General features: G+C 41.1%; 1 protein-coding gene across 1 annotated transcript; it reads right to left on the reverse strand.

The window, feature by feature from the left end:
- Positions 1-14,416: 14,416 nt before the first annotated feature.
- Positions 14,417-169,703, reverse strand: Trpc4 (transient receptor potential cation channel subfamily C member 4). Its single transcript, XM_032898421.1, has 12 exons — positions 169,126-169,703; positions 132,163-132,567; positions 108,372-108,890; positions 64,565-64,901; positions 51,149-51,288; positions 39,997-40,310; positions 32,439-32,634; positions 29,233-29,427; positions 17,390-17,431; positions 17,193-17,282; positions 15,313-15,451; positions 14,417-15,060 (listed from the first exon to the last, which is right to left on the reverse strand). The coding sequence occupies exons 2-12, from the start codon at positions 132,538-132,540 to the stop codon at positions 14,729-14,731; spliced, it is 2,682 nt and encodes an 893-aa protein (XP_032754312.1). The 5' UTR covers positions 132,541-132,567; positions 169,126-169,703; the 3' UTR covers positions 14,417-14,728.
- Positions 169,704-288,358: the final 118,655 nt, after the last annotated feature.

Below are 288,358 nucleotides of genomic sequence, written 5' to 3' on the forward strand. Positions count from 1 at the left end.
TTTTTTTAATATCAAACAAAATTGACTTTCAACCAAAAGTTATAAAAAATATAAGGAAGAACACTTTATATTCATAAAAGGAAAAATCTACCAAGATGAATTCCCAATTTGGAACATCTATGCTCCAAATGCAAGGTTCACCCACAGTCATAAAAGAAACTTTACTAATGCTCAAAGCACATATTAAACCTTACACAATAATAGTGGGAGACTTCAATATCCCACTCTCATCAATGGACAGATCATGGAAGCAGAAACTAAAAAGAGACACAGAGAAACCTACAGAAGTTATGAACCAAATGGTTTTAACAGATATCTATACTACATTTCATCCTAAAACAAAAGAATATACCTTCTTCTCAGTATCTCATGGTACCTTCTCCAAAACTAACCATATAATTGTTCAAAACACAGGACTCAAGATATACAAGAAGATTGAGATAATCCCATGCATCCTATCAGGTCACCACAGACTAAGGCTGGTCTTTAATAACAACAGAAAACAGAAAGCCCACATACACATGGAAGCTGAACAATGCTCTACTTAATGATATCTTGGCCAAGGAAGAAATAAAGAAAATAATTAAAGACATTTTAGAATTTAATGAAAATGAAGGCACAACATAGCAAAACTTACGGGACACAATGAAAACAGTGTTAAGAGGAAAACTCATATCTCTGAGTGCCTGCAGAAAGAAATGAGAGAGAGCATACATCAGCAGCTTGACAGCACACCTAAAAGCTCTAGAACAAAAAGAAGCAAGAGGAGTAGACTGCAGGAAATAATCAAACTTAGGGCTGAAATCAACCAAGTAGAAGCAAAAAGAATTATACAAAGAATCAACAAAACCAGGAGCTGGTTCTTTGAGAAAATCAACAAGATAGATAAATCCTTAGCCAGACTAATCAGAGGGCACAGAGCCAGTATCCAAATTAACAAAATCAGGAATGAAAAGGGAGACATAACAACAGAGTCTGAGCAAATTAAAAAAATCATCAGATCCTACTACAATATTATACTCAAGAGAACTGGAAAATCTGGATGAAATGGACTATTTTCTAGAAAGATATCAGGTACCAAAGTTAAATTAGGATCAGATAAACCATCTAAACAACCCCATAACTACTAAAGAAATAGAAGCAGTCATTAAAAGTCTCCCAATTAAAATAAGTCCAGGACCAGATGGTTTTAGTGCAGAATTCTATCAGACCTTCAACAAAGACCTAATACCAACAGTGTCCAAACTATTCCACAAAACAGAAACAGAAAGAACACTACTCAATTCTGTCTATGAAGCCACAATTATGCTTATACCTAAACTACACAAAGACCCAACAAAGAAAGAGAACTTCAGACCAATTTCTCTTATGAATATCGATACAAAAATACTCAATAAAATTCTTCCAAATTGAATCCAAGAACACATCAAAATGGTCATCCATCATAATCAAGTAGGCTTCATGCCAGGGATGCAAGGATGATTGCATATATGGAAGTGCTTTCTTTTTAAAGAGTTGCCTTGGTCATGGTGTCTCCTCATAGCAATAGAATAATGACTAAGACAGAAAGTGTCTTACAACTGACACTGGGCTTTTATTTGGCAACTTATTGGTTCAGGGTAGAGCATTATCTCTATGGATAACTATGATCCAGTGATACCAGTTGCTAATTTATTCCCCAATGACTCTGTGTCCTACTGTAGACACACTTGCACATTTGTCTTCACTGCTGCTCTATAGCTAGGACATGGGATCTGCCAAGTATCTATCAACCAATAGATGGACAATAAAAACATGGTGCTTATGTACAATGGAGTTTTATTGAGCTCTTAAATAATAAAGTCATAAAAGTTGTAGGTAAATTGATGGAACTGGCAATATTATACCAGATGACATAGTGCAAATGCAGAAACAAAAGTGTCCATGTTTTCACTCATATGGATGCTATATCTTCAGATTTCTGTGTTTAACGTGGAGCCCCTGTAGAAGCCAGGAAGTAGAAAGGGGCTATAGAAGTGAGAGAAAGAGATTTAGGGGAGGGATATAGTGCAAAATGCTATGAAGGGGGATGAGGAAGTAATGGTAATCGTGATATAGATTGAGAGAGGCAGATATAAATGGGAGGGCAGGAGAGGATAGGATCACAGAGGGATAACTAACATCAAAGGTATTTGAAAAATGGAAGCTTACTTTGTAAGCATCCTAAGCATTCATGCATCTGTGTATATGTTCATGTTAAATAATTACAGAATTGAAAGATATTTTTATCCTTGAATTACCCTAGATGCACAGAACACATGAAACTCAAGATGGATGATCAAAATGTGAATGCTTCACTCCTTCTTTAAAAGGAGAACAAGAATACCCTTGGCAGGGAAGAGAGAGGCAAAGATTAAAACAGAGACTGAAGGAACACCCATTCAGAGCCTGCCCCACATGTGGCCCATATATATACAGCCACCCAATTAGACAAGATGGATGAAGCAAAGAAGTGCAGGCCGACAGGAGCTGGATGTAGATCTCTCCTGAGAGACACAGCCAGAATACAGCAAATACAGAGGCGAATGCCAGCAGCAAACCACTGAACTGAGAATGGGACCCCTGTTGAAGGAATCAGAGAAAGGACTGAAGAGCTTGAAGGGGCTCGAGACCCCATATGAACAACAATGCCAACCAACCAGAGCTTCCAGGGACCAAGCCACTACCCAAAGACTATACATGGACTGACCCTGGACTCTGACCTCATAGGTAGCAATGAATATCCTAGTAAGAGCACCAGTGGAAGGGGAAGCCCTTGGTCCTGCTAAGACTGAACCCCCAGTGAACGTGATTGTTGGGGGGAGGGCGGCAATGGGGAGGTTGGGGAGGGAACATCCATAAAGAAGGGGAGGGGAGGTTGGGGATGTTGACCCGAAACCGGAAAGGAATAACATTTGAAATGTAAATAAGAAATACTCAAGTTAATAATAATAATAATAATAATAATAATAATAATAATAATAATAATAATAATAAAAAAAGAGGAGACCAGCATCACTGAGGTGAAATCTTCTGGAAAGTGTTTTCTGAGAACACCAAGAAGCTGTGTTCCAGAGATAGTCAAGGTTGTACCTCGTGCAGCAGCTGGACTTGGTAATGTGTCACCGTTTTGAAGGCATGAAGCGGTCATGAAGAGCAGTTGACACTTGGCACTGTGAGAGGTCATAGAAAGCCATTGGTGAAGGTGCAGCCCCAGGTGCAGTTGACAGCCCAGAACTGATGGGATCATGCAAAGGAGTTGAGGCTTGGCACCATGAAGAGAGCCTATGAGAGGCTATTGATGAAGCCTAGCTGTAGTGAAAGATCCCAGTGTATTGGAGATGCCACTACCATGGGATGCTCACCAAGAACCGCATCGGCAGTGGAGTGGATCAACCTGAGCTTAGAGTGCTACAGGAGGCAGAGCTGGAGAAGTGAGGACAGCCCTTTGGAGGAGCCTAGAAGATCATGTGTGGATCCTAGACATTGTAACAAGAAGCTGTAACATCGAAGTTGCCTTGGAGACCCCAAGATGCCAGAGCTGTGGGCTGAGGAAAGTTGCTAACAGGGAGTGGAATCAGCCCAAGAGGAAAAAGTTTGTTTCAGTCAACAAAGATGAAAAAGGAGTTGGAGATGTGAAGACTGCTTTGACATCAGCCATGGAAATGCAGAGTTCAGAGTTTGCCCAGCTGGTTTCCCGTCTTGATTTGGGGATTGCAGTTAAGTGATTGGATGACTCTCAGAAGAGACTTTGAAGTTTGGACTGTTAACATTGTTGAAACTATAGATTGTTGCTATAGATTATGGGGGCTTTAGAAGTGGGACTAAATGTACTTTGCATTTTTCTATGTGTGGCCCCCATAGAATCATATGCTTGAACAAACTTATGGGACCAGGGAGTAGAATGTGATGGTTTGTATATGCTTGGCCCAGGGAGTGTCACTATTAGAAGGTGTGGCCCTGTTAGAGTAGGTACAGCCTTGTTGGAGTAGCTGCGTCACTGGGTGTGGGCTTTAAGACCCTCATTTGAGCTGCCTGAAAGTTAACATTCTGCTAGCAGCCTTCAGATGAAGATGTAGAACTCTCAGCTCTGCCTGCACCATGCCTGCCTGGATGCTGCCCAGCTCCCACCTTGATGATGATGGACTAAACCTCTGAACCTGTGAGCCAGCCCCAATTAAATGTTGTCCTTATAAGAGTTAAAAAAAAGATATTTTTAATTTTATATACAAATGTGTTGATTGTTTCTCTGTCTCCTTTCTTCTGGTCTTTAAGTGAGTTTTCTCATGACAAACTCCTACATAATAAAATTCTTCAATGACATAACTTATATCTGGGATAGAGATCAACTACCGTTATTTATCATTAAAACTCACTAGGCAGGTCTTTAGCATCTCTTATCTAATCCTAGGTTATGTTGACCTCATAATGTCTCCTCCCAGTGGACAATTTGCTCATGATGCATAAGTACAATTACTATTTTCAGCGACCTCATCTTAGATCAATGACATTTTATATTTCATTCCCAACTTGTATTACAATGCCTGTCAAAAATGCATGCAGGGGGTTGGCGAGGTGGCTAGGTGGTTAAGGTACTTGCCTGGAGGCCAGATCATCTGAGTTCCATCCATGGTGTTTATCTGGTGGAAAGAGAGAACTGACTCCACATAGCCTCTGAATTCTACACTTGTGCCTTGGCACTCCCTCCACAAACACAAAGTAAACGAATGTAATAAAAAATTGTAAGTACGCACTTAATCAATGTTTGTGAATAAAACGTTGAGATAATGAAAAGATAATGACATTTTTACAAAATTTAATGCATAATGAAGAAAACAAAGGCATTCTTCAGGCTCTATTAAGCCCCAACTGTATGAAGAATAATAGCACATCTATAATCTGCTACAGTACGCATGAGATTCTTTTCCCAGAGTTGACCTTGTGACCCTTCTTCCACTTTCTGTCTCTCCTGTCTACCTCACAGGTAATAGTTGAAGAGATGTTGTGCAACTTTCACGGGGCATGTGAAAAATGCCTGTTTGTCCCAGATAGGGGGACAAATGACCGAATCCGTTCTACACAAGTGGATTGGTGAACCAATGAGTTTAGTGGATGGACGTACAGGACCTGTATCACTAACTTACAGAATGGCTGTATCGCTGGAAATCTTACTTCCGTGATGGATCATGATATTACAAAAGCTGCTCCGTGGGGTCCCACCTTCAGCCAACCTTCTGTCTGTTATCTACCATCTCACGAGAGCACGTGCGGCTCAGGGGAGGGTGACAGAAGAGGAGAAAAGCCTGGGATTTCAGGTGTCAGTCTTGTGACCCTGCCCTCCTTTCCTTCACATTGGATTTTTTTAATAATCCCATAGCTCAAGCCATCACTATGGTGTTTCACTGTTTTGTTGCCATGACTACAGACCATAGTTATCTCCGCTCCAGGATGGCAAAGGGATTACATGGTCATGCTGTGCCCTGCAGAAAAGGTTATATTGCTACAGAGAAAGTACGGGGTGATACAAAGGGAAAGAAAAACTAAAGACCAAAAACATTTTTACAGATTGACTTCTTATTTACAACTTTGAACTTTGTAACACTTAACACATTTATTTTTAGAGAACTCATCCACATTCCTGGGGGTGATAAACTTTTGTAATACAATGACTCTTAATGAACTGGCCCAAATTCTAGTCTATATTTTACAGATGTGAGATACAGTTCTCTAGACAGCTCAGAAATGGTCTAGACCAACACGAGAACTTTATACACTTTCATGGTGTGGTTATATTTTTACTCTGCACTGATGATTCTTGCATATTATGATTCTAATTTTATTATTCTCTTTTGAGCAAGGTTATACCAATGAACTATATTGTTTTTAATTCTACTTATTTTTGTTATGTTTGTATACTGTCAAAGCCAAAGAGAGGTATTTTTAAACAAATGATTGGTCACACACAAGCACCGGCTTCAAAGCCAGGAATTTTTTTGGGCTTAAAAATGGGCAGGGGCCTTGTAGTATTTCAGGAATTCTGGAACTTCTAAAATGCCAACTGTATTTTGTGGAGAGGGTTGCTGTCTTAGCTAGCTTCCCCTGACTGTAACAAAATGCCTGTGGTTGCTTTCATTCCATGTTGGTAGGGTTTGCTCTATGGGGACCTTGGGCGAGCCAGAGTATAATGCAGTGGAACAGGGTTGAGGAGGCTGCTCACCTCACGTGGTACAGAAAACAGAGACTTGGGTCCCACCCTCTCCTTCAGGGGCACGCACCAATTCTCCTCTAGCCCCTACTTCCTCAAGGTTCCAATCGCTACAAGTCAGCAAGCAATTCTGTAAGACCAGAGGCCTTTCGGTTACATGTAAGATTTATATTATAAGAGTTGCATTTGGGGACATAAATTTGTTTTAATCATTGGTTTTAAATCTCACAGGAGTTTTTTTTCCTCATCTTTATTTAGTTTCTGCTTTAGGAAGAACCAGAATGAAACCGACAAGCTCTTGAGGTTTTGCATTTCAAATTTTCAGGAAAATCTGACTCTGTTTGCTAATTGGTTTGGTTTTAGCTCATTAGAGTGATTTCCCTTTTCTTCCCACTCAACATCACTACTGTCCTGTTTACCTGACAATACTCTTATTTCTCAGATGCCTGTGGTCCTTTCCCCGAAGCCAAGTTTTTGTTCGTTAATCTGTTTATCTGCTACTTAAAGCAGTCAGAAGAAAAAAAACCATAAAGCCCCAAAGTGAACCCTTACAGAGAATAACAACCACAGTGGAAATGCTTAAACATGAGGCCCAGACAAAGAGTTCTCAGGGTTTCCACACAAAGCATGATGGGAACCAGTGAGACAACCCAGCTGGTAAAAGTGTTCGCTGCACAAGCCCCATGTCCTGAGTTTGACCTCCAGAAGCCACACAAACGTGGAAGGAAAGAACCGACTCCACAAAGTGTCCTTTGACGTCCACGAGCACACTGTGGTATGCACACACCATACCATACGAGCACACACAGAAGATAATGTTGCCCTGAAGAAATTGCTTAAAGATTTTTTTTTATGTGTGTGCTTGTGAGTGCAGGTGCTCTCAGGGGCCAGAGGAGGAAGTCAGATCCTCTGGAGCTGGACTCACACATGTTGTGAGCAGCCTGATGTGGCGGCTGGGACCTTAACACTGGTTCTGGGACAGAGTAACAAATGCTCTTAAGATAGTCATCTCTCCAGATCCAATAATAAATATTTTAAAGCAAGAGTAAAAAAAAAACAAAACAAAACTAGACATAAATAAAAATCAGCACTCTTATTTTGTGAAAGAGGGTGAAAAGCCAAGTTATGAATTAGATGATGTCTGGAATCCACACACATAGCATGCTTGAACGATAACTCCCAAAAGTAGGTGTTATAAAGGAAATGCACAAGAATTATAAGGAAAATAACAGAAACACATTTCCTAGAATGTAGATCACAGGCAACCTCAGTACTGGTGTTTAAGTCATTATCCACCAGGCAACCTCAGTACTGGTGTTTAAGTCATTATCCACCATTATCCATAATCCACACACAAATTAGACCCACAATAGGGTGTCGTTGTGTAATTGTCATAGTGGCTAAAATAACACCACAGATGGACAAATGGCTGGGAAACTGAGTCACTCATGTGTCCTGTGTAAAGTGGTAGGGCAAACCAGGATACGTATTTTCCCATCCCCCACAAAATTAAAAACATGTGGGTGTTCAACTAACATACTAGCTGTTCTAGTTCTTGGTGTTTACCTCCGAAAAACGAATTGGACACTCACAGAGGAATCTGCTCAGTGTGGCTCTGTTAGCCATTGGTCTAGCTTGAGAAAGTTCTGTGCGTGTTGCAGTGAAGGAGACAAACCATGGAATGAAACTATTCAAACAGTCGGTGATTGAGCTGGGCATGCGATGACTTGGCTGATTCTCCAGAGAGTTTCCTGAAGTGAAAAACACTGATCTGTAAAGGCTGTATATCAGAATTCTATTGATGCAATGTTGTGAATTATTTTGTTTCAAAATGACCAAATTGTACAAACATAGAACAGGTTAGTGGTTAAGTGGGGGAGGGTTTGGGGATTAATTTAAAAAAAAAAAGATGTGACTATTACCAGAAAATATTTTTTTAAAGATTTATTTATTTATTTATTTTATGTATATGAATACCCTGTAGCTGTTTTCAGACACACCAGAAGAGGGCATCAGATCCCATTTCTGATGTTTGTGAGCCACCGTGTGGTTGCTGGGAATTGAACTCAGGACCTCTGGAAGAGCAGTCAGTGCTCTTAACTGCTGAGCCATCTCTCCAGCCCAAAAATGTGTAGCTCAGGATGGCCTCGAACTCATGATCCTCCTGCCTCTGCCTCCTTCAGCAAATCCTACTGACGTGCGCCACCACAACCAGCAGGAAATCTTGATGAGAGAAATTTTCTGCCGCTCGCCTGTAGTTCTGGATTCACATGCATACATTTTTACCTGATGTACGGAACCAAGCACCTTCCACTCTACACCCCAGCCTGAACAAAGATGTGGGAACCAAATAAGGAAGGGTCACTGCGAGCCTCTATTAACAAGCTATATCCATAAGGAGAAGTCCGTAAGTGCTGCATAAACACTTCCAATTTCTTTTTGCTGCACGCATAGTGACTTCAAGGTTTAAAATGTTTAATTAAAGGAGGAAACAGCAGAGATCCCTTATGTTGTTTTTACCTCACTTACCTAGCCAGCTGGTGCTGCCAACTTCAGGCTGTGGGTTTGCTCTGGCTCCGTGTTGAGGAGGTAGGTGGGACAGTTTCAGCCAGAAAAGGTAAATATCAGCAATTTAGGTCTAAAGGCCCCGAGGGCCGCACTGCAGCTGTGCAGAGCTTCCCAGCTCCCCTAGGTCCTTAGGGCAGACTCAGGGCAGAGTGCATTCCCAATGCTAAGTCAGCCCAGCAAGTTACTTCCTGGGAGGAAATGAAATCTCCCAGAGTATACTGGTGCCCTCGAAGCACCTCAGTGCAGCATGACCCTTATTCCCAGGAGGTAGGGGAACTTTCATTATTGACAGGAAAAAAAAAAAAGAATGTTTAAAACAATTGGGCCTAAAGGAGAATAAGATAAGTCCATTGCAACGCTTAAATTACTACATTAAAGAAAATTTAAGCGTAACATTGGGAAAGTGCTTTTACTCAAGACTAGAGGAGCAGTTTGAAGAAGATGGAGGAGGGAGCAATATAAAACTTAAAATAGCAAAAAAGAACTTAAGAATTGCCAGAGTGAGAGTGAGGGAGAAGGATGTCCCTACCATAATCAGGCCATGGGGACCCCAGGCTAGAGACTGAATCACCAACCAAACACTTAGGCCTCCCTGCACATCTGTAGCAGATGTGCAGCTTGGTCTTCATGTGGGTCCTGAACAACTCAAACAAAGGCTATCCCAAAAACTGTTGTCTGTATGTGGAATATGTTCTTCTAGCTGGGCTGCCTTGTCTGGCCTCAGTGGGAGAGGGTGAGCCTAGCCTCCCAGAGACTCGAAGTGCCAGGGTGGGGGGATACCTAGGGAAGCCTACCCACTGAGAGGTGAAGGAGAGGGGTGGGGGAAGAATTGTGGGAGGCGGTGATGTCTCCAGGTCTTCACAGTGGGTACATCTCATTGACACTGGAGTGCATATAGGTGTATTATGGAAATCTACATCAGAAGTGAAACAAACTAGGGGGCAATGTGTGGGATAAAGTGAATAAGTTAAAAAAAATCACTGAGAAGGTGGTGGCCCCAGTGGGCTGGAAACATAGTTCAGAAATTAATACATTTGACTTTCAGAAGTGTCTGGCATCTGTCCTCTCCTCACCATGAGAAGCTCCCCCATGGTGGTGTTAAAAACCACATGGGGATTATGTTGCAGAAGGAAAACAATGAAGAAATGTGTGTGGATTGCATTCAATTCTCTGCAGGGGCAGAGCACTACAGAAGGCTCTGGTGATACTGTGAGATGAAGGAAAGCAGCAGGGTTGTGAGTGTAGACGAAACCCATTCTTAATAAAGCAACGGACACCCCAGCTTACGTGCAACACTAGAGACGTGTGTATGTCCCTGTACTCCTGAAAGCCAGAACGGAGACTTGGGAAACTAGGAAAATCTCTAATCGGTCTTCCCATGAGATTAGAAGTATATGAGATGCCACAGATTTCGATTGACCACATTGTGTTTTGTTTTGTCTTATCTCGCTTAGTTGGTTTTTTCTGAGTTGTTCAAATATATAAATTTTACCCATGTAATGCAGATGATGGACCTGAGGTGAGTCCAAATAAACAAATACAAGCATGTCAGTATGAATGCTTGCCATATATGTTCTTTCAGCTTTCTAGCAGCCACACTGAAAAGTAAAAATGACATAAAACTTATTAAGCTAATACTACCTTAAGTCACTTCAAGCAAAGTATTTTTCAACACGTTGCCAATGGTAATTTAAATCGTTATCTCATTGAGAGTCTCTAACCTGGGCGCGTTTTAACACTTACTGCCTACCTTGATTCACAGCAACTTCAGCTCGTCCTAAGTCCTCGAAGTCCCACGCAGACTGCTTTTCTCAAATGTGCAGCCCTGCGAGATTAAAGGTTTGAGCTGGTTCCACTGTGACCCCTTCAGTTCCGGTCGAGCAGAGCTGCATGGTTGCATCCTACCCTGGTATCATAGCCTCATTTTGGCCCGGCTTCTCATACCCAGCCTTATCTTTTCCAGCAGAGAGGTCTTCATACTGGGTACAGCTTACTGACACCAAAATGCATATAGATGTATCACAGAGATCTACATTAGAAGTGAAACAAACTAGGTGCTTTTAGAAACATTCAGAAAGGGGCATTTGAAACGATTTTGTGCATAGGTGAACTATAAGCTGATTTAACTTTGCTTTTGGTTGTAAAAAGCTGGGACACCAGCAGGTGTCTTCCTTCTACTGAAGGAACCATAAAGAAGTAACAATTCTACCCGCCAGAGGCACAAAGCATCCCAAGCCTCCATCCAAACATCCGGGAGAGTTGAAGGCTGAGCTGCTGCTTAGATCTTGGTTTAAACTTCAACTCAACTTGGCCATCAGGACATTTGTCATCAGGACAAATACAGAGAGGCTCCATAAATCTCACCAGCCTTTTCTTGTTCAGTTGTCTACGGAAAATGTACCTGAGACCCTTTAAATATTTAAGGGTAGAATTCAAATAAATAGCAGGTGTCAAACTGCCTGAACTAAGTGCAGCACAAGAGACCAAGAAAAAAAATTACTAGAATTTGTAGAATTGTAAGGGAAACGTCAGAGAAGTGCATCACAATCTTAAACTTACCAGCGTCTCTCTACTTAAAACATAAGGAAAGAATAGAAGAAGAATTTGTTTTCAGAATGATGACCTACATTCGGTGATGTGATCTTTTGAAATTTGGCCTCTGTAAATGGAGATTTCTCAAGTGGTTTTTGTCAGGCTGGTTTGGAGGGTGGAGGGCAGCCGTCCACCGCACTGATTACACAGAGCGCGGTGCCTAGGAATGACGTGGATCATGGGAATGGACAGCTATTGACTGGCTGAATTCCATGTCTATCAGGGACGAGTCCATGTAGGAGAATGCATTCCGTGCCACCATTGCCAGACTACCTCTACACATGCCAGAGAACCGACTCTGCTTTTTCAGAGTAGTGCTTTGCTACCCTTGAATTTTCATTTATATATTTTATTACTCCCCTAATATTACTCATAGAATGGGGTGGCTTGCCTTCAAGTACTTGAACACTGAAGTGTGTCAGGTTGCTATTCATGTCTTGGCAAGAAATGACCTTTTTTTTTGTTTTTTTCATTTGCACTGTTTTAATCACCAGCCAGTAAATAAAATATAATTTAAGAAAATTTGATATACACATAGGCAGCTCATGAAACATACATTTTTTTCAGGATGATAAACACTTTGAAAAATAATTCATCACCTTACAAAAAAAAATCCACTACCAGTTTTTAAGTAGCCAGTTTTCTTATGAAAACTAATACAGGTGTATTTCTACAGAAAATGTCAGGACATCACTGCTGGTACACGAGGAGGAGTTCCCTTTATACCACGCTTAGTTATAAATGAGATTAGAATAAATAAATGTTATTCAGCCTCAAAACTGTTAATCTTCGTTTGGATTTTCCATAAAATTCTTCCCCAAAGTGTATATTTTCTTTTAATACCATGAGGGACTAAAAAAAGGAAATGCTATTACCACAGATAGAAGGTGATTTTAAATTTCTCTTGAGTATCGGGGATTTCTAGGCATAGGAACAAGCATAATAACGAGAAACCCAAGTTGCTCCCTTAAAGTACTTAGGGCAGGTTCCTTTGTCTGAAAACCCCATGTTGTTTCCAGTTTCTCTTTCTGTACTGTCCGTTCCTCCTAGTTACTGCTGCCCTGTAATCAGAGTATAAGATATGTTAAGGAGATTTGACACTAATGATGTTACTCCATTCCTAGTCACGAAGGCACCTATCGGTGGCATCAGGGCCGTGAGGCAATCACTTCCGGAACACTGAGAGCAGGTGCTCTCCGATCCACATAAACGCCCGTCAGTCACCAGCAGTCCAGTAAAATGCCAGCACTCTCCCAGGCCAGAACAACAATGAGAGGAGAAGAAAGGAAAAGGGAAAGGTGTTGTTGGTTTTATTAACTTTGGTGTTGTTTGAAGGGCAGAGAGGATTTGAAATCAATTCTGATAAGACATGTAGAATGAGGGTAGAAAGGGTCATTATTTAAAAAAAAAACACCTAAGAGGCAGGATCTATTGATTTAAAAAATAACCCCCAACATTAAAAGTAAGCCTGCAGGGTTTCCATTACTGAGTAATTGGAATGTTTTGGGCAGAATTCTGTGTGCTAAGACACTGGAAGTGAAGGTGTACTTGAAGAATTCCCCATGCCCACTAGGTTAGTGTTTCTCTAGACGCCTCCAGCCTGCTCTTAAATTCTCAGATTTAGGGGGAGATGTTCAAAGTCTTGGCTGCTCTAATACTTCAAGTCCATAGCTGAGATCCCACGCTGCATACTGCTTTGTCTGCTAATGCCTGCGATGCGATTGGCTTCAAAGACTTTACTTTTGTGCGTGGTTCTCTCTTTACAAGAATGGGCACGCATTTATGGAACTTTACCTAACTCACTGTCAAAATAAATAGCGCTTTGTTTTTCTGGTGTTTGTTTCTGGTGTTGGGGAGCTGTGGTGAAGGGAATGGTCTCCAAGGGTATGCCAAAGCTCCATCACAAACCTCCAGTTACAGATTGACTCGGTTTCCTCGTCTGTACCTGAGTTGAATTAGCAGCAGCTTTTAAATCCTTCTATTTGTACTGCACACATAGATGGTCCACACCTTTCCTGCCGCCATCTCTTACTTCTGGTCATATTAGACGGTTCTGATCCAGGCCAAATTACCTTGCTTCTGTAGTCCACAGAGACAAACTCTAAGGGAAAATAGACTCAACAGCTTTCATTGATTTGATGTAATGCCATAGCCCATGGTGAGGAATCTTTGTAGGATGGCTCGAAAGAGTTGCACTTAGTTCATCTGAACTGCAAGAGACCGCCAGCGTCATTTTTAGAACGCGTGCAAATATTTTCCTTTCAAAAGCCTGGGAAGTGAATGAAATCAAAGGAAAAGTGTCGCTTAGATGACAAAACAAACAGGAATTGAAAACTTTAAGGAAACATATGCACTGTATCAATATCACTGGTGAAGTTTCTGAGATGTATCAGTTTTAAGAACTATATTTCCATCATTCAGGGAAGCGGGGGCTCTTTGTTCCTTTGCTAAGTGACAATGAGTGGTCAGAGCATCAGAAAAATCACTTCCTTGTATGTAGATTCCGGGTGTGCATGCTACCTAAGTACTTGGGCAATCGGAACTTGTCATCATTTTATTCCTGAGAGCTTTGCAACAAGCCGGACTGCCAGAACGTGGACGAAGGGCCACATTTACCTTGGTAAGTAGTTGAATCTGAGGCTCGCAAAGGGTGTGAATTTGATGACAAAATGCCAACACGAATCGTCAGTCATTGAGACAAAAGTTTCACTACCAGGAGTATAGCCTAAAAGATCTCCAAACTGTTTCAGACTTTCTTTGTAGTAGAGGGTTGGAACGGAGTCCTATGGGTAGGTGTTTCCTTGCTTTAATAACTGTGTCTGATAGTTATTTACATGTTCAGAAGAAGTAACTTGGTAATGGTTGTTTATTAAATTATTACGTCAAGATGGATGGAAGTCTTCAGTGAGCAGTCAGCTCTAGCAATACCCCCCTGCCCTGAAGTTACGAAAATGTCTAATGTTTATTATTTCAACATACACTGTTTTGCATATAAAAATATCTATTGTAGGAGCCACTTACCACATGAAATCGATTGCATTGGTTTTAATTGAAAAAGATAGCTAAAAATTTTCTGTGGGTTATTGTAACAGTACAGGGGTAGAAGGTGCATTTATTCAACAGAAACACTTGTAAAATAAACCGTGATAGCAAAAGCAGGCTACAAAAGAGGAGGGTTCACGTTGCCTCTGCTTTGTTCAAACATAAATACAGGCTAATATGCCACAACAGATACACATTAGAAAGTGTAAATTAGCATTTGATAATGTAATTTCATACATTTTGCCTGCCCAGAGCACTATGGAAAATATGTATAGGTATGGTAAACACTCCTTCTCCAAGTTGTCACAATCTCGTGGTCACATAATCTTCATGGGCAACTGTGTCCGTGGGGCTTAAATCATAATCTATGCTTGAGTCCTCCTCCTGGGCGTGTTTCTCCTTTGGTATAATAGGGACGGTGTCTTCCACCACCACCTTCTCCGACTTGAAGGAGGAGCACACTCTCTTGCCTACCTGTAAACCCAAAGTGTCCGTATTCCTTTCTCTATGGTCTACTAGAACACACTGTTCATTGAGACCAGGAATGCTGCGGTCACCCCGTGAAGCTAATCCTTGGGATTCCAGTTGGATATTTCTCTCAAGTGCTCCTGCCGCCTGTTGACGAGTAATTTCTTCTGAAACAGAGAAGATTGGGTTTGCGTTTTGCTCAGCAGCATTTTGCTTTGACCGTCTATGAAATAACCCGAAGTTTTTGATATCAGCCACAAAATTCACTTTCCTCTGCTTCTCCCTGGGCGGCTCCTGCACCACCAGGGCAGAACCATTGCTTAGGTTATGTCTCTCGGAGGCAATGACTGCCGACCGCGGGTGGATCAGAGTGGTTAAATCAAAGAGGCTGAGATTCTTTCTCTTGTCCTTGCCATTACCTTCGCTGTGGCTCTTCTCGTCGGAGTCCGCCGAGCTCGCTGAACTCGCCGCGTTGGCTGACTGTATTGTGGAGAGCTTGCTTCCCCGGAGCAGTCCCAGAACTTCGAAGCGGAAGCTAGAAATGTCTTGCTTTAGCTCCTGAATGAAATCCAAATGACACGTTAGGTGCTGACTTACGGAAACGTCATTTCCTAACTTCGCAGATCAGCCTGAAATGGTCCTGCACCCTTTGAAGACCCAGGGCTCTGACTCCTGGGATTCTCCGTAGAATTTCAGGCTCTTTCTCTGATACCTGCTGTCACTAACTTCCCCATTGGCGTTTTATATCCTAGAATGATGGTTACTCCTCACAGCTAGCATGATGGAGCCGAGAGATCCCCAAAACATGCTTCTGGGTGCGTCCATGGTGCTAGATAAAGACCCAAGGCCCACTCAATGGGCTAATTTTATTATAGATTCATAATATCATGGCATTCACAGGAAGGTAGGATCTACGGGAGAATGGAAACCATGGTGAACCTGTCCATGGGCCCTTTCTATTCCTGGCAGCCATGACAGGAACTGTTCTACCTTGCACTCTCTGACATGATGGACAAATGCTTCTCAAACCATGAGGCAAAAGAAATAGTCTCTCTTTTGAGTTGCTTCTCTTTAGTGTTTCGTGACAATGATGAGAAAAGCAGCTGGGACACATAAGGAAATCCTCTAAGGGTGACATAGAAACAAAAGGGACTGTACTTTCTGTCACTGTTCAGTGGACTATCTACTTTCTTGGAGACAGTGGATTCAAATATTTCCTCTCTGGAGTCTGCTTCTAACTGTCAAGCCACTTCGTGGTCCTGGGGTCACACGTCTTAATGCAGTAATTTTTTCTATGAAAGGGGGTGTGCAAAGTAAAATGCCACAAAACTTAGCCTTCTGAGAAACTCCCTCTGTTCTCAGTACCTTCGGGGGGTACTGGCTTGGACCAACCATTGGGTCCCAAAGTTCTGATTCTGATTCAGTGAGACTCCTAGATCCTTCCTTCCTTCCTTCCTTCCTTCCTTCCTTCCTTCCTTCCTTCCTTTATTTATCTTGTTGGGAAACCTCTTTCTCAGCCTTCCTCCTACCCCTAACCAAACTGTCTTCCAGGAAAAAGGAAGCATTTAGTCTCATAATTGAGATTTATAGTTGCAGAAAAGTACTTTGGAGTTTATTTAATTGACAATCTGTGCTGTCTGTTTGGCAGTTCCTCTCTTTGCTTACCTCACTGACTGTTTAGCTCTTGTTTCTATAAAGATCTTTTGTGCTTTTATTGTTTTGAGTTTATCTGTAAATATCACATTAACCTTAAAGCATTCCTCCAAAATTTATAAACAGCCATGTAAAATAAAAGAATCGATTTACATTTAATTTAAAACATACCATTTCCTCTCACAAAACTTTAAAAATAGGAAATCAAGTTCAAAGACTAAGCGTATAAGTTGCAATTGATGAAAACCTTATATCCCTGCCCCCAGGAGCTGCAGAGACCCAGGAAGCTTGTGCCATTGGTAGCAGGTTGGTTGGTGAGTGCTTCAGAAATCAGGCTGACATACAAATGAGACTTCACTTGGCACAACAGGGATTATGGGCAGGGATCAGAATGCTACCACGAGATCTTCCTTGCCACTAAGTTAAGCCCTCATGACAGTGTGGGTTAAGTATGTTTCAAAGCAACTTGGGGGATTTCTCTGCTTTGCTGTTGTTTTTCTGTTTGTCCGTCTGCCCTCTCACTTACTTCCATGGAAGTTTAATTTAAAACACAGGAGGCATGGCATGGGTGTCTGCTAGAACACATGAGGCCAGGTTTGTACATCTGGCCTTAAAGGCTGCCTCTGCGATGAAGGTGAAGCATTACCTTAACATTCTCCTCTGTCAAGCCTTCTTCAGTTTTTGCCTCTCTGATCATGGCTGCCACGTAGCGCTTCACCAGGTTCCTCATCACCTCCTGAACGACAGGATTGACATTCAGTGCATGGGTTTACTTTCTGTCCCGAGTCAGATCTGCATTTTGTTTGAACAGCCATTTCAGGAACAAACACAAGCACTACTTACTTGATATTGGTGATGCCTTCTCAAGTTATCAGCAGCACGCCGCTGAAAGGGAAAGGACATTCCTGCGTGGTTACATAGATACATTATGATCCTCAAAGTCACTGCTTTTGCAGAGAAAGCTGCTCTTGTCTTTTATCACCAAAGTGGGGGCAATGAGCCATAGTCACAGAGAGGCTTCCCACACATCCAAAGAATCAATAGACAAAGTGTAAAAGCACAGGGCTGTAACATATGGGACTCTCAAAGCAGAGTAAATTAACCATGCTCAAGGCAGGGATCTGAGATAGGCTGCAGGGCCATGGGAGAATGGGCTAATCATAACTTGATACACATCTGGCATCCCTGGAAATACTGCAAGGAAGAGACAGGAAATAACTGGGGAAGGGAATAGCAAATGGAATTAATGTCTTCTCATGAATATCAACACAGAAAAATATAGAAATCAGTCATTGTAAGTAGCGATGCATAATCTGATATCTTGGAGGAGAGGAACTTGCAACAGGTACAATGATATAGCCACTGAAGGGGCTTTCTGTTTTAATTAGAGAAGATTTAATAAAATCAGTGAATAAAGAGCCAATCAGCTACAATACTAGCTAAACTTATTCTTTTTAAGTTTGCGAATGTGACTTTCAGCTACCTTTCACCTTGTGGTTTGAAGATGGAACCCAGAGAAGCCAGGGTGTAACTGAGTCTTCCCATTGAGTTCCACCCACCGAGCTCCCCACCGTATTACTTCCTGGAAGAGACTGAGACATTTCAGGAGCAAAGGCAGGTCTGCACACTATGTCAGCTTTTTACAACAGAATGGAGAGAAGATGGCTGATGGCGGAAAAAGTCCATTAAGAATTGAGTTAAAACAACAGATGAGATTAAATTTTTATATTTTCGCCTTTACGAGAAGTTTAAAAGCATTAATAAGAACCTATGTGACCCCCCACATAATGCATTTTAATAAGCAGCAGCATCTATTCTTAAGAAAGAACACTCAAAGAAGTCAATCTAAGCAAAAACATTTCTGTAATAAAGGAATTAATTTGGTATATTTTGAGAAGCAACGGGAAGAATAGTTCTTGGTTTCTAATAAGGCTTTTGATCTTATTACCTAGTAAATATTTAACCATAGGATGATAAAATAGAATTTTAGAAAGAGCAGTGCATGAATATAAAATCATATTTTGAAAATATATTTTAAAAGTGAAAATTCTATTCTATTGGACCTAACATGTCTGTGTATCAAGACAAGAGGTGCTTTACAAAGAAAGGAAGGTAGAGCTTTGATTCCTGAAGCCACTAATTACCAAAAACAGCATTCACTACATGAGAACTGAATTCTCTCTATGATTAAGGCATTTGACAACAACAACAAAAAAAAAAAACCCAGGAAATTAGACTATCTTGAAGAGTGGAGCATGGGTGTTTTATGGCTGGGCCACCAGATGGGGGTAGTGTCTGCCTCCTCATGAAACAAAACCCAAGATAAACTCCAAGAACAAAAGCATTTCCAGGAAAAAACAGTGGCCTTACCAGATCCTGTGGTGGCATTGCTTAAAATAAAGAGAAGTACTAAATGAGTTGTATGTATGTATGTATGTACGTATGTATGTATGTATGTATGTATGTATGTATGTATGTATGTATGTGTGTGTGTATGCATGCATATATGTATCTTTAACACTCACTCAATATCAACAAATGACTTCCAAGATACTTTAAGTATACAGACCCTTAATTGAACATAGAACCAATTCAGTTGGTCCACCTTTCCTGGCTTTAGGATCTTCTTAAATTCAGTAAGATGATGTCAGAAGAAGTCTGAGGTCATGGCTGAGCTTTATTGAGCATTAAACTAAGATTAGGGTTGATGGACTCACAGCTATGAATGATGAACAAGGATATCATGGTGCATTTAAACATTAAAATGGGCACAGGTTTTTTTCAAGTTCTAGAACCTTCCTTAACACCCATAGTCAACATTTTTTAATTCAAATATGAAAGAGATGGTTTAAAGTAACCCATAATATATTTGGCTTGGGGGAAAAATTAACAAATATAAAAAGCTTGTCAGAGAAAAGGCATAGGAAATGCTTACTTAGCTAACTGGGGGGTTACATTCCTCGGGTTAGGTTTAAGGTTTACTGAAGGCAGTTCACTTTGTGTTAACTGATTATGTTCTCTATCTCCTTGGTGATTACATAATGCCTTTTAGTCTTGGGATGTTATATCAGCTGTTCAATGTTAATATCCCTGCGAGAAATGAGATAACCACTTCCCTATAAGAAGGGGTGAATCCGAACCAACTCGCCTAGTGATAGGCATCAAGGCTGCACTACTCATCCTGTCTATGCCCTTCCCTAGTGACTCGGCATAGATCCCTGTTCTAGTCTCTGGTTTTGCCAACCTGTCCCTGTTGTCTGCATTTGAAGTGTGCAGTGCCGATGCAATAGTAAGAACAAGGAGTTAAGGTTAAATGTGGATAAAGCTGATTATATCCCAGAGGGACATTAAAGTTGTGCAGTGAAAATAAACTCACTGGGTAGTTTGGGATATTAAAAGATATGATTCATAGCATCTGTCACTGGCATTAGCTTCCTTCATCTTTCCACTTCTTCACTTATTAATTAGTGATTGACACAAATTAAAAATATTCCTGAATCCTCAAACCTCATCAATTGACTGATCTCTGGATTACTTCCAAGGAAACATAATTTGAGTGCATTTGCCTCTCTTTGCGTGACTTTTATGTGCTTCTTTGTGTGTATGTGTGTGTGTGTGTGTGTGTGTGTGTGTGTGTGTGCGTGCGTGCATTGGAGTACTTTGTTAAGCTAGATCATGAGATGCTGATACCCTGGAAGGGTAGAGAGGCTAGAATGGGAAATTGGCACTTAAGTGGTGCAGCTAGGGTCTGGCATCAGGCAGCATAGAGCTTTGCAGCTTCTGGTCATAGCCACAGATCCTTGGTCTGGAAGCTGAATTACTCTGTGTGCAGTTTTACATAGTGTGTCTACACATGGCTGAAATCTTAGAAAGCCCTTATGACCTCACCCTACATACAACTATAGTAAGCTGCAGACTTTTTGTTTCTTTAAAAATTCATGTATGTTATATGAATATGATTTTGTTTTAATTCCAGGTATGGAATAAGAGGCGGTTTCACAGCAGGTGATTATGATTTGCCTCATGTACTAGGAGGGATGTGATTTTGCCAGTTGCAGATGGTTTAATTCTGAGGACTCTGAAAAGGGAGAGCCCCTAGAGAGCCTGGGGTGGGTCCTGCTCCCCCTGCTGCTCCTGATTGTTGTTGTTGAGGTTTGACAATGCTCTTGAGCAAAACAAGAAGAGGAGGAGGAGGAGGAGGAGGAGGAGGAGGAGGAGGAGGAGGAGGAGGAGGAGGAGGAGGAGGAGGAGAAGGAAGCAGCAGGAGATATTCTTAGAACAAATATTGGTCTGGCCCCAAGAAACACAACATCCTTAATCAGCAGGAAATAGTCCATTTTGTTGCTGAAAGAGGTACACCTCCTTTTCTCCTCTAACCTTCCTCTCGTGTTTAGTGTTGTGGGGTTGGAAGGGCTTAGGGTAGAATAGTTAGAAGGGAAGGAGAGGTATAAGAACCCAATAAAATAGCTTTAAAAAGTAACACCACCAACAAGCTCACATTCCAAGGTACTGGGGGCTTGGGCTTTCTAATTTAACCATTGGAAGTAAGGAGAAGAAGACAGGTAAACTCATGTATATCCTTTGCAACACACATAATAAGTTGTTGCCAATTAGTGATATCTTTAAATGTCATCTATCAGACCTACCTCCATGATACTTAGGATATTTGTCACCTTGCTATAGGGTTAAGATCTGCTGACTTTCAGGGGTTTTCTACTACTGTTGGAGTAGAGACTGAATCATTATTGCCACTGGAACAACCCAAAACTTGTATTGACTGAGGTGTGTTTATAAGAATAATGTAATCAGGGTATTAAATTTAAAAGCACTAAGTGAATGAGGATAATCAGATATCTGTGAAGCTTTTGCAGTGTTGAGAGTTGCATTCTGCAGCTTTTATTTTTAATTAGACTGGTCATCAACTCTGCCTGACATTAAAATGGACTGAGATCAAAAAACTTAATTTAGTGTGAGTCTAGGGAGAGTATTTTGGAAGACACACACATGGTGGCATTGTTCTCTTTGTCAGTTATACACATGTCAATCATCCACATGTAGCTGGATTGCATGTGGAATGTTCCCTGGTAGGATGGCATTGGAGAAGGGGAGTGGGGAGGATTTCAAGGTATAGTCATATGTCACATTATCATAAGCAGGTTCCACCTGATGTATTAGGCTTAACCATGGCATTTGAATTGTAGAACTAATGGGAAGAAAATGAAGTAGTGAGAAGGCTCAACTTTGCAAGGGAATCTGAGGTTCGACCAGCTTCACCGGCTCTCTCAAGCTGAGAGCGAGGTCTGCAACAGGACAGGGGCTCCACGGAAGGCACTGTGACATTTTCTGGCTTTGTAGCTTCTGTTTTTTCCATATCTACCATGTGGAGTGTCAGGCTTTCTGCAAAAGCAGATTCCCTGCAGTCAATGTTCAGGGTCATTTTCTTTCATTTCCACTCTGGTTTCTGTCTGTCACTAAGTTCCTGGCCCATGAATTATGCCTTTTAGTCTTTCCTCTGCTCAGTGAATCCTATTAAGGATGCAACCTGCTGTGTTCTCCTTCAGAGCTGTAAAAAACCGGCAAGGGGCCAATGCTGGATGGAATCTTTACTCCAGAAATTGCAGTTTGACTCTGTTTGAGATGAATTTACTTAGTGTCCTTTAGAAGACACTTTCCCATCACTGCAGCACGCAGTTGTAAATTCCTCTTCACAAGCCCATGTTCTAAATGTATAAAATAAAGATGTGGGACTCCCAGGTACCATCTCGTCAGACCAAGTGGTCAGGGCCTCATTCCTGAAGTTCCAAGAGTACCAAGCACACCCTATGCCACCTCCCATTTGAGCAAGCAAATTGAAATGTATAAAAATAAAATCTGTCAAAAATGATAACCAACTGCACTCTTTTACGGAGTCCTCTTGGTTTAGAAGAAGGAAAGAACGGATGTTTCAGTTTCCAAGCTGCCTCTGGAAAATCACAATACTTCAAGGAAGCCATAGAATCTCTATCACAAGTGCTAAAATACAGAGGATGAATTCAGATTACTCAAAACTCCCACACTTCCTTACAGAAATTCCAACCACTACGTGTCATAATTTTAGACTCCTTTTGCAATATAAGTATATTCAGCTGACATATACATATACACATCTATATCATATCCATATTAATATATGTATATATTAAGTTGTATATATATTCATAAACTACCCTCTTCTAAACATCAGAGTCAGTGTTTTTATCGCATGTGCCCTTGATAGTGTATGACAAGAATGACATGTGCCATTTATTTCTATGATGGTCTTACCTTGATTCTATCAGATAAAAAAAATATTCTTAGTGTGAGGTCTCATCTAACTACATGCAAATAGCCATTTAAAAAAAAGAAGCAAGTTGAATAAACTGTTTCCAGCAAATCTTACAGCAGGAACTCAGGGGAAGCAGGGTTTTCATGGACGGCTGCTGTCCTTTCTGGAAGATCACAGTCAAGCCCACTGAGAGTGGTGAAGCTTGAGTTGTACGTTTTTGACAAATTACCACTAAGGATGAAGAGCAGGCGGGGACTGCGTCTTCTTTTACAACTGCTGGGGAGTTGAGGGGCAGCGAATTCACAGGTTCTAATTCTCTTGTCACTGGCTTAATTAATTGTATTTCTGTGGCAACTGCTAAGCCTTTAATTGCTCGTCTGCATCCGGAGGCTGGCTGACACTGAACGACCCTGAGACCATGCTTCATGTTCTACTATGCACAAAAGAGAAGATCACACAGTGGTAAATATAAAACTCAAGAAATGTTATGGTTTTATCAAAGATCTGGTAGTTTGGGGAGTTAGTATGTTGCCCTATTAACTTAAGCATCCCAGTTACAAACCCACCGTGTCTGCAGCATGAAGAATCTTTCACTTTAATGACATGCTTTGGGAGAGGCATGACCTCGGCATTCTCGGACTCTAATTGAATGTATTCCAACAATAAGCACAGAGGATGAGGTTTAGCTTGTAAAGCTGAGATAGATCATAATGCATTCTTTGGATAGGGATTTCTCATTAAGCTTTTAATCTGAAAAAGAATTCTAGATGATTCTGGTATAAACTGGAGCCTTGGTACTCAAGCTTCAGTACCATGGAAAGCATTGACAAACATTTGGTAATGGACTATAGAGAAGGCTCAGTGGTTAAGGGCACTGGCTGCTCTCTTAGAGGACCCAGGTTTGGTTCCTAGCACTCACATGGTAACTCAAAACCATCTGCACCTCTATTTCAGGCAATCCAACACATTCTTCTGAACTCCAAAAGGTCATAGACATACAATAAAAACAAAAAATTTCTCAGACTCATGATTTTTGATGCTATTATTTGATTAGTATAGTCTCAGTAATTGGCCTTTCAGTGGTATTTTCAATATTGCCTACGAAAAGAACATCTGTCAATAATGGGTGTACTTCCTTCATAAATGTTTTGCTCAACAATAAAACATTTCTTCATCATTTGTTTTCCTGCATAAAGTAATCACATGAAAGGGTGATTTACCTGAAAATATCTATTATCCATCAGAGGAAGTCTGAGGTTAAGACAAACATGAGTTAATGAGTTTCCAGGACTACTGAATCACTGTTGCCAGGAAGCTTGAACAACAAGATGAGAACAGGAATAATGGCTCCTGGAGAGTGACCAGGGCAGTCACCCCCAAGAAGAGCTGTGGTTCTAGGCTCTTTCTGAGAATGTGCGTTGAATGACCAGCAGTGTGAATTCACACAACTTATGGGTGACAAGACTCTTTAAGTGAACTGCAGCAGGAAGGTTAGAGAGAATGCATCAAAGACCATAATCACCTCTGGCTGAATTTTGAATTCTTAAAAAGCATGGCATAAATTTACACATGTTATGGGTCAAAGCAGAATTCAAATCCGGGCTTTGAGATATATTTTTCCGAGATCTCCAAAGGCCTTGTAAAAAAATCAAAAGCTGAGTGTGAAACACAGAGACCTGCTGTGCACTCCTCAGACTTTTCAAGGAGTAAGAGAGGGTGATGGGAAGCCAAGTGCACTGAGAAACAAAAGGATCTATTTGTCTCCCACCCCTACCCCCCATTGCTTCTTGAAGCTTTGTCCCTAAGGGATCATGAGAAACTGGATAAAGTAAAGAAGTTGTTTTCTAAAGAAAATGGTAGCGCTGGCTGATCTCTAAGTTCCCTTTGGGGGATGATAACATATTTTAAGACTTGATTTGATTTTGCAACATGCATGTCACTGGTCTTCTGGTATGGACTCTGACTCTCTCTCTCTCTCTCTCTCTCTCTCTCTCTCTTACTCTCTCTCTCTCTCTCTCTCTCTCTCTCTCTCTCTGTGTGTGTGTGTGCATGTGTGTAAACCTTTATCATCAAGTGCCCATGCAGCAAACTGTCACAGAGATTAGCCAAATGTGAGTGATATAACAGCTGAGTGACCTCACAGCAATAGCAATGACTTTGCACGTTTTTACCTCAATAACTCTTCCACAGTCTCAGAACCATCTTTTTGTTAAAAAAATGAAACTACATACATTTATTTTGTGTGTGTGGATGTGTATATGTGTGTGGACACACATGCCATAGCATGTGTACAGAGGTCAGATGCTAACTTTTAGGAGTTGGTCTCTCCTTCTACCATGGGGGTACAGCTCTTCAGGCTTATCAGAGAGTCCCTTCAGTTCATGTTCTTTTTGTTTTGTAGATAAAAGCAAACTATACAAATAATATCACACACACACACACACACAGAGAGAGGGAGAGAGAGAGAGAGAGAGAGAGAGAGAGAGAGAGAGAGAGAGACTCTCAAACCATAACTAAGAGTTCACAAGCCAAACTATTACATCTTTAGAGTAGAAAAAGACCAAATTCTGAGTTTGGTTGGGGCAAAGCTTACCCAAGACCCTTAAGGGGAGAAAGAGTTGTTTGATGCTGCAAAGAAGGTGGGGGAGGCAGGCATGACTCAGACTATTTGGTTTGACATAAATTCTCAAATCACTAAAGCATGTACAATAAAAGGTTAGAAAAACATGTATATTTCAAAGGAAAAATGAATAGTTTGTGGTCAATTAGCTTAAATTAGCCTGCTGTGCATCAGATTAGAGCCAACGATGTAATTTAAAAATAGAGACTCAGACGGATTTTGGGTGTTTTGAGAACAGTAATCTATAGTCAAGAAAACTCTAGAACTCACATCTTTTAGATCTCATTCTGAAAAATGGGAATTGTTCCTTTAATAGAAAACTGAATGTCATCTGTGGTCATGCATCTGTGACCATGCATCTGTGACCATGCACCCTGAAAGAACAAAACATTTCTGACTTCAGAAGCAAATCAGGGTCTGTGCTCCTTGGTGCTTAGAAGGGAAGAAGTCCAAATGAATTTTAAGACCTTCCTTACATCTAAGAACAGGAGATGACATAGACTAAAGACTGCCCACAAGGACTTTGGAGACAGCTGAGAGGCAGTTATGAGAGTAGTCCTTCAGCCTTTGAGTGGGCAGAACAGGAGGATGTAGTATTAAGAGGAGAGTATAGTAGATTGAAATAAGTTTCATGTATTCATTAAAATCACAGGTTCTCCATGATTTGCCTAAAATTGAAATGTGAAAGACTCATTTCCATCAGTTGGCTTTCCTCTTTCAAAATCAAAACACTTGTTTGTCAGGTAATGTATTGACTAAAGTGACATAATCATTGCTGTCTTTTTTCTATTGAAGATCCATTTATAACAAGAAATTTAGTTAGGTGTGGTAGTACAACCTTTTAATCCCAGCACTGGGAATGCAAACTCAGGTGTATCTCTGAGAGTTCCAGGCTAACCTGGGCTACATAATTTGACCCTGCCTCAGAAAAAAATCTTACATTGAAATACAGTAAATAAAGTTTAATCCAGAAAGGAGTAAGTTGAATGTCCACACCCCAGAAACCATTTTGCCCATGTTTGATATACAATGCCAGTTAGTGCATGCATTTTATATAGCATTTTGTATATTGCCACATTAACACATTGATTAGTTTGTTAGCAACTATTGGTATAATGACTTGACTGCCGTGCTTTCCCCACAGATGCCTTCAGGAATGGGGTCCCACTTTTATACCTCATCTACTAGCTGAGTTACTGACCTGTGGAACACATGCATTTTTTGCTTACTGATTCCTGAAAGACTTTTTATGTTCAATTCATTATTCTATAACATTTTAAAAATTACTTGAATTTGACACGGCTCAGTGGACAAATCAAACATTTAGAGTAAAAGAATTATACTCTTTCTTAAAATCACTGATAAAGACAGCAAATTAGAAACTAAGAGGTTTTCTCTGTTATGTTCCTAATCCAGCTGTGATTTGTAAGGCTGCATATATTATCCAGCTGTGATACCTCAAGTTCAGAGATCATAGTATATAAAAGCAAAACCACCTCTCCTGAGCAGTGACTTTTCCATGTCAGTCAATTTCTCCTTGGTATTAGAACTGATACTGGGGGGCTAGAGAGATGGCTCAGTGGTTAAGAGCACTGACTGCTCTTCCATAGGTCCTGAGTTCAATTCCCACATGGTAGCTCACAACCATCTGTAATGGGATCTGATGCCCTCTTCTGGTGTGTCTGAAGACAGCGACAGTGTTTTCACATACATAAAATAAATATTAAAAAAAAAAAAAAGAACTGATACTGGGCTGAAGGAACGATCTATGGCACTCTTTGTAGAAGAGAGCCTGTGAAAGCTAATCACTTGCCACACATGCCATGTGGGTGGGTAGTCAAGGACAAGAGGGAAGACCCTTACCTGCCAGTGCTGGCACCACAATCCATGCCCTACATCTAGTTTAACTACTTCTGCACACTTTTCCTGGTGAGTTCCCTTTAGATTAATCCTACCCATGCCATCTCCACACTCCCAAGGCCACCTCAAGATAAGCAGTTGTCACACTGGCCCAACGTGACACAGGCAAGACTCTCAGACTAGGCACATAAAAGAAGACCACATGCCTGCTCTCATAGCCAAACAAAAACAATAGGAAAGGTCAAGACATTATGTCCCAGCCACCAACCAAGCTTCTATAGAAATGGTCTCCAATGAGAATGACCTGGATGAACACCAGTACACAGATTTAAAATAGCACTCATAAACTTCAAAGCAATAAAGAAGTTTAAGATGACAAGAAGAAACACTCCAATGAACTTAAAGAGAATAGCAATAAATGCCTAAGTGATGTTCAAGAAAACATAGACTTACAGTTGAATGAAATGACAAAGTCAATTTAGTATTTGAAAGCTGAATTCTGTAAATAGACAGAAATAGTAATAAGAACTCAAGCTGAAAGGAAGCTCGGACTGAAAAACCCAGCCCTAAGCCTTTACTAGTACAAGGGGCCAAATAGAAGCTTTCAGAGTACCAGGACCTATGGTGGTTTAAGTAGTAATGGCCCCATACAGTCACATATTTGTATGTGTCGTCTTTAGGTATTAAGACAGAAATTAGTACCAGGAACTGGAGTACTGTTGTGACCATGCTTGCTGTTGGTGAAATGTGAACTTTGGGAGTTTAGATTAGGAAAGCAGTTGAATGCTCTAAACAGGATTAATGTGCCATAGTAGTAGAAGCAGGGAAGACATTGGTGCTAAGAGCAGTGTAGACAATGATGGCCCTGTTCATGAGGTTTTTGAGAATATTAATAAATAGCCTAGAGATTGTTCTTGTGATATTTTGATAAGAAATGTAGCTCTATTTTGCCCCGTTTCAAATGTCTGCCTGAGGCTAAATTGAAGTGTTTTGAATTAATGGCCCTGCCAGAGGAAATTTCAAGACAGCCTAGTATGGACTGTGTCCCATGGTCATTAATGGGCAGTCTTATGGAAATCTATAATCTAACACCAGATAAGTAAGGCAGGTAGATAAAGACACAAGAAAGAAAACTACAGACCAATGTCCTCAGTGAACACAGATGTAAAACATTTTCAAAAAATACTTGTATACTAAATTTTGGCATCTATCTAAAAGATCACCCACCATGATAAAGTTGAATTTATCCTGGATAAATAGGGATAGCTGAGCATAGGTAAGTCAATTAAAGGAAAAAAATCAAATAAATGTCTTAAAATTTTTCACATGATCATTCCAACAGATGCAAGCATGCCTTTGACAAAAGTCCTGGAGCCATAGGACTGAAGGGAGCAGACCTTTATAAAGACTTAATAAATGCTAGAGCTGATAAACCAACAGCCAACATCATCCTAAATGACAGATTCAGTGTTAGACACTAGGATTTGAAGACACTACAGCATGTACCTTTCCTCACAGACTCTACAGCTCAGAGGGAGAAAGAGACAGGTGTTAGCTATGCCACAGATAAATCACTGTTGCAATTGCAGAAAAGCTAGAAATCAGGGTGCAAAGAGAGAGACTTGTGGCCCCAAGCCTAGGCTAACAGAATGGGGAGGCCTCTCTTTGAAGAGGGTGGATCCCACTGAGATGTGAGTGGTGTCTTTCATTCAGAAATCGGGCTGGGAAAGAGTCCTAGCTCCTCTGTCATGGAGCTGAACATGAGCTATGTACAGTTAAACATCACTGGGTATAATAAGTTAGGACAGAAAGTCATAAGATCTGCCTATATTCAGTCAAGAACCAACTCTATGTAAACACATGCTCGACGGTCTGTGTAACACTAATAGAACGTGTCCTTACCCCAATTGTCCCAAAGCTTTCTGGCTTTCTTCTCATCTTTTTCTTACATAAGTGTGTCCATATCCACTTGACCAGGTACCACAGGGACTTGGGGCTTGGGATGACATTGAAAGGTGTAGGCAGGGTACCCCCTTCTTCAAAGTAGCTCATCCAAAGCTTTGTTCGAGCAAATTTCCACTCTATATCTGCGTGGTCCTGAAGGAGAGAAAATGACAATGTCAGACAGACTTCATAATTCACAAGGTAATATAAACCTCACAGACAGAGCCTGAACCCGACACAGTGGTTCTTGGAACATTAATTAGATGGCTTTAAAAATCACTGCTAACACTCAGAGACAATGGTTTATCCAGTAGGGACGTAAGTCACTGTCACTCTATTCAACCTTCTTCAGGGAAACAGAGATCTACAGCTGTGTGTTAAAGAGACTGGTGATTAGTTATGACTGGGAGGCATTGCTGCAGTTCTAGCCCTGGAAATTGCTTGGTTCGGTCTCATTAGATACCAGCCAGAGGAGTGGCTTCATGTCTCAGCTCAGGCCTTGTACATCCTTATTCAAATGCCATGTGTGCAGATGCTCTCCGATGAGCATTTGGTGTTTCGGGGAATGTCTTAGCAGATACGTTTCCACATGGATAACTCTCTCACCTTCAGACTACTGGTGCAAGTTTACAGAGAAATCCCACCCACACACAATGCAGCTTACTGTCTCCACCACAGCACTGAGTCTGGGTGCGATTATCAAGCTAGAGCTATTAATCAGGATATTTGTGTCCCAGGATGGTGGCCAATTATCATCTGCTAGTCCAGCACAATCACGAGACTACGTGCCTCGTACACCATTGCTCAGGTCAAGGTATGCACCCCAGGGAGACCTAGAACAGTGGAGCTGCATTCACAACAGGTTCTACTCTCTCCTCTCAACACTGAACTTATTTGCTAATTTCTTTTGTTCTGATTGTATGTTTTGAGACAAAGAACTTTTAAGAAACCAAGTATATGGGCTGGAGAGATGGCTCAGTGGTTAAGAGCACTGGCTGCTCTGAGTTCAATTCCCAGCAACCACATGGTGGCTCATGACCATCTCTTCTCATATACATAAAATAAATAATAATTAGTATTTAAAAAAGAAACCTAGTATATAACTGATATACAGTAGATGCATAAGAAATATATGATCAATGTAAAAGTAGAAGGCTTTTGTTATGGCTTGTCCTAGCCTCCCTACATTCTTCCATTTACCTTACGGCTCTGAAGTGTGGGTATCAGGAATGAAAAAGAGATCTCACAGAGTCTCTTGCTGTAATTCTGGGAGACCCAGACTTCAGTGCTTGACATGCAAACATCTCAAGGAGTTTCCCTCACATGACACTGAGGGCTCACTAACTCCGTCCTGATGCTTGCCTGCCTGTCTTACAATAGTTTCAGAATTTGGGCCTAAATAAAATGGAAGATTGAAGGATTGGTTTCCATCCATTGCCTAGAAAAACAAGATGCATTAAAAAAAAAAGGAGGAGGCAGTGTCACACTACTCTTCTGGACAAAGATGGAGCTTGTAATGTTCCATGGAACCCAAAATGTTGTCAGTGTCTATACCTAGTTTGGTAGTTGATGGGTTTCTGTTCTTTTCTGATGCTCTGGATATATGTGGTACCTATCTAAACAAAACAAAACAAATAAAAGAAACAAAAAAACAAACCAACAACAAAACAAAACAAAAAAACCCCCAAAAACCCAAAAACAAAAACAAAAACAAAACTCCAGGCTCTGGGATGTTCCATGAGTTCTGTGTAGCCACAAATTCTGGTGTTCATCCCCAGGTTAGTAGAGCCAGAAGAATTTTGACATATAGCTTATGAATCAAATACACAAATGTCTTCTCATGTTCTGCACATTTTTCATCAGTGGGAGGTAGGAGAAAAATTTACTTCTGTGAAGAAAATTGAACTAAAATTCATAGTGCTGCTTAACAAAGATCATAGCAGCAGTTCAGACATTCTGCTCTAGATCCAAAGGCACACCATGACTGCTACTACTTGCTAAAAAAAAAAAAAAAGATAGTGTCTCGTTATGCTGTGCACTAAGGTGTGACTATGAAAGACTTCCGATGCATGTTTTGTGCCGTGGTGAGTTTCGGTTTGTAAATATAGCTGATCTCTGTAGACTTAGACCCTGAGTTCGTAAGTTCAAAGTTTTACGTGGACAAAGACTGCACCTCTGTCACTGTAGCATTTCCATAACAGTCTTTGGTAAAGAGCGTTTACACAGTCATGATCAGTCAGTTGGTAAGACATTTTTCTTATCGATTATGTGCTTTGTGACATAGTAGCTCATGTTTTAGCCTAGGCTGGTCTGGAACATACTATAGCTCAGGCTATCTTTGAATTCAAAATGGTCTATCCACCTCAGCCTTCCAACTTCTTGGAGTACAGACTTAAGCAACCTCACCTAGGCAGAATTTGTAAGATTAAGAATAAATTACGCTATGTTTTTTGCAAGCCAGGGGTTTAAATAATACATTATCATGTCACAAATTGGTCCAGAGAATTCGAGGTCATTTCTGTATCTGTTGTATGTACTAAACTTTTAGAAATTTACTTTCATGGGTCCATGCACCACGTGTGTGCCTGGTGCCAGCTGAAGCCAGAAGAGGACACTGGATGCCCTAGTAGTGAAGTTACAAACTGTTGTTAGCTCTATGTGGGTACTGGGAATCGAACCTGGGACCTTTTAAGGGGCAGCTAGTGCTCTGAAATGCCAAGCCATCTCTCCAGCCTCTGCTTTTCCTAAGCTTTAAGGAAAAAGAATGTTCTATCTTTACCAGATTTATCTCCAGGGTTTATTTTCATCTTTCCAACCTGGCATGGGTTTGTTTATGCTGAGTTAGCAGATCTCAGGAACAGAGATGATGTTGAACCTGGTGGGCTGCTGAGAGATGACTCACCTCATTCTAAATTGTTGGATGGTGGTGGCTCCCTGGCAATATAGGCTGATTTAATTTTCCCTGTTACTCTGTGTATAAAATAGATTAATACACAGCCATTTACACTGTACTATTACTGCTTATATACATCACCAAGTAACCATTTACAATTCTGATCTCTCTCTCATCAATAGCAAATTAAGAGACTTTATTCTCCTGGTCATAAGGCGAGAATAACATTATGCAGAAAGGGTATTGAGTTAAAAGCACATTGTCAACTTACAGCAATTAGCTGGTAAGAATTATTCATCATAGCGATCAGCATGTTCAGGAGGACAACCAGAGAGATGACATTATATGTGCCAAACATGGTGGCCCCAACAAACTCAGTGAACTCATGCTGGGCTTTGACATTGGTAACATAGAGATTGATGAGTCCAAATATTGACCAAAACAGGGATTGTAGAGTCTCAAATAACCTGGAATAAAATATGAAAGTAGTAATGCAATTTTATAATATCTATTATATGTGTAGATATATATATATATATACATATATATATGAATTTAAAGCAAAAAGTACAAAACTAAGCTTAATAAAATAATTTAAAGTATTTTTATTAAACTGATACAAAAATTATAGTCTTTGTTCTATTCACTCTACTTTCCAAAAGGGCATTGGAACCTATATTTTGTTTGCTGAAGCAAATGGATAAAAGAGAATTCAGACCCTGGAATTATATGATTGCTGTGTTAATTTCTCACATGATTGGAAGGAAAATACAGAGGTAATAGTCTAATATTCATGACACATGGATAAAGCTGTATCTTAACTTCTTTATGAACAGTCGCCCTTGCTTCTTTCTGTATTGCCTATGGTTTGTTTTGCGCTGGCCATGCTGGCAGAAACACACAACTGCATCCAAGGACAATTGACTCACGGTGTCCAGGATCCTTTCTATTTGCTCCTATTTGTAGACTTCTTGTTAAGTCTCATTCTCTGAAGGACAGTTAATGCTGGCCATACTATCTGATGAGAGCCAGTCATGCTTTTTCTGGATCATTCTTGGTTATGAACAGATTAAAACAAATTACACTTGTTTTTCAGATTTTTTTTACATTTAAAATTGGACCTGCATGTAGTATCCTGCAGTGGACAACAGATAGTGTCAGAGTGCTTACATGCTATAATTTTTTTCTTTTAAATTTCAAGACATATTTTACTCACTCAGGTTAACAAGTGAATTCTGGTTGTTTTGTTAAAAGGGAAGTTTCCTTTATTTTAACATGAGAAAACATAATAATCTCAAAATCACTTGAACCCAAATTAAGAATTATTTGTCTTAATGTTTTGTATAACACATTAATACAGTGTAGTAAGACGATGGTAGAAAATTTAGACTCTTAGAAATATTTAAAATAAGACTATAATTACATTCTGTTAAAAAAACAAAGACAAAAACCATGGGGTATCTGGCATGGAGAGTGAGGAGGTGGAATTTCAGTCTTTAGAAAAACCAGGCCTAGACTGGAATCCCATTCGGAGAACAAGTCAACCACACTCCAGCTGCATAGTTCCATGATCCCTTCCTGAGCTGCCCACCCAGTGAATACTAGGTCAGCTATGGTCAGATGACCCAGGAAGACAGAATTCATGAGGCTAATGACCTAAGGGGAGCATGACCAGACTTCCTCTCTGGAGGAAGATCATGTAGTGCCCGAAGAGCCTGAGATCATTTGTGATTTGAGATCAGCGTTTACCACAATATGTACCGAGATGCAGACAACGAAGGATGCCTAAACTACAGGATAAGAGAGGAGACTACACAGGAGACACTGGTGTGCACTGAGACTCATGAGGAGGGAACCGTCCCGGGCCAGCTGTGTTATCTCCCTCTTCCTAAAGCTGGGCTTATCCTCCTTGCTCAGAGGACCTGGGGACTCAGTGTCTTCTTAAGCAGAATGCCTGTTCCGACAAAATTCACTTCTGTCCCCCACGATCAAAGAAGTTTAACTAAATATGTCTAAACTGCCACTTAGACCTTATTTCTACAAATCTATTGCTATTTTTTTTACAAATGAAAACTTCTTACTTCCCGTCAGTTGAAAGGATGATTCTAGAAGATGAAATCTAATTTTTCTTCACATTTGAGGAGCGTTAAAAAGATAACTGCAATCAAAAGCTGTGATAAAGGTGCTGCTTTGGCTACATTTAGTCAGAAGAGAGGGTGCTGCATGAGAAGATGCTGTTCATATGGGAGAGCCCAGGTGGGTCCCCAAATTGTCATGGAGACTCAAGTGAACTCATCGACTCTAGAAAAGTTCATAAAAACAGCTTAATTTGGTGCAAGATTTTAATTCCTTAAGTTTCAGCAACTCTTAGGCATCCTTTGAATTTAATATGATTTACTGCATCCTTTGTTTCCCAACAGTGATGACTATTAATAGGAATATGTAATGACAATTCAAATGCACTTATCCGGAATGAGTGAGCATCTCAGGGAGCCTTACACGATGCGGCTGAGATTTGATTCAATAGTGAAAGCACTTGCTGTGTAAACCACTGCCTGGAGTGCAGATCCCGAACACCCACACAAAAGCTGGGCAGGTATGACTTTTGCCTATAAATCTCAGTCTTTAGGGGCTGGAGACAGGGGATGCCTGGGGCTAGTGTCCAGGCTAGCTCAATCAGCATGCTTTGGGCTCGGTGAGAGACAGGCCTCCTCTGTGAAGCTGAGAATGATGAAGGGAGACACCAGTCTTCAACCTCTGTCCTCCAAATGCACATGCACACATGTGTGACCACATGTATACATACATACATGGACCACACAGGAAAGAAAAGACAAAGTGACACAGCAATCACATGACGAGTGCCTTTTCACTATGGCCGCCTCCTCAAGCACTCTCAGAAAAGCAACCACAGATTAAAGGGCTGTCATGGTTGAAAGTCCCCATTTGCTTCTGTTTGAAGGAACCAATGTTTTTCAGAGAATGTTCCTCAGTCATTTAGCAAATGTCTATGGGCATTTAAAACATTAAGATTCAGCATGGGAAATGCAAAAAGACATTTTGTGACCGACTATAGAATTTTCTTTTTTCCTTTCTCTTTGTTTGGTGGGATGAAACAGTGGGGAGATTTATAGGACATTTCGCCTAGCTAGAATATATCTGCTTCTTGGGTGAGCTAAGCCCCTGGTATTAAGGTATCCCTGAATGAGTTGTTTCTTCGTTGGACTTTTATGTAGGTTAATATTTCAAAGCCACTGCTTCCAGGAATATTTTAATCATTACTGATTCTCAAGTCCACAGAGACCCACACCGTCCATAAATTCCGGAGTTGTTAGCCGAATCATGTCTCAGAGGGCCTTTATGTGACTGAGATTTTCCACGTTGTGTTAGCGAAAAGAAGTGATGTTTAGGAAATGCTCATTAATTTCCCAAGGTAATGCCATAGCCTAATTAACTGACATGCCACAAAATCCATAGTGATCTCTAAACTCAAGACTATTTTATATGGGTCAGGGTTTTGTTTTTATCAAAATAGCATTTTATTTATTCCCCTTTGAAGGTATTTTTCAGCGGTTATTTTCTTTTTTTAAATGACTCTGTTCCTCTCGCCTGAACATTGACAGCTAGAGAAACAAAATACGTAAAAACGTATGGTGTTCTGAGCTGACATTTCTCTTGTCCTAGGAGACTGAAATGCCGAGCGAACAAACTCGAGTTGAGACCTAACTCAACATTTAATTTCTGTTATCTACCCCCAACGAGGTCATAGTAAAATACACAAAGCATGATCTTAACTCGCCAGCCTAAGACACTGGGAATTTGGCTCCAACTCCAATATATACGAATGAGCTTTGCTTAATCAGAAGTGTGCTAAGGCTCATGACCCCCTCTTCACAGGAGAGTCCCTTTGCAGGGGACGGTTGGCCAAACTTCTGCATAGAATTACTTCAGACATCGAATATTGGTGTCCTTTAGTGGACAGTTTAGTGCAGTTTCTTCCGAGTCAGTGAGAAAACTGCAAAACACAAGAGGATTTGGGAATTGCATCCATTTGCTGATGACAAATGCAGACTCTTATGAGACCCAAGTCACAGTCCACACTCACAGACAGTGCGGGGTTTGTGCATCTGGGATGTGTATTAGAAAACACACAACTGAGAAGAATGAAAATTTGAGAAATGGGAAGGCAAAAGAGGGGCAGCGGGATGGAAAAGGAAATAATACAGTGGGAATTCAGAACCAATTTGCCAGGAAAAAGTAAAATAATGTTAGGACCCTGGAAACAAAACTTAAAAGAGAGGCAAAGGCAAACTCACTGAAGGATTGAGATGGTTCAGCTAAGGCCAACAGTGAATCTGGTAAGAGGCACGAAATCATTTGGGTATTTTGAATGTTGGAGCCTCTAATCTTGGTTTAGAAATACCTTTCCTGAGAAGAAATTAGAGAGGCAGACAAAAGACAGATAGGACAGGACAGGACAGGATAAACTCAGTGGCCAGAGGATGTAGACTTAGGCCTGGACAGTGAACAAGGGAAGATATTGACAGAATAATGATGCATGTGGTTGGAGAGGGAGGGAGGCACCATGCTAAACCCAGGTTTCTGGTTCACTTGCTCTCTGTGTGGGTGGATTTATGGGAACAACGACAAAGAGAACTGGGAATGCTGGGAATGAGGCAGGGACAGTTCGGAAAGAGATTAGTGAGCTGTCCCTGATTGGAATTTTTCTTCAGGAGTCACAGCGAGAATGAAGTAAGAAGATAAACATCCTAGAACCAGTGGTCAGAATGTCCTTCCTGTACTTTTGGTGAAGTCTTGGAAGCAGGAGCTAAATGAAAAATGACAGAGGTATAGAAACATGTTTATATGGAGTAACATGGATGAAAGGAAGGAGGAGGACAACTGTAGCCCGGGTGGGGGGAGGAGTAAGAAGTTAAGGAAACAAATGAGAAATGGCACTCTAACCAAGTAATACTGCTTTGGATTTGCTACTGTCTTTGGGGACCTCTGGTGATAGCACAGACCTTGTGTTAGGCATTTTATATGAGTTAATTGTAATGCCATTTAGAATACAGTCTCTGAAACAATGGGTCAAAAAGGTGAAAACTTTTCTTGTGGAAGAAAAACTGAATGTGAGAGGATGCAGAGATCAAGTGTGGACAGATGACAAGAGACACCAAGTATCACCATCTGTCGCCATTACAGTGACAGACATCTGCTACAGAAAAGCAGAGTCGGCTAAGGATAGACTTAAGCCTAGCACAGCCTGTTTAATAATGTTCGGGGTTAGTTGCATTATTTAGCTTTTAATATCATTGAGAAAAACACAATTGTCATTTAGAGGAAAAAAATAATGTAGGTGAAACATCTTTGGGGGAGGGTGTCAAATGATTTAGTCCTACCATGTCAGAGATATGCATTACTGATTGCCTTTCAAGTCTTGAAAGAAATCATGAGTACAAACAAACTAAAACCACACTTAGGTTAAAAAAACCCAACGTATCTATTTGGGGACAAAATTCATATCAGATAATTTACATTGGACACCTAAGCTTTAATGTTTTAGGTCTGATGTTCTATTCAATTATTTACTAATAAGACAATATTTGGAACAAGAGGATGCCTTGAAATTTTAGGGGTCATAAAACAGGACAGTGTGAGAGTAGCCTGTCAGAGGAACAAGGCAAGTGAGAAGGGCTGGGCTGTGAATGAGGTCTTCCCTTACATTACAATGGATGAGGGAGGGAGGTGACTCAGTTGTAGGTGCTGTGTAGAAGATTCTTCAGGAATACAGCATGTGGGAAGGATGCAGCAACCACACAGGAGGGCGGCTCAGCAAATAGCTTGTAATGGGATGTGCACTAAAACCCAGCAAAAGTTTTAAGAGAGGTGATGCTTGGGATAGTGCACTCTGTCAGAAAGCCACAGAGACAATCACCACAGACAATGTCCAGAAAGATTATGAAAGGCTTAGAGAGAGGGTGGCGGTTCTGGTTCTTATGAACCTTCTTCTGTCATTGCCTTTGGCCAATTCACAAAACAAAAAATAAAACACACACCTCACATGCATACACCATATACACACAAATACCACACACACACACACACACACACACACACACACACCACACCTACCCACACACCAGACATACACACACACCATACACACACACATACACACCACACACACCACACACATGCCACTCACAGACACACACATACACATGCACATACACACACAAATACACACACAGACACACACACACACACACACACACAAACACACACACACACACACACACACACACACATAGCACACACACACACCCCCACACACACACCACACACACACACACCCACACACACACACATACACACACACACACACACACCTCGCATACACACACACACACACACACACACACACACACACACACACACACACACACACACACACACATACACACACACACACACACACACACACACACACCACAACACACACACATACCCACACATACTACACCCACACACACACACACACACACCACACACCACACACACAGACATAGCACACTCACACACACCCCTCACATACACACACACACACTTCACATACATATACCACATATACACACCACACACCACGCACACTCACACACACACGGTTGTGAAATAATTCTAGTCATCTGAGCCAAGCTGCCGTGTAAGGTCCTATCAAACAAAGATGCCACTGAAGAAGGTACCACCACCTCCCTGCAGCCCAAGGTTGGAGAGAGCCGATGAGGGCCAAGGAGTCAACCTGAGGACAATTGAGATGAGGCACGGGGAATCAGGATTTCATGGTCTCTCATGACTGTTAGTTTGTAGGAAATCTAAAAGGATGAGATTAACTGCACAAACAGACAGACGTTGGTTAATTAAAATGGAGTTTTAAATATCAGGATAGAAACAAACAGATGCAGGATTAAACCAACTAGAGCATTTTAGCTACTGGTGATTTAGATTATGTGAAATGCCTGCTTTCCTTTCAGTTAGAAAATTACTCTTTTGCACGGTGTATAATTCTATGAGGACCCAGGAGGAAGGTTATTAAGGTGACAAGCATGTGCTCAACTGTGACTGCAGTGTACGGAAAAGTCACCCGGCTTCTTAACCTACTAGCCTTCTATTTTTCACAGTGGGAAGGAAATGGACCCAGGCAGAAAGCCTCTGAGGTGCTGGCGCAGACACTAGTCTCTCATGAGTATGGGCTGCCATCAATCCTGCTTATGAAAGTCACCAGACGTTGACAGTGGCTGTTGATAACTGCTCATCCCCATGCAAGCTTACAGGAAACCTTACCTAGGCAATAATAATGGGTGGATTTGAGTATTCATTTTGGATAATTTTTACATGCTCATGTTTTTCATACTGCACTAAAAATCAAAAGAAACATATGAAGGGCCATGTGGAAATATAGAAAAGCATTTGAATTTTCCAACAAGATTGAGTATATACGCATATGTATAAGATAATACATAGGTTTCCTTTTTGAATTCCACATTTTCCCTTTGTATGAATTCTATGTATAGCCCTACCTTTTCCTGAGGTCATTCCAAAGAAAAGACCATTTACTAAAACTTGAAATAAATGTACCAAGTATTTTTTTCCTTTGGGTCAGAAGTCTACGTTTCTATTCAGAACCGTGTTAATTCTATCTCCTGTGTTATTCATAGCATTAATTCTCTGTTTCCTTTGCAATCCTTGTGGTGAATCTTTCACATTTGTGACATCATATACTCTTAGGTCTGCCCAACATTGCCAGGAGCAATGGCTCTCCGACTTACGTGGAGAACGCGTTGTTCTGTTTTTCGCACCGTATGCCTTTGCAGCTTAACCCCTTCGTTTCTTCATAGTAGAAGTACAGTTGATTTAGGCCATTTGCAAAAGCTAGCAGCACGAGGCAGTATATGAATAAGAACTTTAGGATGTCCAGGAGCATTCTTCCCAGAGATATCTGCAGAGGCCCCAGGTGAGAATTGGCAGTGAACAGAGAGATCAGGCGGAGGGAACTGAAGATGTTTGCAATAGCGAATAAAGCCTCTGCCACCAGGGTGGGGTGCCACATGTCCCATGATTCCCGTGGGTTCAGAGCACTGTACTGAAGAAACAGAAATGAAGGCAAAGTAAACACACATGCTGACAGAATCAAATTCAATTCTGCAGGGCTTTCTAGGGTCCACCGCAGCCACTGTTTGGAGGTCTATGCTTTAAGATGGCGGCAGTTAGAGTGAGCCATACAAGGATAGAAATCCATTAACTTATAACATGTGAGCTTTAATCCACGTGACTGCACAGGCCCATCCTTATTTGGTTAATGTCAGTGTGTTCACATTTTCACATGGTATCAATTGGTGCTCATCCCCTAGTGTCTCCATGCAAAGAACACACCTTCTCAGCTTATTCAACTGGTTGGGGTTTAACTTTTAGACTCTTCCTTGAGTGATATTTAAAATAATCGAGTCTGAACAAGAACAGGTGAATATTTTTTAAAATCCTAGTCAATGTGCTTGGCTAACCCACCATATTCATTATGAAAGGAGAAGTGTACTGATAACAACGTAAGCACTAAACTTCTCAAAATGTTCAATATGACACATTGTGTACCATGAATGCTTAAGGGACATTCGTACCCATAACATACTCCTAGACCAGGACACAGACAGATACATCTAACTAGAACAGAAACATTTAGGGGGATTAACCCAAATATCATGCACAATATTTCCACCAATATTCAGGAATAGAGGGCAAGAGGTGAGAAATGGATCGGGTCTCCATGCTGTCAAAACTTTCAGTCTAGAGGAGAGGCTATACACCCGTTGGAGGTAACCTGATGCAGAAGCCATCAGCATACTATAACAGAGTCAAGCCATTCTTAGTGAGCGATCTTGGCTGTGGGTGAAAGAATTATAATGGATAATCTTTGAAAGCACGAGGTTCAACTTTTGCCCTACTATAAGAATACACGTTGGATTCGGAGTCCAATATATCTGGTGGCTGTGATGGAGTGACAATGTACAGACATCGTCATGATTACATAGCTACACACAGTGAGGGCTTTTTGAGCAATGTTACTGGGATCCAGGCTTAATGGTATTGGAATGGCAAACTCCCATTAAAGTTACAACAGCTCCTGGGAGACTCACAGATATCTCCCTAGGCACCATCCGCTCCCATTCTCTGGATAATAAACCCAGGGACCTTGTTCTCCAGAGAATATTTATTTTCTTAAGAAACTTAAAGTCTTTCTCTCCCCAGAGGGAAGACAGGCAGCTAGCTCAGCTGCATCCTGTAAATTCTGAGAATCATAATTTCCGATTTCCTTTCCTGTGGTATAATCCCCTTGGGCACTGGGCGCATCTGGCTCTCATCACATCCCCCATTGGGGATTTGGGACATGGGGACTGAAGCTTAGCTCGCAATGTAAATCAATAATTTGTCTGTTTGCTGATCCAGACACCCTGCTTCCTGTCAGAGAAGAAACAAAGACATAAACTGTAAGCAATTAGCATTTGAGCTCATTCTTTTACGTTTTGCTTTAAAATCTCCTCCTGCTACACACATACACATTTTCTTGGGCTTCTGAATAAGCATGACAGTGCACACCTGTAATTCATGCCCAAGACTCAGGGAGAGGGCTGTGGATTGGAGGGAGGTTAGCGTTAGCTCTTTGATGAGTTCAAGGTTAGCCTGGGCTACACAATGAGACTGTCTAAAAACAGAAAGCAAACAGATAAACTGGGTAAATAGAGTAAATAAGCAATTGTATCAAAGCAATTTAAAAAGCTTTGCTAACCACAATTTCTTTAAATCTGTAGAGAATAAAGTATTCGGCCAATGGGCATATTTTTAAACCTATTGTTGGGTATTAACAAGTTAATTTGAAAATTTAATTTTGGTTCCAGTTCCTCCTTCTAGCCCACCTCCATCCCCTTGAGCCTCAGCTTCCTGGTGGTGTGGATACAGTGTCCCCTAGTTCTTCCATGACACCCCCCTCAGACACTCCTCTGAGCCACCTCCTTTGCTTTGTAACTCTACAACATGCTACAGAAACCCCTCAGCTGCCACCTTTGGTTAGAAACCAAGTAGGCCACCAATGTTCTTCCTTCCCTCACCCACTCTGTTCTTTCTAGTGAACTCTTACTCTAGGCTCTTCCCAACCACTTCCATCCCTTTCAGATTGGCTGCCATTCATAGCCAGCCAGCCCAGAGTGTCTCTGTTCTGCTTCTGCCTCCCTTTGTGGAGGATGACCTGTGGTGGTCTGAATGAAAATGGCCTCCACAAGCTCATAAATGTTTGGTCCCCAGGGAGTGACAATATTTGAAAGGATTAGGATGTGTGGCCTTATTGGAGGAAATGTGTCATTTGGGGTGGACTCTGGGGTTTCCAAAGCCCAAGAGAGGCCCAGAGTCTCTCTCAGCTAGCCAGCAGATTAGAAAGTGGCTCTCAGCTCCTTCTCCAGCACTATGTCTGCCTGTGTACTGCCATGCTTCTCGCCATGATGGTAAAGGGCTAAACCTCTGAAGCTCAAAGCAATGCCTCAATGAATTGTCTTCCGTTCTAAGAGTTTCTATGATCACAGTGTCTCCTTACAGTAATACAGCACTGACTAAGACAGGACTAATGTCACTTAAGAGACCTCCAGAGTCAGCCCCTTCCCCAACTCTAGTCTACTGTACACCCTACCTATTGTTTACATTGGATCCACCAGTATTGCTTGGATCTGAAACCAGAATTCTATCTAGAACTTCAGATCTTGTATCAATCAGAGTCTGATCCCCAAGATCCAGAGTGGTCCTAAGACTAAAAAATAAGCCATCATTCTATTACCCAACAACCTGAGTTGGGTAAGAGAAACCAAAGAATTAAACACACACCCAGCTAAGGGGAGACCAAATATCTACAGTGAGAATGCTACAATGTCAGAACTGCAGATGACTAGATCCCAGCACAAAGTACAAGCACCAACACTCAGGACAGTACGCGTCCACCCGCAGCCAGCCCTGTGTTAACATGTCCCAAGAAGACCAGTTCAGCTCAGTTGTAAGACAAGAACTTCTAAATAGCAATTATTAGTATGCTCAAGGATCTGGAAGAGGATATGAATAAATGCCTCCATGAACACCGTGAAAATGCAAACAGTTGAATAAAATAATGAAGACAATTCAAGATATGAGGAGAGTTTAACAAAGACAGAATCACTAAAGAAAAGACAAACTGAAATCTGAAACGTTGATTTTTTTTCTTTTGCTCAATTATCAAAAAAATTTCTAATGTCATTTTCTTTCATCAAAGAAATCTACAACTGGTAAAAAGTAGAGACAGTGTCTATACATGACAGAGAAGCTGCACCCGTGATATCTCATTCACATGGTCACCTAAATAAGTCCTGTACAGTGAATACACCAGCTGACTTACCCTACCAATGTAGATGGGGAAAATCTCTCAACATCCCACACCTAGACGAAGAGCTACAAGTAGAAAATGGTTGCTGATACAGGGAGAACCAGTCTTCTCCAGGGAGAAGCCCTGATAATTTATCCAATTCCAAGTGGCAGGTCCTATGTACATGTGAGTAGCACTAAAGACTCAGCAGGGTGTTTATGTGAGTGTGTGAGTATGTGAGTGTGTGGGTATGAATATGTGTATGGTGTGTGTGCTCTGGAGTGTGTGTGTGTGTGTGTGTGTGTGTGTGTGTGTGTGTGTGTGAGAGAGAGAGAGAGAGAGAGAGAGAGAGAGAGAGACTAAAGAAGAGGTCATGAGTTTAAAACACAGTATGGTGGATACAGGAGGAGTTGAATAAAAAGAAGGAGGGCAGAAATAATATAAATGCAGTACTAATGTATTAAGTAAATTTATAAATTAAATATTAAAAATTAAAGTAGTTATGTTGTATCTTTAAAACTCAACCCCTGTGCTGGGTCGCACTAATACCCCTGTCTCACCTGCTCTTTAGTGATAAGCTTGCTTTCCCAGCCTCTTCTCATTCACCAGTCCTCCCCAGATATCTCCCAAGCTCTCACCTCTCAGGGCTAACCCCAACTCGGACTTCAGGTCTAGCCCAGACTTCCTGCTCTCTCATTTCACACTCCGCTGACAGGATGATTTTTCCTGTTTCGGGACCTCAAATTTACAGACAAAACCTGCCTTTATCATCATTTGATCCCTTCATTATGTCTCTAGATTCAAGAGCATGGCACACCCAGTTTGCCGGCGTCATCCAAGACCAAGCACCCCCTCCTAGCTCTCAATCTCATAACAATTTCCTCTCTTTCTTCCATTATCACAGTGACATAATGACATGTCGTAACTGCTTTTCCTTGTATCCTATCTCGTTTATTCATTGCTACACTATCTTTTAGAGGGAAATCGGCCATGCCAGGCGTTAACATTCTCCAAGGCTGCATTTTCTGGAGGCGATGCTTTCAGTTCTTCACAACTGACAGATGAAGCCTGCGTCTTGCATCCATTTGTCAGTAGGTCCGGTACTCCGTGCCCTGGACAAACATGCAGTGCTTGTGATTCTCCCAGATTTTCAGTTTTGCTACATTCCCACCAAATGCCATTCTGTAAATGCTTAGCCCTTTCCTGAGAATTAATGTAAATTCCAGTAATTCTGACTTTCCATCTGTTATGCATCTATGAAGCCTGTGTGGATACCGAAAGATGGTTATGCACTGTCTTTAAGGTACTCATTAATGATGAAAAGAGAAATCACCAAGCCAAAGAGTTAGGCGGTTATGAGACAGACATTGATCAATGTCTATTGTTTCCTTAAAAGGAAATACATGAACAGCAGGATCCCAAAGGCCCAAGATGATAGACCAGAGTTGGAGAATAAAGACCCCCCATTCATCTAAGACAATCATGCACATTTCCCCACCCTTTCAAGTAACTACCTTTCACTCTACTCCTACTGTGATGTCATTTTCCCTACAGCCTTCCTTTCTGAGGAGTATAATTTTTCTGAGAACTCTTCCTTTTTGTAGACATGGAATCAGCCATGTGCCTCGGAAGGTGCAGAATGTGAATCCTCTGTAGAAATGCGGGCTCTGGATGTAGCTGAGTGTTTGGGAACAGGGAGAAGATAGTCAGGCTGTTGAGAGCCCATGATGGATTGAATCGTAAGACTCCTAAGTTCCTAGACTACAGAAAAATATGCTAGTTCATCTCCATGCCCTTCCGAAGTTCATGCATATTCATAAAAGCCAAACTGTCAATCAACACGAGTAAAACTTTCAGGTGGATGGAGGTAGTATGAAGATGGCTTCGGCCATAGTGTGGTCCAGAATGACCTCCTAAGGCTCATTTGCTAGACCGTGACCTCCAGCTTGGTGTCAATGGGAGATGACAAACCTTTCAGAGGTGGTTGTGTCATTTAGGGAGATGCCCTTGAGTGGGATGAGGAGATCGTGGTTTCTTCCTTGTCCCTTTCTTTCCACTTAGTTTGCTTGGATAGTTTTCTCTATCCTGAATTCCCCAACATATTTCAGAAGTGTCAAGTGAGCCTTAAACTGTGAACCGAGATCTTTCCTCTTTATAAGTTGATTGTCTCAGGTATTTGATGTAGTAATGAAATCTGACTAGCACATTTGTCATAAGAGGTTACAGGAAAAAAATGTGTATTAATTTTAATGAGTATTTTACAAGATGAAAAAATTTCCCTTTGTACACATAGGCTAATAAAGTAGGAAAAAGGACAAGAGAAAGGCCTAAGGATTTCTTTCCTAACAGAATTTGTTTCCAGAAAAAACAGCTAGAATTCAGCTGCCTGTAGAGCTCTGCTGCAAAACTGAAGAATGTCACAGACAGCACTATGTGAGGGGCTGACATCCTTCACAAGGCAGAAGCAGCCATCCTTGTCCCCTGCTAACTGATAGGGAATGCAGTCATTCAGCCAAAACTGTTTATTAAACTGATGTCTATTAAAACTCTACCATGGCTGTAAAAAGAATTGTTTGTATTCATAATAATTTTGACTGTTGGAAAACATTTAAGTTACACAGTCAAGAGTTAGAGATTTAATGACTGGCGCTAAACATGAGAGACAAGCTTTGCATATGGAGATGGAGAGGGTTTTAACCCTATTTTCAAGTAGGAACAAACCAGTGCCAGTGAAGTGGAAATAAGATTTAAAATTGTGTCCTGGAGATCATGAAAGGAAGCACCATCGAACCTCATCAGCAAAGAGGACAGTGACGGGTGTTTTGTAATGCTGTTACTTTGTGTTTTGTAATGCCATTACTCTGTGTTATACTCTGGTTAGTTTATGTCAACTTGACACAGTGAAAGTCATCAGCAAATAGACAAACATCAGTTGAAGGATTTCCTTCATTAGATTGGCCTGGAGGCTACCCTGTGAAGGCATATTTTTCCTTCGTGACTGATATGGGATGGTGCAGTCCACTGTGGGTGCTGCCACCTCTGTGCTGGTGGTCCTGGGTTGTGTAAGGAACAATCTGAGCAAGCTATGGCGAGCCAGCCAGTAAGCAGCCACCTGCATGGTTTCTATGTCTGTTCTTGCCTCCAGGTACCTGCCTGAACTTCCTTCCATGGTGGGCTATAAGCCACAAGAGGAAATAAACCCTTTATTCCACAAGTTGCTTTTGTTTTGTTGTTGTTGTTTTTGTTTTTATTTTTTGTTTATCACAGTGACAGGATCCAAACTAGGACATTAAATAAAGTCAAAGCAAACATTTAATATTTCTATTAGCTCCTCACATCTTTAAAACATTCCATTAACTCTGATTATTATTAGTTTTTCAGAAACCATATTAGAAATATTAAGTAGCTTGCTTCAAGTAGTACAAGTAGAAAGTGGCATATATACTAGCTGTAGTCATACTATGTGCAGGGCTGTACTGTCATCTGGATCTTCAATGTTCCTCAAAAGACCAACAGCTTATGGTAACTTTGGGGGTATACAAAAGCCTATGTGAGATGAGGTTTGCAAGGGATTATACTGGGAACATGTCCTCAAGGGGGATTAGTGTCCTCTCCTCCCTCCCTCTCTGTCTCCATCCCTTCCTCACCCCTCTCTTCCCATCCCTTTCTCCCATATAAAGTCTCAACTCATCTATATAAATGCACATAATAAATACTTGGGTTCTTACCTGCACTAGAAGTGGCAGCATAATAATGTGAGTGAAAATTATCTATCTTGCTTCAAGTACTTTTTATGGTAATTGTATTTTAAAACCTTTTGTTGGTTCAATTTTCAAAGTGTTTTCCTTCAACTACAAAACTTAGCAACAAAAAACCAAGTAACTCAAAATTTCTAAAGTGGGCCAATGATCTGAATAGATACTTCTCAGAAAATGAAACCCACACGGCCAATGAGCACATGAAATGAAGTCCAGTGTCATGAGTTATCATGAAAATGTAAAAACCAAAACCGAAACAAGAAGTCATTTCTTCAAATCAGAAATAGGTCATTATATAGGTCATTAAATAGATCAAGTACAACAACCTGTGGTAAATACACAGACAAAAGGAGACTTTTCAGACTGCTGGTGGGAGTGTAAACCAGTACTTCCATTGGCTAGAATCCAAGGATCCTCACAAAACTCAAAACAGCGTACCGTCATTTTTTTAGAATAGGACAGGATATCAAGATATCATACCAATATATTTGTTAAACTGGCTCCTAATAAATTTCCATTACACCCATAAACTAATGTATACCTCAGTTCTCATGAGAGAAGTCCTCTTTTGCAGTAGATAGAAATTAACACAGAGATTCAGAAGGTATAGAGAGTGACTGGAATTCTTGGCCTTAGATGGGAACTCCTTTATCATTCCCCCTCCCCCCAAAGGATCAAGAGTCATTGTGGAAGAGGACCCAGAATGATTGTGTGAGCAAGGGCGGCTGCGCGGAAGCGGAGTCTTCCAGACGCAGCAGAATGGACCTAGGACCTCACAGTGTTTGTGACAACACGCAGAAGACAAGCTCAAGCCAGATAAGTCCCACCATGGAGAGAGGAGGTGGGCATAAAGTTCCATTCCTGACTGAGGAGCTACTGGCCATTGATAGTGGCTAGGAGAGGGAGAGCCAGGTGTGTTTGAGATTGTAGTCTATGATTGGTCAGTGATGTTAGGTCATTCACCTAAAAGTGTATAGCAGCACACATTAGGAAAAAGAGAGAACACAAAGTTGTGTTGGGAGAGAAATAGGATGGATCTAGAAAGCACTAGGGGAAGTTATGAATAGGGTCAAAATACATTGTACGAAATTCTCAAATAACTAATGAAAATGAAAACAATGATATCGAAGAGAAACCTGCTTTCTCGTGGCAGCACTGTCTACGACAGGCAATGGCAAAGCCAGGTAACTGACTGACTTACTGGAGAAGGAATAGGTAGGTAAAATGCAGCACATGTAATTATGATATTAATCACGAAATGAAACCATCTCTTTAAAGAAACCCGATGGAATCAGAGATTTCTGCTAAGTGGAATAAGCCAGACACAGAGGCCTGCAACGCCCTATTCTCTCTTATGTGTAGAGGCCAAACATCAGTCTGGAAGGTCAAAGCAGGGGACCAGTGGTCATCAAAGGTGGCTAGAAAACAGTAGGGGGCAACGGATATAGGTAACGATAGCAACTGAAGAAGAAGAAGTCATGAATTTGCCAAGAGTGGGGAGGCACAGGAAGTATTGGAGGGGAGAGAGAAGAGGCTGATATGATGTGAACACAGTAGGCATGCATGAAATTCTAAAAAACAAACAAACAAACAAACACCCTTAAGTTTAAAACTAAGAAAAGAGTGGAGTGGGGGAGACACCAACCCACCCATGAAACTTTCAACCCAACATTGGTCCTGCTTACAAGACGTGCAGGGATAAAGATGGAGCAGAGACTGAGGGAACAGCTAACCAATGGCTGGCCCAGCATAAGACCCATCCCATGTGAAAGAGCCCACCCCTTACACTACTAATGACACTCTGCTGTGCTTGTAGACAGAAGCCTAGCATAGCTGTCTCCTGAGAGGCCCCTACTAGCAGCAGATGGAAACAGATGCAGAGACCACAGCCAAACATCAGGTGGAGCTCAGAGAGTCTTGTGGAAGAGGGGGGACAGGAGTGAGTGAGTGAGAAGGGTCAAGAATACCACAAGAAGACCCACAGAGTCAACCAACCTGAGCCCATGGGGGTTCACGAGACTGAAACACCAACCAACGAGCATGGCAGGGCTGGACCTAGGCCCCCTACACATTTGTAGCAGATGTGCAGCCTGTTCTTCATGTGAGTAACCTAATAATTGGAGCGGGGACTGTCTTTCTGACTCTGTTGCCTGCCATTTTATCCCCTTCCCCTAGCTGGTCTGGCCTCAGTGAGAAAGGATGCACTTAGTCCTGTTGTGACTTGATGTCCCAGGACAGGGTAGTACCCTAGGGGTGCTTCTCCTTCTCTGAGGAGAACGGGAGAGGAACACTGGGGGAGGGGTTTGTGGGTGGGACTTGAAGGAGGAGGGCTGCAACCTGCATGTAAAATGAATAAATAGGTAAATTATTGAAAAGAAGAGGAGGAGGAGGAAGAGGGAGAAGGAGGAGGAGGAGGCAAAAATAGAGAGAAGAGGAGCTTGAGGAGATCAATAATGGGTTCCAAAGTATACATCGTTTGATCCTGTATTGAAAGCTCAACTCTTAGAACTACTGTAATGCCAAATACACACGCGTGCAAGCACACACGCACACACGCACACAAGCACTGATTTGGAGGCTCTAAACAGAGAGAAACAATAAAGATGTAAATAGTAATTACCCTGAAACAATCGGTACATATTCTAGACATATTTTAAAGTAATAAAATATAATACTGTGTAATTATGAAGTTAATAAAGTTTTTTTTACAATCCCAAGCAATAATAAAAAGATGCCAGGCTTGTTTTTCCTAAGACTGATATAAATTGTATTTCTTCAGTATTTTGTTGAATACTAGCAACATTTTAATTGAACAATAGCTGGAAACTGTAACTTCCCCAAATTTGGGCAGTTTTGTTCCTATGATACGTGAATATTCACAGAGAACAAGAACAACGCTGTTTAGAGCTACTCTAAGTGCGTAAGAGCCCTCACGCATGCTCTTTATTTATAGTGTAGATGATAAATTGCATGCATTATTCATGTGGCACCCAATCAGAATCTATTCTTTCGTTTTCCTAAACCAATTCACTAATCATTTTGCAACAAATTATGTTTTAAAGGAGACAAAAAGGAAAAGACAAAATAAAAGCAGGCAAAGGGAAAATATCCTACTTTAGTTTGAAACACGTCTCTCAAAAGTATAAAAACCTCAGCCCTCATTGCAGAACTAAAGGCTTTATGTAAATTATGGAGTTGTGCTGAGGCCCGGTGCTGACCCTGAGGGGTGTGTGGGATTTCAGGCAGACAGTATCAAGATGAACAGGACAAGGACAAAGAAATTCTATTCTATTCCAATCACACCAAACTGTTAGGTCAAATTGAAATAAGGTTTTGAAGGGTAATATTTTGATTTGCCCATGGACATGTATATATTTGTTACATCTTGTAAAAAATAGATTTGGGTTTTTAAATTTAAGTGGAATTTGAAGAAGAGTTTCTTTAGAATAAGGTAGAACTAGAGTTACGGAGCTATTTCATTTTGAGACAGCATTAATTAGCAGACAGACAACAGGGTGGCAGCTTTGAAGTGCTTATTACAACGATTCCAGGACATGCATTGCTTCTGTACTCCAGGCCTATAAATAAAAGAAGCTGATAAACAGTACATATAAGATTCTATTAATAAGGGAAAGGGAATAACAATCAAAATGTAAATAAGAAATGCCCAAATTAATAAAGATGAAAAAAAAGGGAAAAAAGATTCTCTTAATAAAAGTTAATAGCAACTGAAGATGTGCCTGCAAGAATTAGATGTGTGCATGCATTATCAACTAAGGAAAGAGCAATTACCTTTACAAATGCGACAATCTTCAAGGAGATTGTCGCCAGATACAAGGAGTTCATCACGAAGTCCATTAGATTCCACCAGTCGTGGATGTAATCCTGAAGTCCGCCATCCCACATCTGTTTAATCTCTCCCCATATAAAACCTGCAATTATAGAGAAATTCACCATAAGTGTGGCTTTCAACCTAGTGACTTTCACTAACAAAAGATATATGCAGCAAAGTAATCTCAGACAGTGAAGCCATAAGCTGTAAAATTATGTTAGACACAGTAACTCTTTTATAGGTAATAATATTGAGTCTTAAACAGCTTTTAAGATAGAAGACACTAAGCTAATTCTAGATTTTGTTAGCTCATTATTTATTAGTTTAACACATTAATTTTCAAAGTTATGATGTTCTGGGCTGTAGAAGTAGGTCAGCAAGAGGATTCTTGCAAGAGACGCCACCTGGTGGCTCAAACAGTCTCCCTTTGCCCGCTGCTCTGTTTTTCTTCCCTATTTGAGATTGTAATACAATTACATAATTTATCTTTTCCCTTTTCTCTACCCAAACTTTTCTATATATCCTTCTTTGCTCTTTCCAAATTCATAATCTCTTTATTCATTAATTATTGTTACACAAATATGCACATATTCCTGAGTACAACCTGCCCAGCCTGTATAATGCAACCTGTATGTGCGTTTTCAAGACTGGTTATTTGGTATTGGACAGTCGGTGTGCTTGTCCCTTGGGGAGACTTCTTCTCCCTTTCCCAGCAGTCCTTAATCGCCTGTGGCTCTGTAGGGCCTCATGGACTTTCCCATCTGCTTTAGCACGTCTACTGGTGTCATGATGGTTCATTTGCCCTTATACCCACAGGTAAGCGTGGTCTTCACCCACCATCAAGGAGACTTCTCTTTGCAACACATGGAACTCATTCCAGAAAGCCACAACCAGTCAAAAGTACAGTTATGGAGCCCAGTCCTAATGGGTACAGCTACAAAACACCCAGCACCAAGGTTCAGGGAACACTGTAGAAGAGGGGAGCAGAAAGATTCTAAGGTCCAAAGGATTAGGGGTTTTGCTGTGAGCCTTTGTCTCCTGGTGATGTCAGAAGCTACACCCCTAAAACCTCACATACATCTGTCCCTAGTTCCAGGGGATCCAACCTCCCCCTTCTGACTCAGAAGGCACCACAGGCACAGGCACAAGTGCAGACAAAATACACATCCAAATAAGATAAAAGAATGGTAAAGTCTTTAAAAAGTTTCAGTTTTTAATTTCTGCATAAATATTTTTTTCATGGAAAATGTCATGGAATGTTCTTATAAGCATGTTTTGGACTATATTTTCCTCCTAAGGCAAATGACTTAAAAATTGGTGGAAAATAGTTTATCTGGAAAAAAAGGAAAAACAAACCGAACACTTCCCTCTAGTCAAGTGGTCAAAGAACCTTTGATTCTTTATGCAGTTGGTGCTTTGAGAGGTCGACTATCACTCTGTGAGAATGGATGCTTACGGCAATCCTGCCAATTAACTAAGTACCACAGACAGGACAATGACCTCAGTCCCACATCCAGGATCAATACAAATCCCTGTTTATATATAACCAGCTTTTAAATATATAATTTATTATTACTTTATGTCTATTGTTTTGCCTGCGTGTATATCTCTGTGGGGGGTCAGAAGCCCTAGAGCTCGAGTTACAGACAGGCGTGGGCTGCCATGTGGGTCTCAGGAATTGAACCCTGGTCCTCTGGAAGAGCAGCCGGTGCTCTTAACCGCAGAGCCACCTTTCCAGCCCTTCCTCTTTCCTTTTCTAATAGAAAATATTACATTGTATAATTCTCTGGAATACTTATAAAGTATGTATATGGGTCATTATTTTATTCCCCTAATCTTATTAAAATAAGATTCTATTTTTAGAGCCTAATGAGAGCTTTCAAATGATCTAGCACTATGAAATATTAAAGAGATAAATTCATTTATTACAGCTGCATTCATCAAAATAAATGAGACTCATGTATAATAATGGTAGCCTGAAATGCCACATGTAAAATACCACATTTGATAGCTGCCGAGAAACACAGGAAGTTGAAAAGATTATAATTGCTTTTTTTACTAAATGCAAGAAAGAGTCAGATTAACTATAAATATCATAACTTGTCACATCCTCATGAGAAATGTAAGAAACGAAGAGCTGTCAGACTCATAGAGAAGCATACCACCCTTCCAGTCTCCCGAGAGAACAAGAACACAGGGCCAGGGGGCTGGCTCAGTGGGTAAAAGTGTTTGCCTCTCTAGGTAGGTGGTGAGCTCAATCCCTGTAATCTATGTAAATGCTGTAATGTGTGTGGTACAGGATGTGCAATCCCAGGGACCACAAGTCAAGCTCAGAGTCAGAGATCGGATTACTAGGAAGCTTGAAGGCAGGCTCATCTGAAGTGTGCAGCCCTGTGACAATAAAAAAGAGAGATTCTGCCTCAAAAATAAGGTGGAAGACAGGAACTGACACCCTCTGTGTTCCACTTCATGCCTCCCACTCATACTCAAGAGGGAGATTAGACTGGGAGCCTGGAACTGCAAGGGTTCTTTGTGTGGGCAAGGTATAGGCCTGGTCCAGGTACCTCTCATATAAGGAGCAAACTGCTTACTTAACCCGAGGAAAGGCATAGTCCTGGGTGTCAGGTTTATAAGAACAGCCAGTGTCTTGGATTATGGCTACAGGAAATCGGGAAACTAAATGCTCCGGCAAAGTTTGGCTGCCATAGAGTGAGGGCAGCACCACAGACCTCAAACCATGAAGCTTATACAGAGGCCCCGTTGTGACCCTGGATTGGAATAACGATGCCCTCCTCCCCCAATGTTAGCGTGCTGGCACTAACATCCTAACTAGACTACCCTCTGAGACTGTCTACATAAAGTAATCCCTCGAACTTTCATGTCGGGGTGGGGTCATAGCTGACAGTTTCAAGAAAGGAAAAACACAGAACTGAATAAGATGAGCTGGATTTCATAGCTGGTAGGAAACTTAGAATTTACTTTGTATAATGAGGAAAACCCTTTAGTACACAGGACAACACTCTCCTCTTGCACACTGAAGGTATTTTTTCCCCTGGTACAATGAATGGCAGGATCTTGAAATCCAGTCCATGGGCACAGTTTACATGGAAAGACAGCACAAAGAAGCAGTGTGACACTCTGCTGTGTTGCTAGTTAATGGAGACACTAGGATTGAGTTTGAATCTCCAAATGTGATGGCCAGGACAACAATTTCTTACTGGGCGGGTTCTTCAATACCCACTATTTATTTCATTGTAGGTAAAATTGTGCCAATCCCCAGAGCTCAGAAGATATGCACACAAAGCCATTGATTGGCTTATGTGTTTTCTGTTAGCTTTCAGTAGAACACAGAGAGATGAGAAATGCTAGGTAAGTCACATGGGCGTGGTACCAGGCAACACTGGGATTCTATGACTTTCAATTAAAAGATTCTATCACAGCTGTGAAAGACTTACAAGCAGTGTTTCTTGCCACCAGTACAACTGCAATGTTTGATGGTTAAAATAGCTGACATTAGATTAAGATCTGTCATCTACAAGTAGACACAGACTTGATCTGGCCCTGCCTCAGAAAGGGTGAATCAGATCTTTGACAGGCAAAGCATGAAAAGATAGCTTCTGGCCAAATACGAAGAGTTCTCTGGAAATTGTGTTGCTCTGAAATTGATGGAGACAGACATTCTACCCTCCAGTCTAGCATGGCTTTCAGTGTGCCCTCTCAGGAGAAATTTTGGCAGAGTATGGAAACCTAGTCCATGTATCTCTCTAGAGAGGACCACGAGTTCAGCCTCTCTTCGTGCATTTGCGGTTCAGTTGTTTGAACTTGTATGTATCATCAGATGTAGCAGATCTGAAAGTACCTGCAAAGACATCAGAACATTGATGTCAGAGGGCAGAGAAGGCCCCGTGATGAGCAGTGAGAGAAGCAGTTGTAACCCTACTCCGTGGTCAGATTTCAGTTTAAGAGGTCTTTAAAAGGTAGGTCCAAGGAAATGAACTTCGCCTGGCCTATAAGGCTAATGATCCTGAAACCTGTAAGGCTTCTGTGCAGTCCCTAGGGATGGATTTCATGTGACCCTCCTGATCACTCAGCATCTCACCTCACTTCAGACACAATACAAGGGGAAACAGATATGGATAAAACTGTTTTGTTTTGTTTTGTTTTGTTTTTTCCGGGGCTGGGGACAGAACCCAGGGCCTTGCGCTTGCTAGGCAAGCGCTCTACCACTGAGCTAAATCCCCAACTGGATAAAACTGTTAATTAGTGATGTGACTCTTCAAGAACTCATATCAAGACTCTAACTTTATAGATAGCATTTTCAATTAATGCTTACTGATTAATGAGTGACATAGTTTTAGAAGACTCATTCTTTAAAGAGGAATTTATTCATTTATATTTGTATGAGTTTTGAACTCCTCTCTCTCTCTCTCTCTCTCTCTCTCTGTGTGTGTGTGTGTGTGTGTGTGCATGCATGTGTGTGTGTGTGTGTGTGTGTGTGTGTGTGTGTGTGTGTTTTATATGTGTGTGAAGGACTTGGATCCCCTGGAACCAGAGTTACAGTTGATTTTGAGTCTGCTGTGGGAACTGAACCTGTGACCTCTGCAAGACCGTCTAGTGTTCCTAACTGCTGAGCATCTCTTCTGCCTTGAATGCTTTTTAGTTTTCAAGCGTCAGGTTGGAGTATCATCTTATAAATGCCCTTCTTGCCACACACACCTGCTTGATGGCTGTTGCCTTTTAGTCTGCTGTAATCACGTTAGTGAAATGCCAAGTTTTATCTGTCCTGGCAACAGCCACCACATTTTTGAACAAACAAGTCATTCAAAAACAAGAGGGTGCTAGTACAAACCGAGATGCATCCCAAGAGTTAACTATTCATGGAAACGGAAAAACATGGGAGAGAACAAAGCTTCGGGGAACTTCTGTCACAATGTGTTTGTCCTGTTCCCACAATGGAACATTTCAACATTGTGTTCTCTCTCTCTGTCTGTCTGTGTGTATTTATATACAGATGACACAATTTCTCAGTCCTGTGGTAGAAGCCTTGTTACAGGCCTTGAAGTCCAGGATGGAAACAGCACAAGGAGAATGGGTCCCGGAAGTCCCTTTCAGACATGCTCTGGGGGTTTGGATGTTTGTCCTTTTTGTTTGTTTCTTTTTTAACCTCTCCAGCTGCTTGCTGTTCACGCAGAAATACTTGAGGGGTTTATCCTGAACATGGTTGTGAGGATGCAAGGGAATAGGCCACCTCTGACTTCACACTCATCAGTCAGTTCAGATTTCAAGCTTTGGGGTATAACCATGTCACTGGGAGGGCTCTTTGGCCTTACCCTCTCTTGCTGTGGCTGTGTACACAGCCCTAAACAAACAGCAAGGCATCTTTTCACCAGAGTTATCCCCAAGGGCTTACCCTTCAAGGCCCAGAGCTGTTGAGGCTGGCATCTATAGCCCCTTTCCTGAAGACAGAGGTGCACCGTGAGACTTCAAATCAGCAAAGATAGAAAGAACACAAAGAATTCCTCATGGCTGGAAGTTTCCTTTGCTTTTGAATCAGGGAACTGAACTCTGTCTCTGGGCTCAGAGGCTGTCTCTGTCCGAGATGATTGTATTACTAGAAGTTATTTTCCTTAATGGAGAGTGACATGATACCAGATCCCCCAAGAGACATTAAGTTAAGGGCAGCTTCCAGGGTCCTGAAAACCTCAGTGGAGTGGAAGATGAAAGCCCGCAAAACTCCCTTTCTGAAGGCAGCTCAAAGGAAGCTATAGATGACCTCCCATTGGCAGGTTACTGTACTCTCTGAGGATACTCTCTGCTATCCCACCCTTGCCCCCTCCCTTGCCATACCCCACAAAGAGAAAGCACTGGGAAGGGAGATAAGTAAGCCACATTGTTCTGACTGTGCATTCTTTGGTCCTCCATGGGGGAGTAAATATTAGAGACGTACGAGAGTGATTACCCCTTAACATTTCCTTAATTCAGTGAGGGGAATGCCAAGAAAACCCCCGAAGCCTGAGGATTATACAGCAAGAAGAAACGAATACTCCACACTCCCTGATGAACCATCTTCGTGACAATTAACTGGTGTATTTCTTTCTTGGTCTGGTTCAACACGGGAAAGGGAAAACCAGGCAGTTTGTATAAGTGGGGCAGCTAGTGACAGCCTGAATGCTAACTGTTCTGTGTGTCTGGGTTTGCAGTACTTTTGCTAAGTCCATGTAGGATGCAGGAAAAGCTGTGTGTGGCTCTTCTTGCCAAACTCAAGAGAGACTTGTAAGGACCACAGAAGACTACACAGACTAAGTAACTGCAGGGTATACAGTGGTTGAGGGACTACGAGGTGTCAGACAGAGTTGAATCTGATGCTGAGGCCCCTCCAGTACTCAGGCACAATAGGGCCATCTACAGAGTGCACATCCCTGGAATGTTGACATGTCCATTCCTGGCAGAGGTATTCAGTGATTCCCAGAAAGCCGGACATCCAGGAAGAGCTATAGGCCTGAGTGCTGGTTGGTTAGTGAAGACCTATCTCCTGCTGACAGCTGTCTTCTCTAAGGCAGCAGGAATGGAGAAAAGCAGAGATCTGTGTACCGTGGGACTGGAGTCAAAGCATGGGATATATGTAGATGAACACATCCAGGTCCTTCAGGACATGGGCCAGTCTTTCATTAAGAAGATAAAATCTTTAAAGTACTTATAAGTTTAAAGCTTTTAGAATAGACCCAGTTCTTTGCTGGTTGGATTTAAGGCCTACTCTATAGGAGGAAACACTAACTGTACTGTAAACCAGGCTTGGGAGTTCACAGGCCCTGAGAGTAGACCTACTATTGTTTTTCTGATAAATGGGTGCAATATCAAACTGACCTCCAAATCCATACCTCTGTACCCACACACTGGTGAAGCTCTCAGACCTCATCAGAGAAGCACCGTTGTGTAGTGGTTTACCCAGGAACTCACAGTTGCTCTAAGTGTAGAGAATACCAGTGGAGTGGTTAGCCATAAATGGGACATCTATACCACTCCTTTCCCTAGGGTTCAGGGGCCATTAATAGGAAGAGGAGGAAAGACCGTACTAACCAGAGAAACCAGTGTCTTCTGGGCATGGCAGGACTTCTGTGCTCACAAACTCACGGCAGCTGTGGTGGCCTGCACAAGACTCGCACAAGACCAATCCTGTCAGCATTCTAGATTAAGGAGGACAGAGCAAGAGCTCTGTCCCCTAACTACAGAGCTATAAATAGCTGATGGCTTTGGGGGAGGCAAAGTCATTTTTTATGAAGGTCGCGGCTCCTGATAGGTTGACCACGTCCTGGTGGAGGGACCTACGCCAGGAGGAGCACATGGCCTGCACAAATCAGACTTGAAGGGTGATTACAAGAAGAAGATGCAAAGTTATAAGTTTGGGAGGTGAGGATGGACCTGGGGGGAAAAGGGGGAGATTCTGGGAGGAGCTGTGCAAGGAGTTGAAGAGAATCTGAAGAAAACACACTATGAGATTCTCAAACATTTAGGAAAATGTTAACAATAAAAGAAGCTGGTCTTACATCTTAATAACTCAATGTTTCAGGAAGTCTGTGTCTAAGAGTGATCTCATTCAAAAATAGAGACAGGCTCTGTAATTTAGGTGGGCCGGGTAGAGTGGCTGGAAAAAGTAAGACTACTTTGCATCTAGATTCTGGGGAGTAGAGTGTTTCATAATTGTCATATGAGAACTAAGTCTGGAGTGAAGTCTTTTTCCATAATTGTTTCTCGTCCTTGAGTGTGTTTAAGTACCTCTGCAATTTCTGAATCAACTAAGCAAGAGGACAACTTAAAATCTCAACTTACTGAAAATAATTCCCAGTGCTTCTGACTGTCGTCAGCAGACTGTCAAGAATGGCTGATGCGAGACTAATGGGAATAATTAATCTGTGTTTGAAGACATCTGAAAAACCCTACGTCTCTGTGGTTTTGTCCACTATTTTAGCAGTGGAGATAAAAATTTAAGAAAACAAAATGAAGGAAGCCCATAGTTTCAGTTTAGTAAAAAGAGGTGCCATGTCAGTCTCAGACAGAAGTGAGAATATATGACTTGGTTCTGATAGTTAACACCTAAACGTAAGTGCTTAATAATTAATTAGGAAGTTTGAGTGATGTAATAGCATTTTCATAGTATCATCTTTAATTTCAATGCTTCCATGAAAAATCACAGCAGAATATTTAAATTGATGGGAAAACAACAACGTTTCTTTGCTCCAGTTGCCTTGTCAGTGATTAGCGGAAGCTGCATGAGGTACATCTTTAAAATGTGTGCATTTTCACTGTGAAGATTACCACATTCCACTTAAGATGAATTCTCTTTAAAAAACGATTAACCGAACAAGACACCTTTCACATGTATCTCTCATGTGTATCTCTCAACCGAAGTTTAAATGTTAAGAATGTTCTTACAATCAAGGGAACTTCACTCTATGCTCCAGAAGCTGATTCTTCGAAACTAGAAAGCAAACAGGTACACTTACAAGTACTTCCGCTTCCTCTCTCCCTCTCTTCCTCCTCTCCTTGCCCTCCTTTTCTTTTCTCCCTTCCATCTCTCTTCCTCCTCCATCCTCCCCCTCCCTTCCCTTCCTCCAAGACATTGCTTATTTTGGCACTAGAGAGCCACAGTGTTTTATCCCAGTGGGAGCGATGAAGGAGAAGACAGCAGCAGAACTATGGGGTGGCACAAAGGATTCAGTGTGCAAAACGTGATGCTTGCTATTGTAGTGGCCAGTGTGCCTCCTGGAGTGTTACACCTCTAATAAAGTGTATGCTCTACTCAGTCACATTGTGCCTGTGTAAAGGCGTAAAGAGGCGGGGGATGGTGCACATGTGTGCAGAGTTGGTGTTCTAGAAAATTCCTGCTTCCTGTAATCCTGTCTCTCCCATTCCCAGCACAGTGTCTCACAGAGAGACAAGGTTCTTTCTTTGGAGGCCCTGGGATTTGTTGTATTAACAAGCACCTGCTGGCCCTTTGATTCTAGACAAGGAATGAACTTTTGAAGCCTGTCTCCTCTCTGGAAAACCAGCTATTCCCATCATTTAATATAGCCAGATGGAGCAGAGTTGCTGTGACATCCACAGCAGAATGTGCATTCAAAATTTTCAGCGTCAATGTGGTTGTGCAACTATACTCATTATTATAATTTCTAACTAAGGCAAACCAATTCAAGTGCCATCCAACCCTTTGACCTTTTTATTTTGGTGTCTAGCTTGCTTTTCGTTATTTTGTCTTTTTTTTTTCTTTCAGAGCTGAGGACTGAACCCCAGGGCCTTGCACTTGCTAGGCAAGTGCTCTACCACTGAGCTAAAACCCCGACCCCTAGCTTGCTTTTCAATATGCATCCCCTTCCTATCTATACGAGGTACCAATATTCTCAGAAGCTCTGTAGGTTTCAGTTTTGGGGTGTTAAATTTGACACATGCTGTCATAACCTGACAGAGGTCATTTTCCCCAGTAAAGAATTCAGTTACTGTAAATCAGTAGGTGAACAGACAACAATTTAAATATTGCTAAATATTGTATATCTTGATAGTTTACTGCACATAACTGTATACAAGCAGTGCTGTCCCACCAGCACAGACAGATAAGCAGGAAGATAGGAAAAATGTGTCATGCTGTAATGGTTGACTGGGTTTCGCTTGTCTGTTTGCTTGCTTGATACTGCAATAGTCCTTCAAAATACCAAGGGGCTGCTCTGCCATTGTGTTCGGATCTGTAGCTGACTACAGCTCAAATGTTGAGCTTGTTTGAGCGTTGTGCCATGGGGGAGGAGTGGAAGAGATCTATGTGCTAGTTTCTTATAATTGTAACACCATTTTGAGCTGATTGAGAGGCTAGGTGCTTTAGAAGTAAGGGTGAAATTATGAGTCATTGAAGACATATATCTTAGTGATAATTTGTAAAACAGGGATCACTGATGTATGACTCAGTGGCAGAATGCATGTTTAACATGCGGGAGACCCAGGGTTTACTCCGTAGCACCAAAAAAGGGGAGGAAACAAAAAATGATCACAAGATTAAAATTATACATATATGTGTCACAATAAAAATTACACATACATACATATGTGTATAATAATGTATATATGTATATAAAAGGGTCACAGGAAGATGATTGTTGGTTTTTACGAGTGTCAAGAGGAGAATAAGATCAACATTATTAAATCCATGTCACCTGTTTGGCAGACTTAGTTGAAAATTTTCAGACTTCTTAACTTCAATGTTTTACGTTATATAATATACAGTAAATGAGGGAAATGAGAAGCCAATGTTGCTAAAGAAAAATTGCTAAAGCAGCCTGCGACCCAGGCAAGCTGGGGAATGTGGATATTATGGGCACGTCTTGCTTTGTGGCTAGCAATTCTCCAGGCCCTATTTTTAACAGAGCTGAGATTCTGTTCTCTGCTCCATCATCTCCTCACTTCACCCTTCTCGTTGTGCTCGCAGAGCACAGATTTGCATGCTGTCTGACTGTGGCATATTCTTAGGCATGACTTAACGCCAATCACTTCAGCAGCCATTTTCCTTTCTGCTGGGAGCAAAGCATTATTTAATATATGACAACCCTCACCAAAGTGCTACTTTTGTGGAAAAAAATGCTATCAATTTCGCAAGTTTTTGCTAAGTTAATTATATAAGTATATATATACATACGTCTATGTACATGTGTGTGTGCACATGTGCATGTGTGTGTATTTATTTTTGTGTTATACAGAAAACTATGGAACATTTTTTTTACCTGTTATATTTAGTTATTGTGGACCTTGAGTAAAAACTCAAACTGGTTTTTGGGAAGGTCTGAAAACTAGTATCACTAGTAGTAATTTTTTCTTTAATTTTATTTATGTGTATTAAGTGTTTTCCTACATGTGTTTATATGCACTATATAGAACACACAGACACACACACAAATATAAGTGTCCTGCAGAAGAGCTGACCCCCACTCCTTGAAACTGGAGTTACAGATGGTTGTGAGCTGAGTTTCTACGTTGGTGCTGGGAACAGAACCATGATCCTCTGCAAAAGTAGCCAGTGCTCTTAATCATGGAGTCACCTCTCCAGCCCTGAGTCATTCTACTTTATTGTTATAAATCTAGAACCACACAGGAAATGAAACTGTCTTACTTCATCAGCTATCAGCCTTGGGCAAAACGTATGGATGTTTCACTAATGCAGCCATCAAATCAGACCACATTCCTTTAATCTAGACCACCTGTTTGTAGAAAGACCTCAGTGCTCCTGCCCCACTGCCATCTTCTGCTCCCTTTTGAGAGCAGCAATTCCCTCTCCCTAATGACAGCAGCTCAGTAGACTCGGTGGGACATCAAATGCCATCAATGAAAGACCTTTCCCTTTCTTGATGAAGGTACCGAAAACCCCAAGGGCTTGTGACTTCTCATCATTGAAGTCAGTATCTCCATAGCATCCCAGTGAGGGCTCACAGCCCTTATAATTCTGTGTCCTCTAAAGCACTGTACACCCAGCCTTAGCAAGGAGGCTCTCAAGACTCAGCAGTATCTCTCTCTCTATTTCTCTCTCTCTCTCTCTCTCTCTCTCTCTCTCTCTCTCTCTCTCTCTCTCTCTCTCGATCTTCCTGATCCATACTTTTTAATTTTTTTTTAAAAAAATTATCTTTTCACTCTAAAAGCTTTCAGATCAATTTGCTCCCCCTAGTCATATTATCCTGAAAAGGCTGCCTCTAGCAGATGCTTCAGCTCTTTGGAGTGATAATACATGTAAGACTATACATTAATCACCAAGTGTCTCTGATAGCATTTCTTTCATCCACCTGCTGAGGAATACGCTGCTACAGATTTAATACACAGCAGGAGATCAAAGGTGGTTTTAACTTCAAAGTTAGCTGTTTTTATTTTTTTATAATATTTATCATTTTCTGCAATTCTGATCATTAATTCCTTACTGATTCCCTCCAGTGAAATTTAAGCTCCATCAGGCCAAGTGCCTTTCGCTTGCTATGTAACTGTCCCAGCCATTACACTCTTTTAGGTATCCAACGTATCACCATTGATTTCATGAAGACTAGCAATGAATACTATATATGCTCACTACAGGCTGCACCTGTAAGGTTTTCCTCTAAAAGTTGTATATTCCATTTGGGGAGTCAGGATTTTCAGACATCTAGTGTGAGTTATGAATACATAAGATATGACCTCTTAAGTGCTTTAGTAAGAGCTACTCTAGAAAGTTTCTCTTTGAAGAAAATTAACATAAATTATGTCCCTTATGGGAGATAATTTGATTGACAGTGGTAATTTCGTCTTACTATCAACTTCATTGCTATAATGATTTTCTAAGGAATTACAGATCTAAACTTTTCTTTTACTTTAAATAAGCACATCGGATAAGTCAGGACTGACTCTAAAGCTCACTTGAGACGGTATTTACAAAGAAGTAGTAACATGTAAAACACCAATTTCACATCATATACTGATCTTCATTACCACTTATACTAAGGTTTAGGACTGAAGGTGAGTCACCTTCTTTCCCCCAGCTGGTCCTCATGTCAGAGTCCTCGCAGTTTTGAGGTTAACCCAAGCAGATCTCCTGGTATTATGAATCATGAAATGTGCCATGCTGGGTCTGAGACCAAGGGAAACTGAGAAAATATGCTTTCTCAGCAAACCACAGTAGGGTGCAGAAGAGGATAGTTAAAACGCAAATTCTAAGCATTGACTACGGTAATGGAAAGGAACCAAGCACAGTTTTTTAATGAGTAATCTACTCTGATTGTAGCAGTTCTAAAATAATTAGCTATCTCTGGTAACGTGGAGATTTAAATATTTTTCTATTGTTTAATTTCCTATTTCTCTAACTATAGAATTTACTGAGAAAAACAATAGATGAAATATATATCGACACATAGATTCAGTAGTTCTTTAGAGACACATACTTATCTAGTGGAAGGCATATGAGAAAACTAGGGGTTGCAGGTCTAGTTCAGTCAGTGGCAGGCCACCTGCTTGCCCCTGTAAAGGCCCTGGAATCAGATGCCAGCACAGGAAAGAAGAGATTATGGTTGGCCAATGGGACACATCAAAAAGATGCAAAAAAAACAAGCAAGGCACAAACCCTGAGCCACTTGTGTGATAAGGAGTCATCAACCCCTGTAATCCTGCAATCTAAGATCACCTTTCCTGCATTGCATCTGAGAGCCAGCACAACACTTGGCCAAACATTTGTTTGATTTGGCAGATGAGGTCTTAGAGCTCCCCTGGGCAGAACCTGTGCGTAATCTCTCCCTCCGCCCCAAACATTAGTGACTATTCTTTCTAAGCAACAAAATTCCACGGCAGAGACACGTTCGTTATGATATTTTCTATAGTAACACATTTACCCAGGACCCACGGTAATATCATCCACTCCACGATGGTTGGTGGTGGACCTTGCCTGTTCAAGTCTGACCTGTCGATGTGCTGAGAGGCTAGCAGCAGCAGAAACAAAAAGGTCAGATAGGAGGCTGTGTGGCAGATAAACTTGATAAATGGCTTTCTGATGAACAGTCCAAGTGGGCTTTTGGGAGCTATCAGGTAGCACACGGAGAAGACGGGGAAGAGTAGTCCTATTATGAAACACGTCACCATCTTCACCGCCCAGTGTCTTCTCCTCCAGCCTGGGAACTCATCGTACCAGCGGGAAGCGAGCAGCTGCTGGCAGTTGGGCTGAGCAACAAACTAGGAGGAAAGGAGAAGGAAAATTAGGTCCCCGTTGTATGTAATGACCTCAGTTCATCAGGAAGAACTCAGAGACGTCCTTACCCTTTACCAAGTAGTTTTAGTAAAAGATAATGACACCCTCGAATATTTTCCCTAATTTCATTTTAAAATCAAATTTTAACAAACCATGTATTTTTTGGGGGTAAAGCAATAGTAGAATTTAAAGACACAAGCTGTGGTTCACCTGATCTTAGAGTAAAATAACCAAACAAGTGAAGCCATTCTAACAAAGACCATGCAATGGGCATTTATTGAACTCACGGTACGGTGCTGTGTGCTAGGCTTAAATGAAGTCAAAATGGCGACCTTGTACTGGAAAGGGAGGCAGAAGGAAGGGATAAGAATGCACACAGTATCCTAGTCTTATTCTCTGTTGTTGTGATCAAACACACAAAAGCAATTTGGGGAAGAAATGATTTATTTAGCTTGCAGGTTACCGTCTATTATGCAAGAAGCCGAGGTAGGACTTGGGGTGGTAACTCAGGCAGAGACATGGAGGAATGCTGTTCATTGACTTCTCATCTGTCTTTCTTACAAAGCCCAAACCCCCAAGCACAGAATTCCTGTTCCTAGCAGGCTGGGCTGAATTAGCAATTTAGAAAATGCCCCACAGACATTCCTACAAACCAACATAATGGAGGCTGCACTTCATCTGACATTCCCTTTTCCTAGGTTTGCCAGTGACCCTGTCAGGTTGACAAAAACTACTCAACACACAAAGGATATCCTACCTACAAAATACGGCCAAATAGTTAAGAAAACTTACACACATAGTATATGAAATGAAAGTGTTTGCGTCACAGTTTCCTGCTTTAGTTATTTATCATGACATTACACTAATTTTCATTTCAGTTTTTCACTTAACATTATCTATCATATGCACACATGGATTTCGTTCTCATAGAAACAAATGTATTTTCAACTGGGTCTGGTTAATAGAAAAATAAGCATATAATAGTATGAACAAGCTAATGAACATTGTCATAGCTGAATTTAGTAGAAAGATCACTGAGCATATTATCATATATACTAATCAATTATTATATACAAACTATTTCCCAAATATTTTACCCAGTAACACACTTAAGGTGTAAAATATATATATATATATATATATATATATATATATATATATATATATATATGTGTGTGTGTGTGTGTGTGTGTGTGTGTGTGTGTGTATGTATATATGCATCTTTTTCCTCTTAAATGAGGAGTTATAAGAAATCACTATTATTATTCAATATTTCAGATCAAAATGGAGTGTTTAAATATTCTGTCCAGATTTCTTACACACAAGTTTCTTCTTCACAGTAACTGGCACCCCAGCATCATATGATCGGAGTTGCAAATGATCAGGGATGCCTTTCAGAGAGAAGAAAGCCATTCAAGACAAAACCCGGCAGGGGAGTACCAGCCTACACTGGTGGTGAAGTGTGCAGTGGGTGTGAGGAATGGTGGGCTAATTCTGCATGAGGCCAATACTTAATACGACCCTTGAGAAGAACTGTTGACATCAGAAAATAGCTTTCTCTGCATGCAAACTAGATGCCTGCCCTTTCACGGCTCTCTTTGCCTTTCTCCACATTCCCCACTCTTCCTCAGCCATATGGACCTGGTAAGACCTGTCTCTGCCTCCTTTCAGATGGTGTGCAAACAAAAATTCCCTGGGTGATGAGAAAGGACGCTTCCTAGGGAAGATAGAGAGGCAATGGAAGGATGGATTGAGAAATCCAGTGTCCGAGGTGTTCCACCATATTGGTTAGATGAATGACAGTTGGTCTTCTTGTTCTGGACACTTACTAACCCAAGCATGTAAGAGTGTGCAGAGAGCCATGAAATAAAGAGAAATTTTATGATACTGACTTAAGTAAATACCGATAAATCAAAGCATTTCCTCCAAGTAAGGGTCAGGAGGGCAATCTGCTTTTTTATTGTTTCTATTTAAGTGTCTTTAAGACTCTGTAGAGAGGAAAGTTTGAATTTATATCAAAGAATCTAGACTCTCACTTGTTTTTTGGCCAAAGTCAGAAGTGAAAACAGAGTCCTGATGCATCTACAGCATGGTTAAAAAATTCTTAACAGGATAGAACTGAGCCCACTGAAGATAGAAAAATATGACTGTAAAGGGCTATGATCTCATCAGATTTCAGGCATAAACAGATCAATCAAGAGATTGCACAGAGAATAACACATTTCATATCCTCTGGGAAACTGGAAGAAAGGTTTAGAGGTGTGTCACCATGGTCTAAATGAGGTTAGGTTCACAACTCTACCCCTCCTGAGCCAAGTCATATCAGGCAGGGAGAACCCACCGTTATTTTGGCTACAATTTTAGAGTTTTTAGGCCATAACCAACTGGCCACTTCCCTTGGACTGACAGCAATGTCGTATCTAATGATGGAAGAGAGTGAATGTTTTGTCAGCTGCTTTGGTATCCAAGGTATCACAGACACCTGAGGATCCCTTTCTGACAGAAACAAGCTGAGGGCCAACCCTTAGACACATGTGCCCTTAGTCAAGCTACAAGGTTTACTTAAGATGTACTTTTTTAGTTTATGTGTATGCCTGCATGTATGTAAGTGCACCACATGTCTACCTGATATGTACAGAGGCCAGAAGAGGGTGTTGGATCCCCTATCACTGGTGTCACAGACAGTTGTGAGCTGCCATGTGGGTGCTGGGATTAGATAAGATGTAACCCAAATCTGGCAGTGGAGGTTTTACTTGGCAGCCTATGATGTCTAGCTGGGGCACTGTCTCTCCTATTTTGGGAGACTCTGCTCCTTCTGCATGTGTATATAATTCAGAAAGGTTCTGCAGTAGTAGGTTCCACATGGCTTTTCAAAGGGCTTCCTCTACCCTGCCCTCATCCTTTTTATCCCTCCCATTGAGTTTTCTCTTCATCTTTCCATGGCATTCAATTGTATCTCTCCTTTCAGGGCGAACCTCTACTACCTCAACTCCTTGCTAAGTACCTAATGTCTGTGGTCATTTGGATTGTAGCACACAAATCAAAAGCCGGAAGTTGACATCCATACATAAGGGAAAACAAAATATTTGTCTTTTGGAGGTTCGGGGCTCTATGTCTTATCACAGAGAATTTGCTCATGTTTGCTCATTGCTGCTCTATTCATAATGGCCAGAAACACAGTTTCCATGGGCTTTCTGTTCCTTTTGTTGTTATTGAAGGCGAGCCTTAGTCGAAGGTGATCTTAGTCGGTGGTGATCTGATAGAATGCATGGAATTATTTCAATCTTCTTGTATCTGTTGAGGCCTGTTTGGTGTCTGATTGTATGGTCAGTTTTGGAGAAGATTCCATGAGGTACTGAGAAGACATACTCTCTAGTTTTGGGGTGAAATGTTTTATAATCTGTTAAACCCATTTGGTTCATAACTTCTGTCAGTTTTACTATGCTTCTGTTTAGTTTCCTACATGATCTATCCATTGGTGAGAGTTGGATGTTGAAGTCTCCCACTATTATTTTATGAGGTTCAATGCAATTTTTGAAAGTTTCTTTTATAAATGTGGGTGCCCTTGCATTTGGGGCATAGATGTTCAGAAATGAGAGTTTATCTTGGTGGATTTTTCCTTTGATGACTATGAAGTGTCCTTCTCCATCTCTTTTGGTTGAAAATCTATTTTATTGGATACTAGAATGGCTACTCAAGAAGTTAGACTCCCAGAGACCCAAAATAACCTACTTTTAAAATGGGGTTCAAAGCTAAACAGAGAATTTTTAACAGAGGAACTTTTGAATGACCACCTTACACCCATCAGAATGACTAAGATCAAAAACCAAAGTGGCAGCACTTGCTGGCGAAGTTGTGGAGAAAAGGGAACTCTCCTCCATTGCTGGTGGGATTGCAAACTTGTAGAATTACTCTGGAAATCTATCTGGTGATTTCTCAGAAAATTGAAGATAGTCCTACCTGAAGACCCATCTATATAACTAAAAGATGTTCCACCATACCAGAAGGACACATGCTCTACTATGTTCATAGCAGCCTTATTTTTAATAGTCAGAAACTGAAAACAACCCAGATGTCCCTCAACTGAAGAATGGATACAGAAAATATGGTTCATTTAAATGATGAAATAGTATTCAGCTACTAAGAATAAAGACATCATGAATTTTGCGGGCAAGTGGACGGAACTGGAAAATATCATCCTAAGTGAGGTAACCCAGACCCAAAGGGACATGCATGGTCTGTACTCACTGATAAGTGGATATTAGCCAAGTTCAGATTATCCATGACACATCCCACAGACCCAAAGAGGTTAAACAAGAAGGAAGGCCCAATGAGGATGCTTGAGTCCCACTTTAAAAAGGGAACAAAATAAACATGGAAGGCAGAGGGAAGGGGATGGAAATATGGGAGAAAGATCAGGCATAGGGCGAGACAGGAGAGAGGTCCAGAGGGCCAGGGGAATGAATGGAAATTTGCAGCTCCTGGGGGTACAGGGTGGAGGTTGGGAGAATCTCTAAGAGGTCTGGAGAGACCTGGAATAGGGAAGGCTCCCAGCACTCAATGTAGGTGACTTTAGCCAGTGGGGATATGGAACTTGAAGAGATCACCTCCAGTAGCCAGACAGAACGCTTGGTGGGGGGATGGGATGTCATCTTACCTATAAAACTTTTGACCCAAAATTGCTCCTGTCTAAAAGAAATTAAGGGACAAAAATGGAGCAGAGACTGAAAGAATAGCTGACCAGTTACCAACCCAAGTTGGGATTCATCCTACAGGAGGGCACCAATCCCTAACACTCACGCTATGTTGTAACTGTGGACAGGAGTCTCACATGGCTGTCCTCTGAGAGGCTCTATCAGCAGCTGACGGAGACAGAAGTAGATACTCACATCCAAGCATGGGCCAGAGGTCAGGGACCCCTATGGAAGGTTCACAGGAACTGAAGTGGATGGCAACTCCACAGGAAAACCAATGGTGTCAACTAACCTGGACCCCTGGTAGCTCCCAGAGACTAAGCCACCAACCAAAGAGTGGGCTGGTCTGAGGCCCCTGGCACATATGTAGCAGAGGACTGCCTTGTCTGGCCTCAGTGAGAGAGGATGTGTCTAATCCTGTAGAGACTTGATGTACCAGGGTCGGGGGATACCCAGAAGAGGCACCGTCTCAGAGGCAAAGGGAAGGAGGGATGGGGGAACATGGAGGTTGGGCAGCATTTGGGATGTAAATAAATAAAACAATTAATTAATAAAAATGCTTAAATCAACTTAATAAACTCCCACTGCATAGACAGGAACTGAAACATTAACTACAGATAGAGCAAACTGAACGGAACAGACAACAAGCGCCACAACGGTGCTGTCCGGATGTGGTTGAGTTAGAGTTTACTCTTCCTCCATATTTTCAGCTTTCCAAACCTCATACCCCAAGTTTCCACTACAAAATATGTATATTCTAGAGGCTACCATTCTGCCTGGTTTGGGAACTTCTACCCAAGTTTTTGTTTTGTTTGCTTTTTTCAAAAAATATGTTTTTTAATGTTGATAACAAGGTTTCAGGGCTCTCTGAACACAGAGAGTTCCCCCAAATTACGTTAGCTCTAGATGAAAAAACTTTTCTGCTTTATCAGCCATTTATATCCCTTCAAAGCTGCTAGTGACCTTCAACTCTAGCTGTCTGTTTCCCGGAGAGAGCCACAGTCATGCCCATAACAAAGACAATTCCTCCTGCCTCCCTGCCTGTGTTCAGATCATGTGACTGATTATATCTCTCTACTTCATTAATCAAAGTAACATTTCCCTGTGCTGTTTCCTAATTAAAGCCAGCACTGTCTGTCAGACCCTAGCTATGTAAAAGGGAGGGAGGGAGGGAGGGAGGGAGGGAGGGAGGGAGAGAGAGAGAGAGAGAGATCACAGTCTCTTGGAACTAATAAGTCCATTTCTGGGAACTCAACCTGTATCGAAGATGGGCCATGTTAGAGATAACTTAATATGACCTTCTGAAATACAGAGGTCCAGAAAGCAGTGGGGACGACACTCAATGTAAAACGATCATCAGAAATTCAAGGCAGCAAGTTAAGCCTGAAGTAACAGACAGGCTTTTGACAGAAACACACTGGCTTGTGCATGTTCCTTGGCTTCTGTTTAGGAAAGACCGTACTGAAGATATTGAGGAGAAATCCCTGGGCTAGTCTGTAATTTACTGTGGACTTAACAGAGATACAGAGGAAAGGAAGCTGTCACCATCTCTTAGCATCTAAGTGAAAAATTTTCTTCAGGGAACTCCTGAGTCCATGTCCTTGCTATTTGCAGGCCTGGCTGAGGCCATTGACGTTGTCATTAACTAGAAGCTTGTTGGTGATGAAATGTATCAGACCTAACGATATAGCTGGTGAGGAACACTAAGAATTGTATGACTCCTGTGAATGCTAACACTGACTTAATATAATTGATGCCTAATGAAGCTATTCATGGTTCTAGTTTATGGAATAAACATTTTAAGACTAGTTAGAATTTAATGTACATATACATTCTAGTGATTATTAAAAAAAATCCAGTCTTAATCTTTGAGCAAGAGAGAATTTTATAACTCAATTGTAATTAATGTGTCATAAAAATAATTAGTAGAGAAAGATTTCCATGATAAATATCACATCTATAACAATAGTAATAGCCCAAGAATAAGAGTCATAGAATAACTAGTTTGCATGTAACTAATTTGCAAATTGATTTTAGGAGCTTTCTTGAAATTAAAAAAAAAGTCCTATGAATTCTTTATCATATCTGAGAAAACAATGCAAAAAGTCTTAAGAATGAACAGGAAAACTAACTGAGACCCTTGAGTGTCTCTACATGTGTTGAACAACTCAGGACAGCACTAGGTTGAAATAGAGTGAGGTGTGGTCCACAGTCAGGTGTTAAGGACTGACTCCAGTCCCCAGTCATGGGTGAGCAAACAGGAGTCGCACACAGAGGTGAGCCATATCCAGAAAGGGTGTTTCAATCTTCACGGACGTCACAGACTGAATTCTGCTTCTATGTGCGTCAGGGCGAGGACCATAGGCAGATGGGCTAAGCATGTACTAATTCCTATTACATAAAGGGTCTAATCAGTGTTCTGCTCATTTGTTTCCTGTCCTGCATATTTCCACATAACAGTCGGGCTTCCTAATTCTTTACCAAAAAAAAAAAACCCTTTATTATGAAAAATGTGGAAATAGAAATAGCATATGCTAACATCAATCGGACCAAGGTCTATACATCTCAGTGAACTTGTATGTAGTTAGAATGGCCAACCAGAATGGGAAGTATGTAGCTTCTTGTTATCTAATACATTTTCTGCATTTATCCACCTCCCAAAATGAGAAATACAGGACGGGGTTAGACACAGAAAAACAATTAGCTTTCTATTCTTTTTTATAATTCATGTGCACCCCTCCATCCCATCCTTCCTCATTTCCTGCTACTTAGCCTTTCTTGCTCTTTTTCTACGTAATATGCTAGACTCATGTCTCATTCGCTCTCATATGTATATATATATATATATTGGCAGATTCTGCAGTGAGGGAGAATATGAAGGGTCTTTTCTTTTTGAGACTGTGTGACCTCATTTAGTATTATACATTCTAAGTCCATGCATTTTTTGAAGACTGTGATCACATTTTTCTTTAGAATTGAACAATATTCATATGTATATGTGCTGTGCATAATATATATGTTTATATGCATACATATATACAACACACATATGTGTGTATGTTCTGTGTATATGTACACACACACACACACACACACTCACATCAGTTTTCTTATCCATTCATCTATTGATCGATAACTAGGTTGATTCCAATTCTTTATTATAGTGAAGGAAACAGCAATAAACATAGGGTTGCAAAAATGTCTATGTTAGGATATTGAGTTGTCTGGGTATATGCCCAGAGTGAAAAATCCAGGTCATATAGTACACTTTTGGTGCTTGCGAAGATTAAGGTATGAAGTCTTTGGAATCAGAGTACCAACTCCACTCTTTTCTTCCCCCATTAAAGTCTAGTTCACAGGGTAGAAGTCATTTTCTGCCAATCTAAACATGTCAGTAAAGTAGATAATGGGCTATGAGTATTTAAAATGTGTGGACATAAACTTACAAACAGACTTTTGAGACAGGGTGCCTCTATGTATCCCGAACTGGTTCAAATCTTGATATGTAGACCAGGATGGTCTCGAACTCACACATTATCTACCTGCCTCTATCTCCTAACTGCTAAGATTAAAGGCATGCACCACACTGTGCCTGGCCTAAACAGACACTAACTTTAATCTTAGCATCAAACTCCTGGTGACCTTTAGTTTTAACTTTTAGCTAAACAAAACCTAGAATCTCTTGTGAAGCGAGCCTCAAAGAGCCTCTGTTTATATATCAGGTTGGCCCTGCAGGCAAAGCTCTGGGTGTATCTCAATTGTCTTATTCTATGTGGGAAGAACACCCCAAATATGGCCAGCATCTTTTACTAGGGGCCCATATCAAAGGACATAGCAAAAGGCACACTGTTTGCTGATGCCCAGGCTTGTCTTTCACTCACACTGGAAAGTCCATTTCCTCTGTTGCTGTCAGTGCTGATTCCTTCCCAGATATTAGAAACAGCTTTTTCAGCCTAGCCCTGGTGGCAAATGCCATTAATCCCAATGCTCAGAAGGATCTCTGAATTCATGGCCAGCCTGGTCTACAGAGTAAGTCTGAGTAACACTGAGAACCCTTCTCAAAACAACCAAAACTAACAAACCAAACAAACAAAAAACATAGACTTCTAACATAGACTGAAGACTAGGAATCTACCAGGGTTTTTGATACCAAATTGGGTCTATCAAAGCACACCACCTCCTGGATTGAGCAACTACTGGGCTCTTGGCCTCTTCAGTGTGAGACAGCTATCGTCGGACCACGTCGATTGGGTAAGGCTTTGAATATATACTCATGGCCCCTCTTCTGTTCCTCTAGGATCCTGACTAATACATTCTAGGATGTCTCTCCCTTCACTCAAGTTCTGTCTGTTGACAATGCATAGCTTTGAAAACTACCTTGGCTATCCTGGGGAAAAGAGTCACTCATCATTACACGACTCAGTTGTCTGCTCACTGAAGTTGGAACGAAGCCACCTCGTCTCCAACACACAAGAACTGACATGTTTTGGAGACAGCAGGGTTCAGGTAGTGGCTGGCACCTAGAGAGGTCTGTCTGCTCTCACTAGAACAGACACAAAAGGGACACGTGAACAAAACTGTACATGGTGACCAGGACAGCCACTCTCGATATCACTTCCAGAAAGCAGAGAATGAAGGCAAGGTGCCTTTGAAGAGGATAAGGCTTTTTTTGTCACTGCTCAGTCATTTCCTCCTGACTGTCCCCAGCGTCTGCAGTCTAAGCAGCCAGAGTACACCTCGGTCCTGGTCAGCACATCTCTTCAGCTCCCGGCTGGAGCTAGATGCCCGTTTCTCACTAGGATTATTGACTACAATCTCACCAGTCTCTTTTATTCTTTTTTTATTTCCTTATGATGATCCAGATCGTATTCCTAAAATGACAGAGACATAATTTCCCCTCACTTAATCAGTTCAGGACCTCCATGTAAAGAACACAAACTCCCTTGATTAAACCCTGATTGCTTGACTTTCATCAGGACCACCCTAGGCGATCACAGCCTGCTATGAAACCGAAGACACAGAGCGTGGGATGTTAGTTATTGGCAGCTTAGGTCTGAGGCTGTCAGTAAAGCTTTGTCAAGGGCCTGTACCAGAGGATTGCCAGTACAGAAAGGAACTTTACTGATAGCTCTCTGACGTCAGGTACTGGTAAATTCATTTTTTATAAAATTTTTCATAGTCTGCATCACTTTGTTCTCTGTGTTAGTTTGTTAACGTGTACTTTTTTATTTTCTTAAATAAATAGAGAAATAAAGAAAATAACATGTTATTTTCTTACATGCTGTCCTGTAAGTGTCCATTGAATGGGCAGTTGAAATGACTCCTAACTCTTTGCCCTGGCTCTAGAGGCTCCCAGTCTGACATCAGATTCCAGTGATAGCGACCTTCCCCTTGCCTCCTCCTGCCGTCTGCTACACGGCTGTCTACTCTTAGCATTTCTTGGCATTCAGGGACCTCATTCCAGTCTCTGCCTGTGTCATCACCACACAGGCTCTCGGGTGCCTCACTTCGCACCAACTAACCTCTCGGGAGCGAGGAGCCCACTGACCTCACCTTCCAACATCTCATGCACGCCAGTCCTATTTCCAAATAAGGACGTGTTCTTTAGCACTAGAGCCGAGCTGCTAAAATACCAAGCTGTAGCGTTCATAATTATACATTTTCTGATCGTTGCCTAATACATAGCTTTGACATTATAGTTTAGATCGCAGCTGCTATTTCATGTGCTCGCAATATATATCAACTCCATGAATCATTTTTGAAACCCCAATAACTCTAGAAACATTGTGAATTAGCTGTGATTACTAACTTCAATCCATATTCTCTTAAAACAAGGATCTTCCTCCTCCTCCTCCTCCTCCTCCTCCTCCTCTCCTTCTTCTTCTTGTTTGCATATGAATGTTTCACCTTCGTGCATGTGCATCACATGTGTGCAGTGCCAAGTAGATCAGAAGAGGGCATCAGAACCCCTGGAACCACGATGTGGGTTCTGGGAACTGTTTTTTATTTTAATTTTTTTCAAGAGCAGCCAGTGCTTTTAACCACTGGGCCATCTCTCCAGCTTCTAAACACTCATGTTTGATAACTGAGGTGTTTCCACAGATGCAAACTGTAGCGTCTGATCTTTCTCTTCTACTAAATGTTGAATTTTTTGTCTCCCCCTCCCTTGAATCCCCCTGCCCTGTCTTTCCTAGCTCTATTATTTTCTGTTTTATTATTCCACCACAATATACAACTATAAATGTTAAGGCTAAAAGAGTCACAAACCCAAAGTTACCTCATAACACTCAGCAGCTATAGTTAAATCGTTTTAAGGACTTTTGGGAGATTTACCTATTATAGCGGGCATAAAATATTCCACTGCTTACACAGGTGAGATAGCTAGCAAAGAGTTCCCTGTTTTGCAGTAGAATTAGGGCTCATAAAACTTAATTTTGGTGGTTTGCAGTGAGAGGTGTGGAAGTTAATTTGGTCCAGAGCTGTACCTTTAAGCATATACTACTTATTTACATGTGCACGATATGTTGATTACTAGCAAAGTACAAAGATGAGCCACGAGCCATGAGCTCACACTACGTCAACACAGCACCGCTGTGAAGCTGAACTTCCCCTCAGCTATATACTACTCAACCGAAACACAATATCGAGAGAGCAGGAAGCACCCAGATCGGAATCCAGGTTAGCTTGGGTATTATCAGAAGACACACGGAGGACAGATGATGCTCAGTCTCAGGAGACACCAGCAGCTTGCAAAGCTAAAGCACATGAAACAGGCTGTAGTGGTGAGTGATCAATGTCACCATAGGCTCTGGTGTTGGGACACTAGGTCTCCAGTTGGTGGTGCTGTTTGCAGAGGCCCTTGCAGGGCCATTGGGGCAGGCACTGGAGTTTCAAAAACCTGGTGCCATTACATATCCCTCCCTCCCTCCCTCCTCCCTCCCTTTCATCCTCTCTTCTCACTTGTTTTCATGCTCTTCTCACTCGTTTTCATGCTCCTGTTTGAGATGTGAGCTCCCAGCTGCCAGCTCCAGCAGCCGTGCCTATTGCCTGCTGCCATGCTGTTCCCATCATTGTGGACTCTAACCCTCTGGCACCATAAGTCAAGATATACTCTGGCAGAAGAGTTCATTACGGAAATAAGTTGCCCTGACCATTGGTGCTTTATCATAGAAACCAAGAAGCACCCGATACACAGACCAACCGTATGAGGGAGATTTGATGGAAGCAGAGCTTTCACACATTACTCACCAGATGGATGTGAACAAGTAACAACCTTGTAAAATAGTGGAGAGCCTTAATTTTTAATTAAATACATACTGTAGATATTGAAGTCATTCTAACTTTCACCTCAGAGTCACAGAAAAATGAATCCTGTATCCATGCAAACATTGGCTTAAAGATAAGGTGATTGTTTCGTTTATAAGAGGACCAAGTAAAACAATAGGGGCCCATTGATCCATGAAAACAAAATATGTTATGTCCACAAATGTTAATTACTCTTCAATAGAAGAAACAAGTGTTCTAATTGAATATATATGTAATATATATTATACATATATGCCAATTTTACTATTAAAAATAAGGCTGTCCTTATCTTCTGGGACCATATGTACTCTGCTAGTTAGGTTTTTGTTGGTTGAACACAAGTTAGTATTCTTGAAAGAGGTTAATTAATTGATATTTTTTACACACACACACACACACACACACACACACACACGCACACACACATACACACAATATGACTGGTTTTTAAATGTGGCTATGTTGGTTGTATGTGCTGGCCCAAATCTTTAATGTCAACACTAAGTTGGTAGAGGCAGGTGGAGCTCTGTGAGGTGAAGGGTAACTTGCTCTACATAGCAAGCTTTAGGTCACCGGTCACCGAGGACTACACAGTGAGACTTCTCAAAACAAAGTTATGCTCAATGAAAGAGTAAAGAGGATAAAAACAGCTTGTGCTGTTACAATCCTATTTATACAAGCTCTAGAAAATGCAAAGTAATCTGTAACAACAGAAACAGATCTGCAGGTGCCTGAGTGGTGGAGGGATTACTAAACAAAAAGAAGATTCTGAGAATAGTGGGTCTGCTCACATTTAACCCTGACGATGTTCTTGCGATCTATGCACACACTGAAAAACTTACCAAATGTTCAACTCAGGCATGTACAGTTCATCAATTTTACTATAATAATATGCTATTTAAAATAAGCATGTTATCTAGCGTGTAATGCTGGCTAAGTTTTTGTCAATTGGACACAAGCGAGGGTCATCTGTAATGAGGTGACTTAATTGGTAAATGCCCCATAAGATTGGCCTGTGGGGCATTTTCTCGGCTAATGATTAATGTGAGAGGGCCCGACCCACTGGGCAGGTGGCTCTAGGTTGTATAAAATGAAAGCCAAGCAAGCCAGGATGAGCAAGCCAGTAAGCAGCATTCTCTACGACCTCTGCTTCATTTCCTGAGTCCAGGTTCCCGTCTTCAGCTCCTCCCAGACTTATTTCAGCTCTAAGCTGAAATGAACCCCTTCCTCCCCATGTGCTTTTGGTCATTGTGTTTATCATGGCAACAGAAAGCAAACAAGGCACTCGGCAAAGCAAACTCCTGACTCTCTCCCATTCTCTCCTCCTTGTTTCCTTTTGATGCACACTGGAGCTCATCTCATCTCGAGAAACATCATAACCTGACACCAGGATTACTTGAGATCTAAGCCCAGAAAATTGGTTATTTCGCATCTAAACCTATAAGCTTCTAAATTCTTCTTTAACCCTCCTGAAGTTGTTTTAGAAGACCATACTAATAGAATTCATTCCTCTCTCCTTTTGCTTTATGTACACAGAACTATGTGTAGATAATGAAAAATATAATTAGAAAGACAAACCAGAAATAAATAATCTTTTTCTTTTAATATAAAGGTATTAACTATGTTAATGCACTGAAAAGAAAGGAGCGATATTGGATTTTTATGCAAAACCACATTGGTATTTAATGCATATATAAGAGATGAAGTTATTTTTATAATTTTTCATCTAGAGAGGTTGGGTAATTCTCATATAAAATCCAAACACTTTTAAATATAGCAACAGTGTTTTGTCCTTTCATGTTCTCATGATTAAGTACCACAGAATATATGCAGACAGCTTTAAGCATATTGCTTTCTGTTTTATAGAATAGTCAATACTCAGTACACAGGCATTCAAATTTAATCACTACTTCAGAAGAATGTAACACATTTATACTGGTTACCTTTAAGTAACACACACACACACACACACACACACACACAAACAAACACAAACAACAACAAAAAAACATGGTGTGCTACTCTATAATCCTAGCCCTTGGGAGGCAGGAGAGTCAAAAGTTCAAGGTTAGCTTAGGATATGTAGTGAGTTCATGTCTATCATGGGCTACATCTTGAGACCCTGGCTCATGAAACCAAGGGCAGGGCATAACACTAAGTGGTAGAGTGCTTGTCTAGCACACATGGGCTCTTAGTTCAACTCTCAACACTACAATAAATTAAATAAACAAATATCACAAAAAATTAGGCAGAATGCATAGGAATTAGACATAAAATCTAATCCCAAAGCTCAAGCCAAATCTAAATCAAGACTAATGTCCAGAAAGTTTACTTTCTGCTGGTTTCCCCGAGCGAGGAGCTTGTCCGCTCTATCTCTTCTCTTCCTACCGGGCCTCCCATCACCTGTTAATCAACATGGTGGGGAGCAGTCCAAAGGCTGTGCATCCCTCAGAGCTCAAAGCTACCACCCAAGAGCTGGTTAACCTAGCTTGGAGGGGCCTGGTTATTAGGTGAAAGAACTCATACGGATTACAGCTGATTCTTCATAATTGCTAATTTGCTTATAAGAAATGATAAGAAGTCTGTTTCTTTCGATCCCATTGCTTGCCTGTATGCTTGTTGTTGTTCTTTGTGTCTTATAGAGTGTGCAGAATTTTTTCCTACTCTGTGTTTTGCTTTCCTTCTTGGATGATGACATACTTTATATACACAAGGATTTTAGTTTCCTGAGGTCTCAATTGTTAATTGTTGGTTTTAATGCCTGTGGCATTGAGGTCATATTCAGAGTGGGTTTTCCCCTCATCTATCAGGTTCAGGGTATCAAGTCCTATGCTGATGCCCTTGAACCTTTTGGAGTTGCGTTTTGTTCTTGGTGAGAGAAGAAGTTAGTTCATTTTCTACCTGCCATGGTTCAGCCTGGCCAGTACCAGTTGTTAGAGATGCTGTCTTTTCTCTTATGTGTATTTTGGCCTCTTGGTAAAGCAGAGTCAGGTAGTGTTGTGTGTGTGTGTGTGTGTGTGTGTGTGTGTGTGTGTGTGTGTGTGTGTGAGCTTATATGTAGACTCTTAGTTCTAGTTCATCCATCAATGAGTCGTCTGAGAATACAAAAAAATTAAAAAGAAAAAGGAATCACACCCGTGCATAAGTGTCTCTGAAGTAGGTTTCAGAGTGGAAGAAATTGTGATTCTACAAGCTAAGCTTTCCTGGCCTGCTATCTCAGACTCTTCCTGACCCCTGGATCTATTGCTAATGGGAAAGAGGAAGTGAGAGCAGATGTCCTGTCCCTACAATCTATGCCAGCATCCACTCCTCTCCAGCACACAACTCTGTTTCTTAAAAAAAAAAAAAAAAAAAAAAAAAAAGGAAAAAGGGATTTTATTTTGAGCAGTAAGTGTAATCTTAGCAGCATTGGAGGTGACTTCAACTGCACAGACGCCTTCTCTGGACATTTAGTGAAAGAAGAGGAAAATCCTGAGGGGGTTCAGAAATGCCCAACATTTCTTGTCACATTCTCTGGCAGTGAAAAGTTCACTTGATAGCAAGCAGAACCTCCCTGCTTCCTGTCACACAGACATAGTATTCCCAACTATTAGTGACTATCTCACCCCTCCAAACATTTACAATGTAGGTTTTGGTGTATCATTCAGATGAGAGGTGCAGTCAAAATATTTGCCTATGTTTCCATTGGGATAAGTTTACTTTATCTCCTCCCCTCCCAATGAAAACTGTTTAAAGCCAATGATAGAACATTCCCTTCTCCTCAATGCAGTAACACTATGACAAAGAGCCCTGACATCTTGTGGGCACCTCATTACTTGATCCTAAGGTGACTCAAACATCAGGGCAACTATTTTTATACCTAGTCCTAGAAGTTAAGAATACTATATTACACACACCATTTAAATTAAAAGTCTGAACTCCCCAGAAACCATGTATTCATTAGTTGAAAGTGAAAATGACATCAATCCCTCAAGAGGCAAAAGAACCCTTCTTTTTCTTCTATACAAGTAAACAACAATTCAAGAACAACTCCTTGGGCAGACTGAAGGAGAATCATTTGCACAGCACACAGCACAAACATCCTTTGTGACTTCCCGTGGCTGACAGAGTCTCACCACAGCAATCTCCCACCATGTCTATGCAAGCTAATCTTCTTGAAGAATGGAATGTCCTCTTGTACCTGGAGAAATGTTTCCAGTCCAGGGTGGTTTGAAGGCAACAAAACACCAGAGGAATGTGGTGGGAGGGGGATCACAGTTGAGGTGGTTCCTCACAGTGCTGCGAGGGGTTGACCTCAAAAGGCTGGGCAGAATCATTTTAGAGTTGAGGATTTGAAACACCCATCAGCTAAGAGGCGATTAGCTTCTGGTGCCATATCTTGTCAGAGTCGAGACTGTAGCCTGGTGCTCATAGTGATGTTAATCTCCCTAAAGGAACATACCGTAAGTATTAACTAGCAATAATATTGCCCTCTCAGGTGTATGGAATTAAGACTAAGTAATCAGATTATAGGCAACCAGTTTTGATGGTACAATTACTATTTAAATGGAGAAATGCAATTTTAGTCTAGTAAATATAAAAGGATGGGAAATGATATGCCTTCACCATCTTTCCTCTTTCTTCATGCACACACTCAGAGCTCAGCTGGGGGAGGGGCTGGCTGGGAACTCAGTTCAGTCAGGTACATGGGGCACAGGGTCCAAGCCTCAGCACCTTAAGAACACCAAGCGTTTATGGTATTTGTCCCAATCCTTCCTCCTCCCCAGCCAGCCTCCTGATCATGCTTTCTTCTCTGGCCACCTTTCCTTCTTTGGAATACCCTCCCTCCTCCTGTTCTCATAGCAGGGGGCGCTCTTCCATCCACTAACTAAAATGCTCATGAGCCAGAGCTTTAAGTCTCATGTCACGTGATAGAGATGGCCCTTCTCTCTTTCTCTGTGTGGTTCAAGGTGTGAGTATCTCTGTTAAATGTGAAAGCACATGCTTAACAGACTAATGTCCTGCCTTTCTTTCCATGTATTTAAGCTTAAAATGTTAGCATTATTACTTTTCCTAATAAAATACTTATATTTGATTGCCTCGGCACAAATATATATTACATATTGTGGGCCATTTACATTATTCTTATTTTCAGATAGTTAATTAACTCATTAATTTACTGGGTTCGAGACGCAGGCTCACAATACAGCACAGGATGGCCTTGAACTCACAACCCTTCATCCTCTGCTTCTGGTGCTAGAATTGTGAGGCTATCAGCACTTCATTTAAACACCAATATTTCAAAGGAAAACATGATTGACAGAATTAAACGGTGAATTTTATTTAATTAAGCATTTCCAAAATTTTATTTTAGGGTATAAATATTTGACTTTTCCCCCTTTTCTCTCGTCTCCTTTTTGTTCTGAGATTTTGAAATTATGTGTGTATTTTATGAATTTAGAGCACTCCTCAGGGTGGACAGACCATCCATCAAGTACACAACCACAGGAACTAGTAGCTCCTTCATTTTACAGCACAGTGCAAGTGACTAACAGTTCAGAGGATGACGACTGTCTTGTGGAACTTCAGAATGGGTGTGTGTTTAGGCAGCTTAGTTCTGAACACCGAGGAAGTTTGGTGTTGATTCCAAAAGATAGTGAGTGTGCCCATTTTCCTGGCTGGCCTTCCTTCCTTCCAAGGAAGGACAGAGTAGGCACTTTCTTTTAACAGCCCGTATATCTTTTCCTCCACCCCTAGGGCTGCATGCAGCAGGAACCTAATTCCTTCTTTATTGATCTGTGAGATTGGGTGACTAGGTTCTCTAAATAAAGAATGGAGTGTCTGGTCACTGCCTTCTGTGTTAGGAAGCCCTTTAGAGACAGCTTACCCTAAGAAACAAAGCCAACCCACACACATTTACATTGCCATTCATCCAATAAACACCCAGGCAACAGTTCCTGTTGTTAATGAGTGGTTCTGTCTCTGTTGAAGGGCCGGGACTCTGTCTGTTTCCTTTGATGCAGCTGCTAGCTGTAGGAAGAAAGACTATCTGCTCTGTTTCAGTGCATGTGTCAATGGTTGAGTCTAAGAGAGGTTCTGCTAAATGGGTCTTGTAGCTTGGAAGAGGCTCCTCAAGATGAGTTAGAGCCTGAGTCAGGTGGGAAGCCAAAAGATGTGACCATATTAGCAAATATCCCCCCAAATCCAGGCTCTCAGATTTATAAACACCTCACAGATTCTTCATCCACTTTCATTTCCTGGAAGAGAAAGGAACCCATGAGGTCTGTTTCTAATCCTGACGCTACCTGAGCTGGCTGTTCCAAGCACAGGGATGTCTTCAAATGAAAATCCAGGAGAGACTCACCAAATGTTCTCTTCCTGTTACTGTTTTTATATGCTCAGCCCAGAGAGTGGCACTATCAGAAACTGTGGCCCTGTTGGGGTAGGTGTGGCCTTGCTGGATTAAGTTTGTCACTGTGAGTGTGGGCTTTAAGACCCATCCTAGCTTCCTGGAAGCCAGTATTCAGATAGCAGCCTTCAGATGAAAATGTAGAACTCTCAGCTCATCCTGCACCATGTCTGCCTGGATGCTGCCATGTTCTTACCTTGAGGGTAATGGATTGAACCTCTGAACCTGTTAGCCAGCCCCAATTAGATGTTGCCCTTATAAGTGTTGCCTTGGTCATAGTGTCTGTTCACAGCAGTAAAATCCTAACAAAGACATTTCTCTTAGAAGTTTCAGGTGGAAGCTACTATAGAACTTGTCATGCCTTAGAATTTACAGCCAGGAAAATGATGCCCACTGAGCCTAGTTGGGCTTTCTACACAAAACTAGAAGCATCAGACGTTGTCTCCTTATGGGATGTACTGCTCATGAGGACGTCATGATGTGCTATAGGAAGTTAGAACTGAAGTTGACCCCCAAATGAGGTCAGAGTCACACAGACATAGTTTCAATTCAGCAAGAATTAGCTGCCCGCATCACAGGACTCATAGATAATAAAAGGTCTAAGACAAATACTACTGATTTCACAAGCTCCGAGGAAGGAAATAAAAGCTAGGTATTCAGTTGCAAAACACGGGCATTTTACCAACAGCATTTTTCTTTTATTTCTCTTATTTTATGAGTCTCTGAAATCACTGTCAAACACCTCATGTTCTCATCAGCCAGCACAGTTCCTCCAAAGAAAGAAAAGAACATGTTTTGTTTGCCACCAGCCCTCTGAGGTTTATGTGATATTTTGTAAAGAAAATGAAAGTAATGTATGAACCAGGTCCAGTGACTCATGTGCAATCCTAGCCATTTGCAATGCTGAGGGATCTCAAGTTCAAGGTCTGTCTGGGCATAGAATGAGTTCAGAGCCAGCACTGGCAACTTGGTGAGACCCTGTCTTCAAATAAAATGTGAAAGGCATTCCATGCAGTGTCCCTGGGTCTCCCTTTCTCTCACACTGCCAGGTAAGCCTGTTCCCTCCTTCCAACCACATAGGTCCCAGTTCAGTAAAAGCCAATGAGAAATTTTTAAAAAAAGGAACAGAACCGAAAGAGCTTTGGGATGCTGAAAAGAAGACCTAATTTTTAAAATTTTGAACATAGAAGGATAAAATGTCATAGTGGAGGTTCAGAGAATATTGATTTCTCTGTGAAATATGATTTCATAGAAGAAAACTTCTTAAACATGGAGAAAGAGAGGCCTGTATAGATAAATGGACAGGACCAGAGAAGAAAGTCCCCGCAATATATGACGGTTAAAGCACTGAATGGAGAAAGTGTGCTGAAAACTTCAGGAGAGAAAGCTCATGTCCCTTATGAAGTTACTTCTCAGGATAATACCTGGTTATGTGACAGAAACTCAAAGCCAGTAAGGCCTGGGAAGAGATCAAGAAGAAACATTTAACACAGCTAGGACTGAATGAAAAAGGAAACACAGTATAGCCAACTCCATGGGACTCGGTGAAGGCAGTCCTATGAGGGAAGCTTACATGAGAACAGAAGACCCAGGACAATCAAACAACCATGGACTATAAAATCACTGCCAGAAGTAGCACCGTCCCTGACTGCAAGTTCTACAACAGGGCTCTTGTAATAAAAACGGTGTGGTCCTGGCATGGATATAAACATTCTAATTAATATAATAGAACCGGGGACACAGAGAAAAGCCCACACTACTTCAGACACCTAATTTTTGACAGAGGTCAAAGTACCCATTAGAGAAGATAGCATCCTCGCCCTGCATTAAGTCACTTCCAAGTCTGTCAGGGACCTCGGTATAAAGCCTGATGCCCCTAACCTATTAGAGGAGAAAGTAGGGATAAGCTTCAGCTTACAGGCACAGGAAAGGACTTTCTGAATAGGGCTCCAGGTAGCACAGGCATTAAGATCAACAAATAACAAACAGAGCCTCCTGAAATTAAAAAACCTCTGTAGAGTGAAGGACATCACCATTCAAGGAAAGAGGCAGCCAACAGAATTGGAAACTAAGCTTTACCAGTTGCATATCTGACAGATGCTTGGGGTCTAAAATAAAAAAAATCCCTCATAGGAATATCATAAAGAAAACAACCCAATTAAAAATAAGCCAAGGAACTGAACAGAAATGTCTCAAAAGAATAAATACAAATGGCTGAGAAATACTTTTTAGAAATGTTCAACACTTGTAGCTATCAGGAAATGAAAAGTAAAACTACTTTGAGAATTCATCTTACCCAAGTGAACATGGCTAAGACCACACACCCCTCAAAAAGAAAACACATGCTAGTGTGGGTTTAAGGAAGGGAATAGTTATTCACTACTGGTGGGTGTGCAAACTGCTGCAGCCACTGGGAAATTCAAGTATAAGCTCCTAGAAGAGCTAGAAATAAATTTACCACAGGATCCAGCTATACTACAACTGGGCATTCGCCCAAAAGCCTACATCTCTAACAGAGATGTTTGCTCATTCATGCTCATGTCTGCTTGATCCTCAACAGCCAGGAGACAGAGTAGATAGATGCCCATCACTGATGAATGGGCAACAAAAATGTCACACACATGTAGACTCTTCAGTTGTAAAAGCAAATGAGATGACAGATAAATGGATGGGGGCAGACATAGTCATCCTGAGTGACGTCACCCAGACCCAAAAAAGAAAGGTTACATGATGTCTGTCGTGTAAGGATGCTGTTTGTGAATCTTTATCCAAACCGACGTTCCTGTAGGAGCCAGGACGCTAATAAGGTTCAATGGGAATGGATTACCAGGGAAGGGGAGAGTATAAAAATGGTATAAGGAGGGTGTTAGAATAATGGAACAGGAAGTATTAGGTTGTATAAGGGTCAAGGTGGATGAAGGGAGCATGGGGAGGGATAAGTAATACTACAGACCTTTGACAAGAACATATGGGAACCTATAATTGTGAAAGAAGATATATATATATATATAATATTATATATGTATATTCATACATAAAAGACTGTAAATACAAGTACCCTACAATGTGGGGATAATACTTACTTCAGGCAACATAGGCTATTAAATGAAAAACTTACTGGCAGGTATGGAGTTCCTATTTTGGTAAATTAGTAGGTAGGGTCCATTAGATAACCTCAAACTTTACAGGCTATTGAGATTGCTCTTGGTACCCTTTATTACTTGATAATAAAACCCCATTATTGAAGACACCACATACTTAGTCATAGGGTGTGAAAAACACCAACAACAAGCTGGTTTAGACCTAGAAGCTTCGTCTTTTTTAGCTAGCTTTCATGTTGGAAGTTTCTAAGCATGCTACTTAGGAAGAAGTGTAATTAACAGTGTTACTCAACTGTGCACCATGAAGGATAAAATAACCAGTATCCAACAAGACACAGATGCCTCTGGTGAAATAGTGGCACAGGTGCTTTGGCAGCAACCAACCACTTCATGATTGAGGTTAGAACTCACTTCATGGAATGGAAAACCCACTTCATGACTGAGCCCAAACCTCATTGTTGACCAGGTCATAGGGGAGAACCTAGTGCCACTGTCCTCTAAGTAGACATGGTGATTGTCTAACTGGCCCTAATGTCTCATCTTCATACAGTAGATTAGTGGATCATCTGGGATCATTACAGACTCTTCTTTCTGCAGGAGATGGCTGTTAGAACAAGGGCCCACAACGGTCCACAGCACACAGAATAAGAGACTCAGCTCTCCGTGGTTCATCTGTATCATCTCCTTTCCCCCAAGGCTTGGCGGTCATCATGGAAGAGTGCTAGGACTGTAAGAACCAGAAGTAATAAATGTTTTCAGTAAAACAGGGTTGGCTTGGTAGGGCCATTACACACAGGAGATCACAGTAGCTGTGGCTGTGTGTACAAGGACAGACACAATCACAGCGTGAAGGGGAGGGATTATGAAGCTCCACCCTTGGCTGAAGAGCTATTGCCACCTGATGGTTGCTAGGGAAGAGGAGACAGTTTTCTTCAGAGATGTGGCAATCCTAAGCATCTTTAGGACTCATTTAGATAAGGTTCTGCACTCTAAACCAGTAAATGATGACTCTGGGAAGGGAGCTATGCTAGGAGAGCATAGAAGATTGTCCCAATTTGACTTCCAGCCTATGGGGAAAGAGAGCAGGGATTTCTTATAACTAGGGACTATAACACCAATATGCATGCCAAATACACCACATCAGCCATTTTGCCTTTGCTCCACGCTGGTGTCCTTTTCTGAAAGACAGTGTATTAATGTTATCTCTTGAATATGACTGAATAAGTTTTTTATACTTATTTCTATTTCAGTTGCCCCTCACCCCATACACAACTTTTCTTCTGTTCAGATGATCAAACACATTCAACATTTCATGCAGTATGGCTTTCCCTAGAGTTTGCATCCCTTTGCTTTCCTGTTTCTCATCTTCTATACCACATTTAGCATCCTTACTCTTCTAAACAAAACATCAAAACTAATCTTTCAAGACACACTCTGTAGCCTGAAATTCCCTCTGTTGAACATTTTCGTGCCTTGTGTAGGGGGTGGAGCGATGTCTCAACAATTAAGAGCACAGGCTGCTCTTGCAGATGTCCCAGGTTCAGTTTCCAGACTCAACGACTGTCTGTAAGTCTAGTTACAGGGGATCCAGCGACCTCTTCTGGCATTTGCGGGCACTGCACACATGTGGTGCACAGACATATATGCAGGCAAATACTCATACACCTACATTAAAATATATAAAACTTTAAAAAAGTTAAAACGTGCTTTATTGCTTCTAGAGTGAAGGCTGAAATTCTCTAGAAGGCCATTGCCTGACCTAGCCCTGCCTGTTGCTCTCCAGTGCCAGCGTTTGCACTGGTCCTGGAGCCTGAGCTTCATGGCCCCTGGTTTACTCACTCCACACGACGACGCTATTACCACAAATGCTTCTCTAGCCCCTAGCTCTTCCTTCCTTCTCTAGCTCGATTTCCTTGGTTGGCCATCAGTTATGCTGATGTGCTCTGGCACTGTTATATAGCTCCCTATTTTTATCTCATAATGCAGTTTTTAAAATTGATTCTCCCTGCTGGATTTGGGCACAAAACCAGAAACTCTTTAGTGTATCAATGTCTAATATTAACTGGAGTAAATGCCACAAATAGTATTTTTTTTCAGGGAGAAATAAACAAGTAAAGACATGTAAAATGAATAAATGAATATCTGTGGTATGAGTCTTGGTTCTCTTCTCCAAAAATACATCAGTTCTTAGGATAGTTAATATTCATGGTCAACTTGACAGTATCTAGAATCAAAGTTTCTGGGCATGTCTGTGATGGAGATTTTAATTGGGTTAATTGGTTGGGGTGAGGCGGTCAATCTGAATGTGGTGGCATCATTCTGTGGTAGCAAGTTGAGTACCAACTTTCATCTTCCTCTGCTTCCTGATTAAAGAGGCAGAGGGGCTAGCGGATTCCTACTCCTGCAATCCGCCTTCCCCAAGAAGACAGATTACAAACTCAAACGGTGAGCCAAAGCAAAACCATCCTTTCCAAAATTGTTCTCCTCATGCATTCTGTCATAGCAGAGAGGAGTGAGGAAGACAAGTCCTGAAAGAATCTGAAAATGTTTTGTGGTGTAGGCCAGAAGTACTTGTCTAGGTTTAACCCTGGGGCATGTTGACTTTTTTTTTTCCAGGCACCTTAGCCTGGATGTAACAGTCCAGTATGAGCCCACAGTGCCAACGCTGTGACTGACACTTTATCTCCAGTTAGACAGGTAACATCTCTTGTCAACATGCAGACCTATAAGAAAACGTGTAAGGTAACACGTATTAATTTGGGCTGTAACCCCCAGCACTTCCTTCTCTAGCTCCATTTTCTCAGTTGTCCATCCGATGCTAGAAAATAAGTTAGCGTCATTGATTTACAGCAAAAATAACGAGGTGCTATGCTGAAGAATGCAGGCTCCGGAACTGGAAAGGCTGCTCTTTGAAATGCACATTTCAAATCTAGCTTACTTTAATTTTTTATTAATCAAATAACATTCTAAGCACTTATCAAAGTACTAGATGCAAAGCGACCACCTCCTTCCCTCTGTCATCAGGCTGCACATGCCCACCGGGACGTTACATTTGCAGAACAACTGGCAAATTGTTTTGTATTAGCTCACGACCTTGTAGAAAAGCTGGCTCACTAAGTTCAGTCAGGTATTGCTTCCTCTTGGCACTGTCTAGACTGCTAGGACATTGCTAGACACTGGATTGTGACAACACAGGCCGCTTGTCAGCTCAGATAAAGAGAATTCTGCCTGTTGCAAAATCATCTAGTTTTCACACAGACTGGCATCTCCTAGAAACTGTCCTCTTCTCCTCGCCTGTAAATGTGTATGAAAGTTTGAGTTCCTGGCTAGGAAGAAAGAAACCTTCCCACCTGTATCCTATAGAAAAGTTTGACAAACCAAGGGCATGTGTTAGGAATCCTTCTAACACAAGAGCCCATGTCATGTTTAGGGTCATTTATGTATAGTATAAAATCTGCAAATGATGATACTTTGACTTCTTCCCTTCTAAGCTATACCCTTTTTTTTTTTTTTTTTTTTTTTGGTTCTTTTTTTTTTTCCGAGCTGGGGACCGAACCCAGGGCCTTGCTTCCTAGGCAAGCGCTCTACCACTGAGCTAAATCCCCAAGCCCTCTAAGCTATACCCTTGATTTCCTTTAGTTGTCTGTATTTCATTTGCTTATTTACTAGTCCTCTTTCTCCCTCTCCCTCTCCCTCCCTCTCTCCCCCTCTTCCTTCCCTCTCTGTCTGTCTCTGTCTGTCTCTGTCTGTCTCTGTCTGTCTGTCTCTCTCTCTTTCTCTCTCTCTCTCTCTCTCTCTCTGTGTGTGTGTGTGTGTGTGTGTGTGTGTGTGTTTCAAATTTTCTTGTAACGATATATTAAAGGGAGAGTTTAGCGGTTGCCCTGACTTCTGCAGTCTTACATAGATTAATGCTTGGGCTACAGTTCAACCTCCAAGGACACAAAGGGTTCTAAAGACCCAAGCATAGGAGGATTCCAAGTGTGAAAATGAACTCATTCATTCAAGATCAGCCACCTTAAGAGTGAGGAAGAAAGAAAGTGCCCAGGGTGCATTAAAGAGATACTAGAAAGCTTTCGTGGTCTTGTCCATTGCGCTACTAAAATTTCAAGGCTTGTTATTTATAGAAGTTAATTGTAACTGTAACTTTGGGTGTGATCTTATTCATGCATCAACTTTAGAAGCATCCGTTTGCATTTCCCCTTGTTTCATACCAGAGCAGCACAGGAAAGACCAGGGGCAACTCCACGTCATGAAAAGACTCAAAGTATTTGAGTTATTGCATTTCAAAATGAAATGTCTCTTGAGCCACATAATAGTCTTCAGGAAGTGGGTGACACATAGGGAGGAAGGTCACTCTTGAGGGCGGTGGAGACATGGCTGCTGAAGTATGAATGCGGATTCTTAAAGGTTTTTGACATAAAATGTCTGATAAACAGATCTTAGGAAAACACAACCTCTCTCCTTATGGGCTATTTTTAATCATTACAAGTCTCAACAAGGGTGGTATTTTTAAACTAGGAAGCTGGAAAAAAACATCTTTATTTTTAAATTGCCCTTTGTGAGTTTATTTTCCTCTCAGCTGCTTCTCTTGGGTACATCTAAGTTTTGTATATATTTATTTTTTTTCTAGGTTGATACAGAAGACTTAGTCTCAGGTCGGAGAACAAAGAAAGGTCGGACTGAATAAGAGCCCATACATAGTCCTGGAGACACCGAGATGGTATGATACTGTCTCTAGGTAGAGAACAAACTTGGGGTTTAATACCTGGGACTATGTGACTTGTTTCCTTGTAATCTTACATATTCGTAAGACAGAGAAATAGACTCAAAACTATTTTCAGAAGTCAATAGTAACTTATCAGAAAGTTACCTGAGTTTAGGGATTTAAAAGGTTAGAGGTTTTTACCCAGAGAAGTGAACACCACTAAATGGAGATGTCAGAAAATACTCTTAGGTTAAACAGGACATGTAGCATTAGATACAAAGTTAATGGCTGTTTTATAAGCTCATGGTATCCCAATGTGCATCTCAAATACCATTCCTCCCCTAATGCTAAAGTATATCGAAGATTTCCAAATAGTTTCAGTCTAAAATCTTGTTTGTCATAACAAAACCCAAATGGCATCATTAATATAAAGAACTGTATGTGTTTGAAAAGATGTCTCTATGCACACAATTCGCGATCTGTGAAGGAATGAGTCCTGCCTTGGTGTTTGTTGAGATATTTTTCTGAGTTCTTCCTTTTTGACACAATTGTTTTATTCCAGGAAGGACAAGAAGAGAATCCTGGTCACTTGCTTTGATTAATTCAATAAATATGTGTTACTCATCTACCGGATCCAGCTGTGTGCTAGACACAGCTTGTAATGAACAAAACGGGAAAAATATCTCAGGGTAGTTGGCATTGTAATGGGCAGCAAAACAAAACAACAGGTAACATGTCGGTATGTTAGACGTGCAGGGAATGAAAGCTATGGAGGCATTGGGAAGGGTAAGGCTATTTTCAGAGTGAAACCGAGAGCCAGTAAGCCCTGGCAGGGACCCCAGTACATGACAGACCCCAGAGATGAAACAAAGATAAACACAGCAGAAGCAGTCAGCAGTCATTGAGGATAAAGCAAGTATTTCCAAAGTGATGCCCATATTTGTGGGGTTGGTATTTTCTTTCAAGGTAGAGGGCCCATGGGGAGTGATATACACTCGGCGTAGGGAATTAGCATTGCAACTGATACTGCAGGTGTGATAGTTCAGTGGGGTGGGAACACACTTGTCTTACATGCTAACGTGAATTCATTAGCAATGGGGGCCCAGAATATATAGTGAACAGGACCCCTGGAGACTCATCTGGAAGCAGAGGAAAATCTCATTCTGTTCAAGGTCTTTGTTTGTAGTGATATCCTAAAGAACTGCCTTGTGGGTCCTCCTGGCCTCAGAAGTGTGAGTTCTGAATTCCTGAAACTCAAGGTAGTCAGACGGGGGCCTCTATAGAAGCAACGATGTGAAAAGAAGCATAGAGCTAAGAGTGGGAACCTCAGGGGAGGGACTGCCTGTCAGCGACGAAGAACATCTCAGGGGGAATAAAAGACAAATAAGAAACAAAAATATCTACACTGTGATCTCGCTTCAAGAAAATAATTATTGTCCTTTAAAACACCCAGCATGCATCACCATGTCGTGGAAATCCTAGCACTAGAATATGAGATGGTCTTTTGCTCCTGAAATGTGAGAACTGAACTTCTGTACAAAATAAAATGAAAAAAAATCACAACTTTGCAAATTAATAAAAATAAGTTAGCAAAATGACTAGAACAACGTGTTTCCTTTCTTCAGTTCATTTTGTCATTGATGATGACATTTGAAATGGCTGTCAGCCTGAGAACAGGCCATGGGTGTTCTACAGCATAGAGGAAGAAAGTCTGAAGTCCAGAATAATTCTGATCCATAGAAATAGAGGCCAGGATCCAGGCAGATGGATGTGCTAGGAAATGAGAGAAGAAGCGAGAGCCTTGTTTGTACAGGATCCTGAACTGCATGTGTGCAGAGCAGAATCTGCAAACACAGAGGCTAAGCGGGCTTGCAGAACTGAACTGAGGTTTTTAAGAACTGCCTTTGAAATTGAGAAGCAAAACCCATATTACTTCAGATGGTTGTAAAAGGCCAAGAGAAAGTTCAAGAGCAATCTGAGTGACCAGGTCCCGGGGGCCTCTAGGAATGAACTTACCAGATGAGGATTCTAAATAAATGGAATAATAGTGCCTTAACAAGGCTCAAGAAAGCAAGGTGTAAAAATTATCATAATCAATAAAGTTCATCAGACACAAGAGACATGAAGGAGCTTTGGAACTGAAAACTAAAATATCTAACTTTTAAGAATATTACTGGGTGAGCTTAACAGTACAATGGGTGTTCCAGGGAAGAATAAATCAATGTGAACACAGGTGAACTGAGAGTATCCAATCCAAGAAGAGAGAAAAAATACTAGACAAACGGTAGACCCTCTGCTGTGTACGGACAATGTCAGAAGATTCAGACAAAGAAAGAGCTGGGTACGGTGGGGATGGGGCACAGCTGTGATCCCATCATTCCCTGTAGAGGCAGGAGGTTAGTGAATTCCAGGACAGTTTTGGCTAGATCACAAAACCTTTGCTCAAAACCAAAATTAATGGCAAAGAACAAAAGGAGAGAGAGAGAGAGAGAGAGAGAGAGAGTCAGGAGAAGAAAGGAAAGGAGAGAGGTGGGAAGGAGGGAGAAGGGGAGGGGAGAAAAATAAGAAAAATAATACTTGAATAATGTCTTAAATTCTTCCAAAATGGTGCTACATACAAAATTAACATTTTTCATCTTTATTAACTTGGGTATTTCTTATTTACATTTCGATTGTTATTCCCTTTCCTGGTTTCCGGGTCAACATCCCCCACCCCCTCCCCCTTCCCTTCTATATGGGTGTTCCCCCTCCTCATCCTCCCTCCATTACCGCCCTCCCCCAACAATCACGTTCACTGGGGGTTCAGTCTTGGCAGGACCAAGGGCTTCCCCTTCCACTGGTGCTCTTACTTGGCTATTCATTGGTACCTATGAGGTTGGAGCCCAAAATTAACATTTTAGGAAAATCGAAAAAGCCTTAAAACAGAATGAAGTTGAAGAAAATCATACCAGGCTACTTGACAGTCAAATTTCTGAAGACCGAAGAATGAAGAGAAAACATTGACACTAGCCTGAGGGGAATGACTTTTCAGAATGGTTTCTCTCTATTCATCAGACTACTGCGGCCAGAAGGGAATGTCTCCAAATATCTACAGAAGTCTAAAAAATGAACAAATGCAATTGGTCCTATCTTTCTGTGCCCTTCACACAAATAAATACTTCCACTCATTCCGCAACCTCGCATGGTAAATGAGAATGGCACTTGCCAGCCATCTGACCTGAAAATGGGATTGTCCTGGGTTCTTTGTAAGTTCAGTGTTGTCAAGAGGGAGGGAGAAAGAAGAGGAGGCCTTGTGGTGCTGCTGGTCACCCAGCCTTTCAGCATCGTTTACAGATGGAGAAGAGGGGGCATGGATATGGGAGGATGGGAAACTTGAAAGCCAATGGCCAAACCAAGGATGGAAGCTCCCTAACCACCTCTATTTTCGCTTAGTGAAACCATGTCATATTTTGGTGCTTAAACATAAATTTTTTTTTATTAACTTGAATATTTCTTATATACATTTCGAGTGTTATTCCCTTTCCCGGTTTCCGGGCAAACATAAATTAAAGAACCACTTGGTGTTGATTCACTGTGTAAGATAAATGTCGTGACTTCCCCCAGCGCGGGGAGCAAACCACACCGTGGTGTAGCTGAGGTCAGTGCTATTGCATGGAGCTTCACTCCCATCCCCACGTGCTGGAATTCTCACACTGGAGCCATCTACCAGAGCAAGATGTTCTGTGGGGAGCGGGTGTAGGGGCAATCCCAAGAGGGCGCCCGGGACTGCTGCTGACTCTTATGACTAGCACCTGAAAGTAAGCCATGCCCCATCCTGAGAGCTGCACAGGTGCACCCTGATGATAGATCAGGCCATGTGACGTGGACCTATGAACGGAGGTTACGCAGACTGGATGGTTGAGGCGGAGTTGAGGGAGGTTATAAGGGAGCACGCTCCAGGGCTGGAGAGAGATTGTTGCTTGCATGCTAAAAGGTTCCTGAATAAACTGCTTTGAGAAGAACATCATGGTGTCACTCCTTTCCTGCTGGTCCGGGTTGGAAGCGACAATGCTCAAAGGTAAGCTGCATCACTCAGGAAGACATATACGAAGGAAGAGAAAGCAAACACCGTCTCCTCCATGGTCAGAATCTACAACTGCTCTCTAGCAGCTGGGGAACTTTCTCCCATAGAAGTGCATTTTTTTCTATACAGAAATAACTTTCTGAGGCGTTTAGTGAGCACTTACATAAATGCTGTTGTCTATGAAACGGCTTTGTAAAAAATCTTACCTGAGTAGTCTAAAATTTGAAAAATTTTAAAATAAGAATAGCTGGTATTTAAGAAATTGTGCTATTAAATGTCATTATGTCAACACCCCAGATAGTATAAGACTTGTTGGACCATTGGAATTAAGGCTGGGTTAACACATTTAACCCAGATGTGGATTACTACCCAAATTTTATTTGAATGCACATACCAAATTACTGAAGAAAGTTTTACTCAGGGAAATTCTTAATATATTTTGTTTTCAATCTGTTAGTGTTAGGGTTTTTTTTGTTTTTTGTTTTTTGTTTTTTTGTTGTTGTTTTGTTAGATTTATTTTATCTGAGCATGAGTTTTGCCTGCATTCCTGTATGTGCCCCAGGTGAGTATCTGATGTCTGTGTGCGTCAGAAAAGGGCATCTGATCCCCAAGAAATGGAGTTACAGATGGTTGTTAACTACTATGTGGGTGCTGGGAATCAAACCTAGGTCCTCTGTAAGACCAGAAAGTACTTTTAACCCATGAGCCATCTCTCCAGCCCTCAGGATTAGGTATTTCACACTAATCCCAGACAGGAATCAGCTCAATCATTGATGGAGCCTAATCTTTAAACACATGGTCTTGTCGGTGATTTACACAGATACACAGGATAGTTTAAAAAAAAAACCTGCTGGCCACTGCCTGGCAAAATATTTATTGTAAGTATTTGGAAGATTTTGAAGAATAGCCCATTAGAAGAGTCCTCCAAACAAAGGACCGCCTTTCTACACTTCACAGACTAAACATGACACTTGCCAAGAGACAGATGAAGAATAGACTCACACGGCTGAAAACACAGACTACACATTCCTCGTCTTCACAATGCCAATATGAGAGACAATTTCTTACGGCCGAAGAAGACTGGAGGCCATCTCCAAGATTGCCACATTTGTTACCACTGTGCTACTCTGTCCACCGTGGCAAAATAACAAGAAATGAAGGCCGGCTTACTTGAGACAATTATTTCATTATTCCACAGTCAGTCTCTGCTGCCTTGGGGTCCGAAATGAGGTGGGGCGTTCTGCTGGCCTTCTAAAAGTGAAAGACACACCTCAGTGTTCCCTTAAAGGCACACTCCAAGGCCCCTCCAAATCTCTCCACAGACCATCCCTCCAAAAATTCCCAGAAACACAATAGCGACACAGGTTAGTGACCAAACCTTTGGGGGACCATTTATAGTCTAAACTACAGTGTTCTCTGAAACCTTAAAAATATTTGAATTGCAAATGCTGTAGTGCTCACATTTTTAATGTTCAAAGAAATGTAACCGGCTGTTAAATCGCATGTCGGTGCTGGAGAGTGGCATTCGAAGCCCTCCCCAGTACTTTTTTCTGAAAGCAAGGGATGTCATAGACAAATGTTTAGTGTTCAAACTATATTTTTATTTTTTTATATCCACTTATTTACTTATTTTGTGTGGGTAACTCTTCAAGTATAAGTGTGGCAGTCTGTGCTGATTTTGACTTTGAGATGTGGAAGTAAATCCTCAGATTGTTCAATTTTATTATCAACAGAGTAATCTGTAAGTAACTCAGAATGAAGAGTATTCCAATAATTTCATTTGAGCATATTTAATTCTATCCTTCCTTACTTCCATCTCCCTGTGTGATATAGTTTGCAGGCATTCTAATAAAGCATTCTAATTTATAATCAGAAGTCCTTTGAAAACAAAGGACTTTTTTCTTCCTTTCTGAAGTACGCAGTGCATATGGTGACATGTGGTCACCTTACTGAGCACAGCTGTATGTTACATGTGTTCTTTTGCTATGTGTCAGTTATCACGCAATGCTCCTTGTTAAAGGTCTGAATAAAGCCTCTTACTCTATTTTATTTATAATTAAGTTATCTTCCAAACTTTGACCACAGACTTCCCATTCATTACTTTGCTGATAACTTCCAGTTAGATAAATGATTGTTTACATTAACAAACATTACTAAGAATTTCTTTTAAAGTCTTCAGAAGAATCCATATTGTTCAGTTTTTAAAAATATGTACTTATATTATAAGGGTGCTTCACCTGCATATATATCCGTGCACCATGTACATGCAGTGATGGTGGAGGCCAGAGGACGCCATCGGATCCTCTGGAACTGGATATACAGGAAGTTCTCAGTTGCCATGCAGGCATTGGGAACCAAACTGGGTCCTCTAGGAGAGCAACCAGTGGTCTTAATCACTGAGCCTTCTCTCCACCCTGTTGTTTAGATTTACAAGAAGCTAACCCTTTCTCTTACATGGTACTTTAACCACTGCTACAGTGCACACAGAGATCCACTTTAAATAAAGGTAATATATCTGTGAACTTAATTATTTCGAATGCCAAAAAAAGGCATGTCTATGATGTTAAAGTACATTGTTCTCATAAATGAGTCTTCAGGTTCTAGAGGGTTTTTTTTAAATTTATTTTAGTTTCCCATCCTTCGGTCTGCAGTAATTATTGAACACTTTAATCCAAACCCGAGGAGAAAGAGCACATGGCTACAAAGGCAGACAGACATACCTATGGCAACTGGCACCTGGGCAAGCAAGATCAAGGATCTGGCATTTTTCAGGTCAGATTTTACCAACACTTTGTCATTTTGATAAACCAAATCGATGTAAATGTGACTGTAGAAGGAATTGTGGAGGGCAAGGTTTCTGTCCATTTTAAAATCTGGAGTTAGCAAAGAAAGGTTATCAATGCTATAAACATTTTGTTTTATATAGTATTATAATACATTCTGACTATATTCAAACTCATTGAAATGTACAGACTTTGAGTCTGAACACGTATGTGCTTGTTTGAGTGGTTAATTTAACTGCAAATTATTTGCAAAAAATTTGATTTTTACTTCAAAAGTATTTTCCTCACTTTGTCTTAAGTGAAAGAAAACTATTTGAGGGTTAAAAGGCAGTAATATACATTTTAAGACTTTCAGACCCAAATGAATATCCTTTAAAATATTACATTATAAACATTCAAATCAGCATTCAGAATTCAATTATTTAAAGAATGATTGGTGGCCATTTCCCATCTCTTCCTTCTCCAGGGTCTATGGACAACAGGCCTATTTATCATCATATCCACTCTACATGCTCCAAAGTAGTTGACCCTCGGTCCATAGAGCCATACACTGAAGCTAGAAAGTGGTCTTGCTTCAAAGGCCAATGCTCTAAACAATCTTCATTATCAGAAGAAGCAATGGAGATGAGGATGCTGCCAAGAGTGTCTCAGTGTAAGGCAGTAATATACAGTCCAAAGAGAGTAAGTAAAATCCAAATCGTAAAGCTAGGCAAGGCATAGGAGGGTACAACCGATGAGGCTTATTCCAACATCTGTTATATTTAAATAGTTCTCAAAGATGTCTAACTCCTAAATTTTAATTACAGTATGGATGCTCCAACAATAATACCCTCAACTGTATTTGTCTAAACAGACAAGAGCCAAACTATCTTATGAATAAAGCTAGGTGCCAACCAATATGGTTTAAAGTACTTTGCTAAACTTTATATCCAGTAATTACCTGATTTGTTCATTAAAAACATTTACACTAACATATAAAATAACACTTTCATATACTCGCTTAACCAGTGTTTAAATATTGCTTGACCCAATCCCAGGGAACAACCCACTCTTGTGGCCTATCCACAGATTTACTAGTGTTGAAGACAGGGAACAGTCAAGAAAATGATACACAAAACTTTGTTGTTTTCTCCTAAGTGGTCTAGTGATAAAATACCCACATTGAGTGTCATCAGGCATTATAAAAATAGATCTTTTTTAAAAAAGATTTTTATTTATTTTATGTATGTGAATACACTGTAGAGTGAGTACACTGTAGCTGTCTTCAGACCCAACAGAAGAATGTTTCGGATACCATTACAGATGGTTGTGAGCCACCATGTGGTTGCTGGGAATTGAACTCAGGACCTCTGGAAGAGCAGTTGGAGCTCTTAACCACTGAGCTATCTCTAATAGATCTTGAAGCATAGTGGCTATGAATCCCAGGAGACTAAGGCAGGGAGATCTATGAGTTCAAGGTCCTCTGGGACAAAGCAAGTCCCAGATCAGACGTGGTGGTACACACCTTTAATCTGGAACACACCTTCTGCTGGAGACCTACATAAAGACATTGGAAGAAGGAAGATTCTCTCTTCTTTACCTGTTTGCCTTGTGGGACTGAGCAAATTCTAGATCCTTTGACTTCCATTCACAGCTGCTGGTGACCATTGTTGGGGAACTGGACTACAGACTGTAAGTCATCAACAAATTCCCTTAATATATAAAGACTACCCAAAAGATCTGTGACTCTAGAGAACCCTGACTAATGCAGATGTCACCTTTATAAAATAAGTTCCTTCAACAATTTTCAGTCAACCAATTGTACAAGGAGGATGTAGAGATGAAGCATCGAGAAGATGGTAGAAATCTTGAAGACCATCACAGCACACATGCTCTTAGCATATCGAAGAAAATCCTGAAGACCATAACAGCATTAGAGTGTCAAAAAACCCTTAAAGACCATCACAGACTGTTTCTGCTCCCAGGGACTTTCACAGGGATTAAGTAACAACCCCAAAGTAAAGGCACAGGGCATATGGGGCTGAGGAGAGCTGGGAAGAAGGGTGGAGAGATGGGTGATGGCACACAGACGCTCTGACTTTCAGCTGGGGCAAAAGAGCAAGCCCAAGGGATGGATGCTGGAGAATGGATCCGCAACCTTGGGGATGGACTGGATCAAAGGACAGTTCACTGAGGAGTTGTTGAGAAGTCATGAGGTGAAATTGAGAGTGGATTGGATAATCTTGAAGGTGTCCCTACACAGCTTAAAGGTGCTTCCTCTTCACAGTCTTCCTTTCAAATGTCTTTCCCACTGAACTGTGATACAGGCTTCTTCTGGAAGCATCCCATAAAAGCCATAGGCAAAGTTAGGAACCATTTTCCTGGGCTCCAAGGAGGTATCTTCGTCACACTATATATTTAGTGAGAATAAGGCTCAAGATTCTAAGAAAGTTCTGGAAGAAATTCAAACTTGGTCCCATGCTTACTGTCTTGTTTTCCTGCTCCTGGACTTTGGCGTAGGACGGATACTTCAAACATCATGAAAACACACAGAAAAGAGGAACCATTCCTCGACTATCCATCAGTTCCGTGCTCAGAGTTCTGGCTGCTTCCTGTGTTCTTTGTCTTAGCAGCTACCAGCAAGCTTCCCAGCTTCACTCCAGGGGGACCTGGAAGAGGAGGGTAAAGGAGGATCCATGCTAGGTGTCCCCTGGAGCTAACTGGAAAAGTCACTGTGCTTTGAGAAAGCCATGGAGAATGACAATGGTCTTCAGCACTTAACAGGGCACTGAGGCTGCCGACATGAACAGCAGGCTTTCCTCAGCACACAGGAGCTGCCACCTGAGCTGAGGCGGAGGATAAAGCTGATGGGAGAGTGTAATACCAACAACGAAAGCCTGTCACCCAGCGGTGTCCCCTGGGGCCACCTGTGGGTAACAGGTTTGGCTATAAGGTCAGAATGACAAGTCACTAAACTATCATAAGGGCATTGTCAGTCCTAGGGACGTTTACTGAGGAGATGTGCTCCGATAACTAAAAGATGAAATACCTCTGTTTAGGGTGAACTCTCCTAGTGTGGTCAAAGCAACCCAAGGAGGAGGAGGGATAAGTTGGAAACATTCTTGCTTGCAGGATCTGGGAGGACACTCGGTGTTCAAACCACAGAGAATTTATTGGGAACTATATTTGTGTTTTATAATTTTCCAGAGGTAACTCCTATTTTCTTCTTTTCCCAGGGACACAGAATGGGGTAAATTCACTGCGAAAAAAGGCAAGTCCTTAATTTCCCTTAGTGATGAGAGATAATGAAAATACAGGTCACTAAACATGGACTGTAGAGAAAATAAAACTGAAATTCCAGTGTGCACGCATGTGCAGAAGAAAGAGACACCATGGTTTGCCTTCGCTGACAGATGAAGCAACTGTATCTGAACAATGGAAACCACCTGCTAGCCCTTGCTTGTCAGTCATCGAGAAGTCAGAAGTACCAGGCCACACGGAAAAGCAATTCATCCTAGGGTCAATTAAAAAAAAGGCATCCGGTACACAGTTTTCAGTGTCATTGTCGTCATCCTAGTGTTATTGGCCATGGAAAACTTTTTCTTCTGCACATATACCTCTTTGGAAATAAACTCCTTAATTATTTTTCTACTTATTTAAAGCAAAATTAAATACAAGCTAACTACTGTGTCTAAGTTACAGATAATAATTGCTACTTTATTTTTCTTTAGGATGTGGAACTGTGATTTCTTAATCAGTGCCCTTGAAAAGGCTAACTAAACATTCATGTAATATAGAGATACACAATCACACATTTAACCGTGGAAGGGATAAAAAAATGCAATTACATTCAGATAAGAATTAGGAGAAAGTAGTTATGTGTCATTTAATTAGCTGCAAAGAATCCCACAGGGACTGAGTTCCAAGCTCTTAAACCTAGTGTTAAATTAAATGCCTAATGACCTGTCATAGTTCTGTCGGCTGACTGACAAGTCCCGAACGGGCATTCGAGTCCTCCATTACTCGGTGGCAGGCACCGAGAATGTTGCTCAGAAAGAAACTGAGGAGATGCATCTGGGGATTTGAGATTCACAGCAGCAGCAGGTGTGTGTGAGCATATGGAGCACAGGCCCAGGCATTGAGTTTGTGAGTGTCTACCACAGAGCAGCAGCAGAGAGCAAGCATCCACAGGAAGGCTGGTCCCTCCCATAAGTTTTATGTCACTTGGTGTGGTTTCACCAACTGACATCCTAGCACCTGCCTGGCTTGTTTGTTCACTCTCACAGGGGAGAAGATCATGGTTCAGCAAGCCACCAACAGTTCTTATAAAACTGCTGGGAAGTGAGGTGATCATCAGTTCGTCTGTGATTTTATTTTAGAGGTGACTTTAGGTAAAAACACATCCTTAAAGCAAAATATATAGTAGATAGATAGATAGATAGATAGATAGATAGATAGATAGATAGATGAATGGGTAGGTGGGTAGGTGGTAGATAGATAGATAGATAGATAGATAGATGGATGATAGGTAGATGGGTAGGTGGGTAGATGGTAGATAGATAGATAGATAGATAGATAGATAGATGGATAGATGGATAGATGGTAGATAGGTAGATACATAAATAGATAGATAGATAGATAGATAGATACATACATACATACATACATACATACATACATACATACATACATAGATGATAGATGGATGATAGATAGGAAGAGAGAAACACAGACAGACTGAGAGGTGGTAACATCCCCCACTGCCTATTAAAAGCACATGGCCTTCCAGGGACCCCAGTAAGGCCAATCTTTGTTACAGAACACTAGTGGCATTTGGGAGTTTATTTTTAATCCGTTCATTTATTTCCAGTGTAGGAAGCTTGGGTTGAGCGATCATTAGCTGTAGGTAGCTTATAAACGAATCGACGGCCTTGCGTTTAACTTGGGGTGTTTTAGGCATGTGTGTGCTTGTCACCTACCTGCCTGCTGACACATTCCTCTTGGGAGGTCTTAGAGCTATGGCCTTTGTGTCCCCAGTCCCTTGTGTCTCTTTTGATACCAATATTGTTTCTTGACCATTAAAGTTTGGAAAAATTCAGAAATATAAAACTGTAACTCTTGGATGGTGCTGAGGTGCTCTAGAGAGCCGGAATCAGTTCAGTTCCCATACAGTGGGAGGGCCAAACTGACAGGGACCTTGCCATTTTCTCATTCCGTTCAATCAAGGCCAGATTAAAGGGAAATAAGAAGGGCTTATCAGGGGACTGATCTAATGTTGACTCTCTCCTCCCTTTACCAACTCTATTAACTCACAAGACCAGAACCCAGATTAGTGACAAGATTCATTCAACTCCACAATGCTGCTGACAAACTTCTGTTAAAGGAAGAGGTAAATTAAGAATAGGCATTTTCCAGCTGATTTGCAAAGTCATGAAGAGGTGGATTGACAATGTTTCACTGGACAGGATGTATTAATCTGTTTTTTTGTTATACAATATCTAGGCTACTCTGCTGCTGGATTGGTTTTTCACAATGTTCTCAGTGATGTGTGACTGAACCTACGTAAGATTTTGGCTATACAAATACTTAGGGAATCTGTCAAGTTCTCCACACATATCCAGTGGTGCTACAAATATGAGGAATGACAGCATGGAAATAATTTTGACCTTTACAAATTCTACATCCTTGACGATTATGCCAGAGATCAAGTGACAAGCTTCCTAAGACATGTCCCCAGCCATACTTCTCTCTTACCTAATGCAAGGAGTTCCAGCCTAGCTAGGGGTACATGGTTCTGACATTTCCCCAGTATTTCATGACTGTTCATTCTGAATGGCACTGGGTTTCTCTCTGTCACAGCTCTGAGTGAGACCAAAAGGATTATTGACACAACAATAGGTAAAAAGAAGAAATATGTTTTGCCATTAGGATTTAAACTTGCACTCTGAGCCCAACATTTAATAGGATAACATTTAGCACCTTTTAATTCTCTGTGACTGGGGATCCATACAGTAAACAAAACAGAAACCGATAGTATATAGAGCATGTCTGTTTCCAAGATTTTGTGCACAGCAACCACAGAATTTAACACAGTCGTTGTTCTGCACTGCTTGGACTGGTGCATGGTAACATGTGCTTTACAAAAGCATGGTTCCTGTAACTATGGCATCTTTAGTTTAATTCATAGAAATGGGTAGGTTCCTGGCAGGTGAGATATTGGCATTTCTTTTGGGAAAAACATTTGAACAAATCTTCAGTCCAGTTCTAGTATGAGGGCTATTAATGTATATGTTGCTTGTTTTTGTCAAGCTGACACTGGCTAGAGTCATCAGGGAAGAGAGACTCTTGAAAAAGCAAAAGGAAAAATGGAAAAAAAGTACCTCCATGGGTGGCCTATGGCCATGTCTGATTCAACTTTTCTTGAATAATGATTGGCATGGGAGATCCAAGACCACTGAGAGAGGTGCCCCCACAGGGCAGTGGATGTGGGTGGCATGTATATATGTGTATATGTGAATGTGTGTATACATACACATACACTAAAAACAAAACAGACAAAAGAAGATGGAGTCAGGGGGATCAAGCCAGTAAGCAGCAGGGTTCCTCCACAGTATGTTCTTCAGTTCACCAGTTCCTACCTTGAGCTCCTACCCTGACTTCCTGCAGTGATGGAGTGAGACTTGGTAGTGTGAAATGAACTAACCCCTCACCCATGCTACTTTTGGTCAATGTTTTACCAGAGCAATAATAAGTAAACCAAGACAGTGCATAGATTCATGGAGTAACTATTTTTGAGATTTCTGTAAATACTGCCATTTAATAAGGAAACCAAGCAAACAAGAACATGCACAGAACTGAGGGGTTCTCCACTCCACTCAGATGTACGCATGACTGAGCAGCTACTGACACAGCAAGACTGGCGAGCAAGATGGGAACACTCCTAGCACAGCATAGTGTAGGATGTATATAATGAGGGACTTCTTAAGGAGGCGAGATCCTTTTTAATAGTAATATATTCCCTACACAGTCAATGGCACATTAGCTCCCTGAAAGGCTTTAAGCTGATATTTTAGGTTAATGGTCAATGTGATGACTATTGTAACACCGAACTCATGACTTTGTATACAATTAGGATCTTATTTCCAACAGGGATGAGTTGCAGGGCAAGTGGGCTGTGAGGTGAGCACTCAAGAATAAGAAAGGAGTTAACTCACCTCAAGATGAATGGGAAGGAAAGAGACACAGACCTGAGGCAAACCTCAAACCTGTTTAGACTAAACTAAGGAAAACCTGTAATAAAAGCTTGGAAGGCAAGGCATTCCACTAAAGCAGAGTTCTATTTAATACATGTGATTTTGATCAAAGTTTTAGAATCAAATATATTTGAGGTCAATACTTTTTGGATAATCTAGAAATATGTTTCATAAAACCCAATTTCCGATTTTAAAGGGTATGCACAGGAGTAAAATTTTATTATGGATATTTTTATGCTGCTATCAGTCAAACAGTTTCATGTTGCCTCATAAAAACTGTCAGCCCAGAAAAAAAACCTGCTCTTTGATACCAAATGAAGAATTTCATGAGCAACCATAGAAGAATTATTGTCATTTTTCTTCTCCACTGACACCTCTACGACCGAAAGGAGAAAATGCAAATTGTGTTCTTAAGAAGCATTCCTCTGAAAGGCCATTACTAATTCTTTCTTTCTTATTACAGGTTTTATTTAGTCGTCTTTCATCTTGGTGTTTCTCAGGGACCTATCACCTCCAAGATCACAGCTGCGTATTAGCAGAGTAACAGAGGCGTCTTGAAAGGTTGATGAGAATGACAAGACGCCTTGCCTTCCGCTGTTGATGTTGACATGCCAAACAAGGGATATAAATGGTGACTTTTGCTCCCCAGACTTTGAAGGTGAGCTCACTTTGTAAATAGACAAAGAACGGAGATAAAGAAACAGGTATTAAAGGGATAAATATTTTTAATGGTTCGATGTGTTCGCTGTCTCTCCTAATTGACTAGAAAGTGTAAAGAGGGCTAGGCTGGGTCATCAAGCAGGAACAGGTGCCCTGAGCTCTGCCTGGAGTTTGTCACGTGACACAGTCAAAAGCCTTAATGATGGAGAAATGAAAGAATGATTCAGCTGCATGAAGCTCTTTTGTAAGTCAACACGCACGGGCATATGTGTATGTAAGAGATTCACACTAAAATAATTGTCTTGGCTTTAAAGCAAAACGAAACAAAACAAAAATTCAGTAGCTTGGAGGATTCAGTCTCACTAAAGGCATTCTGTCATGAGGATACTAACAGTGATTATCAGAAGCTTGTGGGGGGCGTTCAGAAAGTCTCTGTGACTGAAAGTGAAGTTAAAACTGAAGGAGCAAGAACAGTGTAAAATATAATAATAAATAAAAAAAAAACAAATAAAGCCACTTGATTCCTGTCTGTTATGATGAACACTTGAACCTGGCATCTTGCCTCTTTGTTTTTTGTTTTGTGGTTTGAACATCTGGGTGATTTTATTACAATCACAGTATAAAGGAAAAATACCAACACTGCACAGGCGACCTGGACAATCATTAGCCAGTTCTGTAAATGCCCCAACCCTGAAGAGAACAAAAGAAAGACGATCATGATGCCATGCTAACAAGAGATCTTTTAAACCTGCCCCCAATCTAAGTTCTACCTATTAGCAATCAGGCACCTCCACGGCCAGCCCAAGGGGCCTGGGGACAGCAGGACAAACTATCACTAGCTGCAGGGAGGGGACACATTCCTACTGTTGTTGGTGTTGCATGTCCTCCTCCTGCGCATGCCCTACCAATAAGCGGTCCCATTCCTCCCCTCTTTTTTTTTTTTTTAATTCCTTCACCCAGAGGCAGCCTCTGTATCCCCTCCTCCTTTTCTGAATAAACCTCCCATGTGAGACCTGTAGCATGGTGGGACTTCTTGGATCCCACTGTCTAGATCCAATACTGTCTGTCTCCTGAAGTCCCATCATGCCATAAGCTACAATGTTCACAGTGGATTTTTCACTCTGGTCTTTAGAACTTTCAAAATCATGTCCATTCTTCATCACTTCATCTGTCTGCTGCATATTAAAATTGTTTTAGTTTCTTTTAGACAATGGGTCCTTGATTCTTAAACATGAAGACCCCAAGGCCCAAGTCAGCGCAAACTCAGTAGCTCCAGAGTCGGAGGGCGTGAACAGAACCTTTGTTCCCATCCCTTTCAGAGGGAGACTTCAGTCAGTCTCAGCCGCCATGAGAACCACACAATAGTCAAAACCGAAGAAAGCGAGTTCAGGTATTCAGAACCTGAAACATTTAGTAAATATCAATAGGGAAGCAGCAGGGCTGATACGGAACAGGCAATGCCCAGTATAAAACCAGTGGGACATTTTAAAACAGAGTCTAGACAGATTGCTCAGCAGAAAAGAGCACTGGCTCTATAGAGTCCTCGGTTCTCAGCGTCTGATGGCCACTCACAACCATCTGAGACTCCAGCTCTGAGGGACCGCGTTTCCCCTTCTGGATTCTGCAGGCTCTGCATGTATGTGGCACACATACGTTCAGGCAAACACATCAAATAAAAATAATTTTAATAAAGACAAAGTACAATTGATTAGTCCCTTTTCTATACCCATCCTTTCCGTATCATGTAGTTTTCTTCATAATACGGAAAAGGTTATGAATAGGTAATTATTTTGTGAGGGGCCTAGGTACAGACGTGAGGGGCCTAGGTACAGATGTGAGGGGCCTAGGTACAGATGTGAGGGGTTTAGGTTTCTTCACTGAAAACATCAAAATCCACCCAAATTTCATTGAAAAGCTATTTCACACAGCTAATTCTTTAGTCCCTATTCCTGACAGATCAAGAAGGCGAGCAAACATAAGAAAAGCTCTAATAGATTCATTGCTGTTGAACAGAAGACTCTTCTTATGTTGGTTCCTAATAACGCATTCAAGGATAATAGTTTATAATTAATTAATAGTCCTTATGCCCACCCACATGTGTTACTCTTCCTATGAATTTGTAAGGAATATATACATTATACAATCAGTTTTATTAAGTAAATGAGAAAACACAGCAAGCTCTGTATGGGACCCTCTAGAATTTAGCGCCTAGACTGACAAGGGTTATAAATGGTAGAATCAAAATTCTCCACCTAGTCTAGGGAATCCAAATTTATTGGTCTTCCATTTCATTACAAGTTGAATGTACGTGCTTTCACGCAGATGCCAAAAGGAACTTCAAATTATTGAGCGACTTATCACTATTCTTCTGTGTGGAGATAATTATGAATCCAGCCAGCATTAAATGCCACCTCCTTACAAGAGAATAAAAGTGCTGTTAAATGTAACACTAATTCTGAGTAGCACCGGCTTGTCAGTGATGCGATTCTATCTCATTGATGGATTGTGTCTGGCAGCACTCACCTCTTTTTGACGGTACTTAATGGCTAATTTTAGCCTCGCAAGATCATTTCCACTCTGTTCTTCGATCAGGCTATTGTCATCACGGTAATTAAGAATGATTTCCAGCTCTCTGGAACTCCGTGTCTGATCGAGGAGGTCCTTAGCAAACTGTTTGCACTGTCTAGACAGCTCCTCATACTCCGACTTGAATTCATTCTCCACCTTACTCAGTTCTTGCAGCTCCCAGCTTAACTGAAAGGCGGTGAGGAAAGGGTCTTCACTTGACAGCGCAATGAGCGAGGGGCTGGCCAAAGCCTTGTAGATGTTGAGCCTGGACCGTGAGTGCCTGAGGCTGTCCACGTCTGAGCTGGAGACACACTCAACACAGTTACAGCGGACCTCGTGGGGTCTGGGCACCGAGACACCCTTCTGGACCAAGAGTTTGATGATCTCATAATTATTTGTATGTGCAGCCAAGATGATAGGCGTGATGTCTGGGGTGAATTCAGAGAACTGTTTGTCAAGGAGGATGGGAGGCACCTGCAAAGGGAAGAAAGCAGAAGTGTGGGTGCACATTCATTTCTTGAAGCCTTTGAATTACAAACAGCACAGGGCAGCGGTGCTGAGCGAGGATCATAAATCATTTGTCATGGTTCCTTGCAGGAGAGAGTCCTCCCCCTAAAAAAAAAGTGACAAAAAAATTTCAAGGAAATTCAACTCCAATATAATAAAATATCCTCCTTGAAAAATGAATTGTGACTTTTTTCCCTGACATTTTAAAATGGATGGTCGTGTTTACTAGATGAAGAGCTTTCCTTATGCCTCCTTCCTTACTTCCTTTCTCAACAGATAATCTTTTCTTTTCCACAGATACCAGCTTGATAATCAAGGAACAAGCTTCTTACAAAAGTGTTTAAAACCAAGATCCTGGAGCTAGAAAGGTTGCCCAGTAGTTAGAGCACTGGCTGATCTTGCAGAGGTCTTGGCTTCAGTTTCTAGCACCAACATGGTGGCTCACAGCCGTCCATAACGCCAGTCCCAGGGCATCCTTTATCTGACCACTGCGAACATGAAACACACATGGTACACATTCATACCTGCAGGCAAACGCTCATGATGACTTTGAGTGTTTTCCTAAGTCTTACTGTAAAGATAACGACGTTCCTAATGGAGTCATTTTAACATCAGATCGCCCTGTAGTTATCTGCACACACGGAGACTCTGTTTCCTCATGTCACTGCCATTCTCAGATGTCATCTGTGTACTTCACGGTGAAGCCACTTGGCTCCAATCTGAGGCACACAATGTCAAAAGTCCACGGTGTGATACTTTACCCAAATTTAGAAATACTTGTTATTAGAATATGTATTTTTATATGAACAATGAAATAGACAATTTTAGGAGTGAACTTTATCATAGCCTGACAGCTACCTAATCTGAGTCTTTGTCCCTTTCTATTCAGAATTGCTTAGAATATATTACACTGACAGAAAAAAAATGTGCACGTAATATTATTTTGTGTATTGGAGCTGTTTAAAATAGTATACATTTTATTCGTTTCTTTGTTTGTTTTCAAGACATGATCTCACTATTTAGCTCTGGCTGTCCTTTAATTAACTGTGTAAAACAGGCTGGCCTGTTCACCTGCCTCAGCCTCCAGAGTGCTGGGATTAATGGCATGTACTACTAAGCCCAACTAGCGTTCATATTCTAGTATGGTTGTTTTCTTAGTTGGGCACTGAACATGCAAACAGGTTTCTAACTCTCTTTCATGTAGACTAGTTTGCCTAATTACAGGATGTTTCCATGACTCAGGGATCTTCTGCATGCTCAGAATACCATACAAAGAACAGAAGCCATATAAAACAGACACTTTTTCCAAGTAGCTTAATCAAAACTGGCTAAGTTGCTATTTCATTTTGTTTGAGGGTGTAAAGTTTCAGTGTATTGTAATAACAGAGTTTTTAAAACTTGGTTTATAAATATCTTTCTCCCTCATACATCATTTAAAGATCATTTTAAAATCCAATTAATGGAAGCTATTTAGAATTTGAAAACTCATAATGCGCACAATCACGCAAAGGTATATTCCTATATGAGCTACTTGATCAAGAACAAGCGGCATTTATATGAAGAATCCATTCATGAACAGATAGATGGATGGATGGTGGATGGATGGAAAGAGGGATCGTTTAGGTTGCACTATAATCCAATCAAATTCCACTATACCATCTCAGGGCTAACTTACTGCTCCAAAGGAATAAGTAGTATGCGGATGGCCAACATTCCGCAGCACAGCTCTCTGGTTTCAGGGTAAGGTGAAGGATTTACCAGCATGCCCATGGTTAGCCCGTGAAGCAAAGATGGCCGCCGGGCCTTCTACTGTGGTTGTGTGGCTGCAACCTTACATGTGCTACTGACATGATGGAGCAGCTGAGAGTGAACCGACCGCTTTTACCTGCCTACAGCTCTAAGAGCACAGACCTTTGACCTCTGTATGGCAGGAACTCACAAAATCTTAGGCTGCCTGTGGAGCCTAAGGCAGGAGAACACTACTCTGAGGAAGGCATGTTGCACTTGTAGGGAACATATTTAAATATATTTACAACATGTCATATGTGCATGCATACACAGGTACATACACTTCTCCATGAATATTCACAGTGGACATCATGAGAGGTAATTAAACTGATTGTGGATTAGTGATCAGCCTATGAGAAACATGGTATAATAATGATATGATCAAAAAATTGATTTTTTTAACCTATAGGTATAATTTAAAGGAACCACATATGTCATTTAGGAGTTAGAAAAATTAAATATATCTCCTCTTAGTTCATACATGCATATTATTTTTTATCTATCATATCCTAAGTTAAACTATTTACACACGGCCAGCAAGCACTCAGTGGGTTTAAAGCAGAACATATGAAATTGGGAGATACAAGCACTTGGGGTGGGAGTAATTAGGTGGGGAGAGCGGGAGTGGATGTGGATTTCATCAAAACCAAAAAAAATGCAATTGAAAAGTCCCATTGAATTGAATCAGAAGCATCAATAGAATGTTTTTATTGTAATGTACTGATCAAAGAGTAAATGATCATTGGTCATTTAGAGAAGAAACTAAGAAATTGGACCTTAAGGAAAGGCACATATCATATTTAAGTTTTGAAACCATGAGGTTATAACTAGTGAAAGAGAGAATGGTTTACCTTTGTTGTTACTAGAGATTATCAAGTGGAAAAAGGAGACTGTAACATATACGACACACGTGCACAGGGTGCAAACACGGAGACCATAGCATATACAACACACATGCACAGGGTGCAAACACGCATGCCAGTTTTCTTCATGAAGGGAACTATCTGGCAAGTGTATCACATAAGTAAAAGAAACGTAAAGAGAAATCAAAGTTAAATAAAACATAAATAGCAAGGAAGGTCTCTGTTCTAAGAAATGATTGGTCTACGGACGATGGCCCAGACCTCTGGTGTGCGAGAACAATCACACCAGCTTAGGTGCCTGCTAAGATCCAAGGCATAAAAACCAATGCATCACAGTCACCAGTGTTGCAAGAAACATGAGGAAAGAAGGGACAATTCTGAGTATTCTCACTACAAGGAAATAACAAATGACCCAGGCGTGGGACCTGCTTAATACGTTAACTGAGGTTTTGCTCAGTGTGCACTGCTCCCAAAACTTGAATAATTATATATGCCCAAACTACATTTTAAGGAGGAAATGAGAAAAATCTGCCTTGGACAGCTTATATGATGGCACTGTGCTTGGAAAAGTTACCATACACTGTATCAGACATGCAAGGTTCCACGCAACATTCATATGTCAAAAGTCAGTATGTAAAACAACATATTACACAAAGACCTTTTAAAATCGAAACACTAATGATAAAATATTTAACAATGATGAATGAGCTAAAGAAAATTAAAACCTAGTAGAAAAAGTATAATCGTACTATCTGGAATAGCATCCAAATATGGGGAAAATCTATTGTCGGTAGATTTTGGCTAAACAGAGAAATCAATGACTGGCCATTGCATAGAAAACCAGACAGAGCAGAATGCTCAGCCTTAAATGGGACATATATATCGCATCACCTCCCCCCCAGGGTCAGGGATCACTGAGGTAGAGAGACTGAAGAGGCAAAGTCGGCGCGTGAATCCATGAACCGGTGTCTGCATGTCCGAGCAAGGCAGCTGCACACATCATCTCAAAGCGACTGTGACAGCATGCACGTGTCATGCAAGCCCAAACCAAACCAGATCTCAGCGTGAAGTGGGAACCAACTCCCACCCCTAGCTAAGGAGCTATTAGCAGTTGTTAAGTGTTGGAAGGAGACTTAGTTGTCTTAGGAGTCCGCCTCTGGTAAGCAGACGGCAACCCCGTGGAAGGCTCCGTGTATACAGACAGGATCACCTGGGCAGCACAAGTTTAGGTTAGGTTAGGTTTTAAGGCACAGAGCTGTATGGATGGCAAAGTAGGAGTGGGGAAAGCTGGGAGAGAAGGTTAAATAGAATCAAAGCACATTGCACAAAAATCCTCAAAAAGTAATGAAAAATTAATGAGTGTGATGGTTTGTGTATGCTCGGCCCAGGGAGTGGCACTATTAGGAGGTGTGGCCCTGTTGGAGTACGTATGGCTTTGTTGGAAGAGGTGTGTCACTGTGGGTGTGGGCTTTACAAGCCCCATCCTAGCTGCCTGGAAGCGAGGCTTCCACTAATAGCCTTCAGATGAAGATGTAGAACTCTCAGCTCTGCCTGCACCATGCCTGTCTAGCTGCTGCCCTGCTCCCAGCTTGATGATAGTGGACTGAACCTCTGAACCTGTGAGCCAGCCCCAATTAAATGTTGTCCTTGTAAGGGTTGCCTTGGTCATGTGGTCTCTTCACAGCAGTAAAACCCTAACTAGCACAATGAGTTTAAACAAGAGAACTGAAGAAAATATAAACATTGCTAACCTATAAAATATGGGGGAAATCATAAAATCATCATTATGTCAAGTTCTATTAATATATATATATTTCTAGCATTTTGTTGGAATCTTTTAATATTGAAGTTGATGAAATAATAATCATTAATTAATATGGAGGAATTATATAAGAGTAACTATAAATTATTGTACAGACTGTGCTTCAAGAATATAGCAAAAATATCAATTGTCTGAACAGCTATTTTTCCAGAATGATCCCTGAGGATTATATGTTACACCTCTGCATGCGAGTGGTGGAGTCTGTAATCCTGTGGATAAGCAGAACATTTATTAAATGACACTTAAGCAATTTTCCACCCAAACAAAATTATTCCTCTCACTCAGTTTAGAACAGTAAATTTAATATGAAGTAAATATTTAAATATTAAAAACAAAAGGCAACATTATTATAGAGAAAAATAAATAGTTATGTGGCCCTGGGGTTAAGGAGAACTCTCTCAGCAAAAATGTAAACATGGAATTGAAACCTGAATATTTTATTATTCAGTCCTTGCATGAAATGTTGAAAAATACCAAGTATGAAGTCAGAGAAAGAACTGATAAACCACAGTAAGGGACATATGGAACATAGGGAAGACACTTACTGTTCCCACTACTCAGAACAGCAAGGACTGGAAAAGAAACTTCTGTGCCAGGAAAGAGACACATCGATGCCTCTAAACATCTTCCTTACAGGAGAAAAATCAAAGCACTAAAAACAAAATGCCAGGATATTTCTCATTGACAGTCACACAAAGGAAAATTAAAACAATAGCAAAATGTATCATGCTCCTACCGTTTTGCCCAATTTGAAACACCATGGAGACAGGTTACAACAGTGATGGACTGGTAGTTCCTGTAGCCTTGTAGGAGGGAGGGTACCTGCTGCTTTTGTGAATTCTGAGACCCACACTTTTTACTTCCAAAAACACTTCACACAAGCAGGCACGGCGACAATATGTCTCCATACTTCTCCACACAATGACCTGACTTAACCCCAGGTTCTACATCCACATTCAACAAAGCACACATCAAAAGTTCCTTAAATAATGTTTCTACTGGGAATAAAGAGATGGCTCAGAGGTTAAGAGTACTTACTGTTCTTGCAGAGGACCCAGGGTTTAACTCTCAGCATCCATGTAGTAGCCCAAAGCCATCTGTAACCCCAGTCCTAGGGATTCTGACACCCTCTTCTAGCCTTTGTGTGCCCTGAATGTACATGAGTGCAGGCATATACAGACAAAACATTTATACACATAAAAATTGTAAATAAAATGTATCTGCACTAGGTAGGTATAAAATTTTATTTGTTATCCTTCCTCCCTATGTAAAAAAATCTAATTATGGACAAAACCATCTCGGTTAGTTGACTGATATCATGTAGATGTGCCTGGAGCTTGGTGATAATGCTATAATAGCTAACATGTATGAAACACCATGCTCTACAGCCTGTACTGAGAACTTGGGATTAACCTTGGCCAAGTTTCAGGATTATTATTATTTCTTAGGTAAGTGTTCTGTTTTATACAAATGGCAAGTCTTAGTGAAATTATTTATGTACCATGTCCATGGTTATAAATCCATTCACCCTGACTTTAGATTATTCAATAGACTATACACTTATGTTTGAACCTTTATTATTTTATTCACACACACGTGCTAGGCATTGATGCTGAGACCCAAACTCAGATCTCTTGGAAACACTCTTAGCCTATGAGCCATCTCTCTAGCCTTGAGAGTATGTTATCTTCTGGCAAACATGCTGGTCTGAGAATTGCTCAGGCACCAAGATAGGATGATCCCCATTAAGTTCTGCCTCAATCACTTTTAGCTACATGAAAATGGCAAGGCCAATTAATACCTTTCTATTTCTGCTCTCCCATTCTCTAACGTATTTCAGATCTTTCTCACTATCGATCAAGATTCAGAGAAACATATATCAAAGTTTATTCCCACAGGATTGTGGTAGAGTTGAAAGGTGAAACTCAGTTGATCTCTATAAATCACCAAACAGAGGGCGGTGTGTATGACAACCCTGGGGCTGTTTGGAGAAAGAGCAGAGAACTGTCTTGTTCAGTTTCTCCAGATTCATTTGCTTCTCCTCACATAAACACAGTCCCAATTATAGTACTTGATTCATCTGCAAGGTAGAACAGCCATTTCCTGGCGGGCAGTTTCATAAGCATGCGTGTCAGGGTTTAGAAGGATTTCTGTTACTAGAACTTTAAGCTATTGACCCAGTGAGTGAAGATCTTTGCTATGAACTGCTATGTACATGTTCCAATCGGCGATCACTGAATATTCTTTATATTTGTAGATACTCTAAGTTACAGTGAAGAAAAACCTATTAAATCACCTTTAGAAGATGTTAACCAGCAGAGTTTAAATATAATTTCCTAGGAATTATCAGTCATACGCTAACTCTGGCACATTATTTGAGTTTCCATTTATCTTGACCATGTTTTGCCATTTCCCTTTTGGAACTCCCTGGTACCTGGGCATTCATGACAGTTTTCTTGGGATACTCAGGTGTGAGCATAGGTATTGTTCCAGTAATTGCAGTATTCAGGATGCTACTGAAGGACACAACCTATTCTTCAGTTTTTCTCACCAGAAAAAGAAAGATGAATATAATCTTGACTTGAGATTCTCTTAAGGAGTAAAATCAATCAAAGTTAGACATAAAGGCATTCTATATGTGACACGTCACAAAGCATAATCTGGTATCATAACTGTGATTGACATCTTCCCCACCACTGTCATCTCTATGGTAGCCCTCTCTTAGTCTCCCCAGGTGGCATGCATCCATTCCACTCTTTAGCTGTGTTCCTGCTGAGAATCAATAAACTCAATGTCCCCTCTGTTCTCTGCACAGTGCTAGCTGTTCTGCTGGCATGAATTGTGGGTAGTAAACATGAAAATCCATGTTTCCAGCATTCAATAGCTTCTTGGTGCAGCTGGAGCTCCTGCCACTCATCCTGCCAACTTCCAGGATGCAGTGTGCACAGCAGATAATGTCTTTGTCTTCATTCAGAGAAATAATAAAGACACAGCCCCTGAGTAAACAAGATAATGGATACATTAAAAATGGAAGAACTATAGAGTTCTCCAAGAAAACCACAGTGGAGTAAGAAGAAAGGAAGCACGGAGCAGAGATCGGATTAAAGCTCTCTGTGGGCAAAGGAAAATGAGGCTAGAACAGTGAGTTTTGTGAGGGTTGAGTGACACCTGTGTGACTCATGGGCATAAAGACTGCACTGGGCATGCCTGGAGCTATGGGCAATTGAAGAGCAGGACAGTTGGTTGTGGAAGAGTGTAGGTGGCAATATAGATAAAAGTAGGAGATGATACCCATGCAATTTGATTCATTTTCACTGTGGCTGTTACGTCATAGAGAAATGAAGGGTATTGGGACATTTTGTGCAGAACCACACTGGCACGTGCATTGAGGACGAACTAATTGGACGAAGGCTATACTAAGGAAGAAAATGGCAGTCATCCAGGTAGATAATACTGGGTAGGTATTGAAGCCATTGGGGTTTGTTAGTGGAATATTATAGACCTAAGATGAAATCCTACACAGAGAGGTCAAAGGTGACTGAACACTGAGACCTGAGCAGAGCAAGGGGCAACTTCTTGAGAACATTCTCAGACATGACAGGGTTCAAGATACACTCTTTTAAGGTTGAACTTGAAATTACATTAGGAACGTGGACCTCAATATTTGACAGTTATCAGCATACAAGCAGTATTTAAAGCCATGAGCCTGAATGTCATTTTATAAGTGAGAAGTGAGTGCAGGAAGAAAATAGTAGTTAGAGATTTGAACTCTCTGACATTTCAAATTTTAGAGTTTGAGAAGATGAGCCAGGAGCTATAAAGGGTACAGAGAACACAGACAGTGAAGAGGTTGATTGCACAGTGTGGAATGCAGGATCTTGAGAGAGGTACTGCAGGATGAACCTGTGGACTTTCCCTTATGATCAAATCTATTAGTACAAGAAAAAAAAAGGTACTACTTCAGGGATTGGGAAACATGTCCTGTGGACATGTCTGGGGAAAGAAGGCAGAGTGGGAGTCACATGTCGAAATGAATCAGCATACCTTCAGAACGAAACTAGTCCAGATGGCTGCATGCCTTTCTTCAGCCTCTCTGGATTTCTGGTTATAAGACAGAGGAGGCAGAGACTGGAATTTTTCCAGATAATATTACAAAAGGAGTGTTAGTCAACCATCCGTTACTGTATCAAGTACTTGTGATAAGCAGCTTAAAAAGACAAACGGTTGATTTGGGCTCAAGATGAGAGGATTTGGTCTGAGGCAGATTTCCTGAATGATTGGATCCGTGGAGCACATCATGGTGGTCATGGAGGCTTGCTAATCTTATGATGTACTACCCATGACATGGCACCTTGCACTGACCCCACCTGCTAAGGGCCTACCATTCCTTTTAGCACCATGAAAAAGGTGACATACAACTACAGCAAGGCATGATGGGGATATCCAACAGAGGCATCTTTCTTAAACTGACTAGGAATTCAAGGGAAGCACATGACCACAAAACAGCATGCTGAAAAGACTTGAATATAATATACAGAGGATAGTAAAAGAGTGCCAATCACAAGAGCACAGGAAAGAAAAATCTAGAACAAATGAGAGGACAGCAAAGAAGTGATCCATAGCTCTAACAAGCCAAGTCTCATAGTAACAGGAAAGAAAGTGAAGAACGGTAGTCTAAGCCACACCCCCAAAACCAACAAGAATTGATAAATATGTGTCAATAATGAATTTAAGTGCCTCAACATGCAAGAAATGTACCCACTGGTAAAGACATTCTTAGATTGAAAGTCAAAGAACAGATGCCAGTCTTTGAAATGAACAGAAACCAAATGTATTCCACTCCAGCTAGTCTAATAGTTGGTACTGTAAACTTAAAGTCAAAGTTACTCTCAGGAGACAGCAGAGGCCACTATGTAGTAGTAAGAGGAGTACTTCACCAGGAAGATATAGCAATTGTAAAAATATAAGCACCAAACATTAATCTTTCAGATTTCATAAACAAAAACGGACATAAAATTTTGAATACATCCTCATACAAGAGGAATGCGTGATTTCAGTACTCTGCCCTCCTCTTTCAATAGATAATGTAAAAGAAAACATAGACCAATAAATGTCGGAGTTACACAACACTATAGATCAAATGAATTCAACAGATATCTATAGAATATCGTATCCAACAAAAAGAAGATATATTCTTCTCTGGAGCCAGTGGAAAATTTAGGCAATAGGGCGGTACTTTCACAGACACATGTGACCTAAGAACATTAAATCATGAATATACAAATGACGTAAAAGCGAGAAAGACTAAAGCAGTGGTAAATGTCTTTCCTATGAAGAAACACTTGAGACCAGACAGATTCGATATTGAATTGTTTCACACATGTAAAGAGCTAACAACAGTGCTCCTCATGCTGTCCCATAAAACAGAAAGTGTCCCAACTCCACTCTACAAAGCTGGCATCATCCTCAGGCCACGAATGGAAGATGCCAAACAAAGAAAACTACAGGTGAATTTCCTTGGTGAATATAGATGCAAATTTTCACAACAGAATTTTTCAAAACTTGAACACATTGAGGAGATCACACACCATCACCAACCGTAACTAACTTGTATTCAGGAACACAAAATTTGCTCACTGTAGCCAAATCAACAAGTCTAATTCAAGACAAAAAACAGAGTTAAGGACAGCAGTCAACAATCATTTTTATCAGTCCAGAAAAGACACAACAAAATTCAATGCCCCTAAATGATAAAAATTCCAAAAAAAAAAACAAGAAAAAAAAACTAGGAATAGAAAACAAAAACAAAAATCTAAACATAATAAAAGCTATTGATGCCAAAGCTACTGCCAATCATTATTCTAAACTGTTAAAAAATGAAAAGTGTGGCCTCTAGATCCTGGTATGAGAAAAGAGCAGCAACTCTCTACATTCTTATTCAGTACAGTGTCCACATCCTTAGCTATGGCAACAATAGAATAGAACAAAGTGAATTAGACAGGGGAAAGGAGGAAGTCAATTTCTTATGTGTAGACATGACTCTGTACACTCGTGAACCTAAAGATTCTACCAGAACACTCTCACACCCAATCAACCGCTCAATAGAGTAGGAGGATGCAAGATCAGCTTATAAAATCAGTGGCTTTTCCATGTGGGAATAATAAATTCAAATAATAAAATAATGAAATAAATGAAAAGGAAACTTCCATTCAGAGTTTTTTTTTTTTAAAAAAGAACCTAGGAATAGACATGTAAGACAAAAAAAATTAAAGAAGGTACTAGAATATATGAAGGACAATCAAAGTCATGGATTGACCAAATAGATACTGTGAAAATGGTTCTATTCAGGAAGTTAATCTACAGACAATATAACCATAATCAGAATCCTGATTCTACTCATCACAGAACAGAATCAACAATTACAGTTACAATGAAAGCAGCACAAACACCAGATAGTGGAAGCGACATCTGCATGAGTGCAATGCTGGGGATATCACAGTACTTGGTAGGAACTTACATCACAGTGCCATGGAAACAGCACAATATGGCACAAAATACACACAGGCCAAGCAGGGAGCACACAGAAATCAAGCTAGATGGTTAGACCTCCCTAATTTTTGACAAATTTGTCAAAAGCATAAATGGTTCTGGAGTCAAGAACCTCAGCATGAGATCTGAAACTAAGAAACTTCTAAGGGGAAGCAATGTGAGATACAAGCGCACGCAAGGCTGTTGGATGCAGACGCCAACAGCACAGACCAGAATCCCATCCCAAGAACTGACTTCTTTCTTTCCCTCTCTCTCTCTCTCTCTCTCTCTCTCTCTCTCTCTCTCTCTCTCCCTCTCTTCCTTTCTTTTTAGTAAACAATCGTTTCAGTTGTTTCTATGTTCCATTAATATCTTTATTTTGCTGTTCCTTGTGGCTGCATGCAAGTCTATAATATATGATAATATATGTATTTATAATATATAACTTATGTATGTCATAATGTGTTCACAACAAATTAAAAAGCTTGTCAGCAAAGGACACAATTATTTCAGTGAAAAGTGAACGGAGAACTAGAAAAATCATCTTTATCAACTACATATCAGACAGGGGATTCATATCTAGGATATACAAAGACCTGTAAAAGTTAAATGGCAAAAATCAAATCATCCAGTCAACTAATGCACCAATGAATGTACTGGCAGTTTTCGAGTACAAGAAATATAAATGGGCAATAAATAAATAAACAAACAAACAAATACTTGAAGATGTGCTCAACACACTTAGTCATTGGGTAAATTCAAAGACTGCTCTGAGCTTCAGTCTCATCAATGAAAAAAATGATTAAAAATGCTGATGAAGGCGTTAGGGATGAGGAACAAGAATTACCTACTGGTGGAAATAAAAATATGCAGCAACTAAGGAATTCAGTGTGTAAGTTCATACAATGATTAAAAACTCCCATATGACTCACTATACCATTCTTGATTATATACGGGAAGACCACAAGTCAACACACTATAAAAAATATCTCTGTGTGCACGTGCATAAAGGATGTTTCTTTCCCCATGTTCATGGAGTGTTTTCTGATAGAAAGTGTGTAATTAGCCAATGTGTTCTGATACTTGCCACTCGGTGCTAAACAAGATCACTTTAGTCAATTTTGTCAAATACTCTATAAATTTTCTGTTTCAAATATTTTCTATCTTATGATTTTATTCTAAATAAGCCAAGATGTTCGTCTCATGGAACCCTAGAAACAGAGTAACGATAAAGGGTTAGTGTATCTGTAGTAATGTAGCCTCCTTCCAACTCCCTAAGGATTGCATCAGCTGTCAACACAGCCACGGGCTGAGGACCAAGCTGTCCACACGTTGCCCCTGGAGTTTGCTTATGAGCCAAACCACAGCCTCACTCAGAACATTCAGCACCTTTCCTGATTACTGCTCTGCCTTTAACTGTTTCCTGCCCTGTTGGTCAGCTATGGCTTAGACTAAGGGGCAAATGGGGAAAATCCGGAGTCACATGCACACTGCATCAACTCGTAGGATTTTTTGCCAACCCCTAAACCATCTGCGGTCTTCAGGGAAATATGGTCGTTCCTGTTTGTATTATGAAGGTGCATGTGAGGAGGTGCATGGGAAATCGACACAGTGGCTTACACCTTTATCAACACACTTGAAGTACAGAAAAGGACAGTGGGAAAGGGAGGGCAGGTGCCTTTAACTCCATCTCAAACACAAATGAGGAGAAAGTCCCGTGTAGGACGTAGAGTAACCTCCTGCAGCAAGATGGCAGTGCCCATCCCTGCAGAGTCACAGCTTCATGGATCAGCTCAGAACGAACTCCTGGCAGATCCCACCTACCACCGGATTGCTGATGTATGCTTGGCCTGACATTCATCTCCCACACTCCTGCTAATGTGCTGTTCTCACCTCCCTCTTCCCAGAAATTTCTCAATGTGCCAGCAGCGTCTCCCTTATTACTGCCAATCTCTTCCTGCAACCATCCAGGAGGAAATCAGGCAAGTTCTGTGCACCCAGTGTGTTATTAGGATAGACTAGGAGCCTCTGGCTGAACAGACTTCAGGACAGTTCTTCAGAGCCACAGGCTACAGATTTTATTTCCGGGCTGTGGCCTGCTCTTGATTGCTGGTGCAGCTTCTAAGATGACCAAAGAAGGAGTTTAGTAAAACCCATGAAAGCAATCAAAGCTGCATCTGGCTCTTCAGGATAGCTATTCACTCTGTGAGCTTCAAGGTATGTATCCCTAACCTTAAATACTGACCTCCAGCCCAGAGTTTCTCCCTTAAGTCCCATTACACCTGCATTTGTCCCTAGTTGGCTCAACTCTATTACTGAATAGGAACTATCATAGATAAATGTTCCATGAAATCTGCAAGGCTCCCAGAAAAGCCGGTAAAATGAACCTTTAATTCAATGCTGCCATTAAGGAAGTTGGAAAGGGGGCCAGTTAAATTCTGCTGGCCTCTGCGTCAGTAGATTTAGCGAAATGCCTTGGATTGAAAACAGTTACAAAAATTAAAAATGACCTCTGAACTAATATAGCTTTTTCCTTGATTTTCTCCAGACAATACAAGAATGTATTAGACATTACCATTAGAGTAAGCATTGTGTTGGCTTTCAGTTACTGTAATACTTACTTGCCTGACATATCAAACTGTAAAGAAATGTGTTTCTTTCGGCTTGTCAGTTGGAAGAGGCAGTGGCTGCAGTCATTTGGATCTGTGAGGTGGCACATCATGACATCATGCTAGGAATGTGCATGTGATTGGAGTTAGCCATTCATCTCCCATTGAGCTGGCAAGAGTGGGGAAGGGGAAGGGCATGTTCCCAAAAATCTGAAAACCTCTTACTGGGCTTCAACTCTCACAGTTCCCACCACATCCTGATAGTTCTACAGGCAGAGGACCAAATCTTTAACATACGGGCCATTGGGAAATCACAATAGGCATTGTGATTCCCTTCATAGAGTTTCCATGTAAAATACAGACCTTTGTCTACAAGGAACTTGAGTTCCCGCAGGCTGCAATATCTGGAAGAATCCTGACAATAATCTCCATTCACATAAGTGTAGCTAACTATTCCAGTTAGCCTCTCTTTAGCAAATGGCAGAAACAAAACTGTCCACACAGCTTGCTCTGAGATTTTCATAAGGTAACAAGCTCACAGGGTCACATATCGTTCTAGATCTGCTATGAGGCTTCAGTATAATTTTAAAACGTGTTATAAGCTCAAGGGATGCATAACAGTTGAAAGTGTATCTTGTTTCTGAAGAGGATCCGAGTTCAATTCCTAGCACCCACATGGGGGCTCACAATCATCCAGAATTCCAGTTGTAGGGGAATCTGATACCCTCTTCTGGCCTCCACAAACACCAGGTACACATGGATATATATGAGAAAAAAATCATACACAGAAAGTAAAATTCAGAATTTAAAGTCTAAATACAGTTTCTTCTATTTTATTTCCTTATTCTTGATGCCACTATGCTCAACTACAGTTTACTAGTGCATTGTGTAAGTTGCCTATGGGTAAAAATCACCCATCAAATAAGTCCATTGTACATTACCTCAGAGATTCCAGAAACCAAGAAAAAATGTTGGTACTAGGTTACACATGAGACAGGATGACGATGGGCAAAGGAAAAGCTACTCACCCGTCTTCACCTCATTAAATGAGAAAAGACTGCACATCAAGCAATATGTTTGCTACCCGCAACCTTTCTCAGCCTCCAGTATCCGTGTCCTCCTTTTGTGAGGGTGAACCTTAAGCTCCTCCATGCTCAGAGCTTGTGATCAGATAGATTTGTCCAGCCTTTCTAATAAATGATTCAAACAATATTGGTGTGGAATGCAAACGTCAAGACATTAACTGATGTATAAATTGAATCCACAAAAGACAAATGGCAACGAATCTGAGGACAGTTCCTGCAATCTTAGGAAAGTGAGCCCAAGTCTAATTCCTCTCTGCCCATGGTTCTAATATGAAAGCAGTAACATCCATTTTGCCCATGAAGAGGGAAGGACCACGAGGCAAGTTGGAAGGGCCTGTTCAAGTGAGCGGCTGCTCATTCTGGACACAGTATAGACTTTTCTCCTTCCTACCTCTGCTTGTGTTGAATGCACTCAGTTACATCCAATGGCTCCTTTTCAATGCTATAATTAGTGAAGAAATTCAAGGAGCAAATTCTCACAGAAATACATTTGTAGATTTTAATTATGACTTTTAGAATGATTTTATTTTTGTGCATTCCTATGTGTATCTGCATGCATGTTTGTCCACATACATGCTGATGCCTGGGACAGCTAGAAGACTGTGTTGGAACACATGAGCTAGAGGGGTCAGCCACCAGGTATGCTTGTTGGGAGTGGAACTTGAGTGCTGATAAGAGTAGCCAGCTCTCTTAATCACTGGGTCATCACTTCAGCCCCAATCACAACACTTTTAATAGGTTGGAGAACTTTAATAACACATGACCTCACCCAAAGCCATTCATCAGAGGCCGTGTTTGATACACTATGTTCTGAGGAACAATTAGCATCTTTTGATGGACATTTTAATTAAATTAAGTATAGTGAGTCTAAAGTACTTTGAGTGTGAGTATAAAGTAATTGCAAATGGCATCTAAGTGAAGGGGCTCCCACTGTCTGCGTGCGTTCTTGTAAAATACTACACACATTCACGTTCAAATCTTCTCAGTGATTTGATCAGTAGGACTGTCAAGCTCTTCGTTGTTGTGAGAAAGTTAAGGCTCAAATAACTATGTGATTTTTCTGACGCTGAAGACAGGAATTCTATCCAGGCTTTTCTTCCCTTCTAAATGCTTAGACATGCTTGTTTGTTTGTTTTGCTCTTCTGCACTTCTAATGGAACAAGGAACACAACATACATACCAGTTTTCTAGAAAGAAATATGCCAATGCCAAGAACACCCAGGCAATGACCATGGTAAAACCCAAATAATTATTTGGGAGTGAACAAATTCTAGTGAATACTCATTGATACGTGAATAAATGAACCAACAGAGAAAGTGATTTCAAAAGGTTCAAACACAGTTTAATGTTTCTAGAAATGAGCATCTGTCAATGCAACATAACTATACTCTGTGAACAAAGTGGAATCCAGGACTGAAGGAATACAGTATGCAAGGTAACAGATGTAAGCTGGGCCCTCATCACAGAACTTGAAACGTGGGATGCAGGAAGTGATGGATCTGGGATAGCCTGCCTGCTCCGTCACCGAAGCCCTGTGTGCTGTGACTCTGGTTTACATACACAGTTAGGCATGGTCATCAGTGTCTCAGTAACCCACATCTAACCCAGCAGCTTACTACATAGGATACTTTCTATCTCAAAAGGTTTCTTGTATTTAGCAACCCATGTATGTTGGGACATGGTCTTAACGCCCTCTATCGGAAGGATAACTTGGTTTCTGTGTCAAGAAATGGACACTGTGTCCCTAGGAAATCCCCTAGGGAAGAGGAGTGCCTCTCCACTTGTAGAGTTTTTCTTTCTGGAACATGTATTTGCTTTTCACCTGATGTTTTTCAAAAGGGGGTCAAATGCTTCACTCTGTGAGCTCCTGACATATCTGATGCGTTTTGCTTTAATGCCAGCTGGATCGCGGTGTGCTAGCAGGATGGGGCAAGAAAGCACATCCCTGAGGGATCACGTGCAACTGCTGGCCTTCACATGACCACGTACTCACATGTGAGTAAGAACAGCTAGCAGGCTAAAGCAACCTTGTCATATTAACAGTGTTTCAAGGGGCCATGCTTTCATACGATTTCACCTGAGGCTGCTCACGTCTCTCACGGTTGCCACCCACCAGCTGACTAAACAACCTGTGCCCTGTGCGGTAACAGCTCTAAAATTCCCTGCTGTGGAATAATAAAATTCAATTTCTCTTCAGATCTTTACAGTACTTGCTAATATTGACTGCATTGCACTATAAAACAAAAAAAAATCAAATTTGGAGAAGATCGTTAGGTATTTAACTCTAGAGGCACATTAAGAAAATATTGTTCAGCATTTTTATTGATCACTTTAAATCAGAGTTTAAATAAAGTAGAATCGTTGACTGTTGATACCGCTAGATCTCAAAGTGAGATAAACATTTTGAAGTGGCAAGAAAGAGCACTGTCTTGTATATTTTTCGATACAGGGTCTCTCTTGCTCTATAGCCCAGGCTACCCCCGAACCCACAGTGATCCTCCTGCCTTGGCATCTCAAGTGCCAGGATTATCTCCGCACGCCACTACAATGCCTGGCTTGGGAAATAACATCTCTACTCCTCATAACCTATTTTTCTTGTTTCTCTATTCTCTTACCCACTGTGAACTTTAATGGTAGTTGATGATGGTTTCATGAGCCTTTGGGCTCATTTACTTTACTGATAGCAGGCAGATTCATACTGTGGTGCACTGTTGATATCTCAGACTTGACGTAGGGCAGAATTTCAAGAGAACAAACAGGGGAAGCCACCATCATCAGGTGAACAATGGAGGACAGCCACAGAGGTTTCATTATACCAATGAATCTGTGCTCTAACTAAACTGCTAGACTGGTTATATCTTGGTCTACTTATTACTTAATAATCCCTGCATTAAAATCATGACTGTGGAAGGCAAACGGCTGTTGCTAAAGCCTGGTCAAGGAAACCCAGTTAAAACTTTTCAAAGCTTCTGATTCTTGAAACAGAAAGCAAATGGAGGCAACATAAAATATTGTATCAGTTTAAAGACCAGGTCTACATCCAGTACCCAAGGATATATTTATTAAATATCCACAGACAGTGAAAAGTAGTTCTAGTTATTGGTATTTTTTTCTGAGACATCATATTTTTGAATTAACATGCTAATGCCAGAATTCCATTTCACGCTCTTTGATTTTTCTGATTCCATAATAGTTAATGTTTCTAAAGCCACAGAATTGCATTATAAAGACTACTGAGACTGTAAACCCATCCCCATATGCACTGGCATGGAAAGAAAAGAGAAAACTTTGCTCACCCTGAGCTGGTTCCCTATTTTCAAATATGAACAGAGAAGTCATATGTATTCAGGGGTGCACTGTAAGACAGCCTGGGCTATGGATCTATATGCATCTGCAGGAAGGCAGAGATAATGGTCTGGTACGGTGATGTTAGCATTATTCTGTTGGTATCACGTGTAAATTTATAAAAATGAAAAATCTAAGCACCATTGGACTTTAAAAAGCTGTTGGGGTTAAGATAACATGGTCACAGAACCACAGCTCAGAGAGATGCAGAATTCTCAAATCAAAAGCAGAGAAGACAGCCAGAGGACAATCCTCTGTCAGTCCCTTCTTGCCCTTTCTCAGAACTCCACAGCTTCTACTGACCATTGTCCAGATGCTATGGCTGTGGCAAGGAGTACAGAGGCCATGGTTAATATTTACTGAACAATCAGACATATATAGGACCAGAACATTTTTTTAAAAATACCTCTGTTCTGTACTATAAATTAGGACCGTTATCAGTTCCAATGACTCCTATCCAAATTAAGTTTTGGATAACTAGAGCCAGGCCAGCTAGGTGAGCAGTTGGTATCAAGGAGTCAGAAGTTTCAAGACTGATGATTCCTGGCTTTGTCACTGAAGATGAAGCCTTTCATTTCCTCACCTATTGGGAGGAACACGAGTGTCCACCTTCATAGAATGGAGTAGCATTTCCAAGAGGTAACAAATAAACTCCTTAACCACTGTAGCTAATACCAGCGACAGCATCGTCCTTGTCAGCACTGTGACTACATCAAAGTTGGTAGGTAGCTCTGCACTACAAACGCTTCAGTCGGGCCAAATCCAAGGCACTGTATGAACCCCCTTCTCTCTTCTTCTTTTTGAAGTAAGGTACTGGATTAGATGCCTTCATGATCTGCCATAAGTCCTTGAACTGTTTGTAGTTAAGTTTTAGAATCAACGTGTCTTCAACTGAAATACTCTAGGATCTCACTGCTGAACTAATTAATAAGAGCGTTCTGAGGATTTTATGGGATTAATGGGAATCTCCTAAAAACCAGGTTAGCACCGTATACTTTAACACCTGACACAGACAAATGCATGTATTCTATGAATTTCAGCCTCTCCTGAGTCACTGCTTCTCTAGTGTTGTGTCCAGACCAGCACCAGCCTCTTCTGGGAACTTGCTTATTTCTATAAAAATTGCAGGGTGTCATTTCAAAGCTGCTGTGTCAGGAGCCGCAGGTGGAGACTGACAGCCCGTCAGGTCCATCCTGAGTCTGAGGAGGCCAGAAGTGCAGCAGCATCGTGCAAATGAAGACCTGGAAAGCCTGTTCTGCCCCTGGAGAAACACTTAGTGGGGCAAATGCAGCTGTAATCGATCTGGCCTCTAAAGACATCTAGGAGGCATGTCAACTAGAAATAGCTCAAATTCAAGTAACTAATCAACTGACTAAAAAGTGAGCCTGAGAACTCATCCTTGGCTACTGTCTCTAGGGAGGAGAGATACCATGAAGCCTAGAGAGAGTTTAGGAAAAACAAAACATAACAGAGGACACCAGTGTAGGAGCCATCCCTGTGAGGATACGTATATCCCACCTTCATACAAGTGTCAAGGATCACGGGTTGTCTGCGCCCTCTTTACACCAAAGACATGACCTATTGCTCTTTTCATCATTATAGAAATATTTTCAGAAACATTGACATGCTAAAACCTGATTTATGAAGACCTACATTAAATACAGAAGGAGTTTTATGATTATATTTTACTTAACTAGAGAAGAGTCACTTGATGTGCTAAAAACCCATAAATACTTCAAGACGACGAAGGCCTAGCTATGAGAAGCTGTTAGGAACTATCTGGGTGCTTGCTTACTTTGATTTCCTTACTCTCATGTATCTACTCATCCTGACCCCATTAGCCCTACATTTCTAATTAACTCTGAAGTATCAATAGCCATTCTCAACTAAATATAGCCAATCTGGTCCCTTAGGCCTTCTCTCAGAGTCTATTTTAGCCAGCGCTCTTGTAATTTCCCAAGGTATTAAACCAAGAATCACTATCTGTTCCTTTTACGTGTCTCCTGCTCTCTTACGTCCTTTACTCTGTAACAGAGTGTGTTGTATGAAACACAATTATTTTAACTTTATAAAGATAACAATATGTTTTTCCTTTCGTCTTCTCTATTGTGACCATGGTGGATTTTTTTTCCATTCTTTCTTCATAACTAGAGCTTAACACCTTTGAGAATAGGAATTGCTGTCTCTCTTCAGGCTCCAGCACAAGGCCTACCAGGCTAAACCAGCAGAAATTACTCCCTGGTGAGTGTAATTAAGAAGTACACCAATTCATTTCAAGTCTCCCAGTGCTCATAATTGGAGTATGTCACCAAACACTGGATCTTTTCCAGAGGAAAAAATATGTAGCCTGTGACGAATTTGCAAAACAACAATATGTCAATAATACACATATCTCAGGATCTTAGTGATTTGATAATAGTTTTTAATAGTTTTATACCGGAACCTCTTCCTTGGTCTTCATTTTACATTTATCAAACCTAGTAGATTATTACTGTTTGCATACCTTGCTCCAATGACCTCAGCATTTGTATTGATGTGTTTTACAGTATTTGGGGATAAATATGTATCTGTACATCTGTAATTCTGTGGATTATGCCAGAACACAAAATTATTTCGATAATTGCAAGTATTGCCTAAAAACTTATACTTTATTTGAGGAGGATAAAAGGTCCAGTTAAAAGTACAATTGTTTCCAGCATGTATGAAAAGTGACATTCCAACTGATGGTGTCTGCATCTAAAAGATGTGCTGCCTAATGAAATCACACAGAGAGAGCCAAACTCGAATGGGGTTTAACACAGCTCTCAACACATCCTTTATAGACTTTTATGGACGGAACTCTACGTGTTCGTGCTACCAAAGTCTCATTTTTATTCTGCAGCAGACCAGGAACTCTAAGATAGCCCAGATTGTTCTTTAAAAATGATCTAGTTCGAATCAAAGAGAACAGTTTTCCCTTAATACCCTTCGCCAAAGTAGAATTCTAAAATGCACAAACAGAAAAGGGATTCTTGGCCAGCAGCCTCATGCGAGAGACATCTTCCAGAAGCACATGGCCTGGGAAGTTTCAGAGTCTTGGCAGACCGCAAACCTTTACTACTTTCTATTAATAATCAGGGTCCAAGTGCCTGTAAGGAGCCAGGACCTACTTGTGAGATGAGGATTTAGCTCAGAAGTTGAACATTTTTCAACAAACACTCTCATAATAGCAGGTACCTTCTCCAGACACCAGATTTCTGCAGTTTGGGAAGTGTCTGAAGAGACAATGAAGAACTCTCTAGAAAGCCAAACCGATGAGTCTCTTTAGTAACACATGAAAAATACATTAAATGCCAATTTTGTCCTATAGACTTTTGGACAACTGTGGTGATCTACCTGGAAGACTTAGCACCTGACCTATGGCCACTTAAGCAAAACTATGAGAGAGCATACAATATAGTGTGTTGGTAGTAAAACATGTAGATGCTTTTGGGCTAAAATAACTGGCACAAAGGTGTATAAGGGTAGCTTGTTGGGTCTTCAGTTTTCTCTAGAAGCTTTGGTCGTGAAGCATTGGCCCCAGGCTATCAGTGTTCGAAGGTCAGTCTTTTGGGGACCTGGTTGAGGTTTTCTCCACATGAATGCATTATTTTAGTTTTGGATGCCTGGATTTGTGGCCTACAAGGAAATGACAAAAATTCTTGCAAGTAGAGCCCAGTTGGAGGAAGAATATTGGAGAAACCATACTTTTGACGGGTCCTTTCTCTTTGCTTCTTGGCCCTTGTGTGTTGGTAAGCATTCTCTCTGTCTTATCTTCTCCACGGTGCTGCTCTGCTCACCACAGGCCCCATGACATAAAGCCGAACAGCCACAGGTTGTAATCTCTGAACCTCGAGAATCTACCTTTACTCCCCTAAGCTAATTACTATTCAAGGCTATGTCACAGTGATGGAACTCAACCACTAAGAAAGCAAGAACCTCAGATTGCACCCATTAATCCAGACTCTTCCTTTCTCCATCGGGGTGATGGAAGCCTCTTAGTGGTGGAACATTGGGGTTAAACAGTTAAGTGTCTTTAGGTGCTACTATAACTTTATGCCCCAGTCTAGGTTTTCTCAAGTTTCCAAGTGTCAACGTAAACTTGATCCTACCAGCGACGTTTAGCAATGTAAGAAGATAGTCCACAACTGTATATGAAGCACAACGAGGCTGGAAAAGCAATCAGCAGAGAAGTACAATTGCTTCAGAGCTTTAGTTTATCAAAGTTTTGATTCAGGGAAGAAGGAGTGAGTGAGGTTGAGATTTGAGAATGAATCACCAGATACAGCATCTCAGAACTGGAAGAGATACTCAGCCATGGTGTTCAACCTACTAACTGTGAAGACCTTGAGAAAAGTTCTTCAGAGAAGCAAAGGCAATGGGGTATCCATATCACAATGTGGATATGTGATTCCTCATATGTTGTCATTTTTAGACACAGAAAACTGTCTATTACCAAACAGGCAGAATTTGCTAGAAGCAGAATGGACAAACCTTCCATAATTCCAGTTTGAAAGATGGATTTTGGAGCCACGGTAGCATCTGTGGTGTCTTTGTCATTAATCTGCCATTACTCTTGATGCAAGAAAGGAAAGGGGCCAATGTCTGGGAAACAGGATCAAACAGGATCAACATAGGGAAGGTCAGTGTCAAAGCAAAAGATCCAGACAGACAAAAGGATGCCTTGCTTCTTCCCGCTGAAAGTCGCTCCATTGCTATGGAGGTAAACACGCAGAGAGAAAGCAAGACACTCTTCCCTGAACTTCTATTTTTTTCATAGCAATCAAGTGTTGCCACACTTCTACCATTGGTAATTAAGTTGCAGTCCTGCTAAGGGAAGAGCTTCTTTCTAGCAGACATTTATGCTTCCTTAAGTATGAATTTGCAAGAAGCCCTGAGAGTGTGTTAACAGACAATATCAAAATTAGATGGTGGCATTTGCTCTTATGGGAAGATGCAGCAACACACAATGTGCACGAAGGGTAAGTAGAAAAATAATCCAACAAAGTACAGTTTGATAGTTCAGAATATTGAAATGAAATGAAAAATCGAAGGAAAATCACACACACACACACACACATACACACACACACACACACACACACACACACACACACACACACACACTCAGGGTGTTTACAAATAGGCAAAATAAACCAAAAACAACACACTTGCACCCACCTGCTTCTCTCCGCTTGGCTTTTTGTGGTTCAGCAGTAGCTCCACAGCTCCAACCACCTCTTTCCTGATGGCGTGAAGGAGCGCATCGCCAACATAGACATTAAAACTCAACAACAGTTCAATCAGCTCCAGGTTCTCATTTTCAATGGCAATGAGAAGAGCAGTCCTCCCAAGGGGGTCAATGCAGTTAATGTTGATTTTAAAATAAATCTCAGCTTCCTCCAGAGATTTCTTGACGCTTGCATAGTCCCCCTTTTCCACGGCATTCAAGTAGGCTTTCTCTGATGGTGAGAGTTCAGATTCTGCTCTGACAATCCTCAGTGGGATGCGGTCTCTGTAGGGGGCGTTGACATTTCGTTTGTAATAGAACTGAGCCATGCTTCAGGCCATGCTAGTCCGTCATCTCTAGAAGCACACACAGAGAGGGCAAAGTGTGAGCACCAGCATGCTTACTAAATTAGGCATCGCACATGCTAGCAAACGCACAATCATCATCCACAACCATAGTGTCTGTATTGATGAGTAAAAGATGCTTTTCCTTAGGTGGCAAAAGTAAATATCTACTCAGCTGCTTAGAAAACAGAAGTTAATATTTCTTTTTTAAAATATTTAATTATATGCATGTATGTGTGCACCTGGGACAGTTTGTGTACACCACACATGCGCAGGTACTCACAGAGATCAGAAAAGAGCATTGGATTCTCTGGAACTGGAGTTACGAACTGTTCTGAGGTACCAAGTGGGTGCTGGGAACTGAACTCAGGCCTTTTGTAAGAGTAGTTAATGCTCTTAACCACTGAGCCATCTATCTCTCCAGACCCAACAACATCTAATCTAAGAGTAGAAAATTATCTTAAAAATTTAAAGTAACATTTAGCTGAGACTTTGGCTGGAGACTTTGAGAAATTATTTGCAAAATACATATTTATACACATGTACAAATATATTTGTATATATAAATGCATTGATACACATATATGTGTATATACACACACATGTGGAAAGCATGTTAAAAACTAGAAGTCATGCCTTTACAGTCCCATCAGGAATGTTCAAATACACCATTCACTGTAAGTTTTACTGATTATGAAGCTGATGCCACAGTTGTAGAGTCCTGTCATGCTAGAAAAAATATCTAATTTGTATATAGTCTGTCCTTAATATTAACAAGTATTCACATTAAAGTTAGTGTCAATTAATGGAATTAATGTCAATGAAATAACATATTGAGTTTAATGAATGTAACTTTAGTTTTTCTGTTTGTAAGTGAGCTCAATGAGGGAGAAATACTGTATACTAATGGTATTAATTATCATGAGAATATACAACTCAACCTAGAAAAAATAAAACAGAAACAATGTTCTATGAAACTATATTCCCCACTTCTTCCAACTCTATGAGATGACCATCCTACAATGTAGGGAAGGTTTCCTTGGAAAATTTATTTTAATTTGGAAGTCACAGTAAAGATTAGCTGAAGCTGAGAAAATAAACTTAAAATAATCCCACATGAAATAAGTCACTGCAAGCAGTAAAGTTTCAGCAAAAATATTAGTGTGGTAAAGTCTCAGGAAAATTAATATTTCACATATAAATTCTGTACTAAGATTTTCTGCAGCTCATGCCTGTTATTTCAAAGGTTCTCTGAAAACATGCGTGTCAATGTCTATAGATTAAATTAAAATAAATAGGTCATGTAAACCACTTACTTATTGCTGTTAATTGGTATTTATAAGCCTAATGGATGTATGCATAAATTAGCGTGATATGTATAGTGCTTTAACTGTAGATTAAACAGACTTTGCACTAACAAATATGACCATATTTTAAAAGATTTATATTTTAGTTTTAATTTTATGTATATGTGCATGTCTGTGTGTGATTATGCTTACAAGAGTATATATGCCTACAGAGTCAAAAGAGGACATTGGATCCCTTGGAACTAGAGTTATGGGTGTTTGTGTCACACACATGGGCCCTGGGAACCGAATTCAGGTCCTCTGGAAGAGTAGGAAGCCATTGTAGCTGCTGAGCCATCTCTCCACTCCCAAATACGACCACGCTCTCCAGCTTCCAGTTTGAGAAACTGAATTGTTCATCTATAGCTTCTTTCTATTGGTGAGTTCAATGATCATATAATTAAGTTTCAACCTTTTGCCTCCAGATTATTCATCATGAATTCTCCAATGTCTAGGTAAATGAGTTAATAATTAAGACCATTATTTCACAACCTGTCACTGTTCAGTATGTCATCATTGAAATTTTCTTCGGGTATATTCATAGACTAGTTAGACTTGATTATGTCACATCTATTAATATTAGACACACAAATTAGTTAGGTAAAGTCTGAGTATAATTTAATTATTCTGAGGATGATTTGACTCATTCTGGAATAAGAGAAGAATCATTTATGCTACATAATGGCAAGGATGCTTCAATATTCTTTGAGTATAATGAAAACATTGACAAATCAAAGTTCTTATGACACTATCTTTTAAGGATCTGACCTTGAATCCTTATTTAAGGACTATTACTACAAGTTACTATCAGTAACTATGAGCATGAGTTAATATGAAAATCGTTATCTTTAAAGGAGGAGGTGAGCCATGCGTGCAGGGCTTGAAGTTAGCATCCGAAACAACTGGGATTGATGCCACAGACCTCACATGCTAATTCTGCATGGACCACAGCATACATGTTTCCTACTGGTGACACCCAGAAATTCTGCTTTATTTACACTATATAAATTTCTGTTATCTCATTTTGTCCTTATATACAATATTTAGGAAAATATACATTTTCTTTATGTTCTTGAGTTTAATGTTTCTTACCAAATCATTCATATATATATATATATATATATATATATATACATATATATATATATATGAGAAAGTAAACACAGGTAAAACTAAGATATCCATAAATTACACACATATATTATATAAAGATTTTATAGAAATAATAATTCATCCAGATTTGGAATTAGTAAAAAAAATAGAAAATAATTTCATACCATTTCTTTTTCTTAATTATACTAACAATGCCAACAAATAAAGAATTAGGTTCTACATTTAATTCTCATTTACAAAATATAAATGAGATGCCAAATGGAAAGGGAATTAGGTGTTAGTGAACTGGGAAGGAAGAGACAGAGGAAGGAAAATTTATCTTGATTAAAATTTATTTCTTTGGATCCAGTTAACACCCATAAACAGAATGCATTCAGGTGCATTTTAAAGTGATCCTATCCTGAATGATACTGTATTTCAGAGCTAGGGTGAGAGCTGGATTCCTAAGAAAATCTATTTGCATATCCATAGAAGGAGGAAATCAACCCAGATCGAAGAATGAGTGAGAAGATGAGACTCAAACTGAGGGCTTAGGAAGGTCTTTCCTCTTTCAAGCTCTTGGATTTAAAAGAAAGAGATAAAATACATGAAAAATGCTGGGCATGCTTGAAATACAATTAAACTTTGTATAGACTTGATAAAGTTCAAATATTGCAAGTGGGACTCTGATACGCTGAAACACATGCAGAAGTGGAGCACAGTTCTGTTGCTAAAGCCTTAAAGAACAAGGGGATTGCGTAAGTTTGCAGCCCAGAAGTGTGGCCTTGTTGTTACTTGAGATGCAGTGTGTGGACATGGGAGCAGTGGAAGGAGCAGATAAGGCTGATGGGGCTCCTAGGCAGACACACTTATCAGCAACTGCAGACCTGCCACTCAACGATGGGAAGTCGCTGAGAGAACAGAGCATTGAGAGCAGCAAATACCTTAACCAAAAATGTTGAATAAAAGCCTGGTACAAATCACATCTCCAATGTGAGGTTTTTGGAGCAAAAGAAAATTCTCTCCACCAAGAGTACAGAAATTCGAGTCCCACACCCCCCCCACCACCCTCTCTCTCTCCCTCCTCCCCTCCTTCCCTCTCTCCCTTCCTTTCTGACTCTTTTTAAATGAAACAATTCATTACATCAGGTTTCAAAGAATTAGCAGATGAAGACTAATAGTTAAAAACCTAAATCTTGCAATATGATTTTTGACATTCGTTTTTCTTAAGTTTGTTGGGAGAGTTAAGAAGAAAACAGAATTGTGGTTGGACATCAATCTTTACAGTCATAGGTAAGCAGCAACTTCTAGCTATTTATGGTTCTGAATTCATATTCCCTGAAGGATCTGCTTTGCTCTGCAGTAGAATTATCAGTGAATGTGAATTTCAAATAAGACTAAGGAAATGAATAGATCTCTTCATTTTCAGTAAGTTCCTCGAATGGTACCATGAACATTCACCGTTGACATGCATGTTTACATATGCAATCCTGTGCTTCAGGGAGAAAGCCAGCCCCTCGAGTCCGCAGGCAGGGGACGCTACCTCACATACTTGGGAATTTGTTATGAAATAGCAGCAGCAATAAAAAAATACACTTTACTAACTAAAATATTATGACATCTGGGGATTTTAAAGAGAGAAATAAAGATTATACTTATTTTCAAACTTGAAGACTCTTAGGGTTTAATAGGGACCAAACCCGAAGCCAAAAATTGAATGCAATTTTATTCCATGTGTGGAAGAATACAGTGGGGAAGTTATAGCTACTTAGCTGCCTTTTTACCTCAGCAGTCCTAGGAAGACATCCCTAATTGGAAATAGATGTAGCAAAGGCTAGAATCCACCCTGAGAGTCAAAACATATCCATCAGCTTCCTTTTCCCTCAAGCTGCAAAGAGTTTGTCTACTGTCTTGCTCCAGTTATAAATCCCACTGTTTCCATCCATTTTTGTTTTCCTAAATCCTTACTGTCATCTCAATCTGCTGCACTGGCTTCTGGAACAAGCTTCTCTAATGCTTCTCCTTTCTCATCAACATGACCTCTTCCACTGGGCCCTCCTTTTGTATAATGTTTGAATGTTGACATGGCCACCACTATTCTTCCCTCTCTTGATACCCTTATTCTTGTCCCATATTATTCATTTCAAAATTCCCATTAGATGCAACTTATATTATAAAATACACCATAAAATCAACATAGATAGATGATACTGTCCACTAATTTCAGGGTCTGGGTCGTGCAGTGGGTAGCAAGTAGTCAACTATGTATAGCCATCTGCTTATAAATTCCTTCCAGTAGTGCTCCCTCTCTGTAACATCAGCTTACTTCATTAGTTTATCTCCTTGCCTCCTACTTTTTAGATAGACATTGCTAATAATGCCCCTGATACCCAGGATACCATGGGTGTGTCCTGTCTATAAAATGCCTGCATGGTTACGTCACTGTGCCACTGATAATCCCTGGACAGTCGAGTTCATTAGCAGAAAACCCTTCATTTATTAAGGTCTCCCCCTCGAACCAGTTTTGAAGACTACCCATAGCAAACCCTGTTGTTGCACTGATAGGAATGCCACATTACGTGGCTACCCTGGCCCATGCTTCTTTTCCCTACATGACTACTGTTCTTCCCTTTGAGCCCACTGCAACTCCTGCCAAGTTAGCAAACATTAACCCGAATACCTAAACCTCCGAGAATTCTCCTTCTTTGTCTCTTACAGCAGGGCAATGTGCCCCTTTCTCTGAATGTGTGCTACACAAACTGTAGATTCCTGAGATTTAGGATTGTCTAAAATGGGTGTACAGATCGCCACCCGTAGCCCTGCATCAGGACCCTGCATTTGTTGAATCAGAGAACTGCCCTGTAAGTCTTTAAAGCTATACCTCTGCCATTTTAATAGTGAAATGCAATTAAGTGGTCAAATGCCTTTAACCATTGGCTTAGCATTGTCAGTCAGCAACTAGGAAGCAGTCTGCACAATGTACTTCCTTTCCAAATGGATTGTTCTTCTCTGCATGGTTTCCCCTCGAGCTCTTGTTAGGTACATTCAGAAGCATAATCGTGATACATAAGTGCAGATGTATGTAATTCCTAACTCTGGAAGATGCCTCTCATCTCCATAGCCTAAACATATAACTGTGTAGGGAATATGATTTTTCGCCACTTGTTGGTCCTTGGAGAGGAATATGGGGACAGAAAGAGAAAGATAAAATACTATAGGAAACATTGTGAATATTGTATTGAAAAGTAGAATTAATGCACCAAATAACAGAAAACTAGGATGTGTGAGTTCATCTCTAAAAAAGAAAAATATAAGAAGAGGAAAACTTTGAGAATAATAAATCGTTAAGGAAGGATTAATTGTACCCTGGAGAGAGAAGACTCGAGCAAAGCAGTGATTGGGTTTCAGAAGTCTGGAAGTCTCATCTTCAGCTAAGAGATGGACGTTAACAGGGAGTGAGATTAGAGATCAAGTGACAGTGCATACAGAAGGGGATGCAGAAGGGAGAGCTGAAGTAATGGAGACCAACGCTTTCATAGTTATTACGGAAGTTAGCCATGTCCAAACAAGACCTCAGCAGGCCAGAATCTATGCACGGTCCTTACAGACAACTTCCTGTAGATGGAACAGTTAAAAGGGGAGCCAGGTCTCTGTAAGATCTACAGCAACCTGCTCGATGAGGAGCAGACATGTTCATACTAATTAGCTCTTTGTTCAGAGAAACACTGCCCAGAAAATGAAGACTATAAAATAATAAATAATATCAGCGTTTCATTGCTCATGCAAATAAATTCTTGCATATCTGTGTATCTGAGATAGAATTGTCCTTACCCACGCAAACAGCTTCCCTGCTAAATAACTATTGACTTTCATTTTTTTCAATATTTTCCTCTTGTTAAAATCTCAACCCTAAATCATTACGCCACAAAAATTCGCAAAAATTCGCTTGTCCTAGGTCAATTTTTGGTTTTGTTTGCTTATTTTTAATCAATTTGACATAAATTGGAGTTAACTGAGAAGAGCAAACACAGTTGAGAAAATACCTCTATAAAACTAGCCTGTAGGCAAGATTGTAGGGCATTTTCTTGATTAATGATTGACGTGAGAGAGCTCAGGGATGGTACCACCCCTGGGAAGGTGGTCCTCGGTTGTTTAAGACAGCAGATTGAGCAAGCCCTGAAGAGCACACAGTGATCTTCCACAGTCTCTGCTTCTGTGCCTGCCACCAGGTTCCTGCTTTGGCTTCCCTCAATCAACCATGACCCATAATACAAAATAAACCAAATAAATCCTTTCTTCTTCATGTTGCTTTAGACCAGTGTTTTCTCACAATAATGTAAACCCTAACTAAGGGCATTTCCCCCATATTTTCAAAGTTCTACCTTACACAGTCAGCACCCAGACAAGAACTGTTGTACATATTTTGTTCTGACAACTGTCTTGGTTATTATAAATTTTCAAGTCACACTCTCCCTTACTTCCCTGAGTTCTAATTAAGAGTTTCGTTTTATTAGGAGATTAGATGTCAGTGTTCTGTGGAATCCCAAGCATGAAATGACTGAACATTCAGCTTGATATTCGAACTCTTAACAGCAACTTTTGGAAGCAAAGCTATAATTTGATTTTCTATAAAAACGAAGAGGAAAAAGCTGGTTCTTTTAAAATACAATTTTCCATTTTATTAAAATGTGGGAAGATAAAATTATCCTCATGCATATGAAGATTGGTCAACTCTTCTGCTTGAAGACCACAGAATGGAGCTCATTTCAAGGGAAGAGTGGATGAGGAAGGTAGGATATTTTCCTATCATTTAAACAGTCAGGACATTTTTGTGTAATTTAATGACAGATACTATCATAATGCTAAGAAGATAATGTCTGCTGTGAGATAGCAGCTTCTATATATGTCAGGGAAGATGCATCCACAAAATCACAGTAGTTTGGTCAACTCCACAAGACCTGCATGATGACAATAGCATTCAACATGTCAACATGGATTGGGGAACATCTCACAAGGCCCCACCCCTAGATACAGAGCTCCAGACAAACCATGGCTTCTGAGGCAGGGAATCAGTCTCTCTGGGACGAGAGCCTAAAAGGTTATCCAGCCCCAAGTGCTGAGCCTTCAATGCACACAAACAACTCTAAATGGGCTTAGTGGGCTCTCTCTCTCTCTCTCCCTCTCTCTCTCTCTCTGGAACTAGAAGATGGTCATCAATTTGGAAGTGGAAGGGCACAGAAGGGGGGGCATGTAAATGATATCCATGTAGTACTCATGTGTGAAATTCTCAAGAAAATAAAAATTAAATAAAAAACACTGTTCAATAAATACTTGCTGAAAGGGTGAAATATATATTGACTATCTATATCTAAAGATTTGTACTCTAGACAGTGACAGTCTGCAGTGAACCAGAGCAAACTTACATTCCTAGGGTTTATGACTCTTGGGAGGAGCTCACAGAAAGGCTAAGCACAGACATTATAAACTTTGGCATGCGTTTTAGTGGAAACAAATGGTGAGATGACATAGAAAACTATGGCAGAAAGACAGTGTCAGAGAGCTGTGATAGGTGAGGCAGATGGGGGTAGCCTGTGTGAAGAAGGAATAGCAGGCATAAGCCATGTAAACAGACCGTAGACAACCATTACACTGCAGGGCATGCAAGCAAGGAAACTGAGGCAGAAGGAAGATAGGAAGTTCTCAGATATGGCCAGGGTACAGATGAGACTGAAACTAGACAGTGGTCTGAGGCTCAGGGGGATGACGGAACTTATTCCAAGCCTCACGAGAAGCTCAGGGTCTTCAGATGGAGGAAGGACATGGTCCAAAGTCTGATTCTGAAGATCACTCGCAACACTGATTGGTCAAGAACTGTGCACGAATGGAGGCGTATCCACCATGCCCCTACTGGGTGCTGCTATGGGTCTCAGGAATGTGGAAACATTTGTCCCTAAGTGCAGAATGCAAAGCTCACAGACCTCAGTACGACAGTCATAGGATTGTGAATGCCTGCGTCTGCTTTATGAGTTTATTGGTGTTTTATCAATGCTCTCACTATGAATATTTATGAATTTTTATGGCTTTAACTTTTTTCCCTATCTCCAAGTTTTCATAATTTTGAAGAATACAAAAAAAAATTCAGGAATGTATCTATATAGTTTTAAAAAAATCAAAACGTATAATTACTTACATTTCATAATAATTTTAGTGTTCTAGAAAGTGATTCATAGCCCAGTAAGTGGCCACCTGCTAGCTGCTAGTGATTTTTTTTTCTTAAAGACCTCCTTACTTATAGTTACAAAGCACAGAAAACTTTAGGAAAACATCATGAGTGCAGGCAGTAGCACATTCTGTAAGTACAAGATCATCAAACAAACATAAAATAACCTCTCCCAGGAATAACTTAGGTGATGACACAATATATCCAAAGTGAATCACTACACTCAGATCTGTAGACAAGAGCTGACCCCCCCTCTCCCTCTCTCCTACCCTCCCTCTCCCTCCTCCCTCCCTTCCTCTGTCGTGTGTGTGTGTGTGTGTGTGTGTGTGTGTGTGTGTGTGTGTGTGTTTTCATGGCTATAACTCCTGATGACTCTTTTGTTCAAAATAGAAAAAAAATCTTTATAGCAAGAGAAAAGTAACCTAATATGCTTGAATTTGGAGGCACACATGCACGATTTGTATGAATATATATTTCTGAAAAATTGCAAAACTTGTGCCAGTTCAGATACTCTTTGAGAGGTGAGGTGAAGATGCCATGCGGCTTAACTCTCACAGGCAGCGGCGGTGGTGTGCAACTAAGTAAAAGTCCGACACAAGGAGAGGAAATCATCAGTCCGACAATGGAAACCCAAAAATGATGCTGGAGTCACTGGTTAGCAGCTTCACATAAATTGTGTTCTAAGTCAGCTTGAAGCTAAATGCTAGAAGAAACCAAGCAATAGGCTAGGCAAAGGGCAGTCTCTCCTGTTGATATGGAAGAGCATTCTACAGGACAAGAGAAATGTCTCCTTCTTGAGAAACTCATGACAGGCATACATGCCACTAAAAAAATTCTTAATTTTATATTATAGTCGAACATGTAAAGTTAAATTTTAAAAATAAGGAATGATTCAAAGTGCCTTTGACAGACAATTCTACTCAATAGAAAAGAAAAATTACCAAGACTCAAATAGCAAACTTAACAACTCCCTCCAAGAAAAGGTAATGCAAATAGCAAATATCATTTCAAAAGTCTTTCGGCTTCACTGATCTCCCACATCTGAGAAGTTTATCAATAAGATAAAATGCACTGCACTAGAAGTGTGCTCAGATTATAGACAAAAGAACACCAAGTGCCAGAAAATATAGAAGACACACTCCTCTCGTAAGCTGCTGGCGGGACTTGACACTGAAAAGGAATTAGAAATATGTGTATTGGTCTTTTGAAAGGTTCACGTTGTTTACCAAGAGTACTTCTCCTCCACAAACCTGCTTTAGAGTTACATTTTACAAGGCAAGCAGTAGATGCACTAAAATAAATAGGAATGCTATTCACTGTTGGAAAAAAACAGAGACTCAAAAGTACTAAATCACCAGCTAGTCAAACCATGTAGTTAATACGCATTTATTGAAATGTCTTCGACTAGGGTCTGGAGAGACATTCGGTTGTTAAAGAACGTGTATTGTTCTTGCAGAGGACCCAGGTTAAATTCTGAGCACCCAGATCTGATGGTTCATAATTGCCGGTTCTCAAGAGAACAGATGCCCTTTGACAAAGGCACCTGTACGTGTGTGCATATACCTGAAGACACATGCCCATGCAAGCAGTTAAAAATAAATAAATATTGGAAAAATACCTTCAGATAATAAAATAATGTAGTATATATTTACTGTCACTGGAAAACAGTTCTACCATGTTAAATTGTAATTGTGGATCAAATTTTAAACACATCCATGACAACAGGAAACCCCATATTAAGAAGGCTGTACCTGTGGTTGAATTAGGGAAAAGCTAGGAGAAACTGAGGAGGAGGGTGACCCCATAGGAAAACCAGCAGTCTGGACCCCTGGGATCTCTCAGACACTGAGCCACCAACCAGGCAGCATACACCAGCTGCTGTGAGGCCCCCAACACATGTACAGCAGAGGACTGCTAGGTCTGAACTCAGTCGAAGAAGATGCACCTAACTCTGGAGAGACTGGAGGCCCAGGAAGCGGGGAGGTCTGGTGGGGTGGGGGCTGGGGACATCTTCTTGGAGATGGGGAGGAGGGGATATGGGAGGTGGAACAGTCGGAGGGTGAACCAGGAGAGGGATAAAGTCTGGATTGTAAAAAATGATTAAAGAATAAATTTTTAAAAGGAGGTTGCAACTACATTAATAATTAAATATGATAACTCATCTGAGGGTAGTAAGTGATATTGGTTTTCATATTTAAATATTATAATAAGAATGCAATAAATTTCAGTGAAAACAAACACTGTTTAGCCCACCAAAGTCTGCTCGTTCGTTAAACAAAACTCTCATCTTTGCTTCATATTTAGTAGCAAGCTTGGGTTGAGATGAGATTTTGACTTGTTTTTCATGATATTAAAAGCTACAAACCAGACAAATCCATCACAATTGTACAACCTTTCCAACAAAGCAGAGTGATGCAGCAAAAGATGAGAAAAGGAGAAACATCAGCTCACTTAAAAGGAAAGCCCATCAGAATTACAGCTGGCTATCCTACCGAAACATATAACACATTAACAAAAAATTAGAAATGACTGAATGATATTTTCCAAACTATGAAATACCATAACTGTCTATCCACACTATGATACTCAGCAAAACTATCTATTAAAATTGAAGTAGAGATAATTTTTTCCAAGTTATCAACAGCAATAGAAACCACAGAGAGTACAAAAACTCGTGGAGGCTAAATAACACCCCGCCGAGGGATAAGTGGACAAAAGAAGAAATCAAGGAGGAGATTAAACTCCTAGAATTGAGTAAAAATAGAAACTCAGCATACACAGTCAATGTGGCACAACGAAGGCATTCTGAACAAGAACGCTTACAGCCATAAGAGCCTGCACTGGAAATTAGGAGAGATTGAAAGACAGAATCAGAATCAGTGCTGGAACCAACGGATCAGAAATAAAAAAAAAGTCAAGAATTTATGAACTAAATACTAGGTTCTTTGAAAAGATGATTGACAAACTTTTACCCACATTAGTCAAAAGAAAGAAAGAATACTCTAATAAAATTAGAATTGAAAAAGTAGAGATGACCACAGATAACAATGAAATTCGGAACATTTTAAGAATACATTTTTAAAACTTCTATTTGGCTAACCTGGGAAATCGTACAGAAACTAATTTCTAAATGCCTAAATTACACACAAGGTACTCCTAGATAAATTAATACTTTAAACAGATCAAAAACCAGCAATATGATTGAAGTTGTACTAAATGTTACCCAGCCTGAAAAAGCCCAGGACCAGATGTATTCACTGCAGAATTATACCAAAGCGTCAAAGAACTCGCACTATTTAAGTTATTCTAAAAAATTAAAAAGGCTTTCAGTTATTTTTATGAAGCCAACATTACTCTGACTCTCGATCCAGAGAAAGACTCAACAGAAAAAAAAAGAAATTACATATTACATTACACATTACATTCATCATGGCCAAATTGTCTTCATTCTAGAGATCTGGGGTAGTTCAGCATAAATAAATCAGTAAATGTTATCCACCTCATAAACTGGCTCGATGACACAAATTACATGATGATATCATTACATGTAAAAAGGAAAATAATCCTTGGACAAAAAACCCTGGAGAGGCAAAGGATGAGGAATGTAACCCAACGTAGTAAAGCCATGACTACCTTGCTACATGTGACAAGTCTACAGCCAACAAAGGGCCAGAGGAAGAAAATTTCAAAGGCTTCCTATTAAGATTGGGAAGAAGTCAAGGGTGTCCAGTCCTACTCAACATAACCTCTTAAAGTCTTAGCCAAATCAAAAACAGGAAATGGAAATCGGAAAAGGAGTCAAAGTATTTATAGATGATGTCATTCTACATGTAAGAGACACTAAAGACTCCACCAAAAAAACAAAAACAAAAACAAACAAAAAAAACCCCACTTCTCTTAAAACCAAAAAATAATTTCAGCAAAGTCTCCATACAAAATAATATATCCAAAGAATAATTGTCTTATGTGCCAACAATAAACAGACTGAAAAAGAAACCAGAGGAAACAATTCCATTTACCATAGCCCCTTACAATGTGGAAGAATGAAACTGAGGAAGACACCACAGATAGCACTTCCATGCTTGTGGATCAGCAGAATCAATAACGTGAAACAGTAAAAAAGAGTCAATACAATCCCAATCGAAATACCAGAACCTTTCTTCATAGGCATAGAAAAAAAAATCCAAAAATAAAGATGAAACACAGAAGTCCAAAGCAGTAAACTTAATTTGAAAAAAAGGAACACCGTAAACACTATCACTATACTTAAATTACTATTCTACCACAGAGCAACAGTAATTAACACAGCATGTAGATTAAATGGAGCATACAGAACCCAGATATATTTCATTCAATCGCATCTCTCTGATCTTTGACCAAGGTACCCAAAAGACACGTTGGATAAAAGGTAGTATCGTCAACAAATGGTGCAGGGAAACCTGGATTTCAACATGCAGAAAATTAAAGCAGAGTTTTATCTCCCACCGTACAACAAACTTGACTCCAGGTGGATTTAGGACATCAGAATAAGGCCTGAAACACTGAAACTTCTAGAGAGAAAATTAGGGAGAAAATTTCAATTTGTAAGCACGGGTGAGTGCTTGATGAATGAGACTTTGGTGCTCAGGAAAGAAGATCAACAATTCACAAACAAGAACTCGGGAAATAAAACAACTTCTGTACAGTGAAGGACACCATCAATGGAATGCAATGCAGGCCGTGGAAGGCAGCCATACATCTGACAAAGGATGTACGTCTAGAAGCATATGGGGCACACACACACACACACACACACACACACACACACACACACACACACACAGAGAGAGAGAGAGAGAGAGAGAGAGAGAGAGAGATCAAAAACTCATACAAATAAAAAATGAATAAATTCCTCTTGAAGGAATGAGTCTTCTAAAAATATTTCACTCATTAATCAATAAGCATTAATTGATAATGTTATTTTTAAAGTTAAGTTAGAGTTATGATGTGCATTTTTGAAACGTCACATCAAAAGCATTCTAGTAAGAAAGGCTGCCATAGTGAATTTAAATGACAACAAATGCTGTCATGGATGTGGGGAAAAAGGAACACTTATGCACTGTTGTTGGATATCATTCTGGAGTTTTCATTAAAAACCAGAAGTGTAATATGTAACCCAGCTAACCACTCCTATGGAGTAGCACACACTCTCCACCCTGGCTAGGTTTCCTAGTGTTGACAGATGCTATCTAGATTGTCAAAAGGCACGGTCTTCTCTAGCCCTGGGCCCCTTCATGCTACAATACCAACCTGCCAAGGCAAGACATGTCACATAATAGTAATGTTATCATCACTAGTAATAGGAAGATCGCTTACTGTGGTAACCAATTAATCCTTTGGTTGGATTCGAGAGCTGCTCCACAAGAAAGAATCCCTGCTTGGTACTTTAAACATGGTCAAAAACTATGACCAATGGTCCTAAACATTGACACCAGACCCCCAGTGTGCAGGCAGCACCGAGAGGACACAGCTGGTTGAAGATAAATACATTAAAATCGAGGACATGAAGTTTGGAGGAAGAGGAGGAGGAGGAGGAGATGGGGGCATCCTGAGGGAAGTTGAAGGAAGAGAATGAGAGGTAGGTATGATCAAGATACATTGTGTACACTATTGATATTCAAGTGATAAACAAAAATAAAATATTAAAGGTATAAAATGATTTAATAAAATAAAGCGTTTTCCTTTTTCTTGCTCTTTTAATCTAGTAGTCATTTTTATGCCATAAGAATTACTGAACTTACATTTCAAAGGTTAATAATCTTTGAAATGTAAGTAAAGAAATATATAATAAAAATTAAAAAAGAAATATATACTACAAAAAAGAATTACTGAACTTAAAGAACAATTATGAAATCAAATGTAATTTTTAAACCAGAATGTTCTAAAAATATACATATTTTAGATAGTGTGTCACATATCCCAGGCTGGACTCAAAGTCACTATGTAGGCCAGGTTGTCCTTGAATTTCTAATCCTCCTTCTTCTCCTCAAAGTGCTAGGATTACAGTTATATGCCACCATACCTCGTCTCTGCCATGCTGGAGCCCAGGGCTTCATGTACTCCATCAACCAAATTCCATTCCCAGCAGGAGAAATTCTCTTATAAGGTTTTACTGTGCACAAGGAATATACTATTTCCTAAAACTGCAAAAGCTTACATTCCCTTAGCTAAGTGGATTTCACATGCTACTGTGAAGTTTAGAAGTAGATGCTGGGTTTGATGTTCAATGGGTGTGTTGTGCTCTAGTCATTGACCCTGCGTGATCATTTTATATGACAAGAAGTTGTCAAATGATTCTCAGATACAAACTCCTAGTTTACTTCTTTAGTCGGTTAAGCTAATCAAGACTGAAAGGAAAACATTTCTTATCAGTCTGTGTGATGACGTTCACATTTAAATATAAGAGCTCTGACGTCCTGTGTCTTAAAGATAGGATTGTCCACTCAAGTACATGTTTTATTTTCTGTCAAATCCTCATTTACACTTTAACCAAATCAAAGGAATTGCCAAAAATCCAAGGTTCCCTACATTTCTGTTAAGTAGACACATTGTTCTGGTGTTAAACCACGGTGTAAGGAAGTTCCAAGTCTTACATTATGATCAGAGCCCCCAACGTCAGCTGTCCAGGAGTGTCTCACTTAAACTATTTCATGATCCTTCTTGGGGACTAAGTAGAGAAAACCAAAGCATTAAACCACCAAAATCTACTAAAATAAATAAGTAATATACCACACCATTCACCACAGCTGTTGGAGACTGTTTTGTGCAGCTTGCAAACAAGGAGGTGACCATTCCAAGCAGACTGCACGAGATAATACAATGAATGAAAAATCTTTGATAAATAGATTCTCAAAAAGAGAATCCAGAATTTCTCAGAAGTTCTGCCTTGCCATCCTTACTTGATAAAGACCTTTGGGAGAAAACCACACCTTGCAGGAGTGTAGAAGAGAGAGAAACTACTTTTTCCCATAAGGGTGAGTAACTGCCAAGTAGGAAAAGGTGAAAGCTATAAATACATAGATGGCATTCAACCCTTTATTAGAAGTTATTCAGTCAGCGAATGCACGCCTGAGTAGTCAGCAGGTGTCTGGCCTTATAAAATTCTGACACACCACATTAAGAGATTAAACAGACATGTCAACTGCTTTGAGGAAACCTGTGCCTAACAAGAAGCCTAACACGGGACCCCAGTGAATCCCACTGCTATGTAGCAGTGGGGAAGAACTAACGGGACTGTCACAAAGAAATATAAGTTGAGCCTTCAAAGGACCACAGCTTATGCATGGCAGCAAGTGAAATTAAAGCTCCAGGGCCAACAGGTGGCAGAAGCACCTTGAAATGTGAGCAAAGGATTCCAACATCCTCTGGCCTAGTGTCCCTCCCAAGGATGAAAGCTAAAACCCAAAACTGTCACAACTATGTGGAAAGGTAAATCCAGACAGAGACATTGTGATGGTTCTGGTGTTTTAGATATGCTTGACACATTTTGGTATAAGACAGTCTTTTTTTTTTTTTCTTTTATGTGTGTGAGTTTTTTGCCTGCAAAAAACATATGTTCATCCCACGTATGTGGTACCATCAGATTCTCTTGGAGTTACAGATGGTTGTGAGCCACCAGGTGGGTTCTGGGCAATGAACCCAGGACCTGTGGAAAAGCAACCAGTGCGCTGAACCATTGAGCTTTCTTTCTGGTGTCTAACAGGATTAGTTCTTGGTGGAGTGGATGAGAAACGCAGTGGTGAGCGTGAATACTCTGAGCATGTGCTGGGCACACTGACAGGTGCTTCACATAGATCATGTCCTGGAACTCACGCCACACATGGCAGAAGTGTTTAAGTACCACGCAGATGTAGAGACACACACTGTTAAATCCAAGTGTTTCCATGCAAATGGTAAGACAGAACTGGCTTGGAACCAAGGTAGTGAGGCTTCATCCAGACCCTGTGTGCTCCATTCCTGCTCTGTCTGCAGTGTTTGAGAGAGCCTGCTGCTGCCATAGGGAATATATGTCATACAGTGTGACTCTCATCTGGTCACTTCAAGGTCAGTAATAAACCACAAAATAGCTTCTGACGTTAAACAAGGTAACCGCTGCATCGCAGATAAAGGAAAAGATGTATGTTTCGTTGTTTGTTACTGTTTCCCAGAGGTCCTTCCAGGCTTCAAGTCATCATCATCAATACGTCAAATAAGCTGGATGAGGCAGCTCAGGGCTTTAACCCAAGTGGTCAGGAAGCAAAAGAAGGTGGGTCTCTGTAAGTTCAAGGCCAGTCTGATCTACACAGCAAGTTCTAACCTAGTCACGGATACTCACCCCACCTGAAAAGCCCACCTGAAAAGTAACAGAAAGGGTAAAGAGAAAAACTCAAATATATACAACAGCAAACAAACAGTAATTATTAACTCCCTGGATAACTGTATGACACTGAATTATCTGTGCGAGGTTTCAGCACTGTTGAAAAATACACAGGGGTAGGGGAAGACTGAGGAATGAAATGTTTATCTAACTCTTGATTTCAAAGCTTTTGGACCACAGTAGATGGGCTCAGCTGCTCTGGGCTGTCTAGAGAGATACAGGGCCATGAAGGCGGAGGGCAGAGAAACCATCTCACCTAGGGCAGCCAGGGAAAGAGCCAAAGAGATGGAAAGTGAGACTGAAGGTCCACATATACACCCCAAAGGCACGCTTCAAGTCACCTCAAATTGCTACCCATGAGGCCCAACCTCCTAAAAGTTCTGTTTCATTTAAGCTGTGCCACAGGCTGGAACCAAACCTTCCACACAGGCATTTGGAGGATATTAATTATTCTACATCTAACACATTTCAGATGTTACTCGTCATCTAGTGAGTGGCGACAATTATGAAGGAAGTGCTTGTGTGTGGATGTGCAAAGCAGTCAGTTTCGGATAGCTATCTTCAAATCGGTGGTGAAAGGAGACTTATAATCACTGTTTTCCTCAAAACAACCTGAAGAATGAAGAGAGAGAACTCTTCCTGAGTACCAAGCATAAGAGGGTCCTGCCTCTCCTCTCCACACACTGCTCTAGGGGTTCTGCCCCTTCTCTGTTACCTTCTTGGGCTCTGAGGCACTGGGTGTGACAATTTAACACCCCATTCTTTAAAAGGGGCTGAGATTTAAAGCTCTAGTCTTAGAGAATCATCCAAGAAATACTTAAAATGATATCCATTAAAACTACAGCAGACTGCTTCAAGAACAGCACAGAAAGTGACTTCCGGGGCACTGACCTACTTTGCTTCTCTGTTGCTGTGATAAGACACTGAGCAAACATGACTTTGGGAGGGAAGGGTTTCTTTGGCTTACAAGACACATCCATCACCAAATAAGCAAAGCTGAGGCAGGAGCTGAAGACAGGAAGCTGGAGGCAGGAGCTGAAGCTGAGACCCTGGCGGAATGCTGCTTATTGACTTGTTCATCAGGACTTTCACAGAGTGCTTTCTTACAGCACACACAGCCACCTGTCTGCCATTTACTGCCGCATCTCCACAGCTGATGAAAACTTCGTAGTCTAAACCCCCATCTTGCCCTTCCCCTCAGCCAAGCTAATAGGATACAGTAATTCTGCTTGGGCTTCAAGATCCTTTCAGAGCACCGACGACACTCAGAACTAAAGATATATCTACAGAGGGATTACTGACTACTACTCAAACTTCCCAGATTTCTTTCAAATAAAAAATTTTAGAACACTAAAGTACAGAAGTTTAAAGGTATCACATCTGGGACAACAGAGATGGCTCCATGGTTAAGAGCACTTGTTTCACAGATGTGAGGATCTGAGGTTGGATGTCAACACCCACCTGGTCTCCTATGCCTATTCCTTAACACTGTGGATAATATGGTGGAGGCAGGAGGATTGAGGAGTTTGATGGCTAGCAACCTAGCTATACACATCAAACTCCAAGTTGCCTCAAAGAAATAAGGTAGAGAGAGTAGTAAATGGGATACATAATGCCCTCATCTGGTTTACACACACATGCAGATGTTCGCATACTCAAACACATACATACATACACACATGAAGATGTATACACATATGTAGATGTACACATACACATATACATGCTCAAATATACAATACATACACACATACATACACACACACACAACCACACACACTCCAACACACTGTCACACTCATTTTTTAGCATCAATAAAATAACAATGAGCCAGATCAGGTCATTGAGAACTCAGACTGCTATCATACCCAAGTCATAATCATAAACTTTAATACCCTGTTTAGCAAAAATATCAGCACTATGAACCCTAACAAACCACCTCTGCCACCAACATTTCACTATGGAAAGGGCTCTGGTTCTAATGCACAAAGGGAGTTGGTTCCCTTGAGCATGCTCGGTGCACTGCCATGTCAAGAGGGAAATGAGTGGATGTCAGCCTTTTTCTTCCATCCTGGAGAGACCACAAGTCCCCATCACTTTTGTTTGTGTAAACTATGTCTCTGAAATAAATGGGAGATTATTTTACAGGAGAAAAATGCCCAGCCCAAGGTGGTTAATGAAAAGTTTTCAAAGCTCAAACATCATAGGAAGAGAGGCAAGCATTAACAGATGTGTCTCAGGAACACACAGGCAGATGCTGTGTGAATGATTAGGAGTGGGAAGTGTGGGTCTATTGCAGTAGTCAATGCCCAAAGGTGTTCAGTGTGTTAACAAAGCGATATGTATGCTGAGCTCAGGATAACATTAGTTGAGGGTTTGGGGAAGACATCTTGGTGGACCTCTGATGCACATAGATCTTGTTCGATGAGAGCTTTGCTGCTCTATTTTTAGGAGTGTGGCTAGAGACGGCCATTAGCTGTCAGGTCCTTCAGCTGATGCCTCTGCTACATGGAACCATATAAAACAGTGACCAGTTCCCCATAGCATGGAGGCCAGTTATCATGTTCTGAGTCAAGAGAACTTGATGGCTTACACTGAAATCAGTTCCAAGGCTCATCTATTTCTTTCTGCCAATCTGCTTCCAGACTTCCTTCTCTTCACATGTAGACATCAGAGGCACCCCCCTAAGCAACACCTCCCTCTAGCCACCTTCTCAGTCCCTCACAGAGAACTCTGCCTTCAAGCGTCATCCTGGTGATGTAAGACTCAGAGTACCACGTGGACATTTTTAACCAGTTGACTTACATTTTGCAATTTATATAATTTCCTGTTACCACAAAATAGGTTTGGGGAAAACCTAAGCATCTGTACTCTTGCCAGAATGAAAAGCCATAATAATCCATTGGGTTGGAAGATCCTGGTGTGGGAGTAGCATGTAGTTGGCCCGCTCCTAAGTGATATGTCACTTTCATCAAATCAAAATCAAGATGCACCGAGAGCTAGTTTGTTCCTTATAATTTAACTCTGTTGAAGAACAAAATTCGAAATCAATTGCAAGGACATAAAAACGTGGAGCATCTGACAAAATAAAATTTACAATGATTATCATCTAATCAAATCACAATGACAAAGAGATATCAAAATTGTTACAGCTCTATCCCAGACAATGCGAATGAATGGGCAGGTGAGGAGAATCATCGAAACTCAGAAAGGACGAAGCTGAAATTGTGGGAATGGAAACTACATATGTGAGAAGCTACATGTACCAGATGGGATTCGTAGCACATGGATGATGAATTTATGCCAATCAAGGAGTGGGAGAGATCACTCTGCATTTAGAGCACACACTGACTTAACAGAGGACTCATGTTCATCACCCACATCAGGCCCATAACTGTCTGCAACTCCAGTTTCAGGAGGTCCAATGCCTCTGGCCTCTAGGGCCCGACTCCCCACCCCCCATACACACAATTACACAGGTATACTTAAAAGAAATTACAGAAATTGGCAGAGAGAAACATAATTTTTTTTTCTTCTCAACAGCCTTTATTGCAGGAAGAGAAACATAATTTTAAAATAAAGAAAAACAGTAATGAATAAGGGGACACATCCAATTATCCAGAATATTCAGAGGCTTAAGGGAAGCCTCTGAAAAGGGAAGATGGACGGAAACATTTTTTAAAAAGAAATGTTGTCTTATTGGATGGAATGTTTTCTGAGGGAGTGGGTTCAGCTACACCATGACAATTTCATAGGTGTGTATAATGGACTCTGAATACTTTCCCTATAATCTTCTGGCCCTCCCTAAATTTTTAGATTTAATATTTAATTTTAGTCTATGTATGTGTAGGAGTGTTTTGTCTGCATGTATATCTGTATGCCACATACATGGGGTGCTTCCAGGGTCCAGCCGAGGACATTGGACTGAAGCTATGGTCCATCATGAGGGGAGGCACGGCAGAGATCAAAGTGAAGGAGCATACAGCTGCGTCTCCTCACGTCTCAAAGCCAGTAGATAGAGAGCTAGCATTCCCCAGCTCTCTCCTTTAAATGTAGTCTGGAATCCCAGCCCATGGACTAACACCAACTACACTCAAAATGGATCTTACTTCCTCAGGTAACCCTGCTGGAAACTTTCTCACAGTCATACCGAGAAGTGTGTTAACCAGGGAGTTCTAAGTTCAGTCAAGTTAACCATGAAGAGCAGCCCCCGAGATATATGGTGTCACTACCACATCTCTCAGACGTTTTTAATCATCAAATTCTGCCAATCGGGCTCAAATCCTTTCAGGAAATTTTACTACAAACCAGTCATATTTGAGCCTGGAAAATGGCGATCTTATTTGTTAGGTCTAAAGGATGGCTTTTTAGACAGACATTTTACCTGACACAGAATTTCTGCAACCAGAAAATGAAATTCACCTTCCTGTGTTTTGATGTTTGTGTTTCCTTTTGCAACTCTGCCGATGGGGTATGTCAGTAGAAACACCGGGATGATAAAAAATTGAATAAAATGTAGGCTGTTTCTAGAAGAAATCCATCAATTATTAAATCCTGCTTCTTCATCATTACTGTCAGGTACCTGGTGTGTGTGTGTGTGTGTGTGTGTGTGTGTGTGTGTGTGTGTGTGTGCGCGCGCTTGTGTGTGTGTAAATTGTATGTATATATAGTAAATATATATAATACTTAACACTAGAAGAATATAGGTATATATATTAGAAATATATTGTAAAATAAAGTGTGGATGTATATTATTTTATGACAAATATTATTATATCAACAGAAGTAAATCTGACTAAGTGGTAAGGGGCTTGCTTCATTTAGTGAATTGAGGCTTTAAGTTCAATCCCAAGCACTGCCAAAAAGGAAGAAGGGGGATAGGAAATAAAAAGAAAAGATGATATTGGTGGGGAAAATGGCAAACCGGATTTCACCAAAACTAACACATTTCCTAAGATCAATATGAAAATTCTACATAATCAAAAATATTTGCCAGCCAGTGACTGGCAAACATCCAGTCCATGGGATATATGAAGAGCTCGGAGAATGGACAAAAGACAAACGGAGACCCTGTGCTGAACATGGAATCCATATAGCAAGGGGGTATGGAGAAAAGTATTTAGGACCGCTAAACACTGGGGAAATGCAAATTAATACCATTAGGATCGCTAATAGCATGTTTCAAGTAAAAAACAATTTATAAGACCCGAGGTTGCTGGTAAGAGGTGAGAGTCCCAGATCCTTCGGGCACAGCTGGTGGGACTCTACAGAGGAGAGACACTCCGAGAAACAGCTCTTTATTAAAGACATAAACAGGATGAATCAACATTTACACACTGGGCAGGTAGCCCAGATAAATGAAGATATCCCCCACACAGATGGTTACACCAACTTTATTGGCGACAGGAAAAAAAAAAACCACCTGGAGGTAAGCCAATGTCCTCCAGTGGTTGAGTGGTTAAATATAAGCTGGTGCATCCGTACTGAATACAAAACAGACACAAACCTTTGGTACCCATCATGCCCTGAGATGACGCTCAGAGGCACTGTGTGGAGGGAGGGAAACAAGCCTCAAAAGATCACAGATATATGATTTCCTTCACATGATAATCACTGACAACCTATAAAACATGAAGAACTGATTTTTTTTTCCACTGTTAGGCAGGCTGCCCAGGCAAAATTTAAACCAGGAAGCAAACTTTATATGAATCAAGTTTAAAACATCTGAAAATAAAAGGAGAGGACGATTTGATGATTGCTCTCACAAAAGTAGATGATGGTAAGCAACAGAAATGTGGTCCTTGTGTTTCATATGTGTACTTAGTGGAGTCTGGGAGCTTTGAAGGCTCAGGTGAAGGTGTCTGCTAATTTGGTGCATAGTGAAGAGTAGCTTCCTAGATCCTAGGAGGCACTCCACCACCTGTGGGGAAGTGTGTATATCTTCCTCTCAATATACCAGGAAGCTGGCTAAGATGTTACCACAGACCATCGCCAGAACCTAGATGAAACATATGAAGTCCCTAGACGATGCATATTTAGCCATGTAGGCTTGGGGTGCTAATAGGAGAGAAACTCGGGAGTAAAATGAAATTATGGGTTAATGAGGCTTCCACCTAGTCCATTTTGCTATCCCAACTGAGCTGGAAACTATGGTTTTCCCACACCATGGAATGCATACTACTGAATAATAGTAATCTGTTGGAGACCAGACTGAACCCAGGCTCCCTCAAAGGTCCTGATGAAAGGACAAGGAGAATGTTAGTTTTGTGTCCTTGCCCAGGAGCAGACTTGCCAAGGTCCAGTCTGAGGCTGGGGCCACAGACTCAAAGGAGTTCAGCTCATGGAAACCTGATTTCCCCTTCACCCCTCCAGAAGAGACTGGAGTTATCAGTCCAAGGCCGCTGTATTTAGATCTTTAAGGCACTTGAGATATCCTGTGTTCCTCTGGTATTGTTTGACTATCTCAGTTCTGACTTCGTCCCATCATAGTATAGCTTTCTGCTGATTCTGACCCATTTTCCCCTGAAAACTGCGTATGAGATGCCATTGCCCTTAGTACACTTGTTTGTGTTAACCATCAGCTTGAGCAAGACTTTCTGATCCCAAACTTTCCTATCTTCTTTATTTTCTCACCTTTCTCTGCAGGTCCAGGTCAATAAGCAATGGCTGCACACAGCTCAGATGAATTTCAGAGCTGATAGCCAGGATGTCCCTCTGGAAAGAAAGCTGCATCTGTCTTGGGTTATGTGAGCTTTGTGCTGTTGCCCATGCAAGGAGCTCCTTTGTGTGGTGATACACATGGTTTCAAATGGTTAAGGACTATCTTCAGTCAAGACATCAATTGTGGGCTGATGATAAGAACATTATAGACATGACCAACCAGCAGAGTCTAATCTGTAGTTCTACATTGTCTTCTGGGAAGACCATCTGGAGGAGTTTCATTGAGTTTGACATATACTAAATTAGAAGGAGCATGGATGAAGATCACTTAGTGTACTCAGGTCTAGAATATTGGAACTCCCACACTCACTCTTACTACAGCAATACAGAGCCATGCAGTATAAACCCTAATACCTCAGCACTGAGCTGAGGCCGTGCACTGTAAACCTTAGTTCATCAGGATTGAGCTGAGTCCATGCAATGTAAGATGCAGTCGTGATCAAGGGTGGATTAGGAAGACAGTATCCCCTTTGAATGATATTACATCCCTTGGTCACAGATCACAACTATAGTTTATATTTAAAACCAATCAGCCAATGAACAAACATGTCAATGACAATCCACATTTCACATGGCGTAAACAGGATCTGATTCATTCAGGTCACATTAAATATCCAGAGTACATATAGTGATCAAATGTTTTAATAGTGACATTGTTGATAGAAATGATGAATGGGTGGTAGACAGGTCTGCAAAGTCTCTTTTAATTGGCACTCAATATAGTGTTGGGTCTATCTGTGGAAACTCAGCAAATACATTGCATCAACTTATCACAAAGACGAGTGATTCCTAGCACTTTCCCACTGTTTTTGTGTTTATTTCAAAAGAAGTTTACTCATAACAGCAGGCCTTATATTTCAACTCAACAAGAGGTCAAATTACTACTGCTTTTATATTGCTTCTATTTCTGCATAGTTAATGATGTGCCTGTTTTCCACAAGAGAGCTACTTACTCAGAACTTACAACTTATTTGTGATAGGTGGACCTATCACATGGAACTTATTTCACGAACATAGAACTTATTTAATGCAAAGTAGTTTCCAAGGGTTTTAAGTTCTGTGTCAAAAAGTTGGTGACTTTTTAAACAAGGCATTATTTTTGGTAGCAATTACAAAAGAAATAGTAGATTAATGACCTTAAACGTATCTATATTTTTGCTGTAGTCACCTCTATGGGTTGAATTATGAATTATTATTTTATCATATGAATGTTTTTCTTGTAGACATCTTAGCTTAACATTTTGAAATAAGTATCAAATTTTGTGAAAATACCACCCTTTTGACTGTGCTGTGGTGATGGAATCATTTCTTCTGAAAACATTAGGAAAAGCAACAGAACTGAAAACATGGATGGTTTCCAATTTACCTGGATCTTGAAGGTCTAACATCTTAGATGGAGAAACCCTGACAAAGAGAAGGACCACCTACAGAAGCCCTCCATGTCTTGGTGAGATGCTAGACAAACAGGAGTGAGCGTTACATTCTGTGGGGTTTTGCTTAAAATACTTATTAAAAATTTGAGGCTTTTCAGTGAAGGAAAGAAGAAAGAAAATTGCAAAAGCTTAGTTTTTGATCGATTTCACAAACCAAATTTGTCATTCAGTTCTCTCGAAGGGGCCCAAGTGTTAAAAGCTTGGTCCTCCGTCTTAGGTATTATTGGTTAGGAGTAAAATCTTTAAGAGATGACACCTAAGGAGGGCCCTTTAAGTAATTGGGGACATACCCTTGAGGTCTGTGAGGAGCTGGTCTCCTCCTGTTTCTCTTTGTTTCTCTTCTGGGACATGAGTTAAATAGTTGACACTGCTACCTGACTCTACTGTGGTACTGTGACACAGGCCCAAAGGCTATGACAATCAATGGATTAGAACCACTAAAACTGTGGCCTGGATAAAGATTTATTTATTTTATATAAGTAAGTACACTGTCTCTGTCTTCAGACACACCAGAAGGGGGCATCAGAGCCCATTACAGATGGTTGTGAGTCACTGTGTGGTTGCTGGGAATTGAACTCAGGACCTCAGGAAGAGCAGTCAGTGCTCTTAACCGCTAGGCCATCTCTCCAGCTTTACTTCTGCATTTATTTCCCCCATTTGCTACACTAAGGGAAAGCCACTTACACAAACCTGCACTGAAGAACTGGCTTCATTAAACTATCCCAAATGCTCAGAAAACCTGCATTCTAGAGAATGGAGTCAAAACCAGGATGCAAAGTCCAAACATATGCCTCTAGTCACCCAAATTCATGGGCTACAATGACTAAGCTCTCACGGAAGGTTCATTGTAGAAGATGAACCGCCCTCCCTGGAGGAAGGTGACAAAGCTTTGCAATTTTTCTGATACTCATTGTCTTGGTTATTGTTTCTATTGCTGAGATGAAACGCCATGACCAACAGTAACATGGAGAGGAAAGGGTTTGTCTCATCTTAAGGCTTACAGCCTATCATCCAGGGAAGTCAGGACAGGAACTTAAGGCAGGAACTAAGGCAGAGGCCATAGAGGAATACCGCTTATTGGCTTGTTCCCATGGCTTTCTTAATCTGGTTTCTTGGTAACACCTAGGACCACCAGCCCAGGGATGGCATCACCTACACTGAACTAGGCCTCTTATATCTATAGGGAATCAAGAAAACACACCATAGGCTTGTCCACAAGCTAAGCTAGTGGGTTCCTTCAGCTGAGGTTTCCACTTTCAAAATGACTATAGTTTGTATCAAGTTGACATAAAACTACCCAGCACAGTATGTCTGTGTTCCATGTACATGGAATGCTCACGGAGGCCAAAAGAAGTCATTAGATACTCTGGAACTAGAATTATAGATGGTGTGAATCTCTATGTGCATTCTGGGAACTGAACCCAAGTCCTCTACCAGAGTCTCAAGTGCTCGTAAGCACTGAATCATTTCTCCAGCCTCCTACCATATCCATTCTACCTTAAAATAAAAAAGAAACATTCCATGACAATATACCTATACAAAACTTTCTTACTGGAGTTATCAATGTCCATTTTAAAAAGCATGTAAGACTCAAGAATGGTCATAAGATAAGGAGAAATTTAAGAATGCTGCAAAAATATGAGTACCAGTAATAAAATACCCAAGAAACTAGTTGAACAGAAGGTATGACAGAATGTGGGGGAAATGTCATTTGGGAAAACGGAATGATAAAAAATGCCCAGATAAAAACGCAAAGACCATAACATTAGAAGAAGAATTGAAGGATGTTGATAACGTGCTGTGGAGTATAATATCTAGACATGAGGCTGGGGATTTGGCTCAGTGGTAGAGCACTTGCCTAGCAACCGCAAGGCCCTGGGTTCGGTCCCCAGCTCCGAAAAAAAAAAAGAAAGAAAAAAAAAATATCTAGACATGAGCATTTATGACTGTAATGGAGAAATAAAATGCTAGAGGCTGGAGAGAATGCTTAGCAATTACAAACATTAACTATTTTCTCAAGGACCTGGGTTCAGTTCTAGCCCCCACATGATGCATTGCTCACAGTCATCTGTAACTCTAGTTCCAGAAGCATTTGATGCTCCTTTCTGGCCTCCTGGTCTACACAGTAAGTTCCTAAATAGCCAGAGGCATAGAGAGAGGACCTGCTTCAGAAAAATAGACAGACAAAAACAATAAATAAAATATTAAGAGAAAATTTATAACAATTAAGTAAAAGATAAATACAGCGAAAAATAAATAATTCAAGATTACAGCTGTCTTCCCAACAGAAACGATTGAATCACGTATGAATTGAAATCCACAAAAGTGTAGAAAGAAAATGAGTTTCCAGAATAGGACACTCTGACCAATTAAAATAACTTTTAACATGACAGGAAAAAATGTTTTAAAAGACCAGAAAATTCACTGTCAGCATATACTAGTAGATACACAAAATAGAACTCAACCCCTGAGCAAGGCCGGACAAGCACAAAGAATGGTAGGGAGAGGGAATGTCTGGAGGAATGTAGGAAGAGATTAAAGCAACCATAAAAGTAGAAGGAGAAACAAAATATATTAATAGTTGCTTTTCCTTTTAACTGTGGAGAGAGAGAGAGAGAGAGAGAGAGAGAGAGAGAGAGAGAGAGAGAGAGAGAGAGAGAGAATGCTTGCATTTCTATCTATACAAAACATGCATGCAGGAGCCCACGGAGGTCAGAAGAGGGCAGCAGAGCCCCTGAATCTGGAGTGACTGGCAATTTTCAGCTGCCTAGATGGGTGCTGGGAACTGAACCTGGGTCTACTGTAAGAGCACCCAGCAATTTTAACCACCAAGCCATCTCTTCAGCTCCAATAATCGTTTTTCAAAAACCAAAACTAATCTATGCAGCCCAGACTTCTTTCACCATACAAAATGCATGTGGATGTATTTTTTCAAAAGCTAAGCATTTATTTTACAATAAAGAGAAAAGAGCTCACTAAGCAGATATATATTCTATGTTGGTTAATTGTGTATATACATTTCAAATAATTGTCAATGCTCAAAGTGTTGCCGAGGGTATCAAGGAAATAAATTGAATGTACTTATTGTGTAAGTAGGAATTAAATTTTTAGACTTGTAAAAGACTGTATCAATAACATCAATCTCAGTAATACATCAACATCAGTGGTCTATCAGGATGATCGTCCAATGGTTTCCTAAGAGTTCATAAATATAAAGCTTATCCCATCCCTATATAGGGAGAGGCCTGGCCTGGCTGAGGTAGCAGAGAATCTGCAGTTTTGCTTGGCGACTCTGTGGTTTTCTCTAAGCATATGAGTCCCAGGACTAACTAGAAACTAAAAACAAAACTCCCATCATGCAATAGACGCTATCCAGTGTTTGAGATGAGCCAAAAGTACATGCGACCCTGAGGTCAGACGCTGCCTCAGGTTCAGTCGTGTACTTACTTACTTTGCTCTGATTAAAGTGATCTGGCTAAGTTCTGCAAGTTCCAGAGCACTTTCAAATCTGAGCACTTTGCAATCTGAGTTGTGAATGAAAGAACTCGTTTATCAATTTCAGTATTTGACTCATGATCCTATCGTGTCCATAAGGTGGGAGGATCTTAGTTTGTCTCAAGATCTGTAGGAGGAAAGTAACTCTCTGGCCGGAAAAACTTGCTTTAAGAAAACTGAAACCAATCCTGCCTTGGATCCATACATTTCTATGTCACCCAAACACAAGATTTGTTTAGATTTTTCTCAGTGGGCTGCATGTTTTCTTTGCAGATATTATTATTTTATCAGACTGTTAATTTGAAATAGGCCTTTTGTGTTTTGTGAATAATTATGATCATTATGCTAAAAGGGAGTGACTTTTGGCACACAATTGTACACAATTTTCAAGGACGGCAATGGAAAACCCCGAAGGAAAGTAGTTGGGTATTTATTTCGTCCAGTTCGTGTTTAAGTTCTGGTTTAGTGATTCACTGCGAAGAATAGACAGATTCAAGGCAACTCTTGCTTCTCAGGTTGAAGCTATTGATGTTTTCAGTTGATGGAAAGATGTTTATTGTAAGTACCGTTATAATGAAATACTTTTTCATTAAAGCATCTTTTATTCATGAAGGGAGAAAATCATCTTTGGCTCTCTTTGTTCCAGGAACGTTCTGGAGAGCTACACGAAAACGCAGCTCAGCTCTCCAAGTGCCCGTGCAGTACAAATCAAAACATTGAGCCTCGAGGTTAAAATGAACCAGACAGACAAGTAAGCCCATCCCCTCTGCCAGCATTTCCAATTTACACGGAACATACAGAGAGGTCTAACTGTAAACGTGCCTTCTCCTTAATTTTGAAGGCCATTGGAGCCGTCCTTACAGATGGGCACTCTGACTGTTCTGCAGAAGTCTCAGGGAGGAAAAATTCTGTCAAGGTATAAGCAGGATCCTATTCTTCACTCCATTAAAAAACCCCATTCACTATAGGATTTTAACGGTTTTTTTAGTTAAATTTATTGTGTGTGTGTGTGTGTGTGTGTGTGTGTGTGTGTTAGGTCACACTACAACATGTATGCAGAGAACAACTATGGGAGTCAGCTCTCTCTTGTTACATATAGGTCCTAGGGAAACCATACAGGTCATCAGGCTTGGTAGCAAGTGCCTTTATTTGCTGAGCCTATCTCCCAGCATTACTTTGTGTGTGTGTGTGTGTGTGTGTGTGTGTGTGTGTGTGTGTGTGTGTGTGTGTTCAAATATATAAACATATGGATGTGTATATGTATACGCATTCCTGTGTATATCGGGTCTTGTATGTAGGAGGAATTCAACATGAGCAGAATGCTTGTCCAACTACTGCAGCTACAGAAGAACACTGGACCTGTGGCTTTCAGTGTGGTCACCAGGGTATCATCTTCCCTTCTTTTCAGCATGAACTAATAAGTTCATGCCTTTGCCTAACCAGATGCTCAGAGGTATGACAGGATGAGTTCTCCTCCACCCTGTGACAAACGTGCACACACTAAGCCTCTGTGCTCACCATTCCATCGTATTTTGAGGATGCATACTGGTAGGTGACCCGTTACTAAAGTCAAATATATTAGAAGGATACATTTTCATATTTAATTCAAATATTAAAATTTCATCTTCGTATTAAATAGTTAAGAGAAATACGTTTAACACTCTAAACCTGTTGCATAGATCATCAGAGAAAGGGCAAAAATCAGTCCTTACAGAGTGATTTATTTGACTCATTCAAAAACCATGAATATTGAGTAGACCAACCCGCTGATTCTGAAGGGAATAAACGTTGGTTTGTAACGTCCAAAGCTCAGTGATACACATGCAAAAGACCAAAAATAAAACAAAACTCACACCACCTACAATGGTTCTTCATGTTCTGGCGAATTGAGGACATGAACTTTCAACTTAATTTGCTAAATATACTCACGGACAGAGGCTATGACTTCTTTTGGTTCAAGCATGCATTCCTGAGAAATAGCTGTGTCTGGGCTCTTTCATTTCTAACTTCCCCCTCATAGCCCAGTGGAGTGGAAAACTTCAGGAATTCTGGCACAGCGACATGCAAATCGAAGCACATTGGTGATCAGTTGTAGGAATCCTGTGATGAGCTCCCCAGAGCAACTCGGTGACTGAAAGCTTTACCCGTTGAATGATGACTGGAAGATCATGTTTTTAATGTAAGAAACTGCGTGGCATCCATCACACACATACATAAGGGAAATATTATTATTGTAGGTAGGCTTCATTAAATAGCTATGCTAAAAGTCATCCGTCACAAGTATGACGTTATGAAAATATGACAGAAAATAGAGTCCTGCTCACTTAATTACAAAAGCGAAACACCTGTAGAAATCCCTGTTGCAAATTCACATACTTTCAAACGTCATCTTCGTTTCTTCCAGGTGTTTATTGTCTAGTTCCGAAGCAGGACTTGACACACCCGTGAGGACTTTGCCTGTGTGTATACTTGAGCCATCAGGACAAAACTTCCAGAGTCATAATACAGGCTCTGGGCATGAACAAGAGGAAAGTTATTCCAAACATCAAAAACTCTACCAGAAAACTCACGATCCTACCTGCTACCTGCCTGCCTATCCAATTATTTGTTTATTAATAGGCACTGAATATGTAAGGGGGCGGTAGTTCCATATTAATATTGCATACATTCAAAGGCGTTATCTTTTAGTGCATGTCAATAGATTTCGTATATAATCTTTCCATCCCAAAAGCATGAAACACCACTTAGAAACACCACATCAAAGTACTAAGAATGTCTTACCAACTTTTAAGTATCTTCTAGAGTATCAAATACCAAAGGTCATGAAGTAATTAGTTAAAATTTCAGAAGATAATGATGACAAAGCCACTTGTCTTCACACTCTATACAGCATTGGTAAATGGCATATGGCTCTAGTATGTTTTAACCTGACTGTGTTTTCCATGAAGGTTTTATAAGGTGAACAGTTAAGATATGCTGAGGATTGAGAGAAAACTCATCTCAGAGCTCTCTTCTCCCTGACATTTCATAAAACAGTGTAATCTTGGACTTTATTCACGGAAATAAACTCTCTTTCCATGTGTATTATATTGAAGAACAAGAATGGAAACGGGGTGCCTGGGTGAGGTCTGGGGTCCTGCTGGAGTGTGTGTACAGCACCTGCAAAGCCCTAGGTTCAATTCCCAGCCCAAGGAAAACAGACAGGGCAGCCTTTAAGAGCTGAGCAGCTCAGCTCCTGTTCGGCTTCAGGGATGTTGTTCTAACGCTACCCTGGTAAAAGGAACAGGGGTTTTATTCCCATGTTATAGTATTTGAAAAAACAAAGAAATAAATTGTTGGAAAATATAATTAGTTTTGAGGAAAGAATTAAAAATGTAATTGTTATTTTTAAGGTTTTTTTGCTGTTGTTGTTCTTGTTCTTTGTTTATTTGGTTTTTGGTTTCTTTGGTTTGTTTTAATTTTTGTTCTGTTGTTGTTTGGGGCATGTATGCATGTGTATGTGTGTATATAGGCTCTTGTGTATATGTATGTGTGTATGTGTATGTTATATGTGTATATGCATGTGTATGTGTGTGAGTGTGTGTGTATGTATTTGTGTGTGTATATGCATATGTGTGTATATATGGCTATATTATGCATGCATGTGTGTATGTGTTAGTTGTTGTTTTGTCACAAGTTATCACACTCTATAGCCTCTGCTTCTTTTGAACTCACGATCCTTCTGCCTCAGTCTCCCGAGTGCTTAGACTACAGGTTTGCACAGGATGGTTTTGTAAAATCATTGGTTCACCATAGAGTTAAACTATGATGTCTGGGAAGTTCTTGTTTTCTACATTGCTAAGAAATGATCACAGTCCAAAAATCAAAGCAGAAAGGAAGATAATGAACTTCTGGCACAAGTGTCAGAAATAAAGGCCCCCTTTCGTCTCTGCTGTCCTCTGTCTTACGTACACTACAACTCTCTCTGTTACTGGCTCAAAGCATAACTTAGGGTAACTTCTTCAACATACTTTAGAGGGGTAAGAGCAGGTTTCAGGCAGCACTTAATTAATGCCTATCATTAATTTTACTTCAGGTACTACTTCTCAGAGAGAATGCTTTGTTCTAGATAAAGGCATACTTTTATATTTGTTTCTAAATTAACTTTAAGTGTATTTTAGCTTGGGGCATAAAGCTGTGCCCATATATATTCTGTTGTATCTTAGGAAGCCATCCAGTGACACCAGTGTGCTATGCAGAAGCTAATGTTGGAAGGAATACTGTGTAACGCTTGACTGCAATAATAGACTGACCGCCATCCTTCCTACCCTACTTAAACTGACCTTGCAGAACTATCACAGAGCTATTCAAAAGGTATAATACTTACCAAATAATTCAGGGAAGAAGATAATTTTAAATCAATATATTTTTCAATGAAAGTATCTTTACCTTTGAGTTTTCTAGATGTCATGGCTATTATATGAAAATTCTCCACGATCAGCTCTAAGTTTGTGCTCATTTTGAAAACACAGTTGTGTCTGTCTGCGGTTTAAAAAATATATACTCTCAACTCTCTTAAAACAGTGAAGCTGGGCATAGGAAAGGGTGAGAAATGGAAAACTTGGGGAGAATAAAGCGAACCCTAAAGCCAATCATGCCATACGAGATGGGAATAAATGCCCAAGTGCAATCGGGTTAAACTGAAGGTTTATGGGGGACGAGGAAGGACAGAGCACAGCCACAGGTTTCACCGTGTGTCCCCTCCACTTCAGTTTTAGTAAAAGTTATCAGAATGAAAGCTCATGGTACTTGATGGGATTAAATAAGTCAGTGAGGCCAGTTTCTAATTAGCCCAGACAACAGAATTTAGGAAGTCAAGATGCACATTGTAATCTGATCTCATCACTGTCTGGCACTGATGATTATAGAAGAAAATGTAACACAGCCTGCTACTCTCGGTTCATTCAGCTTGTTTAAAGAAAAAAAAAAAGAAAATCAAACAATGACTTTTTTTTATAAAGAAAATATTCAGCCCTGTTTTGTGGTCCTGGTGACTGCTTTGTCATTACCACATGTCCATTTTCATATGCGAAACCTCTGATTTCTCTGTTGTTCATGAGCTTTCTTATTGGACACATGCACACTTATCTTTGTCGTTGCCAAGGTACAGTTACTATGTAGAAAAGGCACCTCACTTTAATCTTCCATTGATAAATAGAATGTTAGTTGATTGAACTGACATGTTATTCTGGAGATTAAGGATGTAGGAATACAAGCAGAGTATACCCAAAAGCATACTTCGAGGTTTTTCCTTTAACGCAGAGAGATAACAAGCAGGGACTCCTATGGAGACTGCAGCTCTTCATTGGCTGGGATTTAAAATACAGCAAGGTGATGCTGATGATCAGAAAAGGGTTCTTAATATTATTTTGTATCATAAAAATAATGACTGTATTAAATACAATGTGTATATAGTTCCTGCTTATCATCTTCGGTTCAGAACCAGCGATGTTTAAGGCTGATTACTGCAAGTAAAGTTTTAATGCCATGTATTTTGTGCAAATACCAGTAGATAGGACCACTGAGCAACGAAAAACCAACCCATCAGCCTTATCTATCCACTATAGCCCGAAATGACACAATAGTTTATAAACCGTGTTGGGTTTCTGTTCTCTGGATGTGGGTGCTGGACCAGGCAGGGTTTTAGCTCTTTAGGTGGTTGCAGTTCTTCGGGTTTGAAGGATATACACTAAACAAGAATGACCTTCAGAGGCCCACTAAACAAAGGACAAGCCGACAGCTTCCATGGGTCCAAGTCCATAAACTACGAACTGGTTCAGCTGCTACTCTGTGAAAAGCTATCTGGCCTGTGACTATTTCTTCATTGAAACAGCCACTTCACACATTCCATCGGCCGTTTTGATCTTGGCCGACTAGAGGTAAATGCAACACAAATACAAATAAAAGATTTTTTTTTAAAAAAAAAAATTGAAGCTTGTAAATCTAGTCCCTCTCAAATCTCTGAGGATGACTGTAAAGAGGAAAACTAAAACGTACTTCATTTCTTAAGATCCGAGGTTCTCGTAAAGGCCATCCGGGCTTGGCAGGTTTAGCTAAGGCAGGTTTGTCTCCCGTCCAGCTTTGATAATACATGCTTCGCTTGAATGTGCACGCGCCTTCCAGATTAAACGGATTAACTTCTCTAAGTTCACACTTGCAAATCTTGTCATCATCATATATCCGTTCAAAGGACTATGAGGCAACTCTGATGATACCCCTTTCACCAACCTGTTAGGGTTTGGTCTCTTTGCCTTTCTTGGCATGTCTATCTCTCCTCCTCCCGCCGATCCATGTAAAGATTCAGATCGGAAGTTCAGACAAAGCTGCTCACTACAGTCTTACTCAGAAGCCATGCCGGCGCACTCTCCCTCTCTTGGTGCTACCCCTTAATCCAAGATACTCACATATCCTTTGATGCCCATTTGCCTTGCCCTGGTGGACTGATTTTTTCCCCGTAAACCACTGCATCGATTCGCAGAGACTGTAAAGACCTTCATCCACTATAACCATGTTAAACCCAATTTTGATACTAATTCTGAATTTCGGACAGAATTACCCCGATATCTTACTACTTTGTTTCTCTTAAGAACTTGATGTTTCCTGGTTTACTGTCCAGATGAACAGAAGTAGGCGTTACAAATATAACTTTAAATAGCAAATCGTAGCACCGTTAACATAACCGCCAACTCCCACTCTCAGTGTCTGAGTCTTTAAAAAAAAATCCTCTGCTAAATCTTTTATTCTTCTTAAGGAATATTTAAGTACTTTGCATTGTGATAACCACGGTAGAAAAGCCAGCAAGCCTATGAGTCTCGGTGGTTTATTTTATCACAGTTTTACAAATCTGTTAGAAGATTTCATTTTAAAGGCACAGTGAAAGCTTTTTCTCTCTCTCTTCCCACTCGTTTGGCTTGGTAGCTTACTCCCTTCCCTCCGTAAGTAACTTGATAACATTTTATAGCAGCCAGCGGTATTTAACGATAATGCTCCCCTGGGGAAAATCCCTGTCAACAGGGACACACCACAGTGGCTGGAGAACACTGGACACAGCGACAAGGTCTTTGGTCCCTCTGCCCACCCACCCCTGCCCGCCCCCCATCTCTCTATCTCTCTCTGTCTCTCTCTGGAGTCACAAAAGGCAGTTCGCAGCTGGAAACAACAAGTTGCGCCACGGATCCAAGCGGTCTACTCAAGTAGCAAGCAGAGTCCCTGGCTCAGCAGGAGTCTCGGTTGCCAGGCGAGTTAGGAACCTCCAAACCTGGTCCAACCACACGCTTAAAAGTGCTTTTGCTGCTTGACAGAAGGAAAATGACGCAGAGGGGAATGGACCCACTGAACAGTGGGTCCCTTTCCTCCCTTGGTGCCCTCAGTCTGTTGGAGAGTCTTGGGCTCACTGTATGTGCCCAAGGACCATCTCATTTCCATCCTCTCCAAACGCAAGGGAGGTTGGACACAAGCACCGAGCTCCCCAGCACCGCGGGCACAAAGGGCTGATCCTTTGTTTACCATGTAAATCACACCGGGGGTTCGCTCTTCGCCTTCACCCCTGTCTCACAACGCGATGCGGAGAGAGCCTGGGAGCACCCCCCCAACTCCCCCTCATCCCAGGTCATCTAAAGAAAGCTTCGAGAACACCTTTCCCCGTACCTTAAAAAAGCAACCTTAAAAAAAAGAACCTTAAAAAGGTGCTGCACCCCGGTGACTAGCGTAACCCCCCAGGGATACCCGCCTCCTAGGAGGGGGCCTGTTTCCTAGTCGGCTTTGGAAACTTAATCAGTATCTCAGATGTGAGGCCAGCGTCTGGAGCGCGGAGACTGCACCCTCTCTTACCCGCAAAGTTGCAATCTGGTGGCTGAAGTGACCGCGGTGGGCTCGGCGGGCGCGCGGCACCAGTGCTGTGCCTGGTGCTAGCGCAGCTGGTCAGTTCCGATGGGGTTTCCGTAGTCGCTGCCGAGTTTTTTGGAGCATTCCAAGGGGGAAAAAAACCCGCACGAAACCAGAGCCCACGCAGCTGGCACAGAACTGGGCGGAGTGAGGATGCTGGAGAGCCAGAGCAGGGGCGCGGGGGAGGGGCGGCCCAGGAGGGGGCGGGGTGCCCAGGACGACAGCCTCTCCCACCCAGCACTGATGCTCTCCCCACCCACACCCCCGGAAAAGTTGCGTTCCCAAGGTGGCCAAAGAGCAGTCTGGAGGACCGCCCCCACCCATCCTGGGTCTGCGCATCCCACGCACCTCCCCAAGAGCGGGTATAAAGGACCACAAGCACCTCAGCGCGCCACCCGGGGAGCATCTCTGCAGGTCAGCCAGCAAGCAGGGTGGCTCGCCACACGTCCGCTTGTCACTCAGCTAAGTCGGTGGTCAGGACAGACCCCGAGGTCTTGGATGCTTGGCATACACAGATCCAGGCTTTGGTAGAGCACAGTAGGGGTGCAAAACTTCACTTGTCAACCGGACCCAACCCTGGAAAGCCCTGCTTCTACCGTAGTAAGGGAACACCGGTGCAGCTGGTCAAGGAATTGGGACAAATTGTCTCTCCCCCTACCCAGCCTTGGCAACTCCTGTAGCCAGCCGCCCTGGACTCCTGGCACCCCCTCTCCTGTCCTCAAGGTGTCACACTTCCCTTACTAGTGCAGGGATGTGCTTGCCACTACTGTCAACAATTCAGACAGTGGCAATAAATAAATGATAAGCCCCAACATCCCATCCACTCCTATTCGGCTCCCTCTAAACAACTGGCACTGGAAATCAAGTTCCCCGCACATTTAATCCCAAATCATGGGCCAGTCTAGGAGCTGGAGGTCCTGGTCACTGCAGGTGGGTGTGCTGGTGAGCCACAGTGTCTGCCCCCAGACTCAGCATATCTAACTCTGATCTTGAGATTCCAGATACAGCTTATCTCTTGGTCAGTCCCTGGAGTATTCATACACAAAAATAAGATCAAAGTACAGAGGAGGAAAAGTATATGTAGCTTGCCACACTCGGGAACCCTTTATCGGTCATGATCTCAAGACCAAGGAAAAAATTTGGCAGTGTGTTTGCCAAAAGGCTTCAGTCCCCTACTGCTGTCACTTCTCAGGTTTCTTTCTTCTCAAAGCACAGGCGGGCAGCGGTGGTGAGCGCCCCCTTTCCTGTAGCATCCCAGCCACCAGATTTAATTGACTCCCCCTCTGCTCCATGTTTCTGAACATCTTCAGATGAGTCAAGGTGTTTTTTTTTGTTTGTTTTGTTTTGTTTCGTTTTTTTGTTTTTGTTTCTTAAGAGTAATTGCAGAGTGAGGAGGATTTGTTGACTTTGAAGTGTACTCTTTGGAGTGAAGAGCTGGGTGTTTTGTTGTTCTTTTCAAAATACTGTTTGTAATTGTCAAGTTTTCTTTCTCCCTAGCTAACTGTTCCTCTCATAGGTCAGCACGACCCCCGATAGGATTTTGAGGGAACACAGCCCACAGTCCATCACACAAAATACTCAGGCCTTTACAGCACACCAAACAAACCTGTACCAGAAAACCGGGTAAACAACAGAATAACTCCCTTCCTTCCCTGAATCCCTTTTACAGATCTCCACGAACGTGTGTCAACATTTTTCAAAAGTGGTTTTCTTGCCTTAACATTAAACACTGGGTTTTATAAAATATGCAAAACAAGTCTCTCTATAGACATGGCAATGAACTTTACAATAAGTCTAAAGCTCCTTTCTACTGAATAAGAAAAGAGGAAAAACACACATAGACATCTGTTCAACATGAACTGAAACTACTGTGGTTTTGTTTTTTGTTTTTTTTCCCACAAAACCTGTTTTTCTTAATGATCAGAAAATGTATAAAAACCAAACCTGGGGCTGACATTGATTGAAGGAATGTTTCAGCTAAAACACAGGCTGCCATGAGTGTGGGTCCTTAGGACACCTTTAAGGATGCTTGAAAACAAATGCCAACACTTGAGATCATCCACACACCCCTCTTAGAACCCTTTCCTCTTCATAACAGATACCATTTTTATCATGATGCCAGAGACAGATGTATTTCTAGTCCTCTCCAATTTGTTATTTTTCCCGGAAAAAAAAAGGTGGTTGTAAGTCCACAATAAAAAAAAATAGAAAAAAAAGAAGAAGAAAGAAAGAAAGCAAACGCCTTGAGGACCACAAAACGCACACTGGCATCAGTGCTTGCTCTTATCAGACTGTTCCCTTGGAGGGAAGAGCTGTGCACCGCTAACCTCAGCGGCAGCACGTGTGATTATGGACTGCGAGAGCTGTGCTTGTGATACTCGGAATGAGCAGCGAAAATGATCAGTGATCATACAAAAAAGAAAAGGTGAAGTCTGTTTAAACAGTCTAGTGAGATGAGTATCATTAGCGGTCCAAAGACTCTTTCAGTTGCAAATAGGGTAACATTGTTTAAGAAACCTATTAGTCCTTTACCGCAGGTTGGTGAGGCCGAGGGAATCTACACCCAACAGGATTTGTTTATTTGGAGTTCGGGTTTAGTGCCTGATTCAAGGAAAGAAGAAACACTATTGCTTTGAAATTAGCCACAGAAAATAAACCAAGGGATAATAGCATTAAGACAGTCATGTCTAGTGCCTATTCACAGCTTAAATAGATCATGAAATTGGGATCACCCACTGTTGGAGGAAAGAAATTTTTAACCTCTAAAACTTCTGTTCTCTCTTTAGGAGCTACAGTGTAAGCTGTCTTTTCTTTCAAAACCGTGGAAGAAAGAGGCAAAGTTACAGGCACAGAGTTTCAGAAAATTTACTACTGCCGAGGACCCCTGTCATGATTTTCTGTGGTAGTGAGATATCCATGAAGAATGCCATTATCATACATGTATAGTCGACTTCTCTCTTTCTCTCTCTCTCCATATATATATGTATATATATATGTATATGTGTGTACATATATATGTATACCATTATCATACATGTATAGTTGACTTCTATATATAAATACCATTGTCATGCATGTTTAGTTGTCTTCTCTCTATATGTATATGTATATAATATATGTGTATATATTATATATATGTACATACATATATATATATATATATATATATACACACACACATTCCAAAACTGGTTTTCTAAATCATTACACAATTCTATGAAGTAATTTTTTAAAGTCATGGAAATGCAAATTGTTTTGATATTTTATTCCTTATGAGCAAACACTGTTAAAATATTTGACAATTCACTTATTTAAATTTATTAACTTTAAATTGATGTTTGCCTGTGTATATGCATGTACAACCACGTGAGTCTCAAGAACTTCCTGAGAAGGTCGCAGGAGAGCGTGGATTATCCCGGAACTGGAGTTACAAAGAGTTGTGAGCCACCACATTGGTGCTGGGAACAAAACCTGGATCCTCTGGAAGAGCAGCCAGTGATCTTAGCCATTGCCTCATCTTTGCAGCCCTGACAATGCATGTGCATGTGCGCGTGCGCGTGTGTGTGTGTGTGCATCTGAGTGTGTTCTTCAGGTGCATTTCTACTACGGGAGCCATGGGTCAATATGCAGGAATATCATACAGAATGCTTTACTGGGGGAACTTAAGGAACCGACACCATAGAACATGTACTTACTGTTAGGCTCCCTGTTGATTTTTTTTTTTTATTTCTTTCATAGATTTCTTATTGGGGAGGATGCATTTCTATTTGGTGCATTGATTATCAAAAAGGGAGAGTTATATCTTAATATTTTATTCTTTGTTTATGTTGTGAATTTATACTCATTTTAAACACTTAATGAGGTCCTGTGCTGTTCCTCTGCTCCATGGCGATAGCTCTTAAGGCGATAACATATTAATGCTTTCTATATGTATTTATTTGAATGTGGCTCTGCAGACCCTCTATGGAAACAGTTGTTTACCATCCCACCCCAGCCTATGGCTCCTCCCCTGTGGTATAAGCACCAGTCTCCACTTCGCCCTGGAGATACTTGGTGACCTATGGTTCACATTTATATCTGTTCTTCCCACATCTATGCTCATCTACGGGCTAGAGATTACAATATCTGCCGAGACATAGAGTGGCAGTGCGTGATAGACTACAGAAGGGCCAGAGGGAGATATTTCTGAGGATGTTGGGTGGATACCAATGGAGATAGATGCACTGTTTTTAATAAGGAACCTGGACTTCTCCACTAAGGGCAGGATCACTCACCTCCACAGTCTGTAGAGATGCACTGGTCTGGGTTAGCTTTGTTGTGGAAACTGTCTTGCAACGCTGACATCTGCAGATGCTAATTAATTAAATAAATGGTAATATTTAAGAAACCCTTCTCTGAGGTTGATTTGTAGAAATTGAAGAGAAACTTTAAAAATGCTATTAAGATAGACGATAATTTAGGTTGGGACACTTTACCTGAATTAATTATGAAACCATAATTGAATTTTTTTAGAGAAAAAATATTATCATTTAAATAAAATTATTTTCCTTATCGACTGCATGCCGCAGTTTAATTGATCTGTACTCAAGTCTTTATTGGTAAAGTATCAGGAATAAAAATCATGGTTTCTTGCACACTAGCTAACTGTGTAACAACCAAGTTTATATCCCTATCGATTAGTTTAAATGTTTTAAATAAGATGAGAGTTAATTGTTTTGGGGGGTGAAGAGTTAATTTTAGTTCATGATTTCAGAGCGCACTTCACCATGGAGGAGAGCATGGCGGCAGGATTAGCTTTCTGACGTGAGGTGGATGGTCACAGTGTGCCCGTTATCAGAAAGCAGAGAGAAGAATTCCAGCATACAGCGCCCATTCTTCCCACTTAAAAATTGATTCATTCTTTGATTTTTTTTCATCTGTGTGTGGATTTCAGCTTGTCTTCTATAGCAATAAACTGGTGTGATAGACACAGCAACTAAAAGAAACTTGGGAAACAAAGAGACTGTTTGGCCTACTCATTCTGACTAAGGTCTGTCCTGAGGGAGGACAGAGCAGGAACTCAGGGCAGGAACCTGGAGGCAGGGACTGAAGCAGAGGCCAGGGAGGAGTGCTGCTTACTAGATTGCTCTCCCTGGCTTCCTTGGGCTCTTTTCTTATAAAAGCCAGAACCACCTGCCCAGAGGTTATACACACTACACTACACACACACACACACACACACACACACACACACACACACACACACACACACACACACACACACACAATGAGTTGAGCCTTCCAAGATTAATCATTCATCAAGAAAATGCACGCACACACATGCCTACATGCAAATCTGATTAAGTTTCTTCACTGGGATTGCTGCTCCCAGACACCAGCCAGGGTGGTCTGTAATATTTAATACATACAGATCATATTCTCCTCATTACCCTCTCTTATCCCTCCTCTCACTTCGGATCAATCTTACCATAATCTCCATGCTGTTCCTTTATGATCTATCAAGTTTCATGAGGGTCGCTTACATGAGCATGGGTGAGAGGTTATTTATTAGAACATTGGCAGCAAACCAGTAGCTACTGGTTAAATAAAATTATCCTCTCTGCCCTTGCAACCATTGACCGTCAATCACTTTCCAGAGGGTGCCAGGACAATCTGGGCAACTTCCATCCTTATAGAAGATATATAATGGATCCAATCCACAGGTCATTTGCAGATAACCACAACTACTGGGGGCTCATTGTACAATAGCTGTGTCAGCTCCAGAAGGCAGCATTCCATAGCTCTCCTCTACATTGCCTGGCTCTTACATGCATTTTCCCCCTCTTATCTGATATTCCCTGAGGCCAAGTGGTGGTGCTGGTGGTGCTGGTGCTGGTGCTGATGATGATATCGTTGCTGGAATTTCCAACCCCAATGAGCCAACATAAAAACATGCAATCCCATTATTATAATTATAAGGTATATGCCTAGATTGGGCAGATCTAACACTATACTAACTTATTCACCAGCTATAAGACCCCTTGCTACTTGAGGTTTCTCCTGGCCATGTAGTTCTGGACCATCTTGGCTTTGTTCTCCTCTTCCTCTGTCCACATTTCTCTTCTCTCCTCTTCGCTTCTCTTCGCTTCTCTTCTCTTCTCTTCTCTTCTCTTCTCTTCTCTTCTCTTCTCTCTTCTCTCTCTCTCTTCTCTTCTCTTCTCTCTCTCTTCTCTTCTCGCCATTTTCTCCTCTCAACCTGCCCCAGTCTCAAACCTTTAGTCCCAACTTTCCCCTCCACTGCTCAATTACAGGCTCTAGCCTTTATTGACCAGTTAAAATGGGAGAAAGTACACATGAGATGGCCTGAGTCCATGATGGACTGCAATCCCTCCCGAGGAAGCAGAATTAACATCAGAATACAGACAGCATCAGGCCAACCCACAACCTGATATGGACGTTTTGGGGTGGAGCTCTCAACAGTCAACAGTTAATAATTTTCAGCACTGACCAGTCATGAGCCTCTGTCATTAACCACTGCATAGAGAAGCTTCTCTGGCCCAGGTTGGGAGCACGACATACCTGTGGGTATAAACATATTTAGTCTGAATCTTGACATTGTTCTAAAGCCTCTGAGCTCCACAATCATGCAGGATATACGTTTCCGAGGAAATAGATTACTGATAATAGACATGGTACTTTGTGTTAAACAGTACTAACAAGCTGATATTTCAAGCCATAAAATGGTAGGTTGATAAGTAACACGTAACAGACTTTCAAGTAATGCTGAATGGTGACTGTTTCATTTTTAATGTGTTTTCAACATTTATTTTTATTAATTTTAAGTACAAGTATCTGTTTGTGGGTATGTGCACATACATATAGCTTTCAGAAGAGGCCCTTAGAGTCCAGATGGGCCTAAGAGGCCTGGAGTCAGCATTGTGAGCTACCTGTGCGTGCTGAGAATCAAACTTGGGTCCTCCGGAAGAGCAGTGTGAGCTTTTGTCTATTGAGCCATCTCTCTAACCCACCGCAAATGACTTTTAAAATCGGTGAAAGGCTGTTGAGTACATTGGTCTGTAGGTGGGCTGTCCTGGAATTATATCCTTGCAACTGGTTGAGGTATATGTGTTTGGATGTAATACATAAGCGTTCTACTTCAGTATGTTCATTTCTGATTCTAAAATGTGAGAACATCTCTTTGATGCTATAGGAATGACACCAATAATTACAAGTTGATGAGTGTACCTTGCTGTACTCGCAGCCAGCCTGAGTATTGCGTGTGCCTTTTGAAGCTTTCACATCAGTATCTATCTAGTTTCTGGTTTTTCAGAGGGTGAAGATGTTTCCTAAGAAAATGTGATGCCTCTTCAAAAAAACTTAAGACTTATTTTGATTGAGCCTTTGCAAAGTGTCAGCACAGGACAGTAGAGTGAGGGTTTCCATTTTCTCCTATGAATTTAAGCTGAGAGATGTTGCGGTAAAAATAAAAAAAAGTGGTGGAACCGGTTCCCACGCTTTCTCACTCCGTGTATGCTCTGGCTGTTTCTCTGCCAGCTGCTTTCATACACTGTCCCCTTGGCAGGTCGTTACCACGCCTGACACACACATCGAGTTTTGCTGGCCATTCTACTGTGGCAGCACACCACGCTAGCCCCAGGCATTCTGTAGCCTAGCACGGCTTCCAGAACTGAGACAGGTTGTCTCTGCCCGTGGGGAAATTGGCTCTCACACCCCCTGTAGCCGAGTAAACTCAAAGCTCTAGAAACTTGTAGTTTAACAATTAGATTTATATGTTAAATTCTCAATCTACAATAGTCCATAGAATAAATTCACTGTCAATGAATAAAGATGGAAACCGTCCACCTAGACAAGATAAAACTGACCTAGTCCACCTGGATCTGGATCATCTTATCCTGTGTCTCCATCTTGTTTCTCCCACTTCTCCTCCTCCTCCTCCTTCCTTCATAGATTTTTCCCCTGCTTACCCTTCCTTCTCATCCAATGATGGACCTGCCTTGCTGCATAATGACATCATCCTACAGAGAGATGAACAAATTCAAAGAGCAAATTCGAAGCTGTGTAAGAAGTCCAGCCCTGCACCTCATCTCTCCTGTGTGGAAAGCATGGCTCCTGAGGTGCTGCGCGTCAGCAGTGTGAAGTCAGGGGAAGTCCTAGAAAGATAGAGGATGAATTCCTAATTCTTAATTCACTTGAAAGTACCACTGGGGTTTCAACATTCACACACAATTCGTCCCGAGAATAAAGAAGCCTGGGTCTTGTCTTTCCTGAGTTCTCAGTCCTGTAAGGATTTTTCCTCTTCCTTTTGGGCCTTCTGATATACCTCAGTGTCCCCGGGCACATGCTGTAGAATTAGAAGGTCCAAAGTTTGGCTTTACTCCCTTCTATGGAAGGGACCCTGGACTTTTAACTGTTCTGTGACTTGGAGGTTTCATTTTTTTGCAAATGGCAATGTAAAGTTGTCTGGAAAAATCCAGGAGAAGAGCATGACACTGGCCATCATCACTGATACACCCAGACACTACAGTTTGCATGGGAGTAGAGTTAATCTTCTATTGACAAAGACAATGAAAACTAATCTATTTACAAAAGGTGGTGTGTGTACATATGTTTGCATGGTTTAAGGTGAATATACAGAGAGATCTGTTGACGGTGTCACTGAAATCCTGCCTGGTGTCACATGTGCCTGAAAGTGTGGGGCAAACCTGTTCGCCATAGTGGAAGCCATTTATTTCTGATCCAAAAGCAGTACAACTTCTCCTTGACAATTAAGCATGCTTTCAAAGGAGGGCATCTTCCCAACACCCTGAGTATGCCCACACCCCTGGGCATTTTACTTCAGCTCCAGGGCATGTAACACCTTCTCCAGGCCTTTGCAAGCATTCACACAGGAAACTCCTTGGTCCTCAGCAAATGTGGATAGCTGAGCACCTTGCTTCTTTGTTAAGAACCCTATCCTAAATGTTCCTTTTTAGCTTCTTTTTCATTTCTTTTAAGATACCTTTAATAGCAGAAGCTTGAGAATCTCCAAACTTCCAGTTGCAAAAGGACAGAATAGCAGGTGCAATTCTCACTCTACAACTCCCAATTAAGAATATTTCATGGCAAAAATACCATAATTTTTAAAAACAAACACACATGGTAACTCTACCTACAATATAAAAACCCAACTTTTCTTCATATTAAATCAGAATAAAACCCCTGCATTGATCAACCAGAATATGAAACATGTAGATTTGGCAGGCAAGATGGATCAGTGGGTAAAAGTACTTCTTGCTCAAACTTGACAACTTGGGTTCGATCCCAGAATCCCATGGTAAAGAAAAGAACAGATTCAATAATGTTTCCCCTTGCCTTGCATATGTGAGCCATGGACCTTGTGCGCTCTCTCTCTCTCTCTCTCTCTCTCTCTCTCTCTCTCTCTCTCCCTTCCTCTCTTCTCTCTGTGTGTGTGTGTGTGTGTGTGTGTGTATGTGTGTGTGTACATACACTACACACACAGTAATATTTTTAAAGTGAAAAATAAGTTTTGTGTTATTTCAGACTTATTTAAAAGCTATCTTCTTGAAATATTTAACTTATGCGCTTCCCTAGCAGCAATATGTTTATAAATAATATAATGTATTTAGAAATATGGGCTTTCTGCTCTCTTATCTCATGGAGCAATTTAACTCATGTTCCTCATCTACAATTTCAAAACCCATTCCTTACCATCATTAGAATTCTTACTTGAGACACATAACCAAGCTTTGACTTACAAAGAAACTTATTTTCATTCCTGATAATATGAAGTTATCCCATAATGCTATGGCACACTTACTTTCGGGAGTGCATTATTAATGATAACTACTCATTTCTGTTGAGTTCATCTGCCTGGATCTTATCTGATTACCCTTGTGAAGGTGGTCTGTGGTGCATTCCTCAATTGTACCAGCTCAGATTATTTTAGGTGGCTTCACAGTCTCTAGCTACTACCTTTACTAATTAGTCCAAATGGGGTCCTTGAAAGACTTCTGCACCAGCTCCCTGAGTTCTTAGTCTTGGGCTGCAATGACAGATCACCCAGACTTAATTACTTCTCGCTGTTTGGGAGGGTGGGACATCCACATTCAAGGTATTTGTTTGTTAGGGTTAAATCCCTCTGCTTTCAAGAAGACACCTCAAATGCTGTGTCTTCCAGGGGGGTGGGCAGCCATGCCCTGCTGTGGCAGAAGAGAAGACAAAGGGAGACACTATTTCACAAGCTCTTTTCCATGGCGACATCATCCATTCCTAACAGCCATCCATTCACAAGACTCCAATGCCCCCTCTACTCCCCACAAACAGTAAGACCTACATCTTAACTTGCACAGGACTGCTGACTCTCTGACCCATGACATCAGACCACCGCACCACCACTGAAAACTAGAAAAAATATACGTATGGCTTGATTGAAAGGAGCTAGCATATCTTTTACAAGTTATAATTTAAGGATAGTATTTTAAATACAAGATTTATTGTCATTCTACATTTTTATTTGGGTGGAAATGCATTTGTAAAAATTGGTCATAAGTAGAAGAAAATGTTGAGGAAGAGGAAGAGGGATAAGGAGGAGGGAGCAAGGAGAGGCAGAAGAGGGAAATGGAAAGAGTAGGAGATAGAGAGACTTGTAGAATCCTAGAATTAGCTTGCTCCAAACTCCCACCCCCAACCCTATGAACTTTTGGAATCTCCCAAATTCTTCAAAAATATAAATATCTCTCCTCACTTTTCACTAAATTCATGAATTTTCCATTCTTTGTAAAATTGTTACTGTAGGGGCAGGTGGGGTGGGGTGGGTGGAGGTAGGGGGGGTGTGGACATTCAAGCTGTATTGGAAAGGAGGCCTCAGCCACTTGGGGTCTCAACCTGCTGCCAGCCAAGGTCCAAGAGTCAAGTTATCTGCATCAGAGAAAGAAGAATGTTACATCAGTTTGCTTCTGCTTTGCTTTGGAACACAGTTTCCTTTAATAAGAAGAACAGAAACTTGGTTCTGGTCAAAAGTGTATGTGTCTGGTTTGATCTGAAGAGGCTGGGGTATACATGTTAACATACAAACAGTTTGTCTTCTCAGAAAGAGAATTTGAGCCCTTATCAAGAAGAATTCAATCTATCCACAGATTCTGCCTGGGGCATTATGACAAGGTCTGTTGCTGAAATATTCTGAATTTCAAAGGAAACTTCTAGTGTGTGCTCAAATCTGCAGGTAAATTATGAAATCCTTTTTCGTAGTAGCACGAATTCGTTCCTGCAAGCTGCTGACACAGTCAAACCCTGGTAAACCTGTGTTCTAAGCTTGCTTGCTTAGAAGCCATCAGATTTCTCGACTCCAAAGCTGTAACATGATACAGTCACACGTTTTTGTATGAGTAAGTGATATGGTCTTATGACATACAGAGAAAAATCTCATACTTTATTTCTTATCAATCTATGTTACATTGAAATAAAATGACATTTCAATTTCAATTAAATGTGAACTTCCTTTCACATGTTTAATGTGAAATTTGTAATGTAAAAAGTGTCAATTTTTTTAAAGAATTATTTATGTATATGAGTATATCATAGCTATCTTCAGACATGCCAGAAAACAGCATCAGATCTCATTACAGACGGTTGTGGGCCACCATGTGGTTGCTGGGATTTGAACTCAGGACCTTTGGAAGAGCAGTCAGTGCTCTTAACCGCTGAGCTTTCTCTCCAGCCCAAAAGTGTCAATTTTTACTTTGATGTTTTTTCACTATGTATTTTTGCTTCAAAGCCCTTCTCACACAATGTCCATATGTAATAAAACACTTGCTTTTTAGATGGGGTACCTTATATCTTATTGTGACTTAATTCTTATTTATGGAGGAGAAGAGAAGCATATGATTTGTTTTCAAGAATCTATAGTAGTAAAGACTTGTAAACGTTTAAAGGAATTCTCAGTAAAGATAGTGGTGGGCTTTATAACTGTTCAAGGATCCGGAGCTGGGAGATGAAAGGAATCCAGGTTAAAGCTGTTTTATAGAAGGAACCTTCTAAACTATAGCATACAGTGAAAGAGAGAAGAGTGTGGAGAGGAAGAGAGAGAGGAAGGAAGGAAGAAGGACACAAGGAAGCAAGGAAGCAAACAGAGAGGAAGGAAGGAAGACAGGGCTAAATTTGCAATCTGGTAGATTAAAAACAGCATTGCTCAGCAGCCTGCACTAAAGCCATGTGGTGTAAAGGAGACTTCATTAGTATCTAGTCCCGTAAAACAATGGGATCTCAGGTTGCTAACAATGTCATGCAGAGTTTGTCACTTCTATCTTGCCAAGTCCCTGAATCCCTTTCCTGTGGCTCTTAGGACCTCTTCCCATTGGACCTGACTGAACCTTTCCTTCTCAGCTCTGAGCTCATAGAGGAAAACCAAGTTGTGGGAACAAGTATACCAAAGTGCACTTAATACACAGGGCACAGACATACATGTGGGCCATCACTCATGCCCATAAAATAAAAGCAAATCTCTGTAAAACAGAATTTGTCATATTTATTTAAGAATTTATTTTTAAAATTGGCACTGCTAATAAAGGGGCTGTTTAGAATAAGCACTCTGTTTTTATACTTGGCCTACTATTGGGAAGCAATGGGGGATGTCGTGGAAAGGCTCATGGAGAGGGAGCGAGGGAGGGAGAGAGAGAGAGAGAGAGAGAGAGAGAGAGAGAGAGAGAGAGAGAGAGAGAGAGAGAGAGAGAGATCACTGACAAAATAATTTAGTAGGTAGGAAAAGCCTGAGTCTATGTACTCCTTCATCTAGATTTTACAGAGGACAAACCGAAAAGAAGCAGCTCACCCAGATCATTGGCTCAAATGCCAGCCTTTCAGAATGAAGAAAGGGAGAGTAAAAGCTGGTGATTCAGAATTGGAATACACAGGACATATGTGACAATCTAAGTTGCTTAGTGACTGGGGGAAAACCAGATCATAAACTAGGTGGAAACTGTGATATTCAGAACCATTCTATAGGCAAGGTGGATTTTCAGGACTTTGTAAAGAAGAATTTATTTTAAATTAGAATGAGAAAAACAACAGAGAGTTATACACTCAGCAGGCTGGCTGTGAGCTGCCTCTACCTCCCTGCTCAACCTCTGTCTCCTGCATTCCTCCAATTGACTTTTAGAATGGATTTGGGAGAACAGTGGACTCCATGGAATAAAAGAACTACAATTCCCAGCATTCCAAAATGTTACCTGGTCCTTGGGGAGGTAGGACTTACAGGTTTATTTCTGGCGTTATATACAGAAGCCCAATGTGCCAGAAAAAGTTTTAGGTTGTAATCAGCATCCCAAAGGAAGAGAAAAGAAGAAAAACAGGAACAGAAAGGTACAGACATAACCAACCTCCTGGCGACCTAATGGGCAGCATGGAACAGGAATTCTGGGAAGGAGAAGGATACAGTACCCCATTAAAGGAAGAATTAGTCTATCTACCTTTTCATCATATCTTAAGGTGAGCCCACCTTAAGGAGACGTCCCTCCTTCCTAACTGTGATTGACCTGCCCACCTGGAAATTAAGTCTCTACTCAGGTCAGACTGACTAAAATGACTTTTTCTTAATAATATTTTGTTCTAGGGCTTTTCCCTCCAAAATTTATTTATTTGTTTTATGCATATGCATGTTCTATCTGCACAGTCAGCTACATGCTGGTAAAGGGCATTAGATCACATTTTAGATGGTTGTGAGCCACCATGTGGTTGCTGGGGACAGAACTCAGGATCTCTGGAAGAGCAGCCAATGCTCTCAAATGCTGAGCCATCTCTCCATTCCTCTGCTAAGGCTTCTATCTCCAACAAAGTCCACTGAATATCTTAGTCCTGACTGCGTACCCAGGCATCTTGTCTCCTTTAACTCATGAGCACAGGAGGCCCACATTTAACCTTAAGGTGGCTTGGCTTTTTCATTCATTCTCTTTTGTACCTGATCCTCACAAACTGTTGACATTCAGTATAGAACAGAAATCATCTCATGAATTCAACTTTAATTATTTATGCATTGTTTGAAATTTTATTGATTTTTTTAATGCTTTCTATTAGCTTCAGTATTGAAAGTGGATGTGTTTGTCGTATATCTCCATGGATGTATGCAATAATTCAAATATTAATCTATTTTATGAGCCTAGAGCACATAGCAGCTGGGACATTTAGAAATGAAATTTTACCTGTCATAATGATGGCACTGTTAATGGTTTAATGACTTCAATAAGGCAGTCTGCAGGTGGTCACACGCTTTCTCTGCGTAGCCTCTAGCCTGGCTTAGGTAGCCTATTTATCTGTCCTAACCCTTTGGAGAATAGGAGATAGTTTTGCTTTGTAATTTCATTCTCTTGAAAAGACAAATGTGTGGGTGGACAACAGACTCAAAGAAGGGTCCTAATAGACCTAACCCAGGGCTCATCACGTATTCCAAATTCAACTGTTTTTCTTCTGTATAGTGCTTCCCTTATGCCTATCATGAATCTTGAGGATTCGATATCCACAGGAATGAGGTGGCAGGTGTAGGGTGTGGGGAGGGGATGTGGTTAACAAAGTCTGCTCCCAAGACCCTGAGAGTAAGTGTTTCAGAGGAGTTCTCAGATGGAGGTGTTCTTTGTCAACCGAGAAAACAGGAAACCATTCAAAGCTAGAGGGATGGAGTTTTGGTAAATAAGAAAATGTCTACATTGGGTAATAGCAAATGCATTTCTACAGTCTACTATTGAAACTATGGTATGTCCTTATAAACCCCTTCAATATGTGGCTCAAGGCTATTATCAGCTGGGAACTTCCAGGGAATGGTCCTAAAGTACATCTCTTGGTCAGTTTAATATTTAATAAAGATTGCCTTTTTCCTTTTACTTATTCATTTTACATCCCACTCACGGTCTCCCTCCCAGGATCACCCCTCCCATAATCCTTTCCCTCTCTCCTTCTCCTCTGGGGATCCCCCACCTTGGCATGTTTTAAAGTCTATATTCACAGTCAAAAAACTAAAGGGATTATTGTCTAATAAGTTATTGAGTATGATTAAAACTGTAATGTCTGTAGCACAAGGTTAACTTAAAAGTCCTAAGTTAGAGAAGTCAAGAAATCATAGGATTTCACCACCATTTTGACTAAGGGAAACCACGTGGCTTATATCATTTTTGTTCTGTATTAAAAGCCAAGCTTATAGACGATAGGATTTAAAGCAATGGTTGTTTAATGGGATATTAAAGCTGCACCTCCATGTGTTTACATATAAGAACATACTTGCTGGCAGCAAAGCTTTTAACATAAAAGTAGCTCACTTGACATTGATTTTAGAGACATTAAATTGTCTACACTGCTAAAGCTTAGTTTTGCCTTCTGAAAATGTTGGCTATGCTCTGTACTTCACTCTTAAAAATTACTTTATTTTGATATTACCAAAACACATAGTTAAGATATTTTAAGCTATAGCTATTTTTGTAAACTGAGTCATACAGGAAATGTTTGTTCTACAATGATGAATTAAAATTTTTATACTAAAAGAGTTTGCATTTTAAACTGTTATTTTAAGCCTAAAAACTTAACAGAGAGAAGTATAAAATCCTAGTCTTTTGAAAGCTACTAAATTTTGAAAACTATTAAGAAAATTTAAGATGCAGTAGTCAAGTCAACTTATAAATGATCAAATTCTTCAATATGTTCAAAACTACATTTGTAGTCATATTAAATACTAATGTAATTAATTACAAGAATGAGGCTTATTTAGCCTCCTGTATGTTTTCAAAGGCATAGTCTGAAGCAAATAACTGAAAACAGACAAGGATTTTGTAATTCAGATATGCTTGATAGACGGTAGCCCTCAAAACTGTTAAGAGATGAACATGGTGAATATGGCTTTTAAGATGACAGACATGCCTGGGTGCTAGTATTGACCCCCCAAGTTCTCCAAGAAGATAATGGACACGTAGACAAATAACTCCACATAGATTGTGGTAACACTAACCACTGAATAGACTGCCCCTTAGGCCTTGCCTGCAGCTAAGCCCCTGCCTCAAGTGTAGATAAGCAGGACACTGGAGAATTGATTGCCCCACTTTGCCTAGACAAAGAAAGGTCAGTTTCTCCCATGTTTTTTCTCCAGGGGGGGTGGGAGGTACTTCTCTTATCTTCAGGTCCTGATGGCCAAGGACTGAAGCTGATAGTGATGTGACCTTTCTTCTCTCTGAGAAGGTGTGCTTCTGTAGCTTGAACCGTTAATTCTGTACCTGCAGAGAGCTGGCAGGATTTTGGTATTGCCATTTCTAAGGCCTATCACCGGGTTTCCTATTTGTAAAAGTGGGTGCGTCTTCTCTTGCCTGCCCAAGAGATGACCGGCAGACAGCCATCTTTGCCAAAAGGCCATCCTACTCTCTGATTGGTTAGAATGAAGATCCAGTGGCCAATAGCCAGGCAGGATGTATGGGGGCGGAACTTCCAGGCAGGTCGGGAGGCAAGGGAGATGCAAGCGGTGGAAGGAGAATGGAAAGGACTAGGAAGAAAGGCGAAGGGAGGCGGGGACAGAACAGGGAAGTGAAGCTATAGTGATGGGGACATAGGCTGGAAAGTTAGGTTAGATGCTAGCAGGGAGTCTGACCCAGCTAAAGGCCAACAGCTTTAAACTTTGTAGGAGCCTCGGGTCTTATTTAAACTGCAATTAGGTCTGCGAAAGCCCCACTAGTTGCCTCTGCTCCCAATGACATGGAGACCACCGGAGCCTGGGGCAACCATCTAGGTAATGGACTGTGGACTAGTCTTTGCCATTTTCATTGATACATAGGTCATTTAGATTATAATTTATCTTTCTCCGGTCTCTGATCATACCGATGGCTAAGCTAACTGAAGCTCTGTCAGCTGAGAAACAAGAGCAGCTAGCTCCTTATCCCAGGGTAATCGGCTAATGTCTTAATTCATTAATCGGTTCATTAGTTATTTAAAGCTATTAAGTCTCTTAATTCTAAAAGGGAAATCAGGTTTGCCTTGCACACAGACTTCATATTAAAGGATAGACAAGTTTTAGGGGTAACTTTCCACTAAAGGAACATGTTTGAGAATGAATACTCTCAATACTACCTATTCATGTCTCATGTCTCTGGAAATAATTAAATGCGCAATTCTTCTGAGATATATAAAAGTTTAAAGATTTAAAACCTTAAATGAATTCCAAGGGTCAAATTTCCTTCCCCCTTCTATGGTATTATTACTTTTGAGTTTTTGAAGGTTCGAAGTTTTATAGAGCAATGACAGCTTGCAACTTGGTCACAAAAATCAGGATTTTTGAGTTTTCTTTGGTTATATTCTAAATATAGAGGTAAAGATGCTTTTCATAGCGCTAAAGCATCTCTGTCCAGCCTATATACCTGGCTCTCTGGACAGAGGAAAGAGTGTTCATGAGTTTTGCCAAGACTCAAAGGCATGAGTCTACTCCTGCTGTTTTACAGACACCTGTTAACGGCTTTGTTTACAATGTATATTTCAATAAAATGGTAATGCTAACATTTTGTAAACTAAATATTTATATAAGCTTCAGGGAATCAAAGAAATCATAAGACTTGGATCCACCTACCACAGGTCAAGTGTATTTCAGATAAATACAGCCTAACTTTCCACACCTGTCTGTTCCTGAGAATGGGATACCCCCCCCTCGTGGTCTTAGAAGTCCTCCCATTCACCAATTACTAGAAACTTCTATCCCTAGTCTATATTTGTCTCAGTAGATTTTCACTTGGCTGGCAGACTTTATCCAGGGATCACCTGAAGACTGCAAACTTCAAATTGCTGAGCTCTGGACTTGCTGAAAGCTGATGTACACCAGTCCAGCTGATGTGATTGCTCCCTGTCTTCCAGTTGGATCAGCCAATCAGATTCTTCTAATAAATGCCCCATTGCCCAGCCTTTGACTAGCCTTTCAGCCTTCCTGGGCCCTAATAACAAAATCCTGATGACAGATGGAAATAGTTACAAAAGAGAATATGTAATCCCTTGGCCCATGAACAGGCTGAAATGCTTAGTTAAAAGGAAACTCCACAGCATAAGGAACAAATGGGTAGCTATAAGCCAATTGACATACCAGATTTGTTAACTGGTAGATTCATTAACTAGGATAATTCTGTGGTATGATGGGACACTTGACATGCTTTATGCAGAACACAAAAAATACTAGATGGCTTTTAAGGAATTATTATTTCTATACAAACCATTTGTGATTATAATCTTGGCTATACTCAAAAAATAGTAAGAGCAATCTACAGCAAACCAGTAGCCAACATCAAACTAAATGGGAAGAAACTTGAAACAATCCCACTAAAATTAGGGACTAGACAAGGCTGCCCACTCTTCCCCTACTTATTCAATATAGTTCTTGAAGTCCTATCCAGAGCAATCAGACAGCAAAAGGAGGTCAAGGGGGATATGAATTGGAAAGGAAGAAGTCAAAATACACTTAAGTGACCCCAAGAGTTCCACCAGAAAACTACTAAGCCTGATTAACAGCTTCAGCAAAGTGGGTGGATATAAAATTAATTCAAATGAATCAGTAGCTTTCCTCTACTCAAAGGATAAACAGGCTGAGAAAGAAATTAGGGAAATGACATCCTTCACAATATTCACAAATAATATAAAATACTTTGGTGTGACTTTAACCAAGCAAGTGGAAGATCTGTATGACAAGAACTTCAAGTCTCTGAAGAAAGAAATTGAAGACCTCAGAAGATGGAAAGATCTCCCTTGTTCATGGGTTGGCAGGATTAATATTGTAAAAATGGCCATCTTGCCAAAAGTAATCTACAGATTCAATGCAATCCTCATCAAAATTCCAACTCAATTCTTCATAGAGTAAGAAAATGCAATTTGCAAATTCATTTGGAATAAAAAAAAACAGGATAGCAGAAACTATCTTCAACAATAAAAGAAACACCATCCCTGACCTCAAGCAGTATTACAGAGCAATAGTGATAAAAACTGTATGGTATTGGTACAGAGACAGGCAGGTAGATCAGTAGAATAGAACTGAAGACCCAGAAATGAACCTACACATCTATGGTCACTTGATCTTTGACAAAGGAGTTAAAACCATCCAATGGAAAAAAGATGGCATTTTCAACAAATGGTGCTGATTCAACTGGAGGTCAGCATGTAGAAGGATGCAAATCAATCCATTCTTATTGCCCTGTACAAAGCTCAAGTCCAAGTGTACTAAGGACCTCCACATCAAACCAGATACACTGAAACTAATAGAAGAAAAAGTGTAGAAGATCCTTGAACACAGGGGCTCTGGGCAAAATTTTGTGAACAGAACACCAAATGGCTGATGCTCTGAGATCAAGAATTAACAAATGGGACCTCAAAAAATTGCAAAGCTTCTGTAAGGCAAAGGACACTGCCATTAGGATAAAATGGCAAAGAACAGATTGGGAAAAGATCTTTACCTCTACATCCAATAGAGGACTAATATCCAACATATACAAAGAACTCAAGAAGTTAGACTCCAGAGAATTAAATAACCCTACTAAAAATGGGAGTACAGAGCTAAAAAAAGAATTCACAGCTGAGGAATGCTGAATGGCTGAGAAACACCTAAAGAAATGCTCAACATCCTTAGTCATCAGGGAAATGAAAATCAAAACAACCCTGAGATTCCACCTCACACCAGTCAGAATGGCTAAGATCAAAAACTCAGGTGACAACAGATGCTGGTGAGGATGTGGAGAAAAAGGAACACTCCTCCATTGTTAGTGGGATTGCAAGCTGGTACAATCCCTCTGGAAATCAGTCTGGAGGTTCCTCAGAAAATTGGACATTGAACTCTCTGAGGACCCAGTTATACCTCTCCTGGGCATATGCCCAAAAGATGTTCCAACACAAAATAAGGACACATGCTTTACTATGTTCATAGCAGCCTTATTTATAATAGACAGAAGCTGGGAAGAACCCAGATATCCTACAACAGAGGAATGAATACAGAAAATGTGGTGCATCTACACAATGGAGTTCTTACTATTCAGTTGTTAAAAACAGTGACTTCATGAAATTGTTAGGCAAGTGGATTGAACTGGAAAATATCATTCTGAGTGAATCACAAAAAAGCACACATGGTATGCCCTCACTGATAAGTGGATATTAGCCCAAAGCCTCGAATTACACAAGATACAATCCACAGACCACATGAAGCTCAAGAAGAAGGGTGACCAAAGTGCAGGTGCTTCAGTCCTTCTTAAAAGGGGGGACAAAAATATGAGATGTGGAGAAGTTTGGAGCAGAGATTAAAGAAATGGCCATTCAGAGCCTGCCCCACCTGGAGATCCAGAACACACACACACACACACACACACACACACACACACACACACACACACACACACACACACACACACACACACACACACACACACACACACACACACAAATCCACCAAACCCAGACAATATTGATGAAGCCAAGAAGTGCATGCTGGCAGGAGCCTGACATAGCTGTCTCCTGAGAGGCTCTGCCAGAGCATGACAAATACAGAGGCGAATGCTTGCAGCCTAACATTGAACTGAAAATAGGGTCCCCATTGGAGGAGTTAAAGGATTGAAGGAGCTAGAGGGGCTTGCAACCCCATAAGAACAACAACACCAACCAACCAGAGTTCCCAGGGACTAAACCACCATCCAAAGTGTACACATGGGCAGACCCATGTCTCCAGCTGCATATGTAGCAGAGGATGGCCTTGTTGGGTACCAAAGGGAAGAGAAGCCCTTGGTCCTGCCAAGACTGGATTTCCCCCCAACCCCAGTATAGGGGAATGTCAGGGCTGGGAGGTGGGAAGGGGTGGGTGCTTAGGTGGGGGAAAGGGGATAATATTTAAAATGTAAAAAAAGTATCCAATAAAAAATATAATAATTTAAAAAACATTATAAAAGAAGACCTGAGATAAAAATAAATGACTGATGCCTTTTTATTTCCAGACTCTTTCTAGATAGTAACTCTAGTGATTATTAGATCCCAAAATAAACAAAGCCTATCAAAGGGTCCAAGATTTGATGTGATATGCAACTCCAGGGCAGGGAATGGAACCAGGAAACGTCCTGGAATGCTAGGAATTGAAGTTCTTAAAAAATAGCAAAGCCTCATGGGAAAGTAATGTGGCTTCATGGGAAATTAGGTTTGTCCTTATAAACCCTTTCAACATGTGGCTCTGGGTCATTATCAGCTGTGTAATTACAGAGAATGGTCCTGACAAAAGTCCATCTCTTGGTAAGTATTTAATATTTAAATAAGGCTTCCTTTAAATTTGACCCAAAGTGGTTGGGTTGATTTTTCTCCGGTGAATCTGAAGATCAACACTTTCCTACCACTATATATTTATATCCCTATTATTGCTGCATGCTTGCCTGTTGCTATGACTACTTAAGTCAGCTTTGTTAAGTTCTCTGTCTGAGGAGTGCCTTAGGTTTTGTTTGTTTGTTTGTTTATGTTCTGTGGTGGTAAAACTTCCTGTCAAAAGCAGCTTCAGAGGAAAGGGTATGTTTGGGCTCACAGTTTGAGAGTACAGTCCATCATGGAGGGGAAGCCAAGGAAACGGGATCCTGAAGCAGCGAACACGTGCACTGTTCAGCCCACTGTCTCTTCTTGAAGCAATCCAGGTCCACCTTCACAGGAAATGGTCCCCACCGACAGGCCTTCCCGCATCAATTAATGTAACCAAGAAAATCCCCCACTAGGAAACCTGGAGGCCCATATTCCTAACAATGGTAAATACCACCAAGTTCACAGTTAACACTAACCGTCATAAGAGGGTAGTGTGTTCTATGTTCCCCTTAGTACACAGGGGAGAATAGATAGACAAACTTAAATATAGCTCTAGGAAGGGAGAACATATGGATCATATTAAATCTGATGAAGAAAGTAAAACATATATTTGCATGCTTTAAAAGAATACAATTTTTTAATAATGAAATTTGCATCTCCAAACATCTAATTAAATGAATGTATCATAATTTATTAATAAGTAATCCTAGTACTGACTGAAATATGTAAAATTGACTTTTACATATGGAAAAACTACTCCTTTCTCTGTTGTTCTGAATAACCAGGGAATCAGATGAGGTGAATTTGCTTTTCAGTTCTAGACTATCAAAGTGATTTCATGCAAAAAAGATACTTGTAGTTTAGGAACAGAGCCACAGTTCTAGAAATAATTCCTCACCCCAAAGTTTCATTTCATCCCTATTCAGGGCCATATCTCTAACTAGAAGGGGACAGTAAGATGTCCTGGTAATTCCACAGTGTGCATATGTACTTCTAGTCATGCCTATAGTCTGGCAGGGTAGAGGCTCCTTCCTGCTTTGCATACAACTGATTCAGACAGCTGAAGCACAGAGAGTTTGGGAACAGTGTGGGACCAGAAAGTGTGCATAAAGCCTCTCAGTACACACTCAACATGTCATAACTGTTATTCATCCCCGTGAAAAACCCACACACAGAGGACTACATACCAATCAACACTGTGTTTCAATTCACATGCAAAGTTAAATTTAAAAGAAAGAAAGAAAGGGAACAGAGAGGTTACGAGAAGGGGTAAGAGAAGAGGAGGGGGAGGTGGCAGAAGAGAAAGAAGAGGAGGAAGAGGAGGGGCAGGAGGAGTCAGAATAGGAGATAGAGAAGGAGGAGGAAAGATTTGTTAAGACCTGACTACAGTTAGATTAGAGTGTAGTTGCTATAACTAGGTGTGCAGTTTAGACTTGAGAATCCTTGCCCTAGAAGATATTCAGTGGAAGAATTTGTAGGTGAAAAGAAAGAGTCATGGACCAGTCCTCATTGCCACAGAATCCTTAAGGTGACTAGAGATGGCAAAAGAAAGTCCTGTAACTTTTAAGTACAGGACCAGTGAGCACCCGTGGGCACCTGAGCTGACAAGTCAGAGTTCCATGCCTGCTTAACCCAAACCCATGTTCAGTTTGGGTCTTGAGCCAAACAACATGGCCTACTTTATTTAACTGTGTGTCCCTCCTGGACCTGCATACTATCTGCCAAATGAATTCATTCAGCCTTATTTCTCCATCTTTGTTTTCAAGAATAATTATTATTTTCTCATTCCAGATAGTTCCTGAAATTCTTTGAGATGAATAACAAGAAAAGCCCAATCAGAGAAACCAGAACTTAAATTATCCTCTGCTTACAAACCATCCTTCTGAATATGTCACAGTCATAGGCTATCGACCTGTTCAGTTCAGTGGATCACATTTGCCATTCTGTAGATTCTCAGATAATCTCCCTGTGTGTTTTATTAGTATGGAGTTGGAGGTGAAATAAATCAACATCTGAATTCCTATACATCTCAATAGCAACAACCTGCTTTTACATCAAAAGAGAGAATAGTGATTTGTAAAGAATATAGTTCAGATAAAGTAAACAGGAATTAGAAGAAAATCCTTTTGTTGGATAACTGCAAAGAGTCCCATGTCTGAGGTCACGAGGCACACGAAGCAGCACACTGGCAGCTAACACGATCAGTACAATGTCTTGGGATCACCATGAGCTTCAGAACTATACATGCATAGCCGGCCAGGGGTCTTTAAAATCTTCCAGCTGACAGTTTACCGGGATAAATTAACACTACCCTTTCTTGATGACCCTCAGAATAACATCACAGAGACCTTCCACATCTCATTCTGAGCTGCCCCTGATAGAAATATTTAATTCATCTTCTTTCAAGATGACTTTCAAGATAAGAGCTAATTAACCCACAATTGAAACCACAATTATATAGAGGGTAACCAAGCAAATGGCCTTGTGTTCAGCCACAATCTATGAGTTTCCACTCAGGTTTATTAAACAACAAAATCACAGCATCTCTTTTTAAATGAAATTATGTAGCTCTACCGTGTTAGCAAAGATGGGAACATGCTAGAGTATGATCATAAGATAAACTAAATGTTAAAGGGAAAAATAGAGAAAGGTAATTGATTAGTATTCATTCTAAATTAAGAGCAGAAACTAGGGGATTCTGGTCCTTTGTTGATTTCTGCTTTGGTGGACATTGCTTCCTGATGTCCCTGAGAAGACTCAGTCCTCACAGATCTTCATTCTGGGACAGATGACAGGCTCCATCTATTCCAAGCAGATGCCTCCCAAATCCGTTTCATCTCTCTTCTTGCACGGTTTGGCTGTGTGTTACAATTTCATGCTCTCAAGTGAAGCTCTCATTGGTGTCCCGTGCTGATATCAGACAATGAACCGATAAATGGATCCATCATGTTAAGCTGCTGAAAAGAGCACAAGTCCTTGGTGGTCCTGTCCTGGATTCTCTGCGGTATTTAATCCCTTCTGAAGCACTGACAAACTCAGTTGGTCATTCATCATCTGCTTCATCCTCTTTATTGGGTACAGAATGATTCACCTCATAGCATTATTTTTTTATGATTTTTCTCTTCTCATGCATCCCAGGAACATACCCTGGAACTTGGGGGACACTGCAGGTGCTTCTCTGCTCTGCAATGCCGGCTTTCATTTCCCCAATGGTAACATAACCTCTATTATAGTAGTCGTCTGTTTCTCTACTGGGAACAAAATGTTAGCTCCGACAGCAACACAAACATGCTTTACTTTACCCTTGTTGCAAAATTTAACTTTGTATAAAGTACTGAAAAGTAAGTTAAGACTGTTTTTGTGAGTGTGCTGACGCTGTGGAAATGAAGGCACATGCCCTTTCTGCCCTACTTCTATTTATCATAGAAAAGGGACATCAACAAAATACTTGTTCTTAAAAGGGGGGGGGCTTTTCCATACCTATAGATCTAAATACAATTTATATGTGTGTTGTGTGCATGTGTGCACATGTGTATGTATGGAAAGGGAGGCTCATCTATGTGTGCATGTGGCAGCTAGAAGTCCGAATCAGGCGTCTTCCTTAATCATTTGCCCATCTTTTGTTTGGTGATAGACTCTCTCCATCAAAGTGCTATCTGCTGTCTTAGCTAGAGTAGGGGACCTTATAGTCTACCTGCCTCTGCCCTCCCAGCCCTGGGTTTGCAGAAGCACCCCCCTTTGATATGGGTCCTAAGAATTCAAACTTAGTTCCTCATGCTTACACAGAAGGTACTCGACTAGCTAAGCTACTCCCTAGCCATTACATTCAATTTTAAAGTAGCTTCTAATCTTATTATGTTTGAGTGATCTAATAAAAAGAGAGAAATCTAGGCTTAGCCATATCCCTGTGAGGATAAAATGGAAAGGAAGAGCAGGACATGCAGCCACCCACTAGGAAGACAAATCATAGAATTTTATGAGATTGTTCAAGCTTCAGGTTTTTATAGATAGCCCAGTGTGGTGTTATGAAGACATAAGGCTTCTATTAGGATAAAATATAAGTTGTACTACTGAATACTCCATGTATCAATAGTGTGCAATATTGTGTGAGTACCGGTTTGTTAAATAATAAAACCTTATTTGGGTCCTGTAATGTACCACAAGGGAGTAGCAGTTCTTCCATGGGTAGAAAGCTCGCAACATATGACCTGAAAGCTGTGCTTCTCCAAAACCAAGTACAGTCCATGTAAACTCATTATACAAACTCATCATTACCACCACTGCATAGAGATAGGAGGGGACCTGGGGCAGCAAAGAGTCTGACAATGAAAGATTAAAACCCACAGGGGTTGGGTAAGAGCACTTAGCACGTTAGTGTGAGGATCACAGTCTGGATTCTGTAGGACACCTTGCCTGTAATCCCAGTGCTTGGGGGGAAACCAAAGCAGGCGAGTTCTTAGAACATATTGACTAACCAGACTAGCTGAGTTGCTGAGCTTAGCGTTTAGACCCTGCCTCAGTTGAGGGCAACACCTGTGTACTGGTTCGTTCGCTTCTTGTCAACTTGGCAGACATAGCTAAGGTCATCTAAAGAGGAAGCTGAATTGAGAAGATGTGCCCATAAAGATGGTCCTGTAGTCAAGTGTGTGGGGGTATTTTCTTGGTTTATGGTTGATTCTGGAAGGTCCCACCCTCTCTGGGTGCTGCTACCCATGGCAGGTGCTCCTGGGTTGTAAAGAAAGCAGACTAAGCACGCCATAGAGAGTGAACCAGTAAGCAACATTCCTCAGTCACCTCTCCTTCAGTCAGTGCTTGAGGTTCCTCCCCTGACAGCTCTTCATGACGGAATGTGACCGGGATGAGTAAGGGAGATAAACCTGTCCCCGCTCTCAGTTGCTTTTGGGTCACAATCTTTTATTACAGCAACAGAAACCTAACTCAGACAACCTGTCATTAACTTCTAGCCTCCAGAAGTGTGTGCCCACACATGTGCATGCACACATGCACGCACAGGTTCACACACATATGCATACATACACACATGCTCACATGCAGAAACACATTATAAAATGATTTAACTTTTAAGTGTCTAGAAATGTATCAGCTTGTCCACCATCAATTAAGAATATCCAAGGCAAAAGCTGTAGACATATTATCAAGATTTTAATGAGATACTTACCTATAGACTGCTGTATGCCTTTGTGAAGACACTTCACTACAAGGTTTTATTTTCAACGTTGCCTATCTTCCAAGAATTTAATAAGTTTCCAAAACACATACAATGTAAATAATCCCAAGGAAGTATCAGGAGTTTCTGGAAAATAAAAGTCTAGATTAGACAGAAGGGAAGGTCTTGGAATGGGATGGTGCAGAAATGACTTCAGACAGGAAAGAGCTTATGACAAAGACAGAAATAAACCCAGAAAATGCTTGGGCAGTGCTTGCTAGGTGGAAGGTGAGCTCATAGATGCAGGCTTTCCCTCTTATCACTCAATGATCAAAGGCTGCCAGGGCATTGCAGCTTCACTACGTCAGATGCTCTGAGGCTGAGAGCCTAGTTCTAATCTGCCCCTAGCATCTTCACAAAACCACTGCCACTGTCAAACTAAGAATCTTGAAAAGTCAAGGCAAAGCTTCATTTTTCTAGCAAGGTAAAATAACATGTTAGTGTGGTGAGGAAAGGAAATCAGTGGCAATGTTATACTGGTGCTTTTGAAGCTGTGTGTGTGTGTGTGTGTGTGTGTGTGTGTGTGTGTGTGTGTGTGTGTGCGCGCGCGCGCGCGCGCGAGCATGTGCGTGTGCATATACATGTGTGTGTATCTGAGTGCATCTGATATTATTTATCTGTAATGTTAATTGATACATTTCAGTATTTATAGTAATTATGTGATTAAAGAGCTTTCTATTGATCTGTCATTCCCTTTGGGATAGTTTACTATTTATATTATGCCCTTTTAAGAGTTAGTATGTTAACTTTTGACATGCAGGAGAGCTGGCTCAACAGTAAAGAGTGTGTCCCAGTCTGGCAGAGCACCTAGGTTCTGATTCCAGGACAGAATCAGCTGTTCCAGGAGACTCTGATGCTTCCGGTCTCTAAGGACACCTGTACGCCCATGCACATCCCCACAACAGATACACACGCCCACATGTAGTTGAAAATAATAAAAATTAATCTTCAGAAATTAGCATACTAGAAAAAATAATTCTAAAACTCGTGAGAGCCTAGAAGATTCTCGGTAGCCGAAAGAGACCTGAGGAACTAAGGATAATGTTGAGGGTGCCACTGTATCTAACTTCAACTTATACAACAGAGCCATAGTAACAAGGCAGGGTGGTATTGACCCAAGAGTACACACACACAGATCAATGTAGGAGAACAAAAGGACTCTCAGGTATCTTTTGAAAAGAACCATGAAATTCAGGTATCGGACACATGAGCATGAGCCATGGAAGACGACACAAAGACGATTGTTTCTCTAGTTTTAGCTCTGTCTTTGATATTTTAGTCTGGTGTGCTGCAGGGCACACAGACATGGGGTGGGTAAGGGCACCACAGCATAACTGATAGTGAAAGTTCAAAATCAGGGTGTGAAGTTCCAGGGCTTCAGAATGGCTGTTCTCATGGCATAGAAATTCACTAAGATGCATAAATTCTTGTATCTGATCAACTTTCATGTTTTTATTTGAAATTTCTTTATAATAAAATTGAATTAAAAAATTAAATAAAAAAGGAAGAGTGCTGTGCTGGATTCCTCTCCCATTCATGCTGGAATCTGTGATGGATAACTTGTCAGTTGATGGGTTTTAGAGTCATGGTGGGAACAAGCCTGTGAGCATGAGGGACTTTTCTGGATTGGGCTGATTGAGGTGGGAAGGCCGACTCTAAACATGGGCTTCATTCTCCCATGGGCGGTTGGGCCCTTGGACTGGATGCAAAGGCACAAAAGAGATGAGCATTGGTGTGCATCTCTCCTGCTCCCCATGCACTGATGTCACATGACCAGCTAGTTGCCTCTGCCCTGCTGCCATGACTTCTCCATCACGATGGACTCCATCTTCAAACTGTGAACCAAACAAAACAAACCCTTCCTTCCTCCTTCCTTCTTTTCTTCTTCCTTTCTTCTTTCTCTTTTCCTTCCTCATTATCTTCTTCCCTTCCTCCCTCCCTCCCTTACTTTCTTTCCTTTGTCCTTCCTTCTTCCCTTCCTTTCCTTCTCTTTCCTTCCTTCCACCTTTTCTTCCTTCCTTTCTTCCTCCCTTCTTTCCTTCTTTCCTTCCTGTCTTCCTACCTACCTATCAGAACACAGTTGAAAGAATAATGTATGGTGAATAATGTCTTGGGAACTGTGAGAGAAGCTCTAAGGGGAAAAAAAAGCAGAGGGCCTTTTACTTCAGGTGCATTTTGTTCCCTAGATTAATTATTCTTGGATGTGACTTCCTGCTCCTGTGACAAAAATTTACATTCACATTCAATGTATAAGACATGTTTATTCTTGTTGAATGTCACATCTATAGAACTTAATCTGGTGAATGCTGAGTGCTGTACCCTGACTCTGGATATGGCCTTCTGCCTCTCTTGCTTTCCCAGATACAATCTATACTACGTGCCCAGGCAATTGTGTTTAAATTGGTCTGTCCTGAGAAAGTTCTGGGAAAGAGATGCTCTGTTAGTTTTTAGTACGTGCTGACTGGTGTTTCTTTACATGTTTTTCTGACCATGATTTTCTCAGCTCTAACAACCTTCCTTACACTACTTTCTTTGTTACGTTCGTGTGTACAAGTACACTGAAACTGAAGTAAGGTTGTCCACCGCTTCAGGATGTGCTCAGCCACATTTTTTCAGGCCTCAGATCCCAAGTCTAGCAAACATCATCTGCACAGATCAACGAAGTCAGCACCTTTCCTTCCTTCCTTCCTTCCTTCCTTCCTTTCTTCCTTCCTTCCTTCCTTCCTTCCTTCCTTCCTTCCTTCCTTCCTTCCTTCCTCCCTTCTTTCTTTCCTTCCTTAACTCGCTTCAGTCACAAATCTGGTCACCACAATAAGAAAAGTAATAAGCTTATGACACCAAAAGTTTATAACTTAATCTGTTGTGAAATGTTTCCCAAGGCAGCTTGCTCAGAATCCCTGTTTTACTTGATACTAAGAGGTTCTAAAAGGAAGACTAGCTCCATAGTTAAGTGAGCCTATTGTGTTGTACCTGGGTTTCATGTGTTTGGTAATTCACAGATGTGAGTGGTTAACCTTCAAAGACCACTAATCTGAGTCACAGGAATACACACACACACACACACACACACACACACACACACACACACACACACACACAGATATGAGTATATGTATGTGTATCAGTTTTGATTATCACTACTTTATATGTTGTTTATATTTATATATCCATTTTTTTAGTTGTAACTAAGCCAGCCTGTGTTTTGAAATTTGCCCCTGATCTCTACCATGGGAAAGCTAGTAGAAGTGTTATATGGGGAACACTTTATCTGTTGTATTTCTGCCTATGTACAACTTTAAGAAACCATACGAACCTAACAAGGTATGCTGTGTTTTGCCATGGCCATAAAACATGAAGCATAAATTCTAGAAGCTGTTCAGTTTTATCTACTTGAGCCTTCCTAAGACTACCTCTGTATTTTAGGAAAAACAGGTTTTCTTTTTAATGTGTGTAGGCTTAAACTGAAAAAGGAAGCTTTAAATCAACCTTGAGTATAATGCCCCTGTTTCTGTCCTTCAAGGCTGTTCTATCTATCAACCCAGAAATCTTATCCCTGACCTACAATCAAATGATTTATCTGGAGGGGAAATGGCATTCGAAGCTAGAAGACATCTTAAAGCCAAGGGACCACTGAAGGCTGGAGAGACCGCTGTGGTGGCAACAGGTAACGTGGTGCAAATGGGCTTCAGCTCTAGGAGGTGCTGTGTAGGTGTGTTTTGGAATAATCTGGCTATGCAAATATGACGAGGCTGGGTGGTAGCATAACCACAGAGTGGCTGAGGGAAGGGCAAAGAAAGCCCAAGAGCCATTGAACAGAAATTATTATTTCCATATGAATAATTTTCTCATCAAATCAGGTGGTGAAGCTGGTTCATTACCAGGTCTAAAAGGCATATTCTCCCATTAAAATTGTATCTTCTGAATGAAATTAACATGGAATGTGAAAGAGTCATGGTAGAATAAGATTAGGCGAGCAATGAGATCTTCATGCACGTTTTCTTCAAAACTTCAAAATTTGAAAACTTTCTTCAAGTTTGTACATAATTAAAATATAACATATTGGGGCTGAGAGCTGTGCAGAGGGTGAGAGTCAGAATCACCATTGCACAACAACTCAATTTAGTTCCAAGCAGGTAGTTTACTGTTGCTGGACTCTCTGGGGGCCTGCACTCACATGACCCCCTCCCCCGCAACACACATGTAAAACGATCAAAATAAATCTTTAAAAAGTAAGTTATAACATCTGAAATGTGGACTTAAGCTGACTATGGAGAGTGGAGTTACAATGTATACAGTTTGGGAAATTCCTACTGTTGGTATCCTTTTAAATTGTTCTACTTAAACCACCCCTCTTCAAGTTCATAGACTAAATGCCCGCCCGGATCCGCAGAAGAGCTGAGAACAGAGTGGGGGGTCTGCAGGCGAGATCTAGTTCAGGAAGAGGGTGGAGCAGGGAGAAGAGGGGAGCTCTGGCTGGTCCTGTGGGGATGAGTCCTTGGCTTGGTAGTGGTTGGCTTGGGCTTGGTGGTAGTGGTGGCTGGGAGTGCAGAGAGGCCCTCTAAGGGGGACTAGACCCTGTAGGCAAAGGCCTTCTCCATGGCTCCCCATGGAGGATCCTGATGAAAAGAGGCAGCCCATAGTTTCAAGGTGTTTATTGTCACAGAGGAAAGTAGATGAGTAAAACTGTACCCCACTTCTCAGGGTGGGCCTGAGATTAAAAACCTTTTTCAGGGAGGAGTGTCTGGGAAGGAAAGTTCACTGGCTAAGCCTTCAGGCCTTTAGATACCTCATTAAAATGGAGATCTCTCTTGAGCTCAAGTGAGCACAGATCACATCCTCTGCCTGTGTAGGGACTTGGGCATTGCCCTAATGTGACTGACAGCCACAAATCTATTGGGGGGGGGTTACAGCTAGTGACAGGGGCCTGGTGCCCAGGAATCGGGGGAGTGCCTGCCATCCCTTCAGTGTCGCCAGGGTTTCTAGCCATAGGAACCAGGAACCAGGCTGCCTTTCACTGTCCCACACCTCTGCATATGACTTCCAGATTAGTGTTTTTATAGGACTCCTAAGTGTGCAGACCAGAGCACTTCTGATTCTCATGCATTCTCTTGGGCTCCTTTCCTTCCCTTTTTGTGTTTTATTTTGTTTGGTCCAATTCTGATGTAATAGTTTCTGTTTCATCTTATATTTTACTTTATTCTTCTTTTATTCTTCTTTTTCGTACTCTCCTAGAAAGCTGTTTGTTTTCTACTATCTTTTGCCATTCTGTAGACTGCCACTCTGTCTGAATCATGGTGTCTTTTGCTGTGCAGAATCTTGTCAGTTTCATGAGGCACCATTAGCCGTTAATGTTGGTGCCTGAGCTAATGCTGTTGTGCTGAGAGTCTCTTCCTGTGCCAAAGAGTTCAAGGCCATTTCTCACCTTCTCTTCTCTAAGGTTCAGTGGATCTGATCTGGCTTTGTGTTGAGCGCTTTCATCTGATTTGGAGTTAAGTTTTGTGCACAGTGATATATGAACACATTCAGTTTGACCAGCATCATTGGTTGAACATGCTGTATTTTTTCCAGCATGTATTTCTGGCATATATATATATATATCCTTCAGTTGTCTTATTGTCTAACTAAAACATTAAGCACTATATTGAATCAGTATGGAGAAAGAGGATAGCAGTGTCTCGTTCCTGATTTTAGTGGAATTGCTTTGAGATTCTCTCCATTTAAATTGATGTTTGCTAATGGCTTGCTGCATATATATATATATATATATATATATATATATATAGTTTCTATAGGTGTGTGGATTTATGTCTGGACCTTCAGTTCAATGCTGTTGATCAATGTGTCTGTTTTTATGCTAATACCATGCCATTTTTACTACTATAGCTCTATACTACAACTTGAAATGGGTGATGGTGATCTTCTAGCAGTTCATTTATTATTGAAGATCGTTTTAGCTATGCTGGGGTTTGTGTGTGTGTGTGTGTGTGTGTGTGTGTTTACATATGAAGACAAAAACTGTGCTTCAAGATATGTGAGGAATTGTCTTGAGATTTTTGATGGGAATTACATTGGATCTTTTATATTCCTTTTGGTAGGTGACTATTTTTATGATATTAATTCTACCAATCCATGAGATCTTTGATCCTTTGATATCTTCTTTAATTTCTTTCTTCAGTATTTTATCATACAAGTCTTTTACTTGCTGGGTTAGAGTTACTCCAAGATATTGAGACTATCAGAAATGGTGTTATTTCCCTGATTTCTTTCTTATTTCATTTGTCATGTGTATATAGAAAAATGACTGGGTTTTGTGAGTTAATTTTGTATCCAGCTACTTAGATGAAAGATTTGAATTTTTGTCAACTACTGAAGTTTTAGACCTTTTAGGGTTATTTATGTATAGTATCCTATCATCCATAAATAAAGATATATTTCTTCATTTCTAATTTGTATCCCCTTGATCTCCTTCAGTTGTCTTATTGTCTAACTAAAACATTAAGCACTATATTGAATCAGTATGGAGAAAGAGGATAGCAGTGTCTCGTTCCTGATTTTAGTGGAATTGCTTTGAGATTCTCTCCATTTAAATTGATGTTTGCTAATGGCTTGCTGCAAATTTCCATTATTATGTTGACATACGCCCCTGGTATCCCTAAGCTCTTTAGGACTTTTTATCATAAGAGAAGCTAGATTTTGTCAAAGGCCTTTTCTGCATCTAATAAGATGATCATTTGTGATTTTATTTTTTAGCATGTTTATATGATAAATTAAATCTCTCAATATATGTATCTTGAAGCATTCCTGCATCTCTGGGATGTGACCTACTTCATCATGGGGGGGGGTGATCTTTTTTGATCAGTCCTTTAATTTGCTTTCTAAGTATTTTATTGAGGAATTTTACATCTTTATTCATAAGGGAAATTGGTCTGTTTTTGTGTTTCTCTGTTGAATCTTTATGTGGTTTAGGTATCAAGGTAACTATGGTATCATAAAACAAACTGGACAGTATTCCTTTTGTTTCTATTTCATGGAATAATTTGAGGAGTACTGGCATTTGAAAGTCTGGTAGAAATCTGTGCTAAAACCATCTGGCCCTGGGCTCTACTCCTCTCTCCCTTGGGAGACTTTTAATTGCTACTTCTATTCCACCATAGGTGTTGGCATTCTGTCTAAGCTCCACCCCCAAAGTTACCTGACAACAGACAAGTAAGCTCCACCCCACAGTTACCTGGCAACAGCCAGGTGTTCTTGACTCACTATATAAGGGGCTGCTTGCCCCCTCCTCATTCTCTCGCTCTCACTCTTCCCCTCTTTCCCTCTTCCCCTTTGTCTCTTCTCTCCTCATAACTCCCCGCTTCCCGTGCTTATGTGCTTATGGCCTGCTTTTACTCCTCTCCTCTTCTACTCTTCTTCTCTCATTAAACCTTTCCACGTGGAACCATGTTGGCCTGTTGTGTTTTGACTCCCGTGATTTCTACCCCAACACTAGGTGTTTAAATTGCTTATCTGATTTTGATTTAACTTTAGTAAGTGGTATATATCAGGAGAATTATCCTCCTTTAGATTTTTCAATGTGGAGGAGTATGGGTTTTTTAAGTGACTCCACTGGTGAGGGAGGGAGGTCACTGCAGGTAGTCTGCTGGAGAGTGGGGAAGGGACTGGGAAATGGATTTGGGGGAGCAGTTAGACTGTCTGCTTCCTTAACTGGAATAGCCTGTGGGTTCCCAGGGAGTCTCTGTTGGACTTGGGGTCCGGGAACAATAAATGAGTGGGGGAAGGAAGTTTGGAGGGAAGATCTGTGTGATCAGACAGATAGTAAGACCAGGAGACAAAGAGAAAGAACAAGAGAGTGATTTCTGATGGTGGGAATGACCTTTTAAAGGGTTATCAACTAATAGTAATGACAAGGACTCCTGCTGAGTCCCTGAGGGCAGACTGGAGGAGCACCTAATTTCTAACAGTTAGCCTACCTGTTCCCCTAGCTGAAATGGCCCTCAGACTCCCAGGATGCAGCAAACTACATTTAAGTGCAGGTTGCATGCCCAGCAGTAGACAACAGGACACTAACACAATGGCATCTTTGAATGTCATAGCAAGGTTTTTTTTATTAATTAGTTTTGAAAATTCTATCTTATTTATTTTTTAGTTTTTTTGTTTGTTTGTTATTATCCTCTCTCTTTTCATCCTATAAGTACTTTGCATATATATTTATGGCTTTTACTTTAGGTTTTTTTTTTTTTCGTTTGTTTGTTTCATTTTCTTTTTAAATGGGATTCCTGAGTATGGAAACTAGTGGGTCTCTCCATCTATATCTGTTTCTTATGCCTTTTCTTGGACTCTTTTCCTTCTGTTTGTTTGTTTTGTCCTGTTCCAATGTGTTGGTTTGGGGATTGTCTTATTTTATTATTATCCCTTAGAAGCTTGTTTGTTTTCTAGTGAGAGACAGAATGGGGGTGGATCCCAATTTGAGAGAAAGGAATAGAGGGAGGAGAAACCATAATCTATTTTCAATGAAAGGAAAAGCAGTCCTCTTATTTATGAGAAAAGCATAAGCCATCTAAGAAGCTGTAGAACGGCAGCCCCTTTAGGCACAGAGCTGTAGTTACAGCAGCGATGTCAGGCATCAGCCTGGTCTAAGTCCCAGCTCTGTCACATCCCCAGTGAGCTCATTCAAGCAGCTAAACTGGCCCTGTGTACCACCTTCCTCACAAAGAAATGAAAATCACAATCAGACCATGGTCATGAATTGTTGACTAAATGGCTACTTTTTATTATTGTGAAGGGATCTTTGGAGCCAGTGATGGCTCATCAGGTAAAAGCCTTTGTGGGTAAACCTGGCTACCTAAACCCAAATCAAAAGCCTGATGTGGCCTCATTTGTAGTATGGAGGAAAATGGGGAGGAAAGGGTTACTTGGCTTACACTTCCACACCATAGTACATCAGTGAAGGGAGTCAGGATAGGAACTCAAGCAGGGCAGGATCCTGGAGATACAAGCTAATGCAGAGGGCATGGAAAGGTGCTGCTTACTGGCTTGCTTCCCATGGTTTGCTCAGCCTCCTTCTCTATAGAACTCAGCACCACCAGCCCAAGATAACATGGCACAACCGCATGGACTCTCTCCCATCGATACTGGTTAATAAAAGTCCTTACGGCTCGATCTTACGGAGGCCTTTTCTCAATTGAAGTTCCCTCCTTTCAGATAACTCTAGCTTGGGTCAAATTGACATGAAATTATAGCACATCCCCGTCTAGTCATCCAGTTAGCCTTTTTTTTTTAAATCTAAAATATCAGTGTAGAGACCAGTTCATTAATGTGTCAGAGAAACTTGAAGATATTTTCATTTAAGTTTGTAGGAAGAACTCATTAATATTATATATTTTTCGGTGGTGTAGATCATTATCCTGAGACTGTAAATCATAAACTGAGAAGATAATTAATTTATGTAAATAGGCAGGAAAAAGAAATGTTTCAACTGATACTTTAGTTTTGCTACATATTGGTAAGACACGTGGGGACCTTGTCAACTTTAAACTGAGTTTCAATGGTTAATATTTCCAAATTCTACCTGGTTTGGGGTGTCTCACAAAATCCAAGCACTCTGTAGTGATTTGTATCAGACAGTAGGAAACTTTTGTTGCAAGTCATATCTCTGAAAGAGTACTTGAAATATTGTGAAAAAAAAGTTAGAAACTCGAGAAGTAAAGTTTTAAGCATTATGTACAATTGCCCAAAATGTCCTATGAGGATCAAGGAATTTGACTTATAAATTGGTTGACCCGAGTGTGTCTTAGTTAGGGTTTTATTGCTGTGAACAGACACCATGACCAATGTAAGTTTTATAAAGGACAGCATTTAATTGGGGTTGGCTTACAGGTTCAGAGGTTCAGTCCATTATCATCAAGGTGGGGACATGGCAGCATCCAGGCAGGCATGGTGCAGGAGGAGCTGAGTTCTACATCTTCACCTGAAGGAAACCAGGAACAGACTGAGCATCCCCAGGCAGTTAGGAGGAGGATCTCCAAGCCCATCCCCTCAGTGACAAAAGTCCTCCATCAAGGCTATACCTTCTAATAGTGCCACACCCTGGGCTGAGCATATGCAACCATCACATTCCACTCCCTGGCCTCCATAGACTTGTTTAAACACATGAGTCTATGGAGGCCATACCTAAACTCAGCATAATAAAAAAGGACATTTAGTTCAACTTCCAAAGTCCCCATAGTCTATAGCAGTATCAATAATGTTTAAAGTCCCAAGTTCAAAGTCTCTTTGGAGATCCATCCAATCACTTAACTGTAATCCCCGAATTAAGACAGGCGACCAGCTGGACAAACTTCACACTCTGCCGTCTCCATGTCTGATGTCAAAGCGGTCTTCAGATCTTCGATTCCTTTTTCATCTTTGTTGACTGCAACAAATTTATTTCTCCTGAGCCGGTTCCACTCCCTGGTAGCAGCTTTCCTCAGGGCGGCTCTGGCATCTTTAATATCTTTGGGTCTCTAAAACAGTTTCAATGTCACAGCTTGTTTCAATGTCTGGGATCCATGCATGACCCTCCAAAGGGCTGGCTTCACTTCTCCAGCTCTGCCCTCTGTAGCAGTTTAACATCGGGTTGATCCACACTACACTGTTGCTGCTGTTCTTGGTGATCACCTCATGGTACTGGCGTCTCCAATACACTGGGGTCTTCAGTTGCATCTAGGCTTCACCAATAGCCTTTCCTAGGCTCTCTTCGTGGTGCCAAGCCTCAACTCCTTTGCCTGACCCCTTCAGTCCTGGGCCATCAATTGCAACTGAGGGTGACTTTCACCAATGGCCTTCCACAGCCTCTCACAGTGCCCAACCTCAGCTGCTCTTCATGACCCCTTCATGTCTTCAAAACCAGTACCATCTGCGTGACTCTTACACATTACCAAGTCCAGCTACAGCACGAGGTACAACCTTGGCATCTCTGGAACACAGCTCTCAAAAAATACTTCCCAGGAGATTTCACCTCAGTGAATGTGCATGTTTGTGTCCATGCATGTGCGCATGAATGTGCATGTGTGTGCAGGTGTGGGTATGTGCAGGTATGTGTCCGTGTGTGTGTGTGTGTGTGTGTGTGTGTGTGTGTGTGTGTGTGTGTGTGTGTGTGTGTGTTAGTGGCATTATCCCTCTACCCACCCATCGTCTACCATACCCTCTTGACACCTAAACCTTCCCCTTTCCCTAGATTTTTCCCTTTCCCTGCAGATGGCTCCCTTTAGATTCCTGGATTCTACAAATTCTACAAATTTAGAATTTCTAAATCTAAATATTTCTAAAATCTTATCAGGATTTATATTGGGAATTATCTCTATTTTTCCCACCAAGAGCAAAGTAAAGGGTGTATATATTATATTTTTAAACAAATACATAGAAACTGATCATGGAGAGAAGACTCCAGAGACACTAGGATATGAGGAACAATGTGGTACTATACTTTTGGGGCTTTCTTTGTGTGTAACCTTCTAGCTTCAGAGACGAAGACAAACAAACACAGAAGGATATAAAGCACACCATAAAATGCCTGCTCTTTCCAAATACAGGTCCAGTAAAAAGTCCTCCCGGCAACACATAAAACCTTAGGCAGTAAGGTTTTTTACTTCAGATTTTTACCACTGGAAAACCCTGCTGTTCTCTGCTTCCATCATCAGGCCCAGCTGAGCAGGAAGTGAGTTTCTCCCCTGTACCTGTAACATGGCACTGTGCACTCCTCTCACTACAAGGGAATCAGAGGTCCCAGGCAAAAACAGGACCTCCCCCAACTGCTGCACAGCATCAGTGGAGGCTACGTGGGCTCAGACCTTCACCAGTACTCACCACACTCTCCCTAGAAGGTAACAGAGTGAAGGTGGAGGTCTTTCTCCAGCAATTAAAGAACCCACTGACTCCTTCAATGGACAAGTTGGTGGCAAGAAATGTCTTCATTTCTTGGAAGTTGCATGCTGTGTTAGCCAGAATGAAAGCAACATAACACAAAACACCAAGAGCTTTTCTTCAGGATAACGTATGAGTTAGACATTAGCAGTGCCTAACAATTTTTTATGGAAAGTCCTTGGGGTTATTCATGGTCTTATGTGTGCAGCTATGAATTCCTTCTATCAACATTTACACTCTTTGTCTTAGTGCCAGATTCCAGCACTGAGTTCGTGTGTTGAACGATGAGATGAGATCTATGCCTTCATTTGATTTTCTTTCTGTATTAGTCAACATTGCTATAACAAAACACCCAGGGAAATCAATTTAATAAACAAAGAAGTTTATTTTGGCTTGTGACTTGGTCCTGTTGCTCTGTGCCTACAGAGGCACAATAATTTTTATGGTGAGCATATATGGTAGAGGAGGCAGCCATTAAACAAAGAGAGGGAAAGAGAAGAGACCCCTATCCCAATGTCCTTCTTAAATGCACATCCTCAATGATCTAATTTCCTTTACAAAGAACCACTTGCTAATGGTTCCACCATCTTCCAACAGTGTCAAAGGCTGTGGATCAACCATGTTTACCTCATGGTTATTGGGAGGTTGTAGATCTACATTCAGTAACCACTAAGTCAAACATTGATCATCACACCATAGACATTGTTATATAGTTCCTAATGCTAATATAGTTCCTCATGTTGTGGCGACCCCCAACCATAAAATTCTTTTTGTTGCTGCTTTGTAACTATAATTTGGCTAGTGTTCTGAATCATAATGTAAATACCTGTTTTCTGATGGACTTAGGTGAACCCTGTGAAAGTGTCACTCAATCCTCACAAGGTCAAGACCCACATGCTAATAACCACTGCCATAAACAGAGACTGAGTATGTTTTATGCATTGTGCTTGGCAGTGAACTTCTGAGGACTTGTAAAATCAATTGGTAAAAGTTGTTTTCATCTGTGTATGAAGAGAAGAGAAGAAGAAAATAAAACAGGTGAAGACATTTGTACTGGGTATGCAAACTAGTGTAATCTATAGGAAATCAGCTCCTATTTTTCCAACATTTGTTCTTGAGGGAACTGATTTTCAAATGGTACATGTCAGAATAAATCCAATTATTTGAGTATTATGACATTATGAATAAATTACTATTTGAAAAATGATTCCCAATCATACCTGCTTTGTAAATGTTTAAATAAATGGGAAACTAAATTATTCTCCCCCAGATCAATTATGGTGAATTCGCAGAGAACTTTGAAGTAAATTCTACCAAACAAGGAGGTGGGAGGCATGAGACTGAGAAATGACAGACAGGGGGAATATTTTCAAGGATCTTACCTGCTGTTGCTGTTGGCCCGTGTGTTTCAGAACAGCAGCACATTGGTATGTCCTTATTCCCTGGACATTAAAGATTCTTAGTTTTATGTTGTTAGTGTGTGGGGTGCCTGACAAGATTGTCATAGGGAATAAAGGACTCCCTCACAGGTACCTTCAGTCAAGCAATGTCTTCCAGATGACTAGCCTAAATCTATAGGATCTATGCATCTTACCATATATAGCTAACTGGGCTTTCCAGCTGCAATCAAATGAGGGATTTTGAGATGGGGGATTATCCTAGCTTATATGGGCCCAAAATAGTCACAAGACTCCTTACTGGACAAATACTCAGAGGGTTGGAGTCAGGCTGAAAAGAATTAGAATTGGTGGGAATGGAAGGAAGTTAGCATGTTATGCTTTGAGGTGGGGCCAGCTGAGGAGTAGCTGAATCTCCAAACAAGATGGGGAGGAGTTTTGTCTTTAGCACCTGGAAAGATAACACAAGATTGCCTTGACCTTGACTGAGTGAAACTAATTTAAGATCTGACCTCAGGGAAATTAGTTCAATAATAGTTAATAGCATAATAGCATACTAGTTAAATATAGCATAAGAGCCAAAGCTACTAAATTTATAGTAAGATGTTTTTGTAGTAACAGCAAGAAACACATAATGTATATATATTTTTCAAAATGGGAGCATTTGTGAACCTCTTAATGCTGAGGTAACTTCTTCACACCTATTTATGCTTTATCAATACTTCCACAAAGAATTTGCCATGGATGTTTTAGAAACAAAGGCAGTCTCAGCTTTTCTTATTCAAGATTCCCGTTGGTAAAATGTTCTGTTGTTTACTTACCATTTTTATGCTCTGCTTGTCTGTTGTTTATATATCTTATTTACTATAGTCCTTATCTGAGCAGCTCTCTAGCTCTTCAAATCCATTGCTCCGGTTTATGTGTGGAAGTGTCTTCATGTTATCACCCATGCCTCTACCCAAAACATGGTTTTCTAAGTAGGTGTTAGTGGGGTCTGGTGGCTCATGCTTGGAATGTTAATACTTGGAAGGTTGCGGCAGGAGGATTGTTATATTTTGAGGTTAATCTGGGACATGCGTGAGTCGCAGGACAACTGTAATTACATCATGTGACTCAATCCTTAAACACACACACACACTTAAAATAATAAATGGAATCTTGAAAAAGAAAAAGGAACAGGAGGAAATGTTACTCACTTTCTCCTTTCAAAAGGAAATCCCCTCTTGAGAATTCCCCCATCCTCAAACTCTGTTTTTTTACAGTTGTACAAATTTCTTTTCTGGGAGACTTCTCATGGGAAGAGTGTTTGTCCTCTGATTCTTACTTTTATTAGTATTAAGGTTTCCGGGTTGAATACTATAATCAGTCTTAATGCCTTCCCCTACATTCTAAATTTTATCAATATTTTTAGTTTATCGAATCACCGTTAGTGCCCTTATGGGAAAACTGATAATTGTAAGAGCTTTGGCAGATGGTCCTAGGCCAGTACTATGTCTTCCAGAAGCTGCTTCCTTGGTTCCTTCCCAGTGTCTATAATCTTCCCCCTGTTTTTCACAAATTCAATACCAACCATTTGAAATATCTGCAGAAGGGTCTCCTGAATTCTACTTGTCGCTCTGAGAACAAGATCTTCTGAAATGCTGTGTGCTTTACATTTTCTTCTCTAATTCTTTAATTGTACGAGAAAAAACAATCACCCTGAGATGTCTCAGCTCCAATGATAACTTTTCTTTGGTGCTTTCATTGGTCATGCTTACAACTACAGGATAATACAATCTGGTTGTTAAAATCATTATTCTGATTTATCCTATGAGACTTCCTTGTCCCTGTGAGAATCAAATAGTAAAGACACTAAAATCAGCTCAACAGGACTAACAGCATGGAGGGATGCAGCTTACAAGGTGATGCAGTTAAGGGAAAGCCCTGTGAGTTAAAAGATTTGGTGGGCAAGGTGTTGCCACTGGGAGAAGACGTGGACCATCAGGAGGAGGTACCTTGGGATGGTCCTCGGGTGGCTGAAGGCATGTCCAAAAGGGTTTGTGGGATCCTGGCAGGTCCCTTTTATATTTTTCTCTCTCTAACCACAAAGGAAGTGTTCCTACTGTGTGCTACTGCACTCAGCATCTGCACGCCCATTAGATGTCTGAAGGAGCCAACCTCAGACTAGAATGTCTAAGAGAGTGAGACAAAATAAACCCTTTCTCTTTATGAATCATGATCTCAGGCATTTCTGTTTAGTCATAGAAAGCCAAACAAGATAATGGGCTTCATGGATCGAGGGGCCTTGATTCCTCCAGTCTAAGATGGACGTTGAGAAAGGAGAACCTGACAGGGGGAGGGGACCCAATGGCATCAAAGTCAACCTTGAGAAAACAGTAGCAGAGGAGAGAAAAGCAGGCACAGGAAGACCACGCCCCTAACGCTGAAGGAGGGGGGTGCTACCTAAGACCTGTGAAGTTCATCACACTGCCTGGGGTCGGGGGGCCTGCTTTAGCTTGATCTCATTTCAAAACAATTACGTCATTTAAACAATTGTTTCAAGAATGTGAGCAACAAGCTTGAATCTAATGGAAACAAAGGATGTTTTGTGCCTTCCTATCCTCCATCGATCTACCTTTCAGATATCATTCATTGATCTGCGTTTCTGCAATTCAAAGGGATGAAATCACTTTGTTGAGATCAAATAGATTGTGATGGGTCTAGATGAAAATATTTTAAATTGTTTTCTGCTGCTGTGTAAATGTGTTCCCCTCAAGTTCATACATTAAGCCTCAATAGTCTAAGCTCGGTATTTAGAGGGTACGAAGTCCTGAAGAGACAGACAGGCTCATGGGCAAGATTGGGGTTAATCTAAAAAGCTTGAGAACGTTGGTCTGCTCCTCCTTCCTCTCTGAAGGATGCAGTACATACAAGGTTGCTCTTGTATCCTCACGGTTCCTGCAGAACGGTCCATCTGTTCGGTGGATGTGCTTTGCTTCAAGTCCACGAGTCTCCTCTTTCTCTGTATCCTCTACAGTGCTGGGTTAGACTACTCTGCAAATGAAGTAACTTCCTTTGGCAAAAGATTAGAGGTGTCTGGATCTTTGGCCCGTTTTGTTATGAAAGAAAAAAAAAATCTCTGAACACAGTTCTGAGGCGAGGACTTGGAAAGAACGGCAAGCTTCCTTCGGAGCGCCATCTCTCCCCTTCATGGGAAACGGGCAGGCAGTTGGAGTAGTCATTTGTCTTCCTGGCATCCCATCCCAAGCTGGGCAGAGGTTGTCCAGCTACCCACATTCCTAGCTTGCACCCACAACCCAGCACAAAGCCCCGACTTCACTAACAGTGCTGGATGGAAGAAGGGGGTCCAATCGTCCCCCGTGCTGCCTGAATAACAGGTTGCAGAGGGAGATGGGTCTCTCCCTCAGGGGCAGTTGGACCTCTGAGCAGACAGGACAGTGGACACAGGGCCTGTGTTTGACTCAGGTTTTCATATGGAATTTCTGCTTCTCTGAGGTACTTTTAGTTCAAACACTGCTATCTTTTGCCTTTTCTCAAATACTTTTTATAGGTTCCTTGGGAAGTTTCTTCATTTTCTGCCTGGCCTCAGGACCATGTCCAGAGCTCTTAAGTAGCTGTTTTCCAATCCATTTTTACCAGTTCCCCTAAGGAGCGCATCTGGGGAGTTCCTCCTGCTGTGAACTAATCACGGATGTATTGTGCTTTATGACTGTACTTGAGTCTGCAATTATCTCAAAATAAAAGCTTTCTTTAAAGAAAATCACAAAGCAACAACATAATTGACCGCGGAGAGCCTCTCTTTTTTCCCCTAGCTATAAGAAAGCGTCAAGTATATTAGTACGCTCATTTCTTAGTTGCTTTGTTTATTTGTTTGGTTGTCTTGTAAATCTGAACCCCCCAGTATAATGCACTGAGCAGGTCCCTTCTTCTTATTCTGGTGAGTACAGTTTGTACAGTGAAATCAATTGATGGTGATTAGAGGTAAAGAACAACCATTGAACAGTGGTAGAGCCCTAGGAAGTCAAGGCCCTGGGTTGGTCCCCAGCTCTGGAAAAAAAAAAAAAAAAAAAAAAAAAAAAAAAAAAAAAAAAAAAAAAGGAAAGAACAACCATGAACACCCCAGAGTCAGGTAAGTTGGCACCATTAATGGGTCCTAGTGTCGGTTTTCTTTGTTCGGATTATCTCGACCTCTCTCCACCACTGTTGAGCATGTATTAAAGAGCTGAGGAGCACAGCTTGTGTCCAGGTCACTGGGAGATGCTGGAAAGGTTGCCTCAGTCTAGTGTATAAGTTGCCACAAAATAGGGACAATGGGGTGGCTACTCTAGGTTTTTATCCAGTGCCTCTCTGTGACTCTAACAGGCTGGGTTTTTTTGGTTTGGTTTTTGTTTTTGTTCGGTTTTTCAGATTAGTTTACCTTCTGTAGTTTGAGGGCCTGGGCTGAAGAAGGAGAAGGAGGTGGACAGGAGGGCAGCGGCAGACAGGAGGGCAGCGGACAGGAGGGCAGCGGACAGGAGGGCAGCGGACAGGAGGGCAGCGGACAGGAGGGCAGCGGACAGGAGGGCAGCGGACAGGAGGGCAGCGGACAGGAGGGCAGTTCAGGCCCCTTCTGTACAGCTGAGGAGACACTGGAACAAGAGGAAGGCTCAGCAGGCAGTGAGCTGGGGAGGTGGGAAGGGGGTCTCTGCCTCCTCAGAACACTTGCCTCTTCTCTTCTGAGCTTATACTAATCTGCCTTTTGAGAAATACGGAGTCAACATGTCTAGAACATTCTCCACACACACCCCACATATGGATGGCAAGGGCTGAAAGCAGGCAGATCTATAACTTTATCATTTCTAATAGGGAACAGAAGGCTTGGTTGGAAAAAGCCAGTTCCAAACACTGAAGACTTTCATCATTGTCCTAGAAATGCCACATTGGCTGGGAAGGAAAATCAGCCAAGCAACAATTCTTCTGAGCATTTGCTTTGCCTCTTAATTTTGAAATAAATCTTTTGACTGTAGTAAATGGTGAATTCAATGGGCTACTAGCTGCATTGACATCCTTAAACAATTTTGTGTTTATTTGATTTGTTAAAAAAATTAGGTTAGAGAATTTAGGCAAGATCACAGTTTTGTCTTAGAACACAAGTGAACTCCACTGGTTATCTGGACCAAGCCAACCAATCCACAGTTCAGGTTCTCTGAATGCAGAGACATGTTTAGAAACAGCAGAGAACACACCTTTTGTCTGGAGACATTTGTGTGTTTGTGTGAGACAGACTTCTCATTCTGCAGGGCTGTCCTTAACTTTGAATGTGAGATCTTCTCTCAGTTTCTCTGGAGTCCAGACTCCCAGGAATATGATGTCATACCTGGCTCTAGAGAGGCCAGTTAAGATGTGCTGTCTACAAGGTGGAAATGAAGAGTAAAAAACTGCTTATGAGTGCACACAGAAGCCCTCTTGTTTTCAGTCAGTCTGTTGAACTGTAGATTTAATGTAGAAGCTTTAAATGGTACTGGCTCCCAGGTACCTAAGAGCAGGGATGCTAGGAGCATTCTAACCATTTGGTTCAATTCACTCTTGGTCACATTCATTCACTCTTGGTCACATTTTAATGACACCACTTAAATAAATAAATGACCTGGGTAATAGTCTTTTTTCAATGAAGAGTTTTAGGAGTGGGCTTGTGAAGTGACTCAGTATCCCAGTGGGTGGTGCTTGCTACCTACACTGACTCCCTGAATTTGACCCTAGGACCTACATTGTGCAAGAGAACTGACCCTTTCAAGTTGCCCTCTGACTTCCATATGTGTGCCATGAGAGAGGCTCGCCATTCCCAACCTTGCCCAATACATGCACAACTCAGCCCCTCCTATGTCCTCTTGATGCCTCCAATCTTGGGAGATCTTGCATAGACATTTACAGTTGCTGTAATTTCACTACGACAGCCATGTCAGGTCCACAGGCCAGCGCTCCACATTGCTCCTGTCTCCTGTTCTTACACTCTTCCCACGCTTTCCATGATGTTTCTTGAGCCTTGGAAGGGGGTTGTTATTGATGTCCCATTACAGCTAGGCATCCAGTAATCATTTATTCTCATTCTTTGACCAATTATGAATCTTTGCAGTTACCACTGATCAACTTCTAAAGAAGTTTCCCTGACCTGACAATACGTACACAGATAACAGTTGATAGATGAGGGAGAGATGTGAGGCTCAGAGGTGTAGCCACAGTAAGGTGCTCATATTCCTGGAAGCAACTCTAATGGGTCAGAGAGAGAGAGAGAGAGAGAGAGAGAGAGAGAGAGAGAGAGAGAGAGAGAGAGAGAGAGGAGACAGAGAGAGACAGAGAGACAGACAGGGAAGGCAGAGCAGAATTTAGAGTCTAGTTGGAAAGAAGGAGATTAGAAGAATGTGAAGAGGGTAATGAAGAGGGAGGTAACTATGACAGAATACTATGTAAATGTGTGAAAATGTCATAAGATATTCTTATAAATAATATTTGCTAATACAAACAAAATGCACTATGGAAAGGCCTGCTGGAATCTACAAGGGGCCAGGCTTTAAGGACTCTGCATGTTCATGGATGGCTACAGAAGAGGCTTATGGCCCAAGCCTCCTAGAAGGATGTGACTTGTTGAAAATATCAACAGAAATGCTTTGTTCTGCCTTAAGCAGCCTGTGACCCGTTTCTAAATCTTGCCACTCTTATTCTGGAAGCACGGAGCTCCGGGAGTCTCTACCAGGGTCCCCTGACTGACCAGGAAGGGGATAGTCTTGTCTCTGTAATGAGCACTTAAATAAAGAGTTTAAAAAGGTTACTGCTTGATTTTATGCTGCAGTTGAAAACATACTTTTGTCTATTTTTCAAAATAAAAAATGAAGAGAAAAACAATTAAACTGTTGAAAATCGAACAAGATATTTATTGTACATCTTAGGCTAAGTCTGGTATTAAAATCGCCCTGGAAAATAATGAAGTATTTTACAATTTGTGTGGTTGATTAGATTCCCAGAGAGAAATACGGACTTTCTGTGATCACTCATTCCATTTCCCATCCACTTTCTCAGCTTACTTTTTTTTTATAATTGTTATCACACTGGTCTTGGCGAACTCTTCAGAGAAGTGTCTACATCTGCTTTGTGTGAAGAACACTTTATACACAAAGCAGTCTGAGAATAAAAATGTAATGTAACAGGATTTCTGTAAAATAAGAGGTGCTATTGATTAAGCATTGTACTTATTCTTTAATTCGATTTTGCTGCAACCTTGAGAGATAGAGATGTGTGTATATACATATGTATGTATGTAATGACAAAGTCTATTAGTCTGTAGTCACAGGAGTGTGATTTACTGGCTTATTCTGCAACACGAATGGTTTGATTCATCATTCATGTTGCCTTTTGTAGCTGCAGTTCCCACATCTGGAGATTAAAAATATTTGAGAGCAAAACCTAACATCTAAACTTGTCTAGACAGGTTTCCTTGCTGCAATTTCCTAAATAACACAGTGGAAAACCATTTGCATGTTATTAGGAACTGCAAATAATTCAGAAAGGCCTTAGCGATAGAGGAGGCTTTGCAAGGTCTGTGACAAGACTGCATGAGACTTGAACATGTGGTCTTTAGCATCCATGAAGAGTTCTGAGACCAATCCTGCTGAGAGCAGACAGTGACTGCCCCTCACCTGTACACGTGCCACAGACAGGACTGCGACCAGTGGTCAGGCTTGATGACCTTTTTCTTCATAAGAACACTAGTTAGAAGAAGTATTACATTCACATACACACATGGGCACGCACATTCACACAGTTTCTCTCTCTCTCTCTCTCTCTCTCTCTCTCTCTCTCTCTCTCTCTCTCTCTCTCTCTCCTGCATGCACTCTATCTGATTGTACCGAACTTATAAATGTAAAAGAGCACACAGCTAGGTTCATGTGGCCACTAAGCTGGCCCCGTCACAGAACCTATGTATGTATACATCCCAGCCAACTCCCGTACACCTTGAACAGCTGATCTTAAGCTGTGGAGCTTCATTACGGTTTTACATTTTTACAGTCAGTGACATTTTCATGCACTTCTCTAGCATAAAAATGGAAAAACAAGCAAAACCAAACAGTGACAGACTTGAAACTAGGGAAAGCATCCGCCTCTAGCCTCCAACCTGTGTGTCCTTTTCCCCGCCTCCGTCCTTCCTCAGCGCCTAATATTACCTTTCTTGGTCTCCTTACTACACGTGAAACTACACCCACATTCACAGCTGTTTATGTTGCAGGCTAGAATCCATAATATGTGAGAGAGACTCTGTGTGTGTGTGTGTGTGTGTGTGTGTGTGTGTGTGTGTGTGTGTGTGTGTGTGATGGGTTTTTTTCTTTCAGAGTTTGGATGACCTCCCTTTATATTTTTCAGGTCCATCAATTTCCCTGCAAATTTTATGATTTTGCTTTTCTTTAGAGATTAATAATATTCAATTTTTAGATATGAAGCACAGTTTCATTATTCATTTATCAGCTGATAGCATTTAAGTCGGACCCAGGTATTTCATTCCTGGGTTTATACCAAGAGAAGTGAATAGTCTGCCATACAGATGACCGCACATCCATTCTTATTAGTGGTTGATTAACCAACTCCAGGAGAAGGAACTAACCTAGATACGTTCTTTGTTGTATGTGTGGTTTTTTTTTTCAAAAATAACACAAGAAACTTATTATCTACAATACTTAGAAACAAGAATCACTAAAATATATATGCTATTCCAATGACTGTGTAAGCAACAGGAATGCTTTTTATTCTTTTTTACTTGTAAAGATGAGTGCTTCCATATCTACTGTATGAAGGAGGGATTATTGGTTCTTGTTTTTCGCTCGTCAGAGCTCATTTGTATGGAGTGTCCTGAAGGGTGAGTGGCCTTGGAGAAACACTAATGTAATTCACTCCATCCTTCTGATCTCCTACAGGGGCTGCAGAAAACCTGATGCAGAACAGAAAACAGAAAAAAACAGGCCTAGCATTGGGTACCAACGGCCGCATATTTTATTTTGCCGTGTACAGGCACCTGCTGTTCTTATTCTAATGTGGGGGAAATATGAATATAGTTAAGAACTGGTGAAGATTCAAAGAGATAATATGTTAGGCTTTTAGCTCAGTAGCTGCCATGCAGCAAATTCTTATTAAGTGAAATCTAACATGATCAATTCTTGCCTCTACATCACCAAGGATGATGGTCCAAGCTTGTGAACGTTTGGTATACCATGGCCACACCTATGGGCTCAGCTTCTGTGTGTAATAAGTGATTTGAAGAGGTATTATCTCACATCTGATTCAATAAGAAGTAAGTCCACATGTTCTAGTTTGCTTTCTGGTGCTGCAATATAACACCATGACCCAAAGAAGCTTGGAGAGCAAAAGGTTTACTTCATTTTCCATGTCATGGTCCACTGCTGAGGGGAGTCAAGACCTGGAGTTAAGGCAGCAACTTGAAGCAGGAAGCACAAAGGAGTGCAGCTTACTATGCTGTGCTCCTAGCTTTATGTATAGCTCCCTTTCTTAATCAATCCAGGTCTACCAAACCGAGGAATGGTACCAATTATGGTGGACCTGACCGTCATAATATCAATTAATAATTTAAAAGGCTGCCCAACAGACATGTCAATTTGATTGAGACCATTCTGCAATTGGCCTTATTTATGGAGGTATATTAAGTTGACATCTCAGGTCAGCCATTGTACCAGGTGAGAGTCACTTGTGTTTTTCTCCTCTCTCTCTCCTTCTCTCGCCCTCTCTCAGTTTTTCAAGACATGGTTTCTTTGTATAACCCTGACTCTTGGAACTTGCTTTATAGAGTAGGCTGGTTTTGAACTTGCAGAGATCCACCTGCCTCTGCTTCCCAAGTGCTAGGATTAAGGGCATGCATCACCACTGCCCAGCAAGAGTCACCACTCCCAACAAGAGCCATTCATAACCATAGAAATCTGAACCTTATCTACAGAGTATGCTTTCCCTATCTGTAACTTTCTGCTCTCCACCTCAGCTCAGTCGCCGACTCCTTTGCAGGAAGGCCATGTGGGGTAGCATTTAGGAAGACAACATTCACTGTTTTAACACTGGCTCTGCCTCACTTTTCTCACCTCCCCGCCTTCCTTCTTGTATCTCGAATAAAGATGCTGACAATGCTTAGTTAATAGTTTATATTAAATCTTGAATATGTTAGCACATGTAGAATGCTTTAGCAACACTGGACAACTGGTCAATACCCATTTTGCAAATATTTGTCAATCATAATGTCTTAGACATTGACTGTGTGCTGATCAACTTGGAGTTAGGATCCAAAAAAAACCAAAGTTGCGATCCTTGCAACTTTTTTTCTAGGAACCGAGAATTCTAGGCAGTCCAATCAGATGTCATGAAGAAAAAGAGGGTACACAGAATGACACCAGGACAGTAAGTCAGCGACAGAATAGTTAGGGTGGGTATCCCTATTGTTTTTATTTGTAAGAGAAAGAGCTAGAATCTAAATATCTTAGTCATGCCAATAGTGGGACATTCAAACCCAAGTTTCTGACTGCAGACCTCAATCTTTTTATTCTTAATTATTTTTTCTTCATTTCTCTGGCGTGATGATTTCCTTTAGCTAAAAAACAGAAACACAGAGACTCTTATGGCACAGCAAATGACCTACCTATTTGTAACCTCACATCTAGGCAGCAATACTCACCCTGAAGGATGGCAGAACCTCAGGTTGTCCCCATTTTCTCCAGAACCTCCCATGCTTTGTTTCCAAGCCCCGCCCTCACCCCCACCCCCGCCCCCCATCCCTCACCCTGCATTATTGCTGTCTTCTTTTAGGATCAGTCTTGTCACCATATGAACATGCTGTAAATCACATTCCCTCTGGTTTCTGTCCTATTTTCCAGCTTCAATTTATAGCAAAGCTTCTGGAAATAGTTCACAGTGGCTGCTCCCATTTCCTTACTGTTCTTTCTCTTTTGAGCCCATTAAATTGAAGTATTTTCCCAGTCCTCAATGAAGCCAATTGCCAAGGTCACTTACAAAACCTATATGGCCTCATCCAACGGGCACCTCTCACGCTTTATTTCAGGAGGTGGGGTTAAATATGTGACCACCTGACTGAAGAGCCAAGGCCTCTCAGAACTGTAGCCTTAAACCTGACCTGTGGAACTTACGTGGAAGCACAGTATCACCTGGTGACGTCAGAGCATCTCAGGAACGTGAGTTAGAGACAGTTCCTCCGATTTGGGAGAATTCAGTTGGACAGGGAGATTTTGCAGAAGAGAAATTGCCAGAAAGTTGGAGTATGAAAACAAGAGACTTGCTGGCAATGAAGGGGTCTTGTCTTCCAAACAGGAGTCCCTTCTGTGTTTGCCTCTGGTCTTTCTTGAGTTAAATACAAATGCCAAATGACTACCGGTGAGCCCATTTGAGCTTACACGGTGTGCTATACCGTGGTTTTGTGATAGCCTATTTTTGAGAATCACTGCACAGTTTGTTTGGCAAAGCAGCACTTTTGTTTAACTTTCAGAAGGGTTCTTGTCTCCATCCTGTGGAACATCTCAATTAGGATCTTTTGCTGTGATGAAACACTCTGATGACAGGCAACTTGCGGAGGGATGTTGGATAGTTTTGTGTCAACCTGACACAAGCTAGAGTCATCAGAGAGGAAGGAGCCTCCCTTGTGGAAACGCCTCCATAAAACCCAGCTATAAGGCATTTTCTCAATTAGTGATCAATGGGGGAGGGCCTAGTCCATGGAGGGTGGTGCCATCAGTGGGCTGGTGGTCCTGGATTCTGTAAGAAAGCAGGCTGTGCAAGCCACGAGGAGCAAGCCAATAAGCATCCTCCTCCATGGCCTCTGCAGCAGCTCCTGCCTTCAGCTTCCTGACCTGTTTGAGTTCCTGTCCTGACTTTGTTTTACTGATGAACAGTGATAGAAACCCTAACTAAGGCAGGAGGAAATAGTTTATTTGGCCTACGCTTTTATGTAAACGTCTGTCACTGAGAGAAGTAAAACTTCGGAACTCGAGGCAAGAACCTGGAGATTGGATTCAAAGCAGAGGACATGCATGACACTGCTTACTAGCCGTTTTCCCATGGCTTTCTCCATTTGCTTTCTTATGCAACTGTGAACCACCTGTGCTCAAGGGTAACACCCCCCACAGGAGGCTGGACTCTTCTACATCAATCATAAACCAAAGAGCGGCCCCACAGACATTCTGATGAGAGGCAGGCTCTCAGTTGAAGGTCTTCTTCCCAAGCAACCCTAGCTTTTGTCAAATTGACAGAATAACCAAAGGAATCTAACGCAGTTTATCTGGCCATTCAAATACTTATTGGCTTTAAGAATCACGACAAAACCCACAATCCGGCAATTTTATATCTCGAATGGTCAATAATTTTAGTTGTGTAGTAAAGTATACGTCCTCGTCTGGCCACTCGACTCTAAATAGCATAACATCCGAATGGGAGCAGCACAACCTGAATTATAGCCGTCGCTATCGTTGACACAGGCCTCTGGAACACGCCTGAAAGTACCCAGATGATCCCTAATGGTGGAAATTGAGTAAACATTCTGTAGTAGTTATCCTATTATATTTGATTGAAGATAGAAGCTAAAGATTATAAGGGATGAAGGGTTCACTGGGTTCTGGGACTTCTCACCAAGGACTACCAACTGCCCACCTTCCAGCAGAGAAATTCACTAAATCAATCTGAAAGGCCTATAAAAGGAAACGTGCCTTCTACCCTATGTAGTATGTTGTGTGGATTCTTATAGGGCTGCATAGAAGTAACCGAATAATCCTTGGATATTTGAAATTTTAATTTTATCAGTCACTTTAGTTAGTATTCTTCAGTGGACAGAAGCCTTCCTGGTTTGACCGCAATTCTGACAGTCTGAATACACTGTGAGAGTCCATAACACAAACAATGTTGTTTAGGAAATGTGGAATGTGTCTTTAAAAATTATTTTAATAAACAATAATGTAAACTGAAAAGCATCAAGGCTGGAGAAATTACATAATAGGTATCTGGAAATTTTGCATAACTTCATTGGCCACTCGAGCCAGACAGATGTTTTTGTTGTTGTTGTTGTTGTTGTTCTGGCTGAGCATTTGAATCCCTAATGCAGGAAGACAAAACCACTCCAAGGAGCTTGGATTATCAGCATGTGCTGTGATCTGTCTTGGTCAAAAGCCAGGAGGGCTGTTATTATCTTCCAGCCTGGACATCATTACACAGTTCCTTCAAATGCATAGCTATTATGTGGATGCTTCTCTAATTATATCATTATAAGCTATGTCAGCTAAAAATACTGTAATCGAAAGTGTGCATCAGATGACTGTTATACACATGGAATTTTAAGATTCTTTTCAATTGTCCGGCTGGTTAAGAAACTTGTGCCTGAAACTGAATATTTTTACCAAGCTAAGCTGTGTTCTCTGAAGAGTAGTTAGTAATAGAAAAGGAAGCAGCTATAGATCTTTGTGGAATGTATATATATATATATGTGTATACATATACATACATATATATATTTGGGGACCACATGAATATATATGTATATTTATATATGTATATGTATTCCATAGTTGTGTTCTGCTTTGACTTTATATACTGATGAAGAAGTTTGCAGCATTTATCCCCTTTGTACCTGATGGAAATATTAGTTTTTTTTACACTAAATGAGATGGCCTGCTTTTGTTTGCAAAACTTAATTAGCAGGTTTTTTGAGAGCAACAACTGTACATGCTCTGTGTTCACGGTGTTTATGGTTTAGTGCTAATATTCCACAGTTCCTCAACATATACTCGTTCTGACAAAATTTTTGATTGTATGATGTACGAGAGTGGTGTCCAGTAAAGACCATAGATGGCGGCTCATGTTGGTTGTCAACCTGACACTGGGAAGAGGAAGACTTTGTTGAGGAATTGCTTTCATCGATTAGCCTCTGGGCATGAGTGTGAGGCAATTGTCTTCACTTCTAACTGACAAAGGAGGGCCCAGCACGCCGTTCCCAATGCTGTGCCTAGCGAATGATGCTAGGTTGTACACGCAAGGTAGCTAGGCAGATCAGGGAAGGGTGCGGGTAAGCAATGCTTCTCTGTGGGCTCTGCTTCAGTTCCTCCCTCAAGGTTTCTGCTTTGAGTTCCTCCCTTGGCTTCCTTTGATGATGAGCTGTAAAGTATAATCCAAATGAACCCTTTCCTCCCCAAGTTGCTTTTGGTCAGAGTGTTTCATCACATCAACAGAAACCAAACTACGACACTATATTTGAGGATGTGCGGCTTTGTTTCCCAGGCAAGGCAATCTGTAACATACGGTCCTCTTTGGTAATATTGGGCAGACGCAGTGAGCTATGCCTATCAGTCAGGCATGTGGTCACACTTTGCTGTGGGTGTTGCCAGACCAGGGAATTGAATTAGTTAGGTTTATTCAATCTATTCCCAGTTCAACTCATGTATGACTGGTCTTTGGGATCACACACTGTCATAAGTCAAACCTGTCTACTGAATTCACGTGTTTTTGCAGTAACTTTCTGCTCATGTATACAGATTCTTTAACTGGATTTTATTTTTATTCCTCACGTGAGGGCTACTTGCCCAAATTGTCCTTAGCTGTGATTAGAACACAATAAAATTTCCACGCTGTCAAACAATAACGCAGCTCCAGGGATTTGCCATGGTCTCCTTAACTAATAACTCTTCAGAAGTATGAGTCTGGACAGAAGAGGGCTGAGTCAACATTACAAATGTCCTTGTGAAGTTTAGGCTTCACCAGGATAAAAATGACTTGGCAATCCAGTCTTTAGAAGTGAGTTAGTCACTTTCAGGAAAATATTATATAATCTAGCAATGAGAGGAATAATTTTGTCATGCTCTGTGTATCAGGGCAGTGCTTTATTTAAAAAGACTCTGGTGACAGGGACAAAAATTACATCTGAAAATAAGATCCATAGCACTGCTCATGAGCCATTATAAGACTGAACGTCTTGCATCTGCTTTCTGTCTAAGCGGAATTCGCACACATGCTCTGCGTCATCAGCTAGACAACACTACGGGATGCTCAGCTCAGCACGCTGGAAGATGTAAGAATGGTCTACACTCGAACTTGGCTCCTCAGGAAAGAACATCACATATTAAGATGAATCCAGATCGGGGAGCCCATGTAGTGTCTAAAATTAGATTCTATCTGAATATTTTGAAACATTAACAAACATCAAGTGCATTTTCTTTGAATGCACATAACCTATAGATTTAGCGGGTGAATATCCAGCCAAGAGTGAGCTCTGCCAAACACACGAACACCGGAACGAAAATCAGCCATGGAAATGAGAACCGGACCACAGATCTGCACAGTCCAGTGCACATTGGCTGCTTTTGTTTTATCTCCACAATTATACCAGCTTCATCTGGGAGGTACTGCACAGGCCTCACACTTAATTTTCAACATCTGGCTTGAGACCTAATGCGTGCAAGCATCTCTCAGCATCCTTAGCTCCTCCTACCTGGCCTGTCTCAGGGACACTTGTATAAAAATGCACCACAACAGGTCTAATGATAGAACTCTATACCATGCAAAGAGACCTTGAATCCAGCCACCACTCTATACTCTTCTTGCATCCGTCTGAAGTCTTCATTTACTGGTCCTGTTAAATGGCTGCCCTTCCAGCAAATTATTGCCTAGAATGTAGGCTATGAGGCAATCATGTCTAGAGAGGTCTTAGACTTACTAAAAAACATTGTTTTTTTTTTTAAAAAACAAAACAAATTTCAGTGTTTAACATCATTGTGTGCACTGCTTCTTTTATTTTTTGTTCTTATTTTATTGTTTATGAATTTTTTGGGTGTCAGGGAAGGGCATAAGGCAGAGTTATTTTGTGTAGTCTGAGCTGTCCTAGATCCCAGGCTGGCCTAGAACTCAAAGATTTGCCTGGCCTCTGCCTTCCAGGTCCTAGGGGTAAAGGCATGTGCCTCCACCCCTGACTTGCATCTCCTGTTAAAAAGAAAGGAAAAACTTTAAACAGTATGTCAAGCAGATGATGGCAGATATTCCAAGTAGGAGCAAGCATGTTGGTTTTTGAACACCTAGCAAGAGCTGCAGGACTCCTGAGCTGTGTAGAAGCAGAGTAGGTACCCTTGAGTAGAAATGGGGAGATTAGTGTGTTCTCCGGAATTACACAGTTTGATCTTAACATTTCAACTCTGTCATTCTCTTGCCATAGTTACACCCGTGTCCCATTTGTTGGTCTCTTCATCTGTAATATGGAATTATTGTGATCCTGGGATGAGCTAACATCCGTAAGACATTTCAAGAGATAGCCACATCCAGTGTTCCCTAAAACAGACAGCTTCTGTGGTCTAGAGAGGTGGTTCGATGTTAAGTATCTTTGTTGCTCGTGCAGTTCCCAGCATCCACACTGGATAGATCACGACGCTCTGTAAATGTAATTCTAAGGGATCTGATGCTGTCTTCTGGCTTTCATAGACCCCTGCACAATTGTGACATACATTCACATCATACAAACACAACAAACAAAACAAAACACCTCTCTTGATCCATTTCCCTTTGTTGCCCTTTGAAGCAAGGGGTATAAATAACAGACTGGCTTTGTTTCAATAGAAAACTTGTTTATTTTTATGTTTATGAGTGTTTGCCTCCAAGTATATATGTGCACATTGGGCATGCAGTGCCCGTGAAGGGCAGTGGAGGATGAGGGGTTCCTTACAGATGGAATCCTTACAGACAGTCGTGTATTCCATGCAGGTGCTGGGATTGAACCCTGCTCCACTGCAAGAGTAGCAAGAAATCTTAACCACCGAGACACCTCTCTAGTCTTAACTGGTTTTCTTGCTTGGATTGTTGCTAGACCATTGTCTCTGAGTCTACTATACATTCCTTACTGTCACAGAAAGATCACGCTCACTGCAGGATCCAGTCCTGTGCTTTTGTGTATGACAGATGTAAATGTATGTTATATTTTCTAAGAGTAGACTTTTCAATTATCTAAATAACTATTTCTAATGTGTAATAGTTTCCTAATCTCCTCTTTGGGCTTTCTCTACATGTTAACTCAACTCCCAGACTAACAACAATATAATTTACACACTTTATTCATTTTTATTATTTCTCTGTTTCTGAGTTTGTGTATGAAGTGTCTATGGTGACCAGAAGATGACAGTGGATCCCGAGGAACTAGACTTAGAGGTAGTTGTGAGCCTCCATATGGGTGTTAGCAACTGAACTTGGGTCCCCTGGTATCTCTCCAGCTTGTTCACACAACCCTTGTGATGATAACATGCTTGGAGGCTGACGATGAACCGTTGACACGTCTGTGAGAGCTTTTTGATTGGGTTGAGGTGGACTCATCCTCAATGTAAGCCTCAGTACTGAGAGAGGGGAAGAGCCAGAGGAGAGAGAGAGAGAGAGAGAGAGAGAGAGAGAGAGAGAGAGAGAGAGAGAGAGAGAGAGAGAGAGAGAGAAGAGGAGGAGGAGGAGGAGGAGGAGGAGGAGGAGGAGGAGGAGGAGGAGGAAAGGAGGAGGAGGAGGAGGAGGAGGAGGAGGAGAGAAAATAATGAGCCTTTACTTCTCTCTGTTTCCTGGCTGTGGGCACAATGCAAACAGATGCCTCTGCTTCTGTCGCCTTCTCTCCCCGTGATGGACAGCAACCAACAGTGAGCCAACAGCAACCCTTTCTTCCTTAAATTGCTTTGTGAAGTATTTTGCCACAGCATCAAGGAAAGTAGTGGTGTTTTATCAAGAAAGCTTAGTTTTCTACTTCTTTATGTGAAGTCTAAGTAAACCATCGCAAGTAAGTCAGAATCAAAATTTAGGAAGCGATCGTGAGTTCTCATTAGCTTGTTTGTTATAACTTGTAACATTTATATGGATGTGAAATTGAAGCAGCCAGGTGCAGCAGAGATGAAAGGCAGTGGTGGCCCGGCTTGTGGAGACACAGGCTCGTCGTCGTCGTCCTTGTCGTTTCTAATTGATGTGCTGAATGTGGCAAGTCCTTCTCCTAACCCTCAACTTTGGCTTTTGGAGGTCCGTTGCCACCTTAGATTGTAGATTTGCCACCTTAGACTGTAGATTTCTTAAAAACGATTTCAATAAAAATTTAACATATTGTGCAGTGTAATATTTCTGACACATGGGAAAGAAACAGGACGTTTAATAGCAGTCATTTCTAAAGAAAATTACAAGAATTTGCCATGAATTGGAGAAAATGAGTGCAAACAGGAAAGCGCACGGTGAGTTGTGAGCCGGAAATGCACGCCCTTCCTGCAGCTCTCATTATCCACTGCACTCAAACGGAACACAGGCTTCCTCCAGGCACCTCCATGACCGAGGCTTTAAAACGCTGGTGGGCGCGTAGTGGAATACAAACCTGAGTGGGAAAACTGCTGGTTGGTAGAGCACAGACTTTAAGATGTGCCATGAGTCTGCAGCTTATGTAAGGGCATCATTACCTGTGGCCATTACAAAAGGTCATTTGATTTCTGAGACCTTTCAAAGAAGCAAAAAAGGAGATATAGTTAAATTACTGAAACCATGCCAGTTGCAAAATGCAGGTTTTTTTTTTGTTGTTGTTTATCGCATTGTAAGGGGACATTTCACATTTTATCCCACTTAAAATATTTCATGTTAGATGAAAAACACAATGCTTTAAAATGATACTGGGTTGTAATTCTTATTTCACAAAATGAAGGTCCTTTATTAATGAAAATCCTTAATCTAGAGCTAACTTATAAAGTGAAGTTTTCTTTTTGTGTTTGTCTGAGCACACATGTACATGTGTGTCCAAACAGGCATGGCAAAGGCCATGTGAGAAATGAGATTTCCATGTATGTTATGATAAATCAATCGGTAAAAGATTATAACTGTAAAACATACATATATCCGCATTACATTTCACTCAATGTTATTCAGTTCTAGTCTACTTATGAATGTATTTTTAAATTCTTTTCCCAGTCACCCCTATTTATCTTAAACATCTAAACAGTATTATGACAAATATTGGTTTGTAACTACGTCGTACATAATCCATTTCTCCAACATAAATTCATAAGTCTGACAGCGGACACTCAAAGTTAATGAGCATTTCCACACCTCTCTATAACTTTAGAGTACTTTCCAGATACGAGATCAGTTGCCTTTCACACCAACAACCTATGCAACAAGTTTTACTACAGCGGTCAAGTATTAATAAGAGTGTGTGTGTGTGTGTGTGTGTGTGTGTGTGTGTGTGTGTGTGTGTTAACATGCTGGTGACATTGCCGGGGTCCTTGGGGTAGAGAGAGGCCAAGTAAATATGCTTTGCTTCACAGAAGAATTGCATCCTGGGAACTTACAAAGAACCCATTTCTGAACAGACTTCACACTTGGGCTATCCTCATGTAGGGTTTAAAAGAGATGAACTTGGAAATAAATCATTTCAGGGACTCCAGGAATTAACTTTTATGACACACACAAACCATCTAAAGTGAGCCTTACTCATACATTAAAACTGACCTTTGAGGATGATATGTTATTAAATCCTGCATAGAATGGAGAAACTGAGTCATAGTGCAGACTCATAAGATAACAAGGAAACTGTCTTAGTCAGAGCAATTAGCTATAAGAAAAAGACAAGTAGAAACTTTGTAAATGGCAAGGATGCTTTATAGTTCATTAGGATGGAGGTCCACAATGGAGGAACCATGGATTATTTGTTTGATGGGGCTGCTCTCTGCTTGATGGGTGGGGCCTTTTCTTCTTGAGTGGAAGGGGAGAACCCCTCTCCTACCTCCTCTATGAAGATGCTAATTTCATTCTCTGGGCTCAGACCTCCAGACCTAAAGACTTCCAGAAGGAACCAGTTCCAATTCTATTGCATTGTGGGTCATATTTAAACATAGGGATTTCAGAGGGTTGGAAACCTACAGACCAGACCCAAAACTTCTTAGGCACAGGTAGTTTATCCCAGATCACAGTTACTGGTTACAACTGTGCTTCTCTATCTCTTGGGTTCTTACTATTTCTCTATTTCTGTTCCTCAATGCCCACACAGACACAGACATATACATTATAAACATCTATACATCTATGCATGCACTTACATATTAGCTCAGAGGATGCATACAGATATACATCTATATAAGAAGTGAGCATTTACTGAGCCCAAATGTGTGTCTGTTCGTATAAATATTTGTATACCATTTCTTGGTAAATGGTATTTCAGAAATGTCTCTGTCATTTACTAAAATTCGTTGGATTTTTAACTCTGTCCGATGTTCTATCTGTGACTCACTGTGAAGGTGAACTCTCTCTTGCCCTTCATTAGCTGTAGGATGAAGATGTTCAAATCAGGCAGAGCCTGACACGTGTCTTCTCATGTGTGGGAGGGAATGCTAGGCAGATGTTTATCTCAGGGCTCTGTCTGCCCTCAATAGATTCAGCTAATTCAGTCTGAATAATTAACTGTCTCAAAAGCCTTTAGAGCATCTGCCAGAAAAGATCAGAGAGTGAGTGACCACCCAAGGCTTATTTCTATACACCCCATCACTTGCCCTTGTGGCTTCTGTCCTCTCTGAGTTCAGTTGCTGACCCGGAGTCTGATAGCCCAAGTGAGATCAAAGTTCTATGCATCAAGCCGGCCTAAGTGCATAAAATGGGTCTTATATTAACTGAGTTAAAGAGGTGAGGGTTTGAATCAAAATGTAGAATAGATATTTATTAATTGCCCAGTTTCAGAAAAATGTTAAACAGGTAGGCTTTAGACAGAAGGAAGCATCTGAGACTGGTCTAAATATTACCTGTCCCACTGTTTCCAGAACTACACTCACTGTAAAAAACTAACTTAGTCCTGTTCCTCCAGAGCTCCATTTCCCAAATTCCACCTGCCTTTTGGTTTACTACCATGGCTAGAGAATATGCTCACTCCTCATGAATCACTACACAAGTAGAAAGAATGTTTCCCTGTCTTGGGGTTGGGAGAGCACTGACATTATATTACAATGCTTCATCTAAATGACCTTACATCCATTGAGTAAAAACCCTATCTTCCCTAAATGATGACATCTGGTACTCGCTGTTTAGAAATTGAGTAAGCAAATGACAATATTTGTTATCTAGTATTTTAAATTTTCATTAGTAGTATTTTATATAGACTGTTTTCTAATTACTCTTCTTGGGGAGTCAATAGTTTTAAAATTATATTGTTTTCAGCTTTGGACATTTGTTCTGTAATCAATATTCCATAATTTCCTTCTTCACTGAGCTCAAACTCGTAAAACCCTATTTAATTCAATCTCTGCTTTTTTTCTCACTTTGTTTTTTGTGTCTATTTTGAAGCAGACTGTACTGTGAGGAAACTCTAATCTTTTCTTTCTTATTCTCTGTGGATATTGAATAATGGAGACTGTACTGGCTGGTTTTTTTTTTTTATCAACTCAATACAGGCTGGAGTTATCACAGAGAAAGGAACCTCCCTTGAGGAAATGCCTCCATGACATCCAGCTGTGAGGCGTTTTCTCAATTAGTGATCAAGGGTAGGAGGGCCCATCATTGGTGGTGCCAGCCCTGGGCTGGTGGTCCTGGGTTCTATAAGAAAGCAAGCTGAGAAAGCCAGGGAAAGCAAGCCAGTAAGGAGCACCCCTCCATGGCCTCTGCATCAGCTCCTGCCTCCAAGTTCCTACCCTGTGTGAGTTCCTTACCTGACTTCCTTTGGTGATGAACAGCAATGTGGAAGTGTAAGCTGAATAAACCCTTTCCTCCCCAACTTGCTTCTTGGTCATGATGTTTTGTGTAGGAATAGAAATCCTAACTTAGACAGAGACTAAGTTCAGTTCTACAAAGATACAACATTGCTCCTTCCTTGAGACAAGTTGTTCTTATGTAAGACCTTTACACTGTCTTAGGATAGGATATAAGTCTTAGGCAAATGTCCCTTTCTCTCTTAGATCCTCTCTCTTGGTCATGCTCTTTCGTGGTCATGATCTTTCTTCCTTTTTTTTTTTTCATCTTTGGTATCACTGGATATGATATTTGATGGTTTCTTCCTTTTTTCCTGCTTTTCCTGGCCTCTGTCACGAAGATGAAGGCACAGGTAGCCCAAGCACTAAGGCAGAAAGCAGCTGTGTGGTCCTCACCCTACACCTCCATGTTGCCATTGGGAGGCGGGGGGAGAGGCAGGGGCGCGCACTGCTGTGGCAACAGATCCTGCTCTGATGTGTTGGCATTCCCACCACACTAGACTACTATCAAAATCTCACAGGCCTGAGGTGTTATACCGCGTTTGCTGCTTTGAGAAACAGTTTGAAGGTTGCAACAAACACTTGTTCAGAGACCTTGTCACCTCTGAGTGTAAGGTGAAGCTGTCAAGTATGGCTGTCACCTCCATACCGCTCTTCCTGTCATTTCCAGGTCACCTCCACATTCCCTGTGGCTTTGATTCTCCCTGACAGCCACCCATACATACCTCAGATCACACTGGCCTTCCATCTCTGAAATCCTTCATGGCATTGGCTCATTTACAGCCTCTGTTCTCACTCACATTCACATAGAAGAAGGAAAGCACCTGAGCTTTACTTCCTGGGTGACATTCTGATGCTCAGAATATCATTTGGGAAACATGGAGAACAAACAGTAGGGAGGCTTTTGCAGCAGTAACAGGAAAGTTAGGTCAGATTTAACTACTGAGTTACTGAATGTATAGATCATGCAAGACCCTATATAAGCCTAAGTCACTATACCCCGCTTGACTAGCAAGCTTACCTAAGCCCTGACTTCTCATACTACGACCCTATCTGCACATGTGATTTTCTTTCTTTAACTTTCCATGCATCCTCCCATGTGTTCTCCATCATTCATGTGCCACACAGGTATTCCGTTATGGTTTTATTAGATGTGTTTGGTTTTGCCATATGAAATATGAGAAATGCTCTAGCAAGTGCATGAACAAAATGCAGTGGAAAAGAATTTCCCTCAAATGCCACTGCTCTTGTATAAAAAGGTCATACTAATGAGGGCTTTACTAACCTTTTAGTATCTAAATGTTCCCACATGCCTTACCATGCCAGCTCCTAGGATTATATTTTAGGAAATAATATTTCATGATTGTTTACAGGAAAAACTCACGCCAGGCAATGGGACCAAGAGGAACAATTTCTGAATAGTTGATTCTTGAACGAGAACAATTTGCTTCATGACACAGGATAATTCAACTAAGTTCTTTAGTCCTCCATTCTCTAGTTTGTTAAATAGGGATGTACGGAGTCACTGACACTCTTTCTTCCCTAACAATTCATATCCAGCCACATTTGTGACATCTGCCATCCCAATGCCTAGGGAAAATGTTTAATATCCATTCCACACAGATGGATATGGGATTTGGGCTCCTAGGGTCACAGCAACTTGGAGCACTTGATTTGTTGAACTCATGGTCAGAAAGCATCACAAGACTCATAGCAAAATGTCTGATATCTTCTATGTTGAGATCTGGGCACAGGAGGAAGCAGCAAGAGCCTGAGGGAACAGCTAGGTTCTGAAGCACATTCCTCTTCAGAAACCCTGTTACCTGTTCTGGAAAAGCACTGGCCAGTTACAGGACCACTGGTTAGAACTGGACTGCACAGGATCTGTCCCAAGGTAAGATCTTTGAGTGGTGGAGGTTCACCTGGGTCTAACCTTGTTGTTGTTGCTGTTGTTGTTGTTCCAACCTTGTTTTTTTTTCCTTTTTACCCCTTGTCCCCTTGAAGCTTGCTATTGTTTTGTGTGTTACACTTATTGATTCTTTCCACAGCAACATGAATTTCCTTACAAGTGCTTGAAACAGGCACATCATGGCCAGACAGATCTTATGCAATAATATTTCTGTTATTTTCAATGCAAGCTTGGCCTTTCTCTTACAAATGGGAAATTAAGCATTTGGAAAAACAGTTGAATATGATTTCCATCCTTGCTTTCACGTGCCACAAGTTTCTAGGCCTGACATGAGAACTAAGAAGCAGACCAGACATGCAGGCCCATCAATTCTATTTTCCCTACTGAAAAGTCGGGAAATAGATAATGCATTAATGGACGAGTGGCATATTACTAGGATGGGAAAAACAAAGTCAGAAGAGACTTTCTAATATTTATAATAGAGAGAAGGGATTTATTTTTGTTATAAATTTTTAAAAATACGTTCATTAAAATGGACTCAGATCATCAGGGATTCTTATTTGGTGATGGGGATTGACGCTATGAGGTATAATTTTGGTAAAGATTCTGGTGGTCACAGTGGTTAATCTTCTAGCTAAAAATTCTCAGCAACTCTTAGAACAGTGTTTCTCAGCCTTCCTACTGTTGCAATCCTTTAGTACTGCAAACCCCAGGTTGTGGTGAATCCCAACCATAAAATTCTTTTGTTGCTATTTCATAGCTGTAATTTTGCTGCTGTTATTAATTGTAATGCAAATATCTATTTTCTGACAGTCTTAGGTGACCCCCTGTGAAAAGATCATTTGACAGCATTAACCTTATTTCAGAGTTTGTCCACAAAAGACTATGGCTGGTCTGTTTAGTTTCGTGTCCTTTGAGTGGCAGGTGTATTTTAAGTGTAACTGCATATGAAATAGAGAAGAAACAGATGAGGTACACAAATCCTCAGGGAGGGACTAGGGAAGAAGTGGGATTGACTGAAACCTGGGACCTAGGAAAAAAGGTACAGGGCCAGAGAATGACATAAAGTGCTGGCCAGGGAAGCAAGTAATGGGGAGACCATGCAGCCGGGCTGACCTACTGCTTACTTCTCTGGCCTCTCTATTTAAAGGGCCAGGACAGGGGTTTTCAGTAATGTTTTAGGCACCAGTGTGGGACTCCTGGATAGTAGGCAGGACTGTGTTTGTCAGTAGAAATGCAGCTGGAGTCTGAGTGACAGAAATATCTGATCAGGAGCATGGTTCTATGAAGCATAATGTGAATCCCCTCAAAAGAACAAAGTAGTTGTAAAGATAGAACATAACACATGTGGTGAAGCAGTATCTATAAAATCAGAACACAGAGTAGCTGAGTCAGGCAATAAACACCAAAGAAATGTTAAGGACCAAACCAAGGCCCACTGTTTGAAGACAGAATGAAATTAAACATCCAGTCTTATCAATGGTGAATTTTTCATCTTTACACTTTAAATAACATGAGAGATAATGGGCTCATGTTTGTAGCAAAAATCTAACAAGAAGTCGCAAGTGGTGTCACAAACCTGGAATTCTAGAGCTCGGGAGGTTGAGAGGCACTAGGCTGGCAAGGTCAAGGCTATGTATCCATCACTCAACCATTGTTCTATTGATTACTATAGATTGCATCACATCATCCAGATGATACATAATCTCCCAAAATATGACAGTGAGTGACATTTCTGTAAGCTCTGTTCCTCCTGGACATACACCTTTAACTCTGAGGACAAAGACGATGTTTAATTTTAAGTCGCAGTCACATAATTTGATAGTATGAATGAATAAATTTCAGGTTGGGTAGAGGAGCAGAGTAAGTGGAATGGATTGGCTAGAATCTAGAAAGGGAGATAAAGAAGGGAGAAGTTTGGCTCAACAGGGAAGGCGTGGCAGAACAGGAAAGAAAATGGAGAAGAACAGAGGGGGAAAAGAAAAATAACCAAGCAAAGTATTGCATGCTACTTCTGTGTGAGGCGATTTTAAGAACAAGGTAACTAAACTTGCAAAGATTCTGCCAAGCACAGAGGCTCAGATGATTCTCACAGATTCAGAGGCTTAGGGAAGGAATAAGAATCAAGACCTAAGGGGTTGGGGATTTAGCTCAGCGGTAGAGCGCTTGCCTAGCAAGCGCAAGGCCCTGGGTTCAGTCCCCAGCTCCGAAAAGAGGAAAAAAAAAAAAAGAATCAAGACCTAAGAAAGAGTTAGAGTAAGGGGAACAGGATGTCCTCTGTCCTCCACTCTACCAACACAATGTTAATGAAAGCAGGGTTTGTAATTTAAGATGGTACTGAAGGACCCTAGTTCTTACTGAAGTGTAAGAGCTATTAAGAGGCTTGGCCTGGTAGAAAGTAGGTAGGTTATGGAGTTCCTGTGAAGGACCCTAAGGGCTTTCCACTAGCTTTATACCCACTGCCTCAGGTCAAGATTAGGCCAAGTATCAGCTTCCCACCTCTAAGGGCTTTCCACTAGCTTTATACCCACTGCCTCAGGTCAAGATTAGGCCAAGTATCAGCTTCCCACCTCCGGTCAAAACTTGCTCCACCCACAGTTCTTGGGAGGAGCAAGGACATTCTTGAAAGACTGCAGAATGTACTGATAGTCACCTGACACCCCCTGGTCCCAGATAGAGCTCGAAAGCATGTCATAGGCTTGCTAACCAATAGATTCAAAGGTCAATATGCTTAGCCAATAAGTTTAAACTGTAACCTTGCTGATGTAATCTGTATTCCTAAAAAGTATAAAAACTGCTTGTTATAGCCATTCGGGGTTGCCTTCTAGTCACTCGCCAGGAGGGGCTGATTGAAGGTCAACCCCTATGTACCAGAAAATAAACCTCTTGCAGTTGCATTGAACTTTGTTCTCACTTAAGGGGCGGAGGCAGGGGTGAGGGGTTGCGGGGGGAGGGGGAGGTCTCCCGATAGTTAAGACTCACTTCCAACCTTACAGTGCGAGGCCTTCACAGATGTTAAATTTTCATTTGACTTTCATTTTAAAATAAGAGAATTAAGATTGTAGGTAAATTGAAAGAAGAAGTGGAGAGTTAACCGGACTGAGCGCAGGAACCGGAAGTAGGATCTCAAACGACAGAAGAGAAGGAAATGTGAACGTCGATGCGGGGGATATGAGATTGCTCTGAAAAAGACTGCAGGGTGAGAGGGGGAAGAAAGGTAGGCAAGAGAACTTCACTATGCCGAAGGAAAAGGTGGGGGCGTTGCATTCAATCAGTGTCGCTAGAGAGAGCTAAAGGTGAAGCTCCCATCTGTGTTGCACATGAACAGACAGCTTCCCAGGGATGTAACAGAATCAACGGTACAGGTTCTCATGACATTTAGAAAATCTTTTCAGACACCCAAGGCACCCTGTTTGAGCTTTTGATTATCTTCATGTTTTAATATTATAATTACCGTGTGTCAGTGCTCTATTTAAAATGTTAATTATTGAAGCTCAGAGGAAACTGATTCCTATGCATCTGTAATTTCATACAATATAATTTTAGAACTCGAACTATTTTTATATTATCTTGTTAGTCATGGAAACACAGCTGAGAGTCTATGGACTTGTAGTTTTCATTTTCAATGGGCTTTTAAAGATAATCTTCATTTTTAAAGCAGCCTTGTTACTGAATATGCATTTATCTGAAATAAATCAAATCGCCTCTGGTGGAGTGAGACTGTTCAGACAGTTTGCATAAGCATATTTTAACAACTAGAGTGTATCCTGCAAAGTAAAGGGTTTTTTTGTTGTTGTTGTTTTGTTTATTTTTTATCAAATTGTTCATTAAGGTCATTCTCAACCATCACCACCATAAGATTAGAACATTTTAAGTCATGGAGGTTCTATTGATTTCTCTTGATCTGCTTCAATGCCATCCCACAGGCCTGCCCAGCCATCCTGGGTAAATCTGATTCACTGCAAAGGGAATTTCCTGGCTAACCATGGCTTAGTTTGGTTCACCAAGCATTCCCACAGCACAGGCAAGGCTCCATCAGGAGAACAGACAGCTGTTCTAAGAAAATACAGCAAGAACTTAATGTAGCGTCTTGGTAGATTTGTAGTAGAATTTAGTATTTTTGAAAGGATTTTATACAATCATTTGGAAAAGGAAGGCATTCAGTGAAAAGTGCTATCTATTTTCTGTTTGTTTGTGTGTGATGCACATACATGGGGGGTGTGTGTGAGGCATATATACCTGTCTGTGTTCACATGTGCCAAGGCCAGAGGAGGAGTCAGGGGTCCTACTCAGTTGCTCTTTGCCCTGTAGCCTGGAGGAGCCTCTCACTAGAGACTGAAGCTAAATTGCTAGTTAGTAAGCCCTGGCTATCCTCCTGTTTCCACGCACATCCCCCCTTCAACCCTGCTGTAGTTGTAGGTATCCCAGGTCATTTGTGGCTATTTTTCATGGCTGCTGGGGATGTAGTCTCATATGCTTGCATGCTTACCCACTGGGACCTCTCTCCAGCCCCTGCTTCATGTTATGAGACAGGGCTCTGATTGTATCTCAGACTCTCTCTTTCTCTTTCTCTTTCTCTTTCTCTTTCTCTTTCTCTTTCTCTTTCTTTCTTTTCCCTTTTGTTAAATGAACTTTTCTTTAAATGTGTGTGTGGAGGGGAGGGAAGGTTATCATGGCATGAATGTGGAGATCAGATCATTCTGAACAACTTAGGCAATCGCAACCGAGTGGAAATCGACCTTTGCTTAAGTGGTGTCCAAGCCTTTGTTCCTGAGGTGTGAGCCATGGGCCTTGGGCAGGGTCTAAACATGACCTTGGCCTGGCCTCTCTTTCCTGCTGGCTAGAGGGGGACAGTTGTTGTGAGTCAGGAGCTCTCTGAGATTAAGTTTGGGTTGTGGTGTAGTTGATGAAGGCCAAGGAGAAAGCTGAGACATTCTTTATGCAAAAGGCCATTACATAAAGACTAGGAAAACTCCCAGGCTTGACCAGTGGGGAGGACAGGGGCAGGGTTATTTCAGGGCAGGGACAGAGGATGGGTCAGCGACATCCTCAGAGGCGATGCTCAGCGGATGTTTTATTTGCAGCTCGCTGGTGTGTGCACTTCTCCCCTTTCCCACCTCCCCCCACTGCTTACTGAGGATAGTCCAGGAAGTAACTTCTCTCATTAATTTTCAAGGCATTGGAAGGAGAGCAACGGTGTGCGAGCTCCCTCTTCTTCTCTGATGCTTGCCTAAACGAAGCTTCATTTATTCTGTTTGTTCCTAACTGATCAGGACAAAGGCAAATGAGGATTGCGAGTGTTTAGTCCAGGGAAGGAAAGATGTCAGGCAGTTCTGGGACATCATACTTTTTCTTAATAATAATAAGCATCATTATAAATGGTTCTCAGTTGTGGCATTACGAACGCAAAGGAACGGCTTCAGAACCACAGGACTTTGTCACCTGTCTTGGAGTTCTGCACTCAATGTACAATTAATGTGTAAAACACACACCACAGCTTTCCTCCCTGAGTGACGGCAGAATTTTTTTCAGCTCAGAAAAATAAGGCAAAGCCATGTACTAATCTATTCTACCAATGGTATGTTTTATTTAAGTTTCCCCGACCCTGCTCATTAGTGCTTGAGTATATCAGATTGTCTGTCGAGCAGAAATCTTGGCAGGTGTTCCAAGAAAAGGGAGTCCATCCAAGTTGCCTCGAACATTACAGTTTATAGCCTGAGTATGTTAGGTGCTGTATCTGATGGATGAGGGCCTCTGTGAGGCCAGTTCTTCCATTTGATTTATACGGTTGTGAGTGGTCATTTTTATATTTGCACAATAATTTTTTTCAAAGAAACTGACTTTAAAACACGTTAAGCATTTCTCAAACGGCATGCTACGTTAGCTCACAGAGATTTTAAAATGTAAATAGAGCTTTGATCTCATAGAATGCTTGATGTGTCAGAGAACAAATATAAAGGAGTATGCATTGCACCTGTCATTTCTACACACACACACACACACACACACACACACACACACACACACACACACACACACACACACACACACACACACACACACACACACACACACACATACACACACACACACACACACACACACACACACACACACACACACACACACACACACACACACACACACACACACACACACACACACACACACACACACACACACACACACACACACACACCCTTCCAGCTCCTACCCAGAGATGAATCTGGAAGTCTCATACCTTGGAACTAACATACTGTCCTCTCTCAGGTGTCTGCCCACCCTGTGTTTCTATCAGTATTTGGGGATGTGTTACCTAATTTTTCATGCACTGCAGTCACTAAATGCAAAGCAGTGGACCCTGAGTGACTCCACTGTTGTTCTCTCTGTATCTGTTGCTTCTCGGCAGCCATGAAAGATTAGCACTGATCACAGGGGCGTGCTGGCTGTGATGATGAAGGCATCAGTCTGGTCAGTGTTACCGCTTTGTGCCTCTCAAACACATGTCTGCCTGGCAGCTCTCTGTGGTGTGCTCTCCACTGTGTGTACAGGCTGGTGCTACCAACTGAGAATATTCTGGGGGGCAGGGGGGGCGTTGAGAATATGCTGGTGTGTCAGGAAGAAAAATCACAGGACATTTGGAAACCTAATAATAAATCTGAAAATGCAAAATCTTTGAACAGTAAAACAAATAAAACGTGGGGGTTATTTTCAGTAATTTCTTTTAAATCTCAGAATTTTATCTCAGGACATCTGGACTTTATGTTAGGGGAAAAACCTTCAGGTGTGCAAGTCTCAACTTTGTAGGAAGTTTGATGTTAGGTCACAAAAATATCATACATACAGGGCCTTTGCATTAATTGTAACTTTAATTAAAATATGCACGTTTTGCCTTGACTAAGGTTGTCTGCTTGTGTAGCATTGGCCTTCTGTCTGTCTAGGCTCCGTGTTTTTATATAGCTCGTGTTACTTTCTATTTACAAGACTTCCAAGTCAAGCTTTGCACCCTGCTTTTCTTTCAACATGTATTAAATTGAAATAAATGAAGTGTTTATGACAAAGTGGTGCTGGATTTTTTTTATCACATTTCTCTGCATGATTTAAAGACAAGAGGCCCACATAATATCCTTCACACACTGGTAAGGAACAAGTAAATCACTCCCATGGATGCGATGTCACTAGAAAGGGCTCGGGGATGAAGCCCACTTGGAGTCAGGGAATACTGCAGGCCGTTTATCTTTGTACGATCCCAAAGTCAAAGATGAGACACAATGTCAAAAAGTTGGAATCCATGCTGTGTTTTATCCTGCCTGTTACAATCCTCCTGTGGATATGAAACATGACCATGAAAGGAGAGCCACAGATGACCCTCGAAAGTTTAGTAGACCCTGTGCCAAAATGTAAATGTGGGGCTGGAGAGATGGCTCAGTGGTTAAGATCACTGACTGCTCTTCCAGAGGTCCTGAGTTCAAATCCCAACAACTACATGGTGGCACACAACCATCTGTAATGAGATCTGATGCCCTCTTCTGGTGCGTCTAAAGACAGCTACACTGTACTTATATATAATAAATAAATAAATCTTAAAAAAATAAAATAAAAGCACCATGCATTTTTTTTAAAAAATGTAAATGTGATACTAGGCGTAAGAGAAACATCTTAAAGTAAAAAGGCATATTTTCTAATTTGTATTTTTTAAGTATTGTTCTTATCAAACTCTATAATAGACCCCAGAAGAACAGGGGTCGGGGAAAAAGGAATATTGGAATGTTCTATGGTTTGACCATTGATGCTGGGATTCTGAGGAATCAGTAAAGGGTGGTTAGACTCAAAGACATCTTAAAGGCAAATCTGGAAGCTGGGTGTGACAGTATGTGACTGTTCTGGGAGGCGGAGGCAAGATCAGTGGTCAACATCATCTTCAGGTACATAACAAACCTGATGTCAACCTGGGCTATGTGGAACCTTGCCACAAAATAAGACAAAACCAAACCAGGGATTCAGAGAGATGGCTTTCTGGGTAAAGTGCTTGCTGTACACACATGAGTCCTGAGTTCGTTTTTCTAGCATCCATGTAAAATACTGGATGGGGGGAGGAGTTGGTACGGGACTGGCAGAGGCAGGCAGGCAGATGATCTGATATCACCCCTTCCTCCCAGATCCATTCTGAAACTGCTCATCAGCAGTTTTTCCCAGCTTCCACAGTTCCACTACTCAAACTAACAAATGCTAACAAATCAAGACAACCAAGACCGCAGAGTAAAATAATTAAAAGAAAACTACCCTACTCTTTCCAGCTTAGATTTTTTTCAATGTAGCTGTTTTTTTTTTTTAAGTATTTGTTTTGTGAATGAATATTTTCCCACAGAGGGTACCTCCCTTTGCTATTGTTATTTATCTCTTTCTGAATGTGATATTTTGTTTCATTTTACTTCCTTATTGTATTAGGACTTGCCCTGTGTGCAATTGACATACCTGTGGCCTCTCTGCCTCCTGCCTGGGTCTCTTCTAGGAAGCCCTGGCAAGATCTTTGCCTGCTCCTGTCACTGTGTCACTACACACAGCATTTCAAGCATCACTTTAGTTTCTTTTTTTGAGGAGAAAAGGGTTTGTTTGGTTCATATTTCATCACTGAAGAAATTCAGGACAGAAACTCTATCAGGAAAGAATTTTGGAGACAGGAGCTGCTGCAGAGTCCATAGAGGAGTGTGTCTCACTGGTTTGCTTTCTTTAGCTTGCTTTCTTTCTTTCTTTCTTTCTTTCTTTCTTTCTTTCTTTCTTTCTTTCTTTCTTCTTTTTTAAATTTTTTATTAGATATATTTCTTTACTTACATTTCAAATGTTATTCCCTTTCCCGGTTTCTGGGCCAACATCCCCCTAACCCCTCCCCCTCCCCTTCCTTATGGGTGTTCCCCTCCCCATCCTACTCCCATTACCGCCCTCCCCAACAGTCTAGTTCACTGGGGTTCAGTCTTAGCAGGACCCAGGGCTTCCCTTCCACTGGTGCTCTTACTAGGATATTCATTGCTACCTATGAGGTCAGAGTCCAGGGTCAGTCCATGTATAGTCTTTAGGTAGTGGCTTAGTCCCTGGAAGCTCTGGTTGGTTGGCATTGTTGTTCATATGGGGTCTCTTGCCCCTTCAGCTCTTCCAGTTCTTTCTCTGATTCCTTCAACGGGGTCCTATTCTCAGTTCAGTGGTTTGCTGCTGGCATTCGCCTCTGTATTTGCTGTATTCTGGCTGTGTCTCTCAGGAGAGATCTACATCCGCTCCTGTCGGTCTGCACTTCTTTGCTTCATCCATCTTGTCTAATTGGATGGCTGTATATGTATGGGCCACATGTGGGCAGGCTCTGAATGGGTGTTCCTTCTGTCTCTGTTCTAAACTTTGCCTCCCTATCCCCTTCTTTGGGAGTTTCTTAATGGAACTAGGATCAGTTCCTGAACACAGCCTTTTCCCTTCTCAGAAACAGAGCAGTATTTTGTTGTTGTTGTTGTTTGTTTTTTTTTGTGTGTGTGTGTGTGTGTGTGTGTGTGTGTTTTGTTGTTATTGTTGTTGTTATTCATTTGTTTTGTTTTTTTGGCAGATTCTTGTTTCTTCCCCAAAACCTCAAGTTGCCTCCAAATTGTAACTATCAATATACCATCTTCACACCTCAATCAATCACCCTTGCCTCACCTTCGTGTTACAGTTAAAAGATTACACTTTAAAAAGGAATACTGAGGTCACCCACACTGGTTCAGTGGAAACAAAAGGATTTAAAAATGCATTCCTCCTTTATCTAGACGGAATATCCTGCTGTTTCCAAGTGGGGTCCTTGATTATACTAAGAATGTACCCTTCCCTCAAATGCCTGCTGGTACACGTTGGTTTTTTTAAGTCATGCTACTTTATGTCATTCTCAAGAACAGTCTTATCAGTCAATCAATAAAATAACCAGTCAATCAAATAATACAAACTAAGAGTCCAGAGGAGTTTCTAATTAGGCTGCAATCTTTCCTGCCAAGCATTAGTGCCTGGGTTTGAATCCCTTGTACCCATGTAAGGCTGGGCTTGGCAGTCTTCACCTGCAATCCCAGTGCTGGAAGGTGGAGGTAGGCAACTCTGGGGCTCACTTGTTAGCATTTTGTCTAGGCTCCGCCCTCCAGTTACCAGGCAACAGCCAGTGTGCCTGACTCACTATAAAAGGGGCTGCTCTTCCCCTCCTCTTCTCTTGCCTTTTGCTCCCCCTCTGTCCTCTTCCCTCCTGCTCCCCATCTCTCCCATTCCCCTCCCCCCTCTCTCTCCAAGTGAGCATGATTGGCCTCTACTCCACCTCTCTCTCTCTCTCTCTCTCTCTCTCTCTCTCTCTCTCTCTCTCTCTCATCCTTTCTCTGTCTCTACTAACCTCTCAACTCCCCTCCTCATGCTCTGAATAAATTCTATTCTATACTATACAGTTGTGTGTCTGGTCCCTCAGGGGGAAGGGATGCCTTAGCATGGGCCCACAGAGATACCCCCTTCCCCCAAACCTGACTGCACATCCACCAATCATATTCCTTTGCTCTATCTTTTTATAAAACACAACATCACTGGCGAGAGAACGTTCCAGGTTTAGTGAGAGAACCTGTTTACAGAATAAAGTGGAGACCAACTGAGGAAAATGCTCAACATCAACCTTTGTCCTGTATGTATGCTCACACAGGGAACACACACACACACACACACACACACACACACACACACACACACACACGAAGGTACACACGAAGGTGGGGGCGTAGGCAGAGCATTTAAACTTAACTTCATCTCAAAGTTCCATATTCTAGAACTTTTCAAAGACTCAGAATAAATGCCAAACTCAGAGCAATGTAAATGTAAAAGCTTTCTGGAAGGTATAATTTTTTTTTAATCTATAAGACTTGAAAGGACATTTAGATAAAACATCTGTACTCTTTTAAAGACTTGGAGAAATTATTGTGATAAGTGAAAATCAATTTTCATGTACTTAAGGCCCTAGATAAGGTATCTATAAAGCTTTAAGCCCAGTGGGTGGGTGCTCAACGCCAGTGCCATCTCCATCCCGTTTTGTAGCGTCCTGGTTGAAGCATGCACATCTCATCTGGTTAGGACTTAGTTCTGACTTTGAGATTTACAGCACAGATCAGATAGATCTTCTGACCTTGCTCTCATCCTCAAGTCACTGTCATTTCTCTTCTACAGCTCCTTATTGATGGGAGGACATCGTTAGTTCCAACTAAAGGTTTGTGACTTCCTTCATGACACAAACAGGGAAAGGGAATACTCCTAGCATGCCTGAACTCATCCACTGTACTAACTGCAGTGCATGCCATCATTGAGAAACAAATCCGGAGTTTCTAGCTTCAGGTCTGTTTATGGATTTCTTTAAAGTGGCTGCATAATGTGTCTCTTTTCATTGACTTTAATTAACAGTCCTGAATGTAAGCGTTTAAGCATTCAGTGTATTGGGGAAGTCGGGATAGTGAAGGTCATATTCACAGAAAAGGGTGGCTTGGCTGACATTAGGATGTTAAGGTTTCCACACATTTAAGAGTGAAATCATTCTGTGATCTTCTCAGGGTCACTTATCTGAGAATGAAAGGAAACCCAATAAAGCAAAATGATTGAACAGACCAGAGGCCGAGGATTGAAAACGGGAGACCTTTTATGTAATGGCTTATCTTTAATTTTATTCTTTCTCTAAGAGTTTATAGTCCTTTCCTAATTTGAAAAGGCTAATTTCCCCTGGGCCCTTAGACACAATGAATTGTTAACTTAGTAACTGATAATTACTAATTGCTCAGACTTACTTGTATTTTAATTAAATCATTGCTACGGTTAGTCTATTTGATGCATTCTTTTCCATTTCTATTAAAAAAGATTTTATTTCTGACAACAGATGACCCCGGTGTCACATGGCTCCTAACAGCTTGTTGACCTTAAGACCTGGTGTCCATTCCTCTGGTCTTTCCACCTGTAACGCTGCCTTCATTTGTAAGATCAAATGCAGCAAACTGCCTTTTTGTCCAAGTGAGTGGGAACAGGTCAGGTCTCACTGAATCTCACCAGATGTCGACCATCGTGCTAAGACAGGTTCTTCATTACTTTCTAACATGATAAATACTGTTTTTTCTTTTACTAGCCTGCATCAGATCAGACAGGTTCTCTAGAGAAATGGGACTGATAGAATGTGTGTGTGTGTGTGTGTGTGTGTGTGTGTGTGTGTGTGTGTGTGTGTGTGTGTGTGACAGAAGGGGATTTGTTGGATTTACTTACAGGACAGGTCTGCCCAATCCAATAATAATTACCTGCTTGTTGGAGAAATGGAGAACCAAGTCAGTATCCAATCTGGGAAGAAGCTGCCTCAGCTAAGCCAGCATTGTGCTGAATGCTGAAGTCAGTGGCGTTGATCTGTGTTGGTAGGCCGAAGAGGCTGGAATCTTCTGTCAGTGGGATAGACTCACTCAGAAAGGAGGGATTGGGGGTGAGCATGCTGCCTTCTCCCACCTTCCCATTTCTTCTGAGCTTCCAGCCTGTTGGGAGGGACCAGGGCAGTCAGGGCCACCCTCCCTACCATCACTGTTCCACTGTCTGAAAGTACTGACTCCCTCCTGCATGTCCCATAGTTAAGTCAGGGTGACAGTCGTTCCATCAGGTCCATGTTAAAAGTATGATCATTGAAACTCAGAAGGGTTAAATAATCCATTCCTTTTTATTAATCTTCTTCAGTTTTTATTAATTATTCAAGAGTTCATACACTGTATTTTGATGACCTCCACTTTCATCTTCTCCCCTTAACTCCTCCCAGATCAGTCCCTCCTACCCCCCAAATTTATGCCCCCTTTAAAAAAATTAATAATCCATCAACTTCAATTTGTGCTGTCCATAAACTCTGTTGCAGGATATTTAATGAACCCTGGGATTGTGCTGTTTATTGGGGAAAAAAAAACCTGTTTCTAGTTGTGGAGTGGCTCAGCCTTAGCACACACCTCTAATCCCTCTGTCTCAAATACAGACGTATCCTTAATCCCAAACAATAAAGGTAAAGTTAGTTCGTAGAAGGAAGCATTGTGTTTGAAAGTGATGTTTAATTGAGTGGCAGACAAAGTGATGAATTTGAGAAAAATTTGACAGAATAGGATATGCCCAACTCCAATGCTCAGGAGAAGAGAGAGGAAAGGGAAGCTACTTGAGAGGTAGTGCAGAGAGAGAGGAAGAAGAGAGAGAGAGGAGGGGGGGAGGGAGGGAGGGAGGGAGGGGAGGGAGAGAGAGAGAGAGAGAGAGAGAGAGAGAGAGAGAGAGACAGACAGAGGCAGAGAGACAGACAGAGGCAGTGAGGCACTTAGGCAGTTTTACTGGGACAGTTGTACAGAGACAGGTTGCAGAGAAAGAACAAGATAGACACAGATCAAGCCAGAAGGAGGCAGAATATTAGAACATATTGCCAAAGTTAGTATGAGGCCAAGAGAGAAGCCAGATTGAATCAGTCAGCTTGGAGAGGAGTTTGCCAAGAAGAGCTGAGTTGAACCAGACAGCCAGAGTGCAAAAAGAGCTAGAAAGGGTGAGCTAATTCAGCAGCAAGTCTCAGAGGCTGAAAACATTCTAGACCTAGATTAGATTAAAGGGAGGCTAGAAGCTTCTAGGAGAAGGCAGAGAAGGCAGTAAACCTCTAAGACAACAATTACACCAGGCAAATAAAAGACACTTAACAATATTACTGTGTAGGAGGCCAGACAGTGGATGATGGGTGACCCCCAGGGGACATACTCTTAAAGAAAACTGAATCTGCCTCTCCCAGATGCCCTAGACTTTAAAATGTTTCTCAGTTAGATGTAGGGGCTCATGAACCTCTTTTTGCTTTGTGCTGGAAGGATGACAGCCTTGATCTACTTCAATTCTTGTATAAGCCACCACAGATACAGTGAGTTCATGGTTACTGCTCTCCTTTGATGCCCAGAGGAACAACTCATCCTCACCACCATCATCTGTGCTTATGAATGATGGGGTCTGAATTTGAGCATAGTGCCTGGTCCCAAAGCAATGGTGCTATGTCACACAACACAGCCTCATATAGGCATCCAACAATCCATCATGGTCAAGAGTATCGCCCTACTGTTGATTGTTGAGGTAACTCACCAATGAGTGAGGTGAACAACTGCTGCGTCCTTTCGGACCTCAAACCTTTGCTGGAGTAGCCACACGGATTCAGTATAAAGCTGCAGTCTATGTTAGAGAATATACCCAATGCTGATCTAGGCTGGTCACTCATGACTTTATCAGAGATCCTATATCTATGGACTTTGCAAAAGTCAAGATTTGAAAGAGTATTCTGGTAAAGAGATGGGTAGAGAGATGCTCTGAGCATAGAGACTCCAAAATAGCACTCTTGGTATAGTGAGCATCTAATTTACTAGAGGAAAGAATAGTGAATCAGGTGACATACCTGTTAGGAAATATGTCATAACACCCTCTGGGGCTCTCTTTAGATGGCATTCACATTCTCATCTCATGCCTACCACGTTTCTCCTGCACAGAGTCCTTATCATGGAGGCTGCAGTCAGCCAGTGTGGAGCATTTTCCTCAGCAGGAAATCATGTCACCTCTCAGGGAGTGCTTCCAGGAGAAAGAGTTGTCAGGTAAAAGAAGCAAATGCTAAGCCGTTATTGAGAATTGCTCTGCAGATTATGGAGCAGAGGTGCTAAACTGTTAAAATGCTCAGGAGATAATATTGCGGCCGAGAACACAGGTTTCATGTTGACGTGGGTCAGTCCTGACCTCTGTAGGTCTGTTTCCTTATCTAGAAAGGATGAGTATAACTCTCTATATCTCATGAAGATGTTGTGAAGCTTAAATAAGTTCATTATAAGGAACTTTAAATATGGCATTTGGCACATAGCAAATACTCAACTAACAGTGGAGAGCAGTAGTTGGAGCATAAGAGAAACATGTAAGGCTTGACTTCCCACACACACAACATAGAGGTTGTATGTTGTAAGTGTGTGATAGTGGAGGACGTAAGCCACAGAAAATGTTTCACCTGGACATATGACCTGTGTGTAAACCGCTTGAGATTCCAATCTGTTCTGTTGTTCCACTGAGGACAGATCCAGATGAACAGGACAGCAGGCGCCCCTGCTCCCGCCATTTATAGTTTCGCTTTGGCCTGTCCAGTCAGAACGTACTTATGTTTTAACTTCTGCGGTCATTAATTGTTTAGGAGCATACTCTTTTGCTCACTTGTCATAGATGTAATTCTCTCCTTGGTCTTGTTTATTTGCTTGAAAAGCTATTGATTGGCGCCCCAGAGGTGGCTCAGCTGTTAAGAACACTTACTGCTCTCACAGAGCACCTGGTTTTAGTTCCCAGCCCCCATAGGATGGCTCCCAATCACCACCAGCCCCAGTTTCAGGTGACCAGATGACCTTTTCTAGCCTCTGTAGACACTAGGCATATATATGATGTACATACATGCGTACATACGTACATTCAAGTACTTATACATGAACATAAAATGAATGTATGTCTTTTTCAAAAGAATAGAACTATTCTTTCAGATTCGATGCCAGAATTTGAGCTTCCCCTTTTATTGCTTTCTGCCTGCATTTGGAATCCTGTAGTCTGGTGCTGTGTGGGGGGGGGTGGAGCATATGTAAATGACTTAGAAGTAGCGTGCTCTCTGTTGGTCTGTTGATCTCTGGGGGACAGAACTTTACCTACATTTATCAAATGCCTAACATTTGCCCAGTACCAAGCAAGATCTTCCAGCACACCATGGCCATTTTATCCTCTCTCCTCTGAGCACAGAGGGTAATTTTCTGACAGCATCCCCACATACAGGCTGATGGTTTCTCTGAGAGCTTGAGTACTTGAGGAGGGTTTACACAGATGGCTGGGATTGTCTGTGTGTGAAGCTTTATTTCGGGTCATTCACCATGTAAATAAAATGTTGCCCTTCCTGAAGTCACTATCTGCCCCTCTTCATCTAAGTGGTCCTCAAGTTTCCTACTCTGTGTTGCACCTGAGCGCTGTGCTGGAGTTTGTTTCCAGGTAACAAGCTCATCCTCTTGAGACCTTTCCTTAGTCACTTGTCTTCCGTCTTTCATCACTAGTCATCTTGGCCTGTGTTTAGTGTCTTGAGGATCATGATATTTTTTTCAATGCATGCCTTTCAAGTGGGAGAACAGACCTTCCTTCTCATTATGCTTTTAATAGAAATTCAGGTTTGTCCTTACGTGTGAAATAAATTTACTTCTGCATCTTTTGGACCCTGGTGTTTTGATGCCAGGTTCAGTGACTTTGACAAATTTGTGTAGTGTTTCTTTGAGGAAATTACTGTCGCCTTCCTGAGTCTCAGGTACATGTGAGAAAGGGTTCTTCCATTATCTTACCAACTGCTTACCAAAACTTACCAAGTTCAAAAGCTTACCAACTGCAGTTATGTCAAATAATGTTTTGCTGGGGCACACAAGTAAAAGGTTGTCTTGCTAAAGCAGACACATGAAAAGTGTTTTCCTAGAGCAGACACAGGTGAAAGGATGGGTGAGGAAGGTGTATAAATATGATCCTACCAATATGTCATACACATGGCATACATATGTAAAATGAAAGCATGACCTTTTTAAAGAGTAGAACTATTTATTTCTGATTTGATGCCAGAATTTGAACTTTTCCCCTCATTGCTTCCTGCCTATATTTGAATTCCTGTATCCCGGTGCGTGTGCGTGCATGCGTGTGTGTGTGTGTGTGTGTGTGTGTGTGTGTGTGTGTGTGTGTGTGTGTGTTTTGGGAGCAGAGCATTGGTTTGGTTGCTCTGCCTTGCTATTCTTTTTTAACTACACAAGTGTATTGGTTCGCCTTACATAACGTTGTTGAGCTACCACTTGGGGTAGCACTGCCATTGAGAGAAACTCACCTAAGACCTGCTCTTGAGATTCCTGCAACTTCCTGCCACTCCAGTGACCTTGGACCAGTTAGTGAGCCTTGAAGTTTCTCCAGGTTTGAACCACAGCTCTCAGTTCATGTTTGGTGTGTGTTTGCTGAGAGGACTGGGCTGTAGCTGCTGACATATTTGGTGTTTGCTACAAGACTGAACTGCTGACAAAGAAAATCGAGCTTGCCCCCAAAGAACGATTGCTAAGCAGGCCTATTTCCCCCCATCTCCTAATAACTTTTCTCTTCCACTACTTCTTGTGGTTGGTGGGCAAGGGGAGAGGTTGAATATTTATTAAAATGGGCTGTGAAAAAATTTATGCCTACATTCATTGGCTAGCAGGTAAGCCTGACTGCACTCACTCATTCGTTCACTCATTTGCTTATCCATTCATTCTTATACTGGGGATAATAAAATCCAAATCCTCATGTGTCCTAGGCAAGTGGGCTACCAGTAAGCTACTACCACTGTAGCAACACATGCAAGGATATGTGATGAAGGAGTACGAATACAACCCTACAGACAGTGGGAGAGAGAGCATTGGTGTGGTTTGCATTGGTATATTTAATTATGAATGAAATTACTGCTTCATGTCTAAATGTGTTTGGCTCAAAGACTTTCTACAAATTGTTATAATCTGGTGATGCAATTACTAGTTATGATGTGCACATCACTCCATATTTGACGGAGTACCTTGCAGCTTGCCGTCATTTATTTTACTCATCCTCAGATCTTTAAATCATTTACTCCCTTTACTACTCAGCAAGACTTTCAGATTATCTTAAATTTATTTTTCTGTCCCTAATACTGAAGGAATTTTTTCCCCTAAGGAAACCTGATTCCACTTAATGAAGTGCAATGTCTAAGAAAATCACTGTGTTCCAATTCTCAGTGCCAGCTCCTCTCAGTGCATACAGTTAGAAATGCTGGATGAGTAAAGTAGATATAAATGTGTAGACGCATCCTCTTGTATCTACTTGACTGCTTTCTCCATTTGTTTGCTGTGGACTCTCTTCTTTAGAAGGATTTTCAAAGATTCTGTATTTCTTCTGTAAATGTTTCTTTTTATCCTGGATTTCTTTGCTCCTGAACAATTCCCTCCAGCCTTACAGCCACTAAGGCCACTCATCATTTTCTTATATAATCTTTATTATGTACTTTCTACTTTAATTTGCTGTTTGATGCATAAAAACTCAGTCCTCCTGTCTATCTAAAACTTTGTCTCTTAGACAAATAGCTATTACTTCTTCCTTCTGCTCTCTAATCACCATCGGTATCCTCTCCAGTGTCATGTGTTCAACTGGCTTAAGTCCCACCTGTGTGGGAATGGGTGCAATCTATCTTTCTGTCTCTGGAGTGGTTCACAGAGCATCTTATCCTGCTGTCACCAATAGCATGATTTTCCTCTTTTTAAAGCCCAGATACTGTGCCATTATGCACATGCAAATTTTCTTTATCAACATATCTGTTGGGACATAAGTCAAATATCTAACTATAATTTCATAGTTGATATGGGAGTTAAGTTATCTCTCTGAATACATAGCTACTAGGAGGAGTCTGGGTCCTATGGAAATTTCATTTTTAATATTTTAAGCACCTCGATAGCCTTTTCTGCGATGTCTATACTAATTTACGCCCTTATCGAAAATGTAATAATTGTTACCCTTTCTCCAGAACCTTAACAATGCTCATTGTCTTTTGTCTTCTTGTGTTCTAGCAACTTTGTTTAGCATATGCTAGAATATAAATATGTATAAGCATGCCCTTTTCTTGTCAAAAGTAGTCTTTTACATAACAAAATTATAACACATTTTATGTAACTAAAGGAAAATTGAATCTGTAAATTATCAGAAGGGTACTAAGAATATGTGAGACAATGCATTTCGCATAGAGTTTTTGTTTTGTTGGTTTCAGACAGGGTTTCTCTGTGTAGCTCTGGCTGTCTTGGAAATCGCTATATACTAGGCTGGTCCTGAAATCAGAGATCTACCTGCTCTCTCTCCTGAGTGCTGGGATTAAAGGTGTGGGCCACAACTACTGAGCTTCACATAAAAACACATATTTCCTTACTCAGTTTAATGAAATATAGTCAATACGTGTTTTGTCTGACTGGCTAAAACTTTAAATGTTCTAAACTTATTTTTGCTTGTTTGGTTGGTTTTTCAAAGTATTTCTGTTATTTATTTAAAATACATTTTTCATATAATATTTTGATCATATTTCCCCCACATACAACTCCTCCCTTAAAGAAGGGAGCATCAGATGTAAGCTTGGCATTGTGCATTGTTCTTAGAGCCTAAATGGGGTTTATCTACACTTCTCTGTCTTTGGTGCCAACTTCCCATGACATTCAGCTGTGGTGTCTGGGACTGGGGACACTCAGCCTGAATCTGAAGATGGTCTCCATCGGAGATCCCTGGGTCTTCAGAGACAGCTACAAAAGTAGGTCACAGCAAACACCAATTTCATACCTGCACATCAATATGGCTTTTCTGTCTAGATCTGCTATTGCTTTCATGATATTGTTGTCTCTCATTTTTATGGCTTGGCAATAGCAGTCAGCTGCAAACACAGTACCCAGTGATAGTCCTGGGTTTGTGTTCTGCATCTTTAGGGTCAGGAGTAACATTGCCCAGGACCATGCATAATAAAGTCCTGTCATGAGCACCTTATATTAAGGACCATGAATAAAGGGTACCTTTCCCTGTAGCTAACTCCCAGGCCTTCACAGTAAGTTGGCTTTAGGCTCGGAGACTATCCCAGCTAGGGTGCTTGCGTCTCTAATTTCATTTCTCACATATGACAGCTTTATGAGCAATCTGCGTACTTTTCCAACTTTTTCATTTTATAGATGAGGGACTAGAAGCTTCCTGATGTTCATACAGTTCATGCCTGGGGTAGCATCATTCTGGTGTCAGCTCTCTCCTCTGTGTTAGTTGGAAGGTACTAGGAATATATTGCCATTTTAGGTGGTTTCATTCTTTTGAATCTCCTCTTTGCCATCCTATGGCCTGGGTCATATTTTCATAATAACCTTTCTAAAAGATGTACAAAGGTAGCTGTTCATAGTTCCCCTATGATTAACGACACTGAACATTTTCTATGTACCCATTGGGAACTTGTATGCCTTTTCAGAAATACCTTTTAGATTTTCTACTTAGCTTTGTGATCAGATTGCTTATTTTCTTACTAGCAAGTTGTTTCTATTTCTTACACATTTAACATGAATCCCTTATCTGATGTACGTTTATTCTAGTCTATTCAATTTTATTAAACTGTTCATCACACCGAAGCTTGTTGGCTTGACACGTCAGTTATTTTGCTACTGTTGTTGCTCAAGCTTACAGGGTGACAACCTACACATTATTTCCTTGAAATGAATGAGACCCTTATGTGTATTTCCCATTCTTCTTAGCCTTTGGAACCTTTCATCTTTGTTGGGAAAGCTATTAGGTTCTCCCTTCCTACCTCTACACTCTAGTTCACCCACTTCAAGGGACATTTTCCTGGATGAGTTCTGTATTCATCTAAGCAGAAGGAAATGCATTTGTTCATAAAGAGATTTATAAAAATCTTTAGAGTTTGTATGCTGGGTTGAATAGCAATTATTTGTCTCTTAATAGATAGTAGAAAAAAGATGAAAATAACGTGAAAAAACAGAAGGACCAGTGGCATAATCAGATCTTATTTGCATAAGCAAACAGTGGGTCTGAATCGGTCTGTAGTTTGTGCATAACTTGTTGAGCCCTCATTTAAAGCTTCTTACCAGTTTTCTTTTTTGAAAACATTACTTTTGTGTAGGCATAGTTCCTCAAATTAAGTCTTAATTAGTGAAGTACCAGGTTTCTTTAATTACATTTTGGAGCATTTTGTAGTCATAAATTTCATTAATGTCTCTTTCTGCTGTGTAGCCAGAGGGAAGCTCCATCTCCCTTTACTTAGGGTATGCTAACGTTATGTAAGACCTCATGCAAATGTCAGCGCTCAGTAGCCTTTCTATTAAGAAGTGGGTGGGGAAGGTTTGGGAGGGAGGCACACAGTTATTTACAGGGCTGTGCTAATCCTGTAGTCTGAACTTCTGCTAATGCTTCTAAGTCGTCAGTAGTCCTACATTCTCATCTGGAGATAATTATGCCACTCTTCCCTTGCTACAAAAGCAGTAACCCTCTCCCATGCTCATCGCCCTTTGTGGACTGCCGAGTTATACAACCTTAGTGGATTGTGGGCGTGTTGGTAAATGTAATTCAGTCACTCTTCCAGTTATCAATTTATCACTATGAAAAGTGTAGAGAATGTATTTGAATGGGCTATAGCATCTCTGGTGTCATGGAGTATGGATCCGAGATCCAGAAGGGGAACTTCACTTTCTAGCCAGTGGGTATTCTATAGGAAAGAATTGCCATAGAGTAGCTGCCCAGTATTAATGTGAAATATGGAAGATAAACATATCCATTTAAACGCAAAAGTCAGACTCACCCTGGCCCTGAAGCCAATGACATACAGATGTCCTACTCCGTAAATTTTCTTTGTAGATTGTATCTTTCATTGCTACAATAGGAGCAAGGAGAAAGGATTTATTTTGGCTTGTGTTTTCAGAGTCCTTTATTCATAGACCTTACCTCTATTGACTCAGGGCCTACAGGGAGACAGAACATGACATGTGGCATACAGGAAGTAGAGACAAGGTGGGAAGCTATCAAGAACTAGGTTTAATATTCAAGGGTATTCTTTCATGACAAATGTCCTCTAGCTAGGCCCACCTCCTGAGTTTTCTACCTTTTCTCAAAATAGCGCCACCATCTGGGACTAAACTTCCTTGGTACTCAGATCCTAAGAACAATTAATGATACATTGACAACCATGATTGGTCAATAGGGCTGGTGGCCAGAACAATAGACTGGTGTAAAGTAGAGAAGAATGCCCACATGTGAGAAGCCACAAAACTGTTGAACCATTCTGGCTACCTCTGTATCTAGCCCAAACAATACAGAGAATTCCAGTTGCTTTAATTATTATCATCCATCTTTTAGGTCCAACTCTGATCTAGAACCCTAGAGAGGTCAAGGTATTCATATATTCTCTCTCTGTCTCTCTGTCTCTGTCTCTGTCTCTCTCTCCCTTCCCTCCCTCCCTTCCTCCTTTCTTCCCCTCCCTCCCTCCTCCCCTTCTCTCTTTCTCCCCCCCCCTTTCTCTCTCATTTTTTCAAGTCAGGGTCTCATGTAGACAAGACTGACCTGGAAATCACTCTGTAGCTCAAGCTATCCTCAAATTTACAGCAATCCTCCTGCCTCAGCCTCCTGGACTGTTGGGATTCCAAGTGTGAGCCACCACACCTGTATGCAGGTTCTTTGTTTACTTAATTGCTTTAATTAAAGCATCAGCCAAGCCGAGCTGACAGTGTTCAAACGCCATCAGGTAGTTTTAATGTAAAGAATAAACATTGAAAACTTTCCCCTTTGTTTTGTTTTTTTTTTTCCCAAGCAGGGATTTGGTGGGCTTTTGAAAGGCATTCCTTAAAGTAATCTGTCCCCATGGCATTAGTATCTGTAGGGAATGCTTTGCATAGCTGGCATTACCTTACTTATAATGCCAAAGTGTTGCCATGGATGGTTTCTGAGATCCCATCTTGATCTTGAATAGTGTGTGTGGAATAGTGATATTTTTTTCTCTTTGAAATATGAGTTTCATGAGCTCAATTCTAAATCATAAAATCTGTGCTCTTCTGCCTAAACACCATTCCATTTAGGGAGTCTCTCCTACCATCAAGATGATCCTATATAAAGTGTAGCAGGTCTTGTTTGAGTACATCTTTGATCTGTCTTCACATTAGATCTGCATGCTAGAATAGTTGGGGGAAGATGGGAATATACACATTATTGGGGATTTTAATAACATTTCAGAGCTGGGAATTGTGTACAAGGAAGTAGTCAGCCATAGAGTAATGCAGTTAAAATTGCAGATCAAATTAGCCTTCGCATTCGCACAGGGTTATCTCATGACACTCGCTCTTTAAAAAACACTTCAGACTCATTTGTATTCAGAACAAAAACACAAGCCATTACTTAATTGAGTACGTGGCTGTTGGTTTGCGGTTCCTGGATCAACATGAACCACATGTTCCACTTTAATGACTCAGAATCCATACTATTATTTTACTCCAGTCAACATGCTTTGATGGCTTTGATTTTTTTTCTAGACTCAAAGACTAATAATGACGTTTCTCATTTTAAAATGAACATTTCTTTTATAAAACAGAAGTAGCTACAAATAGGGTTCATCTTCAGTGGTGCCCTTGGGTCATTTTGTTTTTTAATTTTTGTTTTATCTGAGTCAATCAATGGTATAGCTCCTAAGCCAGGGTGGCTGTGTCCCTGTGGCTTATTTTCTAAGTGGTCCAGATGTCCGTTGTCACTAAGAGCATACAGTTTCCCTAGCCCTTTCTCCCACACTCCACATGCTGCTCTGCCAGATCAGAAAGTAGCATTGTGTGTTGTTCCCAGTGGTTCTGACTCGAGCCTCACCATTGGAAATCACGGTGGACTTGATGGAACAATGAGGAAGCTGGCTTTAATGAAATGTCTCCTGAATTTCAGACGGCTGATGCTTCAGTCCAGGCTCTACTGCTCGACTGGCCACTTCCTCCCCAGGTTCTAAGACATGTGTCCCCTTCTACCGATAAAGTCTTGTTACCCTTTTCTTATATGAAGGGCATCCTTCCCTTTGCTAGCAGGACTCTCATTTTTTTTGGCCTGTAAGCAACCTATGAGAGCCTGAGTTGGTCTTCACGATAGCTGATGCTGATTTCTGTTAACTAGGACCTTTAAAAATCAAACCATGCTTCAGTTTTCCCAGGCTTATCCAAACTTTAAGCTCTACACACTCTACTAAATGTCACAGAAGCGCCTTTGCCACATGGTGAGTAGTGTCCTTTCCCCCTACCTTACCTGTTTCCCCATTCACCCTTGGCTTTACTCTTTGATCTCCTTTTAAAACAACCCAGTCATGTTAGTCTTTACCTTACAGAAAAAAGTGAGGTTTCTATGGCACGGCACTGCCAGATCCTCCTGTTGCTTACAGCTCACATTGGCTTGGTATTTTGGTCACAACCATAGACAAATGATACATTCCTGAGGTCCATGCTTTGCTCTTTAGTTTTGCCTTGTGTCCTTTCCTGATCTGGCAGTATCATTATGGATGCCACATATCGAAAATCAGCGTGCGTTCCGAAGTCCTTAGTATTGATTTGTTTCATCAGCCTTTGTCCCTTCATAGTGGCTGGGATTGGTGTGCAGCTGCAATAACAAAATGCCTGACAAAACCAACTTACCTCAGAAAAGGCTTCATTGGCTTACGGTTTTAGATCATGGTTGCTAGACCTGGAGGCTCTGAAGGCCAGGCAGGGCGGTGTGGTGTCACTGTAGGAATGTGTGATGGAACAAGATGCTCACTTGAGGCAGCTAGAAAGTAAATATAAAGAAAGAATCTAAACTCCAAATATCCCTCTTCAAGGGCGCAGTGACCTATGACTTCCTATGGGTCATGCTTCTTAAAGACACCCACCATGACTAGATTGCAGCAGCATGGAGACCAAGCCTGAATGAGACTTGTGGTGCTGGGAGATGTTTACAGGCCAAATAGTACAACTGCTGAGGAACTTTGTAGACGTTCCTTAATGAGCATTTGCCTCACGTCTCTCCCACAGTCACACTTTGACTGAGTTTGGTGGATAGTGTCTGCAAGTTAAATGTATGCTATCATTGCTGTTATGATTACTACTAGTACTACTATAATTATTTTACATCCTGACCACTATCTCCACTCCCTTCTCCTCCTAGTCCTTCCTCTCCATCTCTGCCCCACCACCCACTCCTCCTCTGTTTCCGTTCAGAAAGGGCAGGACTCCCATGGATATTAATCAAACATGACATATCAAGTTGCAGAAAAACTGGGTACCTCCCCTTGTATACAAACCGGACAGCGCACCCCACTGTGAGGAAAAGGGCCCAAAAGTCAGGAAAAGAGTCAGAGACAGCCCCTCCGAATGTGTGACCCCACTATTGTTAGTTCCACAAGAAGAACAAGCTACACAACTCTAACATATGTGTGGAGGGCCTAGCTAGGTCAGTCCCTGCAAGCTCCCTGGTGAACAGTTCACTGAGCCCCTATGAACCCAGGCTAGTTGATTCTGTCAATGTTCTTGTCCCCTCTGGTTCCTACTGTCCTTCCTCCCTGTCTTCTTCAGGAGAGTGTTTGACTATGGGTCTCTACATTCGTTTCCAACAGTTGCCGAGTGAAACCTCTCTAATGACAGTCGGGCTAAGCACCAATCTATGAGCACAGCAGAATAATTAGGAATCATTTCCTTGACTTTATTTTTTGCCAGTCAGGAATGGTTCTTGCCACACTGTCTTAGTGATGCATACAGACAAGCTGACTCACATGGGAAATTCCCCTGCCCACCCTGTTCTTTTCATATGAATCCTGGAAGGAAGTCATGCTACACGTCCTGCATGTGAGGTGCAATCCTTCATCTCTTTGAGGGGAAAACTTAACATGAATTATTTTCAATTCTGTTTCCCGGGAGAGTTTCCCTCTTCTATTTCCTTTACCTGTTTAATTATTTATTACTCACAGGGCTTGTGCATCCCTACTTAGCATTTCGCATCATAAGTTAATATTTCATTCTTTCACTCTTCAAGCCATTCCACTTTTGGCTCCGTGAACTCTTTGGTTGACTTTACCATGGCCCCCTTGTTATGTTCCGGTTTGTCATTTCAGCATCCCTTCCTCACTGGTGCAAGGAGACACTCAGGTATATTCTGTGCATTCTCTGACCTCCCTGCCCCTAGAACCAGGCAATTCCTTTAAAGGATTCTCTTTTTCTCGAAAACTGTTCCTAAGCTTTGCTCTGGCTTTAGGAATGTTCATTTGAGTGGGGTTGGGTACTCACCAGGTCTGTAGATTCTGTATTAGTCTCCTATAGCTACGGTCTTGAAACCACTTCAATTTATTTTCCCTTTGCCCTGTAGTTCGGATTCTGAATTCTGGGTTCAATGGATTCATACTAGGCTCTATAGGATAAGTCACATTCATTGCTTCCTGACTCTGGTGATAGTCCTTAAGCCCTGGCTTCATATCTTTATAGGGCAATAACACCATGTGCATGAGAGCATCTGGGCATCTGGGGCATCTAGAGCATCTGGGGCATCTGAGTATCTGGGGCATCTGGGCATTTGGGGCATCTAGAGCATGTGGAGCATCTGAGTATCTGGGGCATCTGGGGCATCTGGGGCATCTGGAGCACCTGGGGCATCTGGGACATCTGGCACTCTGCTGGAGTCACTCTTGTCATAAATGATTTAAGATTTTTACTTGAGATAAACACTTGCTTTTCAGATTTCGTTTGTTTTATTTTCATATTTTACTTTTTTCCCCCTGTAAATGGTAGTGTCTCTTTCAGTAGTTTTATGTCAGTTTACCAAGTTTTTATGTTTTTTTTGTTTGTTTGTTTGATTGAAGTCCTTCCCTCAATAGCTATCCGTTGTCAATAGTCTTCAGCTGAGAATAGTGTTTTACACACCCCTCCCCCTCCTCTGCCAAAGTGGAGCAGCAGCACGAGTTCGGGTGTGTGGGAAAAGAGGGGTAAGTCTGTTGAAGGGGTGAGTATGATGAAAATATAGCCTATAAAATTCTCAAAGAATGAAGTCAAGCATTTTAAAAACAATAACATTTATGGCCTTGCATGTCGGAACCCTTTAAACATGAGATAGTGTGCTCACTGTTACCAGGGAAAAGGGCTCACTCTGGGAACTCAGTATGCAGCACTTGGGTTTTTGTTTTGTTTTATAAACAGAACAGGCAATAAATAATTGAGTTTTAAATGAAAAAGATCACAGAATATTACAGTTGATTTCAAAATAACTAAAGGGATTTATCATAATTTTGAGGTAAGCTTTGGTTATCTAAGCTTGGTAGGCAAAAGCTGGTCTTTGAAGAGGGATGGATTCGTGCATAGCTTAACTCAGCAAACAGCAATTGGAGGAAATGGGCCTGCTGTTAGTGCTGTATAATGTCCATTTGCTGGATGAGATGTGCTTAACACCGCCTTACAAGACTTGGATCAGAGTTTCGCAGGAAGAAGATTTACGTGTCCAATGAGAATAGATTGTCTTTTCATGTAGCTCTCTGGAAATGTAAATCCTGGAAGCTATCAGAGTCACATAAATTGATTTTAATGAAGAAGAAGGAAAAAATAAAAACCACCAGAAAGACAACTGTTTCATTTTATAATTCCTGTAAATTATCTATGACCTTTCAATGAAACAGCTTTTATTTAAATTCTTCCACTCGTAGTTTAATTGTTTTACAGCCCCTCCCCACCCCACTGCGCCTTTCTACCTTACACAGGCAGGATGTGGTTTCCTCTCCCCTCCCTCGTTGTTCATACTTTGAGGTGGTGTTCATGGATTTACCGACTCCCCACCACAGAAACTTGACCAAAACTTCTGCATCTGGCTGACACTGTCGCATGTCAACAGGATTTTACTATTACGGTTTGTCTTGTTTTATGTTGTTCTCTGGCGGCACATCATAAGATCTCCAAACACGCTGCTGTTAGTGATATTAGCATGAGCTTTATTCAAAATGATGGAAGCTTTAGTAAGAGTACGTGAGAAAAGGGACACTACAGGCTGGCGAATGTCTACTTGTACCAGGAAAGAGGCTCGCTTGGGCTGTTCAAAAGAATCTATGCCAAGCTTTACCCCACCAGGAAATGCTGGCTTTCCTCACCTCAGGGAGTCATTTTTGGATCCAATTACTTACAAAGTCTCACCTACTCTGGGATGTAGGTTAAACATGGCAACATTGGCCACGCTGCCTGGCTTTTCCATGACCCACCTGAGGTAATCCTTGTCCTGCCCAGTAGGGTTAGCCCTTTTCTGCAGCATTTTCTTGTTTCTGTCCATCTTTTGGTAGGTCTCCTCTTTCATTTGACTGAATTGTTTTAGATTGTGTCCCATCTAAGCCAGACTGGATGCAAGCCCCGCTGGGTATCTAAGGATGACCTGGAACTTCGATACTCCCTGCCGCCACTACCTTCTAAGTGCTAGGATCCCAGGCCTGAACCTCTGTGGCTAGTTTATATAGTGCTGGCGCTTGAACTCAGAGTTCCATGCACGGCAAGCAAGCATTTTACCAATTGAGCTACACCTTTAGTCCCTAGAGTCACCTCTCACTGGCCTGTGACACATTTATTTCTCCCCTTGTTCTCCCTCCCCCTCCTTCAGTCAGGGTGACTCCAACCACCAGATCTGACTTCCTCCAAGAAGCCCGTCTGGGGTTACGCATCTCCCAGACCTGCAGTCACACTGTGGCTTCTCCAAGTACAAGGTTGACGGTCTTCCATCAGCTCTGTTTGCCGGCTGTTTTTCTCATTTACTTCCTACAACAATCCATGTTGAATGAGGTGGCAGGATACCTTTGAGCTTGCTCAGCATAATTGAGCTTGTAACTACCAGGTCCTGTTAGCAGTCACAGCTGACCCAGCCATGACATGGAACAATGTCCAGAGACATTGCAAGTCTCTAAGGCTAAAACTGCCCCAGGTGGGGAACCACAGTCCTGAGAAAGGGACCTCAATTTTGTCTGCTAATTAAGTTTACCTCTGGGCACATCTCACCCAAGAGACTCTAAATCAGTGTTTTAGTTACTGTGGAGTGAAGCAAGATCACTAAAATTCAAATGAAAGCAAACAAGAGAATTGGACACTTAGCTGATATGCCTCCTGAGAGAACAAGGGTTTGGCTTACTTCTGGCAGACCAGTGCTTACACAGCCCACTCTTGGCAACCGCTACTTCAGAACCATGGGCTGAGTGAATCCTACAAGCTGTGTCTATCAACAATCACGCACACCACTCACTGAAACAATCTGTTTATAATTATGACCACAGCTATATATTCTTGGAATAAATTTGTCTCTACATTTTCCTGCTAGTATCACTGAGATACGTTTGACAGTTCTAAGTATTGTTTTTTTAATTTTAGAGACTATAAAATAATTACGTATATAATATTATTATATACAATTATAATATAATTACATTTCTGCCTTCCCTTTCTTTTCTCCAAATGCTCCCATATAGCCCCTTTTGTTCTCTTTCCAGTTCATATGTTATTACATATGTATATACATATACATTCCTAAATATAATCACTTCAGTCTCTAATGTTTCTTATATGTATGTCTTCAGGGCTGGCCATTTGGTATTGGATAGCCAATTGGTGTATTCTTCCCTAAGGAAAACTATTTTTCTCACTCTCAGCATTCCTTGGATGCCTATAATTCTTTGTGTGGGGTTGAGGCCTCATGGGCCTTTCCCTTCCCACCTTGGCATGCCTGTTGGCATCGTCCTTGGTATCAATTTTTAAATGATGAGTGAGTGACTCATTGCGTCCTGAGCTCATTCTTGCTGTGGTAGAAACTACTGATTGTGGTCTGTTATTCCCAGTATAACTTGATCTAAGGTATGTTCCCTTTGAGGGCTTCTCTTTAAGATTATAAACTCTGAGTGTAAAGATATCTATTCTTACTTCCTCCAAGCAGTGGGATGCAAATTAACTAAAAGACCAGATTGCCCAGTTTTGTAGCCAGCTGTGGCTACTAGAGAGAGTCAGGCAGCAAGACGTCAGAAGCGAGCGTGGAATGGATGTCTGAGGAGTTCATACAGAAAGAAAGAGTGCCACTCTTTGTCTCCTGTCTCCTTAGTGTCTTGCTCTCTCATCTACAGATGGCCAAAGTCTCAAATTCCATGCCGGCTGTGGGGTGACTTTAGAATGAGGATCATTTGCTCAAGAGGAGAAGAACCTGAAGAGGAAGAGTTGTCATGGCAGCACTGGGCTGTTTCTCTCTCTCAACCTTCTGGTTTAATTGAGAGGAAAAGAATAAAATTCAATCTTACTTCTGATGTTTGCTATTAGTAGGTTAATGCAGGTCTCAGTTCCTGTGCCGCTAGAACACAGCGTGCTGAACAAACCCATTAGCTTACCTCCCTTCAGCACAGACTTTGAGGGAGAGAATCTAAAACTGAAAGCATCTCACAGTGTCATAATTTCCTTGAGAATGTGAAAATGGTCCCCAGCCTGGATGCATACGTTTTGATCTGACTTTGTGTATTAAGCCTTTGTCCCTTTATGTAAAATCATGTTTAGACATTTCCAGAATGTACCTTTAAAACACATCTGAACTGGGCACACAACATGCACTTGCCTTTAAAATGAATTCTCTTGCTGTGAATATGCCATCCATGTCAGAATGCTTCCTGCCTGGGTTTGCACTTAAAATTTAGAATTGTGAGCCACACACATAAGAAGCCACCAGCAGGCCTGCTGTTAAGCAGTTGCTTTTAGAAAAATAAACCTTTCCTTCTAGCCAGAGTGAGCGCTTTAAATTCACTCAAATGGATTGGAAATTGCCCTTTTGGCTAATAATACACTGGGAAATGTTCACTTAAGGATAATTGTCCATTCATTTGTAATTACCCTCACCATCCGCCATCTTTAAGAGGCAAAGAAGTAACTGTAAAGTTCTGAGAACTAGAAAGGGGGGCATTGTGCAAAGATTGCAAGCACTTGCCAAACAAACTCTGAAGTGAGTATCGGCTCCAGGTTCTTGTCTAATTGCTTCAAACCCACCAATGGGAATGTGAGGGCCCGACCCTACCTGTTCCCAGCAGATAAAATAAACAGCACTGTCTTTGCTTCTCATCAGGTTAACATCAGATCCCTAGGACTCGGAGAAACCTGGACTGCTGTCCCTTTCTTCTCTTGTATTTATGAATCTGAATCTTAGTTTTTCCTCACATTAGAAATTAAGGAAAACAGTTTCCTGTGAGAGGAAATAATCAAAATTGACTGTAAAAGGATATTTACATCATAGCAATTCCATGACAAACACAGCAGTTAATTGTTGAAAGTGCATGACTTAGTCTAGAACAATACTGTGGGCGAAAGGTACATTTCAATACTGTTTTTAATGTTAAAACCAAGAGCAAAGGGGTTAACTGCCTCAGTCCTGCAAGGCTTCCAATAGCAATTCCTCACTAATCCTTCCAGGTAGCACTAAAAAGACCACCGTAGCATGTGACTTTTAAGTCTCTCCTTATTCCTTGGAGGATCTTCCTAAGTCAGCTGGACAGAGTACTCTGCCCTGTGAGTATCTCCCTCCCGAAGGGATTTGTTAGTGTTCTCTGAAATAGCCCAGCCTTTGCTTTCAGAAATTAGCTACAATTATACATTCTATTTTGTTTTCAGTTCTATGAAATCCATTAAGGATTTCATGGGACAACTGGGCCTCCAGGCCACAAGCAGAGCAAGCGGGCATTTATAACAGAGATCAGAGGAATGCTGGGAAGGCTAGAGTCCTTGACCAGAGCGTACTATCAACCTAAAGAGTTGTCGGGCAACATTGTGAACACTGAAGAGGCCATGTTACTGAGAATGACAGGTTGGTCTTCAGGCTCCATTTTCTTTGCAGAACTGTTCTTTGGAGAATTCATAAAGGACTGGCTAGAGATGCAGTGCATACGACGACTCCATGGAAATTTCGTAGAGAGAAGGGTTGGCCATCACCCTGTGCAAGATGAAGGCATTGCAGTTATATAATTCTCCTGTTTGATAAGGCCACACACTGTGTTGCTTCCGTAGCTTGCCTCTCTCTTTACCTGGATAAGCTTTGCTGCTGTGTGGCTGGTTTACAGTGTAGGCCAGGTTTTCAGCCTTTGGTGGGTGTTTCTCCCTCTGACCCAGAAGGTGCTTCTTATCTGTGTTTGCTAAAAGGATACATTCATTTGGGGAATTTTTCTTCAACTATGTTTCCAATCAATTTTATTTCATTCAATTGCTGGCAGTTTTGCTTGTTTCAACTGTTTAGAGCTATGGAGGGTAGCAAAATTCTTGGGGGAAGTTTGATTTTATGAATGATTGACAGCAAATATGTATATTTATATTTTCTTGCTCTTCATGTGTGAGGTTTTATAAATCATGAGCCAACAAATGTTAGTTGCAAAATAAGAACAAAATTCTAATATTTAGGAAACTAAAGCTATAGAACTTGCAATAAAAATTATTTATGCTCCAAACATATTTTCATAAAGGCCTCTTAGAGAGATGATATAAGATCTCATGTATGGATTTGGTACCTAAGACCTTAGCCAATAACAATTATAGTCAAAAATGCCAAATACATATATGTATATGGTACACAAAAACAGAGTCGCCAAGAAGCACAGATTATTTACACAGGAGAAGCCTCACTGGCAACCGTATGAAGAGTGCTGTGGTAAGAAACATTGTTATGGTAGTTTAACATAATAATTAGGATTGGCAGAAACACAAATGACCATTTTGTTTTTAGAAACTGTGACACCAGGTTTCACTTTAAGAAATATAGGCCCTAATTGTTATACACTGTGGCTAATATTTGTGCCTAATAAAGATGTACTTTTAACAAGTATAGAAGTGCAAGACTGGATTAGTGTTGATCCACCGAGGTTCAGTGAAATATTTCCTGTAAATAGCACCTGGATCAATCTAAGCTGCACATTCTTCTTCTAAATATTAGTAATAGTTTCCAGGAAGCATGTTATATTTTGTAAAGAGGTTTGATCATCAGTTTGGAATGTGCTAAATATTCTGGGATATGAGGTTGTATTAAAACGTAGTCCTGCAAATTGTGGAACAAGAAATAAAATATAAAATCCACCAATAATGATGCTAACTCAGGATGAAAAACGTGGTACAAAGAAGGGATTTACATTAAATTTAAGGTAGTCTCAGAGATTAGTGTTTAATCAAATATATTCTAATTTCCCAAGCTTATCAAATGAGCTTTAACTGAATTTTTAAAAATATTTTATAATCAATTTTAATTATTTAAAACTTATTATTCTTCAAAACCTTTTATTGGAATGCTTCCGTGTTTATTCCCTGCACCATAGCACATGTGTGGAAGTCAGAGGACTATGGTTGGAGTAGAATCTCTGTGTTGGCCACATATATGAGTCTCAGGGATCAAACTAAAGCCCCTGTCCTGCTGCTAGGACCTTTACCCATCAGCCAGCTCGCTCACTGATCCAGATAGTAATGTGACTCGGATCCTTGCAGCACAAAACAACCACCAACATCAAGTCCATTCTCAGAGAGTCAGAGCTCCTGCCACCAAACTCCAAAACTGCTAATAAGAAATTAAATATGGTACAAAGTAACCATTGCATACTGTGCTCCAGGGCTGAAGAGCAAACATCATTTCAATGAGTGTATAGGAAAAGAATTGCTCATCAGAGGATAGAAAATCATAAGACAAAATAAAACAATGTAATGAGAATAAAAAGTTTATTTGTGATCAAATTCATTGGTATTTTAGTAACATGGGAACAAATGGGAAGAAGTGGTTCAAGACACAAAGTGACAGACTTCAAAGGGCTGAAGACCTCGAGTGTGAAGAAAGCCTAAGTCACTTCAGAGAGAAAACCAAAGGGTCATCTTCTTGTCTGGCAGCCCGGAAGGATGATCTAGGGAAATACAGATGACAAGTGGGTCAACAACCACTTGTAATACACTAAACTGAGCCATTCCTGAAGCAATCACCAGAAACAGTGGGAGAGAAGTGGATACATTTAAACAGATCAGTTTAAAACTTAAGGCAAAGTTTAGAACAGAGGCAAAAGGAACACCCATTCAGAGCCTGCCCCACATGTGGCTCATACATATACAGCCACCCAATTAGACAAGATGGATGAAGCAAAGAAGTGCAGGCTGACAGGAACAGGATGTAGATGTCCCCTGAGAGACACAGCCAGAATACAGCAAATACAGAGGCGAATGCCAGCAGCAAACCACTGAACTGAGAAGGGGACCCCTGTTGAAGGAATCAGAGAAAGAACTGGAAGAGCTGAAGGGGCTCAAGACCCCATATGAACAACAATGCCAACCAACCAGGGCTTCCAGGGACTAAGCCACTACCCAAAGACTATACATGGACTGACCCTGGGCTCCAACCTCATAGGTAGCAATGAATATCCTAGTAAGAGCACCAGTGGAAGGGGAAGCCCTGGGTCCTGCTAAGACTGAACCCCCAGTGAACATGATTGTTGGGGGGAGGATGGTAATGGGGGGAGGATGGGGAGGGGAAGCCCATATAGAAGGGGAGGGGGAGGGGTTGGGGGATATTGGCCCAGAAACTGGGAAGGGGAATAACAATCAAAATGTAAATAAGAAATACTCAAGTTAATAAAGATAAAAAAAGTGATAGCTTACTTAAAATGTTTATAATGTATGTGGCATTTGTCAGCTTTAAAAATGTATAATCGTGGTTCATTTTTCACTATAAATAAACATTTGCTTTTAGGAAAAAAAAAACTTAGGTTAGAACTAAAACTTAAAATGGCACCAGCAATGACCTCCTTGCCTCTACTTCCCTGGTACTGGGTTACGGGAGCACACCATTGCACCTGGCTTTTACATGGGTGCTGGGAATTTCTTGTGATCATTCAAACTAATATCCCAGCCCTTCCATTGCAAACAGCTCATACTATTATAGCAGTCTTGTAGTGATAGAGGGAGACTGAAACATACGCTCTAGTATTTTCTGATGTGGCATAAATCAGCAAATGCTTGCTAATAAGTAGCCACCGATTTGAAACTCCATTTAACTTTCTTATGAAAAAGAAGTCAGAAGAATAGCATCTCTCTCCTCATTCAGTGACCTGAATCAAAACTTGCCATTTATACCTGAGCACCACCTCACCAATCTCCTTGAAGCCTGAGCCCATTGCAGAGAGCTTTTTGAAAATGCTTTTAGCACCATGACTTTATTTAGATTACAATTTCCAAAGAGTCACATTTTTTTAAGACTAATCTTAACTGGAACTTTAACCTTCCGCCTTATCTGCTTGCAATGAGCACTATCTATTTTCACTGTGTCCTCTTCCATCTGCTCTCACTTAGGACTAGACATTCAGAATTAGAAAAACACAGTTTCTGTCCTCCACCGTGCATTGTTCTTTTACCAAAGACAGAAATCTTCAAATTGAAAAATTATAAAACTTCATTTGTCGGCACAAGAGTACATTATGGAGTGTGAGTGTGTGTGTGTGTGTGTGTGTGTGTGTGTGTGTGTGTGTGTGTGCATATGAATGTGTGCATGTGTGTGTGTGCATGTATGTGTACATGGAAATAATTTCTGAGCTATTATTGATAGCTTATATCTACTTTGCCATCAAGCTCACACTTTCAAAAGCAATAATCAGCGGAGCTGAGCAGGTTGTAAGATTCTCTTCTCTGGCTGCCACGCTCCGTGCTCTGCCATTTACTGTCTGTGACCTTGGGCTGAATATTTCATTTTCTCATGCTTTAAATGCATCATCCATAATAGGGGCTCCGTGAGAATCCGATCTACAAATTGGCGATTACATTCAACTGACAACTGGAATCATGGATTAGGTCATCTGACATGAAGGAAATGCTCAGACATATCCTACTTAACAAAAGGGTGATAGGGGTTGGGATTTAGCTCAGTGGTAGAGCGCTTGCCTAGGGAAGCGCAAGGCCTAGGTTCGGTCCCCAGCTCCGAAAAAAAACAAAAAAAAAAAAAAAAAAAAAAAAAACAAAAACAAAGGGTGACATTAGTCACGTCCTAACACCTGTTCAGACAGGTGAAGTTCACTCTAGATCATGGATAAAAGGGGTAAAGATACAATACTGAGAGTCTTTTATAAAATAGAGTGTATTCTATTCTGAAAAATCACTTGGTATGTATGAATGCTTTACCTAAATGTATGTGTGTGCACATGTGTGGTGCCTGCAGAGGCCAGGAGAACGCATCAGGTCCCCTGAAGCTGGAGTTACAGAGGGTTGTGAGCTGATGTGTGGGTGCTGGGAAGTAAGCCCCCTCCATGTCCTCTGCAAGAGCAGCCGGTGCTCTAGCCGCTGAGCCATTTCTCCATCCCCTGAGTTTATTCTCTTCATGAAATCCTCCTTTATTAGGAAGTGGCTTGTTGTCATACCTTTTGTGTACCTTTGCCTTTGTTTGTGACTAGGAATGTAGTAGACTTTTACCACCCCTATTAATAATCTGTTTCATATATAGAAAGAGATATCTACCAAGCGTAAGTTATTTCCTGCAAAGCATTTGAAATATTAGCCCACGAACTGAAAGTGTGTAAACTGGCTATTGAGGAAGCCCACTGCCAGCTTCTTCCTAGTGCTACTGTTAGGGAGCTATGGTACAGTAAAAATGCCAGGACATAAAATAAGAAGAAAAGCTAAAATCCACTTCTGTTTATCATTATTTTGTCAGGTTAAGCAAAGAACTTTTCATAATTTCACATTTCTTATTTCTAAAATGAGTGAGATGTCCTTGGACTTTTAATAAAAGCAACCATCATAGGACTGGCTCACAAGAGATACTCTGAGACTATATGGAACACACAGTCACCGTGTGTTTGGAAGCAGGTAGCTCTAGACAGCCATCAGCGTCTACAAACAGGGCAGGTCAGCTCCAGGATTGAGGAGTTTCTTCCCACTGGCTGCACTTTGTCAACACCAGGAGGAGTGATGGAACCAAGAGTGTGCAAAAGCATCGCTTAGCACAAGAGACATACGGAGAGGGGGTTTGTAGGCTCTGAAGCAGCTGGAATTTGGACAGAGCATCTGAGACAGGGACACTGTTGAGAAAGAAGACGTATGTATGATGAGTTGCACCAGGCTCTTGGTGAATAAGGAGCTGGAAGAACCAAGCAGCAAGCATCATGAGTCAGAAAACCTGCTGTGGGCTGACTGACCTCTCAGGCTAACAGGGAGGCAGCAAAACTGGTGAACACTGGAGTAGAACGAAAGGGCTCTACCCTGTCAATCCCTCCATTCCCCAGAGTGAACTTTGGTGGAGTCATGGTTATCATTGGAACCCCAGGGAGAGGGGTGAATGTTGTTTATGTCTCCCCAGGGAAGAAATTATAGCAACACAGTGAAACTATTAACAGTGAAAGCAAACTAAAATGTATTTAACTTTTTCTCCCCCCCCTTCTTAAATAGGGTCTTACTTTGTAGCCCTGGCTAGACAGTAATCACTCTGTAGACCAGGCTGGCCCCCAACTTGAAATGAGTCTCTCGTCTCTGACTCGAGAATTCTGAAATGGAAGGCGTGCATTGCCACACCTGGCTTCAAGACTCAAGATGAGAAAGACTGAAAGGATCCTCCACCAGCAGATTCCTTCAGTAGATAGCAGAAAGGGTAACTCGGAGTGAAGAAACAAGAAACAGAAATGGGTGAAGAAAACCTTAGAAACTGTAATTACACTGTGAATCTGAGGGGGGGTCACACAGCATACGCGCCTGTGTGCAGAGCCCCTTCAGCCTACCCTGGATTATAGAGAAGTGAGGTGTGAAATACGAACAAAAGCTGCCCTTTGCCTGAGATGCTCTGACCATGAGTCCGGGTGCTCAGGAGGCCCTCAGTGCCTGTCCTCACTGGGACGTCACAGACAGGGAGCTGCTGACTTCAGGATCCCTCAGTCCCAACCTGGTGAAGACCAATTAATTAATTAATTAACATAAGATACTCAGAAAGTTCGCGAAGAGCAGCTGGTACTCAATCAGTAGCAGGGTGCTCTTCCTGTCGTGCCCTCATAGTGCAGGCAATACCAGAAGTTGCTGCCCACCCTTCCACGTCAGTTATGGTAATCAGGAAATTTCTTCAGAGGAGAATTCTATTCAGGTGACTGTAATTTATAGCAAGTTGACAAAAGCCTTCTATCCCAGCATCCTTCTGGCCCTTGGATATCTATGTGGTCTCCTTTCATGGTGCCTTAAATTAGTGAAATGCGTCGTTAAATACTTTGTTGAAAACAGAAATTATTGAATAGTATAACATTAGTAGTAAAATGCCAGCCCTAACTTTTTCCTACAAGTAGGATCACTTCTCTACTTTATAAAACACTGCCTTTCCTATAATGCTGGAAGGAATAACTTCTTCCAGTCACAAAGGGCCACGTGTTTTCCCACTAGGCAGTCCGGTATAGCACGTGCCCACAGACATGTGCGCCTTTTCTGTCTCTCTCTTTAGTTAAATGAGATCATCATACATCCCGATTCACAACTTTCTCCAGTCGCAAAAGAAGCAGGTACAAACGTGTTTTTGTTTTTGTTTTTTAATAACTCCTCACTCCGCCCGCTGTCTAACAGCACTGCGGCCTGTCAGCATTCACCTGGTAAGATGTCACACATTGTACTGACTCTATGGATCCTCACATTGATCATCCTGGTACCTGGGACTCGGGGCTTTACCTATTCATTTGTTCCCATCTGTTACGTTAGAAGAGAGAGGCTGCTAGACCAAGGGAAGGAAGACGGTAGACATCATGGTTCTTCGCTCTGGTCTTCGCTTTTCAACTTCCCAATCTATAACAAACTTGTTCACCTGGCCGCACATTGTTTTCTACAGTCAGCCTTGACAAACAGCTACGGGCATACCATTCCATCCTCTGCCTGTGACATGACTTTATTAACGGGCAAGCCTTAGAAATGCAGGTGATTTTTTTTTTGACAAAGTGTGTTATTATCCTTTTGTGCAGTTATTTTAGAAAATGGCCTTAAAATTATATTGCCGAGTTCAATGATAGCTGGTGACATTTTTAAGGCATTTAAGACATTTTCTTTTCCCAAATTACCCTAAACAGGCTGCTAATACACACATTCTGGCTATAGTTTATGTGGGGCTTTCTTTCACATATTTTCACTGCTCAAGAGAATGCTCGATGAATTGCAGTTCTCCCTGACTCATTTCTGAGAAATCGCAACGGTTTCCACCTAGTTTTAAACAAAACCACCTTTGTGTACCTGTCTGTATGTAGGCTGTGTGAGTAACGTTTTAGAACAGACAATGAGGCAAATGCTTTCAAGCAATGGGACCCTTGCTAGGCACAGTGGCACAAGCCTGTATTACCAGCACTCTGGAGGCTCTGGCAAAATTTCAAGCATTTTTTTCTTTTATGACACATGCTATTTATAATGGTCTTTAATAAAATGCTTTAACTAAAGTGGTTTTATATTTCATAAGCAAAAAATAATGGTGTATAGTAATCCACTACTAAAGTAACACTTACATTATCTGGGATTTTATATATTTGTTTGCACTGGAATGATGAAATACAGGATGCTGGGATATTTTAAATGTGATGTTTCCCCGATAATAACTGAGTGATAGAATGTGGTTAAAGAAATGATTATATTTGTTAGACTTTTTTTTAAAGCACTTGGGTAAAGTAAAGGATTGGGGGAAGAACTGGAAGGGACAGAGTGGGGTGGATTGGGCCAAAATACATTATGTGCATGTGTGAAATTCTTAAGCAATTAAAAAACAATTGGAAAAGGGGACTTGTTTCTGCAGAAAGGCACCTGAAATTGTTTGTTCAAAAGGCACAGTTTTCGACACTTCATGTCTTCAGTGTTTCCTGTTTCATTCATTCTCTCCATTTGTATGGTCTGTGTTTTATGGTTAATAGTTGGCATCTTGATATTTTTTGGTTCTGCTGAAAGCCATGAGGCAATCCACAAGCTTTACTTTGCTCACTGACCTTTGTGTGCTGAGGCTGCACCGTGGCTCACCCAGTTTGTGTGCATGGAAAGGCCTGACTATGTTCCCAGCCCAGCTCTTCTTCCAAGAGCTCTGTTAAGCCCCTGCTTAGAGAGGACCAGCACTGAGCATTCCCAGGAGAGAAGGCATGAGTTTCCTTGACAACTGCAGCCACATGCAATCGCCCGGAACAGCTCCTCCTACTCCTGGGTTTCCTAGGTAGCGGGCTGCATATATTTTATAAAGACAATGGGATAATGGGATAGATATCACCTTTCTCAGGCCTGCAAGGGGAAAATGGGCCTGCTACACTGACTGTCAACTTCAGGGATGATATGAATTGCATATGGGAGTTACTTCTCTCTACCTTAGCATGAATATTTTAATTCAAGGCCAAAAACAGATTAGATTATCATCAAGGCTACATTAATTTTGTAATAGGTAAACACAACTTTTTCTCATTCTACTTTTCCTGTGTCAGCACACCACCATTAACAAATGTGTGTGTGTGTGTGTGTGTGTGTGAGTGTGTGTGTGTGTCTGTGTCTGTATAAGGTGTGTGTGTGTGCATGACCCTATTGACAAATGTGTGTGTGTGTGTGTGTGTGTGTGTGTGTGTGTGTGTGTGTGTGTGTGTGTACATGTGCATGCAGTGCAGGTGAATGATGACTACCTTAGTTTCCCCTGGAGCTCTGTCGCCAATGCAGGGGAAACTCAGCCTTTATATGACGTGAATGAAAAAGACTTGTTTTTTCCAAATCGACTATAATGAGCCCATAAGCTCAAAGCATCAAGACATCTCTATAACCTGAAAATACTAGGGCCTGGATAATTTTTATAACCAAAAAAAAATTGAAAGGAACGTTGAAAAAATTGACGACACAGAGCCAGTGCTCACAAGTGATTTCTTTTTCTGAGCATAGAGAAAGCTGAGAGACGCGAAGTGAATATATTTACATTATGCAGACTCCTCTGTTTTTCAAACACAAAACTGTTGAGAAGAAATTAAAGAGCAAATTGCATTATTAAATGTGGATACAACGCATGCAAAATGTTCTGGCTAATTATTAGCCTTTTCAAGTCAAATATTGTTTTAAAATTATCATGCAAACTTCTTTAAGCTCTTAATTTCATGTAATAGGGGCTCCCATTCTCTCACAAGGCAATTAAGTATGATTATCTATTGAGTTGCACACAAAGAAAAATATAATTTATCTGTAATTAATCAGCTCTGGAGCCCTGAATTTTAAATTATGCACAAGTCTAAGAGTCCAGCTTACATTGTTTAAAAGTGTTTTGCTAACACTGAACAGAGCAGCATTCTCCAGTTAGAATCTGTTAGGAGAATATCACAAGATGCTCCTGTGAATAACTCTATGGCAAGGCAGATCAGCAGTTGCAGGGTGTGCTGGCCCTTACCTTTATTCCTTGAGCATGGAAGTGGAAGCAGGAGGATCAGAAGTTCAATGTTGCCCTTGCCTATTGTGGTGGTTTGAATATGCTCGGCCCAGGGAGTGGCATTTTTAGAAGGTGTGGCCCTTTGGCATAGGTGTATCACTGAGGGTGTGGGCTTTAAGACCCTTATCCTAGCTGTGTGGAAGCCAGTATTCTGCTAGCAGCCTTCAGATGAAGATGTAGAACTCTCAACTCCTCCTACACCATGCATTCCTGGATGCTGCTTTCCTGCTATGATGACAATGGATTGAACCTCTGAACTTCTAAGCCAGCCCCAATTAAATAGTATACTATTTAATAGCATACTAGAGTAAAACATATCCACTCAAATATATGTAACCTTCCATATGTTCATCTGAAAATAAAGGTTGTGATGCACTAGAAGGTTTCAATCCCATAAATCAGTGAATGGGACAGAATGTATGTACATAACACAGAGCATGAAGGACACATACTGCCTTAGCTCCTGGCTTTCTGTTTAGCTGTCTAGTTGGTTTGGGGTTAGTATGCTTGAAGCATCAAATACTAACCGCTATTATGACGAATACTTTGCTTTATTTACTGCATGACTTCACAAGACAATTCTGTTTCCCTCGTTATAGCTGTGCTTAGTTCTCCTTTTAGCTCACAGGATCTTTCCTGTTATCCCTAATGATGAGCCGTGGACATATTACAAAATGTATGAAAACAGACAACAAACACCCTCATTCACTTCTGTTTCCATGGTGTGAAGACCTCCTTATTCTGAGGAACTACAAGATCATTCCTTATATTTTGTCAGGGGTCCTTCACCTTGCAGTGGGCTAATTCCAGTAAAGAATGATGGATCTGCCTATGGTTCCTGTTTCATGACAGTGAACAAAAAGCTTACGACGAAGAACACTGAAATCACGCATCTTGAATACATGTCTACCTTTTAACAGGTGCAGTTTCTTTACGTCTCTTTTCAGCAGGAATGTTGATGTAACAGGCACTGGCAGAGTAAAAGTCTCCCCTTAACATTGTGTACCTAAGGCGTGATCCCATAGAAAGCTTGGACACGTGTTTTGGAAATCAGGGTTTCTTACAATGGAAGTGGAAACTTAAAAATTTCTAAAAGAAATGAACTACAAGGCTAGGGAGACAGCTCAGCTCCTACTGACCATTCTTTCAGGAAGCCCGAGTTCAGTTCCCATCACCAACATCAACTGTCTCACTACTGCCCGTAACTCCAGCCCTAGGTCTCCACCAACACCTACAGTCATGAGTGTCTGTTCACCTTCTCCAAACGCACCCAGTCATATGTTCCGACCTACACACACACACACACACACACACACACACACACACACACTTTTTAAAGCAATAAATCAACTAACCATGCCACCTCAGAGACGAAATTCAGTTCCAAGGCTTAATGAGGTACATTAAACACCTTTTGTGAATCTTTATTTGAACTATTAAGAAAATCTGGGAATCTGAATGACTAAGGGATGCTTTCCATGTTGGTGATTCAAAGCATGTTCTTTGGAATTATAAAGGTCTGCAAATAACTATCAGCTTTCTATCCTGAGAAATGCGACTTTCTCACCTGTGATAACACATGCACTCTTACATGCCCTTGGCCCGCAACATCACACAAAAGCAAAGCTCTTCCCCTCTGCAGAACCATGAACTGTTGCTTTTCAATAAATTCTTAAAAAGTCATCAAGGTCATATTGGACAATGACACAGCAATATAAGCTTTTTATTTGGGTTTCTGTTTGCGTGGAGGTCATAGAAAGGTGCAGTGCCTATCAGTGGCAATAGTACTTAGTAATCTCTCCCTCGCTTGCCCTGTGAAATTGATCTCCAGTGAAGGAAGTAGATAGCATTCAATTATCAAACATGGCTGCTTACATCTGTCTCTACTTGTGCCTCATGGAACAGTGTACAGAGACAAACAGATTTAGGTCATATGACTATATGTGACAAACTAGAATGATGCAACGGACAAGATAAGGACATAATCAATAACACAATAGCTTACACGGCATGTGCTGCGCTGTCTCTCTGATCTCATCTTCATTTTATCATGTTTAAATGTTAGTTTTAGGTTTTCTTGTAAGTTATATAATGTTTTATAGACAATCTAGTGGACTGTATTGATTTCACTTATGGACAGGTTTCCAAAACCCACTTGTTTTGTCTGTGAGACTACAGTGACTCAGTTTCTTTGCCATGTCATATGTTAATATACAAACACACTGCAAGCCATGGGAGTGGGATGGTATTCTTTCTCTTTAAGTCTATTTCTTTTTTTTAATTTTATGTGTGTATGCATATATATATATATATATATAAACTATATGTGTACAATACCTATAGATGCCAGAAGAGGGCGTCAGACCACCCAGAAGTGAAGTTACAGATGTCTGTGGGAAACTGTGGGTGCTGAGTACTCAGCTCTGGTCTCCTATAGCAACAGCCAGTGCTCTTAACCACTGAGCCAACTCTCCAGCCCCAGTAACTGTTGCTCTTAGTCAATGTATAAAACCGTTTGTCATTTTTACTTTAACTTAATTTTAATTACTGGAGCTTTTCCTATGCTAACCGTCTATACTGGCATCTTTTGTCATGTGCTTGACCTACTTTGTTCCTTTGAGTTTGTTTATATTTATCCGTGAATTTATAATTATTTACATGCTAGATACTAAAGATTTGTGGGCAGAGTCACGTGTATGCACACACTGTATCTTTTTCCAGCTTCTGGTTTGACATCTGCTGGTGAAGAGTATTTGTGAGCTTTCCATTAAGTTTTAATCAATATGTATCCTGTTAGCAGAAAACCGAAAGCAAACAGGTTATCTTTTGTTTCCTCTTGCACGGTTAGTCATACTGAGGTCCTACCCACAGGCAAACAAAAACTTAGCCAAAACAGATAGGATATGCCCATAAAGCTTCCTGTTGGGAGCTGAATGCAGAAAAATCTAAAGGCTTCAGGAAAGCCAGTAATGTTTACCCTGCATGACTGCTGGGTACCCCAGAATGCCCTATGCCATGATAATCTTTAGTTATAAGAAATTAATCTGTGTTCTTCAGCAGCTGTTGTTACTGTGCTTGGCATTGTCCTCTTGGGTGGAGCAAGTCATCTCCTAAAACCTGTTTGAGGCATGGCTATGTTCACACCTAGATTAAAAACCATACTTACCAAGGAAGTCACTGCCATGATCTCATGGGGGTCTTTGTGCTACTCTCAGCACAGAGCCCCGAGTCTCAGGCTTTACTCCTCTGGGACAGAATTTTGTTAAGATGACATAATCATGATTTATCTCATTTTATTTTTCTATAAAATATTGTTCTCTTCCGTTGCTTAGTGTATTATTAGTCAGGACTCTCTATAGTAATAGAAACTATAGAATGAATCTCTCTCATATATATGATAATTACATATCATAACACATATCTATCATAGTGTGTGTGTGTGTGTGTGTGTGTGTGTTTCATTAGAATGACTTATAGGCTTAAGCTAATCCAACAATGACGGACTATGACTAGAAAGGCCAAGAATCCAGAAGTTTCTCAGTCTAGGAGGTGAGATATCTCAGCTTGCCTTAAGAAAATGTTGAAATCCTGAAGACATAGGCTTTGGTGCCAGTAAAGGAATGGACTTCCTAGTAATGAGAAAGCAGGTGGACAAAGAGCAAGTGTATCCTTCTTTCACATCCTTATGTAGCCTTCCGGAAGCAGAAGATCTAGCCTTCCCACTTCAAGGTACACATTAAAGGTGTGTCTTCTTACCTCAAAGGTCTGAATTAAAAGTGGAAAATCCTGCTTTAAATTAAGCAAAAATCCCTCACAGGTATCCTTCCTTCTATTTTTGGTTTTATTTAAGTCCAGATGTAGACAAGTTGAAACCAAGAATGGCCCTCACATGTGGTTAGCTGTATAATTTGGGCTGGCACCCGGATTAACATTTCACTTTGTTCAGGCACATGTATTCCAGTTTGGGATCTCGTGGCATATAGTATCTTAACCACACATTCCAAGCCTTTCAATTCCAAATGTCAGATCTGACATAAAAGCATTCAGATCGTGTTGCCAGTCAGATGTCTGTTTTTACTCCAAGGCAAAAGCGAGAATGGGTTCTGGGGAGAGCCACAGAGTCTCCACTGAATAGTGCTTTCATGCTTTGTCCATGGGGAGGCATGGGGAGAGGTAGCAATCACCAGTCATATTCCCTGAGGTCTGCACAGGCACTGCTCCCATTGGTCCTTCACCCCTGTACGGTAGATATAAAGATTGGACTGAGAATAAATTGATTGACAGTATGTAAAGAAGAGAAAAATGTATGTCCCTCTTTCAATTCTCTCTTGGCTCTTCTCCTGCATGTCATCTGTTCTCTCTTCTCTCTCTCTCTTTCTCCCACCCTCCCTCCCTCCTCCTTCCCTCCTTCGATTTCCACACAGATTGAGGCTCCATTCAGGAATGCCTCACTATCTTGGGTCATATAACCAAAACAGCCAAACAGAATGTTTAATGCATGAGATGATAACACCAAACAGAACACAGCAAGCCAACTTCAAATCCCATGTGATAGGATTGACAACGGAAGGTCCTCAATCCTTGTGAGCCAAACTCACAGTTATCCCAGACAGATAACTTCATTCCCAACATCCAATCAGTTTTCATCCATGCTGATTAACTTGCATCATTATTCTTGATTTGTTCTTTCTATCTTTACCCCTGGCAATCTTGCTGAGGGTTTACTAATTATATCTTATCGCCCCAATCTTCTCCTGATCACCTCCTCCTTTTTTTCCCCCTCTAATACAGAGTTCAGTCTTCTGCAAGGCTAGCTTCCTCCAGCCTAACCATGCTATGCACTCGTGCTTCAAAACGCCTTCAAACATTAATTAACGTTTTCTGAAGAGCACCCAACCATTCGGCTCTGATAGCAGCGAGATTGAAAAGCACGGAGTTCTGCAGAGGTTTGGCAGTGTGGCGAAGGATCCAAACACAAAACCTGGAAGCTGTGTGTGCCTGCTGCACTTGCCTTACTGTGATGCTATCAGGTAATTCACTTTTCATGTTCTCTTAACTTAAAGACCGGTTACTTCCTGTGTGCATAACATCATGTTTCCAAAAGAAATCAGTCACCCGCCACAGGAAGAACTCTTTCAAACCATCAAATCTGTTCCCCTCCACTTTGGTGACTCTCCAGGAAGCCAAGTGTCCTGTCAGAGCTCACTTTAGAGAAGATCGCTCTTCCAGGTGATGGTTCCAAGGTGTTCCAAATGGCAAACAATTGGTTTGTAAACAAACCTATGCATACCTTCCTACAAGGAAGAGACACCATTCCTATGGAGGGTGCAGGAAGGATTAACAGCAATTTTATGTATGCGTTGAGAGCGAACCTCATCAAATCTGAATTCTTGCCCAATTTCAGAAAAGATGCAGGCATAGAAACACAACATATGCCCTATTTGGTTTTTTACTAAGAATAAATCACTTGCTTTATTAATATGGTAATCCTTTTCCATAAAATATTTTAAAGTATGAAGTTTTACTTATAACACTATTGTTCTTTGGCACATTTTGAATTATGGCAATCATCTAGAACGTATTTTTAAATTTTAGCTTTTAATCAGTTATTTTTCTGACAGTTTCATACATGTATCAAGTGAGTTCTTTTTACTCTCATTACCCACTTTCTCTCTGCTCCCTTCCATCTCTGTCAGTAACCCCTTCTCCACAACAGCTCATCTCCCGGAGTCATGATTGTGTGGTTTGTTTGTGTGTCATGTTTAACCTAACAGGAATTGTCCCTGTGATCACTGGGCTGAACTCATCATCGGAGCCTTTTGGGGTAACCAGCAAGTACACACATGAAGGCAATGTCTGTAGGATGTCTTACACGTGAAGGCAGGTACAAGATAGAATGAGGCCTGTCATTGGACAAGAAGGAAGGATGGGCGGGAGAAAAGTTTGAGGGAAGAGGAGGAGACTGGAATGGAAGGAGACGGGAGAGGCAGCCACCGAGAGAACATGGAGGCACATGTTAAGATTCCACTCTGTACCTTTATAGGTTGTTATGAATGTTCTTAAGGGACGGATGTGTATAGGGCTTTGTATGTTCAGGTGGGCAATTATATCTTACCAATTGAATCAGAGGTTATTGTGTTGTGTGTTCTTTCTTGTGGCACCACTAAGCCGCCATGGAATTGAGATGTATATTTCTGGCATGGTGGCAGCCTGCCTTGGGAACTGGATGGGTAGAGAAATTGTTGCCAAGCTCAGAGAGAGGCCATCGCAGTGTGATATGGGATAGAGCACAGCAGGTGAGAGGCTTCGTTGACTGAGATTAAGATATCTACAAGATATCTCAGGGCACTGACCTAGTGGGGGTAAAAGACAGTATTTTTTTTACAATTTTACAGCAACAAATGTCTCTCCCATTCCCTGAATCTGTTGTTGGGAATGGTTCAGCAGTGTTTGATAAAATCCTCTTAGCCCTTACTGTAGCCATGCCTGGAGGCTGATGGGCCAGTTCTTATACACATCTGGTAGAGTCATCCAGAGTTGTTAAGAGTTTATGACTGCAAGGTCTGGATCTTGCCCAGAAGGTGGCATTTTACAGCCCTTCTGTCTTTCAGTTCCTGGGATCTTTCTAACCCTTCTCCCACATGCTCTTTGGGCCTTCCTGTGGGTGGCATAAATGTCTTGTGTAGGGATAAGCATATTCATCCATCAATTATTCTCAACACCTTACTGTTAGAATACTGCATCAAAAGAATGACAAATAGTGAACAATGCCTTAGGAAACTATGAGAGGCTCCAGGAAAAATGGCAGAGGGCCTTTTACCTCAGGTGCATTTTGTTCCTTGGATGTTCTTGAATGTGATGCCTCCTGAGACAAACATTTACATTCAACTCATAAGACATGGCATGGTTAGTCTTGTTGGATGTCAGATCATACGTATACAACCCAATCTGGTCAGCATACTTTGAATCTGGATACGGCCTTCTGCCTCACCTTCATGCTCTCCCAGTTACACTCTTTAGTACGTTGCAGGCAATTATGTTTAAATTGGCCTGTTCTGAGAAAGTTCCAGGAAAGGGACGCTCTGTTAACATTTAGTATGTGCTTACTGGTGTGTATTTACGTGTTTTTCTGATCATGCTTTTCTGAACTCAAACAACCTGCCTTGAATCATTGCTTTTTTTGTTACATTCCTGTATAAAAGTACACTGAAACTGAAGTAAAGTTGTCTTTAACATCAGACTGTAGTCTGTCCCGTTCTTTCAGGTCCTCAGATTCCAAGTCCAGCAGACAAGTCTTCATTCGTCAGCTGAAGAGTCAGCGCCTTATGTAGCCACGTGTCTCTCTGCATTTACTGCTGCTCATTGGAGAGAGACCTGTCTGCTGAAGGCTGAGGGTGACATCTGTCTCTGACATAAGTGATTAGAAAGTAGTTCAATACCATCTTGATCTGACTAAACAATAGTATTGAGTTCTACCCCTAAGCTTATAACTTGCCCTACTATGGGTTTTAAAATCAGATTTACAACACCAACCACAGTTCCCTTCTGATGGGAAGGAACAAATCCAACCAGAGAGCAGTTGCTTGCCCCCATGACAACAGCACCGCTAATGTACCAGTGAGCACATCTTGCCTGGCAGGTTCACAGCTTGATAAGACTACTGCTGTTTTTTCTCCCCAAGTAGACTGAGTAGCACATCCCAAGGCTGTGAAAGCTAAACACCAGGGAGGGCACTTCCAGCTAAATTCCAGTTTGATTTCTCTGTATCATGCAACCAAAGTACATGGTGCCTTCAGCTAGCATGTGGTGTCTTATCATGTAGTTGATGGGCAAACGAGTCTGTTTTTCACTAGCTTCTGGAACCTCCCAGACCAACAGTTCACAATCAGGTATTTCACTCTTGGCACTGGGGGTATGGGTTTAAAATGCCCAGCTTCTAGAAACAGTTTTTCCCAGTCTTTTAAACTCCCCTTAATAAATTGTGCTTTTAATTTGGTTACACAATAGTAAGTTTCCGTGTATCTTTTTCATACCCCATTTGTTTGTCTGTTTGTTTTTGACCCTTTCCCTCCCCGTTCATCTCTCCTATACCCCATGCTTAAACTCTCTGTCTCCCCACTGTGCTTCATATTACCCGTATTCCAGGACTCACCTTCCTCAAAGCATCCCCTTCCCAGTGGCCTCCTTCTAGTTTCTTGGCCTTTACAGGAACTTCACACTAAACATACAAAATTTAAAAAGATTCTACACATAGGAAACATGATCTAAGTTTTTTAATAAAATTTTGAGAAACCTTCCAAGTTTGATACTATTTTGTCCATGAGTTAAATCTTCCTTTACATAGATTTTTTTTCAAACTTCAGCATCTTCTAAAATACATCTCATTAGATTGTCAGTGGTCGCTTAAAGGTAATCGTTTTGAAAAACATCAGTCCCATATAGTTTATTGGCCTAGCGGTATGGCTGGACTTGAGGAAAGGGTGATTGCACAGGAAACATCTGTGAGAACACCTAGTTCTTGGCACAAAGATGTGATACACATCCCCTTGTCAGGGGAAATAGCTGGGTTGACATTTTGCTGAGGCTCCTCACTGGACCCAGTGGTACGAAGCCTGTCTCTAGCTGTCAATACAATGACAAAATTCAGTTGTTTTCTCAATTATTAATTTGTCACTGTACTAAGTGTTAATTTATTATTAAATGGCTCTTCGGGTGGTTCCTTCATAGGGAAGTCAATACACACAAAGCACAGGCTGAGCACTACAGTGAGAAAGAACACTTATCCATAGATGCTTGCAGGGTGAGGGATAAGCTTCAGCAAGAGAATGTTGACTAGAGAATCAGAAAAGTCCCATTTCAAGCTTAGGAAACATGCCCGTGCCCAGGATGCTTCTGTTTATGAATGACACCACACGAGTTCCAATCTGCTAACCTGGCTCTTAGTTTCAAGTCAGCAGAACACAATAAAGGAGAAGTGACTTAAAATAGTAGTCGATCATTTCCCTTTGGTTTGAACGCGTTTCTACTGAAATTGAAGCTGGAACTTATTTTAGAAGATGTCTAAAATGTGTTCCTTTTTCCTTTCCCCAGCTGTAGATCCAATCCCCATCAATCAAATACACAGCAGATGAAAATCTTTTTTACCCTTCTGCCTTCTCTACTGAAGACAATATTTGCCTCTCATAGAGCTGAATTTTTTCATCAATGAGTTGGACTTTGTAAAGAGAATAATGTCTGTCCCAGTCTTCATCACCCTAAATCTGCATTGGCCTTGTTCAGAGGACCTGAGTTCATTTTCCAGAACTCAGGCCAGGTACCTCACAACTCCAGTGTTAGCCTCCACCAGTCTTTGTCACATGCATGCATACACACAAGAAAACATTCACACACATAAAATAAAAATAAATTTGAAACAAGCAAGTTGCTGTGCAGTTGTACTTAGATTTTTCAATTTTCAATTTAGCCAGGTTTAGAGTGTTTGTTTCCATAGAAAAAGTTTCAGAGTGCATCTCTCTTGGCTGCCATTTTCTTAATCAAATCTCAATTTGGAGCAAACAAAAAGGCAATCAATTTGTATTATCATTGCATCAGTTATATGCGTATGAAAAAATTAAAGAAATCTGCACAGGTTTGTTATAGCCCAAGAGCCATTTAAGGATCCTTGTATCACCCAGGGTCTGGTGAAAACCAAGTTCTGATTTTCCCTCTGGCTTTCTGCTTTCCCTCTTTGCTTACAGGAAAGAAGGGGTAAGGCTGCAGCTCCGAATCACCTCCTGAGGCACTGCACCCTCATGATCTGAGAGAATATCGTTTCGAAAATGAAGATTTCAGCATTGGAATTTGGGGGACATTTCCCCCATAGCTTCCCTAGTTTGCTTTCCTGTTGCTGTGATAAACACAATCAAAAGCAACTTGAAAGGGAAAGGTTTATTTGTTTTATACAACCCAATCATAGTTCATCACTAGCAGAAATCAGGGCTGGAACCCAAGGGAACCTAGAGGATGGAATTGAAGCAAAAGCCATGGAAGACCACTGCTTACTGGCCTGCTCCTCGTGGCTTGTTCCGCCTGCTTTCTTCTAGCACCTAGGACCACTAGGAAAGGGGTGGCATCTTCTACAACGGGCTGGGCCCTCCCATATCAGTCATTAAACTAGCAAGTGCCCCATAGATTTGCTTCCAAGCCAAATCAATGAAGGTGATTTCTCAACTGAGGTTCCAGATTCCTAGGTGAGCCTTGTTTGTACCAAGTTGAGAAGAAATAACTCACAGAGTAATAATCACACAGGAGGAGCGTAGCAGACTGACAGCTTTGACATTTGAACTCAGGTCCGGACACATACTTTGTTATTGTTAACAACGTGATCCTGAGAGAGAAATTTAAACACAGGCGTCAATCTGTGCTCCCTTGGGTATAGGTTTATAGATGATTCGTGACCTTTTGTGTTTATCAACACTAGGTTTCCACTTCCGTTGCTGTATCCATCCATCTCAATGCCATTTCCCTAAATGGTGGTTCAAAGAACTGTTTTCAGTATTTACTTATGCACGTGTTCTTTACCACTTAACGTTTTTAGTATTATTGCTTATCCATTATGTTGATCTGGTACTTCCTGTGTCTTAAATACATGCTGATAGCTAAAATGGCCCCTAAGACCCAGCCATTTTCATGAGGGTTAGAAGATAAAGGAAGACGTTCTTTGTCTTCATATCTGAATATTGAGTCCTGTTTGCATAATTTTAGCCACATGTTATCTTAGACTATGGGAAGTCTGTTTTAGAAAGGATGACAGGATGTTCTGTATAATGTTGTCAAAAATATTATACGAAACAAAACAAAACAAAACAAAAAGAAACAGCTTTTGCTGATTCCATTCATATCTTTTTTGTTTTTCTAAAATCATTCTTCTTTTATCAATAGATCCACATCCCCAAATATTAAAAATACATAGGGTTTCTTAATTAAATTTATTTTAGAGTGGAAATTTCTATCTTAACAAGGTGCGGTAGCTCTTAGAATAGACCTGACAGGGATTGAGCCATCAAGGACAATTGCAGCCAGCTATAGACATGTTACCGTGTGCAGCAGCAAAGCCTATGAGGAAATAAAACATTACATGGGTACATCTAATAGCATGTGATTGTTTTAAATCATTCTCTTCATGCATGCACAACCTATATTTGTCGCTTTTATTCAAGAAACTTTTAGTATGTTTAAAGTATTTATTTATTTTGCACTTGTCTGCATGTACCCACATGCAGCACAACACTCCTGTGGTCAGAGGACAACCCAAAGGAACTGATTCTCCCTCCAAGAATCAAACTTAGGTCACATGCTTTGGTGATAAACATGTCTGCCAGCAGAACAGCTTCCTAGCCTGACCTTTAATATTGTTTGACGTACGACTATCATATCATCTGGGTGTATTTCAATATAAACATTGGAATTCACAGGTCATCGAAAAGAAAACCTTCTATTACTTTGATTTGGATCACATTGGATGTGGATCCGCTGGTAAAATTTATGAGTACTGAGTCATAGCAAAAGGTTGCTATTTAGATGGCCCTCCATTTAGTGTAGCAGTGTGCATTGATGGTATTTGGATGGGTATTGTTCTTCTTCTTTTTTATTTTACATTTGTCTGAAGCTCATATGGTGTGTTCTTCCCAGATTTAGTCACTACTTCAAAAATCCGTTCAGGAGAGTCAGCAGAATATATGCAAAAAATGAGTCCTTTTCAAGTATAAATTGTTCTAATTTTCCTCTTTGATCCTTACAGCTTTTAAATCTTCCTTTTCCTATTTCATTGGAGAAACACTTCACAATATTGCAGAATAAAACTGGTTAAATGGCTGCTGTCACATGTCATCTCTGTAAAAACCATTCAGTACCTGAATGTTATCTTGTTATTTCTCTGTTAGTTTTCCTACTGACGTTTTACGTATGTGCAAAATACATTTACCCCTGGTGTAGAGAGAACGTCTTGTGTATTGCGTGGATGTATCACCTGTCAGTTAAAACGTCTATGTCCTAGGTAGGAAAGAGAGGTGGGACATCCAGGAGGCAGAAAGAATTATGGGAGAGAGCCAGGCAGGAGATTTGCTGGGAAGACGTAATGAGAAGGACATATGGTACCTGGGCACGAGTAACCAGGCATGTGCAGAATGTGGGTTAAAGTAAATGGGTTATCTTAAGCTATTACTGTAGTTAGAGAAGAGCCTAGCTATATGGCCAAGGCAAACATGTTTTGAATCTGAGTGTTATTTCTGGGGTTATGGGGCTGGGAGGAAGAACCAGGCCTAATGTCAACACACTGGTATGTCTACACCCTATGAACATGAAATTGTATTTTTGTTCCACAATACTAAATGTCTTCTAGTCTGTCTTGTGGCCTCTTCCTGTCTTTATAGGCCATTTAAAAAATTTGGTTATCATTTTTCTATATACCTTAGTTATTATAAGAACTTTTTTGCTTCCTGATCTGAAGATATAAGTGAATTATTTTGCTTCTTAAGTATTGCATTCTTGCCAGCAATCTAACTTAGTATTTGAATAAGAAAGCCATCAAGATGGCTCAGTAGGTAAATGTTCTTAATGTTCAGGCCTAACAACCTGAGTTTGATCCCCTGATCCCATAGTGGAAGGAGAACATTCTAGTTCACTTTCTCCTGCTTGGATAAAGACCATATATACCCAAAAGTGACTTGGGGGGCAAAGAATTTACTTGGCAAAAATAACCTGGTCACAGTCCAACATCAAGGGAGGCAAGGCAGGAATTCAAGACAGGACTATGGAGACAGGAACCGAAGCAGAGAACATGAAGAAACACTGCTTACTGCCTTGGCCCTCATGTCTTACTCAGTTTGCTTTCTTATGCCTTGCACACCTGATAAGGGATGGCAGCACACTCAATGAGCTGGGTCCTCCTCCACCAATCATTAATTAAGAAAATGCCCACAGACTTGCATAGAGGCCAGTCTCATGGAGACAATTCTTCAACTGATATTCTCTCTACCCTAATGATGCTTGTATCAAGTTGTCATAAAACTAACCAGCACATAGAGAATCTATTGCGCGCACACACACACACACACACACACAAACACACACACACACACACACACACACACACACTGGAGGATTCTTGAAAACAGTTGTTATTTTAGTCATATAAATTAACCTATATTACAGTCAACTTTAATAAACTTTAATAAACTTTGCCAGAATTACATATAAAGCCATTCACTGGCATAACGATAGTGCACATTTAATATGTAACCCTGTGGGTAGAAAGAGAAGCAGCAACAGCTAATTGTGGGCACCATATTTTAAGCTTCACTCTTCATGGAATTTTATAGAATGTGTCCATTAAAATCACTGCCTTGTCCTAGTTACAAGCAGTCTGTTTTCTATGATTTATTTTTTTCCTTCCTCTTGTCTTCTCGGTTCTTATATCAGTGATTAGAACTATTCTCAATTATTTTTTTCTTCCAACTCTCTGATTTAACTTCACATGCACAGTTCCCAGCTGTGTGATTATTGGTAAAATTTCCAAAACTATTAATGGTTTATTTTGGTACTGTGCGACTGGTACATTTAGGCTCTGTGTGTTCCTTTGAAAACTCCCCAAATCTTACTTTTCTTTTTTCATCACTATTATTTATTTATTTATTTTTACACTCCAGATTTTATTCCCCTCCCAGCCCACCCTCCAACTCTTCCACATCCCATACTTCCTTCCCACCCCACTCCCACCCCCATCCCAGTCTCCATCTTCACAAGGAGGATGTCCCCACCCCACCCACCCCACCAGACCTCTAAACTTCCTCGGGCCTCCAGTCTCTTGAGGCTTAGGTGCGTCTTCTCTGACTGAACCAAGATCCAGGAGTCCTCTGCTGTATATGTGTTGGAGGCCTCATTTCAGCTGTGTATGCTGCCTGGTTGGTGATCCAGTGTCTAAGAGATCTCAGGGGATCAAGTTAATTGAGACTGCTGGTCCTCCTACAGGGTCGCCCTCCTCCTCAGCTTCTTCCAGCTTTTCCCTAATCCGACTACAGGGGTCAGCAGCTTCTGTTCATTGGTTGGGTGCACATATCTGCATTTGAGTCTTTCAGCTGCTTGTTGGGTCTTTCCAAGGGTAGACATGATAGGTCCCTTTTTGTGAGCACTCCATAGCCTCTGTAATAGTGTCAGGTCTTGGGGTCTCCCCTTGAGCCGGATCCCACTTTGGGCCTGTGACTGAACCTACTTTTCCTCAGGCTCTTCTTCATTTCCATCCCTGCATTTCTTTCAGATAGGAAGAATTATGGGTCAGAATTTTGTCTGTGGGATAGCAGTCCCATCTCTTACTTGATGCCCTGTCTTTCTGCTGGAGGTGGGCTCAACAAGTTCCCTCTCCCCATTGTAGGGCATTTCATCTAGGGTCCCCCCCCCCTTTGAATTGTGAGAGTCTTTCACCTCCCAGGTCTCTGTTGCATTTTGGAGGGTCCTCCCAACCTCTTTTTTCTCGAGGTCACCTGTTTCCATTCTTTCTGCTGGCCTTCGGGGCTTCAGAAAGTCTTACTTTTCAATAAACATTATGTCTAGCATTCTAAAACCATTTTTCACAGAAATTTTATTTGAGGATTTAAAAAGCAGACTTGGAATCTTTGTTAGTTTGTTTACATGATTTAGTAACAACAGATTTTTAAACCAA

Source organism: Rattus rattus, chromosome 3 (genome assembly GCF_011064425.1).
Source record: "Rattus rattus isolate New Zealand chromosome 3, Rrattus_CSIRO_v1, whole genome shotgun sequence".
Lineage (NCBI taxonomy): Eukaryota > Metazoa > Chordata > Mammalia > Rodentia > Muridae > Rattus > Rattus rattus.

Bases quoted from the DNA above. Each gene is read 5' to 3' on its own strand.
- Trpc4 (XM_032898421.1), bottom strand. From the start codon at position 132,540: ATGGCTCAGTTCTATTACAAACGAAATGTCAACGCCCCCTACAGAGAC. The intron at 17,432-29,232 runs GTAAGGACACGT...TTTCCCTTTCAG, and splicing joins AAAGCTTTGGGACAATTGGG to CGGCGTGCTGCTGATAACTT. The intron at 15,452-17,192 runs GTAATGCTTCAC...GATTTCATTCAG, and splicing joins TGACAGAGGAGAATGTTAAG to GAGCTAAAGCAAGACATTTC.